Source organism: Streptopelia decaocto (assembly GCF_964273445.1).
Source record: "Streptopelia decaocto genome assembly, chromosome: 7".
NCBI classification, from domain to species: domain Eukaryota; kingdom Metazoa; phylum Chordata; class Aves; order Columbiformes; family Columbidae; genus Streptopelia; species Streptopelia decaocto.
The window spans coordinates 2218702-2462494 of NC_138661.1; the positions used below are offsets into that span (position 1 = coordinate 2218702).

The 243793-nt window shown below is 46.3% G+C and overlaps 8 protein-coding genes across 12 annotated transcripts; 4 read left to right on the plus strand and 4 right to left on the minus strand.

Annotated features, from left to right (window-relative positions):
- Positions 1-124262: 124262 nt before the first annotated feature.
- On the minus strand, positions 124263-125361 carry RPS29 (ribosomal protein S29). Its single transcript, XM_082058405.1, has 3 exons — positions 125200-125361; positions 124973-125072; positions 124263-124384 (listed from the first exon to the last, which is right to left on the minus strand). The coding sequence occupies exons 1-3, from the start codon at positions 125259-125261 to the stop codon at positions 124376-124378; spliced, it is 171 nt and encodes a 56-aa protein (XP_081914531.1). The 5' UTR covers positions 125262-125361; the 3' UTR covers positions 124263-124375.
- Positions 125362-127013: 1652 nt separating this feature from the next.
- On the plus strand, positions 127014-134837 carry LRR1 (leucine rich repeat protein 1). 2 transcript variants are annotated; one of them, XM_082059450.1, is made up of 4 exons: positions 127015-127445; positions 127527-127625; positions 130679-131406; positions 133882-134837. In XM_082059450.1, exons 1-4 carry the CDS (start codon positions 127266-127268, stop codon positions 134132-134134), a joined length of 1260 nt encoding a protein of 419 aa, XP_081915576.1. In that variant the 5' UTR covers positions 127015-127265; the 3' UTR covers positions 134135-134837. The 2 variants fall into 2 exon arrangements, with proteins under 2 accessions (XP_081915577.1, XP_081915576.1); XM_082059451.1 differs by lacking the exon at positions 127527-127625 and having other exon boundaries at positions 127014-127445.
- Positions 134838-137564: 2727 nt separating this feature from the next.
- Positions 137565-139447, plus strand: MGAT2 (alpha-1,6-mannosyl-glycoprotein 2-beta-N-acetylglucosaminyltransferase). Its single transcript, XM_082058116.1, has one exon. The coding sequence runs from the start codon at positions 137643-137645 to the stop codon at positions 138966-138968; it is 1326 nt and encodes a 441-aa protein (XP_081914242.1). The 5' UTR covers positions 137565-137642; the 3' UTR covers positions 138969-139447.
- Positions 139448-140081: 634 nt separating this feature from the next.
- Positions 140082-152101, minus strand: DNAAF2 (dynein axonemal assembly factor 2; the record flags this gene model as incomplete). Its single annotated transcript, XM_082059126.1, has 3 exons — positions 140082-141784; positions 143413-143559; positions 150146-152101. The coding sequence occupies 3 exons, from the start codon at positions 152099-152101 to the stop codon at positions 141308-141310; spliced, it is 2580 nt and encodes an 859-aa protein (XP_081915252.1). The 3' UTR covers positions 140082-141307.
- Positions 152102-153626: 1525 nt separating this feature from the next.
- On the minus strand, positions 153627-176040 carry POLE2 (DNA polymerase epsilon 2, accessory subunit). The gene is made up of 19 exons (XM_082057750.1): positions 175918-176040; positions 173402-173502; positions 171816-171891; positions 169530-169607; positions 168655-168748; positions 165410-165484; positions 164460-164543; positions 163842-163898; positions 163441-163489; positions 161955-162027; positions 161199-161371; positions 158183-158272; positions 157941-157995; positions 157436-157495; positions 157278-157355; positions 156805-156913; positions 154918-155094; positions 154729-154796; positions 153627-154125 (listed from the first exon to the last, which is right to left on the minus strand). Exons 1-19 carry the CDS (start codon positions 175983-175985, stop codon positions 154107-154109), a joined length of 1584 nt encoding a protein of 527 aa, XP_081913876.1. The 5' UTR covers positions 175986-176040; the 3' UTR covers positions 153627-154106.
- Positions 176041-176092: 52 nt separating this feature from the next.
- KLHDC1 (kelch domain containing 1) lies at positions 176093-207667 on the plus strand. 2 transcript variants are annotated; one of them, XM_082057752.1, is made up of 13 exons: positions 176093-176233; positions 183434-183504; positions 185614-185731; positions 186519-186637; positions 188495-188573; positions 189295-189378; positions 191304-191387; positions 197178-197236; positions 201388-201500; positions 202222-202294; positions 206107-206191; positions 206506-206558; positions 206679-207667. In XM_082057752.1, exons 2-13 carry the CDS (start codon positions 183488-183490, stop codon positions 206851-206853), a joined length of 1059 nt encoding a protein of 352 aa, XP_081913878.1. In that variant the 5' UTR covers positions 176093-176233; positions 183434-183487; the 3' UTR covers positions 206854-207667. The 2 variants fall into 2 exon arrangements, with proteins under 2 accessions (XP_081913878.1, XP_081913877.1); XM_082057751.1 differs by lacking the exon at positions 176093-176233 and adding an exon at positions 178940-179431.
- A 425-nt stretch (positions 207668-208092) lies between these two features.
- On the plus strand, positions 208093-220342 carry KLHDC2 (kelch domain containing 2). 2 transcript variants are annotated; one of them, XM_082058838.1, is made up of 14 exons: positions 208093-208201; positions 209654-209846; positions 210676-210755; positions 211303-211420; positions 212733-212848; positions 215445-215526; positions 215615-215698; positions 216366-216446; positions 216555-216613; positions 217664-217773; positions 218215-218287; positions 218996-219083; positions 219635-219687; positions 220051-220342. In XM_082058838.1, exons 2-14 carry the CDS (start codon positions 209691-209693, stop codon positions 220172-220174), a joined length of 1224 nt encoding a protein of 407 aa, XP_081914964.1. In that variant the 5' UTR covers positions 208093-208201; positions 209654-209690; the 3' UTR covers positions 220175-220342. The 2 variants fall into 2 exon arrangements, with proteins under 2 accessions (XP_081914964.1, XP_081914963.1); XM_082058837.1 differs by having other exon boundaries at positions 208161-208248.
- An 862-nt stretch (positions 220343-221204) lies between these two features.
- Positions 221205-243311, minus strand: NEMF (nuclear export mediator factor). 2 transcript variants are annotated; one of them, XM_082058835.1, is made up of 33 exons: positions 243175-243311; positions 242267-242335; positions 241009-241111; positions 239965-240090; positions 239740-239888; positions 239454-239521; positions 235745-235831; positions 234751-234827; positions 234303-234373; positions 234138-234213; positions 233118-233180; positions 232743-232820; positions 232187-232395; positions 230967-231152; positions 230433-230496; positions 230096-230184; positions 229539-229642; positions 228903-228965; positions 228577-228689; positions 227740-227797; positions 227332-227390; positions 226078-226198; positions 225666-225933; positions 225068-225110; positions 224937-224986; positions 224513-224660; positions 224172-224249; positions 223899-224093; positions 223022-223054; positions 222432-222538; positions 222318-222361; positions 222146-222225; positions 221205-221671 (listed from the first exon to the last, which is right to left on the minus strand). In XM_082058835.1, the coding sequence occupies exons 1-33, from the start codon at positions 243231-243233 to the stop codon at positions 221594-221596; spliced, it is 3216 nt and encodes a 1071-aa protein (XP_081914961.1). In that variant the 5' UTR covers positions 243234-243311; the 3' UTR covers positions 221205-221593. The 2 variants fall into 2 exon arrangements, with proteins under 2 accessions (XP_081914961.1, XP_081914960.1); XM_082058834.1 differs by having other exon boundaries at positions 225666-225936.
- Between the last annotated feature and the right edge of the window lie 482 nt (positions 243312-243793).

The following is a 243793-nucleotide window of genomic DNA, read 5'->3' on the forward strand; positions in this document are numbered from 1 at the left end:
AGGGTCCAGTCCTTGGACAAGACCAAAAGAAAAACTTTCCCTGCTCATTTTCAGTTAAGAGTGAGAAGCTCCACACCACGAACTGTCAAGCCCTACGCTAGATTTCTATATAATCCTTTTTAATTATAATTTTGTAACAGCCACCTCGCAAAACAGACCCATCATCCCATCCAAGCGCATAAACGTTCTGGTAATGAGATAAAACTAAGACGTTAATCTGTTTCTTCCTTTTCTCACTGCTGCCCATCCCATCCCGTCCCTACCAGGGCGGGAAGTCTGCAGGAACAGAAGCAGCAGAGCGTTTCGTGGCCGCCTGTCACTTTCTGCTAATCTTCCAATGCTGAAAATCGGTTTAAATCCATCCCTGTCTTTTTGCATTTGCATAACTGTCTAGAAGGAAAACTCTAAAAAGGCAGAGTCTGATTTAGTGTGAATGAACATGTCATAAAACATTTCCAGCTCTGCAGCGCTTGTGTAAATCTTTCATGATTTAAAAGTTGCCAAGTTACCAATACCACGAACTTTATAAAGTACAGGGCTTCACGCTTAGTGTACACACAAAAGATAACTTCAAGTTAGGCTTCCCTTGTCGGGAGCTAAGTTTTCTTCTGAAAGCAAAGATGATATACATAGAAATTATCTATCTTCAGTGCCAAAACACATTTGGGGAAGGTTAAGCCTCTGCTGACAGTTTTGATGAAGACTAAGGATGTTCAAAGCATTTTTCTGTTTGGAGGGGAACTAAAAATAATTATTTTCATGCATTTAGATAATCTTTTAAAAATAAAATGTGCGTACGCTTTCTTCTCCTGAGCAGCCCTGTGCTGCTCAAACCCATGGGGGCTGCCCAGCCTAGGATGGGGTCACAGCCATCACAAGAAGGACCCAAAGCTCTCCTGAATAATAGACATCAAAACCAAAATCCAGCTACAAACCAGCATACGACATCTGTGAATCCCAGCTTGGCTTCCCCTCCTTAGCAGGGTCAAGACCCTGCTGATGTGCTGCACAACATGCACATGCAACATGTTGCAGGTAAACCTGGAAGTATTTATGTCACCAGAAGATTCCCGTGCATGTACCTACAGATCCTAAAAAACAAGCAGCCCTCACCCTGCAGAAAACAAACAAAATGGGGACGCTTGTACCCATTAAATGCCTATGAATAGAGCAAAACTCAATTTTTCACCTCTAACAGACACAAACCTTCCAGCAAGAGGCACCCACCTGTGCTGAACCATCCAGAGGTGCTGCACACAGCGAACAAGGGGATCTGCTCCACACCACCCCCAAAGCAAACCCATCTCTGCCCCGAAAGCTTGTAAAAGCACTTGAGAAAGGAGCTCCCTTCCCAGCTGGAGACCAGGAGCTGCTTATTGCCTGAAACAAGAGCCTTAATCTTTCTCCTCATATACAGAATCGCTCAATATGCTTTATTTCCTATTGCTCTCTGCACTATGGAGTGCCTTTTTCACTTTTGCAAGTACAAGGCTTTTTCCTCGGTGTTCCTCACATCCAGATACTTGCTGCAGGATTTATTTATCAGAACTATTCTTTTTCTCTCAAATTGGCAGAGCACCTCTGGCAGAAAAGCTGAGAGATCTCAGAAACTGTTTTTTCAATGAGATTTTCCATAGTGAGAAATACCTCCTTCTCCTGAATAAGGGATGATCACAGTCCCTAATGTTTCTCTCGGCACTTGCAGCATGACTGATAATAGACATTTTTGCTTCGTATGCCAGCACAGTAATATCAGGAAAATCACTGTGGTCCCCTCTAAGAGAAAAACAAACTGCCAGCACTGTTTGTTTCCATTAGCTTCTGCATGTTGTCATCATAGGGCCATCAAATCCCATCTCCAGTTTCTAACCCAAGCGTTACAGCCTCAAAATCCCCGCTCTTTGCACGACACACATTAGGATGTGCAGAATCTCTGCTTTCTACCTCTAAAGAGAAAAACAAGGTTTTTCAGAAGGAAGCCATATCTTGGATTTAATCAACTGGATGCAGCTGGAAGTATAATGAGCAAAATCGAAGGCACAGGAGTTTCTTTTCAAGTGTGACACACAGGCTGAAAACCTCAAGCTAAGCACAGATTAGGAACAACTGCTTGAGGTTTAAGTTAATTTAATTAACTAATTAGGCAACCTGAGGGGGAAAATGCACCTGTAGAGCACAGAAATGGTGATCACCCCTTTTAGTGTTACAGAAAGAAAGGCAAACAGCATGCACTGGGGAAAAAAGTATTGTGTCTTGAAGCCAATATCTCCCTTGAATTTAGGACTTTTTACAATCAGAGCTACAAGTTTTTACCTCTCTGGCTGCCACTAGAAGGTTTTCAAGGTCTCATTTGAAGAATGAGTTGCAAGTCCTAGTGTTTGTCTTTTCCCTGTAGGTATTGAGGCTGAATCGGGGTCACGGGGAGGTTTAATTTCTATCATACTGTATTCCAGTACTGTGCCGAAGGGAGTCTCTAAATGATGATTCTCTGAGCCTGCTCTTAACAGCATCCCAGCACTTCATGGGAGTGATCTGAACCCTGTTGACCGCGCCATGGAACAGGAGGATGGACCAGAGGACTCCATGCCCATTTGAGCATTTCCCATTTGCGGGTTTAAATACTCAACTGAGAATAACCATGAAGTTTGTTTACTACATGAATGCACCCCTCGAATCAGTGCAGTTTAAATATAACCTATAACGCATTTTCTTCCACCTGTTGTCAGCCTAACAAAGTTCTGTGAAATTCTCTAGGGATTTCTCTTATGATAAGTTTATTGACTTCATGCCAGGAGCGCCAGTGAAAACAGAGAGCTGGGTCTGTTTCAGTTAGACAGACTTCACAGAAAACCTGCTAAAAATAAAACCCAGAATATGAAATTGAAGCATTTTTATCAAAAAGGAGTAGGCTTGTTGGAGGCATTTTTGAAGGAGGATCCTCTTTGCCGCCTGCACTTCTCCTGTTACCCAGGAGAGAGATTGCAGCATGGATGGGGCTGTGGTTCAGTCCTATAAGGTATGATAGAATCATTTTGGTTGGAAAAGACCTTTAAGACCATCAGGTCCAATCATCAACCCAACACTGCCAAGTCCACCACTACCCCATGTCCTGAGAACCTCATGTCCGTCTGTCCAGCCCTCCAGGGATGGTGACTCCAGCACTGCCCTGGGCAGCCTGTTCCAATGCCCCACAGCCCTTTGGGGAAGAAATTGTTCCCAGATCCAACCTCAACCTCCCCTGGCGCAACTTGAGGCCGTTTCCTCTGCTCCTGGCGCTTGTTCCTGGGGAGCAGAGCCCGACCCCCCCTGGCTCCAAGCCCCTTTCAGGCAGTTCAGAGATCAGAAGGTCTCCCCTCAGCTCCTGTTCTCCAGCTGAACCCCCAGGTCCCTCAGCCGCTCCCATCACACTTGTGCTCCAGCCCCTCACCAGCTCCGTTCCCTTCTCTCAACTCACTCCAGCACCTCAAGGTGCTTGTTTCTCTCCTTACAAGCTGAGCACTCCATGAAACGTGGTCAGCAGCAGTGGCTGCTGCATTTACTCTGATGGTACCTACTCTGCATAGGCTATAGATACCTGAACCCTAGAGATCAGGGTTCTTTCTTCTAAGTCTTCTAAGTTTTTTGCTAGTATTGCATTATTCACTTTAAAAAAGCCAAAAATTCTTATTGCAACATTATAGACAACTAATTCAGCATGCACAGACAGGACTTGATCTCCCCCAGCATCCCTATCAAGGGCTACATTAAAGACAGAATTCCCAGAGCAGCACAGCAAGTCTGTGTTTGCTCCCTTTTCCATGTCCTGCTGTTCAATAAAATTGGAGTTTAACAAACTAAGGATCTGCTAGGACCTTGCAAAGCCAGCCTCAGGCACACAACACCCATGTCTTCGATATATACGTATTTTTATGTGCAGGCAAAGTTCTGTTAGAGGTTTTTATGTGCTCGCCTGGTCCCATCACACAAACAAGGTCCAGGCTAAGCCCATCCTGGCTGTGGACAGCCAGGACACTACAGACAACACTGCTGCCCTGAGAAGGTGTCAGTTATCCTTCTCCAAGGCCAGCTTCTTATGATGGGTTGGAAAACATTAGGGTTTCACCACTGGGCTCAACAGTACAAGCTCAGCACTTCTCACCTCTCCTTTCCAACAAGAAATCAGTGCATCACATCTGACACAATGAAAAAGAAAGAAAATAAAGGATTCAATAGAACTAGGAAATGGCATATTCTAACACACAACTCTGGTTTTCTTTTGTAGCCCACGGGAGCCCAGTGTAAGATCAATAATTGTACGTACTGGCTGCAGATGACAGCAGAGCATCCCATGCGATTGTACACACACCACTTTCCCCTTTTTCAGAGGGTGCCAGTGGCAAACCTGAGAACCTGCTGGTCTTTTAAAGCTTCACAGGTGCTTTCCCAGCTCTCTCCCCACACCCTATTCCACCCCAACGTCTCTTCCTTTGGCCATTCCCTGGTTGCTGCCACCCTCTTTGCTCCCCAGACTCCTTGCAGGCCCCCCGATAACCACTGACCCTTCCCAGTTCCCAGACATCCCAAGGACCATCCTCACTTCCAGCTCTATCATCTGTCCTGCCACCACCACTTGATTTTGCTGCCCAAAAACTCTTAAGTGGACAAAACGGTGCTGAGATAAAACCTGGGGGTGACTCTCATTATATCACCCAATACTATCAGACTCCCAAGACAGGAACAACCTGAATTTAAGATATGCCCACACAATACAAGTTAATATGGTACTATTACGTGTTGCATTAACAATGATGTAGTTACAAATACAGTATTTATCAAAGGTTTGAATTAGATTTCCTGATTAATAACTAAAAAGAAAAAAAATTTCAAAAACAGCAGCCATTTTTCCAGCCAAAGGGCAATAACCAATGCCTGTACACTCCGAGTAATCCCATTTCTTGTTATATTACATTACCATGGCTGCATGCTGAGACATGTCACATTATATTAAAAACAACAAAACCTGCAATCTGTTTCCAGATCAGACATCAATAAAAACAACCATAACAATCAGCACTCAGCGTACCTGTGAGAAAATTGCTAATTTAATGCCTTGAAGAGCTCTTTCCATTACAGACACTGGTAGAAACAAATACAAACAGTATCTCTGAACATACACAGTTCTGAGAGCCTTTCACAGTACACAGGGATGAGACCAACTGAATGGGACTCAGCAGACATGGATGATGTGTCCCACCGTTCGCTATAAAAGGGACAAGGACAGGACAAGTGAGCTGGGTCTACATGATAAAGGCAAATAGGTAAGTAGCCCAGATTGGAAAACAATATTATAATATCTGTGCCTATATACAAGTGGCCTCTGTCCTTCTTCTCCATCTATCTCCTAACTACAAAGTATTTTCCTGATCGAATTCGCTGCTTCTTGGCCTTTCTGCTGCTTAGCTCTCTGCAAAAGTCTGTGATGGAGCCACCCAGATGCCAGGTCTACTCCAGCAAAGAGCTGTAACAGAACAAGGCCACACTCACATTGATGTAATATGGGATGATTGCCCTAAAGCAAAACAAAAGAAAAAAAGGAGAGAGAAAAAATAGAAGAAAAAACAAACAAAACAAACTTTAATCTCTCAGACTCAGAGCTACACTGGAGCAAAATGCTGCAGGAATTCTCCCACACACTGGGACCTGCCTCAAGGGGACTAAGTTACAAAGACAAAGGATGTCCAAATGATTTTCTATAGCGTGAGGCATGACCTACAACCTGCCTCAAATCAGTGCAGCTCTTTGGAGAGAACAGGAGCATGGAGCTGCTGCTGGTTGTGGCCATACCCAGCTGACCTTCCCATCCTAAAACTCAAGCTTCCTTCTTTCAAAGCAGTGCAACTCAAAATATTGGGCTTTTCAACACTGTTAGGATGCTCCAGGTGATTCCTTCACAAAGTCTTTGATACGTGGCAGTGATAAAGTTCGATATCTACTTGCAAAAGTGTTTGGCAAGGCAGGCTAACCATGCCCACATACTCTCATTCTCTTGCTTTACATCCTGATGGGAAAGCTGAAGCCTGGACCACAGATAAGAACTTATCCCCGATAAGATGCAGGATGGTTTATCCTCCAGGAATGTCTGTACCAATTCTTCAAGAAAAACAACTTTTCTCCTCCAAGCACATACTGTCCTCTAAATTTTGGGCCTAAAGGCTAATGAACTCAGCTTTTTCAATGGCTTGGACATGAGCTGCCCAGAGTAAATACCAAGGTAGACACTTGAGGTACCCAGAGTAAATACCAGATAGCCAAAAGCCAACTCCTCTGAACATGCAGCAGGTATCTGGTCAGGAACTGCTGCTCCAACACCACCCTTTGGCTCACTGAGTCCTGTGTTAGCAATTCAAGGCCACATTTGTGCTAATAGCCCTAACCCCAGACATAGGTTTAATTTGTTTAACATTAAATTTAGGGCTTCAGGGGCCTCTGTAATGAATTTCATTAAATAGAAAAAAAAAAATCTATAATGTAGTATTTTATGATTAATTAACTGTGCATAAAAATGGTAATTATAATTACGCTCATAATTCCACTCTTGTGTCATTATCATAATAATTGATCAAACTGTTTTGCCCTGCATTTTAAAAACCGCAGTGCAAAGGAGAAAAACCCTCTTAAGCCAACACCAAACAGTTTTTGCAGGCAGTCCCCAGAGACTCCCCCTCCATCCCAGGACTCCTAATGCAGAAGCCTTTTGAACAGCCATCACAACTTGAGCAAAAAAGCTGTTTGTTATGAGACGAAAGAAGAAAAAAAAAATCCATTTGTAGTTGGAAAAAGCCTCTTTCTGATCAGAACACAGTCAAGGAACAGACTGTAGCTTTGCTTTGAAAATGGCCAGCTGCCCTACTTTCCTGCTTTCTGTGCATGGCTTCTGATCACAGGCTGCATCAAAAGCAGCCATCGCCTGTTTTTGAAGATAATGGAGATTAGACTGGGGAGATCAAACAGATTAGATAGGCAGCTGAATAATTATGCCCCTACCTTTATGCTTGCATCGCATCACAGCCAGGGTTTGGAAAGTGCTTTGAAGAAGTGTCGAAGTATTCCTGACCCAGCCTGCCAGTGGCTCTAGCTCAGGAACAGAGGGATTAAACCACTGTCTATGGCAGCCAAAACCTAAATTTCAACTCTCTGCTCCAAGCCACATAAAAGGTAACACTCCTGAACATTCTGCTCCCTCTCTTTTGGTCCTGGCTTTCCTCAATATTATTTCTTGACAAGTTTTGATCATGTCCTGCTTTCCTTGAGTCCTTCCTTCCTTCTGCTGGCATCTCTGCTGCCTCTCTGGATGCTTTTCCTAGGAAATCCTTCATGTTTCCCAGCATCCTTCCCATGGCTGCTGTGGCGTGGGGTCAGTTGTCCCCTAATTTCCACCGGAGTTTTGGTAACAGAAACAAGGACACTGTGCTCACTGGTTTAAGGAATCCACAACAGGCAGCAGCCTGGGCAGTCGGGTGTTCACTTTGGATGACCACAAATATACCAAAAAACAGCCCACTTTTGTGTCCTGACAGCCACAGCTTGTTGGGAGCGTGGACCATTTTAACTGTGTGTTTTGCCGCCAGTTCAGCAAATCTCTCGCTACAGAGATGGGAAAGCAACTTTCGCAAAGCCCGTGAGCCACAGCAAATGCTGAGAGAATCATCCAAAACAGGTATCAGTGAAATGATAAGCTGCTCTGTGGTGGCAGGCAGTGTCCCAGAAGAAGACCCGTGCCTGTCAAAGGCTTTGGGAGCAAGCAGAGGAGGCAGGAGGAGCTGACCAGATGTGCTCTGCATGTGCCTCAAAATCACACAGCGTGGCCAGGCGTACAAGGAAGACATGACCCTCGTGAGCTACCTATTGACCAGGAAAACCAGGGCAAAAAACACAATGTGACACGCGGCAGGACTTCTTTTCTCTCACCACATCTTCCTTGCTTTGCTTTTCTACTCCTCTCCCTTCACGTATGTTTTTCCCTTTAACCAGGGCTTTGTACCTCCATTAATCTCAAGAACCAGCTGTGCCGGACTTGCATTTCCCCTCAATCTCCATGGATCCTTTCTCCCTTCCCCTTCTCTAAGTGTTCTTTTGGGATCACTCAAACATTTGGAGAATGCAGTGTAAAAGGGCTGCTTCCCATCACAAACACATCCAAACCACATACAAAATTCCCTCTCCCACTGACTTCCAGCAAGATGGGCCTGTTGTGATAGGACAAGGGATGATGGTTTTAAACTAAAGGAAGGGAGATTCAGGAAGAAACTCTTGCCCTTGAGGGTGGTGAGAGCCTGGCCCAGGTTGGGCAGAGAGGTGGTGGCTGAACCATCCCTGGAGACATCCCAGGCCAGGCTGGACGGGGTCTGAGCAACCTGAGCTGGTGAAGATGTCCCTGCTCATGGCAGGGGGGGCACTGGGGGAGCTGGGAAGGTCCCTTCAACCCAAACTGTTCTATGATTCTATAAGCTCTCAGATCACTGTACAATGCCCCGGCTCTTCCTAAAGCACTGATGCCCACCCCACACCCAAGAGCAACAAAATGGATGGGATGAACTTCTTTGTTCTCTCTGACACATGGCAGCCATTTGGGATGGGTTCAGCTGTCAGGATCCATGTACGGAGCTTCCTGACCTCCAGCATTAGTCACATTCATCAACCTCCCTCATCCTCAGCTAATGCCAAGGCTCACGGTACATTTGTATCACTACTCAGCATATCTGCCTGTTCGGGAAGGGAGCAAGTCCTGTTTCCAGCGCTAATGTGATGGATGAAGTCTCAACTCCAGGCTCCAGCTACGCTTGGATAGGACCAATTTATATTTTCTCTTTGGTTCAGCTTGGGCAGGGGAACATTAACTGCATCGGTGGAACAGAGAGGCTCAGGCACGCACCACTGCCCATGCTCAGCACCACATGGTGCAAACAGAGTTTTTGTGAAGTGCTGTTCAGAGGTGAGTGAGCTCATGGTCCTGGGTATTGAACTAAAAGAGGAGCCTGAATTTCAGCAAAGGGTCAGGATATCACAAGCCCTCACCAACTACAGATTTAACAGTTCTTCTCATATACACCTTCTCCTGTGCTTATGAATTTACTTGTGGCCCAATGCAGAGTCCACCTTTTCAAAAATAGCTCCTAGATGCTTATGTGGGCATCCCTGATAATTTAGGTCCTACTCTAGGATTGTGGCTCCTTCCATCCACGTACTCGAATTGACGTGAGTGCTGAGCACTCCAGCCTTCCACAACAAGGAGACCATCGGGAACAACTCATGAGCCTCCTTTCAATGTTTTCAATCATAATCTTTAAAGATCAAGGAATGGAACGTGTCTGGGGAATCGCAGGGCCCTGTATGCACTACTGAGGTGGCAGATGCACCGTGAGCCTTCCTGCAGTTCCCAGCAGTGTCAGCTCAGCACTAAGGGGGACATTTCACATGCATCTAATCTGATACAACCCCCACCCACCACCAACACCATCCCGGCTGCCTCTGAGGAACTGCAAGAGCCAATAGGTTGGCCAGCAAGATTTGCTGCCTCCAGCACACTCTGTTATTTCCAAGAATACCTTCAAATACACAGGAATGCCACTTAAAACCAATGCACCCATCTGCCCCCAGACTTCCTAATGCCTACAAAGCAGTAACCTGCCTTGTACCGGCAGTTTTCTCAGCAGAGAACCAAGTGGGGCAACTTGCTGTAAAGCAACAGCAAACTTGACAGTTCAGATCTCTGCTCACACTTTAAGTACAGCCCTTCTCGCACATAAATGGTTAAAGTTTGAAATCCAGGCTTCCGTTTTCCCAGACATGCCTTCTAGATATGTAGTTTCCCTGTTTTCCCCAGTGATTAAACCATCACCTCAGTCTGGAAGGGGGATCATCAGTGGCGTGGGGCAGGCTGCTCGTGTGAGATGATTCTCCCACATCCCTGGGGCCCATAGGCACCAAGACATCATCACAGCTCACAAATTATCGGATCAATTTTTAAAAGTCTCTACAGAAATTCAAACTAATTGGCAGCATGCAGGTGGAAATCAGCAGCAAGGATCCCTCCTGATCGACACCCAGGGCAGCAACACTGGGTTATTTTCATCTAAGGCTCAGGAACAACTTCAGTCAGAGTCAGCAGCTCTGCATTCAGGCTTTGACTGAGGCTTCCAATGGTTTTCAGTTAAAAGTTGGGTGATGCAGGTGCATAAGAGATCACGGAACACCTGACAGCAGCCTACTGGTCCAACACATTTGGCAGCTGTGCCCATAAAGCTTTCCAATGTTTGGATAAGAAACCAAGGCAGAGCTGCCCCCTGAATTGCCAGGACAGACACAGCTTCCCTTCCTCACAGGACAGACCCAACCACTTACCCACAGAGCTCTATCGCTATGTTGGATTCCCAGAACAATTCTTTTAAGATGTCCAAATCCTTGTTATCCCTATGAAATCAGACACCTGTGGTGGGCTGCATGAAACAAGATATTAATCACTCATCAGGAATAAGCAGAGTATCTGTCAAGTGGGTTGCAAAGGAGTACGGTGTGCTGGGACCATCAGTCATTAGTGGTTGCAGATGCTGTAGCTGGGCTCTGCAAGTTCATCTGGCCATCGCAGTCCTCCAGGAGCTGTCAGGATTCAAGAACTACACTGCAACTTGGTTCTAGCCACCAATTAAGAGTATTCAGCAATTTGTTAATATTTTATGCGGTGAGGCTCCCTGCTCCACATATTCACATCAAGTGCTGAAGTGTGACATATGGTTAGAAAAAACCTGTTAATACAGAAATATAGAAAGCCAGGACCATTTAAAAGGACTGAAGAACAACCCAGTACCATGCTGAAGACAGCAGTTTCACTCCAGTAAGTGTGCTCGGAAAGCTCTCTGCTTGCATAACAGCAACAAGTCCAAAATGCAGATCCTCATAATCCTTGTACAACCACTACAAAACCAAAAAGGAGCAAAGTCTTGCTGTTGGTGTGAGTTTTGAAGCTCTTGGTTCTTAAAGATTCGCTGTGGCCATGGCCAGGACTGAGCAATTCAGCACATTCCTGAGCAAGTGGGGAGGAAGCTGCAGCATCCTCTCCCTCTATTTCTTGACCTCATTGCTGCTCTTGTTTAGCCCAGAGCTCAGAGTTCTCTCAGGGATTGTGTCAAAATGGGTTCATTTTCTGGGGATACCAGGGGGTTTGCTTCTTCCTCATCACTGCACTCGTATCCTGTGCACCCGGTAATCCGGGGACTGGACTCGCTCTGGCTCTCTTGGATCTGCTGAACTCTTTCTGCTTCACCTAATTAACCTGGAAGCCTTACACCGAGGGTCTGGCCCATGATTTGGGGCAGGAAAAGGCCCTCCCTCTAGTTTGATGGGGTTTTTTTTTAATCAGTAATTGTCAAAAGAATTAACACTGGGTAAGTTTAAACAGGTCCACTAGTTTGTGTGTCAGTGCCTCATTTGAGGTGCTGAATTCCTTGGGATGACCAGGCTGACAAAGAGATGCATCTTTTGCACCCCAGGTCCCCACCCACAAAGGGCGAACGTGTCTTCTATCTGTGCAGGGTGCCAAGAGCGTCAGCAAGGACAACCCAGAGCATCTCTGGTACCTAAGTGTTAATTCAACTCAGACTCCTGCAATTAACTGGCTGATTTCTGTTAACGTCTCACAACTATAGCTCTGGAGGGTATTTAAACATCCAGGGCCTGAAACTCACCCTTCCTTCAATGCAAAGCTAATTTTAGACATAAGAAACCAGAGAGAGATGCCCAACACAGATGGAAGATGCCCCAAAAGCTCAGTGGGGTACCAGATGGGTGGGAGGGGACAGATGCTGAACGTTGAGACTGACGCACAGTGTCTTGGGTGGGCTTCAGGTGTTTGCAGGAGAGACACTACACACCACTATTCTGTGCTGCATATATATTCAACATTATCATCATGGACCCATCAAATCCCTCTGACACTTACCCAACATGACAACTGTGCTCAAACCCAGCAATTCCTACTGCCCATGAAGTCCCTGGCAAAGCCTTTGCCAACACGAATGGGAAAGCAGCCACAAGTCTGTCAGGGACATCACTAGTTACAACCCTGAAGTCTTGAAAAAAATAAGTTTTGTCCTTCAAAATCAGAAATCTGCTCACTTTCAAGTCAGTCTGTTCCCAATAAGCATCACAGTGCTCACACGCTGCAGAGGAAAGTGTGATGGAAGCCTCAGCACAAGGATGCTCTGCCCGGGAAGCCTCATGTCCAGCAAAGAGCTCACAGCACCAACTGCACATAGCGTGAAGCAGATGTTCTGTGAAAACTGGGCTTTGCATTGTTAGATATCTTCTAGTGCTCCTTATTAGAATAAAAATTGTCTTCTACCTTCAAAAAGTATATTGAAATACATCCATTTACTGAACAAAGCAGGGAGGAGGGCATCTTCTAAAACACCTCCCCTGCCCTGCTCACCCTTGCAGGCACATGGAAAGAGGAAGAAAATATGCATGTAGGTTGTCAAAGCATTTTGTTGACCAATCCAACCACAGAGAAGGGAGTGCAATGGAGTTTTACAATTGACCGTACAATTTGACTCCTGGCTGTAGACACCCTACTGCATGGGCAAGTACAGCCGTTTCCTACCAAGATACAGAGACATCCTGTAGACATCTCACCTCAGACTCACTCCATCCATCTTTAACTTTTAAAGGTCTTTTCCAAGCAAAATTATCGTATGATTCGATGAGACTGCCTCCCCGCTGAAGCTGCTGGTGGCAGATGAGACCTCAGCAAGCAGTAGGCACCCTTGGAAAAGGTGAAGGTCTGTCCTGTGCAGTGCCTTAGGAGATAAAGGGGGAGCAACCTCTGAAACAGGCCAGCATGCTTTGTAGTCTGCCCGTGGAGATGTGAAACAGGCCATATTTTAGATCCTTTAACTGAAGATACCATAAAAACCTCTTCTAAGTGATCACAGATAAATTACTGTTCTTAAACCATAAACTTTACTACATGTAAGTACACTATTTGACTCGTTCCACAGGCTACTTTCATGAGTGAAGTCAAGTCCAAAATTGAATTCTTGAAAGAGTAAAGATTTATATACTCTTTTTCTCTCCTCTGTTAGTCTTACCAACTGTCAAAGCAAGTGACAATTTTAGTGTGGTGCAGTATTTGAAACCTGGACAAGCAATAAAAACCACCAAAGCACTGATACAGCCCGAATTATTTACTTTGTGGAGTTTAGGTCTGAAAGTCATCCTGAACTACCGCTGCAGATTCTCTGGGACTTCGTATCCCCTAATGAGCTTGAAACAAAATTAAAAATAAAATAAAATAAACCTGTCGCTTTGGGGTACTCTAACAAGACCCATGCAGGAATGTCCTGCTTTAGGTCAAGTCCAACATGTCCATGCTCATCCCCACTGCTGCATTCATTCAGCTGTCAGCTTTTCAAGCCCCGGAGAAGCTGGCAAATCTCACAGCTGAATCTTGATCACATAAGAGGTTAATTGTCTCATTCGGGTTCACTTTTGGTTTGTAGGTTGAGAGCTTCTCTACTCGGGGCAAGTGTCTGATGCCAGATGCTGGAGATCCCAGGGGACGCGTGGGAGAAGATGCCTGGGTTTTTGTAATCACTGCGAGTCTGATGATTGTTTGAAATTGATTTATTTATATCATATAGTCAATGTATTTCCCAAAGTGGGCAGAAGCTTTATAGCTGGGTAACAGCATTGTCTCTGCTGGCAACTTGGATCAAACAAAAGATTTCTTTGAGAAATACTTGAACTTTCAGAAACCTCTGAAAGAGATTTTGGCAGCATCATTAAGCATCAGGATTATCCCCTCGACTTCTGCCTTGTGAACAGGGGAGCACTGGCCAAGACAGACCTGAGCAACTCAAATGCCTTTGTCCCAAACCAAAAGAAGTGTTATATTTTAGTTGAATACCTGATTCTGCACCTAATGAGATATTGTTTATTGAGATGACCCAATTCGCCTCCTTTTAACTATAAACCACCACCAATGTTTCTGTTGCTTTTGATTATAAAACAAACAGTCTCAACGGCTTCAAAACACCACTAACAGGAAAAAAAAAAAAATAAAGTATATCTAAAGTATAGAGTGATTTTGGAATAAAAACAAATGAGACAAATTAACTGAAATTAAAAGAAAGTTTCTAACTGTTAAAGCAGTGAGAACCTGGAATGGTCTTTCTGAGAAGAGTAGTAGAGTCTTAAACTACAGAGCCTGGCATTTTTCTGAAAAGGATTATGTGACACAGGCTCCTTGGCAGATATATTGGAGTCAGCGATCCAGAAGGGAGGGACATTCCCATGAATTGCCTCGGAATCCCTCCATGGGCAACCACCAGGTTCACAATAACCATGGGACCAATAGCTGCCCATCAGCCCTACACACCACATGTGAATAGATATACACTGCGTATTATATTTGCACTGTAAATCTAACCAGAAACAGGATCTGATATTACTCTCCAGTTTCCACTGCCTAAAGAGGGGTTATAACTACTTTTTTACATACCAGGGGGAGCCCTATATGTTTCACCCAACCTATAATCCTCTCCAGACAAGAAAGTCCCCTACCAGCATCCAAAGCTTCAGGGACATTTTTGCGCTTCCTGAGAGGCTTGCAAGGTGCAGGCGTGCAAGTGCCAAATTCAACTAGTCATTTTTATGAAATCCTGGGGCAGATATTATAACTTTGTATCTACAAGTAATTCAAGTGCAAGTAGACGACAAAATAGGAGCCCCCTTTTAAACTTCACTTATGTAGCGTCATCAGCTCTTCACTTTCATATGTCTTTAATACGACCTAAAAATGGTTACTTGAATACTCCCTAAAAATCACAAAGACTGTGCAGAAGGGCCCAGCGGGCATCTACTTGAAATTAATTATGCTTCTGCAATATTGTGATTTCTCACCAAGCCGTCAAAGGGAGCAAAAGCACAGACTACAAGACTCAAAGGCACAGGAAAACACCACCCACAACTTCATTCGCAGCAGTGTTCGGCCTGACCACATGCCATGCATGGTAATTCACCCCATGCCTCTTGGATGTCCTTGAAGGACACATAAAACAAGATCAAGCTGGTCAAGATCTTCCACCTGATCTGGAATTACAAACTGGTAGGAAAAGCCTATTCTGTTTCCTTGAGGACAACTGTTATTGTAGTATTTATGTAGAATGATCACCAGCTATTTCTCCAAAAAAGGAAATGTATTTTCAAGAATATGTTATTTGAAGTAGGCAACTAAAAACTCCCAGGTTCTTTTCCTTTCTGCAAATGCTCTTGATATTCTTCCACGTTAGGCTAAGGGAGCATACATCTGCCAAAGTGATGGACCTGGGAGCCAAAGACCCCTGGGTACACCCCGAGGGCTCTCACAAGTCTGATACACAACCTGGAGGAACAGCAGATCATGGACCTTCCCTCCAGAGCAGCAGCAGCAGAATGGGACTTTCTCCACTTTCCCTCCCAAGAAAAGAGCCAGCAGAGCCACATCGCCCTGCAGAGCCTGCCTTAGCTGGCAATATTACGGCTTTGATGTATTATTATCTGCTGTAGAGGCACAGCCCGGTGAACACGCCTGAAAACTGAGCTGTCTAGACAGTCGAGTCTAAGCGACAACGATTCCAAAGGGAAAGGCCATAAACACTCTCATCCTAGAAGAAACCGTTACTGCAGAAATAAAGCCATTCCATATAAATTGGGGCCCAATTTTAAACCGTCTTGCGCTCCAAACTGCAAAGCTCTTCAGACTGAGTAATATTCATCCCTACTTAGGAACCACTGTAACAAAGCGCTCGGAACAAAACCGCTTTGGCGGCTCTGCTGCAGAAAAGCTGTTCTCCACTATTCCCTGGTGGGACCTTCCTCGAGGCTTTGAACATTAAGCTGAGCTGCAGGAAACGCTCTCGGGACACAAACTCACCAGCAAAATGCTGCAAGAGGCTATTGCAGCTGCAACAGCGAGTTCGTTGTGCAAGAGGGATGCATTAAATCCCAGGGCTGCTGCAGATTGACACTGTGCAGCCAATGCCATTTGCACCAAACCCTGCCAGCTTCATTCATGCAAGTGGTGTCCTCAGCATTAGCAAGACCTGTTCCCCTGTATAGTAATAAAACCTTTTCCCCCAGAATCTGCAGTCAAAAAGCAGAAAAGGACTTATTCTAAACTCCTGAATATTTATTGCTCATAAATGATTGGAAAAATCTGATTGCATCCTACTTTTCAATGTGCAAATCTGGTACATTGGTAGACTCCATTTTACTGGTGCTGTTTGGATTTTAATGAGCCAAATCTCAGGCATTCACTTCTGAGAATGTATATGAAGTGATTATGTATATGGATTTTATATAGAGGCATTGAAGCCAGCCAGCCACAGTAAAAAAAATCACTGTTCGCACCGTTTGACCTTCGGCAGAGGCAAAACGGACACACCTGACCATTGGGAAGAGTCCCCTGTCCTTCAGCACAGGATCACAGAATGTCAGGGATCAGAAGGGCCCTGGAAAGCTCATCCAGTGCAATCCCCCCATGGAGCAGGAACACCCAGATGAGGTTCCACAGGAAGGTGTCCAGGCGGGTTGGAATGTCTGCACAGAAGGAGACTCCACAACCCCCCTGGGCAGCCTGGGCCAGGCTCTGACACCCTCACCGGGAACAAGTTTCTTCTCAAATTTAAGTGGAACCTCCTGTGTTCCAGTTTGTACCCATTACCCCTTGTCCTGTCACTGGTTGTCACCCAGAAGAGCCTGGCTCCATCCTCCTGACACTCCCCCTTTCCATATTGATCCCCAGGAATGAGTCCCCCCTCAGTCTCCTCTTGTCCAGCTCCAGAGCCCCAGCTCCCTCAGCCTTTCCTCACACGGGAGATGCTCCACTCCCTTCAGCATCTCGGTGGCTGCGCTGGACTCTCTCCAGCAGTTCCCTGTCCTGCTGGAACTGAGGGGCCACAACTGGACACAAGATTCCAGGTGTGGTCTCCCCAGGGCAGAGCAGAGGGGCAGGAGAACCTCTCTGACCTACTGGCCACCCCCTTCTAACCCACCCCAGGTCCCATTGGCTTCCTGGCCACAAGGGCCCAGTGCTGGCTCATGGTCACCCTGCTGTCCCCAGGACCCCCAGGTCCCTTTCCACTACGCTACTCTCCAATAGTTCATTCCCCAGCTTATACTGGAACTGCTTGGGTTAAGGACATAGATGGCCATAGCACTTCAGGACACAACCTCACAGCCTTCAGGTATGTTGGTCAGTAATCGTGTTCTTCTCCTGTACTGGAAATTGTCCTACAATTTGAACGATATACTATATATAATAATTTTTTTACATATTAAGTCTTTTAAATCCTGAAGCAAGCAAATCTGGAAGGAAATTTGCAATCGAGTCAGCAAGGTCAGGATTTTCCTTACCTGCATAACACAACAGATCATTCCCTTTTCCAGGGTGTCTTGCAGTAAGAGGACTAACCTACCTCAGAATGACCTGTAGGATAGCATTTCTTGGAAAGTTAACACTCATTGAGATCTTCCACTATCATGTTTCAAGAAATAGCCCTTCAGAGAGAACCTGCAGCTTCTCCATGCAGCTTGGCCCCCCTCAACTCAGAGTCTTTGCCCCATGACAGGTTTGCTGCACTGCATGGACAAAGAATTACAGAATAGTTTGGGTTGAAGGGACGTTCAAAGCTCCCCCAGTGCCCCCCCTGCCATGAGCAGGGACATCTGCACCAGCTCAGGTTGCTCAGACCCCGTCCAGCCTGGCCTGGGATGTCTCCAGGGATGGTTCAGCCACCACCTCTCTGTGTTAGTGGGAAAAGTTTCTGCTTTTCTGCTGTTCAGGGATGAGGGAACCAGGCAAGAGCCCCAGGCACCGCTCCAAGGCTCCCAGGCTAACAGAAAAACACTATGTGGGCTTATTTGGTGAACTGAAATTTAATTTTTCATCATTGGCTAAAAACAAAATCTCCAGAGGCCACGGAACTTAATAGGCAATATTTAGAAACTGAGGCTGAAAATTAAGGCTGTCTTGTGGAAATTATTTCTGCATGGCTTCAACATATTTCTTCATGAAATTTAATGTCACCTATAAGGGCATCCAGTGACTAGATTTTGTTATTATTTACAGTCCATTATCTAAAGTACAACACACATAATAGCTCCATACAGAATATGAGTATTTAACACTAGTCAATGAATAAAACTGTCAGCTCACCATACCTTACCAACATCGATATCTCTGCAGAATAATGGGACATCACGGGGTGCGAAAACATTGAGCTTCATTACCCGAAATGAGAATGCTTTGAACTCGGCAAGTGATAAAGTGTAAAGTATGATGGTATAAATAACCCTGCTTAATAGGACCACCATAAAACACACCACCCTAATTAGCACCACTGCCTGTCCTGCCTGAGCTGTGTCTCATGCTGGGTGTGAGCTCCTGGGTTGGGGCGAGGACAGTGGTGAGCGAGATGTTCTTCACATAGAGCATGTCTGCTTGTTTTTATCACGCTGTTGGCCATCTTCTTCTTTTGAACCTTTATCATACAATTACAGAATGGTTTGGGTGGGAAGGGACCTTCAAAGCTCATCCAGCACCACCCCTGCCATGAGCAGGGACATCTTCACCAGGTCAGGTTGCTCAGAGCCCCGTCCAGCCTGGCCTGGGATGTCTCCAGGGATGGTTCAGCCACCACCTCTCTGGCCAACCTGGGCCAGGCTCTCACCACCCTCAGGGCCAACAATTTCTTCCTCATGTCTTTATAACCCACCCTTGGTGGATACCATCTGGTTTCTCTGTCCCTTCCCCTGTTACATCCTGCAGCCTGGTCCTTTTCTAACCCACTATGGCTGGTGGAGAGTCCATCTCCCATACAGCTTATAAGCACATACAAGCTCCACCACCCAGCCCTTTTCACATCTTGCACTATGTGCAGTTACGTCTTCACCCATCTTCCCTGTAAAGATCTGATGTTCAAAAACCCCAAGCAACACAGAACATAGGAGAGAGAGAGCGATCCACAACAAACCTGATCCAGATCTCCAGCAGATTCAAGGGAAAATTTGCAGCCATAAGGTATAGAAAGCAAGGCTTTCCTTCCTTCCTTCTCAGATGTTGAAACAGCTCCATGCACAAACTCCTAGAATTGCCTTGTGCTTGCAAAACGATGGAAGCTCCTCACGAGAGAGAACACAGGACAGCCCCATGTCTCCATGTGGTTAAGTTGTGCAGGATGCACAGCCCCGTCTGCAAGAGGGAACTCACTTTAACTCCTTCAACATCTCAAACTCGCTAAAGCTCCCACCTACAGAGACACATTTTGACAGAATAGAAGTGACAGCAAAGAGAAATTCACAGCACTATCTCCACAGATGTTTCAATGATAAAACACAGTTTTCAAGTCACATCCATAAGAAAGCACCAACATATTTTTTCCTTCCATGTTTCCAGCAAATAACATGAATATTCGAGTTTAGGTAGAAACCAGCTTTTTTTCCCCCCACACTGAGCTGCAACTTCCCTTCAATACCTAAATGTACTTGCCATCCTGGCTTTGGTTTTTTCCCATCTTCTCATGACAATTTCCAAGGGTTCCCTTGAACAGTTCACATAGACTGTTCTCAATGGGCTCCATTAAACAAAGAATGGAAGAAATCCCTTATTAAACACCATCTTAAACCTTCCGCAGTTACAGATATATTAAAACGGGCAACTATATTGCCCTACAGTCTATACTAAGAGGGTTTCTGAGTACATTTATCCTCTCCTGTCCCATCTGAGAAACAGTGAGCTCTTCTTGAATCTAGGATTTTCCTTAGGAGTTCTCTCCCTCCATTTTATTGAAAAATCCAGGATTTCTCAGTGAGACCCTGCAACCAATCATTGTTCTATAGGATCACACTAGTCCTGGCAAACAGAGAAACAGAAAGAACATTTTTAGCTGTTGTGGTCTAATGTATAAATAATTCTGCCTAAGAGTATATAAATACAAACATCCTTAGAAAGAAAGGAGCAGCTGAATTGGTACCTTCTCTTTGAGCAGCTGATGTTTCAGCCCACAGACCCCCAAATACAAGACTCAAAGGCGAATCCCCTGTGCTTCCAAAATGAAGATGAAGACAAACTGGGGTACTTATGGGAAAGCTTATGAAAATTCCACGTGCGTTCCCTTCTTCCCCATATTCTCAGGCGGCACAAATCAACATCTTTCTTGAGAAAAGAGATCCAGCTGAAAAGCAAGACTGGTAGTGCCTTCCCTCTATTATTTTAAATCATGTGGTTTATTCATCAGGGAGAGAAGGGGTTTCAATCCACAGACGTGTAATTGTTTTGCTTGCCTGTACTCTTATTTTGCAATTTCTAGATCCATTCGAGCATTCTGACTCTATCTTACCAAGGATTTGCATTCGACGTGGGAAAAAAAGTTCTCACAGCACTGAATAGTTTAGATTAATCAGATCATGATTTCTCTATGCTTACTGATTCTTTGAAATTAAATTATTATTATTTGCTTACTTGCTATCTAGAAGTAGGAAAGCTGTTTCTGGAGAACAGAAAATTTGCCAAAGGATGCCCTTGGAAACTATTAGAAAATTGAACTTGAATGTAGTAAATTTTTACTGAAGTGTCTTAGTAAACACTTCCAGATCAAAAAAAAGAAAATGTAATAGGAGGAGGACTCAAATCTTTCCAACCTGAAGGCAGTGACAACAGTCACCATAAACCCCATTCCTACAGCCAACAATTCGGTAATTAAACTGCTTCCTCCACATTAAGGAAACAGAATCCAAATCCAGTTTCTGTTGGTGATGATTTGTTTTCTTCTCCTCCTTTTTCCCCTGTTCAAGGCACTTTCCTCCTCCCTTGGCCCCCAGGAGCTCAGGGTGGAGATGCTGCTGGTTTCCACCCTACCTGCAGAAAACAGCCTCTGCTTGAGGCGTTTTGTGCTGGATGGTCCTACAGACAGACAACCCACAACCGTATCTCCAGCCCAGCTCCCAGCTGAAATGGTTGTTCAGCTCAGGCTCAGAACAGGCTGAGCATCCACAAGCTCACCAGATATTTTAGAGCCCCACCCCGGGGTGCAGGAGCTCGGTACAGACAGCAGAAGCTCCTTGAAACATCTGCAACATCTGAGTGAACAGCTCCTGCTGCTAAAACACTGCAGGCAAGGATTTATCCTTTGGCCACTTGCTAACATTAGTATTCTTGATCCTTTATTAATAGTTTTTCAATCTGCCCAAAACAAAGAACTATTTTATCTGCTGTATGAAAGAATTATGTGAAATCAATGCTGCCTTTTTTTCTTCCTCCAGGTTATTTGAAGGAAAAAATATCTAAATTAGCTCAGTCCTAAAAGTGATCTTCATGTATTCCATCCTTTTTTGAGGTGATAAACTCTACCTGAGCACCAAGCTCTGATCCCTGTGCTCATTGGCGTGTATTACAACCCGTGGTGCTGCACACGTACACAAGACACTGCTCATAATCCCAGACCTGATTTCAGCAAACCAGCCCTACACAGATAACGATCAAGTGAATTCCATCCTATCACTCTTCACTGATAAATTTTGTGCTTCAAGTCCTGGTCTTGGAGAAGAAAAAAAAAATACTATATGCATAATATTTAAATTGCAGATAAAGGTATGTCCACACTCACCCTGATAATATTTAAATGGTAGATATTAGATACAAATGTCTGCATTAAGGAGCTCAAGATCCAAAGCCTAAGCACAGAAAACAAAGGGCAAACCCTCAGGGGAACAAATCAGGGCACAGAAGGTGAAAAAGAAAGATGTGAGTACCTGGTCCATGAAGATGCCCACTGAAGTGAGGATGCCACGGATAAAAAGTTGGAGTCTCAGGCAACTCTTAGCACCAGACCAGATATTTCTGTCCTGCTAATTTGACAGACTCAGAGCCCCTGGGAAACGTCTGGCTGAACTCTGTATCAGCATCTTCTTGCTCTAACTTGTTTATAAGGAAAAGGAACGCATGATTGGTGTGTATAATTAGTCGTGGTCACAGCAAGATAGTCCCATAGATACATCAAGATTGATTAAAAGCAGCCACTGTAACGCCTCCACCTTAGGCTGCGTGTAAGCAATTATCTTTTTTGTAAATATCACTGTTTTAAGCTGTATTTTTTTTTTCCTTAATGTTTTCATTTTGCTGTAGATTTGCCAAGCCATAAGTGATGAAAACATAATGGTAGCTGCTTATGAATCCCAAAGAATTGGACATGCATCATACAGTCTGGCATCACTTAGAGGACTAATTAAGGGAAAGGCTCTTTTAAATATACCACGTGCTTTTCTCTCCGTCACCTTGCTGAAAAATTATTCTGTTATTATCTCCTAACTCGCCCAATGTTCATGTTGAACTTTTCATGGCCACTGGGCCAGACACTCTGTCGATGGAAATCAGTGCAGGATCCAAGAAGCTCTGCCAGCATCCACCAGCAAAGATGTGGCCTTTTGCTTTTCCCCTGTCACTCAGAAGTTGTCACTCATTCACTGCGGCCAGAGAGGATTTTTTTCCTCTTTTAATAACTCCAGAGGACGGAAATTTAATGATTCACCAGAATAACCATCCCAGCTGGTAAAAGTTCACATCACATATTTATGCCTGGAAGGGTGACAGCAGAGAAATCTTAGTGTGGACGTTTCTTATCCTCATTACAGCAGCCACAGGCAGAGGTAAACAGCAGCATTTAAATTTTAAGGCTGTTACAAGAAATTATGGTGTCCATTAATGAGGTTAACTTCTATATCGCTACAACTGCCACCCCAATTTTATCTATAAACACGGAAAGAAAGCATTAAGGGCTACCAATCAGATATGTGGACAAACTCTCTTCAAAGCTACCGGTAAATCTGTTTTTTCTATTAGTATTTCTATTAATTTCTTGATTACAGACAGTTTATACAGGATGACTGGCTGACCTATATGTGTCCCAGTAAAACTGTCACATGCACTCCAGGATTTAAACCTCTCCCATTTTGACTATGGTATTTGATATACAATTGTTGTTTATGATTCATAGCAAATCTCTTCCTGGAAGAGAAAACAAAACAAAAGAAAAATGCCCTTTCAGATACAGCTGTGTTCACACCACCCCTATTCACGTTTGAGAATCTTGATTCCAATGCCATGAATGCAGCTCACCTTGATATTAGATCCCATAAATATTTTGTAACCCAGTTCCGACTGCAGCAAATCATCCTTATAGCCAAGAAGAGCTGATAAACAACCCCTGCGCAGGCTGGTTTTAAACGATTGCACGCAGAGATCCTCAGACTTTCTCATTAGTGATTCACAGGTCATTATATTCCCAAATTATGGTGGCCTCAAGTTTGCAGCAAAAGCTGAACCTCCCAAAGACGACGATTGTGTCATAAAAGTGATCAATGAAAATTAGTATTAGACCAGGAGAATTGCACCTCACAATGGTTCGAGTGTTTTAAATTCCGTTTGGTTAACAGGCAATATCACATTGCTATAAATGCATAATAGAAATGCATTTCCAATTGGAGCCTTATCACTGAGGCTTTAAATCTTGGTGACGTTTATTTGACATTGAGCCTGATAAGCAGTGGGATGATCGCTGGGGTGGCTTTGGTTTCCTCCTCTGCTTCGTTCTGAAGTCACTGCCAATGACACGAGGAAACTTCAGACTCACACGCTTTGCTGGTGCTTCTTCCCACACATCCCTGTTTCATTATTTAAGCCCAAAAGTTTCCCCAATTCACAGCTCAAACACAATTTCTGTTATTCATCATGATTATGGCATAGTCTGTACTACACCCTTTGCTTTAACCTATGCTTTATTTCAAGACTCTCACACACTTTAAAATATAAGGGGTTTTTTGTCTCTATTAATACGTACGTTTTGTGAATTGACTATAAATATTATCTTGAGCTATTTTTTTCCAATCAGTAAGGTATTTGTCCCTATTTGGAGCACGTCGCTCTGGAAACAGTAAAATAAACATATGCTCCTACAAGAAACATTTAGCTTTTCATGCTGTCTTTACCAGGAAACGTGGGATTTAACATTTAAAGATCAGAATCACCATTACATGAACAGCTAGTACAAAGTTAAACACATTTCTTACTCAAGTCCTGCTTTGAGGACTTTAAAGCACCGTATAAGTTTCACCATACAGCAAAGACACCTAAGTATAAAAGCAATTTCTTTCCTCAGCCCTAGATTCACTCACACTATACATTTCTCCCACCCTCTACCTTTTATCTGTTTGTATTTCCTAATGAGCTTGCTAAAATAGCAGTACCTGGTGCATCATTCCCAGCATAATGGATCCCTATTTTGACAGGACTCGTGCAATCTCAGTAATGGACGCTTTTCGTAATCATCCCCGTCACAATTAGATCAAACTGTGCTCCGGGAGGCTCTCACTTAGCAGGTGCCGTACGCCCCGGGAAAGCATTTCAGAAGCAATCACAGCAGCTCTCGTGGTACAGATCCATTTGTCAACTTGGATTCTCCAAATTAAAAGGCACCATTTTCAGGACAAGATGCGGAATCTTAACTCCCATGTTTTCCTTTCCTGTCAAGAGAATTCCTGCCATCAAAGCATTCAAGCAAATCGAGACACCGGTTGATTTCAGTGACACAGGTCATAGGCTTGCATGTGTTCCTGGGACCATTCCTGGCACAAATATCTGAGAAATATATGCATATACTGATGAAAAACTGGAACAGATGCTGAGCACCGGTTTTGCCATAGCTACTTAACTATTACTAAGCTGAAAAAAAAAAGATAAAATTATTTTCGTGTCTTCATTATTTACTTGTCAAAAATCCTCTTTTTGGGACTACATCACTATTAAAATTTAAATAAAAAGAAAAGGGAAAAGGGAAAAGGGAAAAGGGAAAAGGGAAAAGGGAAAAGGGAAAAGGGAAAAGGGAAAAGGGAAAAGGGAAAAGGGAAAAGGGAAAAGGGAAAAGGGAAAAGGGAAAAGGGAAAAGGGAAAAGGGAAAAGGGAAAAGGGAAAAGGGAAAAGGGAAAAGGGAAAAGGGAAAAGGGAAAAGGGAAAAGGGAAAAGGGAAAAGGGAAAAGGGAAAAGGGAAAAGGGAAAAGGGAAAAGGGAAAAGAAAAGCAAAGACTTTTTTTTTATTCTTCTGCTATTAGATCCATGGAGCATTCGCTAACAATAAACCCCAAGCTAATGCACCTGAAATAGTCCTAGTGACTGTAACCTCCACATGCCCAGAAAGGACACTGGCTAGCTTTGCTGATACGGGAATATCTTGATTGATTCAGTGTATATTCCAACTTCACACAATATCGACGTATTTTGTGCCATAAGGCCACTGGTGCAGTTCTCTGCTCTTCGGATTTGTTACGATGGGATCACTCTGCTGAGCTGGAGGCTACGGACACATGGTGCTGAGTACTGAAACTCCCTAAGGACAGCCCAAATAATGCAAACGTACAATGTCTGCTTTGAGAAAGAGCCAAATTCTGCCTTAATTTAAAACGGCACCAGTGCGTATTGAGGTACCAGAGGGAACGCAGGGAAAGGGATAATTGAGCCCTTGAGTCTTTTTACCTTTGAATGCTCCAAGGTCATTGTCTCCATCCCTTTTCTCTGCCTCATCCATCATCACCAGTTTATAGCGATTATCAGCAATTAGCCTGTCATGACGTTATATTGTAATATATGCTACCGCATGCTGAATGTTTTGAGCTCCGAGCCTCGATATCCTACTTATATCTTAAAAATTAAACTGGATTTAAAAAATAAATAAATAAATAAACAACACTCAAACCCCAAACAGTTGAGCTTATTCTGCACTGAGAGAATTAAATAATATCATTTTTATTTTTTCTGCAAAGAAAGAACATGCACGTAGACTGCTATCATACCTCAGCCCATGTTTGGTACCAGGTTACACTACACTAAATATATTGCCTGAGCCTTCAGTGCATTATATCCTCTATAATGTTGGTAGGGGCTTCTTTTTTATAGGGATCATCACAAAAATCAGCAATGCACATTGCATTTTGAGAAGCCACTGGCCTGCTGAAGTCACTTAACCTTCCTCAAGAAAAAAAGATGCTCCATCCTGTCACCCCCTGCTAAAGCTTAGTTGCTAAACTGCAGGATTCATTCAAGATCTACTCAAGTCCAGACAGAAGTTGCCACTTGGGCGTCTACATTTATAGCAACATTCCAGGCTTGCGTGTCTCTGGTTTAAAATTTCTAATTCTTACACTGTTAATATTTATAATTGTTTAATGAAGTTCACATGGGATCACTGAGGATGGAAGGGACATCTTGGGATCATCTGGTCCAACTCAAGCAGGGGCAGGTAAAGCAGGGGTCTGCATGCACTCGTCTTTTTTGGATCCGTGTGTGACTCGTGTCCCATTTCCACCCCACGTCTCAAGTTTTCCAGGGCCTGCTCAGAGCAGAGAGCTCAGCACAGAGTCACACACACATCCCCACCCAGGGAGACGCACAACATGAGAAATGAGAAGCACTGTCACTCTAAAACAAGGTTATTTACAGCACGCAACAGGAGGCAGGGGCATGAACTCTCCAGAAATGTTGAAATATAGATCTGACTCTGATCATTGTAGTGCCTCACCAACAGTGCACTCAATCAAAATCAAATAAGAAAGATTTCTCACCGCTGCTGCCACTGTTGCTTCTATTTTACAGCGGCATTACTACCTGGCCTTGAGCCTACAAGAAAAATCTCTCTGCTGTGAGCTCTCAGGTAGCAAAGAGTTAAGAAGATAATCTCCGAAAACTAAAAAGCTTTCCTGAAATGGAAAAGCAGTGGGGTTTGCAAGGATGGCTCCTGGCCTTGCAAAGTGAAAATTCTGATAGCAAACCAGCTGAATCCAGGGCAAACACTCTATATAATCCCTGAGGGCACCCCCATCCCTTGGCTGGGTGCACTGATGGGGGATGGACCCCAAAACCCCTCACTCTCCAGATGTGACACTTTGCTCGTCACACACTAAGGGACGCCCCTCACCAGCTGTGGGGCAGCTGCTGGTGACAGCTCTTGGGTGGTGGGTTATCCCAAGGAGCGACCCATGGCAAAGATAAGAGACGGAGCTGAAACCAAAGGAAGGTGAAAGCTTGGGCTGGGTAAGAGAAGCATCTTCCAAGGCCAGTCCTGCTGGAGCGCTGGCATGATGGGCTGTGTCAGAGCTGCCTCTTTGCACAAACCTGCGGGTCCCTGGCAGTAACTCCCGTGCCAGGCAACGTTCCCCATTGCTCTTGGGATTAACATTCCTCTGTCTAGTACATGCAGCAGGAAGACACAGAAACCCTCTCCTCCAACCCTCTGGGTCTCAGGGAAGAATTACTTTTAAAAAATAGTCTTTATGTTCTGGGACTGCTCCATTATGAACAGAAATTTGTCTTTCAGCAAACTGCGCTTTTCATCCAAGATGCTCTTCTAGGAAGGGTAAAACAGCATTGGGGTGAAGGTGCTGAGATTCGATGCGATGGCTGGTGTGTCCTGTGAAATGCAGAATATTTGCAGCAAAAGGAACTGAACTTCCCTGAAAGCTTTTCCAGCTGAAGGCAGAATCAGGCAAGATGCTCAGGAGCTCATGGCTGCCTTTGAACACGTTGTCCCAAGAGAGAGGACAAGGTAAAGTCAAGCAGGATGTCCCACTGCTGGACAGACAGACATGTCCTTTCAGAGTCAGGAATGGGTGATGGGAGGTTTCTTCCCCTCCAAGGGGTTGTGTTAGCCAAGGGACTGGGCACACAATCACAGGTCTGTGGCCAGTAGCCAGGAGTTTAACATCGTAGAGCCAGCTCAGAGCCAAGACTAAGGCTTGGCTTATACATGTTGTCATACACTTCTTGCCCAGCATGCTACAACCCATGGCAAAAGTGACTATATAAGCCATGCACCTTGGAAGTATAGTCATCCCCTATTACACTGGGTTTCACTCAAAGTCAGGGAAAAAAAATAATCCATTACATTCCTTTCTTCAGAGAAAGATCTTCTCTGCTCTTTTTTCTTGCCCACCATGGACTTTCCCATTCAGCAATAAAACCCTGCTAAATCCAAAGCATCATTCTGCAGTGGTAACAAAACCAAAACTGTCCCGTAATCAAGATTTGTCATGGAGGACCTTCATGATCCCCCTCCAAGCAAAATGAGTACCTGGTCATGGTCTGAGCCCCGGGATACTGGGAGTTAAATACCAGGGGATATATTCCCTGTCCTGCCTTCCCATCAGAATAACACAGGGAAAGCCATTTTAGCACACTGAATTAAATATTTTACAGTACTGAACACCTCCTACACCATCTGGTTGAAGGACCACTGAGCACGTAAACACAAGATTAACGGGGTTTCCTTTGTTGTTTTCCAGGTCACAAGAAAAACAACCTCTACTTATTATCCCACATCTTATACCCAGTTCAAGCAGCATTTAAGGCCTTGTGCTTCAGTTCAGCTGGTACAAGTACCTAAATCAGCTTGTGAACAGCAGAACTTGAGAGCAGCTTTATTCTCACATTTGTCCTCACTTCACCTACATCCACAGGAACCAAAGCAGCATCTCCTGCCTCCAGCCCCCACTAGGAAACCCAGGTTCTCTGCTTTATACAACACTCTTGTGCCAAACAGGGCTGGTTATGCTGTTAAGTAATACATCAACATTAGGGTGGCCTTTTGATCAGAGTTCACACAAATACATCATTAAAGCTCCAGTGATCAGCAGGCTGCATTTCTGATGATGTATTAACGTAATACATCATCAGGATGCAATTGCGGAATGATGAATTAATGGAATACGCCATCAGAGCTCCGTTGTCGCAGGGATGCATTACTTTCCAGCAGGTTCTGGCAAGACCAAAAGCATGACAAATAATGTTTTAAAAGATTTTCTTTAAAAACATATAAATTAGATGTGTGCCAGTGAGAGCAAATTGCACTTAGAGTCAATAATATGCCTGAAGATCCCACATGTCTTTTGTTCCATATTAAGCACCAGCATCTCTCAGCTCATTTCTAATATGAGGCTGAGGAGAGACTGCGATAATTTGGGCTGCTCCTGTTAATACCCAACCTGGCCTTGCTGCTGGAGCTGCTGAGCACAGATTTGGTTGCAAACCTCAAAAGGCAGCTTTGCTTTCCAACCATCCCCTCTTCATAGAACTCAGCTAATAACGACTCTCAAGGATGGCCTGCCATTTTTGCATGATTACTCATTTTTGTTTCACTAATTAAGCTCCCCCTCAGTGCCATGTGGCTGCAGCCCTGAGCTGTTTCCCTCTAACACACCAGCACCTTCCCACCAGCTTCCTACAGCTGTGCTGCCAGATGTTGGCTGGGTCCAAACTCAGAAATGTGGAACAACAGGTAGATGCCTGATGTTATAACATTTTTTGGCCCAGTTCAAAGCGTCAAGTATCAGAAAAACCTGTTCCTCCTAGGGTGATGCACAAATCTTCCAGACTTCTGAGCCCACACTAATCACCCAAGCTGTGATGAGCAATGGGATCCAGTTCTCCATCAGGATGTCCAGGGTCCCACTGCAGCAGAGGGAAAAGGTTCTTTCTTCACCCAGAGGTGCTGGACACTGAACAGGGTCCCCAGGGAGGTGTCACGGCCCCAACCTGGCAGTGTTCAAGAAGAGATTGGACAATGTCCTCAGACACAAGGTGTGACCTGTGGGGTGTCCTGTGCAGGCACAAAAGTTGGACTTGATGATCCTGGTGGGTCCCTTCCAGCTCAGGACATTCTGTGATTCTATGAGATGCTGGTGGCAAGACAGAATTTTTATTATCACGGTTATTACCCAAGTCGCAATCCCACCAACTTTCCTGTAGCCAAGGTGAAAATCTCCACAGCATCACCAACAAGATGTGAACACTCCCAGGAGGAAAACTCAACCCCACGGGCTGACATGGATGACCAAGAGAAGACCCCATAAGCCCATGATTCCCACAGGATGGGGAAAATCTGGGAACCTGCCTGGTCCAGGGATGCTTGCACATGCGTGGGAGCCCATTTGGGGTCCAGATACAGCTGATGCGTGTGATCAGCCATGGTTGTGTTATATCAGTATCCCAAATACTGCCCAGATTTAGAGAAAAATCAGGGAAAGGGTAAAAATGCAGGAAGTGGTCTGATAAAATAATTTTAAATGTTTTTGGACGTAAGTTTTAAAAGGACAGGTACCGTAACTTCATGCCAGAGAAAGCTGAGCATATCTCCCCTCGTACTGAAATTGTCACTGCCTGCATCCCTGAGAGGTATCGTAAACAGGAAAAAATAAATCCCTGCCGAAACTTTTGATGACCAATTCTCCATTTGATGCTGCCCACCAGAAATCAAAGGAGCTACAGATATTCCCTCCACCCTTCATTTCGGTTTGTTGCCAGGGTCCCACTGTGCTTATGGGTGCAACACAGGCTGTGGAGGCACCACAGCATTCCAGCTTCACATACAACCTCTCAAGCACTTCATTTAACTACTATTGAAGAGAAATTAGAGGGAAACAATTCTGATTTTCAAGACTCAGATTACTCACATTGCTTTTCCGTCTTAAGCCCATGCCAAGCTCAGCCTCATTAATTGCTTGTTTGGTCATTATTATTAGAGCTGATAATCATAATCACATATTAAATGAGTTGACAAAGAGTGTGTATTGTATTATAAACCTGCCAAGACTGAGCTTGTTTTCTGAATTTTCAGTCATCCTTGCATGGGAAATTGGAGTCAAATTTTAAGATTTGATTTTCATAATAGGTTAACATTTCTGTTGCTCAACAACTTAACACACAGGCATAGGAAAGGGAATGTTGCCTGTACCACAAAGCAGCATTCCTAATGAATCTCTTATTTTCACGTAGGACATGCTGGCACTTGTGAGCACAACATTCACGGCTCTGTAATTAAGTTCCTTCTCCAGCAGAACAAAGCAAAACACCCATTTCTACAGCTGACGGTGGCAATAATTAGGGATCATCACCACTAGACTGTGTGCGAAACACTGTCTGGTGCTCTATGGCAAAAAAAGGACATGATCCACTATACATTGCAATTAGGGGACTGGGAATTCTTTAGGAATTCAGGAGTCTTAAGGAACCAAGCAGAGACAATAATCCTCCCGTAGCAGAGCAGCCCATGGAGGGGGAGCCTAAGGAGCCAATTAAATGAGCAGAAGATCCTTCTTCTCCCAGTTCAAGTCAATATATCCTCATCTTTGTTAATGGAAAGTACTTAAGCTTGAAATCCAGGAACGCAGCAGTCAGCACCACTGTCCTCTTATCAAGTCAGACTAAAATTAGCAGCTTAATAGTGCACAGCCACTCGTGGAAGCAGGATACTATAATTTATTGCCCGCTCTGCTCTAAGTGTGCCTCCCCAATGATGGCATTGCAGCTCAGCCCTCCTCTGGCTAGCCAGCACCACTTCATTGCAGTATTGAAAGAGCTGAAATTGCTGATGGCATCATATAGTCAATGCCATCGACAGCGCACAGATGTACTTGGGGAGCGCTACGCCTAATTAACTTAGCAACACAAGAGCTACTTTTTGTTTCTCTTCAAAGCTCGCAGCCTAGACTCTGCTTTTCAAAGCCAGAGCTACCGTCAGGTCTCTTGGGGTTTTACCACACGCCTCCCAAGCCAATTTCTTTGCAAAATAGAAGGTGCAAACTGGGGATGTGCAAGAAACTTTTCCCCAGATGTTTTTGGGGGGGGAATTGATCCAAGGAGGAGACAGACCTATATCAGCTCTGGAACCAGCACGGCTGGGCCAGAGCAGAGCAAGAGCCATTGTCACATATGCAAAGCAAAGGCAGAGCTGTTCAGCCTGGGAACAGCACCTCCCGAAATCACATCAGCTGTTTTTAACAGCCAGCAGCATTTCTGCAGAGCACTGCAAAATGCACCAGCTGCACATCTGGGTGAGAAAACATCTGGCCCCCCCGACACGTCCAGCTGTGGTCCAGCCAGCCCTGCCATCAGCCTCCCCCCTCAGAAAGGGATCTGACCCTCTGATGCTTTTTTCCCAGCAGAAAATGCTTTTTCTACAAAGACAGAATCAGTCCAATATTAATTGCATGTTGGTCTACAAATGCAAAACCATAAATATCACCTTCAAGAGGATCGGTGTCTCATCTTCTGATTGCTCATTTTTAAGTGGCATATATAAAATAAACATTTCATAATAAGACATTTGAAAAATGGATCAGTGATAAAAGACATACCGTAAACCAGACATTTTGCTGTGATAAATTATTGCTCTTCCATTTCTGTAAAGTCTTCTAGCTTTTCTTTTCTATTGACAAATCAGCCAAATTTCAACACTTCCTCTGCTCTCCAAAAAACCTTTTGCAAAGCTGAGGCTCTGCTCTCTGCACGGCTTCAGTCTGGGACACTAAACTTCCATTATCTCCCCTTCAATTAATGAAAAATTATCAACCCTCATGGATCGATCACATAAAAGTGGTAGAAACTCTTATAGCCACAGCTGCGTCTCAAGTTTGGCATGAAACACCTACACCTCAGCTGATTCCAATACAACCCAGATATTTGTTTAATGATCAGTTCGATGGGTTAAATCAGGATCTGCAAAGGTGAGACGGGGTGGGAGAAAGCAAGTGGAAGAGAGCAGAACTATCTACAAACCCAAAGCAGCCACAAAAACACCAGAATTATCCCATCCTTCTGCCAAAACCTATTCAAAGCCATTATGCCGAGATGCAAGGAAGCTGAAATTGTTTTGCTGAGCCTGAGAGACACTCGGCTTATTAAATATGCCGCCTACAAGACAGAAATACAGCCCCCACACCTCGAAACGTTGCCAGATCCAGCACACAACTATTTCAAAGGAGGATCTGATCCAAGAATAAGGGTCCGCTGTAGAAAGGGATGAGTGCCCTTGTTTGGGAGGGTTGAAGAGCACTCGTGAAGAGAGCACGCTGTGAGCATAGGAGGGTGTCATGTATAATAGAGCAGCCTGCTGCTGGCGGTGATCTGCTGAATTACCAGACCTTTGATGTGGGGAGAAAACAGAAAAAGAAAATAATCAAAAAAATAAAAGCACTTCACATCTGGCATGAAACACTGAAGCCTTCGTAAAGAAAGCATCTATTTGATAAGCACAGCTGATAAAACACTGGGTTTTTTTTTTGCGGCAAGGTTGCTATCGTACACGGAATAAAAACCTCGCGCAAATAGGCATCGTGGAGTGGGTGGAGTGGAGGGAAAGTAGTTGCAGCTGATCTCCAAAGAGGATTTGAGTAAGCTGCTGACTCCAGCTAGGGAATATCTCCAAGGCCAAGCGATTTTATAATCTCACACTTAGAGCCTCAAATCTTATCCAGCCAAACAAGAAGTTAATCTCAAGTACAGGGAAAGCCACGTGATAAGGGTATTTCTGGAGCCATACCTGTCAGAAACGAATTAGTAGGAGAGATGCTGCTTCACATTTTAGACAAGAAAAGCCATTTCCACCCCCCTGCCAGGTACACTGACCCAGACCTGCATCTGCAACCAGCTTCTGCAGAAAATACCTTAAAAATGGGTTGAAAAAGTCCCGCAGTAGCATTTGCCCCATCACCTACGCCAGTTTAGGGTTATGTTGTCCGAGATGTGCTCTGCCCTTTGTTCTGTCCCAGGAGAGTTTTGTTTGTTGTTTTGCAAACAAATATTTTCTCTGCATACCTAATTGCAAGGAAAAAAAATAATGTGTGGTTTCCTATAAAATTTCCTCCACCTTCTGCTATCACTGTCTCTCTAGCACCCCTTCCCCTCATTATCCAGTAATATATCCAGTAATATATCCAGCAATAGCCCAGCCAAACAGTCCAGCAGCTGCAGCAAACACCTCCCTGCGAATCATCAATTCATCTCCATAATTCAGCATCACCCAGGACTGGCCACCATCCTACCTGGTCCCACCCGGGGGACACACATTTGCCACAGTCTGACAAACAAACAAACAAACAAATCTTCAAAAGTGAAACTTAGCAAGAAACAGAACTTCTGTTACTGAGGCCCCTCTTTCATTCTCGCTGTTCTGTACAATGCATTTCCCACCAAAATTGGGGGGCTGGTTTGGGGAATATTTTGCATGGAATTGCATTAGAGCAGAAGGCAAACCCTGCTATCTTTATTCTGGCAACAAGGAAATTTTGGGAGCTGCTAACGATGTTTAAACACCCTGCCTGGGGCTTCCCAGCTGTGAATAAGGACAGTAAAACCCATCCCAGACTCAACACAGGAATAATCTAGTGATTATTACCTAATTTTGTGGACGTACTTAACCTAAAGTTAACTTTGCTCATTATAATATCATTTTAGTTCAAAAACATGCCTCCTCATTGAAGGTTACCCACCCCCAGGAGAAGAGAGCATGCATAGTAAGAATAGTGTTAGATAACTTGCATGCAAATATTGTAAGCAACCAGCCCTACAGGACTGCCCTGAGGGAGACAGGCTTCTGTATAAATGACTGAGAATTTTGTATTGCTGGTATGCTAGTTCAATGCAGCATTCAGACCTGTACAACTCTGTAATAAAATCAATAGCTCATCTCTGTGTGCAGAATTTGGCTCATTTGCACGCACACTGGGTAAAGAACCCTGTTTTAGGGACAACAACCTGTTGACTGCAACTCTATGGATGTGGCCATCAAGCCAGTTCCTTATCAAAGAGTCCATCCATATCTCTCCGATTTAGCAACAAGGATGTTGTGTGGGGCCATGTCAAAGGCCTTAGAGGAGTCAAGATAAAATACATCACTTTTTCTTCCCTTATCCACAAACGCAGTCACTCAAGTGTAGAAGGCCACCAGATCTGCCCTTTGTAAAGCCATGTTGGCTGTCTCTAATCAGCTCCCTGTCATCTGTGTGCCTTGTTTGATGTCCTTTATCAAGTGCTTTGTGACTGTCAAGATGAAAAGCGATGAAGGAAGAGTAGGCAGAGATCATGACTACAAAACCAAAGAACACTTTCAGAGCTGGCCAAGGCATGGGCTCTGGTGGCCAAAGTAATGCTGAGAACAAACAGCTCTTCCCAGTAGAAGGGCAGCTCCTACCATACCAACTGGTAGGACCTCCTGCCAGTTTTGCATTTAGGCAATGCCCAAATTCTTGCAAGATACAATTAAAGAGATACAGAAAGTTCATATAGGAATTGAAAATCTAATTTTATCTCATCCTCAGGTAAACAGCAAAGTTGAAAGAAATTGCTGAGATTTGTTTGGCCGGGAAATCGGCTCTTATTCAAGTCTGTTATTGCAGCCCTCTGTTACAAAAGGACATAGAACAGAAATGCTAGAAAAATAGATCCTCTTGAATGCGCATATCAAATCCTTTTTCACAAGATATGGCATATTCAAGGTAGTATTACACTTGTTCGTGTTTAACCCGTACATTGATAGCTTGCACTTCTGCTTGAAGCAACACTTGAAAAGAAGCCTTCAGACAACTTGCAAAAACTTGAATATAAGCAGTTGCCAAAAGAAGCTATCACAACATATAGCCACGAGACATCACGATCCCCAGACTAACGGGTTCAAGAAAATCCAAGAAATAAAGTTATAGTCACAATCAGACCCTGGTCTGTGTTCAAAGCTCTGAAATTCAGGAAAAACATGGTTTGGTACCCACAACTAAAACCTGGTCACAGAAAGGGCCTTTTCTCCTTTCTACAATAACAGATCCACACCCATAGGCTTGGGTTCACACCAGCCCACGCAGCACAGAGGTACCACCATGGGATGGAGGGTTTAACCCCAGCATCAAACACCTCTGCTCAGAGACCACAGGTACCTCCAAGACCACCAAAGCAGACACCTGGAACATCTCTTTATGAGGAACCTCAAAAGTAAAAGTGGGTGTATCAGAATATTAGTGAGGACAGGGAATCATGGAATAGTTTGGGTGGGAAGGGACCCTCAGAGCTCATCCAGTGCCACCCCTGCCATGAGCAGGGACATCTTCACCAGCTCAGGGTGCTCAGAGCCCCGTCCAGCCTGGCCTGGGATGTCTCCAGGGATGGTTCATTCACCACCTCTCCAGGAACATTTAAAGCAAAATAGCACTAAGCAACTGTCTCAACTACAACAGAAATGCAAAGGGTTTGTAAGCCCATGTTTTCCTACCGTGTGCCTCTGCAGGGGAGATTCTTGCTTATAGGTTTGATTCCCAGCATCTCTGAAGCTCCCCAAGATGCAGCAAAGCCTAAGGAGACATCATTTGCTCCAGAAAGTTGCCTAATTTCCCCCTCCTACCACCCCCCAGGGACAGATAACCCACCCTGGCAAGGGAACACACCCACCCAGCTCACACCCAGCCCCAGGATGATGACAAACAGCTGGGAACACCCATCCCTGCAGGCAGAACAAACCCCAATCAGGGATGAAAACCCTGAAACCAACATATACTTTTCCAGTGGGCAGATTCAGAGACATTATGCACCTGTGGTTTAGGCACAAAAGCCCTTTAGTACCAGTTTTTCCTGGTAGCACAAAATGTATGTCCCTATGGGCACAGCCAGTGGGTGCTGGTTTATATCCTTTGCTCATGATCATCACATACATCAAGAAAATGGAGTAACAGCACTTTTATTTCTTTTTTTGGTCTTTTATCACAAGAATATAGATTTCCCCTGTGTGTCTTTTTCCCTGTGTATAAGAATATGAATTAATAATAATACTAAAGAAAAGCATACCATCTTTTAAAGCTAGAAGCCCACGCTTCCAGTCTGCTCGGGACATGAGTCTGCTCCTGACATGACACATAACTGGTTTATTCCACAAGCTTATTCACTGTCATTTTCTCTGCTTGCAGGCTGCTCTTTTCTCACTGAAGTGATAAACGTGATTTTTGCACTCTCATGATGCACTTTTCCTTGCTTTCACATGCTTAATTCCCTGTTACATCCAAAGAGAGTGTCAGGAGAAAGAAAATGGTGAAAAACTGTAGGTAGTCCAACCCAAAAAACATTACTCCTGGATTTATTGCTTCTCAAGCGAGAAAGCTGATGGTGATACTGAAAGCTCTCTGCACCTTACAGCCCTTTCACTCTCACCAGCTATGTCCTCATATGTTATTTTGCTGGGTTTATATCACACATTTCAGCATATAAGTGACTGTGTTGTTGTAAATGCATCAGACATCAAAATATCTAAATCGTCATCAGTGGCAAATCGTATCAATCACTCCCTGTTCTTGCCTTTCTTCTCTAACATTTAATAATACCTAATGAAATATAGATATTGCCGCAACAGCAACTGGCACTATCTGAGAAGCTGCTCCTTTAAATTTGTTAAACTAAAAACCTTTTGCAGATTATTGTCTCATTTTTATTATTTTGCCATGTATGGACTTGCAGTGGTGTGTTTAAGAATAAGCTTTGATATTTTAGAACAAATACAGAGAGTGTCAATAATGAACTCTTAGCACTTACCAACTGCTCGGTGCAGATCTGTCAGTACTTACCTGTATTGAGAACAGAGGATCATTCCGGCATCTTACATTTATATAATTAACATGTCCAATTTTATAGAAGTCCCCCCAATTTTCCTGACAACTGCAGGGAGATGCGCAACTAACTTCGGTATAAAAACCTGGAGGTGGGTTTAATTAAAGCAAAAAGGAAACTCGGTGAATTTTAAGTTAAGCTTATTTTTTTTTCCTAGCCTTAAAATGAACACTAACTACAACAATCCAGCATATTTCTCCTTAAAACTAGATTGACACTCAAGAAGTGCTAAAAAAAGAAGTGCAAATATCTAGGAAGACTGGATTAGGGAGAAATTCAAGTAGACCGAGTACAATTTGAAGTAATTCTCTGTGCTTTGGATGCTTTAGAAAACTCAAAAGCCCCCACTGTGTTCAGCAATATCCATTTCAGTCCTTGGAGAACTGACTTCCCCAGGTGATGAAAGAGTCGCTGGAGTTGCTGTTTTCTCCATCATTGCATGGTCATAATTGCAAAAAAAAAGAGTCAAAAAATCTGAAATTCTTTCAATTTCACACACTTTGCAAACAGACTGATGGAGGGGGAGGTCTTTTCTTTTTTAAGGAAAAAAGTACACAAACAACAAATCTGTTTGAGAAATACAAGAAGAATAATTTCTGATAGATATTTAAATGAAATCTTGTGAGCAATTCACAAAAGAAAATATTCTTTAAATAGCACCTTGATTGTGATTAAAAGAGTCTGACATTTTTCTAAATTTGCTCCTCGAGAGACTGAAGCTAAAATATTCTGACTGTTGGATGGGGAATATGCAGCCTTGGATGGGGGGTTTAACTGTAGACCTTACGTTTGTTCTTCCACGTTGCTGCTTTGCCACTAAAAACTGCTAAAGGATGAACTGAGAAGGACAAGGAGTGCAGGAGGACGTGGTCCTGGTCACATCACATTGCAGCCTTTCCTGGTGTCCTTCAAAGGGACTGCAGCACTGGGTGTACAAACCAGGGAAAATCTTGCTCCAAATGAGGTTCCCAAAGAGCAGCGGAGCCACAGGCGAGGGAGGATTCTTTCCTTGCAGAAACAGGCAAAGCCACCAGCTTGGAGCAGCAACACACACTTCTCCTTGCTTTCCAGTTTGCACCCACACCCAGTGGGTGCAGGACTGGACCACAGAATCATAGAACCATGGAATCTTTTTGGTTGAAACAGACCCTCAAGATCATCAAGTCCAACCCAACCCACCCCTGTCCCTGCCCCATGTCCCTGAGAACCTCATGTCCGTCTGTCCAACCCTCCAGAGATGGTGACTCCAGCACTGCCCTGGGCAGCCTGTTCCAATGCCCCACAGCCCTTTGGGGAAGAAATTGTTCCCCAGATCCAACCTCAACCTCCCCTGGCGCAACTTGAGGCCGTTTCCTCTGCTCCTGGCCCTTGTTCCTGGGGAGCAGAGCCCGACCCCCCCTGGCTCCAAGCTCCTTTCAGGCAGTTCAGAGATCAGAAGGTCTCCCCTCAGCTCCTGTTCTCCAACTGAACCCCCAGGTCCCTCAGCCGCTCCCATCACACTTGTTCTCTAGAACATGGATTCATGGGGACTGACCGTTCTACCCCAGCGTCCTCCTGTGCGTTACTTGTTTTCACGTACCCTTAAGTCACTTTTGATCTGACTCCTCCCTGCAAGGAAGGGTTTGGACTCACCTCTTCCCAGCCACTGCCTCTTCAGCTCCATCCTCAGCACCCTCAGGGCTACAGCACGACACCCTCACCCCAGAGCAGCCCTCCAGAAGCTGTTTGGACAACCATCTGCTATCGCTGGAGATAATGAGATTTCTTCCTGAAAGAGGAAAATGACTTGTCAGCTCAGACCTGACAACATCTGTTTAGCTCTGGAGTGAATATGTCACTTCAGTGGTATCAGCAAGAATGTCTTTTTGTGACAATGCAGACTAAGAACAATCATTTCAATTACTGAAGACTGCTGCCACCCAAAACCAGATGTCAATCTGCCCAAGTACAAATTGGCTTTTTTTTGACACAATAATTATGACTGGCTCAATAATGCATCAACACAGGCATGTTGAGCACAGGTCAGCGCTGCCCCGCTCAGGATCATCCAGCTTAGAAAACCTCAAGCGATTTATGTTGTCATCTCACACAGTTTTACGGTAAGGGATGGATTTACGCAGCAGCTTTGAAGGCTTGAACTGCCCGTGTTGGCAGAGAAGGCATCGTGGCAGGATGGTTTGGGTTGCGTTTACTCTGGGTCTGACACCCTGGATCTGGAGCTGCCTTGGGCAGAACGATGCTGGGACAACAACCCGCTGCTGAAGCACCTGAAATTTAAGGATGGGATTAATCTTATGCCACCTTAGACACATAAAGGTAGACTTTTAAACTAAACCAGCTGACTTCCTCCATGGTCAGCAGTGTGAGATAACATCTCAAAAAGCAACTGCATCTGTCTGAGATGCACAAGAAAATGTCAACATAGTTGGTCTTAAGTATAACTGAATTAACATAATTTTGTGTTAAAGATGCCATTTTGCATAAATGAGATCATGTGCTGCTGTCTCTCTCTCGTATGCTCCCTTTTAATCAGCAACACAAAGAAAGGGAGATTAAATCAGACCCTTGATTACTGTGGATGGGATACTGTAAACAAACAGGCACAATACAATGGCAAACCCTGCTGTGGTGCACTGCAAACAAGAGACAAGGAGCTCAGGATGCAGAATTTCATCCGAGGAGAAGTTACACATGAGAGCAAATACAGCTTTATTTGGACCCCTACACAACAAAGACATTTCAGTGTGGTCAGTTAGATATTAATAATATTGCAGTTTGGAAGCAAAAACCCAGCACAACAAGAAGCTGAGCACAAGGAAGACAAACCATCCTGTACCTTGCAGGAATGCTCCTTGGCTTGAAATGGGAAGCCTGGCCAAGAGCTCGGGGAAAATGAGCTGCTTATGCTCCGTGTGAATTTGATTTAATCCAGCTGTAAAGCAGTGTGCCCCATAAAACCAAAATGATTTAGGTTCCCAGTAACGTCTTCTATAAGCATCTACGGCTGTTGGTACAACACTAAGCTGGAAGGAACCACCTTTGCACGTGTCTTTTCACCACATCTTGTTGGAGATCCCAGAGCAGCAACGCAGACAAGACATCAAAGTGTCCTTCATCTAGATGATGAGATATAAGCCACCCTCATTAATTACATCATTACTGTGTCCTTACCAAACAGGTACCGGTTAAGAGTCCCAGTGATCTCACCTACCTTTGCCTTAACTTCCAGCAGAGCTAGGAAAAGAACCTTGCAAAATTATATTTGAGAATAATATCTCCTCCCACATTTATTGCACCCATGAAGGACTGACTTGTGTGTACACACTAAGTTGTTCATACTCATCTTTTTTTCAGACCTGAGCAGATAATTAGTCCCAAAAATTACCCAAAGAGATGATGAACAAACTGCAAACTATCCCATGCTAAGTGTAAGGGATGCTTTCACATCTAATAAATCTATCTGCACAGTGATGAATCAGATCCCAGGCAAACTATCAGCAGAGATAAAGTATTTGTGGAGACTGTAAATCTGCAGTAAATTAAATATAGCCATTTTTAAAATCCCCTCTGAGAGCTACTGCTGTTCCAACACAGGATGAAGTGGAAAACGCCTCTGAGCTACCCCAGGGCTAACCCTCGGAAACCACATCCCAGCTGCACCCAGACACAGCACATCCCATTTCCCCTGCTTTATCCTGGGATACAGTGAATGACCATTGGCTGGAGCAGCACCAAACTGGACCAAAGCCTTTGAGCCCCCACCCAAAGCATCCTCAAGAAGAGGTGGATGTGGGGGGTTTTTTTCTGCATGGGATGCATCATTTGAATCACAATCCGCCCCGAGACAAATTCTGTATTCAAAGATTTGCTCACGACTGGGGTTTTTTTTTTAAGATCTATTATTTGGATCAAGCCAGTCTGCACTTCTTTAATGTTCCTCCATCACGGTCTGCTGCTGTATCCATTAGTTACACCAAGACAAATGTAGAAATGGATGCACCAGCAGAAATCATTTTGTACAGTCAAATCTTTTTACATAAATAAGTTCCCCACACCCAGGTGAATTTGCTCTGGAGATATTAGCTGACTCCTTTTGCAGATGTTTCTGAGAGTGAGGAACTGCAGGCCTCTGCAATACCATTTGAGGAGCAGGTTCATTATTTTTTTAAAAAAGCTTTATGTGTGTGTCTATGTGTGTACGTCTGTGTGAAGGAACAATTTATCTGGATGACTAAAATTCCAATATGAGTTGACAAAGGATTGACTTCCTGTGTGTTTAAAACCATGACAACCCTGACATTTTATAAGTTTTTTGCTCCAGGCATAAGATAATTTACATTACAATTTTAATATTTTGAGAAATGAAGGCCTGAGAGGTTTTCCTGCTCAATTATTTTGTTCAAAGTATCTCAGAAAAAAACTTGATAGGCTGTGATCATATTTCTTCACGCAGATCAAGCTCCTGTTTTGTAAAGACAACGCAACCAACTTTGTTCTCGGCTCACGGTGCAATTCCCCACCCTCTTAATGACTGACGGGTCTGGAATGAATATTTGTACCTCGTTTGGCCTTGCAGACTCTACCTTGCTGTGAAATTCAACTGTTCTGATTAACTACATCTTCAATGTGCCTGGGGATGCGATTCCAGCAGAGCTCGCAGGAGCCGTGAGCTCTTGGAGGATCAACTTGCCCACAGGTCTGTACATCACCAGGTGCAACGAGCCCTTCGTCCTGAGAGGTGGCTCCAGCACAACCTAACTCAATGCACTAATAAACACACACAGCTCAAAAAGGACTATTTGATATAAGTCTTGCCATCGGCACTTTTTCTCCTTCCTGCTATAAAACTACACAGCCGGTGGCCGGTGCAAGCATGCGGGTGTAACGCATTTGGAGTAAACAAGTATTGCACAGAAAATAATAGCTCATGAGGACTCGTTTTATATGGATTTAGTCCCTTTGGGATCAGCCTTTCCTGTGCAACAGAATCACAGGTTTGGGTTGGAGGGACGTTCCCAGCTCCCCCAGTGCCCCCCCGCCATGACAGGGACATCTGCACCAGCTCAGGGTGCTCAGATCCCGTCCAGCCTGGCCTGGGATGTCTCCAGGGATGGTTCAGCCACCACCTCTCTGGCCAACCTGGGCCAGGCTCTCACCACCCTCAGGGACAACAATTTCTTCTGCATGTCCAGCTTGAATCAAGTTCAGTGGGGCCGAAACCTCATTAATAGCAGCAAAGCCACAGAGCAGAATGTGGGAACCATATTACACCCCACAGCTTCAGCATGTCCAGCTTCAGGTACTGCATCTTGCATTTAAATTTCTTCACTTTTTTTCCAGTTATAAACAAATTTCAGAAGTTAGCTCCATCTATTAGAAAACCTGCAAAGGGCTGCTCTCTCTCTGGGTTTGTGTTGTATGTTCCCGTTTGCAAAGGCAGATGTGAACGCGATGAAAGAGGCAGCACCAGGATTAAACACATATTTAGAAAACAACACTGGCTTTGTGAAGGAAAAATAGACCCAGCCTAACCTTTTGGAACACATTTGTTTTATCTGCTGTGATACTGGACACAGAAACCTGCTGAGTGTTAGGGCTTTTGGTTACTTATTATACTCAGAAAGCTCTGAAAATGGCATTGAACCAAACATCAGAAAAAAGCCCTGAAATAATGGATCAGGCACTTGCTGTGCAGTTTCATTTATGATGAAAGTCAAACAAGCAGTGGGCAGTTTTGTGACATGTATGGATCTCAAAGAACATCCCTGGCATAGATGAAAAGCAATGGGAGCAAAGACTGAACAAAACAATTCTCTAAATAGAAGGCTCCAGTTGGATCCTGGTAACAGCATGGGAAGATTTTCATGTTCTACATCATAAATACAAGAACTTTGGACATTCTGACTCCTGACGCCCTCCTGTCCACTTCTCCTGTCCCTGCTCATCAAGGGCTGCACCGCTGTGACCAGGACTCACTGTGGGGGAATCAGACCGGGTCTGCATGTGATACCATGCAAATCAACCAGCTAAAACAAGCACCACTGAAGTGAACCAACACCTTAAAAAGCAATTTGAAATGCCCAGCAGTATCCGCCTCAAGCAAATAAAAGCAGATGAAAGAAAATGAAATGTTTGAGAAACGCCATGAACCACACAGCCTAGTCAAGGCGCTCTGAAGACAACGGCTCAGTGAGAAAATTCATCATCATCGCTTGGCTCTTTGCTGGAGTGAAGACAGAAGAACAAATTCGACAGCAGCAGCAGCAAGTCGCTCACCACGGGCCAAACACCCTCCCTGCAGAGCACCCTGGTCCCCAACCCAGGGAGCTGCACCAGAGCATCGGTGCTACCCAACGTCATTGAGATGGGACCATGGGGTCTTAGAACACTGGGCACGATCCGGCTGTGAAGACACAGCGAAACTACCCTGTGGATATCGTGATTCTCAAAGTGTTCCAGAAATAAGATCCGAAGCTGGAATGCAGCCCAGGTAATTACTATGGTAGAGACCTTGGCATGGTGGCTCCTGCCCGACTGAGCCTGAGTACAAAATAAGCAAGAATAAAAGGTTGTGTGTGTGTGTGTGTGTGTTAAACAGTTATGACCAGAGTGAAACCCCTGTCATAGGGTGTTGAATATTAGCAGAAAACTACACCAAAAACAGGGTAAAAAAGGCTATAAAAGGGAAGCAGCAACAGGAAGGCTGGGCCTGTCCACAACATAGCTAAATGCTGGAAGTAGCATCTGTAGGCTTGAGGCTGCTAAACCCATTAAACCCAAGACTAGTAAACCAGCTTTCCCTAGCACCAAAGGAGAGGATTTATGCAGAATACCAAAATAGCTGGATTACTATGGTATGGTCCAGAGATTTTGCCAAGTGTGACTTTCAGCATCATTTGCAGCTGCAATTTTCTGGTACCAAGACTGTTGTGGATGTGACTTGGGCTGTATGCGACCTGTGCTTGGCATCCTTTGGTGTCCTGTGCAAATACACACCAGTTTCAGCAAGGCAATGGGCACCTGCACGTACAGTAAAGTATTTTCTTTTAGTGTCTTTCTCCTACCTCCTGCTGTAGTGGTCGGAACACCCTGCTGTTCATAGGGAGCAGAAGCAAAGCCCCATGGTGCCTCTATTTCAATGAGACAAAGTATGTAAATGGAATATGCATATTCAACAAATGAACAAATTGAGGCAATAGCGTCTCAGCAGGAAAGCTCCCAAAGTTCAGATGTTCTCCAGTCCTTGGGAATGTTCACTTGGCACAGATGGGGATGGTGACCCGGTCACGCTGTGCGAAGGATGAGACCCGTGGGCAAAGACTGGGCTTGGCCATGCGCTGTGAATAAGGAGTAAAAACCTCACTGAAAAAAACAAAGGAAGCAAAATAGCAGGAAGTAATAAAATTAATAAAACTGCAGTTCTGTGAATTTTCATACAGCGATTATTTCCATGATACACTGCATTTGATTCAACACCATATTTCACGTCTACAAGCCACCTGAGCAGGACCAAAGTACCAGGCTCCATGTGCAGTCCCTATAGGACCCACATCCCCCATTTGTGGGAAATCCCTGGCGCATCACAAGGCTTTGAAATTCAGCTCAACTACTCCATGGGAAACCCAGGTTTCTGTAATAAAGAAAGTCTGGCACCAGCAAATCACCCCAGATAAATGGAAAAGTCTCATTTTTGCAGAAATTGGAAAAAACATGTCTCACTGCAGTGCTGTGCAAAACATGCAAACTGGGTGTTTTGATGTTGGCCCTTCCGAGCCGTTAGTTTCCCAGGTGAGATCCTTGGGAAATGGTCAGGCTCTTGCAAAGCCCTTTGATTTTTTTCTTACCTGCAGGGAGGAATAAATACTTGCCTTCCAGAAGTGATAATCACATTCAAGAACAAATAAACGCTGCGTGTTACAACCAGTACGGATACTTTTGGCCAATCGAGACAGCAAAAAAAACCCTTTATTTTCCGTGGCATCACACCAGTTATGAAGGTGCCAGAAAATCAGAGAGCCATCAGGAGATTAGGGTCTCCTCACTTGACTTTTGGTGGGAATTCAGGGTTAAAAAACAACAAAGAGAATTGGGGAAAGAGCTGAGAAATTCTCTTTTGCGGTAACATATCAGGCTGCTGATGTCACCGAACATCTTGTTGTTAGCAGAGTTCCTCTGGGCTCTGTTCGAAGCCCTGCTTTATTTTCTATACAAACGAGCTAGACCTACACTTCCAGAGAGTTAATTTGCATTTTTATGGGGATGGAGCCATTTTGTATGCCAGTGGGCCTTCACCAAATAGCGCTCTGGTTACCTTTTAAAAGGCATTTAACATAATGAAGGGTAGATTGCTGAATATTAAGCCACTGAGTTTAGTGAAGGAAATGTCAGAGAACGCATTTCATCTAGATGCATTACAAATGGCAAATAGCGTACCATCCGGTTCCTTATCAAACAAAATACATGCTGCTTTCTTTTCAAATATATGGAATATGCAGTCAGGTTTCCAAATTTCAGCCTTTGCAGTGCACAGGTGTAGCAACATCCTCACTAAACAGGAGCTTGCCAGCTCCAGAGACCCTCTTTATAGATAAAATTCAGTGATGTTTAGAGAGGGACAAGAAGAAACAAGTAGAAGGGTGGGAACCGTGTTGTTCAAGCATCTCCAATCATCAGCCTTGTATGTACACACATATATTGCATACAGCAATGTGCTGCACTATCTCAGTACACTAATTGACTATAAAACTGGAGGCTAGCTCACAGCTTTCACATTCAAATTGCTATCGCTCTTCAAACTTTTGATCTTTTCAAATAAAAGGTAGTTACTAGAGCCTTTGAGAAAAAATAAACACCACCTACAAAATTCCTTCAAATTTCAGTTATATGAAGAGACAAAAACTGAAGGGTTAATAATCAATATTCTGAACAAAACGGGGCACTGCCTGAGCAGACTGACATATAATGACAGTTTCCCAGTGTTCAAATCCACATGAGTGGATTTGAACAGAAAGACTCTCAAGTATGTTCCCAAATCCTGTCATCATCCTCATTTAACTTCTCCACACTCTTTCCAACACAGAAATAGTCATCTTTAATTCTGGACACAGTAATCAAAAGCAGTGGCAAAATACCAAGTTACTCAAGTTATTCCCGCACATGATTCATTTATCCATACATCCTTTAACACTTCATTATTTACCTTTGGCTTTTCCAGCTCTTGTTTCAAGTAGATGGTGCAAACTGGGTGATGACATCTTCCTCAGGACTCTCAAATATTAATATATTTCCAGCTGGGGAATGACCTGTTAGAGAGCAGTGTAGGGGAAAGGGACCTGGGGGTCCTGGGGACAGCAGGGTGACCATGAGCCAGCACTGGGCCCTTGTGGCCAGGAAGCCAATGGGACCTGGGGTGGGTTAGAAGGGGGTGGTCAGTAGGTCAGAGAGGTTCTCCTGCCCCTCTGCTCTGCCCTGGGGAGACCACACCTGGAATCTTGTGTCCAGTTGTGGCCCCTCAGTTCCAGCAGGACAGGGAACTGCTGCAGAGAGTCCAGCGCAGCCACCAAGATGCTGCAGGGAGTGGAGCATCTCCCGTGTGAGGAAAGGCTGAGGGAGCTGGGGCTCTGGAGCTGGACAAGAGGAGACTGAGGGGCAACCTCATTTATGTTTATAAATATGTAAAGAGTGAGCGTCAGGAGGACGGAGCCAGGCTCTTCTCGGTGACAATCAATGACAGGACAAGGGGTAATGGGTGCAAACTGGAACACAGGAGGTTCCACTTAAATTTGAGAAGAAACTTCTTCCTGGTGAGGGTGGCGGAGCCTGGCCCAGGCTGCCCAGGGGGGTTGTGGAGTCTCCTTCTGTGCAGACATTCCAACCCGCCTGGACACCTTCCTGTGTAACCTCATCTGGGTGTTCCTGCTCCATGGGGGGATTGCACTGGATGAGCTTTCCAGGTCCCTTCCAATCCCTCACATTCTGTGATTCTGTGACTTCAGCAGAACCAGTTCAGAATTACTCCAGGGCAGAAGAGACAAAGACCACACACAGCAACACAACTTTCATTTCTGCTGTGTAGCTCATCAGGATTTTAAACCTGGTGAGCGAAAGGAGGGACAATTTCCTCCTTTTCATTGCATCTCACTCCTATTCTGTCACCCAAGACACACAGAGAGTCAACCCCACAACACAGACCCAGCATCAAACCATTGCTGAGCACAAGCCAAGTTGTACCAGCCCCCGAATTTCCCAGGTTCAGCAGCACAAATAAGACCGCTGCACTTCACACCTAGAAACAGTAACTCAGAACATAAGATTGTTTGAGATGCGAGTTCCCCATGAACAACAGAATGAGATGGATCGGCAGAGAGCAGGGAACTGCATCAGCCGGAGCTGGGAGGTGTTTGCAGCTCTGGCCGGGCACATCACGCAGTGGAGTGGCACAACCCACTGGCAGAAGCAGGTAACAGGTACAGCAAATTCTTATCCACAGGATTGCTATGGCACAGGGCAAACAGGGGGCTGGGGGGGACCCCAGGAGTGCCTGCCCGAGGTGCACCAGGCAGCAGGGTCCAGGTATTTGATACTAAATATTGGCTGCAGAAACACCTTCTGATAGTGCAGACCAGAGTGATATGGATGGGGGGAATTATCAGCATGGATCAGTTCATCCATTTCTCAGCAGGCCTAAAATGTCCCCAGAAAACAAACTGTAAGAACTAAATAAGTCTTCACTCTTTCAAATTAACATTGTAGATTATTCTATGCAGAGTTAAGCTGAGCATCACCTGCTTTGAGTAAGTGCTAAAGGAGCAGGAGTGTCTTATTTAGGAGAAGGTCAGTCCTTGCAGCAGGAGGGGATGAAGGCTGTAAAACCTGGGGGGTTAACAGGTACCGAGAGCCTTCTGCTGGTGCATAGGGCTTGACATCTTCATCTAGGCACAGAATAAAAAACAAAGTTTGAACTTTGCTAGGATGAGAGAAAACAGCCTCAAATTGCACCAGGGACGTTTAGATTGGATATTGGGAAAAATTTCTTCCCAGAAAGGGCTGTGGGGCATTGGAACAGGCTGCCCAGGGCAGTGCTGGAGTCACCATCCCTGGAGGGTTGAGAGGAGGGAGAGGAGCTTCTCAAGGACATGAGGTAGTGCCAGATTTAGGTTATGGTTGGACAAAATGATCCTGAGAGTCTCTTCCAACAAAATGATTCTATAAAAATTGCCAGGATGCATTTGCAGTTGTTTCCTTACTGTCCTTGCCTTAGGTGGTGTTTTTTATATAATTTAGGTGGTTGCAGAAGACAAGCTGGGATGAGACCAGGAGGACCAACAGCTCTGTTCCTGCATCTGCAGCAAAATCCAGACAGGCACCTGCCCCCTGGTCAGCCCTAAAGCTGACTTGGTCCCTTGTAAAATACAGAGCATCTCGCAGAAAACAGCCATGTCCAGAGAACACTGCGGGGCATTTCCTACAATTTGCATTGTGTTTTCTTCAAGGGTTAGGGTCCAGGTTTGGGATTCGGTGGAGCAGTTCTGGCTCACGCGCTCAGGACAGGGGAGGAAAAGGCACTTCTATTTCCAGTGCAGACCAAGGAGACGTGAGGGAAGGCAGCACACACCAAAGCTCGTTAAAGGAAAGTCTAATTGTCATCATGGGCTTTGCAACAGGCTCTGATGTATTGCAGGAGCTCAGGGGGACTGAAGGGTGGCATCCCTTGGGAAGGACATGGGCGCTCCCTGGTGAAGGCTGTCTTCACAATGCTGATCCCAGCTCTAACAGCAGCTTCCAGGGTGCAAAAGCTGCGGTCCTGTGCTCAGGGTAGCGCCCAGAAAACAGAAAGAGAAGGATTGATGAACAGCACTAATATTTCATAGTACCAATATTTGATAGCACCAAGCAGTGGGCAGGGGCCAAAGCAGGAGCAAAGGAGACCAAGCAGACATGGGAAGCAGAGGGATGAGATGGGATGGGATGGGATGGGATGGGATGGGATGGAATGGAATGGAATGGAATGGAATGGAATGGAATGGAATGGAATGGAATGGAATGGAATGGAATGGAATGGAATAATTTCAGTTGGAAAAGACCCTCAGGATCATTGAGTCCAACCATAACCTAACTCTAGCACTAACCCATGTCTCCACGTCTGTCCAACCCTCCAGGGCTGGTGACTCCAGCACTGCCCTGGGCAGCCTGTTCCAATGCCCCACAGCCCTTTCTGTGACTAATTTTTTCCTAATATCCAATCCAAACCTTCCCTGGAGCACTTTGCCATTCCCAGGGCTTTCCTTTACACGAACACCTAAGCTGAGCAAGATGAATAAAAAATACCATTCTCTTTTTAGCCAGCATTTAGGCAGGAGTTCACAGTGACTATCCCCGAAGGATTGCCTCAGCTATACGCCAAAAATATAAATGCTATTAAAATCTGAGCAGGTCTGAGGAGTCGGGAGGCAGATGCAGCCCTGTCTGTGACCAGAGATGGGGAAACCACCAAAGGGATTCAGAGAGAGAGAAACTCGGAGGTGGAGGAGATGCTTCATTGCAGGATTTTGGTGAGGTGGCACCTCATGCCACTTCCCCAGACATGAGGGACCCCGAGAGCTGTGGGAGGAGAGGGACCAGCCTGGACACAGACACGGGGTGGCCCGGTGGCTACAGCTTGCTGGGAAGATGCCGCCACCATGAACCTGCAGCTTTACAACAGCACTGCAGAGCATCATCTTGCCATGCATTTCGGCACAACAGTTCGTTAATTCTCCTTTCTAATGCAGATCAATGAGCGCTGCTTTTTCTGCTCTCGTGTGTTAATTTCTAGAAAACAGACAAAAGTCTATTCAACTTAAACTCCAGACTTGGTGGAGAACTTCTCCGTGACAACAGAGGAAGGAACAAGAACACAAGAAGCTTCTGGGGGCCCAAAGGTTGTTTGTTTATCTTTGAACTTTGTGCCAAAACAACAAAACACAATTATCCTAATTTTTTTGCATGCAATTTCCAGCATTGTAAATCCTTTATGTAAGAACACATCAAAACCCTTCTGCCTGCCAATCCCCTCTGTTGCTAAGGAACAGGCAAGGCGGAAACCCTGAGCTGGAAGACTTGAAAGTCCTCATTAAAAGGCATTGTGCAGCACTATCAGTGAAATGCTAATTCCATAAGGCTGATTGATACCCCCGTGTTATCAAGTTCCAGCGATGAGGAAGCCGCTCTGGCTCACCTTCAGTCACAGCAGCAAAAAAAGGTTTCTCACATAAGCAACTAGAAACATTTTAATCCAAAAAAAAAAGAAAACACAAAGTTTTCATGTTCCGCATACCTCATTTCTGCCCAGGGCGCACAAGACTTGAGAAATTATTTACATACATTTTAAATTCACTTAGCAACCCAGGCTGCACCACTTAATTAATATGTTTCCAGTCATATAATCACAGGACATCCTTTGTGAGCATCCTGCCGGGCTGATCGGCACTGACTCGGAAGGAAAGCTGCTGATCCGGATGGAAACTTTCTGCCAAGCCCCTCTCTCCTTCCCCCAAGGATCCCAGTCTCGACATTGGTGTAAAATTAATGCTGTTCAGCCATTATTAATTTTTACTTCAATCTCACACTTCTTTCATACAGAGCCCCTGAAACCGGGGTCTGCATGCACAGACATTATTGCCTTGTTCCAGGAAACAGTATTTTAGCCGCTTTGTAAAGCTTCAGCCTTCATTTTAAGCCTGGACCACAGACTTGAACTGCTATGTTTTTAAAGTAAAAATATACACGTATCGAGGAAACGCTATTTAAAATCAATCACTTTGCAGAGCAGACGAGGGAGATGCAGGGCCAGAATCCCTGTGTACTCCTAAGGAAAAGATAATATACCCCAAATGCTCACATAAGGGATTTTTTTTAGTCCAGTATAAAAATGAAGGAACCACAGCCAGTGGTTTCCAAGCCCAAATACTCCAGCAAGTCAGGATTTATCAGATTTCACATCCTTTTCCTCCTCCTTTTGGGACAGGGACTGTCACCCTACCCACCCCCAAGAGTGACAGCAGCAAATCATCAGCAGACTGTGCGCAATTGGTCATCCCCTTATTAATTTGTAAAGCTAAATTAGGAAGAGAACGCTTCCCAGTTTAATCAAAGCTACATCATGACGATTAATGCACTGAAAGGTTGGAAAGGATTGACCCAGAAATGAATTCCCAATAGAGCAGGCACGGCGTTGCACCAAAATTAAATGGAGGGATGTGTCTGGAGGAGGAAACAAGGACATTCAAAAGAATTCAGGGACATTTTTACGCTGATGATGTAAAGAATTTCACAGCAATATAGCCAAATGATCCATATTTCATGATCATGCCCTGAGCAGAGGAAATCATTGTTTGATCTAAGTTTTAAATGAAACCATTATGTGACCCAGCTATCAGTAAAAGTGGAACGTTATAGAGCTTTTTATCTAGGATTTTCTCAGACAGTTCAGTTCATCCAGCCAACCTCATAACTACCTTGTGTCCCCTCTTCAGGTGGCACAAGCCCTGTCCTTACAGATAGACATCAGCATCAGACACACCAGCTTTGTCAGGGACTTGCCCCTTAGTTATGGAGCAGCAAAACCAAAACCAGGTCACCTTTCTTCCCTGACAAGATGTACGATGAGTTTTGAGTTTGGTTTCCATCACAGTGATGCTGTCCATGTTCTCACCAAGCTTGTCACAGGAGCTCATGGCCATCTGCAGCACCTGCTTTTGTTCTATGAGCTTGAGTAGGGTTTTGGTTTCTGATGAGTCTTCTACTTGGGGTTCTGGTGGTAGGGAATTCAACCAGGAGCTGACCTTGGTCCTTAAATCAGCCCAGATGGCTTTATCTCATCTTCTTCTGGGAGGCATTTAAGGGGGGATTGAGTTGGGAAGGGGGATTGTCTACTGCAAACATCAGTCAAAACTGATGTGGTGCTGCCATAGCCCAGGGGATGCTGAGGACACACTTGGCAAGGAGAGGAGGACAAGTGGCCCAGTGGGCAAAGCTGCTGGAAAACACTTCTCCTGGCTCTCAACCTCACCTAGGGAGTCTTCTCCATCCCACTGCAAGCATTTCCCACCACTTTGTCTCCATCTGATGCAGCAAATCCACAGTTCCCACCAGAGTTTGGGTAATCAGAGTTGTGGGGCTGTCCAGATGATGCCCAAATCTGCCCACCCACAACTACCACCCAAAATCCCACATCACCCCCAGCATAAAGGAGAAGGGAGGGAGTCCTGGCACTACGCTGCCTGCCGCCACACTGCTTCAAACTGTTAAGGTTTATTAATATCGCTGTTTACCCTGGGTTTTTCCATCATTGGTTCATGCAAAATGATTAATATTTACCTTGGTGTAAAACCCAGAAAGCTGTTTACACAGCTCTTAATGCACAGCAATAGTTCAGCTGGGAGCTCTGATCTCAGGCACTGTGCATATGTATCTGGGCTGTTCTCCATACACCCGGTGACAGTGGTTTGAGAGGAACAATTAAAAAAAAAATATAGAAAAAAAACAGAGGCAAACATTTCCAACCAACAGCTCGCTGGAGTTGTCTGCTGGAGCTGCAAGTGCCACAGAGCAAATCGCTCATCAGCAACACTCACAAAAGGAGCGTTTATTTGAGGCAATTAAATGACAACAGCAGTTGTGTGGCTCAGGGCCTCAAAATACATTTAATTAAATGTTTTTACATACAAGGAAATATCAGCTCAGGCAAATACAAGCACAATTCAGAATCGTTTCCAGATTTTTGAAGTTTCTCTGTGACCCACTTTGTTGCAGCTCAGAGGTGGAACAGTTCTTGGGGTGGTTGGCTGTGGGCAGAAAACAAGAGACAACCGGGTGTTCCATTCATTTTTTTCTCCCTTATACAAATATGTAATTTTGAAATCACTGTTTGCAACAGAAGAGTTAGAAAACAGCAGGAATTTGCCAGCTTTGTGATATTTTTTGGTGGACTCCCAGGACACAGACTCAGCAATAAACCCATCCAGAGACTCTGCACGGGGCAGATGCCTCATGGACATTGTCCCAAAATACTGCCGGTGTGGGAAGTTCTTCCCTGAGGACACAAATGCTGCCAAATCCCTCAACAACCGCATCATTCAGAAAGTCAACACATGTCCCATTGTGATTTTAAGGCTCCAGGTAACCATGCATTTACCACTTTTATAGCGATCCACATGATTAATTACTCCCACTTTTTAACCGTTGCCGCCCAAAGCCAGGTTCACTTTATCTAACTTCAGCTTCCACCCGCTGGAATGTGCCACGTCACTCCTGTCTAAATGAAGGAATAACATCATTAGACATGAAGTTACATTAAAATGCCATTGAGCGTCTAATCTTGTTGAAGCCATAGTTCTTTACCCAGCTGATTCCCTTTGCAGCGGCACCGGGAAGCCCTTCACACAGCAAAGAAACTCGAATTCTTCTGGACGTTCAATGAGGTTCCTGTAGAAGCTGCACTGTGCCCGAGGTGAGTTAATGGGACACAACTCCGCATTAACCTTGCAGCGTAGTTTCAGTATCAGATTCTTGCATGACACAGCTCTATACGTTCTTATTTTTCCCCTCGACTTATTTCTCAGGATAAAACACCCAGGACTTGCTAATGCCCAAGCTGTGGTGTGGCCTTCGGTCTGGCCCTGTTGCTCTGATGACTGAGGATTCGCTCAGACATACAGGAAAGAAAATATATATACACACACATATGAAAAATATAATGCCCTCCTTTCCCAAACTGGGACAATTTAGTCTGAGAAAAATATAGTGATTGGTCCAAACTTCCACAGTAACAAAATAAAGTCATGTTCACCAACCTATGGTGGTCAGGGGACCGCTCTATAAAAGTTGAAACTGCGAGCCCCGCAGCAACCTGCCCTCGCTGCCTCAGCTGGGAAAAATTAATTAAACAAAGTATAAAATGTCAGTGTTATAAGAAGAGCAACATATCTATTAACCATTTCAAAATCCCAGGAAATAGATGTCTGCCTGTCCCCTAATTGCAGTGACCCTGAATCAAATCCAGAGATTAAAACTGGCTCATGCACGGGGACCCCAAAGGAACAGACCCTCTCCCTTACATCAAACTGAACAAGTTCGGCTCTCATCGTTATCAAGCACTGTTATATCCTAGGGAAAACCAAAAAAAATATATAATAATATATAATAACCACACCCAGACTCAAACATCAGATCTGAATTCCGTTTGCATTTCCATCCGTACATCAGCTCACCATGGAAAGAAATACAACAGTACCAAAACAAACTGATATGTTCCACCAAAAGTGGCTGGACAGGGATTAAATGTGCTGGACAGGGATTAAATGTGCTGGACATTTAAGGCCCTTACCTTGTACCTCTGTTCTTCAGAAATTTGCCAGAGAACTTTGCACAGATTAACATCACAGGAGGTTAATTCTTCACCTCATGTAAATATCTTGCTTTGAAACCAAATCGTATATAACACAGTCCTTGAAAATGGAAATGGTGATTTTAAAATCCAGGTGCAGTAAAACTGTGAGACGCATGGGGATGAAGTTGTTTTACAACACTGGATGAATAAAAGTTTGAGAAGGGGCTCGGCTGTTTCTCAAGCCTGCCTGGCACTCTTTGTAGAGCAGAAATTATAGCAATGACCACGAGAAGCTGCTCATGGTGCATTTGATACTGAGCTAAATAGCAAATTAATATTTTCCCCCTTTTCGAAAAATGTAGCCTGCCATAGTCAGTCCTGCTTCAACTATAAAGAAAGCTCAGGCATTCATTTTCTTACAATGCAATATATATTACAATATTTCAGTTTTCCTACCTGAATAGTTAAGTAGCTCAATAGTAAAACTCAAGGAATTTATGGTTTATTTTAAAAGCCCATGTAGAATAAGGCAAGAGTCCAGAGCCACAAAGCTTTATTTAGCTAGCTATAGCTTTATTTCCTAGCTATTAAGAAGTCATTCATTATATTCAGCATTATCCTAACATATAGATTTTTCACTAACCTATTTGCAAAGTCACTCCAGAGCCCAAATTTCAAGCTGAATTCAAGCAATGAGGAAAGGATGTTCTGGCAGCAGTCAGGCGATGTGCCCAAGAAAGACCTTAAGACCGTGTCCCATTTCCCTGCTTTTTCACCCAGCTATGAGCACTCAAGACTTAGCAAGCTGATTAGCAAATTCTCCATGCCAGAAAATTTGCAATTTGGGTTTTTACCCCCAAAAAATCCCAGCTGGGGGATGCTGCACTTGCAGGGGAAGCGCTGCCTGGGTGGGTTGGGGGTTATTGCTGCCTGGGTGTGGGTTATTCTTGGAAAAGCAATATAAAATGGCATTTAACCAGAGGTTCACAGTCTTCAAAGGTGCATTAGTGGCTTTGTAAAGTTTACAGCTCCCCCTTGGCACGGCAGGTTCTGCAGAGGTTGCAGCCGATGTGCAGAAAAGTGCAGTTACTTGGCCACCGCAAGTATTTTTCATCTTCAGTGCCATTTATCAGTGTCACCTTCTTGATCCTCATGGCATAAATATTCCCAGTTTGTTCATGGGAGGCTGACACAGTGCAGTGGTGAATGTGCTCTGCTTGAAGGAGAGGGTCTGTAAAAACAAACCCCCGGGTGCATCAGCTCTTGGGAGGACCAATATTTGTTTGTAAATCAGAAAGCAGAGTTATTGGAGAGCAAAGAAGTGGAAGAAATTGGGAGAGGGGGATCAGCCTCATGTCTCAACTTTTCATTTTCAGCAGGAATTTTTTTCTCAGCTTTTTGGTGAATAGAAACTTTCATCTACTTTTCATCCAAAATGCATTCATGTTTATTTCCAAACTGATACGTCAGAAACCCCCCCCAGCTCTCACCAAAAGGCTTTTCTCCAACTTTAACTGTCAAAAGTCGACATCTATCAGCAATCAAGCCATGGGCACTGCTATTTGAGTGGCTCCTATGGAAAATCCCAGCCTTTACTAATTTACAAGCACTCCTAATCTTTTCTAAATCATCTATCAGGTAAGACCACGTAGCCAAAAGATACATTATCCCAGAGAGGACAGAGGACAAATACTGGGGCTCGCCACTGAAAACTAACAGTAGAAAACCCACATCAGAATATGGCTATAGTGACATTAACAGGGCTATAAAGGGATGTCATATGGAGCCTTAATGACTACACCGTGAGTCAGACCACTGTCTTTAATCTGAGTTTAAGTATCTATAACTTAATATATCTCTTAGCAAACACGCCAAGTGAATGACCACCCAAACGCAGCCCCGAGCTTATGGGCATCTTACGGTTGGGTTCAGCAGGAGCAGAGAAGCAGCATCAATCATATTATGCAAGGTGAGTATTCATAACATTAAATCTAGTAATAAAGAACTCAATAATATTCTCACAGGCTGGCTTTTAAGTTGACCAGTTAATGGATTATTAGGTATTTTTATAGACAGGGGAAGATCTGCCAAAAGCATGTGGATTGTTAGAGCCATACAAGACGAATGCTTAGTGTCAGTTAAACCTTCAAATAAATTACACAAGCCTTTGGGTAATACGCAATTAGACATGTTAGCATAAAAAACATTACTTCATGTGATACTAGCTGTAAATTCTCAATACCTAAAAGCACCTGTCGTATGTTGAGCAATGATTTTTCTTTTTTGCAGACTCCCAAGTGCACATTTTCCACCTTAAAGCTCCTGTGCCGGGCCCCAAAGGCTGCAGACACGTACCAAGAGCAAAGCCCTACCAGCCCAGCTGAACTAATGCATTTGTCTCCTGAAATTTGGCATGAAAATGGATCATTGAAGTAAGAGGGAGAGACAGGAAAATTACAGGTTTTCAATGACACTTTTCACAATGGCTTTCTAATCCACCGTGCAGTCTTTTCAGCCTGAACACCATAAAGTCCATTTAGCTGGAATGGGAGCATTAAATCCTTAATTTTACAGGGAAGCTGCGATCGGATCAAAATATCATGTTTGAACAGAACTTTTAAATTATGTACTTGAACTGGTCGATTTGTTTAATAAAGGTTGCTCAGCGCCGAGAACACAAGTTTGGGGTTTTGACGATGGTGAATTACTGTCGGGGTGCAGAGTGGGCGGCTGCCGAGCATCCCACAAGCCACCGGCTGCAAGAAACTCATGGTTATTAAAATGGTTGAAGTGACCCATTAATTCCTTGGGCAAACTGGAGTGGCAAGCAAGCATGCCATGGCTGGCATTGGTCCCCACATCTCCCCTGCACAGTCAAGCGACACCCAGCAGCGTGGTACACCCCAAAACCACAGACCCCATAGCTACACACCATGGAAGAACCACCTTCCTCAGCTCCAGCAGGCTCCAAAGCAAACACGCAACAATTATTATCCCATTTCAACCTGACTTCATCCCATATTTTTGCAGCCCAGCATAGAGGTGTCCAGACCTACACGGTTCATGAGTGACACACCTGCACTTAGTTTTCATGTATCTCAGAGAGGAGTGAATTGTGTGGTCTCAATAAAGTAGAATTTCAGGGAAAATGTGGTTTTGCTTTTCTTCCTTTGCTCTCCCTTCTCCTTAATACACTTTGCGCCTCCTAGCAGGACCACACGACCAACACGTTCAATACTGTACCTGAAAGGGCAAATTACCAGCTATGCAAAAAGAGCAGCAGGCTACCAACCAGCGGGCAGAAAATTATTCATCAAACGTAGCTGGCAGCTACTTTCAAATAACAAATGAGCACACACAAATTATCAAACCTATGAGGCAGCTATTTCCAACCAACAGAAGAGCATGCACAAGTTTGCTAATCAGAGACAACCCTAGGATACCAATGCAGTAAGTCATTCAGATACATACAAATACATAAAAAGTTCGCTCACCATGTTATTAAATGTGTATATTATGGTAGCACATGCAGCCAGTAAACAAAGGTGGAGCCCACATGTACTACAATGCTCCTACATCACCAACAACACACTGTGGGTAATTTTAAGACTCTGCGCAATTTCAAGCTCCCCGCAAGGGTTCAGAGCTCCTGCTTTTGTGCATCTGAGCCAGACTCATTCAGCTCTGCATGATTTGCCAAGCTTAGCCACCAACACACAAATTCAGCACCTCATTTCTCAGAGGCAACACATGATGCATCATATTGGGTGTTCAGGAATGTGTGGAGCAAAGGAGGGTTGCAAAGCTCAGGTGCCCACACCTGGTTTTGGACAGCATTCACATTCATCCATCTCAGTCCAAAGCATAAGATCCTCATGCGTCAAAATCATCGCTTACTGCAAGAACTGTGAGGCAGAAAGAAATAAAAACCTTTTAGGAGAACTTCTTTGAAGAATGTACTGAAGGTTAATCCAGCCTTTTTTGAGAGAGAAGGGAAGTGGATTCCCTGGACCTGAACATTCAGCTTTGCTCCCAAGTGACCCAGGCAAAGCTTTATTAAACTAAGGGAGGGAGATTCAGGCTGGACATGCGGAAGAAATTGTTGCCCTGAGGGTGGTGAGAGCCTGGCCCAGGTTGGCCAGAGAGGTGGTGGCTGAACCATCCCTGGAGACATCCCAGGCCAGGCTGGACGGGGCTCTGAGCAACCTGAGCTGGTGAAGATGTCCCTGCTCATGGCAGGGGGGGCACTGGATGAGCTCTGAAGGTCCCTTCCCACCCAAACTATTCCATGATTCTATGATCTTCCTTACTTTCCGACCTTTCCACATTCTGGGCAAGATACGTCAGCAAGAAGCTTCCCGGTGCTTCCCCTCTGTGCCCAGAGCAATATATTTCCAGTAACAGGGGAAAGGCAGCTGCTCTCCCTTCTATGAAGTGGAGAAAGATAACGCTGCTTCTGCTGTGTTAGAGACCAGGACCTCTGTGTTATCCTCTAGCAGAGGAATGATTGTCTAAACCAACACAGGTAGCAGAAAACACAAGATGGAGAAAGTTTGTACTTGAGAGCTGTTCCACAGGAGTCTTATATTACTTCCATAAGCGTATGATGCCCAGAAGAGTTGTGTACGTGTGTCACACATTAAGGTAGAGATTTTGGGGCTACTGCAGTAAAAGGGCAGAGAAGCTGAAGTCCCTACAGCAGTCACAGGTTTACTTTTTCTCCTCTTTGTCCCCACATTGTTGCTGGCTCTTGCTGTTTGTGCTCCCAACACTCAGCTTGGTCCTCAGTTCACATCCAGCATCTCAACTGATGCTCCTGCCAGGGCTTGGTTGGGTGCATGGACCTGCCAGGCTCCTACTTCCAAGACACTCCTGAGATATCCCAGGGCCACTGTAGCTCCAACATACCAAATCAAGTTTGGGTTACGGCCAGAGAGCCATAGAATCATTAGTTGCAAGACACCCTCAAGATGATGAACACGGTCACTACCCCATGTCCCTGAGAACCTCATCTCCACGTCTGTTCAACCCCTCCAGGGATGGTGACTCCACCACTGCCCTGGGCAGCCTGTTCCAATGCCCAACAAACCTTTCCCCAATATCCAATCTAAACCTCCACTGGCAGAGTTTGAGGCCATTTCCTCTCGTCCATAGCCAAAGCTATTGGTGTAGGCAGCATTTCACCCCAGTCCATATAAAGACACAGGAGACCAAGAAAGCTCTTCTGCATCCATTTTGCCAACATCTCTGCCTACCTGTGCAAGCTCATGCAAGAACAACCACACTTAGCCCTGACACCTAACTCCTGTTTTTACCATGAGATGGTCCACCTTCTCCATGGGAAACTTCGCAATAAACACAGGTTTCTTCCAGAGCCAAAGACCTTTTGCCTCAGTCATTTAACAAACCGACAGCTAAATGCAGTCACACACGGGGGTGTAAGTGGTTTGCTGTTGTTCTCACTTATTTTCAGCAAACAAATAAAGTGCACTTCATTATAGTTGAAAATTAAAAAGAAGCTGGATTAGAAAAGCAACCAAGTGTTTGCTTGATTTTCTTTAAAGAACAGTCATCATGGCCAAGCAGTAATTTCTTAGCAGCTAATGATTTCTAGTTTTGGCTGCAAGTTTGCCTGTCTCCTTTCTGATGGAAACAGGATTTAACTTGCAGCAGTGTGAAGTCCGATTGCCACTTTTTAAATTGCTATTAAAAGTGGATTTATATTCCAGCACGGTGTCAAGCAGTTTGTTAAATTGTGCTGCATTTTGTATGAGAAAAAGATGGGAGTTTAGTGCTTCTTGTTCAAAAGTACAATAGGCAGAGTTCAGATACTTGGGCTGCATAGAGAGACTCAAGTCACATCTACAGAAGTGGTAAATCATTTGCAAATAAGGCAAAATAGCTGTAGGTTTCGGGGAAAACAGTTATGAATCAGTAACAGAAGCCAACAGGCTAATGGATTTGAGGAGTTTTTTGAGGATTTGATTATTTTATTATAATAAGGGGGAGAGTGAGTTGCAGAGAGAGAAGGGGAGAGTTGGGGAAGAACTGTGTCTGTGGAGGGAAGATAGTGCCTGTGAAGGACCCTGAAGAAGAGATCAAACTCTCAGACACCTTGTCCCCAGGTGGACACTTACAGAGCTGCTAATTTGTGAAGGTACAAGCAGAGATTTGGGTGGCAGAGAGCAACAGAGCTGCAAAGCGGAGAAGAGGCCGTGAATTCACCCGTGTAACGCAAAGAAGTCTGAGCTCAGGACAGACAGATCAGTTCCCAGCAAAAGCCATAGGAACTGGAGTTTTATGCAGTTTGCTCTTTCCACACAACCATACAATGATTCATTCGCTGTGCATTACCTAATACAGATAACTGCAAAGCCTTGATTCATTGATCTAGACTAAGAAATGAAAAAGCTGAGCCATGGGAGGAGATGCACAGTTATTTGTCCTCTGGAGAGCAATGACATGTGAGGACCCATTAGATATGGATGTAGAAAACAGAAGTGATGAGAAAAGGGTGAACAGAGAGCTCCGAGAAACACATTAATTGGAAGCCCTAGCAATATATAGGTTATTTTTAGTGCACGTAAATTATCAGTTTGAAGAAGTAGGCATAAATCAATATTGTGCTATTGATTTCAGAGATGTAGCAGCTCTGGACAGCCGATAGCTGACTGAGGAGAGCATGGACACCCTGCACCTTCCAGAGGTCATCTTTAGTTGACAAAATGGGAAAAGCAGAGAAGAAATGAAAGTGCTTTGCCCACTCCCCAAACTCCTTTGGGCATCCACCTGCTCCAGTGTGGAGTCCTCCCTGGGCTGCAGATGGAGATCTGGCCTCACCATGGGCTGCAAGGGAATCTGCTCCAGTGCATGGAACACCTCCTGCCCCTCCTTCTTCACCAACTTTGGTGTCTGCAGAGTTGTTTCTTACATATCCTCACCCCTCTCTCCAGTTGAAGTTGCAATTGCACAGGTTTTTTCTCCTCCTTCCTTAATATGTTCTCAGAGGTGCTGCCAACATTGCTGATGGGCTCAGCCTTGGCCAGTGACAGGTCCATCTTCGAGCCAACTGGCATTGGCTCTATCGGACACATGGGAAGTTTCTAGCAGCTTCTCACAGAAGCCACCTCTGTACTCCTCCCCACTTCCAAAACCTTGCCACAATACATAAAGCATCCTTCCTTTTTGTCAGAAGACAGGATTCAAATCAATACACCTCTGTTGGATGGTCTCCAACAGATTTCAAAGGGTTTCAAATGAACCTCACAACATACAACTGTAAAAGAACAAGCTAAATGCACTTGGAGTACCAGGTCACTTACCCAGACACTCATGGAAGCCAAGTACCAAAATAAGGTGTCACAGTGATGGAGTGCGTGCAAGACAGCTTCCATTTGCCATGAAGAATGTCCTTCAGAAAATCACTGATACTCCTATGATCACTAAAGTTAAGCATTTCTGTTCATCTTGGCCTTCTTTCTGTGTTAGGAAATAACTATGAAAAACAACCTGAGCAAGGTGGCTAATAATTATACCACCACAGTGTATTGATTCTTTACATCACAGGAGAAACTGTAGTGGGCTGCAGTAGCTCTCTGAATGAGGAACAGCTTAGGTCTTCAGACAGGAACTGGCTGGGATTTCCACGTCCTTCTCCATGCTCTCAGGACATTATGCAGCAGAAGCCAGTAAAACACTGCTGTGAGGTAATAACAGGGTCTTCTCCCCATCCCAGAACTGTCTCGTTCCACTCAATAAAGAGAAAAATGCAGAAATGATAAGGACAAAACAGCAGCTGTCAGATGTTCCTGAGGCACCGTAATTATGAAAATATTATTTCATGTTTTGCAATAGTATTTTCCACGAGAGAGACACTTGCTCAGAGCTTTAAAATCTCATCATATTACAAGAATTTGTGATCGTGATGCACTCCAGGAGACAGATGAATAAATAAGAGTCTCCATAACTTTACATCTTAAATATCTTTCTCACTCCTCTCTTATGCAGCTATGGAACATTGGAAGGGGAACATCATTACACACAGAAAAGCACCTACACAACACAGCCATTTGTACTCTGCCTCTTCCTTATCATTTCTCTTTTGTGACATCTAGAGATGTCTATTAGGCACAGAAAACAGTATTCTCCATTACCCAACAAATGAAAACACCCATGACTTTTAAATTACAACCAAATCACAGTGAAGAGTCAGAAAGAGCTTACTTAGGCTCACTGACAGCCTGCTTGTCCTTTTCCAAGCCTGCCACATTCCTGCACGGAGCATAAGAAAGCTGATAGCAAGGCAATGACACCTAATGTGCACGCTTCACTGTTGCATGCAATGGTTTGATGTTCCAAGGGAGAGACCTAAATACTCTGTGCATCAGCATCCTCAGTCGCTACCCAACCCAATGACCAGGCAACACGATCTGCGCACCAGATATTTCCAGGCTCTGGTAACTTCTACAGGAAAAACAGCCCCAAAGAGGCTGGTTCAGGTTGGGAAGATAAGTGCAGAGCTTAGTCCATAGGATGAGGGGCAGTGGGCACAGATTGAAACACAGGAGGGTCCATCTGAACATGAGGAGAAACTTGTTTGCTGGGAGGTGCCAGAGCCTGGCCCAGGCTGCCCAGAGCGGGTGTGGAGTCTCCTTCTCTGAGACATTCAAACCCCCTGGACCCACCTGTGTGATCTGCTCTGTGACCCTGCGTGAGCAGGGGGGTTGGACTGGGGGATCTACAGAGGTTCCTGCGACCCCAACCTCTCTGTGATGCTGTGATTCCAGGGCTACCCCCATGCTGGCTACAGCTCTTCCCAGCTACAGAAGCAGCTTCCCTTGGAGCCCAGAGAAGTTCTGACTTCCACTAAACCCACCCAAGATGACAGAAGATCCCAACTAGGAAATAAGAGGAAGACCGTCAGCTTTTCTGCAAGGCAGGCAAGGCCAAAAAGGGAGACTGATGGCAGAAGAAATGGAGATATTTAGACAAGGGGACATCTACACAATCAGGGACTGATAGTCCATGAGCAGATGGGATGCAAATAAAATAATTTCTAAAGACCATCCCCAGATGATGCCGAGGTTAATGTGCCTGGGGAAGGGCAGGGAGGTCAGCTTGGGTTCAGACCCACACTTCTAAGTGAACATAGGCAGTTCCATCTTGAGTGTCCCCACAGCCTACAAGAGCTGCACCCCAGCAGAGAAATGCCACACACAAGGTACAATTACGGGTGCTTCCCAGCCCAATGACTTCTCCTCCAACAGCAGATACAAAACTGATATTCCACAAGAAACCATCCAGCAATGCTTTAGCATATACACCATACCACAGACTTTGTCTTCTGTTGCCCGTGAGAGGCTCCCCTAATGATTATACTGCAAATCAAGCATGGATGGAGGAGGTGAAAAAGGCACAAGCTAAAAAGGACAACCATAGTCTGTGAATACCTCCCAGAAAGAAAAAAACTGGTCATCACACCCTACCTGTTTTTTGGTGGGGTAACCTCACCACAGGATCAGCATAGGTAGCCAAGAGCACACATCCCCTCCACATGGTCCTGGGGGAGAAAATGCACCCTGGGACCAGCTGCTGGTCTTGATTGTGGCTGCACCCATAGATAGAGCCCAGGTGGAAGTTCTTCTCATCAGCCATATCAGGCCTATTTGTAGCCAGTAGCAAAACGGCAAGTTAATGAGAGCAACACAATTAGGAATAATTAGCTGAGTGGGAAATCTGTTCCCAGCCAATTAATGGTAAGAGGCAAGGACTGAGCGATAACAAGTTGAGACCATGTTTAGCTGTTCTCAGCTCATCCTGCTTCCAGTAGTAAGGAGGCAAAGGAACAAATTGTTTTTTCATTAAAAATAATTGGATAACAAGTATCATACCAGCCATGGGAACCCGAGACGGGAATTGGGTGCACATTCCTCTGGACAGCACAAAAAAATGCCCTGAAATGGCTCTTTCCACAGTACAGGGAAGAGTTGTTTGGAGCAGGGGGCTGCCCACAGACAAAGGGCACAGATCCCACCACAGCCCATCAGGAATAAGATTTTGACCCTACTGACCTGTATTATAAAGCTATAAAAAGATGCCCATCCTGGTGGCAAAATACATCAATCACATCCCTAGCAACTGTGCAAACAAATGTTTGGTGAAAGATTCCTGAAACACAGACATTTCTGCAGGTGTTTTTCTGGGACTTACATCCAACAGCCTCATGAGTCTTCGGGTGTCTGATCACCACGAACAGACCTCTGGGATCATCAGCTGAAGCAAGAATTGATGCCTCAGAATTGCTTGACATCAGTCTCTTCATGGCATTCATCGTCACAACTGAAAAAGTAAACATCTTCATCAAAATATCTAAGTACCTCTCTGGATAATTCACACATGGAAAGAAAGACTAAATTCATCAAATAAATGGTCTACAGGGGACAGTTTCCCCCGAGCATGGGTAGAAAAAGCTGCTGGAGACAGAGAACGGAGTGTCAGCATCTCATGTTGAGATGTGGAACCAGAGCTGACAACGCTGTGATTTATGGAGAACCCAGGCATATTTGGGGAGAGAGCAGTTTACAGGAGCTGTGCCAGCAGAGGTGAAAACACGAGGCTTGGCTCTTGCTCATCATCCAATTGCAAGGGCTAATATTTTATAAGTGTAAGAGATACGCAGTGACCTTCCCCTTCAGACTCTAAAATTGTTTCTAGGCTGAGTCTTTTAAAAACAAAAAAGATATATTTTTGTCTGAGTACAATATGTCTAAGATCTTATCTACAACCTAGCAATTCAGTGGGAGAAGACTTGGGTGTAAAGATATAAGAGCACTGCTCGCCTTCTACGAGCCTACACTTACAAATACTCATTTAGGAGCTCAGGGTTCACTTTGACCTAGAATCTACAATCACAACAATGAGAGATGAAATACCGGACTGCTCCAGCACCACACAGCATGCTTCCCCTTTGGATGAGTGTGTTGAATAAAGATATGTCAAATCATCCCCCTTGCACAACATATTCCTGAAAATTATAGCCAGTTCCCAAATTCAGTCACTTGTCCTACAAGCTGCGACTGTGCAATCAATGCGACTCTTGTGAAGTCCGACTAGAAGGACCAGGCTTTTCTAGGCTAGTCCTGCGCACAAGACTCCCATGAAGATGTTAGTATTTCAATTTCATCGTATTTTTCGTGCCAATCTCTTGTATTAACCAGTTGTTTCCTTTGCCAGTGTGGTTTATTCCCAGCTGGGCACACAGTGCCTTGGCCTCTCTGAAGCAACACAAAGCACATCGAGATGTGATTTTAGTCCGTCAGCACTGGGGGAGGACCTCAGGTTGAGGCAGTCACACATCGCACATGAGGCTTCTTCCAGTTATGGAGCTCCAGAGATTCTTGGTTTGGAACATGTGGAATGTTTAGATGCCATGGACTTCACTGGAGTAAACTTATGATCCTGAGCACCTACTTGTTTGACTAACACAAAAATGCTGTTCTGGCTGACTAATGCATAGTGCTGCAGCAGATACAGGTGTCTCTGGGCCAACTGATGTCCTTGTAGGAAGGAAGGAAGGAAATGGGTGTTTAAGCAGCCTCTGTTTTCTCAAGGGTGAGAGTTAAAAATGCCATCTCTGGTTCTTTGTGCTTGGCTGATGTTGGAAAATTCATCAAATAATGGTATTAAAACCTCAGGTTATCCCCATTATTATCTTCCTGTGGTGGCAGATTCAGTCCCAACCTTCTGTCCTTCCCGTCCTGTTCTCCGCAGCTTCAATTCTTGGGCAAGGAAAGCTGCTTATGAAATATCACACTGGAAAAGGTGCAAATCTTGTTCTGGCTCTGCAGAGGGGTTTTCTGTTTGACTGAGCTGGGATTTATCAAGTGCTATGTCAGGGTGGATGGCAAGATATCAATGCCAGGGGGCTTTGTGGTAGAGGAGAAATTGTCTACAATGGGGGTGGTGAAATACTGGCTCTGGGTGGCCAGAGAGGTGGTGGCTGAACCATCCCTGGAGACATCCCAGGCCAGGCTGGACGGGGCTCTGAGCAACCTGAGCTGGTGAAGATGTCCCTGCTCATGGCAGGGGGGGGAACTGGGGGAGCTTTGAAGGTCCCCTCAACCCAAACTATTCTGTGATTCTAAGAGAGACGTAGGAGCTCAGACATCATCACACATCATGATAAGTAAAGGCAGGGTGGTTCAAAATTAATGAGGGAAAACCCAGATGTTCAGAGACCATGGAAAGTGTATCAAAACCAAATGATATCATGGTGCTCTTGGTCAGATGGTGAGGATGGACAACATCTCAAAATGTGGCGGGCTGAAAATGGATTTGGCCAGAGCACATTGTGTCGTCAGGGAGGTAGGGTGCTGTGTGACGCTGATGGTTGGTGACAGGCTCCCATGGTGCTCCAGCAAGATGGCAGAGGGTTGTCTTTGTCCTGTCCAGGAACCAACCTCCACTATGAGAGGAGGATGGAAGACCTGGTATGTAGATACTTACAAACCAACTGGGGAAGAGTATCACTGTTTCTGGTTCCTTAATCACTTAAGCGGTGACAAGAGTTAATGGTCCCTGAAGCTTTCCTAGCAAATGTTCCTTGACATGTCATTTTCTGCACATCTCAATGATAGATAGGGAGGGAGAAGTCACTTTATGACAAGCCTTCTCAATTATTTAATAAGGCAGATTCTAATAACTTGGGGAAGTCCCCTCGAGAAATGAAAGAATAAATACAGTTTCTCATTTGTACTGTGAATAGCTGGAGAGGAAAATGGATTGTCCCCTCTTCCGTTGCCTGTCAGGTTTGTTTCTGGGACAGTGATTTTCTGTATTTCTGTCTCCATATTTCTGGCTTTTTGAACTGCGACTGAGAACAGTAAATGAAAATGAGAGTTTATTTTTTCTATAAACATGGTCAAGAAAAGTTGCTGGTTTATCAAGAGCAGGCAGAGGGCTGCAAATAAGGCAAAATGTTGGCCCATGGGGGAGGTGGGCTTAGCAAATCTGGTGGACACTTCCTTGCTTTTGGTGTCTGTCTCTTCAGGCTATAACTTATTTTTGGCTGAGGGTCACCGCTGAGGGTCTGCAAGGCTCTGAGCTCAATGGGGCTTGCCAGGTGGAAACTCTTCTGTCCCTTGAATTACGCAGAACTGTACAACTGCATTAGCACTATAACATTCAACAGCCTTCTTGTGTAAAACCACCAAGTCAAAGGGTTATAAAAGGGACCTGGGATGTGACTGGCAACAGCAGTGCAGCCTGCTCTGTCTCACCCACCACGCTGCACCAAAAAATGGATACGGCAGAGGAAGCACTCGGGCACCGCTGTAGGTCAGGCAGGTCTTTATGCAGCTACATAACGAGAAATCTGTTCATTTGTGCGGGGAGCAGGGGTCAGCCTCGGGCCAGAGCAATTCTACTGCTACAAATGCGTGTTTGCTTATCCTTTATATCTCTTCTCATTCACTTTGGAGTGGAATCCAATTTATAGCAGTAGTAGATGCACAGTGGAGTCACTGCTTTTTGCATTGCAAACATACATACAATACACACGATAGTGAAAGTAGCCTGTGATATATGCTGGTCTCGGTCCAATATCTCTCTAACAACCCCCTATATCTCCTGAAACACCAACAGCCAACATGCCAACAGCAGAGAACATAAATCCGAGAGTAACAGAAAGTCACTTGCATTAAGTCAAGGACACCTTCAGCCTGTTCCTGATGCTCGTCCAAAAACCGGTTCCTGCCCAGCCTTCCCCTGCCTATTGAGAAAATCGGAACTGGAGACGGGAGTATTAAATGGTTAATCCAGGCTGTTTGTTGAAGATACGTCTTCACAAATGTTATACCATCTGGTGCTCTGTAAAAGCTGGAGGAGTGGGTGCTGTATTTTCATAACAATACGCCCTTCTACTCTCATTGATTAATAACGTGAAGCTATTTTGCCTTTGTTCTTTTGTATTTTTAAATATTTGTATGAAGGGTTTTCAATGTGAAATCCAGTAATTATCTTAAGAGCTGAGCCAATAGGTTCTTTGGGCAGAGAAATTACACATTAAATTGAACAGCAAAAAGCTCAATGAAAAGCATCTCTGCACCAGCCCCAAGATAACCGAAGTCCCTTATTTTTTTCCCCAGACACAATTATCCCCATCAGGCTTTTACCAGATGCCATTTGGCAGCAAGAAGGCTAGAGAAGCTACAGAAAACTGGGTGAGCAGTCAGCTCTTGTCCACCCTAAATCACAGGAAATTGGCTTACATTATCCCAAAGCCCACACTGAGGCCACGGCCACATCAAACCAAGGTGGACACGTTGACCTCAGCCAACACTTTCAACCTGCTGCAGGAGGGACAGAAGAGACGTGCTGGTCTGCATCCCTCCACCTTCTGCCCAAACACCCCCTTTCCCACTCCACTGTCTTCCCACAGCAGCCGGGGGAGCTGCTACAAAACCTGGGGCCATGAGACATGAAGGGACCTGAAAACACCAACCTTCAAGCTTCCTTCTTGGGCTGGTGGCTGAGGAGTTGCCTTCCCATGAAAGGGATGTTCTAGAAATGCCAGGGAAGGAAGAGCTGCAGAGCAAACAACACACGTATCCCCAAAGCAGGAGAAGGAATCATAGAATCATTTTAGTTGGAAAAGACCCTCAAGACCATCGAGTCTGACCGTTAACCCAACACTGTCACTAAACCATGTCCCTGAGAACCTCGTCTCTGCATCTTTTAATCCCCTCCAGGAATGGGGGTTCAACCACTTCCCTGGGTAGCCTGGGGTGCTCTGGTGGTCTCCAGCCAACAAGGGAGTGAAAACTCCTGAATTCAGCAATAATTTTAAAAAAAATAAACAAAAAAGCAGAGGGAAAACAAAAAGAAAAGTCATTCCTGATATTAACTGAACTGAGAGTCAATCTTTGTAATGCTGTGTGCTTGCAGGTGTGTTAACACCAGCCCCCCTTTAGTTATAGATAAATGTGAGTGAGAGATTCAAACCTAACCACAGACATTTTCGTGTCAAAGGCAAAAATCCCTCTTTAATTTAACATCAAGAAGACGCAGCTCATCAAGGCAAAGCCTTTTTAGTTCCAGCGGATGAACAGCTTATGAATGGGGAGCACAGCTAAAATTTGCAACTGGAAGATGATTTAAGTAGGGCAGTTTATAGAGGATACAATTAATAGGCAATTTCTCATGAAGTTCCCTATAAAATGTAATTTTTTTTTTCCTGAAGGAAGCTTTATTTCACCAAGTAGTTCCAGTTTTCTGCTGGAAAACCAGATGAAATGCTTTCACCCTTCCAAACTGTTTTCAGCAGCTGTAAAAGGTAGGAGTTTAATTTCAATGAAAGCAGAGTTTACCCCACAATTGCCCCGTGCAACAGAAGAACCTGGGATAGGAAACATCAAATACTGGGAAATTTGTGATGAAATTGGGAGCCACCTCCCATCAGCATAACTCAAAATGTGACAGAGCAGCACATCCAGCACTTAATTTGATCAATCCTTTGGTTTCCCATAAAATATCCCCCCACCTGCCCCTTCAGCAGCCGCCCACCATATCCAGCCTGGGCAGAATTTCCCCTTTTCTTCAGAGTTTTGTCTCCCTTTTCCACCCTTTGTGTCGTGACAAATTTTCCAAGTACAAATGAAGTGACCCTCATCGAGCAATAAAGAAACAAATCCTCCAACAGCTATTTCCTCTCTGACAGTTGGTTTGCAAATGCTTCACTGGCTTTACTGTTTAGCCATGAAACCTTCATCATAAGTGTCATTTGGCTTTAACTTTGCAATAAGGTAATTATAGCACCGTGCTTATTAAAAACAGACTCCATCGCAGCCGACGTTGACTGATGTGGGTTGGAGCTGGAACTTGACAGCCAAGTAGGATGAGCAAGTGCATCATGGTGGTAACGACATTATATTGCAAATGCTGTTTATTTTCTGTCAGCTCTAAACTACGCAGTAAATAACACATTATAAAGAAAAAAAAAAAAAAAAAGAGATCCAGAAATAACATTGAGTTAAAATGGAACCATCAATTATCCCCTTTTCTTCAGCTTTTGGAAAATTTCTCTCTCTTTTTAATTTTTTTTTCCTTTTTTTTTTTATCTTGAAGCATTTGTGCAGGGCTTTTTTTCTTTATTCATTAATTGCTTTCTTCCAACTCCTCTGTTCCGCTTCAGCGCCCATAAATCAATGTAAAAAAGATAAAATGCTACTATTATGAAATGAGTGTAAAACCGTATTTAAATAAATTTCCCTTCGCGCACATTTCTTTCCATCTCAGCTCCAAAAACTTCTGCTCCCACTAAACACAAGACCAGTTTTCCTACCCTAAAATGGTCCTTTGTTTCAAAACCCCATCAGAGCAGCATCCTAGAGGGCACAGTCCCTTAAATACTTTTCTTCTCTCAGCCACAAAAGAAGCTCCAGTACCAACTTTCTCCAGCATCCAATATTTGATGTATAGTGATGCCACAGCACAAACACAGAATCCTAGAGTGTCAGGGGCTGGAAGGGCCCTGGAAAGCTCATCCAGTGCAATCCCCCCATGGAGCAGGAACACCCAGATGAGGTTACACAGGAAGGTGTCCAGGCGGGTTGGAATGTCTCCAGGCATTGAATGGAGTCACTTGAATGAAGTCACCACTTCCACCTGCAGCCAGAGACAGCCCTAAATATTTCCTACCAAACAAAGTTATTATTTCCAATCAGTTCTTTCCTGGAAATATGTTTGTTGCTGGACATTTTTGCGTGATTTTAAGTTACGGGGTTGGTATTTTTCTCCCACTTTTTAACATTTCCTCTGTGGGAGATGCCAGGGCAGGAGCAGGGGGAACTGGGAAGGGAGCAATGATGAAGGTGAAAACACCTTTCTTCTCCTTAAACATACAAAAAAATACTAATTTATTTTAGCTTAAAACCCCAAATTAAGACAGTGGGGGGTAGAATTTAATATCTGTTTGTTCTCAGAGTTTCAGAAGAAAAAAAAAAAAAATATATATATATATATATATATTTAAGACTTCTTTGTAAGCTCTGAGCAGCCTGAGCTGGTGAAGATGTCCCTGCTCGTGGCAGGGGTGGCACTGGGGGAGCTGGGAAGGTCCCTTCAACCCAAACTGTCCTCTGATTCGATGGTTTCCCAGCTTTGAGAGATGCCAGTGTTTTCTGGAGGAAGAAAAAGGGCATTTTCACAGGCCTGGGCTCTCCAGGTTGGAGTCATTGGTTACACGGTACCTGATGCTGAAGACACAGTCTCCTGCTGAGCAGAGTCACACAAAACTTGCTTTTTGTTAGGAAAATCCCCACAGTTTTCAGCTTTCAACCCCAATATCAGAACTGGGAAAAGAGACCTGTGGATGTCAGGATGTAAATTGAATTAATGCTTTCACATAATTTGTGGAAAGGCATAAAGGACAGAAATTGCTTTTGCAGGGAGACCTGCAGATTGAGAGAAACTTTGAAGATCAACATCCACAACACAGATGAGGAAATCACATATTGTGGACTATTTTAATGCAAAATGGACCACTTTATACGCTCCCCTCAACTGCAATTAAAGGATTGAGACACTAATGAAAAGAAATCGGGAAAAAATACACTTATCATTTGAATTAGGTCTGCCTGGAAATTTTTCAAAGTGCTAGGACAAACAGTGAGCATTTGCAACCAAGTCTTAATGCTTTCAAAACCTCACTAATGTCAGTAATATTTTATTTAGGCAAAAGCACTTCAATGACATTGACATACCCTATTCCATTATTTCCAAAATTATTCAATTTCTCCTATGAACAATTTTTAAAAAATTAACTGCATTTCCTAAGGAAAAAAAAAAATATCAATTTGAAATAAAGCTGTTCAGTCCTTCTAAAGCAAATGGGTTTCTGGAATTTGTATCACAAAATGTCATTTTTACTCCCTTTCATTTCAGAATGCAAATATTTGAAGCAGCAAAATTTCTTGGAAATTAGTTTTCTGCTTGCTATCCAAGTGTAAATTAAATGCCAGCTGATCACGTTGCCATTAATACACCTGATCTCTGCCCCATGAAGTTCTCCTGGTCATAGTTCAATCAGGATTCCCTCCCTGGGTGCAGGAGAGGTCGGGAAGGGCAGGATTCCTGCCCTCGGACCTCAATAAAAATTGCAACTTTGATAATTGAAAGGAGAACACGTTCTTCCCCTGCTAAGTGTCCTCCCAGGAATTTAGCATTTTGGTATCAATGTGCCCTAAGAAGGTTTGCAGAGGCTTTGGCAGGGGTTGGCCCAGCCCTAGCAGCTTCTCCATCCACTTGTACCTGTCCAGGGCAAGTTTGTCCTCCTGAAGGGAGCAAAATTGATATTTAAAAATAGAAATATACCTGACTTGTTGTATAGGTGCCAAGGAGCGTCCTCTTCGTGCATCCATTCATGGTGAGAAGATGCCGACCCCAAGGTGTTCCTCTCCATGGAGGATGCAGCTCCCACCACTCGCTTCTCTAATGATCGAGATCAAAAGGTCGAGGATGCTAAATATTCATCACAAATTTGGTTTGTTTGCACAGAAAATAGAGCCCAATGTGTTTTCAACACTACCTGGCAGCTTTCTTCAGATTAAAATGATCGGGGGAGGCAAGACCTCTTTGCTATTAACAACACAGAGCAGAAAGGTCAAGAAGAAATCCAGCTGCAAATTACCCAAGTGACCATGAAATAGAACTTCTTCGAGTCCCCGTTCCTACGAACGGCTCTTCATCCCTCTCTGTTATCTAAGATGAATCCAGGAGGAGTTTAGGTCAAGCTCTCTGACCTTGTGGGGCAGAAGACAGTGAATAGTTAGGCTGGTGTTTGACAAGCAGTCAGCACTAATCAGAATAAATTACTTCTTCTCATCTGAAGCGTCTTTTCCACAGCTTCTAAGGGTCAGTTGCTATTTTAACTTGGCTTAATCTGCCATGAAGAGAATCTGGGATGAGATACGTGCCAGTTCATCTCAAAACTCGTGGGTTTCATGGGGCCGGCAGCGCTGCAACAGGCACAAGGCTCAGTCCCAAGAAGCGCAAAATAGTTATTTTTGAAAATCTTTTAGGAAAACTGTTGTTTATTGTGAAATTGTTGATGTTCAAGCATACTTCTCACAAAAGGGCTTTTGAAGCTACATTTTTCTTCATTTTAGAAACATTTCCAAGTGCTAACTGAGGGAGGAAATTAATTTCAAAATAATTTTTATCCCATAAAAGTAGATCAAGTTAAGACTTGGCAACTAAACACAGCTGCTACTAAACCGTCTCTGTATTGATTCCAACATTAAACACTTCAGCACAAAATATGAAAGATATTCCAGAAGATATGTTGTTTCAATGCATTTCAGAGACCAGCCAGGATGCCTGGGCTGAGTTTTCTGCATTCTTGATCATCTGTTCCTTTTTCATTTTCTTCTCTCTCTCTCATTTTTGTTTGATTGGTTTTGATTTGGTTTTAAATCCAAAACCTTTGGTAGATCTGGAAATCAGCAGCCCAGCACCCGAAGATGGGATCATCTTTTCCTTCTCTTTACATAAAGTTGCTTAGACATTCTGCTTATTTTTTCACATGGAGAAATGATAAAATACCAAGTGATGAAAGCAGCACGTGCGATTGGACCATCTACTTCTCGTCTTCAGAGACATCTCTGAATTCTTAACAAAGAGCTAACGCTCCATTCAACAAATTCAGCAATCATTTCCGTTGACAAAGAGTATCTTATACAAGTATATTTCTTTGAATTACTTAAAAAAATATTTGAGGTGCCTGCTGCTGCCTTTTTTTAAGTGAGAAAATCCTAATACTTTAAGAAAAAACCCCTCTTTTTCAAGAACTGAATGACATTGTGGACCATTTCTGCAGTTGCACTGGTAAAGGGGACACACTCTGGTCAGAAGTCGGAGATTCACATAGACAATAAGAGGGACACATACTCAAAGGCACACACATCTCCTCATCCTATCCATTTGGATATTGCCTATCAAGAGTCTCCAACCATCTGGGACACTCCTTTCCATGATCCTTTTCCACAGTTCTTCAAAGCTGTTGTGTTAATTTCACAGCTTGGGACAAAAATCTGTGTGGGTTCTTATGCAAACAGTTTGTATCTCCTACAGACCATTAGTTTCTGTGTATTTAACTTGAAAATGATCCCTATCATTTGGATCTCATTCAGTTCATTAAAATCTCATTTCACCTTCGAAATCTGCCAAAACTTCTTGCATTGGAGACCCAGGAGTCTCCTCCTGTATCCTTCCCATCATTGAACAGAAGTACTGCAAAACTCATTCTATTAAGCTTGTAAAGTAGTAATCCTGTATTTTTGCCCAACTTGCTTTTAAAAATACGGAGGTAATTGATAATACTTTCAGATATTTAAAGCAGGAGTTTGAAAACAACATTCATAGATCATCACTCTGTTCTGCCATGAAACTGTGTTAGCGCTGTCTGGGGAATATTCTTAGTCTATCATATTTTTGATCATGAGCTCTTCTATGTAACGATGGCTGCTTGCATTTATTCATCAAAAGAATAGATAAAGAGTTCAGAAAACATTTTTATTTTCTCCTTGTTGATGCTGGCCTTAAAAATGCATCTGAAATCCCTTTTTCTGCAGGCAATAATGCCACATATCTTCCACTGTCCCTATCACCTGTCTGCTCTGTAAGGTGATTAACTCTATGATCACTATAAAAATGTTTTATTTAGTGGATAATTGTAAGTACTGGTATCTCCCATTTCCAAATCTCTTGCTTTATTATCCCTGTTCAAGGAGGTCTTAATATTTAAGTGATTTACTGATCACTTAAAATGCCAGCCTCGCCATTAAGAGGTACATTTCACTATGCATTGCCTAATTTTATAGTACATTATTTCTTTATAAACAGACACATTACTCTGAAGCATTAATTAAACCTCTTTGCCCATTATTAACTCCATTTGGAAGACAACAACACAGCCAACTGCTTGTCCTGATGGATGGGTCTGCATCTCCACGTTTTGGCTCCCACCAAAGAGTTTCCCAAAGAGCGATGCTACCGGGAGTGGGGGACATTATGCCATGAAGAGCAGTGATTTGTGGAAAGAAAGCATCTAATGAATAATACATGGCATTTGCACTTCAGCAACTCAGTTCGCTAAACTATTTTGCATCAATAACCTGGTACTAAAAAGCTCTGTTTATTATTGCAAGCCTCCAAGGCTTTTTGAAATGGAATTACATCAGCCACATTTATAATACTTAACGTTTGGAGCAAACTGCAGCTTGTTACATCACTGGAAAGAGTCCTCTCCCAGAAACTTCTCTTGAACGCATGCCCAGAGTGACTTTGGGGCTTTTCACGTTTCCACCACAAAGAGACACAACATTTAGAACAAAGAGAACAATCCATCCACCACCCCCTTACTTCTTGCTGGTGCTCCTGGACTGGAAGCCCTTGAGATCCAGGCAGACCACCCCAAAAAGCCCTCAGGAAGCAGAGGCTGGTTTCTCATCAGGCTTTCTACACAGAGAGATTAATTCAACCTTCCCATCCCCTCCTTGCACCATCACTACCAACACTCTTGAAGGCTGCTTGTTCCTTGCAATATGGGTACCTGTCCCATAGTCTCTGCACCAGGGTCACCACCGTTTTCCAAAATTTCTGGGCTCCCAAGGCTGGAAGAAGCCCTGGTCTCCGTGCCTGATTGTTCCCAAGCGAATGCAATGCCGCGTTGCTCTGGAGCATCCCCCCACTTCTGATTTCCACTCTAAGACAGTCAGATTTACAAGCCAACCCGTAAAGGTATAAAACTCCAGCTCTCGTTACTGTATCTACCGAGTATTTTGGTCTTTACGTATTTTGTTCTCAGTTGTTGTCTCAGCCAGTTCCTCCTGCATTGCTTCAGAGGCCACCACAGCCACTCCAGCATCCAGGCATCATGTGCCCTGCTGTGTCTGAGCATCCCCACTAAGAACTCAACGCTTACCAACAGTAACCCTGCAGATGTACGTGCAGATGTTCCCTATATCTACAATAGGAAATAATGGTGGTTTCTCAGGTACCACTGTACGGAGCTGACTGGGAAATGATTTAATGGTGTCCATTATAACTGAAAAAGTTAAAAAGCTATTAAAGGCTGTAGGAGAAGTGCTGTCACAGTCGGAGGACTCTTGGCTGAGCTGAACCAAAGGCCACCTCATGGGGATTCGATTTATGGTGAGCACAGACAGCCCCAGGAACAGCAGTATGTGTGCCAGCCAATGGAGATCAGCACTTCACATCAGAGGCAAAGCAGATCTTGACATCCACTTGTTGGAAACTCCACAGCCACGGCGGGCACCCTCATCCCATGCCCAAAGAAAGCAGCCCAGATGGTTAGGGGAAGCTGTGCCACGTCTCAGTGACATCCAGAGCTGCACACAGACCTGGAAGCAATGCAAAATGCATTGAAACACAAATGCTGCCATTGCTCTCCAGCTATCTGCAGGCTCCAGAAGAAAGGAGCTGACAGAGAAGGATGTGCTGGCAGGGCTGGATGCAGAATGTGAAGGAGGAGGCTGAACTTTCTCCTCTCACAGCACACAGGCAGCAGGCACTGAAACATATGCAAGGAGCACAACAAAGCCATCCCTACCACCTTACTCCCCATGATTGTTTCCTTGGGTCCAGGTGGAAGATCCCTGGCTGTATTCAAAAAGGAACCCTCTTTGCACAGCAATCTCCCCAGATGAAGAGGGAGCTTATTTGGATTCAGCAGAAAAGCTACAAAAAAACAGCTGTGGAAAGTGATAGTTCAGGAGGGAGTTGGAGGCTTGGAATAGAGATAACACTGTGGGGACATTCATCTTCTGGTAATGGGAGGAAAACACGAGGGAGAGACTGAAGCTGCTGCAGAGGCAGACGGAGCTGCTCCGCTACTCCCCGTCCTTCCCGTACCCACCCCGATTCTGCAGGCCCACACCAAAAACTGATAATACAGAGGAAACGGCCTCAAGTGGCACCAGAGGAGGTTGAGGTTGGATCTGGGAACAATTTCTTCCCCAAAGGGCTGTGGGGCATTGGAACAGGCTGCCCAGGGCAGTGCTGGAGTCACCATCCCTGGAGGGTTGGACAGACGGACATGAGGTTCTCAGGACATGGGGCAGTGACAGGGGGGTTATGGTTGGACTCCATGATCTTGAGGGTCTTTTCCAACCAAAATGATTCTATGATAAAACTACCAGAATCCCAGATCTTCTTCCATGCCCCCCCGCCAAGTACATACAACGTACCACATCAAAACAACCTAAGTGGAACAAAACTACACTCCCCATTTTGGGGTTTTCTTTTTGAGCTCCACGCTTATGATGCAAAAAGCCTGCAAATCATAAATTGCAGTCCTGTTTCATCAGTTACATAATTACTCTGCTACCACTAATTAGCAGCTGACTGTAAACGTAACTTTTATCCCCAAAGACATCCCCTGTTCGGATCAGAGCTGAAAATGCAAGTCAGGCAGCGCTCTGGCGCTCGGTCCGGCGTGTTTAATAATCCTCAGCACTGGTCTTCCTGGATTCAGAAGCTGCTGGAGCGGCAAGCCAAGAAAAACCCAGAGCAATGTTCAATGTGAAATTAGGAGGAAAAGCAAATGCTTAGGGAGAATATGCTCAGCTTACCTGGGCCAAACAGTGACAAATTGCTCCCACCACTGTCAGACTCGGAGAGACCTTTTTAGCAGCAGAGGAATGCACTGAGGAAATGCCGTGTTATACTCAGCAGAAAGATCTGAGATGATTGATGCAATTAAATCTCTGAAGGTCTAAGGGTAAATGCAGCCACGGTAATGAGAGCAAAGAGGGTGATCTGACTCCAGATAATTAAAGGTCCATTTTGACGCCAGTAGGATCAGAGTCCAAAAGCGGAAAACTCGGATCCTACCTGCAGCCAGCAAAGGGAAGGATGGGGGAAGGCAGCAAGGTAACAGTGGGGACAGGGCAAATCATCCCCAAAACCAGCCTCACCTCCCAAAACATCTGCTTCCATGAGACCCCACACCAAATACAGGATGCGGACAAAGTGGGAGAAGGTCTGCAGGGACCTCACACCATGGAGACGGTGTTCAAGAAGCAACTGGACAACACTCTCAGACATATGGTGTGAATTTTGGGGTTGTCCTATGCAAGGACAGCGGTTGGACTCGATGATCCTTGTGGGTCCCTTCCAGCTCAGGATATTCTGTGATTCTGTGTTCGAGGGACAGTGACAGAGATCTCATAAAAGCCATTCAGCTTCATAGCTCCAGCTGACACCCGGAGAAGAGCATAACCCTCCACAGCACATTGAGAGTGATCGTGGAACAAAAGGTCGACATGGAGAAGCTATTTCATCCCAAGATACAGGTTAAAGTGTTCTCTTCAAGCCAAGGCAGTGACCTCAAGAGCAGGGTTTGCAGTAATGCCTGCAAGATGGACAGCTTAAAAAGGCATTTAGCAGAGGTCACGGACAGAACTAACTCTCTAATCAGAAATTTCCGTTATAGATGCATAACCACAAAGTTTCCTGCTGGAATATTTCCTATAAAGTTCAACATAACTGCAAAGGATTGGTATCATTTGCTACAAAAAAAAAATGATAATGATACATGAGCTTAGCATCAGTCTCAAGGGAAAAAAAAACAGCATAATTATAGTCCTGGTAGCTGGGTCATGGCATTAACATACTGAATTAAGTATTTCCATAGGTCCAATTACTTAAGCATGCACCTATCTTTAAAAAACATCGATATTAAACTTTTCAAGCAACTTGCTGAGCAGCAGCCACTGTAACTTGAGTTTCAAAATGAGCTCCAAAGCACAGAGACTTGTTTTTGTCTCCACGAGAAGCTAGGAGGCTTCTTCATCGTGGGGAAAAACAAACAAAGAAGTGAGATTCTATGAATACAGCAACGGTAATTTCATTTCAAGGAAAGAACTGGTTAATCATCGCTGCTAGATTTGGCACCAGTTTCCAGGTACCCTTGATGGCATCTCCTCCCTGGATGCAAAGTTCAACCCATTCTCAAGAACCCCAGTAACTCAAATGCCTGTTTCTTCTGCACAGTGCTTGTCCTGGACGTGCACTCCAAAGCTGGTTTCTAGGCTAAATTTCAGGAAGATTTAAAGTAATGGCAGTAAAAATTAAGACACTAATAAGGGAGGATTGCATCCACTGAAGAGGGCATTTTCATTGAACTAATGAAAACCAGAGGGAAAATCCTTTCTTTACCTGAGTCAAAGTTTTCAGCCAAATGCAAGTGGACTGTAAGGAAAGTCACTGAAGATTACTCATTAGTGACTACTCCAAGGAAAGCAAGTCATTTGAATCTCCCTCTTCTTCCCCAAATAATGCAGTCCCAGGCAAATGGGGTCTTCCCTCCCTTCCTGATGGAAACATGAGGTCAAGGAACCAAATGCGCAGTGTTTTAGATGGGGAGGTTGGAAACCCCTGGGGCGACACTCACCAGCCCCAGCCCAGACCTGTCCCTTGTTGGGCTCCTCTGCAGCAGGTTGAGCCTGGATCTGCAATTTATAACACTAATTCCTCCCAGAACACCCTCCAATCATAGAATCATTTTGTTTGGAAAAGACCTTTAAGATCATCAAGTCCAACCATTAACCCAGCACTGCCAAATCCACCACTAAACCATGTCCCTAAGAACCTCATCTCCGCATCCCTAAGCGCAGGGAGCGCATCCCACGTTAAAATTCCCCACCATTCCCAAGCATGGCTGCTGAAGCCACAGCTCCAAGAAGGGCAATCACTGCCATCAGACAGTGGTTTGAATGTTAAAGGTGCTTGAGAGAGCGACCGAGCACAGACTGAAAAGGGTGGACACCTCCAGGGAACTGATATTTCTTACACAAAGCATGCTGGCGATGATTAATGAAACAACCGTCTGCTACAGCCTCTTCTCAGAAGGTACGTGATGACAAGACAGAGCTTTCCGAGTCGGCTCTGAGGTCAAAAAGGAATCTTCCTAAAATGTTGGTAAAAAGTGCTTTTTTTTCTCTCCTTCAAGAATTCGACATCTGAAAACGTGCTCAGCAAAGAACTGCCCGCAGCAAGGCTCGCAGTCTATACTTAGGCTAATTATTTGCATCCTAACCGCTTTGCAAACCTACAGAGAGAACTGACTTAACCATTTCCCCATCTGAGGCTTTTGTTTTATTAATGAAAGCACTACCAGAAGAATGACATGTTTGTTTTAATGATTCCGTGCTCCTAATTTATACAGTGCAGCCACTTAGGCACCGCGTAGATCTGCAGATCAGCAAATGAACCTTGTTAGTGTGTCTCTGCAACTCATACAACACGGGCAAAAGCACTAACTAGCTTGATTTGCTGATCAGCAATTTTGTAAGTTATTTAAATGACTGTACAGCTCTAATTCATTAAAACAAATTTAATGATTTTCCCATCAGCATTTTCATACAATCCCTCACTCCCCTACAGAAACAACAGCTCGAAGGGAGCGGTAATTCAATAGTATTAAAACTCTGCCAATGGGGAGCTGTGGGATAAAGATTTTGAATTGCAGGAAAGAAGTAAAACCCCTGAGCCGTGGGTACCCAGCCAGAAGCACCGACAGGCTCAAACCTCTTTGCAAGCTCATTCTCCTCCATCAAACCTCTAAAATTCTGTATTTTTAGCATGCAGCTCCCTTCAAATAGACAACTTTAGGTGGTAATCTCAGCCCTCAACAGTCTACTACAGATATATGAAGTATTTGTCACTTATATTGTGTGAGCGATGTGTAAGGGGGACCCAGACCTCTGTAGGGCTCTGACAACTTCCCATCAAAAGGCAGAACATGCTGAAAAGGGTAAAAGCTCCATAAGAGAAATCTAAAGCTTCCCAAACAGGCAGGCAACAAGTCTGCAACAAGAGAAGCGGTGCCACTTACAGTAGAAGGGGCTTTTTCTTCCCCAGAAAGAAATAGAAGTAATGCAGACGCTAAATTTTTAGTGTTACCATTATTTAATGGTAAAAAAATGGGAAGATATTTTCCTTAAATTCTGATCGCATTTTCAGCTGTTGCAATTTGTGTTCCTCACTTCTCCAGATTTACTTTCCCCCCAGAAAAAGTCAAAAGCTTTTAACAAGGTAAAAAGGTTCATCACATCTTAAGTTTTCTACAGAAAACTGGTACGGATTCTGCAGCAAGAAGGTACAAGGCAGGGACACCCCACGTGTGTTTTGTTCAGCGTGAGCCCCAGCAAGCTGAGCTCAGGAAGGTTTCCATGTGCAAGAGCATCACTGGGCTTTAGGTCCAACCCAAACCTCCAGCACTCCTTTTGTACATGTTTTAAAAGAAGCCTTCAAGTGAGCAGAAGCAATCTAGCTCATTGCATGTCACTGCTGTGAAATGCATAAAGCCATTTGATTTAATAAATGATACAATTACAATTATACATATTACACATGACGGCCCGGTGTCGAGCAAACTACCGAACAGCGTGTTGCAGAAAAGCTGCTCTGTCAGCTTGTGCCGGGGTAGACGAGTCAACCAGGCACACCAAGGATTTCCAAGGGGAATCACAGAATACATTCAAGTGTCCATCTCTATTAATTCAGCCTGTGCTTTGATTTCTGCCTTCATGCAAGGAAATGGGATTCCTGCAAGGGAAGGCACAGAGCACATTGGCGGCCGCGAACCTCCCAGCAAACACACGTCCCTCATACACCACACGCTGCTAATGATAAGCATGAAAAGTCTCATGGCATCCCTCCTCTGTCACTTCACTCCGTCCTTTTTAGGCACTGACATGCAAGAGATAACTCTTGAACATGGATAAATTTTTAAAAACAAATTTTAAAAGTGACTGAAGACACGTTCTTCTTTTGCCCCAAATACCATATCAGATATGAGCAAGAGTTTTCAAATGTCTCCTACTTTGCAGAGGCATAAAGATAAAGTACAAATGCTCAGGAACTAATGCTCTATTTATTCTGCAGGCAGCTGGTGCAAGAAAAACACTTGCACTGTACATTTATACCGGCCTTTTGCTGCGTGTTTGCTGTTGTTGGGCAAGGGAATGTTGTCCCAGCAGCCAGAACACCTACAAACTTTTAGGATGCTCTTCTCAGCCCCAAAGCTCTCCCCCCACACCGATAAAATGTTGGTGAAGTGCTGCATGAGGCTTTGCAGACAAGTGCTCTCGGAATCCATTTCTTCTTGCAAGGATGGGGAACAGGCATGGTCACGAGTGCAGAGATCCTCTTAAATTCTCTTTGAAAAGTGTTTATCGGGTTTCCTAGTCAATTAAATCAACCAATCTGATTTTAGCTGAGAAACAGAGTGATGCGGACTGGCTGATTCAGGCGTTTGCCTCCTCGGGAGTCCTTGACGATAAGTTTTTCTTAGCAATTTTGCTTGTTTCAGCCTCACCCACAGCCCCTTTCCTCCATCAGATGGTGATGATCCAAGCCAGGTGTGTCCTAGGACCTGGGACCATGGTGTTTCTTCACATTCCCCCTTCAAGAGAAAAATACGTTTTCTGAATAGCACAGCTGTCTCCAAACAGCCCCTGACACCACAAGGAACACCAGGGCCCATTAACCAGGGGCTCCAGCACAGCAAGGGCTGAAATCAGAGAAGAAAAACACCAGACAAGAGTTTCTTGTTGCTTTTGGTAGTCAGTGGAAAATGATCAAAAATCTGAATGGACCCACTCAGCTTTAGCTGCTTTAATGATTTTTTTTGTTCTTTTCTTCCTCCGGTGGGATGGTTCCTCTTATTTGATTCAATAATTTCAATATTTCTGAGACAGAATTCTAATAAATAAGGAAACCCCAGAGTTTGCTTCTTCGTATAGTACAGGATAATTGCACCATAGCCTTCCCTGCGTTGCTGCTTGTGGAGACCTTTCCCCAAACCAAGGCAAATAAACTCTTCATGAGTTCATTTGCAAAGTGCAAACGAGACGGGGCAGCGACTTTTCACCTTTTCTGCCACAAAAAGGCCACACAGCACTTGTTTCAACCAGGTGAGCCAGCGCAAAGCATCAGGCTCCCTGCAAAACCCCTGCCCTCCTGTTCCTGCAACACCGGGATCCAAACCCAAAAACCCTCCAGAAATCCCTCCTTGGACACCATGATCTCACACACGCTTTCACAAGTCCTGGACAAAACCAACCGTGTCATCTTGTGAGTCACCATAAGCCTCCAATGGAACGTTTCTGAGCAGCCTTAGAAATAAATAGCAATAAAACGCCAGCAGCTTTTGTTGTCCCATTTGTTTCGGGTTTTATTTTGCCTCGTGCTCCATCTGTGTCGCATCCCTATTGCGCCGCTCCCAAGCGGCAGCACGTCAGCGTGTTGTATTGAAGGGAGGAAAGAAGAGAAAAAATGAGCAGCCTCCCTGGAATTCTTTCATTTGCCGTTTTATTATCATCGAGAGCACCTACTTCCAGATGGAAACGCAGATTGGCACGAACCGCGAGCCTTCGCCACTACCTTCTGTTCACTCCCGCTTTGCCAGGAAAGATTATGTCCCCGGACAAGCTGGAACTTCACGCCAATGGCAGATCGTCCCATTGAATTAGTCCTTCCCAGGTTCGTTTTAGCAATTTACATTAAGTTTTGCCATTTGTTTACACAGCCCATGGTCTGGGACCGTCAGATTTATATTTACTATCCCGCATTAGGATGTTGTGAGATTATTTTTTTAAATGGAGTTATAGGATATTAAGATTAATTTTAAATAAGTGCCTTGACAAAAATATCATCACGCTACTTTTCTGCAAGGGACTTCATGTGTCATCCCGTCACGGTAGCGCCGGAATAAGAGCACTTTGGAAAGCAAAGTTTTGTTGAACTCAACTAAAGCCACTCCGATTTCAGCCCGATATTCCCAATCGCAGTAATTACCAGCGCGCATTTCACCATCCTCCAGTGCACCGCACAAATTGAAAAATGCATTTCTGTCTCCCAGCTCAAAGTATCCTCACTAATAGACAACAGTTAAAATAATCCTCGTAGCACAGCAGCAAAACCACAGCCCGGGCAGCGCTTCAGCATCGCGGGCAAATGAGTGGAGAATCCAACTCAATCTTAAAGCGACTGGACTGAGAAACTCAAATCTAAAAAAAGGTAAAATAGACAGAGAATTACAGCCAGTTGCCATGGTGACAGCAAGATATGAAAGCAAGAACTGATGGAACCTTTACAGTTATTTAAATGCTTATTATAACATTATGCAAAATGGTTGAGTAAAGAAAGCAGAGAGGTTAACGTACTTGTAAGAAAAACAGTCATTGCGGGATGAGCAAGGTAACAATTTATAACTCAGAAATAAGGCCTTGTTTAAATTGAGCCATTTGAAATAATGATATAATTATGCCCTCTTAAATCAATGAGGGAAATTCGTTTTGAAGAGCAGAGAAAGGAGAGAACTCTCATTGGGCCACAGTGTTGGGTGCAAAATCATTTATCACCGAGAACTGCACAGGTTCTCCTCCAGCATCTCATCTTCATGACCCTCAGCCCCAGCCATCCCTGAGCTCCAGGGAAATGGCTCTGGGGTGATACCTGGCCCATACCAGAGTCTCACTGTGGTCCTTTGGCTTTGCAGCATCTCCCCACTTGGTTCCCCATCCTCTCCTTCCAGTAGCTGCTCTGCCATGAGCAGCAGGACAAGGTGAGATGAGATGAGCAGGGCCACACATAAAAGCAAAGCAAAGATTTACAGCCAGGGCTTCCTCTGAAACTCAGGTTTGGGACAGAAACTAGATATCATCACCCACGGATGAAAGGAAATCAAGGCACATCAGAGAGCAAGTTCAGCATCAGCAAAGACCAAGCAGGTCCCCCATCCCAAAATGTTCACCCACCCCCTGCTCAAGCTTCAGTACTTAAAAGGGGCTGATAAGAAAGATGAGGAGAGACTTTTTAGCAAGGCCCATTGCAATAGTACAAGGGGTGATGGTTTTAAACTAAAGGAGGGAGATTCAGGCTGGACATGAGGAAGAAATTGTTGCCCTGAGGGTGGTGAGAGCCTGGCCCAGGTTGGCCAGAGAGGTGGTGGCTGAACCATCCCTGGAGACATCCCAGGCCAGGCTGGACGGGGCTCTGAGCAACCTGAGCTGGTGAAGATGTCCCTGTCATGGCAGGGGGGGCACTGGGGGAGCTGGGAATGTCCCTTCAACCCAAACTATTCTATTATTCTACATGGTGCTCTGTTTCCACCTCTCTCATAGGACCAGAAGGATTTGTCATCCTTCTTCCTCTGGAAAAAAAATGAAAAGAAAATTGAGACTTACCTCTTCTTGCTCCGTAATTCACCCCAAGCCCAGACCAGGGCTGCCCAGTGTGGACTTTCCTCCAGAGAGGCTGACAGGAGTCGAGTGGAGTAAATCCCATTACAGTCACGCTCAGGCCTTTGGGCTCAGCTCCTTCCTATAGTCATTTGTCAAGTGCTTTTCATCTGAAACATGATTCTTGGATTCAATTACTTTATAAAGTCAATATTTCAGGTCACAGCTTATGCATCAACAAAGACATCTCCAGGGATTAGAGTTCAGTGTGGTGGAGCTCTAAGTAACGTTCCCTGCACTGCTCCAGCTAAAAAAAAGTCAATAAGAGAGGTTTGTTTCCCCTCACATTTCCCTCTCAGGGGCTGCAAAATTATTGTTCACTTTTGTAAATTTAAACCATCAAGAAGAATCAAATGTTCCTGGCTTCGTCATTTCTAGAGAGATAAAGCAGGATTGCTCCACCGCGTCCTCTCCACATTCTTGGCAATACTTTCCTCCTGCTGAGCTAATAAACAGGCACAAGTCAAGCAATTCGCTCAAGATGGGCTTTGCCCATGCAAAGGGCCAACACAAGGTCTGAAGCACCACTTAGTCCCTGTGCAAAGGTGTTTTTTCAGGTATCAGAGATGGAATTTCGGTGTTGGAGAGTCCTCCGGTCTGTCTCCATTTTCTAAAAGCCCAACAAGGTGGTGCTCAAGCCATATTGTTGGTACCAGAAGTGTGTTTCTAAACCCTGTGAGAATGAGTCCCAAACCTAATGGTCTAAACCCTCTGCAGTAGGATGCACATGCAACTCATAAAACAGAAGTCAGTGCCTTTTGGGGTAGATTCTGCAGGTAGCTGAGGTCCCCCATCTACCTGCTAGAGGGACCAAAGATAACTCAAGGTCACAGACTATGAAAATCTGAAGCGTTTGGGCATAGGGTAGAGAAAGGAGTCATGCTAAAGACCAAATCTTAGACAAGGAACCAGAGTACAGGCATTAGGCAGCCCAGGTAAAAGGTAAAAGTTTTTGTGACCTGAACTGCGGGAGATTTCCAACAGAACCCCAGAATGTCAGGGGTTGGAAGGGCCCTGGAAAGCTCATCCAGTGCAATCCCCCCATGGAGCAGGAACACCCAGATGAGGTTACACAGGAAGGTGTCCAGGCGGGTTGGAATGTCTGCACAGAAGGAGACTCCACAACCTCCCTGGGCAGCCTGGGCCAGTGTTCTGATACCCTCACTAAGGAAAAGTTTCTTCTCAAATTTAAGTGGAATGTCTTGTGTTCCAGTTTGAACCCACTGCCCCTTGTCCTATCACTGGTTGTCACTGAGAAGAGCCTGGCTCCATCCATCCTTTATGTATCTGTAAACATTAATGAGGTCACCCCTCAGTGTCCTCTTCCCCAGCTCCAGAGCCCCAGCTCCCTCAGCCTTTCCCTCAACCCCAACTATTTAGGCTGAAAGACAATGTCATCAAGGGGAAAATATCAGGATAAGCTGCGCACAAACACATTCAGGCTGGAAACAGAGACACAGTTTCTACCGATCAAAAGGAGAAAGTCTAGAAGAGCTTTGCAGAGACGGGTAGGAGAGGGGGAGAACGTCTGCCTGGTTTTTGTGTGGCTCTCAGTGCATTAAGGAAAGTCAGCAGCGGCAGCTGTGCTGCAATAGCAGAGAACTGCAGCCTCCCACCCTCTGCTCCAATATTTCAGGCTTTTTTACTAAGCTGTAGAAATATAATTCTTCAGGGTTTTAATTAAAGGCTTCAGGCAATCCAAGAGAAAAAAAGTTTCACATTTTATTTGAGATGCGGGCTTTCTCCCTTCTTATTATGAAACTTAGCTCAATACTAAATATTTCAAATTCTTTTCCCCCCTGAAATAATCCAAACAGTAAATTTTGAATCTTTGTTTAACAGGCTATCTATTGATCTTCGCCAAGGCCACAGCACTTCATAAACCTCTACTGAAGCCAGACAAGCATCAAAAACAAACAAACAAAATGATTAAAAGGTAATACAACTCCGATCACTTTCTAAGCAAAACTTCTGAGGACAGAAATGCATTTTCAGCAAACAGACCCTGCAGGAGCCAACCTGCTCAGCACTCACCAGGGCACGGCAGGACCACGGTGCCCAGGATGGTCCAGGAACAGTTATCCTGGTGCACAAAAACATCCATTGCAAACAATGACTATGGTGAGAGCCTGGCCCAGGTTGGCCAGAGAGGTGGTGGCTGAACCATCCCTGGAGACATCCCAGGCCAGGCTGGACGGGGCTCTGAGCAACCTGAGCTGGTGAAGATGTCCCTGCTCATGGCAGGGGGGACACTGGGGGAGCTGGGAATGTCCCTTCAACCCAAACTACTCTATGAACGGCCTCCATGAGCAAACAGAGCCTCAGGATTTCTTTCTTCTTTACTGAGACACAAGCAAACCTGATCCCAGGATGCTAAACCACAACTTGCCCCAAGCAGCCAGAAGGTCCTTTTGTCCCATACCTACTGGGCCAGTGTTGCTGGATTTTTGCTGCCACCAACAGCCCCTCTTCTCCTGCAGCTCAGTGAGGAGGAAGAAGAGGGATGAAGATGCCTTTATGCCTTTAGCAAAAGTAGCAGAAGCCACACCAAGAGAACTCACCAAGTTTATTCGATTTATGCTCATTAGAAAGGGAAAACAAGACTGGCCAGTTAGCTGAGCAGCTAATCAGGATAATATACCATGGGCATCTTAATGGGATTGCTTCAGCTGCGGTGAGGGCTAAATCACCTCTTGGGGCTGGGCAGAGCACGGCTTAGGGCAGGTAAGGCCATCCAGGACACCCACCCAAAATTACCCCAGCCTAAAACCAGCCCCAAAGCAAAGGATGGAAATCCTCAGCCTCTTTGTGTCAGTTTTTAGCAGCTTTTTATCACCAACACTCAGGGAAGGCTGCTCAATTAACAGAAGTCAGTAAAATCAGAAGATTTCACAGCAGCAGCACCACCAGATAGCAGAAACACCCTCCTTTGACATTCTTTACCCATTGATAAGGTTTGATAAAGCTGTAAGCTTCACAAGCATTTTCTGGCAAATGAGCCATAAAATAGGATAGTTTTAAGTATTATCCCTAAATGGTAAACCTTCCAATTATGCTTGAAGAAAAATTACTATATCCTGCTAATTATAGCATCCATGGCTAGGGTTTGTTTGAAAAGAAGCTCACTTCATTTAAAATAAATGCCAACTTTGAAAACAAGACAGGGGGGTGGAAAAAAAAAAGGCAAGAAAATGAGAAATTAATGATGTGGAGCATGCAGAGCAGCTGAGCGCCCATGTGCAATGGGTAGATGTGGTAGCCCCCATCTCCAGCAGACCCCTTCAACCAGGACCAGCCTGGTCCAGAGCCAGATGCCAATAGTGTGGTCCTACCTGCCTCCCAAATTACCTCTGGCATGCGCCCACATCACACCCCAGCTCCATCTGCGTCACAAATCCCTTCCCCACGCTCCATCTGCATCCCAAACCCCATTCTCCAGGCTCCATCTGCATCCCAAAATCCCTTCCCCAGGCTCCATCTGCATCCCAAACCCCATTCTCCAGGCTCCATCTGCATCCCAAACCCCTTCCCCAGGCTCCCTCCCAGTTGCATCTCCAAGCTGGGACCTGCAGCCTCTGTGGAGGTGGTTGCAGCAGCAGGACACCATGCACATGTCAGGATCTGTCCCCTTTTGGGTGACTCTTCTTCCCCTGCCCTTTGGCTCCTGACACAATGGGTTAGATGAGGGACCCAGGTAGAAAGCAGGAGGACCTGTGCATCTGCAGATAGCAAATGGGTCTTGGCAATGTTGCAGACCTGCTTAGGGGTTCCCCAGGACAAGGATGGGTAATCTCCTATGTGAGATGATAAAGGCAGCAGGATTAAATAATGGGGTTAGTTCTCATTAAAAGAAGAAAACATTAAATAATAAAACTGGTTTTTAGAAAGCGCCCAAGTGTAGTTTCAGTAGCTGCTCAGGAGGGAGATCCCGGCAGCACACTCAGTGCGCTACAGATACCCAGGACCCAGAAGACAGCCGAGTTCAAAATACCTGCATAAATACACTCATTCACCACAAATTGTATTTCTAAGGCCTTTTCCTTCTAGACAGATCAGAGGAAGGTTTGGCAGCTGCTATCAGCTCTATTTACAGCAAGCTGGAATTAACCTCGGGACCTCCTCTGCTCTCCAGAAGGCATCGCCTTGTCCAGGCCATAGATCAAAACAAGCCCCACACTGAAAAGCTGTCTGCAGCGGCTGAGCTACAGGGCCAGCCAGCCCACCACCAGACACCAGCATAAATAGATCAAACCCAAAAATACTATCGCCTTGATTAGTTAAATCTGCACGAACAGCCAGCCTTAGGCTGGGGACAAAGGGCTTTTGGGGCACTTTGGGTGTGCTGTGACCCATCACCACTGACACAAAAATTAAAGTTGTGATTGAGCCCGGAGGAACCAAGACAGTTTTGTTTTATTTCTCTCATTGAAACATCCCCTCTGTGTCCTGCACCCACTTCAGCTGGGGTTGCAGACAAGCAAAGAACGCAATTTCATTTACTAGACGGGCAAATCTGGACTCAGTGCTTTCTTTTCTAGAATGAGCAATACCAAGGACTTTGACGTTTCGTTGCTGCTTTCTTGAAAATTGTTTGGATCAGCTGGTGAGGCCCGAGGTGCCAAGTACTGGCTGCAGGTTTGACACGGGAAAAGTGAACAAAGCATGGTCAAAAAAGGCCGGTTTTCGTGAAATATGTGAAAACATCATTTTGGGCTCCACAGGCTGCTGCTTTGGTGTTAAAAATCGTTATGTTTTGTCAAGGAGGTCGCAGGAGAAATGGTAAATGGTTTTACGCCATGTTTCCTTTTATTCCTTCCAAGGACGTGGGGACCAGGGACAATGGGGAGAGAAAGGGAAACCAATGAAGAAAAAGGCAATAAACTCAGAAAATAAAAATAATTAAAAAAAAAAAAAACACAAGCAAGCCAGACTTTTTCCTCTTTTAGATTATTTTTAAACAACAAGCTTAAAAGGAAACTTTTAACCTTCTTCATTGCTCCACTTCAACCTGAAATGTAACTACAAAACTGACTCCTCTGCTTATAAGCACTAATATTGTAGTAATTATGAGGGAGATCAAAGCTGCCGGACTGACAGATCCAGCTCATGGGACTAAGGGGACCAAAGGCTCAGCACCCATAATGACAGTCAATGGTCCCCACCTTCTGCAAGGCCATTTCCAGCCATGCACATCGCCAGGAGCACCGATGTCCCCATCCACCCATCCCAAACCCATCGTCAGCGGTGGCTCTCACAGCAAATTTCTGGGCATTTTTATCTTGTCTGTGAAAACAACCAGAAAACCAATTTTCTTTCTGCAAGAATTCTGCAAAAGGTTCTGTTTAGACTGACAATCCTGTCCACAAACTCAGTTGCCCAAAACCAAAACAAGTGCAATGTGCAAATGGAGCCACCGAGAAATCATTCCAAAATGGAAAGGGATGAATATTCATGGCAATATTTTGGTTGCATCTAATCTATCTTTATAACATTTTACTCTGGCACGCCAAGGCTGGAGCTCTGAACAGCGACAGCAAGAAGAAACATAATTAGCATAAGGGATAGTAATTAAAGATGTAAATACAGGAGATGCTGTGTGGTAATTTTGTCAGGAAGGTGGGAGAGCACCGAAGCTCCCTGGGGAGCGGGTGATGTGCTCCTCTTGCCCATCAAACACTATTGCACCGTTACGTATCCTACACGTACAGACATAGCAAGTGTTATATTAATGAAATATAATGTGCCAGGACATTCCATCACTCAGGGAGGGAGGGAGGGAGGCTGAATTTTGTGTTCTCAAAGCATGTTTCCTTCAAATCGCCGTGGTCCTGGATGTGACAGTGACAGCTTCATACTGCACCCAGAGCAGCTCGAATGAAGCCCCGTGATAGTACATGAGATTCCCCAGCTCATCTTTCCCGCAGAAGTGGAGACCTGGCTCAAGCCAAATGCCACGTACATCCTTGTGGTTCGCTCATCCTGACATGGATGCATTTCCTCGCCACCAGCCCCAGCCTTTCAGTCATCGGTTTATGTGGCATCATGCGTTGAAAGTGTCCCATCTCTTCAGCGATGTTGAACAGGGATTACCTAAACAGCATGTACAAATCCCTCATTTAGGTGCTTAATTAGCTGGTAGGTATTTAAGTGCCAGGTTGATGTGCTTGCACGGTGAGCGGAGCGTGTAACTGTGGGTTTCAGCAGCCAGGTCTAGAAACGGGGCCCCGTACGGAACAAGCAGAGAACGAATGGCATGTGCGAATGGAGACTCTTTGAAAACAAAAGCACAAAAAACCCAACCCGCCCTAAAATTCAAGGTGGCTCAGCACACTGCGAAACCAGGCGGTGTGTAGGAATGGGTTGGTTTTATTGACTCTTGCAGCAAAATAGTGCAAAGGGTGAAACCAGGGGGAAATGTCTCTTGCAAATATTTAATTTGCAGGAGAAAATTGCAATATCCACTAATAGCCAGAGATCCCCCCACACCCAGGCTCAAACTCTGCCAGTGCCCCAAACACTTTGTGATCTTCCCAATGGGCAAAATATTGGCTGAACAGAACAGTTAAATTCTGATTAAAAGAACTCTACATATTGTGATATCCACACAAACCGCTGAGCCAAGTGACAGCGCTCCCGTATAAATGCATTGCCCTCATCATAAAGGCGCTCATACATTCGCCCAGGATTTTCAGAACCCTTTTACACCATCTTTATCACACAAAGACTGGCTATTTGGAAAGCACTGAAAGTGCAGGCCGCTGATTTTCAATATGCATTGCATTTTATGGCTCGGTTACCAGGTTAATATGCAGTGTCAGGGATTTCAATGGGACTATATTTATAAGCATCATTAATTCATATGAGTTCATAATAATCCCATAATATGGAATTAGCAGCATTCTGCTTTATTCAAGGTGCTATTAAGATATATATCATGCAAAGAGTGAGGCTATTCCACAAAGCAAAAAATACAAAGGCAAAACAACTTCAATAGCATGTTATTATTAGATACTGAACTGTTAGAGAGGAAGAAAAGCTTGTTGAACAGAGGTGGAAGATGTATTTTATGTGCTTTCCAGTATCACCACTGCTGCACAAGGAGGAATTATTATTGAAAAATACCTTGTAAAAGAGAAGGGCGCAGGAGGAACGTTGAGTTTCCATGGGGTATTGGGGAGACATGGCACCTTCAGCCCTTCTGCCATGGACACCAAGTGCGGGTGGTCCTCACCCATCGCCATCCCACCCAGCTGCATCCCCAAACAGCCACAGGAATGTTCAGCACCTGCCCAAAAAGTTCATCCAACTCTGAAAAATAAGCTCCAGCCCCACTGGGGATCACTTTAGTTATGCAACATTATTCAGCTGGGAGCAAAAAACCCTCCGGTATGAGTTATTTCTTAACTGGTGTTACGTACTTTAAGAGGGAAGCGTTCAGGAGGAATTAGGAAAAAAGCAGATAAATGAGCAGGGAATTTAGGACTGGGCTCCTGGGACTGGAAGTGAAAAAACCCCACGGCATTCACCATAAAACCTGCCTTTCAGGCTGGAGATGACAGAAAGCAGCTTTGCTTTTCCAGCTCTGGGAAAGGGATTTCTTTGGATCATTTCACGGTTGTGCAGTTTGGGAAATGCCCAGCACTGCTCCAGTTCTTACCAGTGATGCTGAGCCCCGCCAAGCAAGAAAACACCCACAAACATCACCATTCACAAATCACCGCTGTGTCCTGTTCACAACATCGCTGAATAAAAAAACACCTACAAAATCCCTACAAAAGCTCCGTGTGCATGAACCTGCATCCTTATGCCGGAGACCTCCCGAACGGGGTGGCCGCAGGAATTATTTTAGCAATGTACCAAAATAGGCTGTTCCCTGGGTCCGACTATTTCACTAAACCCAACATCAGCGCTGGGTCGGGGAACAAATTTACCTCCAGCTTTGCAATGAATTAGCTGCACGCAGATCAAAACCACGCTCTTGTTATTCAGATGGTGGGAAATGGATGGAAAAGCCATTTTGTTTGATGGACACAGGGACCGGTGAGCTCGGGCAGTTTCTCCAAATCCCTATGTCCCACCACTCACTGTCACAGCGATTTCGCTGCAATCCCCATGCTGAACCCATCTCAGGTACCTGGGCGATGCTTTCCTCCTAAAAACTTCCTCTCCACCTGCTTTTTGGGGGGTTTTTTGCCTTTTTTTTCACCTCCAAACATGTTGCTACAGCAACCCCAGCACTTTATCGGTGCTCAGGGGAATATTCATCTCCAGTTCAGCTGCTCCATGGAAACACATCTCGCCATCCCTGCTCGGGGGGTGGGAGAAGATGACCCCACCACTCCGTGTCTGCTGGAGCAGGGGGTCCCCCCAGCTGGGCAAGGACGGGGGGGTGGGAGGTGATGTGGAGGGACCCTCTCGGCTCGGAGGAGCACCCAAAAAAGCCCTTGCAATGATCAGCCCAACACTCAAAGACTGCAACGCAGCCATGAGCAAAACCACCGAGTGTGCAGGAGTGGGGGGCCCAGACTGGCACCTTGTGCCCAATATCGGATGGATCCTGTTAGAAATAATTCCGTGGTTTGCTGAAGTTTTAATATCTGGTCCGTAACCTGCTGAATGCAGCAGGACACGTACCATCTCGCATTTCCCAGAATCACACAGAATCACAGAATCGACTGGGTTGGAAAAGCCCTCAGAGATCATCAAGTCCAACCCTTGGTCCAACTCCAGCCCATTCACTAGATCATGGCACTAAGTGCCATGTCCAATCTCAGTTTCAAACCCTCCAGGGCCGGTGAGTCCAGCACCCCCCTGGGCAGCCATTCCAATGCCTGACCACTCTCTCTGCACAGAATTGCTTTCTCATCTCCAGCCTCAATTTCCCCTGGCAGAGTTGAAGCCCATGGCCCCTTGTCCTATTGCTAACTTCCCAGGACTTCATCCCGCAACGCGCGCTGCACGTCTGCCACGTACTTAGAGAAACCTCTTCAGGGACCAGCCCGTCCACGGGGACAGCGGAATGACACTTGCGCTGATGTTACGCAGCAAAACCACGTCATCGTTTTCCATGTGGTCTTTGAATAGGCAAGTGATCAAAAATAGCGTGGTCAGCAGGACAAGGGCAGTGATCCTTCCCCTGTGCTCTGCATTGGGGAGGCCACACCTGGAGTATTGTGTTCAGTTCTGGGCCCCTCAGCTCAGGAAAGAGATTGAAGTGCTGGAGCGGGTCCAGAGAAGAGCAACAAGGCTGGGGAAGGGACTTGAACACAAGCCCTATGGGGAGAGGCTGAGGGAGCTGGGCTTGTTTAGTCTGGAGAAGAGGAGGCTTAGAGCTGAGCTCAGCACTCTCTAGAACTACCTGAAGGGCAGTTCTAGCCAGGGGGGGATTGGGCTCTTCTCCCAGGCATCAGCAATAGGACAAGGGGCCATGGGCTTCAACTCTGCCAGGGGAAATTGAGGCTGGAGATGAGAAAGCAATTCTGTGCAGAGAGTGGTCAGGATTGGAATGGCTGCCCAGGGAGGTGCTGGACTCACCGGCCCTGGAGGTTTTTAAACTGAGATTGGACATGGCACTTAGTGCCATGATCTAGTAAACAGACTGGAGTTGGACCAAGGGTTGGACTGGATGATCTCTGAGGGCTTTTCCAACCCAGTCGATTCTGTGATTCTGTGATGGAAAGGAGATGTCAGTTCTGCATCCAGCCATGCCCGGCGGTGCACAAGAAGAGACTCGCACACACCAGCGCGGTCGTTGCAGCCCCATCACTCGCTATCACAACCATCTGCAGGACAGCCAGTGTGACACAGGCAAAATGGCACAAATTGCCATTTCCAAGAAAATTAATTCAGTCCCTTTGTGTGTATTCTGCAACACCCACGTCTCTCCCCTGCGCCACAGTCACGACGCTTTCCAGCAAAAGCAAACCCTGTGGCTCTAAAGGGCTCTCCAACGCTTCGGCTGGAAAAAAAACAATCCCAAAATAAACCAAATACGCCTCTAAACTGGGAAAGCTCCTTTTCCTTAAGGTGCCTTTGCCCTTTCTGGTTGCAGAGCAGGTGCGAGACCAGGTCCCCCACCACCAGCACGTCCCATCGGTGAGCTCTCTGCCTCCGACCCACCGCAGCCTTAGCTAACGCAGATAACGTTATATTAGATTATAACATCAGGCAGGTGACTACTTAACATAAATTATTAGCATGAAGTATATTTCGTCAGACTCTAAAGGCAGTTCGATAGCATCACGCAGTGCCAGCCCTCACTGCCAGCTCAGGGTCACCCGTAGGCTCTGTGGTTTCCATGTCGTTATTTAAATATTTAAATTCAAGCTACTCTTAATGTTTCCTTGGTTAGGGTCAAAGTTCGTTGATATTCCAAAGAAAATACTCAAGCCCTTAAAAATAAGCAGGAGTTAAGTGCTGTGCTGCCTGCAGATAATAAAACATGGTCGTGCAAAAGTAAAAGCAGAGTTCTTCCTCTTGATTTTGCTTGATTTTTATTTTGTTGTATTATCTAAGGTTTTCCTCTCCCAGTTTCCCAACTTTCTGCTTTTTCAAAGGGATTCTCTCCACACGAGCTCAATGAAGGCAGGAGGGCAGGATCGGGACCTCCTGCCAGCCCTACTAAAATGGGGTTTCCTCTTGTTCTCCAGCTGCTTTACTCATATCTCAACATATTTCTTTATGTTATTAATAAGCGGATTTTCAGCCTGTTGGAATTTAAGATGAAATTAATATATTGGCAGATACCCACTGCAGCCTCTCAGGTGTTCATACTGAAAATTGTTATTTTCAACAGTTCATGGCTCATTTCTTTATAATTAAAATAAGCGTTGCGGCAGACGGGGATAATTTCACAGAGTACAGACCTGGAGGATGTGAGGAACGAGGCTCTGCTGCCATCGGACATCTCCAGCCTTGGGGTGTCCCATGTCTGTCACTGAGGATGATCTTGAAAGGGGGTCCCCGACCCAGAGACCAGTTGCAGATGAAGCAGAGGTGGGTACATTCTTCTTCTCTTCCCCTGGTTGTCCATGTTCAGCTGCCATTAGACCGAGACGCTGGGTACCAAAGCGGGATGTTGGGTGAGATGCATGGTCTGAACTGGTACCATCAGTTTCACATCTTCATGCTATACCCTGGAAGTCAAGTAGATTTCTCTCCTAACCACTTAAACCTCACTATCCCATTGAACTCCAGACAAGGATTTCACCTAAAAGCTGCACTAGAACACTAGAAAAGTGAGATCTGGCAGAAAATGTTATAAAGGACAGGACTGAAAATGGCATGTGTGTGGACCATTTCCCAGTTACCCACTCCAGAGAGTGTTTACGGAAAGCGCATGGGTGGATGGAGCAGCACACTTTGGATTAGTGTTTGGATTTGGGGTGGCATCCTGCTGGTAGTGGGTAGGAGAACAAACTCGCTTGTTCCTGGGGAGCAGAGCCCGACCCCCCCAGCTCCAAGCTCCTTTCAGGCAGTTCAGAGATCAGAAGGTCTCCCCTCAGCTCCTGTTCTCCAGCTGAACCCCCCAGGTCCCTCAGCCGCTCCCATCACACTTGTGCTCCAGCCCCTCACCAGCTCCGTTCCCTTCTCTCCACTCGCTCCAGCACCTCAAGGGCTTTCCTGAAGCGAGGGGTTCAATAGTGACCCCAGGATTCGAGGTTTGGCCTCAGCAGCATGCAGCACAGAGGAGATGAAGCGCCAGGTGCTGCACAGGTGTTTCATTTTCACCGTGGTGCCAGTGGAGGGTTGATGCCACAGCCATCCCTATGGCCCACCCCTGGGACATCCAACTGCTGCGTCCAGCTCAGGTGTCACCAGGGGGAGGGTCCTGCTCTTGGCCACCAGCACATCCTTGACAGCAGAGCTGAATAATCTGCTTTCCTGGGAAGCTGGGCAGGGGGGTGCAGCCTTCACTCCACACTTGGACAACCACATGCAGCACGACGAGACACAGACAGGACACGGACCCTTCCCAAGGCCCATAATTCCTGAAGCCTCCAAGCAGCAGCAAAACATCCTTCTGCACCATAAATCACTGGGAAACATTAACAAACAGCTCCATCTACTGACATCCTTACCTCCGAAATCCAGACCCTCCCCATAGCAGCTAGGATGCAGCGTCCAGAGGTGCCCACGCTGCCCACTGCATCCTACCCGGGTCAAACAGGCACTGAATTTCATCCTGGGCACAGCCCAAATACAACCCATCACAGCCCCACGGGTCCCTTGCAGGGGAGCACATCTCCCAGACCAAGAACTATTAGAATTCCCTTTGAATTTCAATAAACTGACATCAATTAAATTTATTATCATCTCATTGAGCGAAAGGGAATATCTCTTTAATATTCTATTTCAGCCAAAGAGATGAATATACATGGGATTTAAAAAAAAAAAGCTAACAAGCCGAGGAGTTGAAAAGGGGCAGCTGAGAACGAACAGCCTCGTTACTCTTGTGTAGCATCAGGCATGAAAAGTATCATAGAATCACAGAATCACAGAATGTCCTGAGTTGGAAAGGACCCACAAGGATCATTTCTTTTACAATCCATTGATTTTCACATTTATTGCAGGTCCTTGGGTTACTCTAAAGGCACCTTCCCTGCCCCAGGAGGAAGGACACCCGGCTTTCCTCAGTTTCCCCTGTCCTCGAGGGACAAATCCTGCTCTCTCCTCTAGCACAGAGCAGGATTTCGCTGTGTGCGATACCCGGGAGCATCACTATGGTGAGTTCACACAGGGAAACAGCGACTCCACGTCCACGTTTCCACCACGTCCATCCTTTGTGGCTATTCATTTTGCATAGCTCAAGCCCACATCCCTCAGACCCCACATCCCTCAGACCCCACATCCACAGGCAGGCTCAATGCAGAGGGGAGGATTTGGTCACTAAATCCCACAGGCAGCATCCCCAGGACACGCCTCCATCTCCTAAAACCATGAGCATCCCCAGGCTCTCCGCTCTCCATCAGCCAAAATTAAAACCACGGCTTCTCTTTTCCACATCCCCATAAGGGCTGCACTCTGCACTGCAACGCCAGGGGAAAACTCTTGTTTACAGCCAGCGACGGGTTGAAAGCTTCAAAACACTTTGATATTTGGAATAAGAGGCTTGTGTTTGGGAAGCTCAAGTGTGGAGAAGTTACTCACGTGGAGGAGGAGGCGACTCCGAGATTTTTGGGTTGAGCATCGGGGCGGCTGCGGCTGCACCGTCCCTGGTGCTGAGCTGGTGATGGGAAACACAGGGGTGGGACATTAAAATTGAAGAGGAGGATGTCAACAGGACCACAGATCGCTCACAGAAATATAACCTGTAAAAATATATATTTAGGGTAAATAGAGAAGTGCTTGGAATAAAAGTCTCCAAGTGTCCATGCTTCCCCACGCACCCTTAAGAATATTTGGGTGGCAGCGGTTGGGCAGATTCACTTTTTTCTCTTACAAAATGGTGTGTTTAAAAATCCCAGCCCAATATGAAGAGCCGAATGCGTCGTTATAGCTAGTCTTGATTTATTTATTGAAGCATTTATGTCTTTCCTGAGCAGCTCAGGGGCCAAACTCCATCCTCTGATGGCTGTGGGTTGGGCAATGGAAATGGCATCTGCTCAGCTCCGCTGGCTCTCTCCAGAAAGGCTTTTGCCCAAAACCTTCAGCCAAACCAAGAAATGTCAGCAGAGAAGATGGCGAGTACCATCTGGAGGATTTCCAGATTGTCTTTCCCCGCGGTGCTGAGCAGAATAAGCTCCTCAACAGGTCCATTGACATCCACCACATCTCCTGCCTCCTCCAGGAAGCCCTTTCGCGTGTGTCTGCAGGATTAAACTAATTCAAAAACGCTTCAAAAAAGGCCCAAAACCCTTAGAAAAAAGACCTGACTGTGATTTGCCATCCCAGGAGATGCCAAACGCTCTCTTGCTGCAGGAGACACCCCATGGGCCCATGGTCCTTGTCACCAACGTCACCACTGCCAGCCCAAACATGTTTCCCATTTTGGCTGTTTATGGCAGGACAGAGAGAAATATGTCAGAGCTGTTAAAACCCTGGCAGAAGCGTTTTGAGCTTATTATCACCTTATAATCCCCGACAACGGAGCTGCAGGGACAGGGTTGTGTTAATGGGGGGGGAGATATTAAAAGCAGAGGTGAGCGGCTCGGTGTCCCCGATGAGCATCGTCACCCCCCGGAGAGCCAGGGTCCCCCTGGTCCTGTCACACGGCAGCTCATGCGATGGAGAGGATGCTCTTTCTCAAATTAAAAATCCCACAAAACTGAGATGCCAGGGCTGTACCAAAATTGATCAGGTTTCCTATTCAGGGCTGAATTGTTTAATCCAGGTTCCATCTGCGCACCAGCAATGTCTACCAGGAGCTGGGGACACCCAAGGACCACCGAGACACCCGCACCCCAGATGGATTTTCAATCTAGCAGAGATCACAGCAAACACAGAGCAAGAAAATGCTCTGAATCCCAGAATGTCAGGGGTTGGAAGGGACCTGGAAAGCTCATCCAGTGCAATCCCCCCATGGAGCAGGAACACCCAGATGAGGTTACACAGGAAGGTGTCCAGGCGGGTTGGAATGTCTGCACAGAAGGAGACTCCACAACCCTCTGGGCAGCCTGGGCCAGGCTCTGCCACCCTCACCAGGAAGAAGTTTCTTCTCAAATTTAAGTGGAACCTCCTGTGTTCCAGTTTGTACCCATTGCCCCTTGTCCTGTCCCTGGTTGTCACTGAGAAGAGCCTGGATCCATCCTCCTGACACTCCCCCTTTCCATATTGATCCCATGAATGAGTCCCCCCTCAGTGTCCTCTTGTCCAGCTCCAGAGCCCCAGCTCCCTCAGCCTTTCCTCACACGGGAGATGCTCCACTCCCTGCAGCATCTTGGTGGCTGCGCTGGACTCTCTCCAGCAGTTCCCTGTCCTGCTGGAGCTGAGGGGCCACAACTGGACACAAGATTCCAGGTGTGGTCTCCCCAGGGCAGAGCAGAGGGGCAGGAGAACCTCTCTGACCTACTGACCACCCCCTTCTAACCCACCCCAGGTACCATTGGCTTCCTGGCCACAAGGGCCCAGTGCTGGCTCGTGGTCACCCTGCTGTCCACCAGGACCCTCTGTATGCAACTTTAACTCCATTTCACCAACTTATTTTCATTAAGTTTAATACATTCCTGGGAGAAGTGGGGAGGGAGCTGCCAGTGCTGCTTTACCTTTACCTCTCCCCGTGGCTCAGTTGACATTTTTTAATCGTGTTTCCACTTTCAACAGATAAATCTACTTTTATCTCCTGCCTGGTTACCCAACAGCCTAAAAAAATGCAGAGACAGGAGGAGGGGATACACACCATGTAGGAAACTCAGTGATGGCAAAATGACTACAAGGAATCAGAAAATATCAGGAGGTGATTGCGCATCTTTGCCAAGCTTGACTTGTGCATTACAGGTCATTAAAAATGTTAATCAAAGTGAACTGAAGATCAGCATTAAGAAACCCTCGAGGGATTTGAACCCCTGTAACACCCAAACACAAGTTTAGGTTACAAAAAGCACTGGAAGTTCCCATCTCCCAGGGTTGCCACGGAAGAGCTGGGCTCTCACAGCACAACCAATGAGGTAAAATGCAGAAAAATAGGGAAAAGATGTGTAGTCAAGTGGGAATGGATCGTTTCAGTAAGAGCTGTCAGAGACCACCTGAAATTCCCTTTGCCATTTCTCTCTATAAATGTCATCCTCTGGCTGATACTTTGCTATAAAGGGATTATTTTTTTTTATATACTTCTGCATAGAATAGCTGTAAATTTGGCTGTATAAACAGTCACAGCCTCTGTCAGGGCTCCTGAGACGGCTCAGCTGCCTCCTCCTCCTCCTCCCTGTGAGCACCATGCCCTGATTTTCTCCACTGCTCACCCCATCCCATTCTCCATCCTCCTCTCCCGCTGAAGCACAACGAGTTTTGCTGAAGAAGTTTCACTTTGACCTACGCCTATATGAGGAATTATTGCGTTTCAGATTCGAAGGGGCTTTTCAGGGCACTAATCCTCCCATCGCTCCATCAGGATTCACCGCACAGGGCTGGGCTTTTTCGGCAGGGAGGGCTTAGGAAATGAGGGCGAGAGCAAAGCAAAAACCATCTCTCTAATGGGCACATTCCCACAGAGAAATGCTCCAGAAGCATTTTCTTTGCCTCAAGACATCAGCCGGAGTTTACCCCGTACTACGAGCCCCTGCAGCCTTTAACAACGGAAAGAGCCGCTTCCTATAATTAGATTTTCATAGGTGAAATGAATTTCGGCGGGCTGTGGCGAGCGATTAGGAGACTTAACAACAGCCTCTTTCCGTGCCCGTGAGGATGCTCGGGGACAGCTGCATCCCAGTTATTGTCACCACAGGCAGCAAAGGGACTTTTTACGCAGCGAGGAGAATGGACCCCTGGTAGGGTTAATGTACCTACAGCCTCTCACAGGCAGGAGCAGAGAGAAATGGCTGAGATAGGGAGTAAAATACACCACGGGGAAATATCTGTCGAGCTGGTCCGTACACACACATCACCCTCTGCCACTGCCCGGGCAGGCAATCTCAATTATTTACCCTCATTAACACCAGCTTGCTCAGCACCAACCTTATCCCTCGTCCACCTGGGATGCAGGATGCTTATTCCTTAGCCCTCATTGACACTCCTGCTCTTAGCAATACCCTTTATCAGAGCAGATTTGGTCTTTTCTGCACACTACATTTCCAACAGGACTGTGGGAGCTCCATGGAAACCCACACCACGACATGCCCGGGTTTTCTGCCCCAAAATGTGCAGGTCGGGGTAGTTCTCAACCTGTTCATGGGAAGATGCAGGTGTTGGAGCATCACTTTTATTCGCCCTCTATGGGCAGCTCTTGGGAAGAAATAGAGCGAAATTGCAATCACTCCCACTCTGACTCCTTCTGCAGCTGCAGACTTCGTGTTTTATGGACGTCGCAGCTTTAATATTCCTTCCAAAACAGGCTGTGGACATAAAAGGCCGGTTTGTCAATCCGTCGATTGCCCGGGGCTAAGCCAGTAATTCTGTTGCGTTGCTGCAGTTTGCATGGAACAAGCTGGTTTTCCAAGATCAAAAACATATTCTACATCAGTTTCAGGCACAGCCGTCCCCAATCCCTGGGGGCATGACAAGACAGTGACAAACTCAAGGATTTAGCATCCTTAAATACCCCCAATTTTCTTATTTCTTCTGAAGCTTGTCGTCCCCTTTGCCAGCATCGTGTCACCCAGTGTCAAACTACAACAGTGTTATTGGATGTGCTAAAACCCCTTTCTGCCAAAACCCACTCTCAGGGTCCGGTGCAGGACATGAGAACAGTTCTGAGATGTGGATTTTGATTTAGGGGGGATTGCATCACTCACTGCACCCCTGTGCCCCCAGCTCATCACTAGTAACGTATAAAAAAATGACCGTTTTGCTTTCAAATCCTATTCTTGCTCGTTCTGTCCCAAGGTCACGTCCAGCAGGATGCTCCTGACGTGCCACCTCCCTTTCCACCTCATGCTTCCCATGAGTTTCTATCCCGGAGTAACTCTTTCAAGAGGCTGTAAAAAGCAGTTTTACATAATTAGCTTAAATAGCTGCCCAGACTCCATCTTCCAGAGAATACAGCATTGTAGGGCTCCTGCTGGAAACATAACAAGAGCTCATGGGGAAGTTTGTGTCTGGGGGAGAAGGGGTTTTTCAAAGAAAGAGAGAAATAAAGAAAAATACCCCTTTCTTCCTGTAGCGGTAGCGGGTGTTGCTGAATTAGACCCCTTCAAACGCCAGCGTCAAAGCGCGGAAACCAGCGCCGAGTAACCCCGACAATCACCCACACCTGTCTGCTGGCCACTAACTTTTAAGAGAGAGCTATTTAAAAGCGAATTGTTGGATATTCCTTTGCTGGCAGCAGCTAGCTGGCGTTAGGATGAAATGGCTGCCCTCCAAGAAAATCGCAAAATAATGACAGAAAAGCAGCCGGCTTGAAATACAACAAAGCACGAGAAGACAAAGTCAAGATTAAAACAGCTCTCACAGAATCACAGAATCCCAGAATGTCAGGGGCTGGAAGGGCCCTGGAAAGCTCATCCAGTGCAATCCCCCCATGGAGCAGGAACACCCAGATGAGGTTACACAGGAAGGTGTCCAGGCGGGTTGGAATGTCTGCACAGAAGGAGACTCCACAACCCCCTGGGCAGCCTGGGCCAGGCTCTGCCACCCTCACCGGGAACAAGTTTCTTCTCAAACTTAAGTGGAAGCTCCTATGTTCCAGTTTGTACCCACTGCCCCTTGTCCTATCACTGGTTGTCACTGAGAAGAGCCTGGCTCCATCCTCCTGACACTCCCCCTTTCCATATTGATCCCCAGGAATGAGTCCCCCCTCAGTCTCCTCTTGTCCAGCTCCAGAGCCCCAGCTCCCTCAGCCTTTCCTCACACGGGAGATGCTCCACTCCCTCCAGCATCTCGGTGGCTGCGCTGGACTCTCTCCAGCAGTTCCCTGTCCTGCTGGAACTGAGGGGCCACAACTGGACACAAGATTCCAGGTGTGGTCTCCCCAGGGCAGAGCAGAGGGGCAGGAGAACCTCTCTGACCTACTGACCACCCCCTTCTAACCCACCCCAGGTACCATTGGCTTCCTGGCCACAAGGGCCCAGTGCTGGCTCATGGTCACTCTGTGGATGCAGGTGAAGCTCATTGATGCGATGTTTTGCTGGCCCCTGAGCAGCCGCTGAAGCTCTAATGGGAAACGTACAAATCTTGCAAGCCACGTCCTAGCAGGACATTGGTGAAAACTGGGCTTTTAGATACAGGAGATGCACAAAACGGAGCGTCCTGGGCTCTGCAGAGAGCAAAGGGCTCCGTTAATCAGCAGTGATGCACAAAATGCCGAGGAGACACCACCAAGATGCTTATCCTCAAAAGCTAATGAACAACCAGTTTTCCACTAATCCCAGGGCTGGTCCCTGCAGACATGGGACAGCACCAGGTCCCTGCCAGAGGTGTCCGTCCCCAAAAAGCCTGGAGGAGCAGAAGTTTCCCCATTTAACTCAACATTGGCTGAGCTCATTCCTTGCATAGCTTTGAGTTGAAAAACATTGAAAAACCACTATTTTCTCTGTTCTTTGTGGCCCTTGCTCTTCCATGAGGTTTCTCTGCCTAATAAAAGCTTTGCACAAACTACATCCTCTGCCGCGGAGGAGTGTTATTAATATTGAAAGGTCTCTCTCCTGTCCTCATAAAATGGGGAAATTTAATGCCTCTGATGAGCTCCGCTCTTCTATCAAATAGGGTAGGGATTGGACAGCAAGTTAGAGAATCCATTCAAAACTCAGCAATTGCATTTGTTTCTTTTTCTTCAGAATCCAAGCTAGAAAATGTGGCCCAAGCTACCAAAGAGAGAGCAAATGTCTGTCCTTGCAGTTGGCTCCGGGACCTGGGAGGACAGAGAGACCCCCAAAGTGCCATCCCCTGCACACACATTTCATGGGTGACCGTGTTAAATGAGGTTGAAACACCCAGGATCACCAGGAGCGTGTGTGGGTGTTTGCAATGAGCTCATCGTTTTGAGCTTACAAATTTTCACCTAAATCATCCTTTTTGGTTTTGCATGGAAATCGCTTGCCTTGCAGAACCAGCATAGACCCCAGGTGGCTTTAACCCACCAGCCAAAGCGCTGCTCCATCATTCATGCTTATACACCATTTTTGCTAGAAAATTTAATTATTCCTGTCCTAACCCAGCTGAAATACTGGCACAATCACTAGCAAAGCCCCTCCTGGTCTGTGATGGTTGGTAGCACGAGCACTAAACCAGCCAGAAACATCAAATACATCACCCACTTCTGACTTTTGAGGGTTTCGATCCAAAGCCAAGCCCAAAGCAAGGTGGGATCCATGCCAGCTCGCAGCCATGCTTGGAAGCAGCTCAAATATATCAGCTGTGAAGGAACGGTGCAACTTCCACTCTGCCAAAGAACTTGAACAAAAATAGAGGTAAACGAGTCCTCGGTGGGTGCTGAAAGCAGCTTTGGTTCCAGAAGCATCCAGCTCACAGACGGACCACCTTAAAAAAATAACGAAATAAAAAAAGAGCATCGCCACTGAGGTACAATGAAAAACGGCGCCGTTTTGTTTGGTGTATCATGAGCCGCATCTCCCCGCTGTAACCGAAGTACCGGCTGTAGCAGGTACAGCCGTATCTGTACAATCTTCAAACGTTGCCTCCAGGCGAGCCGTTAATCTTCTTTCCCTTTGTTGATAATATTTTCTTTTTCCTTTCTGTAGGTTATATCTGTTAAAATGCAATTTGCACTCCCCAAATCGGAGGACGGGCTTCGTGACGAGGAGATGCTGATGTCCTCACGCCAAGATGCTGATGTGCTTGTTCCACCTCCCAGCCCAGCGACAACAGCCGCCGGTTCCACGTATGGCATCGCTAAACACAATAAAGCTTCAAATAATTGTTTCTAAAAGCATAGCGGCTTGACGATGCAGTAACGTGATGTTTTAAAGCATTGTTGGGGAATGAATTGAGTGCAGGGTAGGGGATTTTAGCCTTTCGAAGAGTGTTATGCTATAAATGTTGAAAAGACAAAAAATAGAGATCCACAGGGGTGAAGGTGATCGAGAAGTTACTGAGCTCATCCACTTCCTGGCCATAACCAACTTCATCGGGTCATTCCCATGAGATCCGTGTCTGACTGGTCTTAAAACCTTTCCGTGATTAGGAGGTCACAGTCTCGCTGGCCATCTACCCCAGGATCTTCTTCCTTTCTTACAAATGTATAAATAAAACCAGCACTGATGAGCAAACCTAAAGATGTAATTCCTGGTTTTACACCCAGTACAGCGTATGGGGCTTCCACACCCGTTAGGGGACTCAACCCAAGCCCCCTTCCCCAGCTCTGCCCCATGGTCCTTCCCACCCCATATTTCTGCTGCTGGTCGCTCCTGCTGGATGGTGAAACCAGGATCGTCCCTCACTGGTGGCCACTCTGGTTTTCTCAGACCATTTATTTAGGTAGTTTAGTTCCACATCAGTTGTCCAGTCTGGTTTCCCTGCACATCCCAGGCTGATGCCAGCATGGTGGGACCATCTCCAACCTACATTGCTTCCATTGCACCTGGTGACCGCTTCTCATGTTGTCCCTTGGTTTGTGTCTCAGTTTTTCAAATTTCATCACCATTTGTTTTCATCATTCTTTTCTGCTGATTTTTAGTAATCAGGTTTATTGTCTACCTCATATACGCCTCTTTTTTGACTAAGACCAACAAAGATTTCTTTGATGAATTGCCCATACTCCTTAGCATCCTCCCCAAAAGGTCCCACCTGCTTTGTCTCCTGGAAAAACATCATTTTTAGTTTGGGCTCCTCTTTCTTTCATTCCACAGTGACTTTCAGCCAGCTGGCTTTTCATCTTCATTAAGCCAACTCGCCCTCAGCTCTCAGCTAGGCCAAGTCTAGAAGCTCCACTCTTCCAATCAGTGATTCTACCTTCTATTTTACTTATGAAAACAAAATATTCCCACTTGTAGTCCTTTGCAGTTCTTGTATTTCTCAGCTGCCATCCTGCCAGAGGGGGGTTTGCACCCACGGGGCATGAGATGATGAGTTAATTGTCTTTCCCCAACACACTAAGACAGGACAAGTCCTGGACCAGCACATGTCCATCAGCTATATGCATGTATAACATGAAAAGACGAGAACTGATGTTACTGCATGTTCAGAAAGAAGGAAATACCTTAATGACACACAATTTGTCATAGACGACCAGCCACACAAGTTCACGGCCGCCAATCTAGCACAGTGCTAGTTTCCTTGGCCAAAAGATGACAGCGTTGGGGCCACCTCAGCCTGGTTTAGGAGGCACCACAGTGGTACCTCAGAGGAGAGGTGCATCCCGGAGCCCGCCATTCACAACCAGGAACAGCTTTCAATGCCACCCTCATGGAAAAGCTCAATTTTAAAACCAACAGCCAGTCTTTAAACCCGAGGCACACCCTTTTTGATTATTGTCATGCTTTAAATGCTGCCAGGGAATCTTTGTGTCACACGTACCCAACTTCAACATTTGGTTTGGAAGATGGTTTCTGCTTCAGCTTGGATTATTTCGATCATGGAATGGTCTGGGTTTGAAGGAACCTTAAAGACCATCTAGTCCAACCCCCTGCCATGGGCAGGGACACCTTCCACCAGACCACATTGCTCAAAGCCCCATCCAACCTGGGCTTGAACACCTCCAGGGATGGGGCATCCACAGCTTCTCTGGGCAGCCTGTCCCAGTGCCACCTTCATGGTGAAGAATTTAATCCTTATATCTAATGTAAATCTCCCCTCTTTCAGTTTAAAGCCATCACCCCTTGTCCTGTCACCACACACCCTTGCAAAAAGTCCCTCTCCAGCTTTCCTGTAGGTCCCCTTTAGGTACTGGAATGAGCTACGCAGAAAAAGCAGCCAGTTCGAAGTCTAACAAAATAACCAGCTAGAGATACAACCAAGTGTACAACTTTAAGATGTATAAATTATCATCGCTTGCCCCAGTACAGTTAAAAAAAAAAAAAAAAATCAATCTTTATAGTTGGAAAATGACAGTAGCTTATTTAATTTATGACAAAAGCAAAGACAAGAGGAGAATAGCATTGAAGATTACACTCACCGAGTGCGATGCTCTCCTGTAATGTAATGAAATGAGTTAAGAGCAAAGTGAATTAGTGCTACAGGCTGACCTCATCCCACTAATCCCGCAGAGCTATAAGAAATGGAAGGTTGCATTTACCAGCTTGGTTTTCAAGGTCAGTGAGGACCAAAGTGGCCAGTCTCCTCTCCCTGTGATTTTGGCATTAAATGAGCAGCTGGCTGTGATCCTCATAATTTATTCTAACGAGGAGGATTACCCTGGTGCCTTTGGCAGGTGGGTAACTCCTTGGGAGCAAGGAGAGCGTGAGAATGAGGGGCTGCAGGTATCAAACCACGCTCAGCTACGTGGTCATTTCTTTTAATTTGGTGCGTTGCACCAAGCAGGTTGATGGGACTGCAGCGAGTGGTGGCTCAACCCCACTGTGTCCCTCTTGGACTGATCCCGAGGTGGTCACCATCCGTCCCGTTCTTGGCTCCTAAATGATCCCTATGTCCCTCTTGTGCCTTTGCTCTGAAAAGTTATGGATGCTTTAAAATGAGTTTTGTTTCCAAACTGTATTTCTCATGCCCTGACAAGAACTTATCCCTATAAAGTTCTGATGGTGGTAATGAGCCACTTGCTGAGCAGGATGTTTCTGCAGGCAAGATCATCCTCCGCAGGGAGGAACAGCTCAGGACCCTGGTACAACACACTGGACGATGAAGCATTTTGCAGATTTACTACCTCTGGCTGCAGCTCCAGGCTTGGGGCTGAATTTTGGGGTGTGCAGAAGGCTGCACGTCACCAATCCACCACCTCACCTGGGGACAAGCAGATGATGGTGACACCCAGAGAGCTGCTCCAAAGTACCACGAGATTTCCCCATAATCTGGAGAGAAACACAGATAGAGATGGAGCTGGAGCATCCCTGGTCTTCTGCATTATCCAACAGAAAAGAACCGTGCGTGAGGATGGGCACTGCAGCTCGTTTGGGGACACATAAATCTACTGCATCATCAGCTTTGATGGAGCTGGTGTCAGGGCAGCTTTCTTGCAGAGAAAGGCTGAAGTATGCAGCGTTATCTCCTTGGGAAGATGGGCACCTGGGCTGGAAGCTGAGCTGCAGCAAATAGAGCAAATGCAGCATTTCTCTCCGCGATGCACACAGAGGATCCATCCTTCTCTTATTTTCATGCCTGTCACTATTGATCTCATTGAGTTATGCCTGAGCTGTGATTGAACAGGAAGGGAAAATGGGGAGATAACTTTAAAGTCAGTGAGAACATTACTTTTTGAGAGGCAAAAATCACCAGACCCACCGAACAGAGCCATGTCTCCGTATGGAATAGTGTAAGATCCAAAATAGGAAAAAGCAGGATAAATCACTGACAGACACTGTCCCGTTTACAGCTGGGAGGCATCAGGCACAGACAACTCTACATGGTGCTGTATGGGGAATAAAACCAATGCAAACAACTGGGGAAGCCGCAAATGTGCCTGCAGAGCTGCCAGTCGCATCGAGCTGGTGTTTAAGCACCCAGGTCTGCACTTGGACACACGGTTCCTTTGCTTCATGTGCAAAGGCGAGATCTACCTCAAGGAGAACCTGTATCACCTTGTGCAAGTGATGCTGTCAGAAGTGGCAGAAACGGAGCATTTCCAGCTGTCCTTCCACATCTGTTCCTCCCACAGCCACCGCTGCCAACAGGCCACCTCAAAGAAAAGCCACCAAAGCCCTTGGATCCAGCTGGGGACAATGGATCTGAGGACATGTGGATGCAGGGCAAGGAGGTCCAGACATGCTTTTTCCTAACAGAAGAGGTTTTGAGCCTGGTTTTCACCCTCAAACACAATCACCTTGTGCAGACAAGCAGAAAACTGGGTTTGGAAAACTCCCAGGGATCACCAGCCGGGTTGGAAGCAGCCCCATCAACACCAGCCCCCACAGCCATTTTAAGGCATTTCCCATCAGAATGACAATTAGTGCACGGATAAGGCAAGGAAGCAGCCTGGGATGGTGGCGCCACTGCCCATGTGGCCTTTGACACGCTCAGCCCCAGCGGCACACGGCCAGGTTTTTGCCCCAAAACCACCACTTTTCCAGAGCCGACGGTCACTACTTGTCCAGGCAGCTCCGACCTTTGGCAGCGTGTGATTTCAGGCTGCAGCTCTAGAAATGTCACTGCTGCTTCTCGTTTACGTGTTTCTATTAATCACTTTCTCCCTTCGCACACAGCCTAATCAACGGGGACAAGCGTGCAGTCCCTCTAACCAATTCCTATTATTCCTCATTACGCCCTTTGTTCCAACCCTCTGCTTCCCCATCTGGCATTAAACCCCGAGCCCTCCCAATCCAAGCTGTCCTTTGCCTGTCTCTGTAGGGACAACGATGCTTTAGTTGTGTAATCAATTAGCCAGGAACCGGACCACTGGCTCGGATACCTTCTTAGAGCAGCCTTAATTTTGATTAATATCTCCTCATGACTTTAGAACCATATAGGCATGATTCCCTACCCAGCCATGCTTGTTAAAATCATAAATCAATCTATTCCATTCCCTCCAGATGCGCCGAGACCTTTCCAGTTGCAGCCATCCAGCTCCCACCGCCGCAGAGCGTTATTTACTGGGTTTGCTTCATCCCTCTGCGGAGGAAAAATCCACTCATCGAAGCCAAAAAGCCAGAAACGCGTGTTTACTTTGAAGTAATTAGAAGCTACCCCCTGCAGACAGAACATTTTGAACAGCTCAATCCGCGCCGAAGAGACTCGGAGCGAACGCTTTTGCTGCTCAGCCGGTCACCCCAGCCACTGTCACCAGAGATTTTTGGCCATCATCACATCCTTAGTATTTGCCTAGACAGGAAGTGGAGGAAAAAATACACACATGCCTGTGCTCACATACCTATAGATAAAATGAGATGCCTCGGCTTTAGCCAGCTTAGGTCCTCAAAAGCCACACGTCACAGCTCACAGTCCCATTTCTGGGCCCCGTAACAGCCCATTTTATGCCTTCTCGATGCTCAAAGCCCTTCTCATCCCGATTACAGTCCTCTGGGAGTTAAAAACACCAAAGAAATAATGTTTCCTTTTACATTTTCTATCTGTTATTCCATTTTCCACCACGCTAGCTCAGGGCAGAGGTTTTGGGGGGTCTGGTCTTCGCAGCGCAATCCAGGGCACTGTTACCTTTAAAGGGGGAAAGCAAATGGGGAACCCCAAGTGCAGCCCCACTATGAAAGTGTTCTGCAAGGATTTTGGACCCGCAGTCCCACAGAAGGAGAGCAGACACCCTTTAAGGCAGAAAAGGAGAGACACATCATCTTTTTGATACATATTTTGAAATACGGCACTCGCAGGGATAAGATAAAACGATGCCGCTCTGTAATAAAAGATTCAAGGGTTATTTGTGAGTCCTCCATTCCTTACCCCAGGAACTGAGTTTTCAGCCATCGCTTTGATCAGTTCTCAAGCCAGAAAAGGTAATTTTTGGTGTTGCAGCAGGACAGACACCCACAGCCCGAGCCAGCCCGTGGGGAGGGAGGAATCGCACCGGCCCTTCCACCCGCCCCTCGGTACTTTTGGGACAACCTCTCTGCACACACCAGGCTGCTCACCTGAAGCCACTTAAAGTATCTTTTCCCCTTGGTTGCAAAGATATGAGTATCAAAGGTATAAATATCAAATTTCAAAGACTCACCAGGGCTGGTGTGGGTGCAGCGGGGACCACAGGCAAGTTCTAGGGCAGGGATGGATGGGGGATTTAGGCTGAAGATTGGGGCTGACCCCAAAATATCCCAAGGCAGATGAGAGACCGAGCAAAGTGCTAATTTCAGTTTTTAAGCCCATATTCATCCAGCGATCTGGTTTATTGCCCGGCTGCGGTCACTGTGCTGGAGAACAGTGAAGGGCAGCGTGTCCCTGAGGGACCTGAAGGCAAATGGAGATGGGAGGTTTCCCTGCAGCACCTGGACCATGATGCTGGAGCAAGTGTCTGCAGGCGCAAAGAACCCAAAGCACCAGCAAAGAATCATGGAATCATTTTGGTTGGAAGAGACCCTCAAGATCATCGCATCCAACCATTACCCCACCCCTGTCCCTGCCCCATGTCCCTGAGAACCTCATGTCCATCTGTCTAGCCCTCCAGGGATGGTGACTCCAGCACTGCCCTGGGCAGCCTGTTCCAATGCCCCACAGCCCTTTCCATGAACAAATATTTCCTAATATCCAATCTAAACCTCCCCTGGTGCAATTCGATGCTGTTTCCTCTCATCCTATCACTTGTTACTTGAGGGAAGAGACCAAAAGTCATTGCATCTTCCAGATGTCCTCCAGAGAGGGAGAGTCTTTCCAGCACTGGCAAAAGGCACAGCCAGAGGAGAAGTCTGATGAGGTTCCTCTGGAGACGACTACGTCTGGACAGCTGAAATGAAAAACATTGCAAACCCATCTGGCAGCCACATTTCAATCTGGCTTTGGAGAAACACCAGGGGTTTAACCACCATATGAGAGCAAAGTCTGAGCCTGTCGCCAGGAACAAGCGGCCCAGCAGAAAGTGCCTTAAGGTTTGTGTGAGTGATGGTCCATTTTCACACCATCCCCACGAGGATCCCACATCCCGAGTCTGCTGAAAACAAATCCCGGTGTTTTTTGCAGCAGGGACACACGGGAGCAGCCGCCTGGCAGCGCAGATGGGACTTTGTGAGCCGCGTCAAACCCTGTGCTGATAAGACTCCTCTGCAGTCATTTGTTTTAAATGCCAGAACATGCCTCGGGAGCTCTGGCATTTGGGGAATGAAAGCAAACAGTGCCCAACTCCCCTCTCTTCATTAGCTCTTGTCATTGGCATCATGGCCATTGCATGGGCACCAGACCCTGTAAGCGCTGTGGGAAACAAGGTCCATTTGGGATCAGTTCATCGCCGATGGCTCCAGCACCTCACCCTGCTCCCCATCCCCTCCAGCAATGGAAAACCACACATCTCCCCTGGAAAATCCTGCCTGCAGCATGCTAATTTATATATTACAACACTGCCCATTCAGCTCTCGGATAATAATATATCAATGTGCTTTACTCTATTCAACCCTGCTGTTGAATATAGCTTTACACCCAGTAATCAAAACAGAGGAGAATTTAATGTGCCCCTCACCACTCCGTTTTGGCTGGTGTTTCAGCCATCACCATCTCACTGCAGAGGGATAATTGAGTTTTGGAAGCAAAGGCTGAATCTTAAACCACGTGTTTATACTAATCGTCCAACGTGGGCTTCAAACCCGACCACCAGCTCAAAGGGACGGGTATATTTCTGCATGTGGGCGATCCTAGAATGTTCCCAATACTAAATGTGCTCGTATCAGAGGAAACATTAACAATAACTTCACGTATCACCCTGCGTACGGTGAACATCAGCATAGTCATTCAAGCGCAATCTCAACAACACAGAAATGTCCCATATCCCTACAAAACTCATTGTGAGCTCTGAATGACTCAGTGAATATTTTTTGTTTGCCTGAGAATGTCCGGACCCACCGGACCCACTTTATCCCAGGAAAGTCTTAAGAAGGACGAGCCACCGGAGCCCAAATCCCTGAGCTACAGCCCTGGGACCAGCACCCGGGCATCAATTTTGTGTCACCAGCCACCGTGACATCTGCCATCAAACACAAGGAAACAGCAGGGGAAACATAACCGAGTTTTACTGTGAGAACATCGGTGCTGCAGACAAGACGCCATAAACTCGGGGCATAACTCCGGAGGATTTTCTGCTCTTCTAAGCCACAGACCATTTATTTGCCAGGGTTTGTATATAGTGCTTACCCAGGGTATACGCAGTGAAAGAGGTGATAAACTATATACTATATAAGTATATAGTTGTGTTCCTAGATCGTCAAGAAAATCAGGTAAACAAAAAGTGGTGGCGAGCAAAGCTGAGCCCCCGGGCAAGGACTGGCCGCTGGGCTTCAGCTGCTGTTCTGAGCAAAGGAGCTGCTCCTCCCATCATTGCAGGGGAGCGAACGGAGAAACAAAAAGTAATTAAGCCATCAGAGGGCACTGCAGGCACGTTAGGACTCCAGGCGCTTGGTTAGGAGGGGATTTCTACGGCATATGTGAAATCCTAGTTAAAATCCTCGCGTTTTCTGCACGAAATCCCCATTCCGCCGCGTTCCTGCGGGTGCGGGAGGAGCGGACGGGGAGGAGCGCGGCGGCCGAGCCGGGGCAGCGAAGCACCGCGCTCCGGCTCCGGGCAGCGCTCCAGCCGCGCTCTGCGCCAGATCCCATCCAAAAACCCCGTGTTTTGGCCCCGATCTCCGCGTGCACAGCCCACCCACGAGCCCGTCCGGGCGGAGGATTCGGGGGATGCTCCACACCAGCGGTTTTGGGAGTTGTTTTATTCGCCAACGCAAGCACACGCTGTCCTTGCAGCCTTTATTCTGATGAAATATTAACTTTAAGCCTCCATGTCACAGAGGCACCCCGAGGTTAGTTTAAGGGACAACAGGGTCCAAAACAACTGTTATTAAACCAGTGAGAAACAGGGTTTTAGCACTCCAAAAGTGACTTAAATACAGGTTCGGATATCAGTTGAGGAAAATTATTAAGGGGCAACAACTATACAACAGGCGGTCCACAAAGTGCATGCACATGGCTTTACCCAAAATAATGCTGGAGCCATCCCTGAATCCCGGATAAGTACACACTTGCCTAAACACGGTGTGGGTTTATTTTAAAGAGATACACGTACTCGTGGTGAATACGGAAAGTGTACACTCGCGATTGTGCGAGGGTAAGTTTATAATACACTCGCAATCCTGCGAGGGTTAATTTACTTACACGTGCAAATGTGCACGGAAAGTTACACGTGCTTATGTGGGAGCACGGAAGGAAAATACACCAGCGATGATGCAAGGATTAATTTTACACGTGCTCATATTGAGCACGGAAAGTTACACGTGCAAATGTGCACGGAAAGTATAAATATACTCGCCATCCTGCGAGCAGTTTTACTCACCCCGTGGCGGCGAGGCAGCGCAGGCTCCATCCCGGGGGTTGGGTCTCGGCGGCAGCATCTCGGTCGTGCTCCGAGAGACCCGCGACAATGGGCTGATCAGACCTGACTGTGGGCATTCTAGAAGCTTAACTGCACCCCCACACTGGCTGTGGGTGCCCCTGAGGCCTCCAAACATCCCCCACCCTCCAAACATCCCCCACACTGGTCACAGGTGCCCAGCGGCTCAGTGGCGCCCCAGCACTCCTAATGGCCCTAATGGCCCCGGCCAGGGGCTCTGGGGCCAAACAAAAGAAGCTGTTGGCTTCAAGTAGCAGAGAGAGAGGGAGATGTGCCTGCTCCTTCCATTCTGAAGGAGGGAGGGGGAGGGGGGGGTGCATTCTGCCACACACCATTTCCACCCAACAAGCCTATTTTTTTTTTCTTTCAAAATCGCAGCCCTGATCTGGTTGCAACTCCCCTGCAAAGGCAACCGACCCCAAGGGATCCCTGCAGAGGGATGTGGATGGACTGGAAAAATGGGCCGATTCCAATGAGATGAAGATCAACAAGGGCAAGTGCCGGGTCCTGCACTCTGGCCACAACACCCCCCTGCAGCGCTCCAGGCTGGGCACAGAGTGGCTGGAAAACCAGAGATTCACGCAGGTACACACCCGAGCACAGGGTGGGTGATGTTTTGCCTCTGGGCGATTTTCAGCCGCTGTGTGATCAGCGGCACAATGTGCCACAGTGGCTGTAGCTCCCACACCAGCCCCGGTGCCACCCATCCCATGGGAAAATGCACAGAACACATTCGCATTTCCCTTCGAGGTGTATAAAATCATCTGCTTCGCAAGATGCAGACGCAATAAATTCATTTCCCAAACTCTCACACTTCCAGGCTTGTCCTAATTACAAGAGTCTCCTGGACTCCAGTGTCAACAATGAGGCAGTAACCTGGAGTTTACTCAGCACGATGTTATTTAACACTGAGCATTTGATGCAATAAAATGCCATTGTAACCGATCAGACCTTGTAAGATGAAGATATTTAAGAATACTTGCGCTCTGAGCATCGCTGCCATTACAGGGTATAAATATACAGAGGCTATTTGAGCTGAGATTATAATAAATATTATACTTTGCTGAGCGAACTGATGTCTAGAACACAGTGGAAATCCTGCTAATGGGGAAGACATCAGTTTCATTTTTAAGTTTGTTTAAAGCAGTTTCAACACTAAACAAGTAAACATTTATAACCAAATAAATAGTTTTCAGTTTAGTCAAGGAGCATTCAGTGGATGTTGGCATAAATATTCAGTTATGGAAATTATTTGATTGAAATAGACTTTACACGCCATAAATAAACATTGTCTGCGGCGAGCGCGCACTCCTAACAAGCGGCACAGATTGGAGAGCCACTGGTGCCTAATGCCGGGCTTTGAAAATGGTTTATTTAGAAGCACTTGTGCTCAGCGCCCAGCCCGCCAAACCCCATCTGCATGGGCTTCCCTGGGTGCTCATCTTGTGTTATTAAATGCTCAGAGCAGAAACGCGGCTGGTCCCGCATCCCTGTGCCTGGGGGGCTCATTCGGGCACTGGGACGGGGCAGGTTTAGCGGATGGTTTTGCCAAGGGAGCAAACGAAACTGAAAACCAGGGGCCTGCGATGTGTGAGCATCACTGAGGAACCAGCCTGTTTGGGGTTGGCCACCTGCAGAAATCAAAGGGGAGAAATCTCACGTGTTTTACCAAAACCTGCCGTGCCGGCAGAGCGACACCTGGATGTGCATGCAGGAGCGATGCAGAACGCACCATCTGAGCACTCAGCGTCTCTTTGAGCCACATTGACACAAAAATACAAGTCACACTTTTCCAAAATACATTTATGAATAAATGCCCTCAAGTTGAGGAGTGTTTACGGTGCCGGTCTGGATGGGGATGGCTCTGCGTGGTGTTATAATGCAGCAGAGGAGCTCAGCATTAAGTTGGAGAGAGCCAGGGATGACATGACCAAGGATAAACAGCACTGTCCTGGTTTGGGTGTGTTTCTAAGCTTTCTCTGCAAAATGACAGCACAGCAGGAGCAGAGCATGAGAGTGGAGCCGAGGAAAAAAATGAAAGAAAAAAAAACAACACACGCACCAGAAGGAAAGGCAAGAACTGGAAATTTGCTCACACCTGCAATGCCACCACGGTCACCCCAGCAGGAGCCAGAGGCTGTGACCCAATCCTGCCGTCCAGCACCAGTGCAGTAGTGAGGATCCAAACCACAGAGATCCTCAGAATCCCAGAATGTCAGGGATTGAAGGGACCTGGAAAGCTCATCCAGTGCAATCCCCCCATGGAGCAGGAACACCCAGATGAGGTTACACAGGAAGGTGTCCAGGCGGGTTGGAATGTCTGCACAGAAGGAGACTCCACAACCTCCCTGGGCAGCCTGGGCCAGGCTCTGCCACCCTCACTCCCAGCAAGTTTCTTCTCATATTTAAGTGGAGCCTCCTGTGTTCCAGTTTGCACCCATTGCCCCTTGTCCTATCACTGGTTGTCACCCAGAAGAGCCTGGCTCCATCCTCCTGACACTCCCCCTTTCCATATTGATCCCCAGGAATGAGTCCCCCCTCAGTCTCCTCTTGTCCAGCTCCAGAGCCCCAGCTCCCTCAGCCTTTCCTCCCACGGGAGATGCTCCACTCCCTTCAGCATCTTGGTGGCTGCGCTGGACTCTCTCCAGCAGTTCCCTGTCCTGCTGGAACTGAGGGGCCACAACTGGACACAAGATTCCAGGTGTGGTCTCCCCAGGGCAGAGCAGAGGGGCAGGAGAACCTCCCTGACCTACTGACCACCCCCTTCTAACCCACCCCAGGTACCATTGGCTTCCTGGCCACAAGGGCCCAGTGCTGGCTCATGGTCACCCTGCTGTCCCCAGGACCCCCAGGTCCCTTTCCCCTACTCTGCTCTCCAACAGGTCATTCCCCAACTTATACTGGAACCTGGGGTTGTTCCTGCCCAGATACAAGACTCTACACTTGCCCTTGTTATATTTTATATAATAAAGCAAGCAAGCACAGTGCATCCACAATATAAACTCCCTGCATGCTATAGCTTACTAAGAAAAACACCCACATATTTCAGGCCACAGCAGCCCAGGCAGCACCGCGCTGCAGGACGGTTTCTTGCTCAACCCCTCAGAACGATGTCGAAACCATGGACAGACTGCGCCATCTGCAGTCGGACACAGGCTGCTGCGCTGGGTTTTAAGCACACACCGCTCAGCCCTGCACGCCGAAGCCACAAGTGTCCGGGACAGCAGAAACCTCCACCCTTTTGGAGCTGGAAATCTGTGCTCTGCTGCAAAACATCTCCTCAGAGCAGCCCCCGGGGTGGGTGGGTGGACAGTGGGGGTAAGACCCACCCCAGGGTGATTCCCAGACAAAGCCAGGCTGGTATTACAGCAGAACGTCACCAAGTGCCAGCACCGGTGACCTGCAGAGCTGAGTGGGGTGACCCCCTGTCACGTCACAGAGGAACAAGCCCACAGCATCTTCATGTGGGCAGTAACTGGACCCACAGCTGGAGCCATTATGACAGGACAAGGGGTGGTGGTTTTAAACTAAAGGAGGGAGATTCAGGCCAGACTTGAGGAAGAAATTGTTGCCCTGAGGGTGGTGAGAGCCTGGCCCAGGTTGGCCAGAGAGGTGGTGGCTGAACCATCCCTGGAGACATCCCAGGCCAGGCTGGACGGGCTCTGAGCAGCCTGAGCTGGTGAAGATGTCCCTGTCATGGCAGGGGGGCACTGGATGGGCTTTGAAGGTCCCTTCAACCCAAATTGTTCTATGCCCAGACACCCCTCTCCTGGCTGACCCCCATGCCACCTCACCCATTTCTAGCAGATGTGAGAGCCCGGGATGCTCAGAAAGCTGCCACCTCCCCCACTGGTGCTGCTCAAGGCAACCACAGCCAAACACCCTGTTTCTCCCCAAAACTCCCAGGTCCCTTTCCCTCATCTTGGGGCTGGAGTAACGAACAAGTTTAAGCTCAGCACACTCTGCTCCGAGCATCGCCTGCAGCTGGCACGTGTTGGAGCAGCCTCCACGCTGTCCCAGGTGGAACTTGATCCTTGCAGGAATTCAGGAACATCTATATTGGGAATATCCACATCCCTGGACAAGCTCCTGTCCCAGCAGATCTCACCGTGCAAAAAGCCTCTTCCCAGTTTCCCCACTGAGGAGCCACCACAGAAGCACCCCGAAAGTCAGTTTAGGCAGACAATAAGCTCCAAACAGACTTTATTCTAGGCAGAACTGCTTAGCAAAGAAACCAAGTAGAAACAGGATTTATCCCAAATTATTCAGCATTGCAGCAACATTTAATAAACTGCAGGTTCAATAGACCAGTTGGGGATATTATTTCCATACAACCACACAGGAATGATGATCCCCAGCCTGCACACACTCACAAGACCAGAGGCTTCTCCCACTCCAGGGTACCCAGCCGAAATCATTGTTTGTCCAGAGGACCAAGGGCTCACTCACAGATCTATCCAGGAGAAAATCACTCCCCAGGGAGCAGGGGAGGCTCCATCCCGGGATGTTTCTGAGCTCAGGGGAGGCTCCGATCACAGTCCCACTGCTCCCAGCAGATCAACTCAAGGGGCTTCGGTGGAGACCCTGTTTTACAGCTCAGTCAGGTCTGTTTGTGCTCATTGAGGATCTGCCTATTGACCAGGGTCCCATCCTTCCTGCCTCCCCAGCCAGGGGCAGAAACGTGAGGAGTCACCATGTCCTGGGATGGGGAACAGGGACAATGGGTCAAAAAATGTGCTGAAGAGCTACCAACTGAAAGCTCTGGACCTCATTGGGGGTACAACTGCTCCAGGAGCTGAACCCCACAGCAGAGGGTGAGGAGCCAAACCATAGAATCATACAATGTCCTGAGTTGGAGGGACCGACAAGGATCATGGAGTCCAACTGCTGTCCCTGCACAGGACACCCCACAGGTCACACCGTGTGTCTGAGGACGTTGCCCAGTCTCTTCTTGAACACTGTCAGGTTGGGGCCGTGACACCTCCCTGGGGAGCCTGTTCAGTGTCCAGCACCTCTGGGCGAAGAACCTTTTCCTCATGTCCAACTGAACCTCCCTGGCACATCTTCTGCTGTTCCCTGGGTTCTGTCACTGTCACCAAAGAGATCCTGATCTAGAGGATGAGGATCCACCTCGCTGGGCCCGACACTCACCCCCAGACACCACAAGGAGGAAAACAGCCTGAAGACCGTCCCCAGCAGCCTCCTGCTGCAATAAACCAGATGTCAGCGTGTCAGAGCCCAGCTCTGGAACCAGGAGGGTCTCCTCGAGGCACAGGCTCCCCCGGAGCCCTCCTGCCACAGCTGCCCTGAAGGAATTACATGTTTTTCCCATCTCAACACATCAGACAGCTTCATTTTTCCAGCCTGAGGATGAGTTTAAAAGCCAGCGTTTTACCCGAAGCTTTGCAAATTCCTCCTGGAGCTACTGACAATTGCAAATTTTATTTGGTGCATAATCCAGTGCAATTTAGTGATGGGTTTTGTTTGGTTATTTTTTTTTTCCAACAGTCCAAATCTCCTATAAACTTTATTTCAGCAATTAGAGTTTCATGTCTTTGAAAGTTAAAGCATCACAATCCTTTACTTGGCTCCAAACAGACAACATTATTTCCCTACAGGAAAACATGCATTAGTTGTTCGCTATTAATGCAAAGTCCTCAAAGAGTATTTTGATTTTACCTCTTCTTTAGGGGAATCAGCAGCTCTTTATAAATCATTTTGCTTCCAAATATGCTTGAGCTTCACATCTGTGCACGTTCAGGGTCTGTAACCGTCAACTTTAGGAAGAAACAAACGCAATTTTCATGGTGAGCTCAGGAAATTCAGGGTTTTGGCATCTAGTCTTCATTGTATATTGGGCAATAAATACCTAGTTAAGGCAGCAAAGCATCACAGTTTGTTCTCCACCACTTTCCCAATAGAAAGATGGGAGCAATAGAATAGGAAGACGGCAAGAACATCTAAAGCATTTACCAAATTACAAGGTGCCAATTCAGGTATTTTTAATGCGTACGAAGTCACTCAAAACCATCTTTTCACTTTATTTTCAAGTATGAAGCTGCTTTTCAATCGCTATTCCTAGCTATTTGGTACAGAGGGGTTTTTATTGTTATCATTATCCATCACATTGATAACACACAGTCCACCACCCTGCAACAGCATCCATGGGGCAGAGAAAGTGCCCCAAAGCTATTTTATCATCAGAAAGGAGCTTTTTTTCAGGAAAAAAAGGACAAATACTCACAAATCCCTACCCGACTGGGATGTCTCTTTGCACGTCCGAGTGTCCAAATAATTCTGATAGTGCTGCCATTTGCAAAGCCTTGTCAGTAAAGCTCAAGCAACAGCTTAATCAAGTACTCCCAGCTGATACAAGAAATTCAGTAATTGGTTAGAAAAGCAATTAGTGTTTCCCGATTTTTCGGAATCACACCAAAGTCAAACACACACACCCCACAGGACTCACCACCTTGTGTACACCAGTGGCAACTGGGAGAAAAAACACACCCAAAAACAACCACCAGAGGAACTAAATATTTTTATTATAATGTATTTAATGCAGCAACCCACTTGTACCCTGAAGTTTTTGGATCAGAACCAGGGATTTAACCATTTCTCGCTCAAATAGAGCTGCAAAGCTGACCCTTCCCCAGCCCAGCACCAAACCTGGACCTGCCAAACTCCCCAGGTGACCCCAAATCTGCAGCCGTGGGTGCTACACGGGGCTGCTTTTGGTCACGGGAGCAGCAAAAGGAGCCACTTGCTCTCATCCTGCCAGGCCACAGCACGTCACAGCTGGTCAGCCGTTCATGAACAACAGTCTGCATGGGATTTGAGAATTTGTGTGTTATCGGCATGTAGAAATTCTTGTAGAAATCTGCTCAGTTCAACATCATTGCCTCAAGGCAAAGGGAAGATGGAAATCGTCTGAGCAAGACAGCCCCACACAGTTAAACTTTAATTTTTGTATCAGGCTTCAGCTATTATTTGATCATATTTAGTGCTGTTCCTTCCCCATAGCTGTTATAGCTCTGGGCTGAGCCTCCTGGCAATGAAGCAGCAGCTCTCACGACAAAAATAACATTTTCACATTTGTTTTGTGTTACTTACCACTTATTTTTCCACACTTCATCAAATCAGGTAATTCCTAAAGCACTGTTGCCAGCTGACCGACCGCAGCAGCACGTTAAAGCTCAGCGAAGGACAGCAACTGTGATATCAGGGATCTGCTCCTGCAGCTCGGTGCTGAGCTCATGCCGCAGGATCCACAGCATCTCTGGTTATGTCACCGTGAGAAAAGGCTCCGTAACAGGCGAGTACAACTGCGCTTCAGCGAGCGACTCGCCAAGGATCACAGAATCACTTTGGCTGGAAAGACATTGAGTCCAACCATAACCCACCCCAGCACTGCCCCGTGTCCTGAGAACCTCATGTCCGTCTGTCCAACCCTCCAGGGATGGTGACTCCAGCACTGCCCTGGGCAGCCTGTTCCAATGCCCCACAGCCCTTTGGGGAAGAAATTGTTCCCCAGATCCAAGCTCAACATCCCCTGGCGCAACTTGAGGCCGTTTCTTTGTGTCCCTGTCTCCCCTCAGCTCCTGTTCTCCAGCTGAACCCCCCAGGTCCCTCAGCCGCTCCATCACACTTGTGCTGCAGCCCCGTTCCCTTCTCTGAGGGGACAATTCTCACCCCAGGAGAAAAGCTTTATCACCCCATCCCCTCCATACTACCCCATCTTATTTAGCAACCAGCGAGATGAAGAAAAAAGCCTATTAGGGATTGCCAAACTAGACACAGAGCACTCAGCTGTAAGGGATCAGCCCATCTGCCTCTTCAGACATGAACAAAACACTCACAAGGTCAGCAATCTCATCCAGGGCATTATAACTTCAGCAGAGATGCTCCAAAACCAGCCTGGCCAGCACCCCAACACTTTTAAACCCTGTAGAAGAAACTAGAAGACCCAGCTGCAGGTATTTGGCATACCTGGTGTTTCTCCTGCCCAACTCTCTTCAGTCCCAGCAAACCAGCACCTGCAAGCAGCTGGAAATCTCATAAAACACCAGATTAATTCATTTCTGCTCACAAAGGAGAAAGTTCACACTACCCAGCACATCACACACAGCTCCGGCCCCGCAAACACCTGCCCTGTCCAAAGGCTGCCATGGGCTCCAGATGCCCTCACCCTGTCAGATTTTGGAATTAATTGTAGTTTTCCCCACAGCTTCCCATCCCCTGAAGCACTGGACCTCCTAAGGAAGGCTGGAACACAAAGTCTGACACCCACATCTGTGCCGCAGACACATAACATCAGAATTTTTACATCAGCAAGAAGAGCAAATGTGCACACATCAGTTAGGCAGGGAGACTATTTATTAAGTAGGGCTGTGCCAAGAGGCCGCAGATGTGTCATGGAGGCTCAGGAAAGCCCCGGGAGCTTCTGGTGAACAGCCTCATCCTCCCAGTGCTCAGTCCAGCTGCAAGAGAGTGAGAAAGGAGAGAAGAGTCAACAGGAAGCAGCACCACCATCCCGCCCTGAGTCCCACTGCTGGTGCTTAGAACAGAACCACACAATAGTTTTGGCTGGAAAAGACATTTTGAGTCCAAACACAACCCACCACTGGCACTGCCCCATGTCCCTAAGAAACTCATTTACATGTTTGCTCAACCCCTCCAGGGCTGGTGACTCCAGCACTGCCCTGGGCAGCCTGTTCCAATGCCCCACAGCCCTTTGGGGAAGAAATTGTTCCCAAGATCCAACCTCAGCCTCCCCGGTGCAACTTGAGGCCGTTTCCTCTGCTCCTGGCGCTTGTTCCTGGGGAGCAGAGCCCGACCCCCCTGGCTCCAAGCTCCTTTCAGGCAGTTCAGAGATCAGAAGGTCTCCCCTCAGCTCCTGTTCTCCAGCTGAACCCCCCAGGTCCCTCAGCCGCTCCATCACACTTGTGCTCCAGCCCCTCACCAGCTCCGTTCCCTCCTCTCCACTCGCTCCAGCACCTCAAGGCCTTTCTCGTCCCGAGGGGCCCAAAACTGCCCCCACGATGGCGGCTCGGCCCCCCAGCGCTCACCTTGATGAAGCCGATGTCCTTGGCGTACTGGCGGAAGCACTGCCGGCACATGTTCAGCCCGTATTTGCGGATGAGGCCGTGGCGGTTGGAGCACACGCGGCTGTGAGGGGAGAAGAGCGAGGCTGGTCAGGGCGGGAAACGGCGGGGTGAGGGGGCGGGGAGAGACAGAGCGGGGCGGCCCATCGAGCTCGAGGGCCACCCGGGCGGCCCCGGGGCCGTGCACTGACCAGGAGCGGGAGCCCTGGCCGAACTTCCTGGGGTGGCTCCAGTAGAGCTGCTGGTGTCCCATGCTGCTCCTCACTCGTTCCGCTCACAGAGGAAAGATGGCGGCGGGCGCCTGCGCTAATCAACGCCGCGGCGCCTCCCGGCCTGCCCCGCGCCGCGCCTGCGCGCAGCGGCCGCGCTCCCCCGCCCTGCGCGGTGACGTCAGCGGGGAGGCGGCACTAGGGGCGGCGGGGCCGCGGGTTTGAGCGCCGGGCGCGGTGGCGCGTGCCTGTAGTCCCAGCTACTCGGGAGGCTGAGCCCGCCGGATCGCTTGAGCCCAGGAGTTCTGGGCTGCCGTGCGCTATGCCGAGCGGGCGTCCGCGCTAAGGCCGGCATCAATATGGTGAGTCCCGGGGAGCCGGGGGACACCAGGTTGACTAAGGAGGGGTGAACCGGCCCAGGTCGGAGACGGAGCAGGTCAAAGCTCCCGTGCCGGTCAGTAGCGGGATCGCGCCTGTGAATAGCCACTGCAGCGTAGCCTGGGCAACACAGAGAGACGCGGGCTCTTTTTGGCGCCCCCGGCAGCTCCCGCGCCCGCCTTTTGCCTCCTGAGACCCCCAAACACCCCAGCGCGCTACCGCCTCCTGCTGGCGGCCGCTGGAAACGCCTCGCAAACGGCAGCGCGGACCCTGCGCGCACCGCCCCCTGCTGGACCCAGGCGGCACCACCTCCTGACAGCCCCGCGCAAACGGCAGCGCGGACCCTGCGCGCACCGCCCCCTGCTGGACCCAGGCGGCACCGCGCCCTAACAACCCCTCGCTGAAGGCAACAGGGACCCTGCGCGCACCGCCCCCTGCTGGACCCAGGCGGCACCGCGCCCTAACAACCCCTCACTGAAGGCAACAGGGACCCTGCGCGCACCGCCCCCTGCTGGCGGCCGCTGGCACCTGTGCTGTGTGCGCATGCTCCGACTCGGGGGGGGGCAGGGGGGGGCGGGAAGTTTTAAAATTTAGAGTATATTATAAAGTCTAAGCCCTGGACTAAAAAAAATAAACGTGGAAACCCAATACTGTTGTTTGTTTTTCTCCTAATTCTGGTTAATGCGCTGACAACCCGTCAATGGTTTTGTTCCAATTTCTACTGCATCCACGCTTAAAAAGACTCTTCCCAGATACCGAAATGTCGCTGTGAAATGGAGATTCCCAACCTGCTCTACCTTTACCAACCCACTTTTATGTTATGAATGCTTTATTTTTTTTCTTCCTCTCTTTATTGAATTTCTCCCTGTTATTTTGGCACCAAGTTTTCCATAGGGCCCTACATTCTCGTCAGTTACAAAGTGTGAGCCATTGCCATCAGAGCAGGCAGACGGCAAAGGGTGTCTGCATCAAGCAAATAGCAACTGCACGGTCACAATGAACACACGTGGCTTTTTACCCAAAATTTGTTTCTCAACGCCCGTGACCTCCGTTTCTGATGTTGTTATTGTGTTCACACCCGCCGCCGCCTTCGAGCCGCGGGGCCGAGTGGGGGCCGAGTAGGGGCCGAGCGGAGCCGAGTGGGGGCCGAGCGGAGCCGAGTGGGGGCCGAGCGGAGCCGAGTGGGGGCCGAGCGGAGCCGAGCGGAGCCGAGTGGGGGCCGAGTGGAGGCCGAGTGTTGCCGAGTGGGGGCCGAGTGTTGCCGAGTGGGGGCCGAGTGTTGCCGAGTGGAGGCCGAGTGTTGCCGAGTGGGGGCCGAGCGGGGCCGAGTGGGGGCCGAGCGGAGCCGAGTGGGGGCCGAGCGGGGCCGAGTGTTGCCGAGCGGAGCCGAGCGCAGCCGCCTCCTCCAGGGGGCGGTGGCGCTGCGGGTCGGTCTCTCGGGCTGCCCGCGGCTGCCGGTGCTGCCGGTACCGCCGCCCTCCCTTCCCGCCCTGCGATCGCCTCCCCGTGGCGGCCCCGCAGCCGCTCTCCGTCAGCGGAGGCCGGCGGGCGGGATCCTGCCAGCCAGGCATCGCGTGGGGCGCCTGTGCGCGGGGAGCGCGGGAAGCCCCGGGGGCGGTGCCGGGAGGCCGCGGGGCGGTGCCGCCCGGGAGCGGGGCCGCGGTCCGGCGATGCGGCTGCAGTGCGAGGTGGAGGTGATCAGCCGGCTCCTGCCCACCTGCGGGCTGCGGGGCCGCGGCCGCGCCACCCGCGCGCTCCTGTCGCTCGGCCGCCCGCCCGGGCGGGCGCGGGGCGGCGGCGTTTACCTCATGGTGTGCACGGCGCGGGACCGCAGCGGCGCGCGGTACAAGGTGGGGGCTCCCCGCGGGGGGGTGGGGGAGCCGGGGCCCCTCGTCCCGCCGCGGGTGCTGAGCGGCCGCCGTGTCTCGCAGGTGCAGGAGAACATCGAGCGGTTCTTCACGCGGTTCGTGGAGGAGGGCAAGGCCACCGTGCGGCTGCGGGAGCCCGCCGTGGATGTCTGCCTCAGCAAGGTGGGCCGGGCGGCGGGAGGGGGGACACCGGTCCATCGCGTCCCCACGCTGGCCGCTCGGGGTCTGTCCGGCTAATCCGCGCTCTAAGGCTGGGCTTAAGCCTCGTTTGACCTGGTGGAGCAGCATGAAGGAGCTTGGCTCTGTGTGTCCTCAGCAAAACAGGGAAACCCACTTGTTTTTGTGAGCTTGGTTGAGCTCTGGGTCTCCCTTCAACTCCCAGAGAAGCTTAAAAATCCATTTTTTCCGTAGTTCTTAATCTTTTATTGAGAAAGCAATGACTTTTTTTTCATCTCTGATGCAATTTCTTGCTCTTCAGCTGTGAGTTATGGATACAAACTGGAACGCAGGAGGTTCCACTTAAATATGAGAAGAAACTTGTTCCTGGTGAGGGTGGCAGAGCCTGGACCAGGGAGGTTGTGGAGTCTCCTTCTGTGCAGACATTCCAACCCGCCTGGACACCTTCCTGTGTAACCAGGTCATTGCTTATGGTCTTTCTAATAAAAAACTAGAAGATATTGATGTCTCAGTGGACAGGCTGCTTAGCTGGTGGTAGGACTCGCCAGTGTATTTATTTAGAATTCGTATGATATTTGGAAGCTATAAAGTGTTTTTAATAATGCTAAACTCACCAAAAAACATCACACATCAGCGCTCAGTTTGTAGATCGCTTTTTTTTTCCGTGCCTGTTCAGTTAATCTTTTGTAGCCTTGTAGTAGAGGAATTGAGAAACAAGGGCAATTAATCTGTGCTCAGAACAGTGGCTTAATGAAAAGAAAACAAATGTGACCCAGCAAGAAAGAAAAAGCACTTATTGGGGGGGGGGGGGGAAGCAAATGTGCTCTGTATCTTGCTTCTTTGCTCTGTATCTTGTAAAAAGGAAAACTCACGTGTTGTCTTAGATCCAAAATATGCACATCCTTTACTCTGAGCATTTCTGCAAAAGTATGAGAAGTCAAATAGTTTGTCTTGGAACAAAGGCACAACAGTAGACCTGTTCTAAAAGGATCTACAAGTAGTATCAAATTAGAGAGGAAAGGTCTGTGTCTTGGTGCTACAAGATGTAATTTAGACCCTTGATAGGACCTGTGAGGAAACTGTGTGACAGACATTCAGTGTGGGTGGTAATTTAGTTAAAAACTACAGCTTGTTTTCTGTATGAGATGATAGTCTACAATGTTGTTAGACTGAATAGAAAGTCTCAACCAAATCTAATGAAACAGGAGTTAAAATAACAACCAGAGTTGATCCTCACTCCCTATTTTTAACATAAGGCTCCAGGAACAAATCCACTAAATTCTTCCAAAGCCAGGGATAATATATATTCCTCTTAAATGCTTCAAATCTGGAAACCCAATTTGAGCTTATTGATATTTTTTCCATAGTGCTTCTGCTCGTCTTTCATAATTTCATTACAGAACGGTTTCTTAACTCTCAAGGATAGACAAAAGCTTTGTAGAAGAGAAATTCCCAGGTATGAATGTAGCGATTGCGTGCAACTACCCACTCTGTGTACTCTGCCGGGCGCTGTGACTTGCTGCGTTCGGCCACATCAGAAATTAAGTTGAGAAACATCAGTCTGGAGCATTCAGCCCTGCAGCAAAAATAATAAAGTCACTGTGGGCTTTTCTTTTCCTGCAACAAGCCCGTGCCTGCTGCATTGCACACAAGGTCTGAAATCCGTGTGAACCCTGATTGCCTTGTCATCGCTCATTTAGTTCTGAAACACGGAATTTATAAGGCATTAATGCAGATTAACCTGTTTTCCCAACATTTTTTCTGTGGTTGAGAGTTCAGTCTTGGGGCAGAAAATTATGTCCTGAACAGTTCCAACTAATTCTTTGCTGTTTTTTTCTTAGATGTGTCCTAGTATTTTTCACAACACACTCAAGGTTTCTCAACAATAGGGTTTACAGATACTAAATTGCTTTTGCTAAGGGATTGTGGAGGAAGGATCCAGAATACAAAGTATTTTCATTTTGAAGTCACGTGAACAGCCCCTAAACTTACTTTTTTGGCTACAAGAATCAGGTATCTCATGCTTTGAGATCAAAGAAATATTGCCTGTAACTCAGTTCTAATGCAGAGTTATGTATTTTACTTGGTCCTCACAGAGCTGGAGGACTTTTTCTCCTTGCTTCCAAATTTAATTATCTATTTATTACCCTCAGGAACATGAGAAATCTGCCTGCAGTTATGGGGCATCACAAAGATGTGCATGGGATGCTTAAGGAGAACGATCATTTCAGGTTCCTGATGCAGTCAAATATGTTTGACCTTTATTGATATGCCATCAGCATCCAGAAGTCTCTGAGGTCATTGCTCTGTTTAGAAGAGAAACAGTTGGTCACCCTGGTATTCATAAAACTTAATTATATCAATACAACAAAGGTATCGTAGCTTTCCCGACCTTTATTTAAAATACAAGTCATCTGATAGTGGATTCATTTGACTCTTTGTCCTTATTGCCATTATATTGTATCCCACCTAACGCAAAATTAGTTGTTTGCAGGATTGCAAATAATTATCCTCCTGTTTGATGTTGGCACGACCGAAGAACTGTGTGTGAGCAGAAGCACTCACTTAACCTGCCTTGAAGCTTTCCACCTACCTTTGTGTTGAATTTAACCTCAGCTTCCATCCTTTTTCTTCCTTGCAACTTTCAGAAACAATTGCCTCAAGTTTCAGATCTCCGATTTCCCTGTGTGTGTTTTTATAAACTCTCCCTTTATCACATTGCAGGTGATCACAGTGCATCGGGCTTTTTTTTTTCCTGTGCTTCATTCTCAGCTGTGAATTCAGCGCTTTGTTCCTTTTCTGAGCAAAGCGATGCAGTTTGTTTGATCTGGATTGTTCAGAGGGCTCCTAACTTCTCATTCACATCGCACGCCGTTTGCTCTTCAATACTGTAAACAGCACATCAATAAGTTCTTTCCCGTTTCATTGCCCTGCTGAGTTGCATCTCCTGATACACCTACAAAATACTTCCAAAGGTGTCAGTACCAATGAGCACAAGAGTAATGTACTTTTAATTCCGCGTTTGTTTTTTCCTGTAGGCAAATGCCAGCAATTTAAAGACTTTCCTTTCAGCTGTGAGACTGGCTCACCAGGGGACCGACATTGGAGCCCTCCCGCTCTCAGCTCTGGTACCAGCAAAGACCTCGGAAGTTGAGAAACCCAAGACCAAAATGATCATAACTTCAAGAAGGGACTATCCTCTCACCAAAAACTTTCCGTACTCCCTCGAGCACCTCCAAGCCTCGTATTGCAAACTCGCTCGGATCGACACGCGGGTGCTTTGTTTGAAGAAACTCCGAAAACTCGACCTAAGTCATAATCATATTAAGCAGCTGCCGGCCACTATTGGTGACCTGACCTGTCTTCAGGAGCTGATTTTGCACGACAATCACCTGGAGTCGTTCAGTGGGGCTCTGTGCAGCTCCACCCTTCAGGAATCTCTTCAGTTCCTGGACCTCAGTCAAAACAAAATCAAAGCGCTTCCAATTCAGTTTTGCCAGCTGCGACAACTCGTTAATTTAAAGCTCGATGACAATGAGCTGATTAGGTTGCCATTCAAGATTGGCCAGTTAGATCATCTGCGCTTTCTCTCAGCAGCTCGAAACAAACTTCCTTTCCTGCCCAGTGATTTTAGGAAACTCTGTCTGGAGAACTTGGATCTCTTTGGGAATCCTTTTGAACAGCCCAACCCGCTTGTTCCCAGCGTACAACTGAAAATACCATTGACTTTGTTAGAATGTGCTGCGAGAGCCACCATCAATTACAGGTAAGAGCAGCCCGATGGGCACACACTGCACCTGCCCCACTTCAAACCTCTCCAGTCTAAACTTTCCTGACCTGTTTGGTTTTTTTCCTGTCAGTGGTAATTGCTCTTCACCTATTAAAAGTCGTGAGGTTAAAGTTGCTTTACATTCCATTTCTAAAATCATACTTTTGTTATACAGGGTAATGGAGGAAATTGGTGACTTGGAAGCATTTAGGCAAAGCTATAGATTAAAATGTTGTTTGTGCACAAAACAGGGGCACCAGAACAGAATATTTTTGCCCAGCCGTAGGAAAAGTTAATCAGTTCTCCTACCCCGAACCACTTTGTATTGAGGAGTTTCCAGTAGCTTTTGTGGCATGGATCATATTTTGTGTTGGGCTCTAGCTTGGAAATTGCTTTCAAACGTGGTTGCCCTTTGCCTTTTGCTCCCATGAAAGTGCATTAAACTGCGTGTAATACGCATTAGCTTGTCACTACCTCTTCACATGCGAGATTAGTGTGTTGGCAAAAGGTTTCCTGCTGCCACCCAGCTCCTAGTTAGACACAGATCTGTCTGCCGCTGCTTTAGGCAGGACCTTCCGCAGGCTCAGCAATGTCAGAAAATACCACGAGGTGGCTTCTCAGAGGGCGAATATCACGCTGGGGTTGGTGTTACCCACTCCAGGCTTCTCCCTACCTTGGGTTTTCCTTCAGCTCTCAATTTCCTTTGATGCTGGAGTGAGAGCATTCTGTCTTACGCAGAGAAGCCCAGTTCTGAGGTGATTTTAAATTGATCATTTAAAATTATCATCAGCTTTGCCAGGCTGCTGTTTGTTACCAGTTTTCTCCCCTTTCCCCATGCCTGGGATCCTTCTGGTACCAGTTGCTGCTACTTCTGCGTGGAAAGGGAGCAAGAAGATGGAAAAGAGTCAGAAAGGGGGTGAGAGACGGACTTGAAGTGTTCCTAGTTGACGTTTTATGCCCATTCCTGCCTCGGGGGTGGGGAGCGCCCCATAAATCCATGCTAATCGCTCAGAAGTTGGTGCTAAAGGTGTCTGCAGGTATGCGGGACACACCCTGGAAATGAGCTGAGCTCGATGTTTTGCTTCAAATCTGCTCCACTTCTGACCTTGCTGATTTATTGGAGTAATTAAACTCCATGTGCCTTCTTTCCCAACTTTATCTAAATTGCAGTGGTTCTGATATAAACATTAAGGCATGCTTATTTTTCTAGGGAATATAATCCCTCAACACTCTCAGATTTTGGTGCTTAGTTATACTACCACAGTACCTAAGGATACCTGGTGATTAACCCAGCCCCTGGCCCCATGTTGTGCGCTTTAAAAATTGGCATCAGACAGAAGAGGCTTTTTCTGCTCCAGGAGCCTCAGTGAGACAAGGGGCGATGGAAACAGCCCCTGTGCCCACCAGTCTGTGATTATTAGGAGGCAGCATTAGTCAGATTATCTTAAATTGAAAAGAAAAAGTTTAACAAGTGGGCAACAGACATCCTGTCTGACATCTGGAGGTGAGAATTAACAAAGAGTGAGAAAGGAGTGATGACGGGCTGTGAAAACCTCGAGAAAGGAAGAAAACAGGAGGGAAGACAAAGCAAATGTTTGGAAATCAATGTTCGTAGTGGCATTCTGGGCAGGTACCAGAGCTGTGATTGTGCTTGTCCTAATGGGGAAAAAAGGATGTCCTGAAATCGAGGTGGTGGAAAAAAAAACCCACCGGAATCTCGGCTGTGTGGATGATGGTGTGGAGAAGGAATTGGGAATATGTAGGTGTAGTCAGGATGTGAGTCAGTGAGACCTGTTCCGTGCGGCTGAGCGGCACCGGGCACCGCTGATACCCACACTGAGCGCTCAGCTCCACAAAGCGCCCCAGGGAAATGATTTATTTGGTGCCCCAAACACAACGCCGCTCCGCTGCGAATTTAAGAAGCAGCATTTCTTGTTCTTGTCACTGAATGTCATTATTGATATGATGGGAGAACCTTAATTTATTTCCTGCGAGGTAGTGTTACTGTAAAAGGCTCACTGCATCTCCTTCCTCTGGATACGGTGTTTTTACACCGCTACCACTTCTTCACATTAGAGAGCAAGCAGTAAATTGTAGACGCTGTCAGGCCAGAATGAAATACAGTGATCTTCTGGCTAATGTGAGGGATGAGCAGATACGTGCCCAGTTGTCTCATTATTCTTAATCTTCTTTTTAATTCTCTAATTCTCTGTCGCTGTCATACAGGCTGACACAATTTGTGTGAACTACCTGGTTCTTGCTGCAGTGTCTTCTGGAGTTCAGGTCCTTGGTACTTAGGGGCCAGTAAAATCACTGTGTGTTTTTAGTGACTGTCTTAGAAAGTGGCGTTTAATTCCTAACCAGTCCGATACTTCAAGTGGCAAAATTTCAGGTTTATCTTGCCTGTGATCTCAGAAAAGCGACACCGGTTAATTTTGTAGTGAATTCACACTCGCTCCTCTTGTTCAACAGAATCCCTTATGGATGTCATCTCCTTCCTTCTCACCTCTGCGAGGATCTGGAAGTGGCTAAAACGTGCCAGTGCGGCAGCGCCTGTCTGAGCAGCTTCATTCAGATCACGGTGACCATGAACCTGCACCACGTGGCGCACACCGTGGTCCTGGTGGATAACATGGGAGGTACGGAAGCGCCCGTCATCTGCTACTTCTGCTCCCTGGACTGCTACTCCCAGTTCCTCGACAGGTACCTGCAGAGTCACGGGTGACTGTTCACGGCCACAAAAGCTCTGCCCGGTCACAGAGGACCCTGAAACCGTTTTCCGTGTGTTACCCACTCGTGCTGCCAACAGCAAATGTGAGTCTTGCGGTGAGGGACACTGTGGCCTCGCTCTGTTCCTCCACCACCCAAATCTCTCTTTGGTTGGAATAAAAAGTGTTGCTTAGCTTGAATGAATCTTCCTTAGAATGTATTTTGCTTTCTTTTTTCTATTACCTTGACTTTGTTTAGAATATCATGACAGTTTTCTTTGTTTCGTGGCGTAAGCGGTTCAGACGGTGAGCATACATGGAACTGCTTTGCCCGCTCCTGCCCGAGGCTCTGAGCTCTGCCTGCGCCAAACCGCGCTGACTTTATCACCGGACTGGACTCTCCTGACTTGTTTACTGTAGAACAATGGGGTCAGCTGCTGGGAGAAGAAATTACAGCGTGTGCAATTCAAAACTGCTCGTGTAATTCCAGGTGGTGCTTTTGAAACAGTTATGCTGTCGCATTCTCACTTCAAGCAGGGACCAGCGCTGCTGGTTTTTTACCAGAGCAAATGTGTTTGGTTTTATCTCTTTGTTATACAAGAAATGTCTTTTTTTTTCTAAATATATGACCTCAACTTTGTTTCTTAACTCTCACCTTTTAAAGATTCCTGAATTGTTCACTGTGTGTCGAATTATTAAATTTTGAAACCTTTCTATGTACACGTGAATTGTGTTTTCTCTGGAAAATGAGTTTTTAATCCAGTGCATTCTAGGGATTAGCTCCCGGCCTTTTTCCTGGGGAAGATACCGCAATATTGAGCATATCCACACCCTCATTTCATGTCTTGTCAGCTGGTCCCTGGCCGGGGTGTGATAGAATCATTTTGGTTGGAGAAGTGGAACAAAAGTCTCTTGAGAAGTCTTGGGGCATCCCGTGCCCTGGAGCACACGGTGGCGCGGAGGGAACGTGCTACACTGGTACTTTTGAAGCAGTATTGCCTGCCCAAGGGCGAACTACACATTGTGCATCACTTCGGGTTATAGCAAAACACGCCGCTGTGCCAATTAGGTGTAGTTTCAATGGGAAAACGACTTTTGTAATTGCTGAGTGCAGAACTGATCCAGATTGAGGTTCGGGTGACAGCCAGATGTGACGCACAGTGGGAGGAGCAGCCTGAGGGGCTTTGGAAGAACAGACTTGGCTCACAGGTTTCGCACAACATTCCGGCACATTTTTTAAATTATCAGTCTGAAACTCTTTATTAATCTCAGATGTTCACAGCAGAAGTAAATCCTGACGCACGCCTGCTGAAGGGCCTTTTCCCGCGGCAGAGGAACCTTTATTCCAGAAATACTGAGCGTCATTAAAACTTCGTGAATGTCAAAATAACCTGACTGTTCTTTTCACACAGTGTTTGTAAAACAGTAACTTTTAAGCAACTACAGGAAGTTTGGGATGAATCATTCCTTAGATGTTGCTCTTCCAACGACAGAGAACTTGCGAAGGAGGAAACCAAGCGTGGCTGTTTGCCTGAACACGGGTCTGCAGAGCTGACCCAGGGACGTTTCAAATCGTTCCTGCTGCTGTACAGGGAGAGATCTCACCCTGATTGCAGCAGCCCGAAGGTGACTCACTTGGAAAAATACCTTTTAGGTGGAGTAGAAGATTAAGAGAACAACAGTCCCCACAAACAAGCTCTCTCTGTGCTGTCTCAAGGGGCGGAAGGGCTGTGGTTGTGGGTTCACCCCACGGGCAGCCCCAAGGCGCTCGGTGAGCGAGTCAGGGTTTGGTTTTTGGGGCTGTTTTCTGGTGCTGCCAGCGCAGGGGTGTGTGTGACCCAAGTGCTGCGTGGGGCTTTGGGGAGAGAAAACGGAACCAAAACGTCGTTCTCAAAAGAAACTTGTATCTCATTTCAGGACAGGCTTTTGAGCAGGGCCTGTTGTGATGGGACAAGGGGTGATGGTTTTAAACTAAAGGAGGGAGATTCAGGCTGGACATGAGGAAGGAATTGTTGTCCCTGAGGGTGGTGAGAGCCTGGCCCAGGTTGGCCAGAGAGGTGGTGGCTGAACCATCCCTGAGACATCCCAGGCCAGGCTGGACGGGGCTCTGAGCAACCTGAGCTGGTGAAGATGTCCCTGCTCATGGCAGGGGGGGCACTGGGGGAGCTGGGAAGGGCCCTTCAACCCAAACCATCCTGTGATTCTATGAACTGTCACTAAAAATGCGTCCAAACCAGCTCCCGCCCCTTCTGTTCATCTTGTGCCCGAGAAATCTTTAATCGCCCCGATTCTCCTGAGCTTTGTGTCACCCTCACCGTGCGCCATGGGGACACCGTCACCCCACCACAGGGACACCCACAGCCCTGCGGGACGTTAAGTCTGGCTCTGCACAGCATGAGCTGCATTTTGGGGCAAAAATTACTTACAATTACACAAATTAGTATTGATGTGGGTGGGTGACCCTTGGGAACCCCAGGCTGTGGCACAGTTGTCACCACAGTTGTGACCACAGTTGTGACCAGTGTCACAGCCGGTCCGTGCTGAGGGGCCGGGACACGACGGCTGCAATTACACGAGTAATTCCTGCCATTATCTGTGATTGTGGAATCGCTAGAGACTATTCTTCTAATTTTAGAATTATCGTTTCATTTTAGATTATTACTCTAATTTAGAATGATTACCTTACATTCTTGAGTTATTATTACCGCAATTCTATAATTATATTACCTTATTCTTGCTATCCTAGAATTATTTTCCTGTATACTTGCCATTCTAGAGTGATTTTTTCCTTAATGTGTTGTTCTTGCAATTCTATAGGTTTCTTGTCTTCTTGCCATTCTAGAATAAATTTCTTCTTATATATATTATTGCTCTTGCAAATCTAGTTTCTAGAATTAATTCACCTTATTCCTGCAGCCCCAGAATGGATTTCTTGTTCTTGCCACTCCAGAATGATTTAATGAGCTTTAAACTCTGGAGTTGCAAGCCCAGAATTATTCCCTCATCATGTTCTTGCAATCCTAGAGTTGTTATTCTTGCAAATCTAGGATGATTTTCTCACTCTTGCACTCCCAAAATTATTTTATGATCTTCACGCAGTGCCAGAACGATTTTATCACCTCATTCTTTCCAATCTAGAACGATTTCATGCGATTCTCCCAACCCCGGAATTATTTTCTTCTCTTATTCTCGCACTTCTGGGATGATTTGGGGCTTTACTCTCGCAAATCGGGGATTATTTGCTCTCATCGCGCGTCGCTCCCGCCGCACGCCGGCGGACCCGCTCCCGCTCCTCCTCAGCCGCCCCGCTAATGGCGGCAGCGCCTGCCGGGCCCCCCCCGGCGGAAGCGGCGCTGAGTGACGGCCACGGCGGCCAATCGAGCGGCGGGGGCGGTGCCAGCGGCGCCCAATGGCGCGCGGCGACGTGTGCGCGTGGGGCGGCGGCGGCGCGCGCGCTGCCGGTGGGCGCAGTCGCGGCGGCGGCGGCGGGAGCGGCGGGAGCGGCGGCCGCCGCCGCCGGGAAGGATGCGGCTGCGGATCTACAAGCGGAAGGTGTTGGTGCTGGCGCTGGCGCTGGCGGTTTGCGCGCTGGCCTTGTGGGGAAGCGGCGGCGGCGGGCGGAGGCGGCAGCAGCAGCAGCAGCGGGGCGGTCCCGGGAGCACCGGGGAGCCGCCGCGGGTCAGCGAAGCGCCGCCGCGCCGCCCCGCCGCGAACGCCTCGGCCGCATCGCCGGCGCTGCCGCTTCTCACGGAGAACGGGACGCTGAGTTACCGCTCGCTCGTGTACCGCCTCAACTTCGACCAGCCGGTGCGGAACGCCGGGCGCTTCCCGGGGCGCGCCGGCCCCGCCGCCGACGCGGTGCTGGTGGTGCAAGTGCACGACCGGGCCGAGCACCTGCGGCTGCTGCTGGAGTCGCTGCGGCGGGCGGCGGGAGTGGAGAACGTGCTGCTGGTGCTGAGCCACGACCTGTGGAGCGAGGAGCTGAACCGGCTGGCGGCCGCCGTGGATTTCTGCCCGGTGCTGCAGATCTTCTTCCCGTTCAGCATCCAGCTCTACCCCCGCGAGTTCCCGGGCCACGACCCCCGCGACTGCCCCCGCGACGTGGGCAAGGCGGCCGCGCTGCGCCTGGGCTGCATCAACGCCGAGTTCCCCGACTCGTTCGGGCACTACCGCGAAGCGCGCTTCTCGCAGACCAAGCACCACTGGTGGTGGAAGCTGCACTTCGTGTGGGAGCGCGTGCGGGCGCTGCGGGAGCACGCGGGGCCCGTCCTGTTCCTGGAGGAGGATCACTACCTGGCGCCCGACTTCTACCACGTCCTCAAGAAGCTCTGGGCCCTGCGCGAGCGCGACTGCCCCGACTGCCAGGTCGTGTCCTTGGGCACCTACAGCCCGGTCCGCGGCGGCTTCGCCGGCCGCGCCGACAAGGTGGAGATGAAGACGTGGAAGTCCACCGAGCACAACATGGGCATGGCCTTCGGCAGAGACACCTACCAGAAGCTCATCGAGTGCACGGACGCCTTCTGCACCTACGATGATTACAACTGGGACTGGACTCTGCAGCACTTGACTGTCTCTTGTCTTCCAAAGTTCTGGAAAGTGCTGGTTCCCGAAATCCCCAGGGTTTTTCACACGGGGGACTGCGGCATGCACCACAAGAAAACCTGCCGGCCGGCCACCCAGAGTGCCAAAATCGACTCTCTCTTGAACAGCAACCAACAGTACCTGTTTCCCGAAACCATGAGTGTCAGTAAGAGGTACTCCATGGCACCCCTGTCCCCTCACGTCAAAAACGGAGGGTGGGGAGATATTAGGGACCACGAACTCTGTAAAAGTTACCGCAGACTTCAGTGAGGATCACTCTGCAGCCTTTTTCTTTTTGAGTTGTTCCGTACCGCCTTTTACAGGCACACACGTGTATAAAGAGCATTTATGAGTTGGTTTCTGCTTTAATATGAATAAACATTCTCGTAAAAGGTGTCCCGAAGTAGTAATCTGTGGTGTTCGGCAACCACGTTCTGGAAACGGGTTCCTTGCCGCTGCCGGAGCGCTCGGAGCAGCGTCGCAGCCCCTGCACGAAGCGGGAGGAGGAGAAAACTGGGATCTAAGTGCATTTTTTCTGGTGGGGGGTGTTGCCCCCATCGGGGACCGAGCCCTCCCGGGCTCCGGCGCCTCCCGGCGCCACCTCATGCCGGAGAACGGTGTCCCGGTTTGGTTGCGATGCGTTGATATGAAGGAAAGAAAAAGAATCATTGTTTTTACTGCAATGTAGATATATATACGATTTTTTTTTTTTTAGTTCTGCCAAAATAAAATTCCGTTGTTTTGTAATACCAGAGAAGTTCTTGATTCTCATGTAAAGATGATGTCACCTTGTGTTGCTCCAGAGAAAGTCGGGACCTGGGGGGCGGGATGTGTATTTTGTCTTTAATCCAGAGGACTGAACACCTGCCATCACCCCTTAGCGTGCATTTAACTTCATTACGTTTTTAATGATACTAATTGGGGGCAGAATAGAGTTAAGAAATGCCTGCACGGCGCCTCTTTTGTTTGGATCCAAATAAAAAAGTTTCGCTTTCAAATTCCTCAGCTGTGTAAAGTGACCAGTAAAAAACCACCGTGTAACGGGAACGGGCTGAACTGGAGCTGAACCCGCAAACGGGAGAGAGCGGAGTCGTTAATTAGCATCAAATTAAGTCTAAGGGTACGACACATCAGTTGCACGTCACTTTGAAGCACAACTGGCAGCAGTAACGCATGAGAAGCTTTTCGTAGAACGAAGTATGTTAGAGAAAGAAAACGCTGCGCTCAGATGACAGATGTGCAATATTAAGAGGTGGCGTTTGTGCTGAGATTTGGAGGGGGGGGGGGAAAAAAGGCATTATTTTAATTAGAGAAAATGGGGTCGGTGCTCTGAGGACTCTGGCTGCAACGCTTAAGAACGGGGCGGGGGGTGCGTCGCAAGGGTTTCCGTTTGTCACCTGCTTTATGGGTTGTGAATATAGCAGTTAAATATTAATCCGAGAGAGAGCTGAGATTTGTGAAACACTCCAAGCCGTACGCAGGTTTATTTTGACCGCGATAAGATGCTGTTTATTCCCCAGGGTACCTGAACTGAACCAGCTTTGCCGCTTGCTCCGTTTGCCGAGTTTCACCAGGTCTGTGCCCACGAGGAGCCCCCGGCAGAGCCCAACGGGTTCAACTGCACCCAAAACCCCCCCCGTGCTCCTCCTGGGTCGGGCAGATGCTTTTGGCAGCTGAACTTCCAAAATTACGGCTTACGCCACGCACCCCGTGTTTAACGTGGCAACGTAATTCCAGAGCAGCTGTGAAACAAGCCACGTTTAACTTTGTTCTAAAGCTCATTCCTCTTCTTCAACTCAAAAGCAAACAAAAGTCATTTCAAAAGCAGAAAGGGAACCGAAAGCTGTTTATTATTAGGTATGTTCTTTTGGTTATCGCACTTTAGAGACGACCCAGCAACAGCATGTCCGAGCTCATGGGGGAAACTGGTTTTGACAAGTACATTTAATCTGGATCAAGTGAGTCCGTTTTACAAATTCTAAATACTTATAGCAGTCATGTAACAAGAGAGGATGTTTCCATGGTGCAATTGAATTTGTTCGGTTGACAGACTGGGGTATGTTTGGGTGCCGTGTTCTGAGGGGATGTACTAGGACGGAACACACGGTATAAATGCTGATTATTTCTGGGAGACTAATTAGAACTTCTCCATGTAATTAGAAATTTCATTTGATTGCTAAAAATCAGTGCGAGTCTAATCCTGCAGTTATCACAAAATGAAGGGTTTGAGAAATGATGAATACTGCTCATTTCTAGGTGGGCTAAACAGCAATTCCCCAGGGAGCCATTAGAAGACGGATAAATACAAAACCTCCCTGTCATGTAGCAAGAGACTAAGAAATTCATGTAAACAATAACGATGCGTTTTCTTCCAGGTGCTCAAATTCACCTTCAACTGCATCTTCCTTGTAAGTAAAACTATTTCAGCCTATACATAAATTAGAAAACTCTGAGCTATTAACTTCAAAAATTATTAACAACGTAAGGACTCTGTAAACAAAAATTTCGGTGGGAACCCGTGTTCTGCTCTTAGCCCTGAAGTCACAAACCAGTGTGTGGAAGTCGCAGTGAGAATCAAACAACAGAAGGAAAGCCTAAAAGAATTCAAACTAGTCTAATTCATAGAGCAGCGGGTTCTGGAAGGCGAGCGGGCAGCGCGTGGTGTGATCCCCGAGGACCCTCGTGCTCCCGTCCCGCGGGTTCAGCTCCCGCAGGACCCCCCTGTCCCCATCCCCGTCCCCAGCCCCGTCCCCTCCTGCCTGCTCTGATTCTGCGGCAGCACCTTCCAAATCCGCTTCCTTTCTCCCACGTTCTCCGGGAACCGCTGAACTGGTGTCAGGAGGTTCAGGCTGCAAACAATGCTGTGAACTACAACCCACTTTTCCTATTGTTTCAGCTGTTGTGGGAGATGTGGAAGTTCTGCTGGGTTCTGTAGCGCGTTCTCCTTTGTCTGCGTCAGCCGCCGGACGGTTTGTTTCTGCGTTTGCTTGCGGGTTGTCACCGTTTGTCTTTCCAGCGAGATCCCCTCCTGAGCTGCTGAGTTGTTCTTGTTTCGCACCCTGTCCAGAACACGCTGCTTCCTGCGGCTGTCGAGAAAAGAAACGCTTTGTTTTACAGCTGAAACGGGCTGGACACGCAGAACTGCCGGAAAGTCCGGCCGAGGTGCTTGTTCCTCCCACAGCCACCCCCAAAAGCTGAGTCAGTGCCGTGCTGAGGTTTTCCTGACCCCCTTTGGCTCCCGAGGTTTCCTGTGCCATAGGAAACGGCGCCGACCTCGGTCGCGATTAACAGCGGGAGTCGCCGCGCCCAGGCTGTTTGCTGGAACAAAATCGGCCCAGGGATCTGAACTCTCCTTGCAATGAATGTGTTTTAACCTCGCGGTTACGGAAATCACCGCCCTGTCGTGTGCGAAACTGGGGAGCAAGCTGTGCTCTTCACTCGGCCTAAGGGAGCTAATGCAGGACTTGCGGTTTGACTCGGGATGAACGGTGAGACCCGGTGCTGTCTAAAGAGCACTTTCCCAATTTACTGTTAGTTTTAGCAAGAACCAGCGGGTAACTCGTGCGTCCCTGGCAGTGGATGGTCAGGATCGGGGGGGCATCTCAGCTGGGTTCATGGATCCAAAGGCTGAGCTGCTCTCACACCCCCAACCCCTCTGACCCCAAAACCACCGCTCCCTCCAGCCAGAACCAACAGAAACACCGGTAAACCCTCCTCAGCACTGGGAGATCCTCCCACATGAATGTGCAAGTGAGCTAAGACATCTCAGCCTCCCTTTCTCAGGTACCAGAACATCCACGTTTGCTCTCCGACAACCAAATGTTACATTTTTACATACAATCCACACCAGCGACACGAGTTAAGCAATGCTGGTGTCTTCAGGGTGAACTCCAGCACAGTTGCACAAGTCGCTGTTTCGCCTCAACTTGCTTTCCAAGGAGCCCCCTACACATTTACTGTATGTACAGTCTCAGTTTAGGGCCACACAAGTAACCTCATTGTCCCGGTGTGTTATCTTCCTTTAAGAACAGTTTTAAATGAATTTCTAATGCGGTGTCTACCGAGAAATCCTCTTTACAAAACTAACGTTTTGCACTGTAACCTGTGCCAGCCCTCGGACACAGCCGGCCTGGGATCCCTTTCCAATTCCCACTCCCAGCACCCAAAATCCCCCAGATCCCTCTGGGTCAGTTCACTCTGGACCTGGAGAAGCGTTTGTGCAAAAGACGGTGCGATTTAACCATACACAAAGCCAAACTTTTGAGTATTTGAAGGTCAGAGACGTCTCAGTTCTTTATTCTGGTTTTGTTCTGATGACATCTGCCATGGTTTTGCAGCACGTGGTCACCAGCTCTGACCTGAAGGCACTTGGGGGCTGAATGAGGGATACTAGGTAGTTATTTACTCTGTTTTTCACTTTTAATACCATGCCATGCCGTATTCCTGCACGGAGGAAGCACCACCTTTAACATATCGCACTTCTCCATCTTCCCAACAACATACAGGAGGTTTCAGTCCCACGTTAAATGGCACAAACGTGAACTTACGTTTCTAAAAACTGACATTTAGACGTGCAAATACCCCCCCACTCCACCGCTTTCCCTGTTGTATCAAGACAAAACAGGAACAAAGGTGTTTTGGTCGGATTTGATACGATCTGGCTGGAGAACATCAATCAGCCGGCAGTTCATACGAGCGCCAGGGAGATCCTCACCTGCAGCCTCATCTGCATTCTGTCCTCAGCAACGTGGAGCACTTCAATTAACGGCTGACTTTCCAGCGCTGATTGGGAGCGAGAGGAAGGGCAGGAAACCCTGCCTAGGAATCCATCAACGTTTTCCTCACTGACAAACAGTCTTTCCTGGAGAAGAGAAAGAGCAGGTTATGTTCTTTTTGTGCTTTACTTCAGGGAGCACGAAACTCACCACAAAGCTAGGTCACTGATTCGCAACACAAGTTTCACACCACGCTCGCGCCTCGATTTTAGGCGATTTCAATTTGAAGCACAGACCTGCATTGCACATAGATAAATGGATTTTCTCTCTTTTGCTACGTGACTCATGTATAGACTTTGACTCCCCCCGAGGAATGATTTGCACCAACAGTTCAGTGTCTCCTTGCGCTGCCACCGCAGGATCTTTGAACCCTCAAAGATCAGGCTTTGTAAAGCAAAAGCTACAAAGCACACAAGACAATATCCACGTCACATCCACTGAGAGAAGCGTAAACCCCCGTTGGAAGCAGCAGAGAGGTGTCCGGGTTAAAGACCGGACGTGTTTTGAGGCTGTTAATAAGCAGTTTCACAAACGCCGCGAAACATGTTGCTACAGGTTGAAAGATTTAAATCAGTCACAGGTAATTAAAGGTCCTAAAAGATATCATCCTGGAGGGGCTGTTTCATAAGAATTACAGAGCTTGCCCTGCCCTCGTATTCTTCCTCAATCATCCACTGTGCGAAAGGACAGACGCTGGCACAATAAAAATGCTCCAACCTAGAGGACTATGATGTTCACAAATTACTTTTCTAGATTAACAATTAACTGTTTAATGGGACATAGCAGGGAAAAGTTGCAAACCTTCTACTTTAAGTCACACTCCTGAATTTCTCGGTCCGGTTCTACCCTCTTGCCATCCCAATAGAAGCAAAATTCAGTTCTCACTGACGTCTGGTGGATTGAGAAGCAAAAAGGCAACTCTGCATATTTTGGGCCCTGGGGATGTGGCCTCATGCACGGCCAGATGCCGCTGGGCGAGGGACGGAATGTAACCGTCGTCCTAAAGCTTTCTGTTAGGTCTAAACATTGCAAATCGCATCCTTAGATCACTTTGTCTGAAGTGACCGGAGGATATTTTACAGGAGGATACAAAGCAACCGCTCGCCATGATGTTCCCATCGTTTTGACTAATTATTACAAACCAATCAGACCAGGTTTCACGCCAACGCCGCATTCCCAGAGTCCTACACTTACATTTCAAGCAAGCATTTAAAATTTCAGCGCCGCGCTACCCAGTGGGCTGCCATAAATCACGGTACCGCACAAGCGGCGCTGTTCGTTATCAATATAATGATTATCGTGAGCCTGCCCAGCCAGCCGCTGTAACTCAGCCTTTGCATTCACCGCGAGTAGACACCGAGGCGTTTATGTTGCTGCAGATGTTATCAAAGCACAGACCTTGGCAAAAACACGATTCAGGAATTTATTTTAAAGCCTGTTTGCCCTGGCTTGGAAGAGCAGCAAAGGACAAGCATCTGCAGATGATTGCAGTGACCCTGGGAAATAATCCTTCCGTTCAAACAGACTATTTTCTGGTATTTATGATACTCTCTTAGCAACTTAGAAGTAAATTTGTTTTTCCCCACACATACTGTCATCTGCTGTTTGGTCTGCATTGGTTTTTCCCTGTGACTGAACTGAGAGCAAATGAACACAAACGGTAGCAGGAATGACTTTGGTTGGGGAACAACCTGTTGGAGAGCAGTGTAGGGGAAAGGGACCTGGGGGTCCTGGGGACAGCAGGGTGACCATGAGCCAGCACTGGGCCCTTGTGGCCAGGAAGCCAATGGGACCTGGGGTGGGTTAGAAGGGGGTGGTCAGTAGGTCAGAGAGGTTCTCCTGCCCCTCTGCTCTGCCCTGGGGAGACCACACCTGGAATCTTGTGTCCAGTTGTGGCCCCTCAGTTCCAGCAGGACAGGGAACTGCTGCAGAGAGTCCAGCGCAGCCACCAAGATGCTGGAGGGAGTGGAGCATCTCCCGTGTGAGGAAAGGCTGAGGGAGCTGGGGCTCTGGAGCTGGACAAGAGGACACTGAGGGGGGACTCATTCATGGGATCAATATGGAAAGGGGGAGTGTCAGGAGGATGGAGCCAGGCTCTTCTCGGTGACAACCAGTGACAGGACAAGGGGCAATGGGTTCAAACTGGAACACAAGAGGTTCCACTTAAATACAAGAAGAAACTTGTTCCTGGTGAGGGTGGCAGAGCCTGGCCCAGGCTGCCCAGGGGGTTGTGGAGTCTCCTTCTCTGCAGACATTCCAACCCGCCTGGACACCTTCCTGTGTAACCTCATCTGGGTGTTCCTGCTCCATGGGGGGATTGCACTGGATGAGCTTTCCAGGGCCCTTCAAACCCTGACATTCTGGGATTCTGTGGTTCCTGTCCCCACGATGCCCTTGACGCTCAAATATTAATAGTTTGTCCTCTATCACTTTACACATAGTTACCATCCAGAGTTATTTGTACTGTACCCGTACTGGGGGTGAAAGCTTTTATAAGGTTTTCATGACTGCAAAGATTAAACAGCTCAAGAGAAGCTTTCATGAGCTTAATAATGTTTCCTGACATAACTGGTTTTTTAAGTACGTTATTCCCATAACGCATCTACCAGTCAAAGGCTATTCAGAAATCAGTTTGTTGTATAGCAGAAGCAAACTAATTACATTTCTTAAAGTAGTTTGGGAAAGAGATTACTCCAAAAAAAAATATCAGACAATAAGTTTGTTGTGTTCTCCTTTTCTGTCCTCTTCTGACCTCCCAAAAAACTCGCCAAGAGTCCTGAGCACAGAATTAACAGGACCAAAAATAAACTGCTGTAGGATGAAGCACAACGGTCCTCATTTCTGGCACAGTGACCCCTAACTACGATATTAACTCTTTATAGTAGCTTGGAAGTTGAAAATTGTAACCCTGCCTTCTCAAGACAGACCGGACAGCACATACACGCCAAATATTCAATGAGATAATGAATGAGGGGATTAATTACAAAGCCCGCCAGCCCCTGTTGTAAAGACAACTAAAACTCCCTCTGTTAAGCGATCCTCACAAACTCAGGCTGAGCTCAAACCATGAACCAACCAGGAATGTTTAGTATAATGTAAATGTTAAAAAAAGCATCATCTCAATGCATAGTAAAGCAAACATTGCTCCCTGCTGTTCTCTGGAAGGGGTTATGTTTTTAAATCTCAATATTCTCCATGACAGAACATGGGGTTTTGTTATAATACAAAAGGGATGGGCAACCCAGCAACCCCGGAGAGCGAAAAACATCATCCAGTCCGCTGAGAAGGGCAGGAAGGGTGTGGAGCCGCATGAAAGGGAATTATTACTCCAGCCAACCTTTCCTCTAAATGACACGAAAACGAGCACGCGTGACCCCAAACAGCCGGCAGAATTCATTACCCCCCAAACGTTTTACATGCCGGTACAACCGAGGCTCCAAGTCTCAGCGGTTCCAATGCACCCACCAGGAACCCGGGGTTTATTTCTGTTAAGAAGGGAGCATTTAGCCCCAGGAGATCAAACACTAAAAGACGCCGCTTTACAAAGCCGTGATTTCAGCAATTCCCCAGCTCTGCCATACCCAGGACACTCTGGGACACGCTGTTCTTGGAAACCTTGCCTGGCAGGCTTACAAATTTTATTGATGATTATTTCACTCACAGCCGCTCTATTTTCATCATTGACTCCCCAGGCTGTGTTGTGTCCAAACGAAGGGGAATTCTCTGATGCGGGAGTTTCCCGGGCCTGAGCTCCCAGGATTTAAACAAATGGAATGAATAATGTCTCAGGCGTTAGTGGATGAACCAAGTAAGGGAGCAGCTCACAGCTGGTCCTTCGAGGCAGAAAAGTCAGCGTTGTGTGGCCTCTGGTGCAGCGAAACAGGTAATTTTAAAATCCTTGAAATATGTGACCCCGGCCCACAAAGTCCGAAGTTACGGGATCTTTATTTTTATAGATTTTCTGGTCAGCGTAACAAATCTGTGCACGCTATGGTTTAGCCAAGGAGCAAAACTACTCATAGGAAAGAGAAGCGATGGCTGCAGCCGCTGCTAAGTTAAGGCTGAGAGTCAGCAAAGAGCCGGCTATCGTATGGGAAAGCGGTAAAATCAAAGCAACATCGAGAGCTCCCAGACAAAGGAACCCTTGCGATGACACGGTTAAAGTCGCGCTGGAGAGACTCGCTGAAAATAAGCGCTTGCTGGGGTGGGAATTCAGGCTGCTCAGCATCTATGGAAACTGAGCTCTAAATAGATCATCTCTCGGCACAGGGATTCAAATGCATCTGACTCGACAAAAGGAAAACCAGCCCTTGAAATTGTGTTTCAAGGATGGTTTCCTAAGGACAAGCCGACTCATTCTTCTGCCAATACCGGTATCAGACCCATTTCCAAGCAGACAAGAGGCCGGTGCGGTAACGGGACCATCGCAGCTCCCCAAAGTGATTCCTAAAACACTCCAGATGGAACTTCTTGCAGCTCTCAGAGCTGGAACCGTAGCTCTGATGTACAGAATGAGACCCAAAGCGGGAAAACACCAGCAGGGAAGTGGAAGAAATCAAGAGAAGCCACCACAAGGAAATAGTTAATGGACACAAGGCAGCACACAACAGCAGCTCTAATTAAACATTAATTTTTCTCACTTCACCCCGAGTGAACGCAGCAAACAGAAAAATATGTGAATGAATGGCTGGGAGGCCTATGACTAATGCCCAGTCTGCTCCTCATCCTCCTACCCCACCCAAAAGATTTTGCAATATGGAATAAATTCAGCACATTCAAAGACTGTTTTTAACTCACAAAACGGTAATATTAACCAAACTCATTACTGGATGGCCTTTAACGACTTTCAATCAAAAGATGTTCCCTCAATCATGATAATGAAGGCACATACCAAACACTTTCAGTCATCACAGAGATCAAAGTGTGTGGAAACGTCCATCCATCACAGTATGAAAGATACTGCAGCAGAATTTCCTGTTCCCAAATGGAATTTTCAGCTATATCCCCACACAGAGTCACAGAAAGCTGTTGTTTCCTATTCCACATTCCATGATTCTATGGTTAAAATCTGCATTTAGGCCTGCAAACCATAAAATAAGCAGCAAATGCACACACCCGCCACAGCGCATGATGAAAGAGATTCCTATTCTGTTCAGACTACCAGAAAAAGCAGATAAATGCTTCTGTACCCATATAGAAAACAGGCAGCAGTTTGCACGATGTCACATTATTTGATGTCACATCTGTACCGGTATTTGATCACACCAATTAACAATAACACCAGATATTTTGTGGTCCTATTTGCAGAGACTTGCAGGCTCACGATCCAGAACAAGCGAAGGAAATACCCTGGAAACAGTTCAATGTAGGCGGTTCTCAATAGATTCATCATCTTTGGTACTTACCCAAAACTATCGCAGGAAAGGTAAGCAGCCTGCTCAATGGGAAAAAAAACGTGACGATTCGGCTGCACATCCACTAATTGCATAAATATCTTTCAGAATCATGCAGCGTTTGCTAATTGTGGGGACGGAGTAATTAAGATGCTCCAAGCCGCCGTCCCAGTGGAAATACTGTGAGCCTGCCAGTTCTTTGGACTTGCGCTCCCATGGTCACCCAATCTGCAAAGGGGTTTATTCTAAAATAAAGACTCAAAACCACAGGGCTGGAAGGTTACATGAGAATTGTGCAGCCTTAATCCCTGCTCATGTTTGGCTGTTTGAAACTCTAAGCTTAAATGTATTTCTCCACAAAATGTGTGTATTTCTTGACAGCAAGAGCGCCACAAGGTGAGTGTCCCTTTGCGGGGACACCGGTAGCAATCAGATGTGCCACCCAGGGAACATCACTGCCCAAAGGCCCATAAAATAATAAAACCTCTCAACTAGAATATTCAGACCAGCACAAAGATGAAGAACTAGCCCAGCAAAATGGCAACAGGCAGCAGTTCAGAGCTGCTGTTTGCTGGCTGAACTATCGGGTGTTCCTCCAGCTCTACGTGGGAATTCTGCCCTCAAATCCAGCCACAGCAACACGCCACGCACACGTCTGCACTACCTGACACTGCACACACGTGTGTACTCTGGTGTGTTATAAACATCTCCTTTCTTCATGTGAATGAGCGATTTACATGGTCCTAAAGGCTGCTAAGAGACCCTCTCGCTCTCTGCAACTACCTGAAAGGAGGTTGGAGCCAGGGGAGTGTTGGTCTTTTCTCCCAAGTAGCAAATGATGGGCCAAGAGGAAATGGCCTCAAGTTACACCAGGGAAGGTTTAGATTGGATATCAGGAACAATTTCTTCCCAGAAAGGATTGTCAGGATTGGAACAGGCTGCCCAGGGCAGTGCTGCAGTCACCATCCCTGGAGGGGTTTAAAAGGCATTTAGACGAGGTTCTTAGGGACACAGTCTAGTGCTAGAGTTGGGTTATGGTTGGACTCGATGACCCTGAGGGTCTCTTCCAACTGAAACGATTCTACAATGAAGGCGTCAGCTCTGTGATGCTCCTGTGAGACCAGCGCTAATCATGTCATTCACCTTCCCCTTGGGGAAGCGGTTTCCATCACTACCAACTCCTTCCAAACTCAGACCGATAACCTGACACCTCCCTGAGCCACCACTCGCGCAGGGATCCCAGCAGCACAAGCCGGGGAGCCGTTTCCAAGCCGTTTACCTGCAGAGCGGAGGCGTCGAGGCCGAAGCAGAACTTCTCCCAGGGCCCGGCGCTGCCAGGGGCCTTGGCCAGCGCAATGGCCGCGTTGTGGGCAGACATGCTCACGCAGGTCTCGGGGGACAGCAGCCTGTTGGCGGGAGGGAACTGTAGGAACAGGGTGAAGGTGCCGGTGTCAGTGGAGAAGCGCAGGCTGTAGTGGTTGGTGCCCACGTCCCCGCTGAGGCTGTGGGGCTGGATGCCGGGCACATGGAGGAGCACGGTGAGCGACGCCTCGTCCTGCCGGCACTGGAACGGCGGGCACACGGCGGCCCCGGGGCTGCTGGAGCCCCGGCCAACAGTCACCTCGCCGGGGCTGCCCCGGGTGGCCGGGCTCTCGGGAGGGGACGGAGGGGCGGCCCCGCTGGGCATGGCCGGCTCGGGGCTGGCGCTCGGAGCGGGGGAAGCGGCGCCGGAGCGGCGTGGGGACGGCTCGGCGGGAACCGGGGGAGGAGCCGCCGCGCAGCCCGGCTCAGCCGGCCCGGGCTCGGCCGGGCCCTCCGCACCGGGACCGACGGGTTCCTCCGCCCAGGGCTCGGCGGGATCCTCGGCACCGGGCTCGGTCGGACCCTCCGCCCCGGGCTCGGCGGGACCGTCCGCACGGGGCTCGGCGGGATCCTCCGCCCCGGGCTCGGCGGGACGGTCCGCACCGGTCTCGGCGGGATCCTCAGCGCCGGGCTCGGTCGGACCCTCCGCACCGGGCTCGGCGGGATCCTCAGCGCCGGGCTCGGCGGGATCCTCGGCACCGGGCTCGGTCGGACCCTCCGCCCCGGGCTCGGCGGGACCGCCCGCACCGGTCTCAGCGGGATCCTCAGCGCCGGGCTCGGCCGGACCCTCCGCCCCGGGCTCCTCCGGCCGCTCCCCGCCCGTTCCCGTGTGCTCCCGCGGGCCGGGCCGCTGCAGCACGGGCAGCGTGACCTGCAGCTGCCGCTGGGCCTTGTTGAAGGCGGCGCGCCCGCCGCTCTCGTCCACGTCGTAGGGGAGGCGGAGGCGCAGGCGGTAGGCGGGACGCTGCGAGTCGAGCCGCAGCTCCCGGCCGCGGATCTCCAGCTCGGCCTGCGCCGCGCAGCGCAGCAGCGGCAGCTCCACCGTCACCACCAGCTCCCGCGGCACCGGGCTGGGCGCCGAGTCGCGGGAGCAGCGATAGTCCTGCAGCTCCACGTACGAGCGGTGGCGGATGCTCCAGCGCGGCGTGGTGGGGCCGGCGGGCGGCAGCGGGGAGTCGCGGGCGGCGGGAGGCGGCGGGGAATCCCGGGCGGCGGGAGGCGGCGGGGGCGGGAAGGGCGGCAGCGGGGAGTCCCGGTCGGCGGGCGGGGCGGGGGCGCCGCCGGGCAGCGGGGTGCGGATGACGGGCGCCTGCGGGACGCCCTTGTAGGTGGCGCGGCGGAGCACGGCGGCGTTGGCGCGGTCCAGCTGCACGGAGCAGTGCCGCTCCACGGCCTCCAGCGCCGTGTCGCTGAGCAGGCGGCGGAACCGGTTGCTGCGGGCGGCCAGGCGGAGGGCGGCCGGGTGGAAAACCACGTCGTAGAGCAGGCGGCGGTGGCCGCCGCGGCCCAGCTCCTCGCGGCCCGGCGCCAGGCTGTAGGGCAGCGACCAGCGGTGGCCGCCGGGCTCCGGGCGCGCCCGCGGCTCCCCGATGTGCGGGTTGCTGCAGATGTTGAGGTAGCAGCGGCGGGAGCCGGCCTGGCTGGTGCGGAGCACGTAGCCCGGGGTGGGGTGGACGAAGCGAACCTCCACACCGCGCTCCCGCTCCAGCGCCGCCACCTCCTCCTCGTACAGCCGCCGCTGCTCCGGGTCGGTGAGCTCCGCCGCGTACTCGGCGAACAGCGCACGGAACTTTTCGTCGCGGAAGGCGCGTTGGAGCCGCTCGGCCTCCTCGGCGCTGAGCTCCAGCTCCTCCAGCCGCCCCGGGCCCGCCATGGCTCCGGCCCGGCCGCGCTCGTTGCTGTGGAGACGCCAAACAAGATGGCGGCTCCCGCGCCGCCGCGCTCGTTGCTATGGTGATAGTAAACAAGATGGCGGCGGCGGACCGCGGGTCACAGAACCCCAGAGTGTCAGGGGCTGGAAGGGACCTGGAAAGCTCATCCAGTGCAATCCCCCCATGGAGCAGGAACACCCAGATGAGGTTACACAGGAAGGTGTCCAGGCGGGTTGGAATGTCTGCACAGAAGGAGACTCCACAACCCCCCTGGGCAGCCTGGGCCAGCGTTCTGTTACCCTCACTGAGAAGACGTTTCTTCTCAAATTTAAGTGGAACCTCCTATGTTCCAGTTTGAACCCATTACCCCTTGTCCTATCACTGGTTGTCACCCAGAAGAGCCTGGCTCCATCCTCCTGACACTCCCCCTTTCCATATTGATCCCCAGGAATGAGTCCCCCTTCAGTCTCCTCTTGTCCAGCTCCAGAGCCCCAGCTCCCTCAGCCTTTCCTCACACGGGAGATGCTCCACTCCCTGCAGCATCTCGGTGGCTGCGCTGGACTCTCTGCAGCAGTTCCCTGTCCTGCTGGAACTGAGGGGCCACAACTGGACACAAGATTCCAGGTGTGGTCTCCCCAGGGCAGAGCAGAGGGGCAGGAGAACCTCTCTGACCTACTGACCACCCCCTTCTAACCCACCCCAGGTACCATTGGCTTCCTGGCCACAAGGGCCCAGTGCTGGCTCATGGTCACCCTGCTGGCCCCAGGACCCCCAGGTCCCTTTCCCCTACGCTGCTCTCCAACAGGTCATTCCCCAACTTATACTGGAACCCGGGGTTGTTCCTGCCCAGATTCAAGACTCTACACTTGCCCTTGTTCTATTTCATTACATTTCTCCCCGCCCAGCCCTCCAGCCTGTCCAGGTCTCTGATGGCAGCACAGCTTCCAGTGTCAGCCGCTCCTCCCAGCTCGGTTTCACCAGCAAACTTGCTGACAGTCACTCTATTCCCTCATCCAAGTCATTGATGAATATATTGCATAGTACTTGCCCTGGTCAGTTGCTATGGAGACACCAATATGGCAGTAAGTCTCCCAGTGGTGTCCTCAGGTCCCCAGTCCTCTCCCCTGGCGTTCCCGCCGTTCTGCCCTCACTGAGCGTTTCACGCTGTCTCTGAGCCCTCTCCTCTGTCTCCCAGGGGAGCGGTTCTCCACCATCTCCCCTCTGCAGGCTCCCGCTGTCCCCCCGGCAACATCTGGGAGCTGGCACGGCCCTCCCCTCGTGGCTGAGGGCAGGAGCACGTTCTCAAGTGTTGGCACACTCCTGCGGTTTGGGTTTAGATCCTTTTGTACCAGTGTCCACCCACAATGGCTCCTCCTGAGCCCGTACCCACTGTTGTCTTGACCCCCGAGCCACAGTCGTGTCCGTGCTGGCACCACAGGTAGGGCTGTCAAAAACAAAACACACAACCAAAATGAGAATCCCCCATCCTACACCAGATCTGGCACTTTGGGTACCACCGGTCTGCTCCCCTGCTCTCCGTGCCCACAAGTGACTAGAGCATATTTTTCCTTAATTTCATTGTGTAACACTATCCACAAAGTGACACCGCCCGCAGTAAGGAACCCCCAACAAATCTCCTCTAAACCTTTCCTGCCCAAAACAAAAACCCCAGCCCGCATTTCCAGTATTTCCCATAGATTACTGGCTATCAGCACCGTGAAAGACAAACTTCTCCCTGTCTTTAACCTCTTTTTTAAATGATATTTCCTGTTTGATATACACATCTGGTTCCTCCGGTTGTGTTCTTTTATTATGCTTTGCCAATTAATCTTCATTGTGACTCTACATTAGTTATCTAAACCAGCAACAGTACCTTTCCCGTAAAAGTCTGTATACAAAATACACCATTTTTGGCTTTGACATTTATTATAAACAGTAATACATCATAAAATGGATCCATGGTTGGCTTTACAAAGGCTCGCTCCAGTTTTGCAGTCTCGCAGAAATTCAGAGCCCCTGAAGCTTGCTGAAAATACCAAACAAAAACAACATTTGGCTTTTTAAAAGACAACACATCGTTCTATTTCTTGATTTATGAAAGACCTGATAATGTTTGAAGCTATTTAAAGAACTAAAGCATCTCATGGTATATTTTCTATACTCGAGTAAAGGTTACATGGGTCAATCTGTTGTCAGTTTTTTCCAGTCATTGGACAACCACAGGTGAGATGAATAAGCACCGATTTAAAATACATGAAATCAAAGCAGGAAAGCGGCTTTTGGGCTTGATAATGATCACAAAATGAATTATTACTAAGTGTAATTAATCTCTGTAACAAGCATCATCCCCAGAAACAAACCTGTTTCCCAACTGGGTCTCAATTATTGAAAATCATGTGGTATAGTCCATCTTTCCTTTTACTTTTTGATCATGCTCGTCATCATTGCTCTTGACTAATTTCTAGATTTATTATTGTAGTTCTAGACATTTGCATTTCTTACACGGCTTTAGTATGACGTGTAAGTTACGTTAAACTGCTAGAACCTTCGCTCAATTTTTCGTGTTCCTCCTGATATTTAGAAAGGCAGCAAATAAACTTCCTATTCAATGAAAAACTGAAATATTTACCTGTCTTCAACTGTCTTGTTGGACGGGTAAAATACCTTGAATGAAAATCCACTCCTTGGAAATGAACCCTGTAAAGAAAAACGTATATACCACGCTTGTGTAAGTAAAAATACCCTAGAAATAGTAAGAGACGCACTCGGATCTGACTGCACCCCCTTCTTATTTTGACCAAGCGTGAGGAAATCTTACAGGGTTTATGCACAGGCAGTCGGTGTTGGTGACGGTGAAGGGGTCGTATTTGTCTGCGATGACCAGCAGGTCTGGCACGGGGTAGACCCGCAGGGAATAGTCGTAGGCCCAGTACACGGGGCTGACGTACAGCGGCAGCGGCGTCAGGTGCGCTTGCGATAAGATCGTCTTTACGAACTGCAAGATAAACACGAATAGCGCGTTGGAACCATTTTCGCAAGGCAAACTCATTCCTGCCAACGCAAATGTTAATAAAGGAGCTTCGAACCTTCTGCGTATCTCCCTCTGATTATTAACAATTTCTAGACTAAAGCAGCAACTCCCCTACAAGTCAGCTGCTGGTTTGCTTGTTGTGTTGCGGGGTTTTTTTAATATACAAATTCCTTTCTAAAGCATATCAGGCAATATTTGAAGATGTCAAAACTATTTCATTAATCAGATTCTCCAGCAGAGAGAATCTGCTGAGCTCTTCTCCAACCCAGCAAGTACCAACACTAGCGTAACTTTTATTTTGTGGGTTTTTTCCCCTCAGGGCTTTCCTCGAAACACCAGATAACCACGAGATTCACACTTAAATACGGTCTTTTCCCTGAACGGGGGAAATCACTTGATTCCCAAATGATTTTGATGCCCTTGGCTGTTCTATGAGTTGCCCTCCTCCAGACACCAGACACCCCCTTTCAATTCCTTTTTCATCTGGTAAATTCCCCGCAGGGTATTTAAGTTTCTAAACTCTCTTCTTAAGCCGCACAAAAGTTTTTATTATCTCCGGTCCATCATGGAGCTGCCATTAGGCTCCGTTTTCCCCAAAGAGCCAAAATCACTACGGCGACTTAGTGAAAGGGTCTGGTGTTGAAAGAAAACGACGTACCGAGCATCAGCCCCGTTATTCCAACAATACTGTATGAAGCCTGAAGCCACTATTAATTCAATGTAATGTTAGTAAAGAAATTCCCCTCTCTCATTCATCGTTTTACACTGATGGCTGAAGTAAAAAACTAGTGACAGGTGGATAAAAAGCAAAGTATGCAAAAGCAACCCAATACTCTCAGGTGCAGGAAGCGTTGTAATGCACAATTCGACACGTTCTTCATGATTCCTTCCTTTCCAAGCCCTGTGTGAGCACAGGGGAGTGAGAGCTTGCTGTACACACATACATGTGTGCAAACCACCCCAAAGCCAACCTGCACCAGTGTCCGCAACGGCCTCTCTATGTTCACAAAGGAACCGAGCGCTGTCGTGACGGAGCAAAGGAATAAAGAGCTAAAAGAAGCTTCTGAGTCAAACACATTTTTAAAATCCCTATAAAATAAACAGACACAGACTCCATCCATCGCTGCAATGAGCCAGTACTGCCTGGATCACTCTGGTTCAATTACATCAGTAACTCCCATCAAGTCCTGCTGTGCATTCGTTAACCGGAATCATCACTCAGGGAGCTGTGACGATGTATCAAAAGCAGGATTAAAACTGGAAGTGAGAAGGCAGGAGCAGCAGATCTTTTGGAAAAGCGACACGCTGCTTTACCACAGATGTCACTGGTCAATAGATTAAATATTTTTTTTAAAAAGTAATTTATATTAAGCTTTGCCTTTAGGAATCAGTGTTTCTTGGTACAACGTTCGTCGCTGGCGTTATGAAGTTCTGCGTTAAAGGGCACCTGTGGTGGGACTGAGAATGACTCAGTGCCATCCATCAGCATCACAGCTTCAGTTATTTGACTCTCAAGATGTAAATGAAGGTAATAATCCTAAACATATAGATCCTTCTTACAAGCCCTCTTGGTTACTGTAGCAACGTGTCGTGAGAATGCAGAGCAGAGCATCCTAAAAACAGACGTGCTGATGAAGAACCAGATCCCAGCAAGAAGCGCCAAGCACGACTCACGTGGTTGGGAATGTCCATGTTGCTGCTGGGGAAGCGGACGCAGTTTCTGCACATTTTGTTCACCAAGTCTTCCCGAAAGATGATTATTTCTTGGGTGCAATATTGAATCCTAAGTGGGAAACGTTAATGAGGTTCAATTAATTGAGATGAAACTAAAAGAGAGGGAGCTGCATTAGAAAGATGAGCTCTAATATGGCAAAATGAAAAAGCACATTTCCGTTAAAATAATACTTTCCCATCGTCCCATAATTGTCTCCAGATTCAGAAAAAACATGATGCTTTTGAGCAGGATTCTTATACTCCCGATCAAACTTTTAGCAATACTTCCTTTCGTCACTAATTTATTTACATCTTGATGTATTTAAAACAAGTTACAATTAATGTGAGTGAGGAAATCTAATAATTTGAAAAATTCAAGACGAATTTTACCAAACTTTTACATTTTTGAAAATGTCTTGAAGTTGTACTGTTACCGGCAAGGATTTGTGGTGAAAACTGAAAATGGCACCAGCTGTCTGAATTCCTCAGTAATATTGTCAGCCAGGGGAGGCCTAAAATAAATAGCAATAGATGTATCAACAGAGCATCTTAACTCAAAGTTCCAAAACTTGAGAAAGTGAAGCAAACTGACCTGGGTAAAATAGAACCAGGACCAGGGTCTTCAGGGCCGGGAACAAACACAAATCGGCTGCTGTAAAAAGTTCAACGCGTCACTTTTATACAAAAGGATCCCAGGAGTATGGAAACATTGGCTGGGTAGCCCGTAGGTGCCAATAGCAGCATCAAGACTTCAACATGAGTTTATAGAGCAGCGATGCTTGGGTAGAACCCTCCTGATTTAACAGGAATTCCCAGGAAGAAAGGGCTCCCCCAAATAGCACTTTTGGGGCATCGTGTTTAATCCATGTGGAAAATGTTCCACGGAGAGGCGGTTTCACCTTTGCTCACTCAACAGCAGCTTCCATGATGTATTTTAGATAAAATCAAAAGCTTACGCTGCTCCCAAAACAAACTCACAGGCCTTGCTTGCTATCTGATCATAGCTGGCTCACAGTAACAAGGAAATATAGTAGCTGTTAGTTTGTTAAAGTAATTAAAGCGAAGGTTTCACAAAATGAACACGTTTCCCTGGGTACCTTTTGTGAATGCTGGGATGTTCACAGATAACATCTGCAAGAGCCTTCAGAGAACCTAGAGTCAGAATAAAAATGATGATACAACACCTGCTTAGACAATAAACACATTATATGAATCACCTCTATATTTCAATACATTAAAATGTGTCACAGAAAATAAGGGGTTTTTTTCTGCCCTCTTGATTTGTTTTGCCATCATTTTAATTTAGGGCACATGTCCAACGATACAAACACCTCCCTACCTTTCAGTGACTGAATTTGATTTTTGCCATACGGTGCAGATGAAAAATTTCCACAAAAGAAAAAGCAGGTTGGAGGTGCAGAGGAATAACCTGGGAAAATAAGAGTATCAGTGAGTATATATCGAGTGTAACATCCATTCACCCACTCCTGTCCATAAAACGAAGGGCAAAAACTGAAACAGCACTTCAAGCTCTGCTGCTATTAATACACCTGAACTATTTGCTTGATACAGGCTTTTTTTAGCTTAAAAAGGATGGTGGTGATGTACAAATGTCACTTATTTCCACACCCAGTTCCAACAACATTTTTTCTGTGTATCCAACTAAGTACTGTCCCAGTCACGTAATTACACAAAATACAATTAGAATAAATAATACCATTTAAAAATGCGCTCTTTCCTTAGAGAGAAAAATAGGGAGTAGGTAGTAATGGATTACTATTAAACTCTTTCATTTAATTCACACTTTCATTTTAATTCACTTTTTGGCAACAGTAACTGGAATTTCCTGGGCATTTTAAGGATCTGATGAGTCCTCACAATATCATGAATCACCCAGAAGCATGTGCTCTATAGCAAAGAGTGGAAAACCAAAACCGATTCCCATCCCTAAGAGGCAAATAAAAACATCTGCTCAGGCTTTTGAGGCCACTCTCCATTTTCCTACCGTGCAGCACCAGACTTGGATTCACTTCGCTATTTTTCAATCCACTTGGTAAACAGGACTGAATTGTTTATACCAGAGAAATGGCTCATCAATGTGGTTTTATTTTTCCTTGCTATTCCACTATTATTTTTAGTCTATAATTATGAAGCTCATCACTTGCCTATTAAAAAACAGTCTCAAAATAATCGGTCTTTGCCAGCTGAGTTCGGTTTATTAACCTCACTGACCAAAGTCCCTTTATTAATCAGCACACGCAATCTCAGGCTGAGCTCTGTTTGCTTCAAGGATCTCGCCAACTTGGATCGAGATAACGAACCAGTTTCGTAACTTCTGCACAAGGGTGCTAATTTGTGGCCAATTTTCTTTAAGTGAGTAGCAGTTTCCCACTCAACTTTTACATTTAATTCTTAAAGCAGCCACCGCTCTCGCACTTCCATTCTACCTGAGACAGACAGGACGAGCTGTTCCAAAACTGCTCTGGAATAGAAACCAACAATTCACATATATTGCAGATACTTGCTCTCCAAATGTTGTCAACATTATTCATGTAATAATGCATGGAAGAACAGTTCATATTTTAAGAATAACTGGCATTCTTTCACTGTTAGAACAAGAAAGCATTTGAGGGATGGCTGATCTCCAATGAAGTGAGAAGGTTTTATAGACTAAGCCTAGGAAGAGTTTTGACAAGCAAGGGAAACTCTTGTCACGGCGCACAGAATGGCTGCTGTCCAAAACAATATTAGTACTAAGTGATTTATGAAAAGGAAGCGTCAGCTTGCAAAAATATAATACAATCCAATTTTTTAAACTGCTAGAGGAAGATCCAAAAGAAATACAATAGCAACCATGAAATGCAAATAGCTGTTACTAAGATTAGAGTGAGAATTCACTCTGGGCTTGGGATCGGCGGGATGCTACCAAAAATGCAGCAGGTGGGTTTATTCTAGCTCTCTCAAAATGGAAACTCATCAAAAATGCACAATCCAGTCACAACAGGACTCTTGAAAGTTGTTGCTTTTTTCATTTAAAGGAATAGTTTTGAAACAAGGCACAAAACCCACTGTATTCCTGTCAGCTGTTCACCAGCCAGCGTCCCTGGACAGGGTGACCGCACCAGAATGTCAAGGATTGAAAGGGACCTCAAAGCTCATCCAGTGCAATCCCCCCATGGAGCAGGAACACCCAGGTGAGGTTACACAGGAAGGTGTCCAGGCGGGTTGGAATGTCTGCACAGAAGGAGACTCCACAACCCCCTGGGCAGCCTGGGCCAGGCTCTGCCACCCTCACCAGGAACAAGTTTCTTCTCGAATTTAAGTGGAATCTCCTGTGTTCCAGTTTGAACCCATTGCCCCTTGTCCTACCATCGGGTGTCACCCAGAAGAGCCTGGCTCCATCCTCCTGACACTCCCCCTTTCCATATTGATCCCCATGAATGAGTCCCCCCTCAGTCTCCTCTTGTCCAGCTCCAGAGCCCCAGCTCCCTCAGCCTTTCCTCACACGGGAGATGCTCCACTCCCTGCAGCATCTCCGTGGCTGCGCTGGACCCTCTCCAGCAGTTCCCTGTCCTGCTGGAACTGAGGGGCCACAACTGGACACAAGATTCCAGGTGTGGTCTCCCCAGGGCAGAGCAGAGGGGCAGGAGAACCTCTCTGACCTACTGACCACCCCCTTCTAACCCACCCCAGGTACCATTGGCTTCCTGGCCACAAGGGCCCAGTGCTGGCTCATGGTCACCCTGCTGTCCCCAGGACCCCCAGGTCCCTTTCCCCTACGCTGCTCTCTAATAGGTCATTCCCCAACTTATACTGGAACCTGGGGTTGTTCCTGCCCAGATTCAAGACTCTACATTTGCCCTTGTTATAGTTCATTAATTTTTTCCCCGCCAGCTCTCCAGCCTGTCCAGGTCTCTGATGGCAGCACAGCTTCCAGTGTCAGCCACTCCTCCCAGCTCGGTGTCATCAGCAAACTTGCTGACAGTCACTCTATTCCCTCGTCCAAATCATTGATGAATATATCGAATAACACCGGCCCCAGCACTGCCCCCTGAGGCACTGCACTGGATACAGGCCTCAGCTGGACTCTGCCCCATTGACCACGACTCTCTGGCTTCTTCCCTTCAGCCAGTTCACAGTCCACCACGAGGAATTCACAGAGCTAAACCAGCATAAAACCCATTCTCCAACAAAGGCCATGAGTTTTCTGCAGGAAATTATCCCACCACGGTGTCCTCGGAGTCCACGCAGCCATCACGCTGCCTTGTTCCACCCATCAGCGCTGCGAAGCACTAAGAAAAATGGGAAAAAACCCTCAAAGCCCAAGGCTCGGAGTCAAAGCGGGTCTGACCTACCTGAAAACATCGTGTGCAGCTTTTCCAGTACTTCTGCTTGGTCCAGCCAGATGTCAGAAAGAAACACAAACATGGCATCTTCATTTTCATCCTCCAGCTGCTTCAGTTTTGCAGAAGCCTTCACCGAAGCTGAAGAGGGCCCTCCAAAGAAGTTCACATTCCCATAGAAGGCTCTACATCAGTAAAATACTCACGTTAGTTCTGTTTCCTTCCTGAATCGTTAGTAGTTTTGATTATGACTCACTTAGAGCCATTTTAATTATTATTTTTATTATGATAAGTGGCTCAGATGGTATCAATAATCATCTGGAACTTCACGGAGAAACAAATAAACAGCAGTCACTCAGATATAAAGCAGGGGTGCTGCCTTTCCCTAATTTAACAGCTCGTCTCAGGGTAACATTTATCCCGGGTTCTTTCCCAAATCCATGCTTAGAGCAACAAGGAATTTCTTATTCCCATGTAGAAGTTATCTGGTTTTGCAATTGAGAAGGGTTTAGATCTCAATTGTTATCACCATGCAGAACTCAAGGGCCTTTGGAAGGGTTTTCCTGCTGATGCTACAAGCTTTAGTCCTGGTCCAAGGCGACCAGCAAGGCCCAGAATTGCTTCCTTAGAACTGTATTTATTTTGAAGCATTTGGAGAGGGGGAAGAACAGCATGCTTTAATGTCACAGAAATGATAAAATAATAACGTGCTTACTTAGAAATGCACAACAAAGCACAGACCGAGGCTGCGGAAAGCCAGTTTTATACCTCGTGGTGGCAGAAGGCTCAGTAGGCGGAAATCCAAAAGCGTTCACATGAAAAACTTCATCTTCGTACCAACCTGAGGGATTTTTAAACAACAGAATAACCTTTTGTTATTTCTAGCAACATCACATCCCAGACGTTAGTCAGGCGGTTGGCAGCCGGTCCATCCATCCCTCCTTGCGACAGCGCCGAACCAAACCAGAGATCTATGGCTGAAAAACAGGCTGAGCGACAAAACAACTGTTGTTTTTTTACCTTGGTCACTTCTTTGAATAGATGTGCTGCACAGCCACATAAAGAACCTTCTCAACCCAATAAGAATGTAGGTGAACAGGAACGATTTTTGCCACCCTGCCCTAGAAGTGTCCATCAAACTGCACCTTTTCTGGAGACGCTGCAGCTGAAATGAATCACTTTTAGTGATAAAACTGAGTCCCTTCCGTGCCCCGTGGACTCAGTTTCATAGATTTTTTTTCACTACACTGTATTCAGAATAACAGAAGAGCAGCGCAAAAAATCAACCCCCCAGCTTAAACCCTGGATCCTGTCAGCATAAAGTCCCTGTTCATCTCCTTTCTTGTACTTATTTCTTTGATTCCAACTTGAATGTGGACAAATGTCATAGTTTCACCTGCGCTGAAGCTCACATTAATGAATAGACGTGCTCCTTGGCATCATGAAGTTAAAAGCAGTTTAAATATTCTGCATAATAGAGGCTCTAAAATTTCATACGAAGGGGACGTGCCAGCATCGAACCTAAATTTTGTGTGGAACGTTATTAAAAGCTTTCCAGACAAAAGCCCCATTTTCTGTTGAGATCAGGCATCACCCTTCAAGCAGCTGGATATCAACATTGTTAATGGTTGGGGTTGATGGTCTTAAAGGTCTTTTCTGACCAAAGTGATTCGACAGCTCTGTGATACTTGTGATTCTTGATCTTGACTTCTGTTAGTTTATCTTACAAATTTTAGACCTAGAATACATTATAAGAAAATAGACTGGGATAGTGTATTTTGCACAGAGTAATAACCTACAAACTGAAACGCCCGTCATTTCGCTAAAACACGTCCATGTTGTGCTAAAACAAGCCCTTCCATCGTCTTAATGAGAAGACTCACCAAAGCCTCTGAAGGACCAAAGCTTTGCCAACAGAAAGCAGCATTTTCAGCCTGTGAAATCATCCTGTTGGGCTGCTCTAGTCTGTCTTCCTAATCTAGTCACGTCTCCTCGTGTGCGTTGGAGCCAGGCTGACTAAGGCCAGTCCTCAAAGCTGCTGCAGATACTCACGTCCCACCGACACCACTAAAAATCGCAAGTTTTGCTGTGCGCTGTTCTCTGCCTACAGACCCCAGGGCGTAACACAGGAGGTTTATGGCCAAAAATCTCAGTCGCAAACTCAGCTCACGCTCAAACCTCATCAACATGTAACTGCAGCAACAGCCATTAACAGAATAATTTATTACAAGGTAAGAAAAATAGTCTGCTTTACCTTCTGCCAGAACAAAGCACGATTCAGTGTATAAACCACTGTGGAACTGGTGCAGAAAGGTTAAGAAATATATATTTCTTAGATTAGGGCTCTTAAACTAGTTCTTTAGCCCATGTTTGCTTTGCAGCTGGTATGATACATTTGGACACTACTGAAAATTCAGAGACTGCCTTAAGAGCCAGGCAAACAGCCCCCAAACAGGGATACATCTGCTTCTCCAAGCAGGAACACGGACCTTGGCCTAAAGGTGAAAGGGCACTGAGCTGCAGCAACCCATTTGAAAAGAAGGAAAAAGAGCTGCAGTTCTCAATACATATTTTTCAATGGTCAGAATGGGCTTCTTATTCAATTTCAAATTCTCCAAGTCCATAGGAAATTGCTTCATCACGGAAAAAGGATATTGCTTTACTAAGGTCTAGCTGGACGACTCCTGTAGGGTCTTCTAGGAAAAACTTCCCCTAAAAAACAGGATTGATTAATAAAGCGAAATACACCCAAACACATAAATGCTTCAAGCAGAAGCATCTATCAGTCCGCACTTAGAAATCATTTAGCCGTTATTAACATTGTAAGGTTAGAACACACTGGCAGAACTGAAAACTCTGTAGTTCATAGTAGGTGTATCTCAGCGCCTTCTCTTGGAGCTGCTGCAGTTTGGATTTCGGGTGCAGCCTCCCCTGCAATCACAGCCCAAATCCACGGCAAGTCCAAATAGAAGCATCAGCATTTCGAGAAGGGAAATGCCTAAAAAACGTCAGCGGTTCTGATTGCTGACATAAAGTGCCACAAAATTCCATAGTGAGAAGACAATGGCATTTTCCCTCACACACCAGCATCAACTGCTCATGGAAAAGTCTCTTCTTAAGGAACGGATCTTGCACCTCTGACATTGATGTGGGTTCTGCCTCTGACTCACGTGGCAGGAGAAAGCAGTGAGATATTTAAACCCTCTCATTTTCTAATGTATTATAACACAGAATGAACAGTGGCCCAGATACCCACAATAAAAAGCAACTTACCTCCTTGAGCTGGGTTATCATCCCAAGCACAATCACTTCTCCCACTTTAGCTGTATTGCCCAATAGAGTTTCTATTGTTTTAAGCTGTAACCAAAGGCAAAAATTCAAATAAAAATTAAATCAAACTCAAATAAAAATCAAATCAATCTCTTCTCCAGCAACCAAGACAAAGCACCAACAGCACCTGTGTTTACATAAATACACAAACAAACTATAGAGAGAATTCAGGCTCATTATGAACATCAGGGACACATTTCTGAACAGCACAATTTAGGAAAAGATTTCCAATAATGGCCGCTAGCATCAAGAACTGCTTAGCAAGTAAATATTTCTTGTGATTATTTTGCTTACAAGTGGATTAAAACTGAAAAGAACAAGCGGCAATTTCTGCTCTTGCCTAAGAATGTCAATTGTAGTAATTGGAGCCTCAGCAGGACCAGCCTGCACCCACACAGCTGCTATTGGGTACCCAGCGACACACACGTATTTCGCTTTTTTCAACGATATATAATAACTACATAATATAGGGAGAGTATTTAACATGAGAAAGTTGAGATGGGAACAGAAGACACTAAAGTTATGAGCTTATTCAGTTGTGGGTTTGTGAATTTAGTGATTTCTTATGAAACAAATAATTTCTTAAGAAAGAAAGAAGCAGGGAAAATATCCCCATGCAGAGGGAGGCAAAGTGTAATAAGCTGAACAGCAGATGTTGAAGACACGTTTCTCTTGTGCTTCGCAGCAGCTTTTGAGTGACTTGGTCATCCTGCTGATCTGAGCCAAATAACGGCATTTTTGACACACAGCTAAAAAGGATCAAAAATAACTCATTTCCATTGACTACCCATATGGGATGTAAGGTTAAGATGGCACTGGAGAACTCCTGCTCCTTTAAAGAGTGAAACAAGCACAGTTCCCTTTGCAAGCAAAGTAAAAGCAGATGTTTTTACCTGGAATTTGCTCGTCTTGTCATTAGGGTGAGAAACGACTGCGGGAGGAGTGAACAGCTCATGTCTGTGAGTCCTCTGCAGAGACCAAAATGGAAGTAATTCAGTTTAAAAATAAATAAGCACTGTCAAAAAGCCAGTTCATGACAACCACTAAGAAAGCACTTTTTAAAGTTCGCTTAGTCTATAATATCCAGCAATGTTTAACTTGTTAAGCTTAATCGGTTCGTTTGACAAGAATTCGCTTCTCAGAAATAGATATTCAATAATACTGGACAACAAAACGAAGCCCAAAAAGTAAAGTATCTGTAATGCTTCTAAAATAAGTTATTTCTGACAACCTGGAAGGAAGCGGTGAGTGAGCAATAAAGGTGAACTGTGTTAAATGCTGACTATGAGGAAAAGGGAAGGCTCTTCTTCAGGGCAGGGCCTATTAAAAGTAAGCTTTTTTTTTTTTTTAATGACAGGAGTAAGCTACATGAACACATAAACCACAGAGAGCGTGAAGAAAATGCATTGGAGAAATTTGCACTTATTTTGCCTTCTTATGAGGAAAGACAGAGAGCTGGGCTGTGCAGCTGGGGAAGAGAAGCTGAGAGGGATCTGATCAATGGGATCAGTATCTCAGGGTGGGTGTCAGAGGATGGACCAGACTCTGTTCAGTGGTGCCCAGCGCCAGGGTGAGGGGCAACGGGCACAGACTGAAACACAGGAGGGTCCATCTGAACATGAGAAGAAACTTGTTTGCTGGGAGGTGCCAGAGCCTGGCCCAGGCTGCCCAGAGCGGGTGTGGAGTCTCCTTCTCTGAGACATTCAAACCGCCTGGACCCACCTGTGTGATCTGCTCTGTGACCCTGCGTGAGTGGGGGGTTGGACTGGGGGGTCTCCAGAGGTCCCTTCAACCCAACCACTGTGATTCTGTGACAACTCCAGCTGCTGTTCACAGAAACTGTTTTGTGTGAGCGCGCCAGTTCCAGCAGATTTCACTAATCCTGGTCACTGTACCAACTAAAGCTTCTTCCGTTAATGGTTAACTGCTCTTGCAGGGTAGATGTTCCCAAATTGCAGCACACGTGCTCCTAGGGGCAGCAAAGCCCCTGGCAGACAGAGAGTTGTTGCTGCTTATCTGTGTGTGTAACTACCGCACGGCCCAAAGGACGAGTGGATCACATTGGCACAGACAAAAAGCTTCGCTCACACCTCAGGGCTGCACAGAACCTGCAGCACCGCGTGGGATCTGTGCCATTGAGGTGCAGAAATTACCTTAAAACCTATGAGATTGTAAAGAAGATACGTATTTACAGCACTGGACACACGGGGGAATAATTCCACATAAGACGTGTGCGAATTTCCAGTAGCTGTGAGCTTGGTTAAATGCTGTAAAGTGTTATATATTCATGAATGTTCTAGGAACGCCTGTGCATATTCATAACCTGTCCCTGAGAAGGCGGTTCTTATTATAATGAGTTCTAGGAAATAATTTCCATAGTCTCCACGTCCAGCCCCTCCTGGTTGCCCCTGCACAGTGATTGTGAACCAGGGTCTTCTTTGCTATACACTTTTACATCTGGCCTGGTGTGCTGAATTGGCTGGGACTCAAACTGATGGGTTGGTTAGAATTGGCGTATCTCCCGTCCTGTGCCCAAGTTTCTGTTATCTGGTTCACCCAAGGATGCACCCAAGGTTTTTTATCTTTGCAAGGCCTGTGAAGTCGTCAGCGAACTCCTGTTTCTCAGACAATAAGTTACACAAAGCTAAGCAAGGCAATTGTGATGTTAAGGGTTAGCTCTCTAAGCCTTTAAGTGTTAATTAGCTAATTCCCTGTATCACCGTGGATCTGCCGCTGCAGGTAGTGCAGACACCTGAAAAACAACTACCAAGTTGTCTGGCTCCCCGTCCCACCGCTGCTCCCGCCGGGATGCACAACAGAGGCTGGGGGTGACATGGGGCTGGACCAAAATAATCAAGCAAGGGGAAGGATGGGAAGAAGAGGGTTGTGAGCCTGTTCCGAGGGACAATCGGACGGCGAGAGCCGAGGGGCTGAGTCCCTGTAGCTGTGAGCACAGCCCGGCCCGGAGCCACGACCCACAGCTGCTGGCAACACAGAGCACGTCCTGTTGGGGAACCCTGTTCTGAAGCTGCTTCCAACAGAAGACAAGGTGGTCAGTAGATCGAGAGAGGTCCTCCTTCCCCTCTACTCCACCCTGGTGAGACCCCATCTGGAATATTGTGTCCAGTTCTGGGCCCCTCAGTTCCAGAAGGACAGGGAGCTGCTGGAGAGGGTCCAGCGTAGGGCAACCAAGATGATTAAGGGAGTGGAGCATCTCCCTTATGAAGAAAGGCTGAGGGAGCTGGGGCTCTTTAGTTTGGAGAAGAGGAGACTGAGGGGTGACCTTATTAATGTTTATAAATATATAAAGGGTGAGTGTCACGAGGATGGAGCCAGGCTCTTCTTGGTGGCAAACAATGATAGGACAAGGGGTAATGGGATCAAGCTGGAACACAAGAGGTTCCACTTAAATTTGAGAAAAAACTTCTTCTCAGTAAGGGTGACAGAGCCTGGCCCAGGCTGCCCAGGGAGGTTGTGGAGTCTCCTTCTCTGCAGACATTCCAACCTGCCTGCACATGTTCCTGTGTGACCTCACCTGGGCGTTCCTGCTCCAGCAGGGGGATTGGACTGGATGATCTTTTGAGGTCCCTTCCAATCCCAAACATACTGTGATACTGTGATACTGTGATACTGTGATACTGTGATACTGTGATACTGTGATACAAGACACGTGTGTCACCAAGAGATGACAAGGGGTGGCTGGCTCTCACTGTTTTGAAAACTGGAAAATTATTAAATGAACTAAAGCAAAAGCGAATTTCAAAGCTTCAAGGAGAGCTTGAACAAGAGCTTCCGGGGCTTTGGGTTTGCATTATCTCAACAAGCATGACATACAATGACACACTAAGCAAACGTAGTGTGGAGCCAGACTATAGGACGGAAAAGAGCAAGACACACGTAAAAATACATAATCCCCTCTTACAACATGATGCTAAAATGCAGAAACACACAAACCCATCATGCTGTGTGGTGACAGAGAAGCTGCTAAACCTTAGTACAGGTCCCATTTTTATTCAGATTGTACTTCAACCGTACCTCACAAAAGCACCTCAACACACAGCACAGTTGCACACCCAAGAACATAAAAAACAGCATTTTGTTTGTGTATTTTATCGAACAAAGCAAAACTTCTTCTGACCTGTTGCAAGATGGAGTAGCGTTCACGGAACAGCTCCGCTTTATCTCTGGCAGTTCCAAACAAATTGGGCACAGGGAAGTTGGTCATGGACAGACTGCAAGAAGTTGAACACAATCAGGATTAAAAAAGGTACATTCCAGACACAAAAAACGACGTATTGATCTAAAAGTTGTAGGAGGCTGCAAAAGCTAAACCACTATTGCACAATTCATTTACTCAATGAAGAAGATTCCTCCTGTCTTTCTGCATTTTGAAGGCTACATCCATTTAGATTTACAGCCTTTAGATTTATCCTTCCACCCGAACGGGATTCTGCTGAAACCAGTTTTTACAAGAGCAGTTATGTGTTTTAAGTGGCCATGAACAGGAGGATTTTCTTCCTCTTGGTTAGCAGATCATCTTCATGGGGTTCAAGCTTTCTAAAAGCACGGGCTCCTCTTGGCTCAGCAGCCTGGGCTGCTTGCTGTGAAAGCTTTAGCTAGCAAAGCATTTACAACCAATTCCTTCAACTACTTCTTCCATCCTCCAACCTGGGGGGATCATCAGTTGCTCCTAATTTTTCTTTTTTAGCTTTGGCAGCTCTTAGAAACCCTCCAGAGCTTCGGGAAGTTGCTGATACAGGTCCCCATTTCTGCTGCATCCTACCAGACTAAGCATCACCCCATGGATCACTGATTTATGAGCCAGCATTTATCACAAAGTCTGACAGGCTCTTTAGAGACTAAGGAATACGATTGCCTCACTTTCTCACTCAAGCTCGAGTTGAGCAGATCCAAGAGGGAAAGACCAGAAAATAGTCTTTTAACTATATAGAAATAGAGGACTTTTTTTCTTACAACAAGAAGTGGTTGAAAGTTAAAACATGTAAGACTTACGGCAGAAACTTCTTTCTTTCTGAATTATAAACGTAACGTGGAATATCGAAGGCTCCGATAATGTTGAAAACATTTTCTCTGAAATAAGAATATATGTACGATGTTATCTGAAGCGGATGAAATAAACAGTAAAACATGTTGAATATAATTATGTTTGTTTTGTTCACTATCACCCTGAGTTATCACCATTTCTCCCACAACACTCTACCTATTGGATACTACCACATCTTCTATTAATACTTCAAAAAAGAACACTCTTCAGAAGATTGTTCAGACATGAGAGAGGGATACTTCTCCCCTTACCATCCTCTGCTGTCTTTTCTGACAACACAACAGCCTTTGCATGGTTAATGTGAATAGGTTTAATTTAATTTAATTTAATTTCCTGGTTTGGCTCTCTCATCTGATGCCTCTCACTCCCCTCTTAGTGCAAGTGGATCAAATCCATCACAGTAGACAAAATTACCCCATGAACCTTCACTAGGGCTCACAAGCACAGGACAACCATCATTGCTGATTAGACACCGATGTCTTGGGCTTCAGAGCATTTTAGACCAAACTTTCAAGCTTTCTGGAGCATAATTCAAGAAGACTCTGTGCTGAGAATCTGCGCACACAGATTTCACTTCTGGAGTGAAAAATACATGAAGTATATAAAGCAACACAAAGAAAAGTCACACTCAAGCCACCTGCATCATAACGGTTCCAACGAGGAGGAGAAAAGTATAAAACAACTTTCCTTTGTAGTGAGAAACCGTGGGATCACCATATCTAATTGACATGCCCAGCAAACCATTTATTTTCTCTCTTTGCATTACGATGTCAATACACAAGGTAAACACTAAAGGAAATGCATTCATCACAATCACAAGTAAAGTTCTCAGAAACTCAAGTAATTGCTCTTCATTTTGTTATCTGAGAGTGAAAATCAATCGCAGTTCCGCTACACAAAAAAGCAGAAACAAGCACCATGGAGAAAAACTTTTCCATGTGCTTTCAGAAAATAAGTATTTTATAAAACCTTAGATAATTTTGAACTAGAGAAAAGGAAATAAAGAAATTAACAGAATTAACAAGTTCTCCCTGCACTGGTTTATTTTACTGGTTAATATTCAACCTGTATCACATGTAACACATAACCATAGCATTTTAATTCCTGAATGTCAGCCTTATATTTAGGATCCCCTGGAGGCCTATCCATGAGAACAATTTTCCTAAGAAAGAACATTACCAGCCTTCAGAGACAGCAGCAGCAAGACAAAAGCACAGAATCCCAGAATCCCAGAATGTCAGGGGTTGGAAGGGCCCTGGAAAGCTCATCCAGTGCAATCCCCCCATGGAGCAGGAACACCCAGATGAGGTTCCACAGGAAGGTGTCCAGGCGGGTTGGAATGTCTGCACAGAAGGAGACTCCACAACCTCCCTGGGCAGCCTGGGCCAGGCTCTGCCACCCTCACCAGGAACAAGTTTCTCCTCAAATCTAAATGGAACCTCTTGTGTTCCAGTTTGAACCCATTGCCCCTTGTCCTACCATCGGTTGCCACCAAGAAGAGCCTGGCTCCATCCTCCTGACACTCCCCCTTTCCATATTGATCCCAGGAATGAGTCACCCCTCAATGTCCTCTTGTCCAGCTCCAGAGCCCCAGCTCCCTCAGCCTTTCCTCACACGGGAGATGCTCCACTCCCTGCAGCATCTTGGTGGCTGCGCTGGACTCTCTGCAGCAGTTCCCTGTCCTGCTGGAACTGAGGGGCCACAACTGGACACAAGATTCCAGGTGTGGTCTCCCCAGGGCAGAGCAGAGGGGCAGGAGAACCTCTCTGACCTACTGACCACCCCCTTCTAACCCACCCCAGGTACCATTGGCTTCCTGGCCACAAGGGCCCAGTGCTGGCTCATGGTCACCCTGCTGTCCCCAGGACCCCCAGGTCCCTTTCCCCTACGCTGCTCTCCAACAGGTCATTCCCCAACTTATACTGGAACCTGGGGTTGTTCCTGCCAAGATACAAGACTCTACATTTGCCCTTGTTATATTTCATTAATTTTTTCCCCGCCAAGTCTCCAGCCTGTCCAGGTCTCTGATGGCAGCACAGCTTCCAGTGTCAGCCACTCCTCCCAGCTCAGTGTCATCAGCAAACTTGCTGACAGTCACTCTATTCCCTCATCCAAATCATTGACGAATAATGTGTAGCGCTGCAGAAAATGCCTGACATTTATTTCCCAGGAAGAATTAAGGGAATGAACACCAACTCCCATAAACCTCAAATAAAGCAATAATGTCACCGCACATGGTTTCATCTGCCGCCTGGCTACACTCCTGGACCGCTGCTTCCACTGTGGATTGTTCAATCATGTCAGATGACACTGAAAAGAAAATTTCAAAGTATTAAAACTGCAGCCGATGGAAAGCGGGAAGGAAGAAAGCGAGGAGGTCTCAAATATTTTATGAGAAATGGTTCAGTCTTCTCAGAGGAATATATTACACAAATAAGCATATTTTCAGTGAGCTAATGACACACAATGTTTGCTTAATATTTTTACCAGGAGGATAAATCTCCAGCAAAAAAATAACCCACACACATACTGTGCCCACCATTAATTCCCTAAACATGGAGAACAAGACAATTTTAGTTTATGCAAAGCTGCCAAATATACTACAAATGTGTTAGATCTCAGTTTTCACATTTTGGAGGTTAATTTTGTTCCAGAACATTATCACACAGATTGCTGTCATAAATAAGTATTCAAACAGTTCAACATAATTTTGGAGACAGGCACATTGTTGTCTTCATGGATATAAACTGATCGTTTAACTTAAATAATATTTCTAAACGCTAATGTTTTGCTGAATGTAAAGGGAAGACCGATGAATGCAGATTCACAAAGGGCTTGGTCAGCGTTTCCAAGCCAAACTGCTGAGCTCCTGGAACAGAAACCAGCACGTTAAATCCTGCCCTCGAGTTCCCTGTTCAGGAAACGGGACTTAAAATGACAATTCCTTAAGTCAGAGCAAAAGGGGCACTAAGGGTGCGAGCAGGACCCACAGGAGAGACCAGAGGGTCTGAATCGCATCTCTACCCTAAACCTCAAACAACTCATGGATGTTAACAGGACAATATGGGATTTACAGCACAAAATTCCACCCTGGACAAAGACCAGTGTGGGCGAGTGCACCGACTGCATGTGCTACATTGGCCCTAGAGCTTCTGCACTGATTCAGATTTGTTCAAAAATGTGGATGCACTAATTTGAACCATCAGGCTTTACGGTACATCAGGACCTGCTTTTCCTGCCTGGCTGATAAGCTGTGACCTGTTATCCCGCAGCCAGAATAAGAACACAAAGCCAAAACTTCCATAGTCTGTGCTCTAGTAAAGTGACAAAGCGAGCACGTGCCCACCCTTGATTTAATTCAATATAAACAGGATAGGCTGGGAAGGTTTCCTGAACTCATCTAAGGCCTAGCGCTTATTTTAGATCACATTTATATATGGATTTGAACCCTTCTCTGGACCTGGACTACTAAATAACAAGTGAATTAATTTATCATTATTTATCTCATTTATTTTCATCTTTTAAAGGATTGTTTCAGATGCAAAGATGCTCATACAAACTCAGCTAGGTGCTTTGAAAAATTTCACCAGCATTGAAAAATTTCACTACCCTCAGAACAATCAGGAGGTACCAGGCTGCCAAATTTTTGTACAAACTTCAGTATTTAACAAAACAAAATGTCAACAAGTACGTTTATCTTGATCAACCCAGTAGACTAGAATGATAGCTTAGTGTATACGCTGCTAGTAACTCTGTCTAAATAACATTATAAGCACAAGATAAACTTAGCAAGCTTAGGAAAAATAAATTGATTACTTACAAGGCTGTTTTTCAACGGCATCGATGACATTTTCAATTGTGTCATCAAGTTCTGCTTCACTGATGGACTGAAAAGCTTCGGTAAGATACTTCAGAGCATCCCTAGTTCCAATGAAGAACATCAGCTCAAAAAGCAATTAATGTTCAATACAGTTTATACAAACTATGCCAATTCTGGCAGATGTGCCCATAATCACTAAACAGCTTGTGATTTAAAAAGTAGAAATTATTAGTCATGCACTAGTTTAAGTCAAAGAAAAAAAAAAATCAGGATTGAAAACACTGAGGATAAGAAGCAGATACAGAGAACATCATCTTCATACAATCATAGACAGACTCATGTCAGAAGGGACCCATGAAGTCTCCTGGTCCAGTTTTCTGCTCCAAGAGCTCTGGCTGGTCACATTTTTCACAGCACCGTTCAGTCAAATTCTCAACATCTGGTGCTTAACTACTCTCCTCGTGAACAATTGTTCTATAGGATTGTAGAAAAGTCCAGGTTGGAAGGGACCTCTGGAGACCATCTGATCCAACTTTCTGCTGAAAGCAAGGCCTTAGATCACACTGTCCAGAGCCTCATCGAGCCCAGTCTCAAGTATTTCCAGTAACGGAGATACCACCACTTCTCTAGTCAATCTACTCCAAACTTTAATTGTTCTTATGGATTTTATTTTAAGCTTGTGCGCATTGCCTCTTGCCACCTCACTGTGCACGCTTGAGAACAAAGTACCTCTGTCTTTGTTATAACCACCTTTTAGGAAGGCTGGGATTAGATCCTCCTGAGTCTTCCCTTCTTGAGGCTCAATAAACCCAAATCCTTCACGTTTTTTCCACATCAAGTTCTCCAACACCCTAATCATAGAATCATAGGACGGTTTGGGTTGGAAGGGACCTTCAAAACTCATCCAGTGCCCCCCCTGCCATGAGCAGGGACATCTTCACCAGCTCAGGTTGCTCAGAGCCCCGTCCAGCCTGGCCTGGGATGTCTCCAGGGATGGTTCAGCCACCACCTCTCTGGCCAACCTGGGCCAGGCTCTCACCACCCTCAGGGCAACAATTTCTTCCTCATGTCCAGCCTGAATCTCCCTCCTTTAGTTTAAACCCATCACCCCTTGTCCTATCACAACAGGCCCTGCTGAAAAGTCTGTCCCCATCTGTTTTATCGGCCTCTTTTAAGTATGGAGAGGCCGCAATAAGTTCTCCCCGGAGCTTCTTTTCTCCAGCTGAACACCCCAACTCTCTCAGCCTGTCCTCCCAGCAGAGCTGTTCCAGCCTCGGATCCTTTCTGTGGCTCCTCTGGCCCCTCTCCAGCAGGTCCATGTGTGTCCTGTGCTGAGGCTCCAGAGCTGGATTATCTCGGTGTTCCTCCTCTAGACCCTCTGCATTTTTTTAATGTCTCTTGAACCGAGGGGAGTAGAACTGGACAAGGGGCATTCCTTCTGTGCTCTGGCTCCTTCTCAGTAAGTCCTCATTAGACAGTTGGATCATCTTCACTCTCTTTTCTGCAGGCTGAGCACACCCAGCTCCTCTGCTTCCCTCACACACCACCAGCTCCAGCCACATCCACCTCTACAGCCCCCGCATCGCCCGCTCCAGTTCATCAGTATCTCTGAGACTGGAATTATTTAAATTCTAAATAACACAAGAATTAGAAATATGCTTCTTTCCTCATCCTTAGACTACAGTCTCGCAGTTAAAGATGACTATTTTCTTCTTAGTGTCATCTGTCAGCCAATCCAAACTGGCATTTTGGTTACCGAATGTCTCGGTTCATTTAACTGTGGGAGTCAAGAGCTCTGAACTTGCCTCCTCACTAATGAAATTGCCAGGATGTTGTCCAAAATAATCACATCCAAAATAATCACATCCCATCCATGCCAGGGACAAAATGGAACTAATATTAACGCATGATCTGGAAAGGAAAAATAAGAGCAACAGAGCCCCAGGCACTCTTATAAATCATGACACCTTCCACAGCAAGCAAAATCACTTCTCTTTGCCTTTGCAATTTCTAACCAACACACATTATTATCTACCTCTGGAAATACCACTTCTTCCCCTACTAAGAGATGCCGAACACAGAGCGGGAAAGTGCAACTTGGGAAAGAGGTCCCAGAGTTGTAAAAGGACAGTGGCAGATTGAAAAAAAGGCAAAACATCCAGCATCAGGAGGGGGCCAAAGGGAGATCGGGGCAGGTTTTGGTGCTGCCTAAACCCACGGCAGGTGCTGCAGGGGTGGAGATGGATGTCAGAGGCCCACAGCAGCAGGACAGACAAATCAACAGGGGTTTGGAGACTCCAAGCGCCTGAGCGTGCGGGAAAGAAATCACCGCATCCCCGAGGGGGCGACGCGGGGGTGCGGACCTGTCCCCGACCAACCCCCACACGGCGAGACCCCGAGAGCAGGAGATGGGCTGGGGATGTGAGCAGCCCCCCACCGCGGGCGGAGCGGGGACCCGCCCCGGGCAGCGTGTCCCGGCCCGGGCAGCGTGTCCCGCCGCCACCCCCGGTACTCACGCCCTGAGCTGGAGCCCGCGCAGCCGGAACGCGGAGCTCAGGCGGCGCCGCAGCCGCTCCGGCTCCATGACGGGCGGTTGGCGCCAAACGGCTCCGCACCGCCCCCGTCCGGCCCCGGGGAGGGCGGAGGCTCCGGGTCGGCCCCGCCGCGCCCCTCGGGGCTCCGTGAGGAGAACGGCGGGGCTGAGGTGCCCCTCGGCTCGGCCTCTGGAGGAAGCGACGGCTGCAGCATCACCCACCGGGAACGGCACCACTTTGTGACCTGCTGACACCACAGCCAAGGCGCAGTTTTTCCGTGAATTTCACAAGAAAAAAGGTAATGCTAAGGACACCAAATACTCTTGCTGCTGAGATATCCAGCAGAATTACCAGGGTATGATTTTGTCACCTTACACGCAATGTAGTTCCCGATACTTCTGCCCCCTTTCTACCCTTGTGAAGGTTCCACTGCATCTCTCATAGTCCAGAGTCTCTCCAGCTCCAGTTTTACCTGCCATAAAACATCCATCAAACATCATCAGCTGTGAACTGGTCTCGCTGGTACCCCTGTGACTGAGCCTTGTTGTCACCCAGTGACACCTTTAGTCTGTTGGATGCCACAGGACACTGCTCTCCCATTCTTTATTTCTTCTCACTCATTGATCTCTCTCCCAAGGTTCACCAGCCCTGGATCGGGCTGTTAGCAGCCTGCCGTAGTTTTGCAGTTGGTTGCTTGGTTGTATAATATCTTTTATAACTCTGCCCTGGCTTTAACCACCGCTTTGTAGGACTCTTTTCTAGCTGGACGGGTGCACTGGGACCCTGAGCCCTTATGCTCTTACACTGACAGTGACTGGCCTACCTGGGTGCCCAGTTTCCCAGGACAGCTCTTAGTTGCCTGAGTTTATTGCCTGGTAAACTCTTACTTTAGTGGATAGAAAACTCTTAGTTTAGTGCCTGGTAAACTCTTAGTTCTTCAGTTCATCTACTCCTGTCCCAGCACTGCCAGATGCAGATCCCTTCCAACAAGCTTATGATGGTCTCCATGGCTGTTTTTATACAAATCCAGGGAACCACTGTTGTACGTGATTTTTCCTTTGGCCCTGAGCATTTTGTTGTGACATATCACATCCCAATATAAAGCACAATAAATAAATATGCTGCACCTCATACGGTTCCAGTCTCGTGGGGCTGCTGCCTTCTCTCCAGATGAAAAATGCCGTGATGTTGCATTTGAGCACTCAGCTCCATCTCTCAAAATGCAGCTTTATTCCACAGAAGGCTCACAAAGCAACTCTGAAAGAACATTCCTGGATCAAAAGACTGCAAGGATATAAAGATGGATAAAAAATATCAGCCTGTTTTCTATAGTCCATTCGCAACTGCATAATTTATAATCACTCCTCCTCAACTGGGAGCGAGTTCATGGGTGAAGCTGCATCTACTCTCTTTAGATGAAAAGCTGCCATCTGACAGGTCTCAGCTATTTTGGCAGGAAATGTGATCTATTTTTCATTTCAGGCATGCAGCTAGGTGCAAATTATGAACCAAATCCTTACGTAAGTTTATTTGCTAAGATTATTGTTTATTCTCCTTTCAAGAAAATCTGAATTTGACATTGAGCGCATGTCTCCCACGAAGAAGGAAGGAACACCTGGAGAAGAAATGTACCTCTCATCTAAAAAGAAACTTAAGATCTGACCAAAATGGGAATCTAAAGCATACTCCTACAGCATCCTGCTGTATTTGAGGCTCTGTTAGGTTGCCTGGAGCCTCCCACCAGAGATATAAAAGTGTTCCAGCATGAGCTGTAGACTTTCTGTTCCACTGAACCATCTGTTTTGGGCTCTGGAAGCTGTGCCCAGCTCTTCGTCCCCATCGTCTGCCATGGCTTTGGTGGACATCTCAGCTACGGTCCCAGCACATGTGGCTTGAGAGCAGCCTAATGGTTTATGATTAGATGGCAAAAGGTGAATTGATGGCACTGTGTTGTAACACTGAGTGCAACAAGTATAATATCTCATTTTGATGTCTATCACTGCTCCGCTGGCAAAACCATGGGCTTTGCACTGTTCCTGAGCTTGAGACATCACACTGTAGTTCTGCCTGACCTATAGATCTATAAATAGAGTTTATCTGTTGCCCATGGTTTTCTTAACTCTTCCAAATGCTTATTCCTATGTTTTAACCATTAACCATCATTACATTTCTTTATTTTAATATTAGCAGTTATTGACAGGAATAGTTAACATCTTCACTTCTGGATCCCATAGACGAAATATTAATACATGTCCTGCTTTCACAAGAAAATCTTTACAATTCCTTTTTGGGGTCCTTCCACAAGATGTTAAAGGGCTCATTTCTCACAAGCTCTACTTTACCACTCTTTCTTAAGAGTTGTACTTGTTTGATTTTGAATCCCATTCACTCCAGCTGGATCCACAGTTCAGCTGGAACTCAACAGGTTGTTGCTCTAAGAGTGTAAGAGGCTATTGCTTTTCCCAGCCTCCTGTTTAAGGGCAGGCCAACACAGAGGAAAAACTATATAATGGTGTGGTTAACAGGGAGGGGAGATCCCTCAAATAATCAGAAGTGTGTAGTTTGGGACATGATGGGAGGTGAGTTACCTGCACCTCTGGGATCTACTTGAGTATTCCCTGTAGCTTCTTGCTTCGTCTGCTCCCAGGCTGGGGGCTTGGGGACAGCAGTTACAGGGTAATTTTCTCTGGGGTCAACAGTTTGAAGCCCTGTACAAGTGTTTTAATTAATACCAGCTATTTCATAGCCGCTGTTTCTGGCAGGAGCGTAACTTGTCTCACCCCCCAGAGAGTTCTGCTGTGGTTCTCACAGCACCTCCCATGTAGATCTCTCTACAGACCCAGCTTGTCCTTCCATTCTTGCACTGGGGTTGTCTTTAGGAATTTTATTCTCAGTGATTTTTTTCCCACCTTTCGCACTTTTCATCCACAGGCTTCTACGTGTTTATTAAGCCTTAAACCTCACACCGTAACGCTCACTGTGCCTCAGTGTCCCGACCCACGGCGGGACTCTGCCCGCCCTCCCACGGCCCCTTCCCGCAGCAGCGCAAGGACGAACGTAGCAAAGCGCTGCACCCACACGCCACCTCCGTGCGGCTGCAGCGTCGGGGGCACCGGGAGGCCCGGGGGCACCGCACCGCCCCCAAACCCCGCCCGGCGGCTCCGGCCGCGGAGCGACCCCCGGGCCCCGCGCGCGGCGGGGAAAGCGCGGCGGCAGCGCCCGCCATGGCCCCTGCGCTGAGGGGAGGGTGACGCCCCACACTTTGGACCCTCCTCGCTTCCCGTCCGCCTGAGGGGAGCGCCCGGCGGAGAGCCGCAGCCTCTCCCGGAGGAGGCGGTGGCGGGACGCGAGCACTGAGGCAGGCGAGCCGCTTCCTCCTCCTCCTCCTCCCAAGATGGCGGCAGACTCCGCGGAGCAGTTCTGCGTGGCCGAGGAGCGCAGCGGCCACTGCGCCGTGGTGGACGGGAACTTTCTCTACGTGTGGGGGGGATACGTGGTAAGGCGGGAGGAGGCGGCCGGAGGGCGCTGGGGGTGAGGACGAGCGGGGGAGAGAAGCCGAGGGGGGCGGGAGGGGGGACGCGAGAAGCGGAGCGGCGCGCTGGCGGGCGGGGAGAGCCGGGCTGAGGGGCCCCAGGGCGGGCGGGAAGCGGAGCGAGGGGCCTCCCCCGCCGCCATGTCTGCCCCAACCGCCCCCTCAGCTGGTGCAGCCCCTCGGCGGCCCGGAGCGGAGCGCGGGTCACCTCAGCGCGGGCGCTGATTGGCTGCCGGGCAGGGGCGGGCGTTTTAAATGGCGGAGCGGGGTCGGGGCGGCGCTGAGGTGACGGGCGGGAAGGGACGGGTGAGCGGCTGCTTGCTGTCCCCTCTAAGCATACATGCCCCTTAACCCATGGCCGCCCCCTTTTCTGTTCGCAGCTGCCTCCATCACACTGCACGTGTGGTGGAAGGGCCGGTGGAGCCGGTTTGTTTCCCCTTTCCAACAAACGCGTGGTTCCCCTGTGTTCTAGGAATGCTGCTCTTGTTTCCCTTCCTCTGTGGGGTGACGACTATAATTTGCAGTTTTTCCGGTGTGTAATTCGCGTGCTAGTTCCTGAGTCGCTGCATTTTTTGCTTATTAGTAGCTGTGTGTTGCGTGCAGTGTGTTTTCCTCCCTCAAAGTGGTTCTGTCACTTCAAAAGAGAGCACATCTGCTTTTTTTTTCCATTGAAAGATCAGTTCTAGTTCTGGCATAAGTGAATCCTTGTGACTCTTATCTCTTGTACTGAATTCATCCAGAGCTATGAATGATACTAAATTAATGATACTACAGTCAGTTCATTTTATCCACAGTGTCTGTGCATTTTGGCCTTAAAATGTGAAAGTCGCTGTGCTTGGTATTACTGCTGGTCTTGATCGGGTTGAAAACATATTTCTATCTGAAAGGAGGTGGGGTCGGTCTCTTTTCTTCCAGGTAACAAGTGACAGGACGAGAGGAAGCGGCCTCAAGTTGCACCAGGGGAGGCTGAGGTTGGATCTGGGGAACAATTTCTTCCCCAAAGGGCTGTGGGGCATTGGAACAGGCTGCCCAGGGCAGTGCTGGAGTCACCATCCCTGGAGGGCTGGACAGATGGACATGAGGTTCTCAGGGACATGGGGTAGAGGTGGAGTTGACAGTGTTGAGTTAATGGTTGGACTTATTGATCTTGAGGGTCTTTTCCAACCAATATGACTCTATGATATATCATATTCTGTCTTTTTCAATGACTAAGGTAAGCTTTGACATATGCGCAGCTTGTCCTTCTGTATTCAAGCCTATTTGGGAACTCCTGGCTTTCAGTTTGCAAACACATTTTATGTTATAAGTGTGTGCAATAGCAGTGGGAAGGACATTTCCAGAGCTCTCAGGTACTGGTGGCTGGTTGTCTCTTCACATTATAGTTTGTTTTCTGGAAACGGGAATGCTCTTTTTATAAGTAAAAACATTGGACTTAAAAGGCAGAATAGAGCTGGGCAGCTTGCGGTATTTGAGTTCTGCTCCTGAGCTTGATTCATTTGACCTGGAAAAGGTTGTGCTGCTGGTGACTGCAGAAATACTAAAAATACAGATACTGTGTGTTGAAATACAAGCCCTGGCTGCGGTAGGAAGCCAGGCAGCCGGTTTCACTGCCGGGGTTCTTCTGACATGCTCTTTCCAGCCTCCTGCATGGCCGGGCTTGCCCAGTACCAAACTGGAATGGAATTGGGGAGCCCTTGGGACCAGCAAACTGCTCCCACAGCTTTTCTTCCCCTTGGGGGCTCTTTGATAGGCAGTGTTCCTTGTGACTGCAAGTCATGTAAGGCTTTGAATATATATTTTGTAGTGTCAAGAAGTTAGTCAGCTGTAGAATAAGCATGTATTTAAATAATGCGAGCCACCTGTGACGTACAGGAAGATTTAGTGTCATTTTCTGGCCTTAAAGTCCATAATATAACTATGCAATACCTAAATCACTGATAACAGTCAGTAGTTCTTATGCTTTGGTCTTTAGAAATGAAGGCTGGACAGGCTAGCACAGTGTTTTCAAAGGTTTTCTAATAAGGGCTCCTGGGTTCATGACACATTCAAAAAGGACAATGTATATTCAGTTTAGCAGATCAACTTTGCAAACATTTTTAGTAGTTTTACATATTTATTTATGGAGAGTATTATCAAAATCATTGTTACTCTTTAAGCAGCTCTTTAGACAGGTAAATCATATTTTACACATTGGTGGACTACCGCCCTGCTAACTTATTTTTGGCGTCAGTGTATTTGCTCAGGGCTGGTTCTGTAGCAAACGCTCAGGCTCTGATCACTGTTGCATGTGGATTAAACTGAGTAAACTTCTGTGCTTTGCGAAAGCGGCCAGCAGAGCCCACCTTGCGAAAGGCATCTGGCAGGATAAACTGTCCCCACCACAGTGTGTATGTGCCTGGTTGGCACCGTTCAAAATGAGAAGGTAAAAATAAAGTATCATTTAAAGGCAAGTGATCAATATCAGTAACTGAACAGTTAATAATTAACTTTCGGTTTTGTTTTTAACTTTTTTTGCTCGTGTTGATTTCATTTTGATTTTTTTTTTAATTTACTGACTGCTTGTTACCTCAGTCTTTCATTTCTGTCTAATGCTAAGACAACAATTAATGATGTAATTGTTACTCAGCCTGAGTGCTGCAATTGCGTTCTTTCGGCCTTCCTTCTCCTGTTTGTTATTCTTCCTCATTGTCATTTCCCAATTTATTTTTCTTCCATATATGGCCTCTGTTTGGAAGTCTTCACTTATCTATTTTTCACAGAGGAATTAATTTTCCCCTTCAACTTATGGCATAGGTTAAGATCTTTTATATCTGACATCTTGTTCTTTCAAGTTTCTTCAGTTGCTGCAAGTAACTGTTCTTTTTGTGCTTTGCAGTTATACTTTTCTCTGTATTTTTCCATTATGCCAAGAATTGCCACCTCGTTAAAAGTATCTCCTAAAGCAAAACATAACAAGTTTCCATTCAGAAGCTCCAGATCTGGTCGGGTTTATGCTTTTACGCATCTTTCCTGGCAACTCATTACGTTGGTAAATCTCTGCCTTTAATGAGTAGACCTGAGGAATGCAGTGCTTTATTTTTAAAATTAGTACTTTTTTTCTGACTTCCTGTTTAGTTTTTGGGTTCTTTACCCTTCTACACAACCTGGCAAAATCTCAGTTTCTGGAAAAGATAAAAAGGGTTTATGGATTAAGGAGAAAACCCTTCAAGTGAAGGAGAACCGTTTTTCCTTAACGCTGCAGAAAGCCCCAAAGAAGAGCATTAATACTTTGCTGCTCATCTTTGTTCTGTATTTGGAGGTGTGAAGGCTCACAGTACAGCAAAATTTGCTCAAAGTGATCACATCAGTGACTGAATAAAATACTTCCTTTATTAACAGCATTTTAATAGAGGGGGGAGGCACCTTTGACAGTCTCTTTTAAGATTTTTGGGTTTTTTAAATCCATGATCATGTTATGATGCCATTGTGCTTCTTGTTAGTAGCAGTTCTGTGTGTTTCCTAATGACTTAATTGTTCGCCTGTGCTATTTTCTTAATTTTAGAAATTGGCTATTGTATTATATTCATTGCTTTTTGAATACTGGAACACTTCTATCCCTACTTCTGATACAACAAACATTTTTTTATCATCTTCACCCTTCAAATGAGTGACTAAAGATGCTATTAACAATCAGCGAAGCTCAATGACATCAGGAAATGCCTAACGGAGTATTTTTAATAGCTTCAAAAAATGAAAAACATATTTTTTTTAAACTTCTGGTATAAAATGTAAAATATTAGCATTATTGAGCTGCCTGTTTAAACATAATGATGAGAACAATAATGTTGGGATATGACTTATGCTCTGGTAGATCATCTCCTTAAGATTATTCCATGTTGCTAAGTAACATGGTTTGGTATTTAGTTTTAAACGTGTGGTGTATAATGCATAATTGATTTAACATTTGCAAATTTTTTTTGGTTTTAGTCAATTGAAGAAAATGAAGTTTATTTGCCTAATGATGAGCTCTGGATCTATGAAATGGATAGCGGGTTATGGTAAGTTGCATAATTCATATTTATTTTATGTATGAAGTTAATCCTTGCATAGACTACAATTAGCTGTGGTGAGAAGACTTTGGTTACATGAGTTACTTACTGGTCGTGTTCCCTGAGGTTTAAATAGCAGATGTTTCATGTAAAGACTGAAGAACAGACATATGTACTTACAAATTAACTCTAGGAAACACATTAATTCCTTAAGTATAATTGTTTTTTTTCAAGAGGCTGTTTGAAATGGTCGGCTTCAGGCTCTGTTGTTAAAACAAGTGTGTTTTGTTTGGACATTTGTTTTGGCTTCATTCTCCATACATCAACTTTTATGTTTAAATGAATATTTAAACACTGGATAGTTATAATTAGAAATTTTTTGTTATTACTTAACTGTGTTCTGAGTATACTTGCATAAATAACTCCTAACTAACCATATCTTGCACATCACTAGCAATTTAATATTTACATTTTGCATTCATTGCATTCACATATTGGATGTGGGGAGAGATAACAACACCGCTTTTTAAAGTTTTCCAGTGGTTCCTATTACAATAAATAAGGTCAGTTTGGTAAAGTCGTATCCATTTGGGCTTAGATGTGTTTTCTGCCAGCTGTCTTTCTAGTCTCCCACGTGTTTATATGTTTCTCACATACCCATATTCAAGAGGTTCATTACATCCCTGTAGTGAGAGCAACAATTGGAAATGGAGGAAGAAGGGGAGGGCTGGACCGGGAAAGGGTTTTACAGGAGGGATGAAATTCCACATCTGTGCGGTCAAGTCACTGACTTTGATAACAACGTTTTTGCATATGCTTAGTGTGAAGTCCTAGCAAGTTTTTTTTAAAAAAAAACCCTAAAAAATAAAAAAATTGAACCCTCACTCGGACTGTGGGTTGCTGTCCTTTTTCTGTTCTTGAAAGTACTGGCCAAAGCAACTCTCTTGTTTTTCATCCCGATGTCCCTATGTCGGTTATGCTGCTACAGCTGTTTATATGATCACACAGGAAATTGGATCAGGAAAAGTGATCTGGGTTAAATATAACTTTTGTTTCTTTGCAGGGTTATTTTTAACCTGGATCCGTTCTGATCTCATTTGGTTTACAGCCCAGGCAGTTGTCCCATCCAGAGCAGGGCCAGGGAAGGTGGGCTGGCCTGGGGCACCAGCCAGGACAAAGGTGTCTGGAACCAGCGCCCTGAGCAGCCTTTAGCAAGTGCTGTTTTCCACAGGGACCACACACGTACCATTGACATCTTGTGATTTAGCACATAAAGAGTTTTTCCTTTGAACAGCTGCCTCTAGTTCTTTTCGGTTGGGATACTCAAAGCTGTGAGAATCCTTTTCTTCAGCAATAGACAGTGAAGGTGGCTGACGTAGATGGAATAAATTGAATTGCCTGTGTGTGGTGATACTGGACCTAGCAGAGAGAACTAAAATTTGAGAGCCTAGGGAAGCTGAGTTTGATGTGGATTCTTGGCCTAACGCTCAGCCTCGTGGCTTCGGCAGAAATAATTTCATCAGGTAGTTGTGTAGTGCTTGAGATTTTGTGATATTAGAATTGGCATCACAGGGGGTTCCTTGTTTTTTAAGTGAGAACAGCAAGGAAAAGGCCAGGAACTGCTGCTGAACAACAGAGATCTCATGGCTAAAATTTGCATTATTGAAGATTTTTAAAAATCATGCTAAATACAGTGCAAGATACAGCTTTAGGAGTGGCATATTGGGTACTAAAATTAGTACTTCTGATATTTATTTCTACTTCTGCCTCAGTTTTCCATTTGTAAAATGATAGCAATACCACATTTTCATTTTAGGAGTTGTTGGCGTTAACAGCATTTCCAGGTTTTGAATAATTAATGTTTCAGCTCTACTAATGCCCTTTTAATATGGGCTTCACCTTCAGAGAGATTAAGATGGTTTATCAACATATGCACAAGATTCATTTGAAAGTTCTCTTACACCACAGGAGCCTGACTTCATATATCAGTGCTAGTTATGGCCAAAACTGTATTTTTAGCTTTAAGTCTAAAAATTATTTCTACATCTGGTTTGGTTTTGTTATTTTTAGCAGGTTTGAAAGCGCATTTTAAGACTTAATGTATGTGCTAAATTGCAGGACAATGCACCTAATGGAAGGAGAGTTACCGACCTCCATGTCGGGGAGCTGCGGGGCGAGCATCAACGGGAAGCTGTACATTTTTGGTGGATTTGATGATAAAGGATACAGCAATCGGGTATTGTATTATTTTCTTTCATCATATATTGTATTTGAATGAATAACAATGCTGATCTTACTGTTTTGTCTGGTGTACTTTGTGTTTGAATTGAAGAGAAGTTTATTTTTGTAGAAAAAGTTCATTTTTAAACTGACAAAACCTTTAGTTTTAGTTTTAATGTTCAACTCTGGATATTCTTTTCCTGGTAGTTGTCACTGAGTTGTAGCTTCAGAATGAGACCCATTACGAGCTTCAGAATGAGTCCAGTTGCATAAAACTCCATTTATTTCTGAAAACTGACAGTGCTTCCCCAATTGCGTATTATTTTTTAATATGTTGCCAGCCGTAATTGAAACTGATCCCAGAAATACCACTTTATTTTTGCTCTTTGACAGTGATTACCTTTCTTACATAAAATATAGATGTCAGTTTTCCTTCTAATTGAAGGCTGGAGTAGCAAAGTAGAGGAAATGAGCTGGTTTATCGTTTAGTTTAAATGAAGTCTGAGCTCAGTCCTGATTAGAAACTCACTGAAATGGGGCCCGTAACCACATCTCAGTTTAGGGTTCACAAGCCTGGTTGGTTTTTACGTGGTTTAGGCAAAGCTACTGACACCTCTGCCAATAGAACAGAACTTTTTGTGTTGTTGGTGTGTATCACCTTCTTCCCATACGTTGCTGCATATTGTAAACGCCACTGTCAATAGTGTGTTCTGAGGGTGGTGGGCTGTTCTTTTTGCTGGTGATTTGTGCTGGATTCTTCGACATCATTTATACTGAAAATGTTGTAATTTTTTTCTTTTAAGCTGTATTATGTTAATTTGCGAACAAAAAATGGAACCTATAGGTGGAAAAAAATTACAAATTTTAAAGGTCAACCTCCTACACCACGTGACAAGCTTTCCTGCTGGGTGTATAAGGACAGGTAACACATTAAAAATATTTAATATGTGTTAATTGCAGAGAGGAAGTACTAGAAAGTGAAGAGAACACAGGTTTGGGATTCAGGAAACTCTAATTCTTAGCTTGACTTGCTGTGGGATTTTGTGTAACTCTCCTAACAACTTTCTACCCGAGTTTTCTCACATGTGAGCTGAATTAATGGTGAGTATAAACGCACGTGAGGAAAGGGTTGGGAAATTTAGTGAAAGTTTCTGAAATGCTTTGAGACTTGAGATAAATATTATTATGCATCTATTACTTATGGTTTTAATTGTAACACATGGTAAAAATCAGCGTAAAAATTACAAGTTTTTGTTACATTATGTAAGCATTGCATTATTACATGCAATAAAATATATTTAGTATATTTTCAAGGGTTTTAATAGCCTACAAATGCTGACAATGACAAAGGCATTTTAGTGAGTATCTTTGTTTCCTAAGAACCAAGTCAGCCTGGATATTTGTGTTGTAAAAGTTCCTGAGTGTATTTAGAAAAAATACTTAGCTAAAAATGAATACTTCAGATTTTGTGTTTATTATGGAAAGTGTCTGGATATTGTGGCATATGTGGTCAAAGTGACACGTCAGTGATTTGTTATAGAAGTCGTTGTAAATAAGAATATGGTTAAAAGACGCAGAGATGAGGTTCTCAGGGGCATGGGTTAGAGGTGGACTTGGCAGCACTAGGTTAACGGTTGGACTCCATCATCTTGAGGGTCTTTTCCAACCAAGATGATTCTGAGATATACAGTGAACACTATAAAATGTAAACGATTTCTCCGTTTCTGGACTCTGCATCTAAAGAGGTTTTGCATATACTGCATAACGCCTCTCGGTACTATATCTTGCCTTTGTAATTCTAACCTAACTGCAAGACATATGAAATTACAGATATTTGAACAACTCTGTAGCTGTTAACACTATTCAGAACTAAATTATTCTGAGTATCATATAATCCACATACTGAGAAATGACCTATTTTAGGTGGCAGAGTGTAACTGTTTCATGTAACACAAGTATTTGGGGACAAGCTATGCACCTTGGCAGGAGTTTACTGTAACGTTTTACAAGCTGTGAGTTTGCAGATCAGGATGTGTTGGTGTGTTGCACAATGCTTTCCGTAACTCTGTTTCCCTAGGAATGTCAGTCTGGAGTGACCTTCACCATCCCATCATTTCCTAAATTGCCTTCTCCCGAGATCACTAACAACTATGCCAAATCTCCTCAAATGTTGAAGTTAAACAAAACTTTAGGAAGCCTTACTTATGGATGGCCATTTCATGGGTGGAATATTAGGCTGGGAGGTGTGTAACGATACTTGCAATGCCATATGTTCAGTAAAAAAAATCTCTTTATAAGCTTGAGAAAGACATTGTAGGTCCCAAGCAGTCCCTGGGCTGAACTTTGGGAGCATTTGTTGTGAAAAAAAATGTATACAGAAGGCTAAGAAATAGGAATTTCAATGGAAAAGGGTAGGAGTGGTAGCAGAAGTGGAGGCATTTCACTGTCTTGTGTGTTCCGTGTCATTCTGAGACTCGTGCGTGAAGATGTGACTGTGATAAGCTTGTAGACGGAGAAACAGAGAACAGGGACTTGGAGGGATCCTGAACCTCCCTCCTTCTGTGGATTCCTGGCAGGCTTCTTGAGGAGAGTAACAGTAATTACATTAATATTGGTAAGGTTTGCTACATAATCAGGTGCAATATGAAATATTTTAAGCTGTTTATATTGTTAGTAGTACTGTAGGTAAACTAAAATTTGAAATTAATTGTTACGGCTTATTCATTTGAATGTGATATCCAAAGCAGGTCACTGAACTTATTTTTTGTTGTTCTTGTAGGCTAATATATTTTGGTGGCTATGGCTGTAGGAAGCACAATGAACTGAGTGATTGTTTTGATGTCCATGATGCATTTTGGGTAAGAGATTTGTCACAATTCAGAGGGATTTGTCCTTCCTGATTGTCAAAACACGACCTTTTATACTATACTCAGTAGGCAAGAAAATCTGTTAGGATTTTCGTTTTCTTTTATTTGTAGAATTTAGCAGAAACGCAAATCAAAATCTTCTACTTGAATCTGAAATTTCAGGTACTGCATGTTGGGAGCGCTGGGTGTTCAGGGTGTTCCAAGTACCCAGCGCTAGTCTTTGAGCACAATGAAACAAAATGCTGTCAAAGCAGGAACAAAGGCAGTATTTTACATTTGAAGACATATTTTAAATATGAAACTCACAGAAAACTGTAGAATTTATTTCCTCGAAGTAACAGTAGACAATTTATAACGTCACAAGTCTAACTGACAAATACTGCCAGCGAATTGCTTCGATTTGTTATCCAGAGCAAATGCCATTGCTTTAAGATGCCTGCATTAGATAGTTTCTCATAATGATTTCTTACAGCTAATAGAGAGGAGACTAATTAGAGCATTTAGTGACAGAAATTAATTCCTGTCCATTCCTAAATGCTGTCGACCTTCAACTAGACCTGAGCTGCTGCCTCATTATTAAAAACATTAGCATATGTTTCTTTTAATAAATTTCTGTATTTTCTCTTTTGATAGATCACTTCTGGGGTTGTATCATTTAATAGCACAAAGATTTTCAAATAAAACAAGCTTAATTTTTGAACTTCTTTTCTAGGAAGGACAGATATTCTGGGGATGGCATAACGATGTTCATGTTTTTGATACAACCACACAAACTTGGTCTCAACCAGCAATCAGAGTGAGTGGTTTTTAGCCTTATCTTTTGACACAGTTGTGATTTTACTGCATTTTGAAGCGTTATTGTGCTCTAGAAATTGATATTGGAAAAAGTCATTTGAATACTCTTAGTATTGCTTATAATGTTAAACAGGAGGATGCTCAGTGCATCTGCAGTGTGGAAGATTCAGAACTGATATGAATTTGTTTCCCCACAGGGTGTTATTAGACGGGTGGTTTTTCTGTAATGTGGTTCTGATGCGAAAAATCCCATAAGCTTCAGAGAGGCACAAGAAATCTGGATGCTTTAGAAGATGATACAGTATTCTGTATCGAGGGGATAGTTTTGAGATAAAGCTTTGTGCTCAAGCTTTAAGACAACTGCTGGGAATACAAAATGAGTGTCTCTGTTCCTGGGTAAACACAGCACTGGGCTTCTCCAGAGAAGCATTTAGTGGGCACAGCAGAGTGGTGCTGAGTAGCAGGGCACAGGGGGTGTTTTGGTGGCTCCTCACGCAGCACATTGGCTCCTGCAGAACTGGATTATGGCGATTACGCTGATTTTGGGGTATCCTTGTAGGCCTTGCCTGGGCTTTGGCTCTGGAAGAGTTTCATGGCTGGAGCACAGCTGTTAACCCAGGCCAGCTGGGTTAACGCCTAACGAAGGTGGTACAAACACAGGACTGGTTTTAGTGTTGCCAAACTGAGGTTAACAAACTGAACTGTTTTGATATGAAGCCCATTTGCTTGACTGCATCTGTATATAATTAATGTGCAACATAGATAAACTATCAGAGATAAAAAAGATTAAACTGCCCCCGGACTTCTTGTTCCACCTCCGCCCCTTTTCCTAAAGCTGATGGGTCAGTGTGAAGGATCACATACTGGGCCGCAAGAACAAGAGTGATCTGTAGATCCAGACTCTGGGTTCACCCTTCAGCTGTCACACGTTTAAATAAGGCAGGGGAGGGGTAATAAACTCACTCTATTGCGAATTTAGGCCTTCAGTTATCCTTTCTGAAGTAAAATTACATGTTTAGTATGTGAGGGTTGTACACTCATTGTTTCGAGCTTTGTGTGTATAGAGTTCTATTCTCTGCAAGGGTTAATGTTAAAAAAATCCATTAAACAAATATCTCCCAGTCATGCTACATTGTTAGGGTAAACAGATCAGATATTCTTCAGCAAATACGTTATTTTAATCATCCTCTAAAACAGCATTTATACTTGCTTTTGCAGTAAATTAATGCACACACTTCTATTTATTGATATTAATATGATAGTTTAGTATAAGGCTTTATAAAATCCTGGTGATTTTACATAAGAACTTAGTAGGAGGAGTATATTGTAGTCTGACACCATTTTATGGTCTTTATAGGATATTCTAGAATTCCTATAAAATTAAATGGAAAAAACCTGAAATTACCATTGAAAAGTAAAAGCCAATTTTGCTGTCTTTATTTCTCATTTACACAGGGAAGACTTTTTGGCATGTGGCTATTGGAAGTAGCATTAAAATTTAATGTCTGATTTCCAGAGATTTTTAGTACCTGTTCCTCATGGTTCACACTTTGGAAAATAGAGCTGCACAAGAGATACCAACAATAACTTGCACGTTACTGTAATTCTATGCTTAGGAATTAAGTGAAATTCAATTAATTTATCTCTAAGTAAAGCAATGGTAAATCAGACCAAGAGGGAATATATTAAATATTAGCTACTGAGGGAACCCAGTCAAAGCTGTCCTTGGCAAGTATGTGTATTTTCAAATGTCTGCAGTATCTTGGACATGACTACAAATGATTTCCTTTTAGAATTGCAGTTTTGTCTGCATATTGATGCACGTTGGCCTGACCTTTGCGATCTCTGTGTTGCTGTCTTGCCGCTCTCCTTGGCTGCTGCTTTGGTGATTGTTCTGAACGATCTTATTTTGTTGTTTTATTTCAGGGTGGAGATCCACCTCAGCCTCGAGCAGCTCATACATGTGCTGTGCTGGGAAATAAAGGTTACATCTTTGGAGGACGAGTGCTGGTTAGTGTTGAATTAAAACATTTTATTGGCAGTAATATTATTTTCTTGGCAGCTGTGTTTTTTTGTAGCAGATTACTTTGTAGTAGAAAAAAATCCAACCTGTTTGTTAGGGGCATTGAATCCAGGATGCCTCTTTTCATCCCTCTCTGCCTTACAAAAACCAGAGTCTTTTTGTCTGTAGTAATAATGATAAAAGAAACATTGGCCCAAAAGGGGAAAAACCAGATGTCTGCATGGTAAATGCAAATGTTTATAGATCAACAGAGGTGGCTGATGTGTGCAGAACATCTCTAGGAGATGGTTCTTTGAGAGCGGAGCCAAAGCAAGCCTACTGATAGACCGGGTTTAAATAAATGATGAGATGTCGGCACTGTGTGTTTGCCACCGCGTAGCAGATTTATACATCAAACCCGCTGGCTTTTTTCCCCCCTTTGACTTGATGAAACGCTAGGAAGTAGTAAATATAACTGGGGTTTTAGCTCGTGCTCCCCCCCACCGCTGAGGAAAGAGGAGGTGTGTAAGAACACTCACATACACATCTCATACCCTGGTGTTTACCTTCTGGGAAAGTGAACTTCACAACAGCTGTTGGGTTACAGGATTTTATATTTACAGTTGCAACATGAAGGGCAGGAAATAATGGACTGCAGTTGGCTTAATAATTGAAACTGCTGTCATTTTTTGCCCGTAAGTGACTGAAATACGACGTGTGGATACAAAGGTATTAGCCTGTGTACGTTGAGGCTGGTACCGGCCGTGCAGCGCGTTACCTGACAGCGCAGCCCGTTCCCTCCCGTTCAGCCTCTCCTCTGCCCTCTCAATGCCAGTTTTGCAGTCTCAGCCGTCAGGATGCCCTCGGTACAGAATACCTGAAGCACACGGGCAGATTGCTGTTAGCAGCTTCATTCTGTGCATCCTATATAAGCTCTTTACCACCAGAGTACCGCTTGGATTTGCTCTCTTGATAGTTGATCCAAGACTATTTAATAGTACTGTGGAAGAAACTTAAATCTCTTGTCCCTTAGGTAACAAAGAACTGTCTGTATAGGATGCAGTTAGTGCATATTTAAAGCAAGGTGAGATTCTTGCTGTATAATCTTAACTCTTCCTACCTTTTTTTAACTTAAAAAAAGATCTTAGCCATCCCCCCCGGTCATGCCTAACAAACGTGAAGGCACAACCAGCAAGGAGATATTAAAACCTCTCAGCAACACACTGAATTTTTTTAGTACCAGTCAGAGGAGATTTTCTTATCAGTTCTTCTCTGCTGAATGATTAATGTAAGAATTTAAGCCCGAGGCAGCAATCCAATACAAAAACCATATTCCTGTCTTATGCCTGAAAACAAGGATGGTAGTAAGTAGTCTTAACTAATGCAGGCTCCCCTGTGGCTTGGATATTGTTTGCAAGGATAGTTTTGTTATCAGCTGGAAAGCGTACCAGCCCTTTTTAAACTGTTGCAAAAGCAGAGAGAAGATAATACTTTTAAAGGTCTCTGTATGATCTGGAGTTTATCAGGAATGTGAGAAACAGATTCTGTAAAGCAAGTTAAAAAAACCCAGGTTACTGTGTACTCCTCCAGATTTTTTTTAAATTTAAGGCTTTTTTTACCTACACCTAATTTAGAGTCTTTAATCATATTCCGCTGAAGAGATTTTATATCTCTATGACTATGAAAAGTAACAGTGAAGCAGCTTTTGAAAGCCCCCAGTGCTGTGTTCCTATAGTTTTGTTATATGAAAGAGAAGGAATTAACTGTTGGTTGGAGATGCCCTACGCTGAACATACGCCAACTTCATCTTGGAAAGCTGCCCTGCATTCTCAAGTACTTGCAAATAAAACCGTGTAAAACTGCGCTGTGTTCCCTTTCCACTGTTTTTCATGCTGTAAATCTGTGCTGCAGTGTTACAAAACTCTTACTCCTGCTCGCTCAGACAGAAACCAGACACACACAGAGGCAGGTCCGCAATGGCCACACAATGCCCAGCCAGTTTTTCAGGTTGAATCGCCTCCCACAGCTGCAGGAAAAGTTTTTACCTAAATAGCTCTTCAGAGCGATCAGAAAAGAAAGTCACCACGATCGATCCTGTTTATTCTGTGTGATGTGGCCTTTCGTACGGGCTCATACCCCGTAGAATTGTTGCTAAAGCCCCAGCTCTGCCTGAGGGAACCGCACACTGTAGCTGTGCCAGAGCTGTAGGTTTGGAAATAACTAAGGAAATAAAGGGATATTAGAAAAGATTGCAAAAGTATCGAATGTTACTTGAATCTTGGGTGTCAGGGTGAGCTGTGCCAGGCCGAGTCCTGTACCTCTGCTATGAACTCGCTCTTTCGTGTCTGCTGCATAAACGAACTCTTGCTGACCTGAGTGCTGCTCCTCATTTAGCAGCCCCGCAGACGTGCGAGGGAAAGAAATTCAGATGTCAAGAAGTAAACACGCAGTTCAGGACCTTCTGGCCGACCCTTTATTTCTGAACACTTCCTCGGCCTTCAGAGCTTTGCTCCCTCTGGCTTTTTTGTTTAGCGAGGGCTGTCTCTGCGTGGCGCAGAGAGAATCAAATGGCGTTGTGTCTGAGCTAGGGAGGGCTGTTGCGCTGTGCCTGTTGCAAATGAACTGTTTTAGAACTCAAGCCAGCCTTTGCAAGTGAAATTATTAGTAGCTGGAGCTCGCTTGTCATTTCTCCCCTGTGCTGTCGCATGATTAGATGTGCCCTGAGAGGACGTGCCCTCTGGCTTCTATTTAACTTTGACTATTCAGAAATACAGGGCTCTGATCTGAAAAGGTTTTTCTCTTCCTCAGGTAGCACCAGCTTCCTTAATAACCATTTGCTAAATTTCAGTGAAACTGCTTGGGAACAATGTCAGAGAAAAGTTAAATTTTGGAAAGATGTATTTCATTTTGTGGGAGAGCAGCAAGTGTAATTTTCACTTTAGTCATTAATATTGATTCGCTTTCTATCCTAGAAGTAAATAGAAACTTATAAAAGTTAGGGGAGCATTTAGTGGGGCTTGAGGAATTAACATAAGACATGAAACAGGAAAGGAAGGCTAAAGACATCAGGAAAAAAAACCCTAAATTTCCTGACAATGGGAGTAACTCCTCCCCAAAGGATGAAGTCTTGCTTTTCTCCGTAAATAAAGGAGCAAATACGGGGTTGCTCTGCTCCTCCTTCTCCTTCTAGTTCACCATAATACAAATCTTCCCAGGGAAAAGGCTCTACAAGGAACCAGAAAGGGCCAGGAATGTCATGAGGCTTCTGCTATTCATCTTTCTGGGAGGAAAGGGCACCTTTTTCCAAACTTGGAGCTAGAACTGGTAAAAGAAGATGATGGTGATGATGATCAAAATCAGTTGTACCAGGAATCATTTGCAAACAGGCTCAGAAGTGTTATGTGGATTCTGTTCCTCCAGGTAAGCCCCAAAACAACAGAAACGGGAGAAAGTGGGAAGGAAGGAGAGTTAGTCCAGAAGTTGATGCAAGTCTCATGTGTCATTTAAGTGGAAAGTTTTCCTGTGAGGAATGATGAAGTAATAAAACAAAGTCTTTCCAGCGGCTCTTAATGCATGTTTATATTTCCTGGTCTCCTTTCTGGCACTGAAAATCGGAAGATACACTGAGCCGCAGTCCTTCTCTTACAAAGATTTGAGCTGTAATTGCTGCTCGCCTGTAAATCTCAAATGGGAGAGCTGCATAGAGTTTACTGAAACAGCAGTGAGCTGTAAATATATCACCCTTACACCTTTCATCATGCTAGAAAGAAAGCTAATCCTGAGACAAAGTTAATGTTTACTGGGCTGCAAATAAATGAACATGCTGTAGATAAGTGGGATGTTGAAGGAGTAGCGCAAAGGGAAATGCAAACCCTCTTATGAGGCTTGATGCTTTTAAGCCAATTAAGAATCATTTTAGGACTGTCAGCTAAATGATTAAATATAGTAGGTAGTATTTAGAAATAGATGAGGAACTGCAAGAAAACTTTGCCTGTGGCAAGTGATGATATAATAATCTGTGTGCTTTATAGTTTTGCAAATAAGGGTCGGGTAGAAAGGCGTTTTCATTTATTAAAGCTGTGATAAAGGACTGAATCTTAGACATAAATGTCCAACTCATGCTGTGTTTTGAATTCAAAATGAGGTTGATGTAATTACGCATCTGTCAATCTGTTGAATCATGAGAATGTAAAGATTGTAATACATTGATTTCCCAGGGACCAAGAAACTGAGAACTACTCCATCTTCTACCTAATGCCTAGGAAAGGAAAGTCAGCGGGGAAGTCTTGAACAGCATCTTCTTGAAACCTTAATTTCCAGCATAACAGTGACTTTCTTCCCTTTCTTTAATAGAAGTCCTCTGTATGGAACTGTGTTATTCCAAGATGATTACATATTTTCAGGTCTAGAGGCCGGGATGTTGCTTTTTCCGCTCCCTACCCCCAAGTGTACAGGTACAGCAGAAGACAGTCAGTAATTCCATTCTGCTTTCTGCTTGTGTAATCTGTTCTTCATCCCGTTCCAAAGCCACCTGAAGGAGCAGGAAACTCAATAGACTTGTCATGCAAGACAGATCTGTTCCGCCAGCGGTCAGCTGGACCGCACGTTATTGTTATATTCACCCTCTTGCGGGGATAAAGTTTCTCAGACAATGCCCAAAAGCCTTCGCATTCTGCTTTTCTTTAGCCTGTTGGCCTCTCTGAAGGCGTTTCCAAAATGCTCGTTACCGTTCTCTCCCCAGGACAGAAAAGGGCTTGGTAAGAGGAGGCCACAGCTATCCTGAAAACCTGAAATACCCCCTGAGATTTTCCATAGCTCTGATGGACAGCTCTGGAAGTCTCAAACTCACTCACTGGCTCAGTTCTCAGGGGTAAAACTACTCTATTCTGACTTAAATGACAAGTCTAGTTTCTGCCTCAAAGGATCTGCAAGCTGGAGAAAGGCTTATTCTAATAGATCTCGGGACTACCTTAGGAGAAAAGAAATTGGAAGGTAAGGCAAGATATATTTCCCTACTTCTCAGAAATTGTTTTGTAGCACCCAGGGGAATCACAAATATCCATCAAGTGTGTCGCGAGGCATTGAAAATATTGCTGCAATCTAAAGCAAAGAAATTCTTTCTTATATTCTCTCCCCCCTTTATATTTCTAAGGCAATGGCTTTCTTCATCTCAGAACACAGGCAGATACGCAAATGTATTGATTTCCCATTGTTCTTGTTGACACATTTTATTATTTTTATGGCAAATGCTAAAGGGTCATAAAACCTTGTTGTTGCAAGTAATGACGTTGTGAAAGGGTTTGCCTTCCGGAAAGGAGAGGAAAACACAGGTGTGATGAACTTGTTGTGGGATGTCGTGTACTGAGTCCAGTACCTACGAGAATATTTCAAGGAATAAGTGACCAGGCAGGAGGATGCATAGTTCTGATCAGAATGCAAAGAAAAATAACGAGAGGAAACTCGACGTAGAGAATTATACCTTCTGCAATTACCTACCATGAATTCTATGCATGAAAAAGAAATACATTGGCAGGAACTGAATATCACATAGTTCTTCACTAGTAAAAGCTAAAATAGGTCCCATAGTGCAGTTGCATTACTGTAAATATTCCCGACAGGTAATTTTCTGAGGGTTGCATGGGGTTTTTGAGAAGAAATGCTGTTTTAAGGCACATGGGTAGAGTTTTCTTCAAAATAATTGTTACTTGGAATATTCTGTCCTGGAAGGGCCTTGCTGAAATATTTTGCTCATTGTTTGCTTAATATAACACAACTGGGCTTTTATTTCTTTGTTTTAGCAAACTAGGATGAACGATTTGCACTGCCTGAATTTAGACACTTGGACCTGGTCTGGAAGGTGGGTTTCTCTCCATAACACTGAAAAGTCCAATGTAGCATATTGAAACATATTGTAGTTCCAGTGCTAATTTTGTAGCTTTTCCGAGAGGAGAATGGGAGTTTGGGGACTATTTGAACAGCTGTTAGGTTGTGTTTCAATTTAATTTAATTCGATAGTGGTTACTAAGCTTTTTCTGTTCTGCACCCAAGCATTGATGATGCTATTTTAAACACAGCATGTAGTGATTTAACATCTTCACTTTCAAGTCCGGCTACATTTGTCCATATGGAGTTTTAGTTTTGGTGTCTCTCTGAATACTGTTTTTACTGTCTAGATCTGGCTCATTGTGGTACAGAATGAGGAAATATCTCCCCCTCTTCCAAGATAAGCATATTAAGTGTTTCTTTTTTTAATCAAGTAAAAAGCATGACCCATCTGATCCCGCACCAAGTGTGTTCTCTGAGCCCAGAGCGAGGAGAGGGAGCAGAGAATCCTCCATCCACCCTGATGGACAAGGAAGTCCCACAGCGTCCTCTCAAAAACACTTGGAAGATTTCTTTAATTAGCACTTAGGATTAACTACTCAATTTAATTCCCCTCTTTCTTTGCTGAGTGTTTCAAAATTAGCAATGCTTTACCTAAATGATAGCGTTGTCCCCCTGAGACTGTGAACTTTACCTCTGAGTGGATTCATTATTCAGATTATTGCTTTGTTGTTGTTGCATAAGCAGTTGCTTTATATTCCTTTAAAAAGACCTGTGACAGTTGAATGACACGTCAATGAGAGGAACTTCAAGCCCTGAAGGAGAAGTGTCAGTGTCAAAGTTTTGTCCACGTCCTCGTCAGCCAGTGACCCCTTTTGTTTGGCATATGTAAAGCTAATCTTGAAGTTTTTAAAGTATTTTCTGTTCTTGACCTGAATAGAAGAGGCTGATTTTTCCGTACGTGCACACAAACGCATCCTTAGGCTGAGGATGATAACAGTAAATGGAGCCATTCCAAAAAGCTAAAGATTGTTCCAATACGCAGTTGTTTCTATTAATATATTGCAATCCAAGAACAGCTCACCTGAGCTACTAAATCATACCTGTGATTTAGTATTGACTCTGATCATTATACATTTAGGAGCCTCCTATCCAGCTGATCCATAGCACCTCTGCAAGGAGTCTCTGAGAGACTGAAACAAGAGATTTAAGAGAGACTAAAAATGAGATTGAAGAGATGAGGAATAGAGAGTCTTTGCAGAGCGTCTGCTGCTGTGTGGCACCTTGCAGGAGTCAAATGTTCATCTTAATTCATATCTAGAGTGGTAATTAATTAAAGACTGGACTTGAGGAAGCTTCAAAAGCCTGAACACTGTTACTAAAGTGACTTATGGAAACCTGAGAAATATAATGGAGACTATCATAGATGGCAGAATTTAGATGAGCCATTGTCAGGAGGGAAAAAAAAAGGCTACTTTCCTAGGGCTAGATGATGTTTTCTCCAAACAATTTATTAATTATCTGCTCTGGTAAAACCATCTCATATTTCCAGGCCACCTACCAGCATGCACACACTTACAATACCTCTATAGTGTGATTTTTATCTTCTAATTATAAGAGGTGCAAAACCCAGTGTGTCTTTCAGGACAATATCGTTTTTATTCTAATTTACAGTCTGTCCTTGCACAGATTGTTTGGAAAATTATTTTTGTCTACACAGTTCCTCTCCTAAAATCAGTAGTAGTGGCTGTATTAGAAATGGGGCATTTGTAGGGATCATGTCAAATATAAAGAACGTGGTCCCCTGAGTCCTGTGATTCCACACACAAACATGGTAAAATAAGACAGAGTAGATAAACAGGCTGGTTTGGTTTTACCTGAAATTTATATAGCAAAGAAATGCTGCTGAGACCAATAAAGTTATGTCTTAAGAGTGTGAAGTAAAGAAAATAACTCTCTGTCCTTTGAGTACCAGCAATAGTTTTGAGCAGTTCTAATCAGACAACCCATTTCCAACTGCAAACTGCCTCTGAAAAGCGCTGGAGTCATTCCAGCATTTCACAGGTGGGGAAATTCCTTCTGACTTGTTTGCTGTCAGACTGAGTTATTTTCTCCTCTCGGTATTTCTTGTGAGGAACCTTTCCTTACGCTATAGCTTCAGATTCCTTTCTACTGAAATTTCTGATCTGATCATGAATTAAAAACCGAGCAGGATGTGACCTTTCTGATCTCGAGAACAGAATTATCTCGGCCACTCTGCAGCTGCAGAGAAGTTGCCCATGTGAGTGATCACCAAATGAGACTCGGGGATTTAATACAGATTGAAAAGTTGGGCTGAATGCTGCTGACCAAGACAAGTCACCTGCAGGTGTCTGAAGTTCCGTAAAGTCCAGATCTCCAAGCAAAGAGGACTTGGGGTGGACAGTCCTGCATCCAAATTAACTTATCAGGCATCCTCTCCTAAAAGAAAAACTCCAAATGCAGTGATGATTTTGTTTAAAGCCTCGTGGCTTCTCATTAACCAGTCACATCAAATTCTTTTTCTTATTTGACTCTATGCAATTCCTTAAGGAATTGCTTAATATTAACCTATTAATCCAGGAATATCTTCTAATATGAGATCACAATATTTATTTTGGTTGCCACTACCCAGGAGTTATCTTGCCTTCCCTGAGCTCCACTGACCTCTTATTAAAAAAGTCCGATGTTATGTTATTTCTGTTACTGTGATAACTTCTTGTATCAGGAGCGTGAAAGATTGAAACGTTATCACCCGTCAGTACCTGGTATATTTTTCTAACCATCAAAGCCCGTTATATCTCAGCACAGTCTGCCTCTTTTACCAATTTTGGAAGCATCTTATACAAGAGTTGTGCAGAGCCCGCACTCAAACATTGCGACTTGGCTTCAACTTGGGCGCCAAATTTCGCGGGGCGGTTTTGCAGTCGCTGTTTAATTAGCTGCGATGCTGCAGCCTTTGCTCCCAGCTGCAGAACTGCAGTCACCAGTAGTGAAATCCCTGTAACCGAACCGCCTGAATTCCTCACCCCAGAAGCGCTCAGTGAAGAGAAACAGGCACAGCTGCTGCCAGGGGAGACATGGAGCGGAAATCACAGATTGTGCTTTTCAAGGACCTGTTTCTCTTCACTGATTATAAAGGAAATGCAGGTGACTGTCTCTGCACATTGCAGATTGAGCCCATCTGTGTGTATTACACTCACTAGTGAAGCGGAGGGGAAGAAAAAGTAACTTTCTTTGAGATCCAGCCTACCTGGACTGGCCATTCCTTTCTGACCCACTCTGGACAGTCTCCAACTAAGATTCTGACCCTGCAAGAGAGTTTACAGGTGTTTTCACCTGCTTTTTGCATCATCTTTCCAAAAGGAGGGTGTACCGGGTGTGTGGTGTCCTGGATTCTATGTGGTTAAGGGCTTTACAAGAGAAGTTGCCTCTCTGCTGAGTTAGTATCAGGATAGTAGGTGGGCTGGTGCCCTCTGGAGGTCCCTTCTCTTGGGATCCTCCTGAGACACCCACTATAGATAATCCCTTATGTTCAGGTGCTTTGCTGTTCACATTCTCATCTCAAGCATATCTAACTGTGCAGCTAAAATGAAACCCATGGATAACATCTGGAAGAAAACTCTTCTTTTTGTAACACGAGCAGATTTTTGGAATAGGAAACCTGCAGCTGTTATGTACTTAGGAACTCAATTTTTTATTAAAGTGTATCTCAAAGTGTTAAAGGGCACAATGGTTGAAGAGATAATAACTTTTGGATAAAAGGTAAAGCCACAATCCCTGTGCCATTGAAGATCATTTTCCTGGGAGCAGAGAGACTGTAGCCCCTCAGGATTCATTCCATTTTATCTCAAATAACAGAGTCCGTTTACATACACGTTCTGTACAGTTTATTTGAATTTATAGTCCTTTCTTTGCTGTCCCCAGTGCCTTCAGCTGGTTCCATATTTACATAATTGATTGTTCAGAGAACAGTTACTGCCAGGAATGACTTTGTTTAGATTTGATCACCGCTCCAAAGTGAATTCAAGTTGTGTAAGTGCAGCGTTTTCACTGGGAAAATATCCAAGCTTGTTCTAGGACAAAGTAAATTAACTGTTACATTTTCTGGCAGGTTAATTTTCAGCATTCTTTGACAAATTGTTTTTGTTTATTTGTTTCACCAAGAATTAATATCAGCGGAGAGAAACCGAAAGATCGATCCTGGCACACGTTGACTCCCATAGGAGATGACAGACTTTTTCTCTTTGGTGGACTAAGTTCTGATAATGTCCCTCTAAGTAAGTAATTCAGAGATTGTAATTCTATGGTACACTGCAGTACTAACCTTGTGTAGCGTGCACATTTGTCTTTATCAAACTACTTAGACCTGAATCTCGTTACAAAATGTTCATGTTGCTTGAATATTTCTCTAGATATCTTATTATTTTTATTAAAATATAAGAGCACGTTGTGTAGTACAGTGCGAATGTATGATAATAAATCTTCAAACTATCATCTGCGAGAGTAAAGGCCAGAGTCTCATGCTTTTCAATATGAACAAGGGGTGCAGGAAGAAGATGCAAATAATAATGCCAACATAATGTGGATTTTTGGATTAATAACAAATCACAGCTACAAAATGTTAACTAGGAAGCAGGATAGTCTTATACCGAGTTACTTTTCTAGAAAAGGCAACTTATTTTCATGAAAAGATGTGAAATTAGTGGAAAATATTTAGAGTGTGACAGGTATAGTCTGCTGGGGGGGGGTGTGATTTTTCTCAATATATCCAAAAGAAAAAAATAAGTGTATTTTCATTCCAGATTTTAATGCAGTGAACTTTCTGTGACTGAATGGTGAAGTTACATTACGAAGGCTGACGAGATGCAAGTTAATGTAGCAATGACTTGACTGTTATCTTACTATAATGTGCTCTTAGAGCACAGAGCTTTTTGTCTAAATAAAAAAGGTGAGACTTTGTCCCAAGAACAAGTACTAATGTGTGTTCTTCTATTGCAGGTGATGGCTGGATTCACAGCGTTACAACAAATGGCTGGAAACAACTCACCCATTTGCCCAAGAGTAGGCCTAGGTACACAAAATAGCTCCTGCTTGCTGAAATTTAGGCATTTTAATAAATTAAGTAATTTTAAATTATCGATCAGTATTTTTAAACTACATTATAAGGGGCTTTTTTAGAAAATTAATGCAGTATTTAATAGTTTGCTTTACTAACTTGTATTCCTTCATACTTGATACAGCATTATTACTTTCTATATTTGTTATAGCTGATGCTTGCTTGCATTAAAAGACCTTTTTGTGATGAAGGATCTGGGTGTCCAACTAACCTGCTGTTCTACAGCCAAATTGATTTTATATAAGAAAATATATATCACATAACTTTTGAGGAATTAATAACCTATGAGAATAATAAAAGTTTATTAATGTCAAAACATTATTAGAAATACAGGGGAGACAACCATGAAAATGTTGATGGACCTTTCAGACTTCAAAAGTATAATAAAAGACCTTGTTTGGCTGGGTTTTTACCTGAGCAGAAGTAACTAATTGTGATCACAGTTTTGCAAATCTTAATTTCGTACTAAACAGCACATTAAGTGACTCTGGAGTTTTGTTATTTTGAGGACTTAACTGCCAACTAAAAAGGACCAAGTTCTAGGACATGTTGTTCATACTGGCAACAACTTGTCTCTTCCAGGCTCTGTTCCCCTTCCCTCTCTAGTTTAAGACTACAAAAAGATACAAGATTATTTCAAGTTTCATGTTCTGAAGCAGAAGGTGCCGTTGAAAACAGGCGCTTGCTGTATCAGAGCACAGACTTATTTCTGTTTTTAAACAGTGTTTGAAGCATTCTCTGTATTTATAACATAAATACTATTGATTTGCTGTAGATAGTAAGTTTTAGCGTAGTGTCCAATTCTGGTCTGGCACTTGCCTGCTTCCTGCCTTATGTTCTGGTTGCTATTACTGAAATATCTTCACCTCAATTAATTTTCTTCCTGTTTTATCCTATTCTAGGGTGGCTCTTTAAATATAACAGCACCATTAGACCAAATTTTCTGCTGTCTTAAATTTCAAACTCTTTCAAGTCCAAATAGGCCGTAGCTTCACAGAGTATTTTCCTTTTACAATCAGTGAACTGATACATGAAGCAACTGCCTTAAATGACAATTTGCATTCAAAGATCATGTTTGTCTTCATGTTCAGTTCCTTACACGGAAGGTCTCATAAAAGTTACCTGCTGAAGCGAGCTGCCTCGCCTTGTGTAATTATTTTTACTGGTGCATCATGTAAAAGGATCAGGAAGGGCTTTAACTCCAGCCTAGGGAGCTGCAGCTCAGCTTTACTCTGCAGTTAAGCTGGACTAAGGTTTGTGCCTGAGATGGTGGTAGAGCTGGATGTTTGGAACCTGTGCCAAAGAGGGTTCCTGAGGGTGACACTGAGAAATTTGCTGCACACGCAGCCCAGACCCTCCTATAAAGACAGATTTTTGCTGCCAAGACTCTCAGAGGTCCCTCAAGTCCAAACATGTCTTACGGTTCTTCTCCACCATCTGAAGATGCAGCCTGGTTGGCTTTCAATGACCTAAAACACCTCCCTCCCTTAAAAACAACAACAACAAAATAGATACATATATATATATATATATATATACACACATTTCAGGAAGACCTGGAAACGTGGGTAAACGGAGCCGTACCAAAAGCCTGTGTAAATATTGAATTAGTTTAAGTGTTAAGTACTTAGTTGTAGCATAATTGTGCTCACACGGGATTACTGCAGTATCTCCGCAGCTGAGAAAGCTTTAAGTCAGTTCTATCGCTAATATGACTTTACAGCAGGACTTAAAATGCTCTGGCAAGAATATAGATGTGTACTTATTTGTATTTTATAATATTATATGGTATATGACACATGCATTAGTGTATTTTCCTGACGCTCTGCAAAATCGATTCGTTCCTTAAATTCTGTAGAGAATAATTTCCTGCATGTTTAGTAATTTCTAAAAAAATGTCTTCCAGGTTATTCTGTGATTCTGTGTTGCTAGACGATATTTTTCTTCTTTCTGTCCACCAGTTGTGCTGCATGCCATATTAAAACAGAGAACAAATTGCCTGCTTAACCTCTCCATTCCTGCTGTTTTCATGCCCATGTCGTTGTTGTAGTTAGAAGAGCTGTGGTGACATCAATCCAGCATCTGTATGATTTGAATAACGTGCTTTGTTAGAATGTTTAGGTGCTAAGTTAGAGCAGCTGTGAGAGGACAATAAACTCTGGCAGCCTGTAGACAAAAAAAGCCTCAGGTTGCGAGCTAGGATGGCAACAAGTGAAGGCAGGAAAGGCTCCCCAGAGTTCCGCGCCCATCAACGCCAGGCCAGACTTTCCCTAAAGCAGATAAGGCACAGATCTATGCACAGGTACGAGGAGGAGAAAAGGTGGGATTACAGTTTAGCCTGAGGAGAGCGGTGAATAATTCCTGATGTGAATGGAGTAAGAAAGTGAGAATGGTGATTTATTTTTATTGTTTTTGCATGAAAGTTGTAGTGGCGCGGATTGTTTTGAAGTGGATGTAAAGGGCCAGAGCTCTGTGGTGATGATCATCTTGTGACGTTCGCTGATACACCAGCAGAAAAATCATGGCAAAATCTACCAGTAATAAAAAACCGAGCAAGGTGTAGCTGCTGAAGTAGCAGAATCTTTGTTAAAGCAAGATTTTACAAGCCAGGGTTTGGTTTTATACCACGTGCTTTCCTGTGCACAACATAGAATTGGTGGGTGTGATGTAAGTACTTGACACACAGAAAATGCTCCCCAGGAGCCCCAAGGGGAAACGTAACACTGAATGGGATCATTTGTTCCGAAGCTCCAGGGTAAGAGTCAGTACTGAAAACCCCACAGCCTTAAAGCTGTTAGAATTGTAGTTATGGATTAAAGAAATAGTGGAACATGTAAAATTATTTTTTTTAAAAAAAAAGCTATTGACTAAAGCTTTGCTTGTATAGTTATTTTGTTTTCTAAAACTTTTCCACTTGAAAATAAATAGAAAAAGTATATACAACTAGAGTACAGAAGAGTCAAATAATGACCAAAAAATGTTGTTCTGCATGAAATGTCATAATTCAGCTGAATTCTCATGAGATGGATAGTCACATTGCTCTCTCCTTTTACATTGTTAAAGCAATTAGTCATATCATATTTTAAGGTATTATTTTTCACCTCTGAAGACTTTTAAAAGAATATTTGTCTTGGTTTCCTAAGAAGTGAGGGTTACATTATTGTGCTCTGTGCTTGGTGTGGCTGCCCCTCCTGCCCGTGTACGTTGTGAATCGATTGACCCATTTCATTAATATTTGAGAAATAAATAGGCAGCTCAGAGATATTAAGTCCCAACATACTCTGTGCAAAGAAATGGCCAAAGAGAAAAGAGAGACTGTGGTGTAACCACTGCGCTCGGTGCTTGTTCTCCATCCTTCCATGTGAACAGAAGGTCGATGACAAACGGGCTTCGTTGTTCTGCAGCTCACAGAGCAACTTGTGAAATACCTTGTTTTAAATGGTAATAATTCTCCTTGGGTAAGTAGTGAGGCCAGGATTAGACTTTCAAGGTGCTGTGCACAAGCTGTGGAATCACAGGGTTAGAAAAGTCACCTTTGCATTTTACTTAAAAGGAGCTTGTATCCTTACAGCAAAAATATCTTTTGAAAAGAAACTGGAATATGAAGAGTGGAGGAGAGTCTGTGTGAGGTGAAGAGGTGAACATGCAAGCAAACTTGCTGCTTTTCTGAAACCCTTCAATATGTCGCTTTGAGGTTTGTTTTGCTGATAACACACAACTGCCTGTTGTGACTTGGTCACTAATTCCATTTATAATCTTATTTCTAGATTGTGGCACACGGCCTGCCTGGGAAAAGAAGGAGAAGTGATGGTGTTTGGGGGCAGCAAAGATGACTTGCATTTCATGGACACGGTCAGTAACTGAATAATGAAATCCTGGCATTATAATAATTAAAACCGAAATAAAATACAGTTGATACAGTTGGGTTCATTCATGTATGGTGTTGGGAGATGTGATCTTTGGAAATAATCGATGAGGGTTTTTTCTTGCCCTTGTTAGGCTCATAAAAAGGAATTTTTTCAGATTACTTATAAATAATTATTAACTATTCTCAGTTTTAAATTGTGCGTGTGGTAATAAATGCTGCGTTAATGTAGAAAGTAGCAGTATTTCTGAGAAAAGCTCTTTGTCATGTTAACAGTGGTTGTTTTTCTTCTGTTGATCAGGGTCACTGCAGTGATTTGTTAATATTTCAGACTCAACCTTACTCGCTCCTCAGGTGAGTCGAGGTTATTGGCACCACGAGTCCGGTGTAAATCATTACGACACTGTGCTCGTACACTCAGGTCTTCAGCTTATAGACCGTTTACTTAACTTTATTTTTTTCCTCCTTCTTCAGGTTGTGTCTTGACTGCATTGGCAAAAACGCCGCTCTGCTGGAGAACCAAATACCATGTTTGCCATCCAAACTTTTGGAGCAGGTGCTGAAAAAAATAACCTTCTGGGCTGCAGTGAACCACCGGCAAGAGAAGAAAGCTGAAACGGAAAGACAAAGCCAACTAAATTCCACATGAACAACGGCAGCAAAACTGTTGAACACTTGGCTTTATTTACAGCGTACAAGCAAAGTGTTTTGTTAGTGAACTTTACTAATGCTACAGAACAACTGTATGTTAAGCTGAGTTTCTAAGTGAAGTTTGAGAACAAAGAAATCCTTTTTATGGGAGTCTCTTTTGTTTTTGGCATTCTAGAAAACTGATAAAACTTCATTTGTATATATTGTTAACTTCTGCTGTTGTGGTCTTAATGGGACAGTCCGTACAACTTGTTCTTTTTTGAAGGTGACAGATGGTACAAAATGTTTTCAGTTGGAGAAAATGTGGCTTGAGTCTAAAATCTTCCTACAGCCTTATCGCATCAGCCTTTCTGAAAATACAAAATGAGTTCCACACCGTTATCTCTGGAAGGTTCACACTTGTCAGTCTTGAGAAAGGTAAATAATTTGCTAACACCACCAAATCTGATTATTTGATTCTACTGTCTAGTCAAGTGATGGAGCCAGAACTCTTACTCAAAGTAGGAAAATCAATATATTAACCCTGCAACTTAAGGAAAAAGCTGCCGTGAGCAGCTTTTGTATAGGAAAGCTGTATAGGAAAGCTGACAGTTCATAATACGGTTTTACTATGGTTCTGTAATCAACGAGTCCTTTTTGAAATAGGTTGTATATGGTATTTTGGATGTGTAAAGTTTATATTTAATTCTTGTTTAAAAAAAATGCTTATTTATTGTTTAAAAAGAGGCTATGTAGTACTTGGCTATTTTTCTGTTCCAAAGATTTAGTTAACAGGAGCACAGTCATTAAAATTTTATAGAGTTGAATCAAGACCCATTTTGACTAGTTTTTGATGTTCTTACAATCTGCTAAAGTTACTTAACCGGGGAAAGGGGGTTTGGAGCAAAGTTACCTCAAAAAGGGCGGGTTTGTGACTGGGTATTGTAGCAGAGCTGTAATTTTATATGTGTGATAACTTAAGCGCTTTGGTGGCTTTATTTAACCGAGGAGTGCCGGGCTTTGTCAGAGGGTTTTGTTTAACTGAGGAATTGTGATGTCTTAGTTAACGGCGTTTTTCTCTTCACAAATTATCCGAAACGTTGGTCCCCCCGTTTGCTGAGGGAGCGAGGAGGCTCCGCCGCCATTTTCCCTCCCGGACCGGCGGCCCCGTCCCGCGCACACGGCGCCGGGTCCCCGCGGGGATCACGCTCCGTGAGCTCCGGCAGCACCCGGGGCGGGGATCCCGGTTCCCCTGCCCGGTCCCCGGTCCCCGCCGCCTCCCGGCCCGGCGGGGCGGTACGCGCCTGCGCGACGCCGGCGGAAGCGCCGCCCGCCCGCGGATGTTGTCGCTGCGCGGCCCCGCTGAGGTGAGCAGGGAGCGGGGGCGGCCGTGCGGACCGGCCCGAAGCCCGCGGTAGGACCGGGGATGGGGCTCCGCAGCGCGGGGGCGGGGGCTGAAACCTGGAGGGAAAGCGGGAAGGGCCGGGCGGTTGTTAACGGGCCTGGGGAGGGCGCGTTGCGGCCCTGGGCTGGGGGTGTCGCGACAGGTGCGGTTTATGGTGGGGAAGCCGCGGTCGGGGTGTCGTGTGGGCAGCCGGGGCAGGGCTGTAGAGTCACAGGATCGTTTTGGGTGGAAAAAGCCCTCAGGATCATGGAGTCCAACCATAACGCACTGACCCCTGTCCCTGAGAACCTGATCTCCATGTATTTCCAACCCCTCCAGGGATGGTGACTCCACCACTGCCCTGGAGAACTGCGAATTGCAGAATCTTGTGTTTCACTACAGGACTGAAAAGTGGCTGAAAGGGGAATAGTGGGGAATAGTTGTCCAGTGTGTCTTAGCTTGTTTAAAAAAATTAAAAACGCTTCTCATTGCGGAAAGGTCAGTAAAAACCTGGTTAACTTTATCTCACTGCAATGTGAGTAAGGCTCTCTAGTTTAAAGCGTAGTTAAAGGGCAAAAATAGACTGCCGAGGGTGATGTGGTGTTTCTGTTGTTGGAGTGATGCAAATTAAACCAAAACCTGTCAGGTGAGGGGTAGGTGCCAGGATCTGGTGTGAGCGCAGGGTCTGACAGTCCCATTAAGGTCTTTTTCACTCCTGTTGCTTCGCCTGGCTGCACAAAACCACCGCTTGGAGTGTCCAGCTTCCCTGGCTTTTTGATCTGTGTCTTAAAATCTTTGTGTGGTGACAGTTTCATCCCACAACCGTAGGAAAGCTAAAGCAGAAGGGGACTTGGGAGCAGCTCTGAAGTGGAAGGTGGCTTTGATTTTTGCTGCATTCCGGGCTGACTTCAGCCTCTCCTCCTGGATCAGTTCCTCCCACCGTTGGGGCTTTGAATGACCAGTGACCCCAGTGCCAGCCCCGCGCTCCTTGCGTACCAGAGATCTACCCCAAACCACACGGCGCTCAGCAGCCCTGGGCTCTTGTCTTTCCAGGACACGCTGGGGTTTGGCTTTTCCACGCCAGCAGGATTTGGGGCAGGGGGCTCTGTTTTGTGGGTTGTTTTTAGCGTAGATAACATGTCCCGTGTTTAACAGTTATGAGAAGTTTTGTGGGTGACTTGGCTCAGGCAGCCCAAAGGGACTTATCTGAAAAGCTGCAGGAATTTTCACTTTTGTGAAAACCACACTGTAAGCAAAGCTTTCAAATTTATTCCTTGGCTTAAATTGGCAAGTGAAATAATTAGAAATTGCATGCAACTGGGGAACCCCCATCCGAAACTTTCCCAACTGACGGGATAACTTCTTCCGCTGAAACATCCTTGTGAAAGAAACAGAGTGTAGCTTCTCTTTCGTTTTTCCTGCGGTGGTTTCCAAGCTCCCCGCTGCGTGTTGCTCTGTGCGCCGTACCCGCCATGGCCGACGACAACGAGGAGCTGCAGGCGGATGAAGAGCTCCCGGCTCCGGCCGAGGACGCGTTCGAGCAGCTGGAGAACGACAGCCCTGCCGAGCGCAGCGGGCACGTGGCCGTCACCGACGGGCGCTGCATGTACGTCTGGGGAGGCTACAAGGTACGCTGTGCTTGCTAATTAGCCCTTCTGCCACCCATGGTGCTGGTAATTACGGCCCATTAGTTTGGGTGTGACTCTCAAATTATCCCTTCCCAGAAAACAAAAGCTCCAGTTATCAAATTAGACTGTGACATTTAGGAGTTTTGAAATATTGAAATAAATGGTGAGTGTTAAATGCAAACAGATAACTTGAGCGGGGTGCAGGCTGTTGTTGGCCTTTGTCAACTCATGTGTCTGTTGTCGGAGAAGGAAATACTGTCTGGTTTGAAATGCACGCCCTGTAAAGTGGTGCTTTTATTTATCACATCATCAGCACAACTATATATTACAAATTAATGACCACAGGTTGGTTATTTATCGCACTGGGTTATGTGTTTACTGCCAGCAGAACCAAGTCGTTTTACAATTTTGACAGGAACGAAGATGAATTGTCAGTGAATTCAGTAACTAAATGGGTAGCTCAAGACGAACCTTTCCTGTATTGTTCTGGTGGTGTCATGCAGGGGATGGGGGAACTAGAAAGGAAATTTGGACTCATTTCTGCACCCTAGATAACCTGCTTGGGCTGTAGGAAGGTTTAACTTCCCTGTACCGCAGTCTGTGTCTCTGCTGGGAGCTCGGCTGGTCCCCAGCAAAGTTAAACAGGCAAATCCCTGCTCTGCAAGGGCTGCAGGGCAGGTGAGCGGTGCTGGGTGCAGCAGGCGCTGCTCCTGCTGCTTTTTGTTCCGTTATTAGGTCTCTGAGGGGGTGCAAACATTTGCCGGAGTCCGTAATTCAGTATGTCAAGCGTCCTTCTGATGTTGCTTTTTCTTTCTGACCTGTTCCACAGAATGCCCAAGTCAGGGGATTTTATGACTTCTATCTGCCTAGAGATGAAATATGGATCTACAACATGGAAACTGGAAGATGGTACGGTAAATAATTAACTTAATGGTGGGGGTTTTGGGGGACAAAAATAAAATCTTAAATTGGAATAGGAAGTCTGAGGGTCTGTGAACAGAGAGAGAATTCCCGATCTCTTTGTTCTCACCTATCAAACTGTTGCATAACAGGAGAGCCTTGGCCATGGGCTGGAAGCTCATCTCTGTGGTTATGATGTTTAGAAACATAACAAACCCAGTAGCAAACTGGAAACCTTCAGTTTAGACAGGTGCATCCTCTTTGCCTGAGGATCTTTCTGGGATTTTGAACGTGAAGGGCATAACAAACTCCCGAACTGGGCGGGCGGGATTCCTCCCCCACAAAACACGCGTTCATTAAATTGCCTTTTCCCCACCCTGCTGTCAAACTGCGTTCGTCGTAAAGTGTTAAACCTGAAAGGGTGTGAAGAGCTGGTGACTGAATGGTCCACGGTGACCTATTCTAATTAAAAATACTGGTAGCGTTAGAAAATCCCACTCCGGATGAAATCGTTATTTGCTTTTCTCAGATGAAATGTTTTAAACTGTGCTTGTAGGAAGAAGAGTAAAACAGAGGGCGACATCCCGCCCTCCATGTCCGGGAGCTGCGCCGTGTGCGTGGACAGGGTGGTTTACCTGTTCGGGGGGCACCATGCCCGCGGCAACACCAACAAGGTGAGTCGCTGGAACGTAAAACCCTCCTCGCAAATGAGTTTATCCTCATTAGCTTTTGTTCCTGTTTTTTTATAAACTAGAGGTGGCTTTTTCAGTTAATTGCAATCCATCCAAAGCAAGAAATGTATCATCCTAACAAACCACAGCAACGTCTTCCTGTGAATGACTGGACATTGCAGGGCTTCAGTGTTAATAACAAGGTTTTGCCAATTGTGTGTCCGGTCGCTGCGTCCTCCACAGCTTCTGCAGCAGAATATTTTCATCTGCTGGCGCTATCTGTAGTTACTGGAAGCAGATAACCAGCTTTCTCATCACTGTGTTCTTTTTTTGCTCTCCTAAGAAGTTTTGCCTAACAATACATGGTGCTTACCTCATATTGGTTACATCCAGCTTGGATTTTTTTCCATGTAGGGGATTATCTGCCTGACCTTTTCCAGTTCAGTGTATTAATTTCTGTGTGACAGGTCAGCTAACGTGACCTTTGTAGAACTGAGCAGCCCTCAGCTCTGAATCATTGCACACAACGTGCTCTGGTAGTTTACAGCACTGGAGAAGCACCATGACGTGCTGTTTATTTTGGTTACGGTGATGCTTGTGCAATTCACCCTCTAAATTGTACCATAGGTGCTGTTGAGTTTGCTTCTTTTGATGGGGATTTCCACAGCTCTGAGATGATATCAGGAGCTGATTTGCCACTGCTCTGTAGTTATTTGAAATCGTATTCATCTCTGGTAATATTTTTCTGATGTTCTGAAGTATAGTTTAAATTAAACAGGGTTTTTTTTGCCTCGAAATATGAACTAGAAAGTAGCTTGATGCGATGCTTGCAAACAGTTTGAAACAAGCTGCATTTCTAAAGTGTGATTTGCTTCCTTCCTGCTGTGGTATTCGTACATTTCAGTTAGTTTATATATGTGTGTCTGCTATTTCTCTCCATGTAAAATGATGGAACACACAGAGAAGGGATGATACTGTAAGAAAAGCACCTTTTTTAACCATTTTTTTTAAATTGTAAGACAATTGCTACTTTCTACACACCTTCATTGTATCCCATGTCAGCTTTTGGATGGTAAAACTCCATGTTGATAGCCTTGTTACTTTTGTATAAAGTGTTTGGGGCTTGGGTCTGCAAACAGATCTTTGGATCCACATTTCGTTCCAGACGTTGTCAGTGCTCTGTGCAACTGGGGAAAAAGCTTTTAATGTGTTCCTATACCGGTACATGCTGATTAAAAGTTAAGATTTTAATATCAGTCAGACTTAAGCTTGAATCTAACTGTGTGGGTAAAATCAATCTCTTTATTTTCTACAGTTCTACATGTTAAATTCCAGATCCACGGACAAAGTGCTGCAGTGGGCCAGAGTGGAGTGTCAGGGGGTTCCCCCTTCGTCAAAGGACAAACTTGGCGTCTGGGTTTACAAAAACAAGTAAGGCCCAGCTGTCCTTGAGTGCGTGTTGGCTTTTAATCCCTCTCGGTCTCGTCGTTGTCGTGTCTCTCAGCCTTTTAAAAGCGTTCTGTCCTCTAACGGTCGATGAGCGAAAAACCCCGCTCTGATTTGGGTGCATGTGAGCTGCAACGTGTCTGCGTGAGTCACAGTCCAACACGTGGGCTCGTTACAGGCAAATCTTCCACCTGCACATTGTTATAGAGACATTGCATCATGGTTACTTGTATCAGCATCACCCTCTTGGCAATTCCATTGGGAATTACTCTCCGCAGAGGCCTTTCTAGGACTCCTCATATCACACGAAACGCAATCCTTTGGCCACAAATTGTGGGGCAGCTTGTGTTTCTTTGATCGCCATTTACTCTGAAAATTGCTTGTGGCTTTTTGAGCGGTGCACACGCTGGATCCAGCGTGGTTTGTGCTGGTTGCACAAAACAAGGAGTGCACGTTGGATTGCTGTTATCTGATGTAACGTGTTGGGATGGTGTCCCAGAGCTGCCAGGAGGCCTTTTGGCACCGCAAACCTTGGGAAAGATGAGGAACAGGGGGAGAAGGTGTTGAAGCCAAACGAGCTGACGTGCAAAACGTTGCTGTTGCCTTGCGCCCTCCTCCCCGTGCTGTGGGTGTCGTGCTGGTCCCTGGGCAGGGAGGTGGCTGGTGAGGGTGTTCCAGCCTCTGGCATGGGAGGGTAGACTGAGAAAAGCCCCTCGTGTAGCTGGGGAGTGTCCTGCTTCCCCAAGCTTCTTGTACCTGGCTGCTGCGGAGTTTGGGGATCAAAATGAGTTATTTCAAGGGAGAAAAGGGGCTTTTGGAGCATCTCCCCAGGGCTGGTTTCTCAGAGGGTTCCTGGCTTCTGCAGAACCACAGAGCGGTTGTGGCTGAAGGGACCTCTGGAGATCCCCCAGTCCACCCCCCCTGCTCACGCAGGGTCACAGAGCAGATCACACAGGTGGGTCCAGGGGGTTTGAATGTCTCAGAGCAGGAGACTCCACACCCGCTCTGGGCAGCCTGGGCCAGGCTCTGGCACCTCCCAGCAAACAAGTTTCTGCTCATGTTCAGATGGAGCCTCCTGTGTTTCAGTCTGTGCCCGTTGCCCCTCACCCTGGCGTTGGGCACCATTGAACAGAGTCTGATCCATCCTCTGACGCCCACCCTGAGATACTGATCAGCAGAAATAAGATCTATATGTCCTTGCGTTTGAGCCACATATAGTGATTTTGGTCTGTACCACCACAGATGTGCTGCTTTGTCCCTTCTGTGGAGGGAAAGCTCCGTGTTATAGAATTTGCCGCAGACACTTCCAAAAGATAAAGAAATTAATTGCCCATGGTTCTTGTTTTCAGGTTCTTGATGTGGAGAGAAAGCTCAGTGGTGTCATACTGAGTGTGGTCAGTTTAGATGTAAATCTGTACAAGACCAGAGTTGTGGGCGTTTAGTTAGGTGGTGTGGATTGTTTTCTGTTAGTTTATAAGTCTAAAAATTTCTGGCAAAACAACACCATTCAGTTCTGATAAGTGCTAAAACCCAAACATAAAGATAATTTTATTTAAAAAAAAAAAACAAACAGTAAAAATAGATGAGTGACTGCTCGTGGTAGCTGTTCTCCAGGCTTTGAAATGAAACGCAGCAAGTACAAAGGAAAACCTTTCCCCAGAAAAACGGAGAACTTCCCAGGGCGGTGTCCCCTCGCACACGTCTCCACCGTGTCCGTCCGGGCTGGGACGCTTTGCTTTCCCTTTGCTTCTCAGCTGGGTGTCTGGACATTTTGGGCTCGGGGAAATCTTTGGGCAGAGGGTTTGATGGGGGCGGAGGTGGGAAGCGGCAGGAATAGCCCCGGCGGCAGTGGCCGAGGCGCGGCAGCCCCGCTTGCCTCACACATTTGGAACCAGAGCAGAGCTGGAAGCCCGAGGCCTGGGAAACAGCGGCAGAGGGATTTAACGTGGGCGGTTGGGTCGATTGGGCAAGAAACGGGGCCCCACACCTGGGAAACGTGCAGCGTGGATGGAAGGAACGAAGGCAAAATAACTCCCCTGGTTTTCCTGTCTGCTGGTTGAGCGCGGCCTTTACAGAACTGATGAACGACTGGGGAAGGGACTTGAACACAAGCCCTGTGGGGAGAGGCTGAGGGAGCTGGGCTTGTTTAGTCTGGAGAAGAGGAGGCTTAGAGCTGAGCTCAGCACTCTCTAGAACTACCTGAAGGGCAGTTCTAGCCAGGGGGGGATTGGGCTCTTCTCCCAGGCATCAGCAATAGGACAAGGGGCCATGGGCTTCAACTCTGCCAGGGGAAACTGAGGCTGGAGATGAGAAAGCAATTCTGTGCAGAGAGAGTGGTCAGGATTGGAATGGCTGCCCAGGGAGGTGCTGGACTCACCGGCCCTGGAGGGTTTGAAACTGAGATTGGCCATGGCACTTAGTGCCATGATCTAGTCAATGGGCTGGAGTTGGACCAAGGGTTGGACTCGATGATCTCTGAGGGCTTTTCCAACCCACTCCATTCTGTGATTCTGTGAACTTTAATGTGTAGCGACAGATGTGAAATCATTTCTAATAGATCTTGATGCACGTTTTGTTTCAGGCTGATATTTTTCGGAGGCTATGGTTATTTTCCTGAAGGGAAGCAACTGGGAACTTTTGAATTTGATGAAACTTCTTTTTGGGTAAGTAAACTTGGAAGTAATTTCTATTGAAAGGTTAATAATTAATGAGTGCTTATTAAAACTTGTTGCTTGTTTAATATTTTTAAAGAATTCAGGTCTTCCTAGAGGGTGGAATGACCACGTGCATGTTCTGGACACTGAAACCTTTACTTGGAGCCAGCCCATAACTACGGTAATTATTCATCTTGTGTCAGTTAATCAGGTTACAGCTCTTAAGAAATACGTGCAGTGTGCCCTATCTCTTGTAGCACACTATGAAAATAAGCTTGACTTTGCTAGGCCTGGCTTCACTGCTTTAATTGGTGTCAAGTTAGAAGAGGGTGCTGATGAAATGGCCTTTAGCGTCCCTTCCAACCCAGACGGGGTTTGGTGCGTTTCACTTGTGTGCTGAACTGTGGTCAGAACAAAACTAAACCCTCAGGAACTGCAAATATGAACCACGCGAGTGTCTCTGACGTACTCAGGAACAGTGATATTGCCACAGACTTGAAGGAAATTAAATCTGAGAGAAGTAACTTCTTGTTTAGGCTACCAAAGAATCACTTTGTCTTAGAACATACAGATCCCAAAGATTTCAGAAGTAACTCTATAAAAATATTAATGATTTATTATGTCGTTGCCTCATTTACAGTCCAAGGTCTCGTGTCACAGAACCCTCTTCTAAAAGCAACATTGATACCTTGACACTCAGAGGGAGAAAATCCCATTTCTAGTGAGTTTTCTGGTCTTCCCCCACAAAAAGCAAGTTTCTGCCCACAGGTTTCTGCTGAAATGGCATTGATTTGTTTGGTGAATGTATCCAATGAACTTAGCGTCGTATCTTGCGTGTCTTTTCTCAGGGGAAAACCCCGTCGCCACGAGCAGCTCACGCCTGCGCCACCGTTGGGAACAGGGGCTTCGTGTTCGGCGGCAGATACAGGGTGAGCCCGGCACGCGTCACCGCGCGGCCCAAACCCAACCCAGAGCTTCAGCCGGGTGATATCATTCCAGTATAATTTTCAGCATTTCAAGTGTTTCCTTTCTTGCAGGAGTCCAGGATGAACGACCTGTACTATCTGAATCTGGATACGTGGGAGTGGAATGAAATGTAGGTATTAACACTTGAGTTCTTTTGTTTGTAACGCAATAGGAAATCGCCGCTTTGATTCCCTGCTCATCATTCTAGTGAAATTTGGTAACTCAAACTGAGCGGCCCGAGCAGTTCTGACTTGCTGTCTGGCTTTTTTAAGCACTGATACGAGTAAAATTCTTCTAGTGTGTCTCAAGATAAACTTGCCGTAGGGTCATGAGTGATGTGCAGTGCGAAGCTGCAGCCAAAAAATAACCACAGAATCACAGAATGGACTGGGTTGGAAAAGCCCTCAGAGATCATCGAGTCCAACCCTTGGTCCAACTCCAGTCTGTTTACTAGATCATGGCACTAAGTGCCATGTCCAATCTCAGTTTCAAAACCTCCAGGGCCGGTGAGTCCAGCACCTCCCTGGGCAGCCATTCCAATCCTGACCACTCTCTCTGCACAGAATTGCTTTCTCATCTCCAGCCTCAATTTCCCCTGGCAGAGTTGAAGCCCATGGCCCCTTGTCCTATTGCTGATGCCTGGGAGAAGAGCCCAATCCCCCCCTGGCTAGAACTGCCCTTCAGGTAGTTCTAGAGAGTGCTGAGCTCAGCTCTGAGCCTCCTCTTCTCCAGACTAAACAAGCCCAGCTCCCTCAGCCTCTCCCCATAGGGCTTGTGTTCAAGTCCCTTCCCCAGTCTTGTTGCTCTTCTCTGGACCCGCTCCAGCACTTCAATCTCTTTCCTGAGCTGAGGGGCCCAGAACTGAACACAATACTCCAGGTGTGGCCTCCCCAATGCAGAGCACAGGGGAAGGGTCACTGCCCTTGTCCTGCTGACCACGCTGGTTTGGATACAGGACAGGATCCCATTGGCCTTCTTGGCCACCTGGGCACACTGTTGGCTCATGTTGAGCTTCCTGTCCATTAGTCCCCCAGGTCCCTTTCTGCCCGACTGCTCTCCAGCCACTGTGTGCCCAGCCTGGAGCGCTGCAGGGGGGTGTTGTGGCCAAAACCAGAGCGGGAGAGAGCAGCGGGATTTTCTCGTAGCCCGCGTGTAATTCCCGGTGCTTTCTCGCCTGCAGAATCACGCAGGGCCTGTGTCCCGTGGGCCGCTCCTGGCATTCCCTAACGCCCATCTCCTCCGACCACCTCTTTCTCTTCGGAGGATTCACCACGGACAAGCAGCCGCTGAGTGAGTCATTCCAAAGGGATTTGGTGTTGTCTTTGTGTTCTTGTTGTGCGCAGAAGCTTCAATTACTGCCCGGTCGCCTTAAATTCTTTCTGAATTCTTGTGATCCAGCTCCGTACGGTCAGCTGCTCATTTCACAGAGCAGGAGTCACTGCGTGTGTGGAGACACGTTTATAGAAACTCATCTGCTCTGAAAATACATCTAACGTGTATTGCAATTAGTAAGAGCGTTGTAATTCTCCATTTTCCCCTTCTGACTTGGCTCCCATAAACCACAATTTAAATACCTGTTTCCAAACAGGCAGCCCAGCGTTTCATAAGGTTTTTCCTAAAACACATGATTTATTTAAGAACAGAAATTAACTGTTTTACACTGAATTCCGTGTTTATTGCAGCAAACGTGGCAGAAGTGCTGTTTGTACTTGGGGTTTTGCTTGTTTTCAGGTGATGCCTGGATTTACTGTATCAGCAAGAACGAGTGGATACAGTTTGAACACAACTACTCTGAAAAACCAAGGTATGGGCAACACTTTCTTGGAAACTTATAAAGAGTGAGGAAGCTTTTCACAGCGGCCGTCGGGGAGAGGACACACGTTCCTCTGTACGGCGCTTGTTTTTCTTAGCGACACAATACAAATTCTGGCTTCTGCCCCAGAATTGTGGGTGTAGAGCGTGCGCACAACATACAATTTGAGCACCTGGTTGTGTGTCAGCTCCATGTTTGAAGCAGCAGGAAACTGGGGGATTTTGGTTTGATTGGGGTGCGCTGGGCCCAGCGTGTTCCTGCTCACGCCCGGGGTGCTTTTGTCTTCCTGTCGAGTTAATTAGCGCTGACGAGCTGCAATTTAAAAGCATCACAGTTGCCGCGATGCACGTGTGTGGCGTTGAGAACACTCGTGTCATGTGAGTCCCGGCTTGTTTGGGGAAGAGTTCGGGTTGGGGTTACATGAGTAACCTTGAGCATGAGGAGAGCAGCACAAAATCTGCGTTTGACACAGTGGGACATGAAATTGCGGTTTGTGGTGACAACAGCAGCGCCAGGACGCCCCACACAGCCCGGGGTTTGCTGACCAGTTTCCTTTCTCTGAGTGTAAACTGTTGGATTAATCCCGTCTCCGAGTGGAAGCACAAACTTGCGCGTTAACCTTAAATACAAACCCCAACCATGCGTTACTGGCCCGGGTGGGTTTTCTTGGTTTAACCCGGCGCTGCCTTCTGTTGGTAGGTTGTGGCACACGGCTTGTGCCAGCGAGGAGGGAGAGGTGATCGTCTTCGGGGGCTGCGCCAACAACTTACTCGCCCATTCGAAAGCTGTGAGTGTGTTTTGATTTTCCCTTCCCACCGGAGGCGTCTCACCGCTCCGGCCCCGTGCGGACTCAGCGCTGCATAAACAGAGCTCTAAGGGGAAATGTTTTGCTGCTTTACTGCAAAACAAGGTCTCATGTCCCAGCTCCTTCAGCTCAGCGCTGGGCTGCTCCTGGGGGTGTTTTTGGGGATCCCCCCCAACGTGCTGCTCCAGAGGGGCCTGGGGAGAAGGGGCTGAGCGGAGCGGGGCTCTGCGGCCGGGACGGGGCGTCCCCAGGGCTGCGAAGACACAGGCAGACTGGGAACAAGCCCCCGGGGCTCCCCGGGCACAAGGGGCGCTTTTCATTCATCTCTAGTGCCCGTAACTTCCCACACTGTACAATTTGGAGAGTGATTCTGCGTTCAGGCTTTGTGATTTATGTCCAGTCTGCTCCCCCCAGTCCGTCTCTCCCAAACTGGGCCACTGGGTCCTTTCCAGGGTCTGTTTGCGTGAGTTTTGCCTCCCAGAACGATGTGAACCCACATAACCAAACCGCTTCTCTCTGTCCCCCCTCCCCAGGCTCACAGTAACGAAATCCTCGTGTTTTCTCTACAACCACGATCTCTCGTAAGGTAAGAACTCCAGACTTCAGCATTAAACCATCGCGTCCCCCACCTGATCAAGCAGTGCAGGGTTTTACCACCAGACCTGTTTCTTATGTTCTTAAAATACCTGAAAATATTTCTTATACCACCAGACCTGTTTATGATGTTCTTAAAAGAAGTGAAAAATATTTCTTATGCCACCAGACCTGTGTTCTTAAAAGAAGTGAAAATATTGCTTGCCCTAAAGAACACTGAAATAACAGCAGTTGGTTATGCGAGGTAGCGCAAGATTCCTTCCAGAAGCAGGAATTTGGCGCTGCTGATGATAACGAACCCTCGCTAAGCAGCCGTAGGAAGGGGTTGACCCGTCTGGCGTCTCCTGTCCCGCAGGCTGTGCCTCGAGGCCGTCATTTGCTTCAAGGAGATGCTGGCGAGTTCCTGGAACTGCCTCCCCAAGCACCTGCTGCACAGCGTCACCCAGCGTTTCGGGAGCAACAACACCTCGGGCTCCTGAGCAGCTGGAATAGTTGTACCCAGCGTGGCAACCATTCAACTTGTATAGGTTACATAGCTGTATTGTCGTAGGTAGGTGCTTCTTGCCTTTCAGTTGCATGTGAATGGCCTAGAGAGAACCTATTTTTGTGTAAAGATGTTTGCAATAAATGTATTTAATGCAAGTGGAGATGTATGCTGTGCTTAAGCTAAAAACTAGTTCTGGGTTTGGCCACGTTAAAGTAGGCGTAAGGGCCAACACCGTGAGAGAAGAGAGTGTGTGTGTGTGTGTGTGTGTGTGTGTGTGTGTGTGTGTGTGTGTGTGTGTGTGTGTGTGTGTGTGTGTGTGTGTGTGTGTGTGTGCGTGTGGAGATACTGGTGGAGGCCCCAGTACAGGGCTTGAGGACTTACTGGTTGTGCAGGAAGCACCCAGACTATAGGAGAGGAGCGCAGCTTTAGTCTGGGCTCAAGATCGCAGTCCTGGCTTAGTCTACAGCGTTAATAAACGGCTTAACATTGTGCCACAAATGCTTTAAGGTCAGAGAAATGGGGTTTGGGAGTTGTACCTTGTCGGAGTTGATGGGTGTTGTAACGCTGCAGCTGTGAGGGCACCGCCGCGCTCTGCTTGTTCGTAGCTTTGTTGTTTTGGAACTCTCGGTGTTGTGGAACTTCAATTGTGAACCTTGGGCAGCAGATTTTCTGCCCTGAGAGGGGGAATGAAAGTGCTTGAGCCGTTAGGGGCTGCGTCTGTCACCTGTGGAGCTCGTGTATGGCCAGAGCTACCAAGGACCCCGAAAAGCGGCCTCAGCTCATCCACAGCCCCAGCAGGTGACCCTGGGGACAAGGACGGGCTGTGCTGCTGGGGGAAAGGGGTGAAATCATGTTTAAGCTGTCCTCAAAATAAAATCTTTGACTTGTAAAACCAAAGAATCTCTGCATTGTAGTTCCTGCACCGGTTTCTTTTGTAAGGCTGAGTTTGGGGAGGTGCAGCCTGGCCAAGCCGGGCTCGGCGTGGGGATGTGCTGGGTTTATTCTGACTCAAGCTCCAGCCGTGAGGGTCACAAGCGCAGCACTCGGGCTGTGCTGGGGAAAATAAAACTTTGCCTTTACTCAAATACAGCACTTTGCACTGAAACTCTCCCACCAGCCCCTCCAGGCCCCTTCTGAAGAAAGGTAAAGGTATTGGGACGAGACGACGCGAGTTTTGCACCGAATGGACAGCGCGACGTGCCGGCGCTGGCCAAGAGCCAGCAGTTTACTCGCGTGGTTTTATGCCATTTGCGTGGAGTTACGAGTCCGTCTAAACCGCGACGCAGGAACTGGGCCTGGTCTGCCGGCCGCCACAGCGCAGGTCCGTCCATCCATCCGTCCGTCCATCCCAGCTGCAGGTGCTGGATTCTGACTGCGCGCCATCCCGGGGCTGAGAAACGCAAACACCCCCTCACTTCTTTTTCCTGTTCAGGAGATGAGGCGCAGACACTTTGACTTTACCAGGAATATTTCTTGACAAATCGGTGTCCTGCCAAACATGAAAAATGAGAAATTAAACACAGTAGAAAAGCATTTACGAACAGTTTCTCTCTGCCGGCTTTCCCCAGCCAACACAAGGCTGATGTCAGCTTTCTGTTTTATTGATGAACCACTTCATGTTGTTTTGTGCAGCTTCCGTCAGCTCCACTCGATGGGAGCAATTCCAGCTGCTGCCGGCGGGAGCGGGAACCTCCCCTCCCAAAACTAGAGGACTTTTTGGAAGCCGATGCTTTTGCCGGCTGTATTTTAGATCAAGAACAACACCATACAGAAACCTGAGGGTCAGCGATACCACCGAGGCTCAACTTGGAAAGATTTCTCCAGTCTCAGCAGTACTGACAGATACAATACTGCTAAAAACTATAGGACACTTGGTTTGGGGAGTATTTACCCTAAAACAGTACGAGGGGACATTTTGCTGCTGTTATGTTTGTACAACAGAAAGGAGTAGAAGAAAAGTCACCTTCACGCTGCGGAACAGGTCTTTTTCTCTTGCAGTAGCTTCTTTGGATTGCATAAAATTATGCAAGGCGATCTTTGCAGCTGGAAAAACACGGGAAAGATTTAAACGGGACATGGAAAGGTGCTGGTTCAACAGGTAGGGGCCTGAACAGCATTTGTGCTTTATCACATACCTTTGCCCTTCTTTTGGGTGCCTGGAGTGAGCTTGACTTTATACCTTTCGAAAGCAGAGGTGGTGTGAGGCGGGGCCGGCGCCGCCGAGCCCTCCCCGCAGCGCCCGCACTTACTTGTAGCTGCTCATGGCGGTGTAGGGAGCGCAGACCGGGACGGCGAAGAGCAGAACGTCCTCGGGGTGCGGCTGCCCCGTCAGGGCGCCCAGCAGCGCCTCGCTGGCCTGAGCGGGGACAAACCAGCGTGTCCCGCACCCCCCCGCCCGCTGCTCCGCAGCATCCCCACCTGCGCTTACATCTGCACAGTCCCCAAAGGCTTCTCCCCTTATCATCCTTCCGTAAAGGATTTAAATAAATGGACTTATCTCCAGCCTTGGGGAACACACACAGCCTGTGATCAGGGGTAACTACGAAGTAATTTTAGACGTAAATACATTTCTAAACTAAAGAGCGATTTGCATCTTCCAGCCCAGAGCCACCGGCACCGGGGGTGCAAACGCCTCCGGACGCAAAGACAAGGGACAAACCTCCATTTTGCCAGCCCTTGGTTTCTACAGGGGTTGTACATGGTAAAACAAGGTGGGAATTAAAAGAAATGATGTTTTTTAAGAAGAAAGTTGGGCTCAAGTAGCAAGAAGGGGACTGTGAACAGCACAGCCTGTGTCACACGGAATAAAACCTTTTCCTTACCAAACATGAGCGTTTACCTCAACTCCCAGCTGATCCTGGTCCTGCTCCTCCTGCACAAACAAAGGAGACAGCAGAGCTGAAATGAGCACACGACTGCTTTAAAAAAGTCCTTTTATCAGCAGCACACGGAAAGGCACATTCTCACTGCAAAGCGAATTTTACCTGTTTTAAAGCAACAGTGAGAAGAGCACTTTGACATGGGTGGGGGGAACAATATTTCTCTCAACACTCCAATCTGCTCAGCACATGCCAAGCTGGGCGGAGAGAGACCAGCTGTGATTCAGAAACTGATTCACAACAAAGCTGGAGAGCACCCGGGTACAGTTCAGCTGCAGAGGGGGGGAGGTTTTGACTTAACCCTCGGTTCTCCCCCAACCCCTCGGTCGGCGGCGCTGGGCGGGCAGCGTGCATGCACAGAATCACAGGATCACAGAATGGAGTGGGTTGGAAAAGCCCTCAGAGATCATCCAGTCCAACCCTTGGTCCAACTCCAGCCCATTGACTAGATCATGGCACTAAGTGCCATGTCCAGTCTCAGTTTCAAAACCTCCAGGGCCAGTGAGTCCAGCACCTCCCTGGGCAGCCATTCCAATCCTGACCACTCTCTCTGTAAGGAATTTCTTTCTAATATCCAGCCTAAATTTCCCCTGGCAGAGTTTAAGCCCATGGCCCCTTGTCCTACTGCTGACTGCACAACAATTGCTGCAGGGGTTTTGCTGCTTCTCGACACCGATGCGCTTCCAGAGTGGCAGATCAGGCGCAGCGTTTGCCACAGCGCCCAAAACCAACGAAAGCCGCTCAGGCTCCCGGCAGAAGGGAGTTGGGCAGCGCCAGGACGGCCAGGGCGCACAGTGAGAAGGGACAGACGTGTGGACAGGACATTGTGCTGCTCACCCTCTCGTCCTGCGGCTCCTCCGGCGCCGGCTCCTGCGGCTGGTGCAGCAGCGCTCCGGCCGGCAGCGCCTCCCTGCCCCCCGCAGCACCGCCACGCGCGGCCTTGGCTTTCTGCTGCTGCTTCTTCGCCGGCTCTTCTTTCATCTTCCCCTTTTTGCCCTTTTTCCCTTTCTCGTCCTTGGTTGACCCTGCGGACTGTGGGTACACACGGAGCTCAGAGCCAGCGACACAGGCGACCGTGTCGCGGGGACAGAGCTCCCTCCGCTCGCTCACCCCCAGCAGCTTCATGATGAGCTCCCGGTCCTCCTCGTCCTGGTCCTTGTACTTCTCCTTCATCTTCTTCATTTTACTCTGCAGAAGAAACACATCAACAGCTTTATCAACCAGGACTTTGTGTCCACAAACACCAAGATGCCGAACGCACACACGCATTCATTCCTCCCAGGCCTCCCGAACCTCTTCCAGAGCAGTTCACCAGTAACCAAGAGACTCCGGTTTCACCACCAAGAGTCTAAAACGATCAGGTAGCCACAGAATTCTGAGAGAAAGCTGCTATTTCTGTCCGCGCTTCCCACGGCAGCGGCTCAACCCGCAGTAACCTGGGCCCTGCCCACCTTCTGGCCCCGCTTGACGGGCGCAGGGGCCGGCGCACCCTTGGTGGCGTTGGGAGCAGCGGGAGCCTGCGTCTCCGTCTCCTTCTGCTTCTCTTCAAGCGGCTCCACGTTCTCAGAGTCATTTTGCTGCTTCTTTTTCTTCATTTCTCTAAGGAAAACCATCACTTGACACCCTGTTGTGACAAGAGAGGCTCCCCTGCCAGCATTACCACCCCGCACCCCCGCTGCGGGGAAACCTGCGGCACGTCCGCTGGAAATGAACCCTCCTCAGTAAAACCGCGAGTCCACAAGTGCACAAGAAACTGTTCGTTCACAACCAGAGGATGGGAACAGCTGCCACCCCACAGTGGAGACGCAGGACGGACCATGGACACGGGCTGGGAGGTGTAAGCCAAGCCCAGGTCCAGACACGAGCGGTTCTCACCTGCGCTCCTTGGCAGACAGGTGCCTCCGGCCCTGGGATTTGCCGTCGCTCTGAGAAGTGAAACGCAGTTAGAGCACATCACAGGGCAGCGGCGCGCTGCCCTGCGCCAAACAGCTCAGCTGGGACCTTACCAAGTTGGGCTCTTCCTCTTTGGGGATGATTTTCTGCAGGGATCTGTGGGGAGATCAAAATGAAGCTCATGAAAGCTCAACCACAGCCGTACCACCACAGCCCGGACACTGGCTCACTCGGTCACGCCGTTTTCAGCTTTCTAGTTCTTGAAATCCCCAGTTTTGGTGAATTCAAAAGGGCGGCAGCACCAGGATTGGGTTTACAAAACAAATACGATCTCTGCCAGTTTTTGTGATGTGCACACACAGACCAGCAACAACGACAGCCTGGGAACAGCATGCGCCAGAGGAACCCCGACGTTCGGCTCCCCGTGCTGCGCTGTCCTGCAGAGCGGCCGCGTCCACCCACTCCACCCCATCTGTCCAGGGATGGGGGGACACGAGCTCATCTCACAGCCGCACGCCCAGCAGTAACTCAGCACCCGCCAAAACAACTCATGGCTCAAGTTTCTCAGGTCTGAACAGCCCTGACAAGAAAATGGGGGCAGCCTGAGCACCGAAAGAAGCAACAGTGACTCATCCCAGCCCTCGTCTTGGCAGCACGGAGATCCCCAGAAGCACCCGCGCCGCTGATAAACGCAGCTGCTGCTTCGCTTACCTTTGAGACTGAAGATGCGACAGGTCGATTGTTGTATCTGGGTATTTTATCTCTTCCTCCTTCACTTCGTTTTTTGACTCCGGATGTTCCGCTTCATCTTCAGATTCTCCGTCATCCTCTTCGGAGTCACCCTCCAGCACAGGTTCGTCTGCTCTGCCCTGGTCGGGGGCAGCAACGCCCTCGTCACGGTTACTCTCAGACATGGCTTCCACTCGTTCTGGTGCTTCCTGACACTCGTTTTTCTCCTCCTCGCTGCTGCTGTCTCCTCCTTCTGGGACACACGGGTGAGGAAAACACGGTTCACATCAGAAACACCAAACCAACCCAGAACACGGTGCAGGGGACTAAATGTTAAACCCTGAATGGTCCCGTGTGCCAGCAGGACACGCAGCCCCCGTCACAGCCACCGTACCTAACAGCTCCACCTCCTCCGACACCAGCTCACTGGCGCTGCTGGAAACCGTTTCCAGATCCTCGTCCTGCACTTTGATCTTCCTTTCTTCTCGGTGTCTCCACACACAGCTCTCATCCACCTAAAAATGGAGATGCCTTTACGTCAGGCCAGTACCACAGAATCCCAGAATGTCAGGGGTTGGAAGGGACCTGGAAAGCTCATCCAGTGCAATCCCCCCATGGAGCAGGAACACCCAGATGAGGTTACACAGGAAGGTGTCCAGGCGGGTTGGAATGTCTGCACAGAAGGAGACTCCACAACCCCCCTGGGCAGCCTGGGCCAGGCTCTGCCACCCTCACCCCCAACAAGTTGCTTCTCATATTTAAATAGAGCCTCCTGTGTTCCAGTTTACACCCATTGCCCCTTGTCCTATCACTGGTTGTCACCCAGAAGAGCCTGGCTCCATCCTCCTGACACTCCCCCTTTCCATATTGATCCCCAGGAATGAGTCCCCCCTCAGTGTCCTCTTGTCCAGCTCCAGAGCCCCAGCTCCCTCAGCCTTTCCTCACACGGGAGATGCTCCACTCCCTGCAGCATCTTGGTGGCTGCGCTGGACTCTCTCCAGCAGTTCCCTGTCCTGCTGGAACTGAGGGGCCACAACTGGACACAAGATTCCAGGTGTGGTCTCCCCAGGGCAGAGCAGAGGGGCAGGAGAACCTCTCTGACCTACTGACCACCCCCTTCTAACCCAGCCCAGGTCCCATTGGCTTCCTGGCCACAAGGGCCCAGTGCTGGCTCATGGTCACCCTGCTGTCCCCAGGACCCCCAGGTCCCTTTCCCCTACCAGCTCCAGGGATGTTCGCCACCCATTCAGAGAACACCCGACTCAGGTTTATTCTTTCCCTTTGAACACTTTCTGCCATTCAAAAGGCAAGAAAACTAAACCAGCACATTTAAACCCCAGTCTGACCACCCAGAACATACAGGCATTGAGGAGACTCACAACCCACATGCTTCAAACAGCTGGTACAAAAATTTACCAGCAGCAGGAACGTGCACAGCGTCTGTCTGATTTAAATGAAGACAGTGCAAACTGGGGGAAAACGGGAATGAAAGCAGAGGAATTCTCAGCCAGTAGCATTTTATTGGATTTGTCCCAGTGGGAAAAGAAGTAATTTGGAATATACTGATAAGCAAGAAGCAGAAAATAAGCCTCCAACAGCTCAAACCAAATTAGAAAAGCCAGCAGGAGCCACGCAGAGAAAGCAGTACCTTAAACAAGAAGCTGAAGCCCATCATCAGATACGAAGGTGGAAGAAAATTCTTCTTCCCTGAAAAACAAAGGCAGATTCTCATGAGGAGGTTTAACAGCTACGTTACATGATGTATTTTCAAAATTCATTTTTACTAGAGGCTTCAGGCTAAGAAAAAATTACACTGGGGCTTGTGGTGTCTCTTGGATGACAAGAGAAGAGGAGAAACTCAAAAGCGGTTTAGCTAAGGATCTCCTGGCCAGGGCCTCAGCTCGAGCGCTGCTGCAGCCGCCCCGTGTTCCCTCTGAGCCGCCCTGAACAGGTTTTGAGGAGCAGAGCGGGACTCGTCGGCTGCCGCCACAGCACAGCGCAGCATCTTCACACTAAATGCCTCCCAACAAACTCACACCGCTCCTTCGCGTCTCACCTCGGATCATGAAGCTTCCCGTAGTGAGGTATTCTCCTGTAGGGGCCGTTTTAGAAACCTAAAAATATCACGGTATACAATAAAGAGTATCAGTCACAGGCCAGCACTGTGTGATAACGGCATGAACAGAAGCAACGCTCAGCAAGCTGCACGTTTAACTCATGGGAGCGGTTTGCAGGACTCTGTTCCTGAAGGTTTTTCTGTCCTTTGTAGGGCATTTTCCTAAGAGATGTTTCAATTCAATCACTCACGCCTGGCACCACATTTTACAAGCCCGGGGTGAGTAACTGGGTTATTAAGGAAATCAGAACACTAAAGGTACCGAGACCTTCCGTTTAATGTAATCTCCCCACCCTCACACCTGAGCTGGAAGCACAGCAAGACTGTAGCAAGACTGATACACAAGCTAGAAGCAACACTGAAAAAAATTAAAACTCCCTTTTCAATAAAAGTCCTTGTCTCTGTTAGTAAGAACCCAAGCTTGTAACATTTCCCCTGCCATGCACATGGCGTATCAGAGGTTACCCGAAGCACAGCAGAGCGGGAGAACCTGCAACCAACGGTATCAGATAACAAGTTTCGCCTGCATCACAGAATCATTTTGGTTGGACAAGACCCTCAAGATGATCGAGTCCAACCATAAGCCACCCCTGGCACTGCCCCATGTCCCTGAGAACCTCATGTCCGTCTGTCCAACCCTCCAGGGATGGTGACTCCAGCACTGCCCTGGGAGAAAAGTCTCCCCTCAGCCTCCATCCGTCCCCACACGCATTTTGCGGTCACACAGCAATTCCTTCAGATGTTCTGTCCCCAAAGCTCACGCAGGAGCGTCCTCACCTGGTTGTGGGAGACCCACCAAGCACTGGTGACAACGCGGGCGTCCCAGGCCGCGCTGTAACACAAGGCCATCGTGCCGGCCTCCGTCAGCGTCCGTGGAGGGATCGGTTCACCTACAAACAACACCCAACACCTCAGGGAATGCGGATCACGCACAACATGAAATTCTGCAACTTCCACACGCGCTGTAATCCAGGGTGTGAGCTTTCCCTAAAGGAAAGGTCTGCAGGAGCTGGCGCCACTGCGAGGGGAAGGCGGCTGGCAGGGCTCACAGTGTCCCCAAGGCTTCTACGAGTCCCCACGTCAGCCCCACGCAAGGTACCTACCTGATGGGTTCTTGATCACGCAGCTCGTGGCTCCGTGGAGATCGGCGTGCACGTATATGTCCCCTGGAAAAGAAGCCACTCAAATCAGTCACATACGTGGTAACTACAGAGATCACTCGAGCTAAGCAGAAGATTTGGAAACGGCTATTTTGGCTGCGAGGAGCAGGATGGGAAGAGGATACAGGAACCTTTCAGTCCATCCCAGTTGTCCCAGCAGAGCCCCCAGCACCCTACAGACAACATACACACATTCTCCAGGACTCACCATCATCAAAGATCCCTTTTACCTAAGACCCAGCTTAATGATAAAGCTGAGAGACCTTCCCATATCATTCTTTTACATTTACAAAACTGGAAGGGAAGGAGAAGAAGAAGGGAAGGAGAAGAAGAAGGGAAGGAGAAGAAGAAGGGAAGGAGAAGAAGAAGGGAAGGAGAAGAAGAAGGGAAGGAGAAGAAGAAGGGAAGGAGAAGAAGAAGGGAAGGAGAAGAAGAAGGGAAGGAGAAGAAGAAGGGAAGGAGAAGAAGAAGGGAAGGAGAAGAAGAAGGGAAGGAGAAGAAGAAGGGAAGGAGAAGAAGAAGGGAAGGAGAAGAAGAAGGGAAGGAGACGGGATATAATTCACTTAATGAGACTCTCACCTGGTTTAAGATAGCGCTTTACGATCAGTTCATTCTGCTGTTGATCTCTTCCAGCAATAACAAGGTAATTCTCAGAACTAATGAACCACAGGAACTTCTCAAACCTGCCAAATTACATCACAGTGTGAAAAACGCCTGGAACTACCAGAACATTACAGAGGTATATTTATACCAAGCATCTTGGCATCAAGTCCTTACAAAAGACACTGCAAATAGTTTCACATCCATCCATACGCCTGAGGCTTAAAAACAAAACATGGTACAAATATAATATCACTGCCAATGATATTTTGAGACGAAACAAGTACAATCACTACAAAGTCCAGCGGCCTCCTATTTAATTTTGTTTTAACAATGCAGTTAGTGGACTATAAAAACCTTTGGGCTTGAGGGTTTTTGTGCGATTTTTTTTTAATCTGCTGTTAATATTTCAGAGAGCTGCCAGAAAACTTTAATAACAGTGAAGTTCCCTCTTTTTACTAAGCCCACATTTCCAGTCACTCAAAATTCACACACATTCGCAGTATATTAAATAATGACAATTAAACTGTACTTGCCAATAGACTTTCCTCGCTTTCTGAATGGTGGTCACTGTCTGAACTTCCCGCAACGTCTGCTTCGTCTTCTTCTCAGCCGATTTAAACGCCTGTTTAGACACAAAACATGATCAGAATCCACCAGCAGAGAAACCACAAAACTGCTAAATGAACAGTAGGGAAGTTGGTAGGAAACTTCTCTGAGCTTCTTCCTTAAAAGCTCAAGAATGAAACAACCCTGGTTGGTTGGTTGTATCTTTTACATCTCACTAGGACTACCTAGACAAAGACAGGGTTTTCCACTTATCAGTGACAAGGACTCTGCTTTTAAATACCTTCGAAACCCAAGAAAAAGTACCTTTTCTGCAGCTTCTACTGTCTTCTGCGTTTTCTTAGCTGCATGTCTCTTGTGATCGTAGTACCTGCAAAACACAAGTGGTTTGTATCTCAAATCCCAGATCCACTCATTTTTAGAACATACTTATCACAGTCCTCTACATTTGCTGTTAAGCAGTCAGTTTTGAGATTTTAATTTTTAGCCCAGATTTTCAGCTTAGTCTTCACCCAAGAAAAGGAGCCGGATGAAGTAAGTCCCCTCCTCAGACAGAACACGGTGTTTGGGTTAAAGTGTGGCAGAAACAGCCACTTTGTCCCAGGTGTCACTGTGCAGAATTGTACTCAGAATTAAAGGAATGGGATGGCTGGAGAGCAGCCGCTGTGCACCAGCGAGACACTGGCTCTGGATCAAGGAAATGCAGGTCCTAGGGCTCAGGGCGAGCTGCCCATTTCAATTGCTAACTTTGATTTTTAAAAGAGCCCTTTCGATGCTGTTACCACCAATAACTGCGAGTATACAGAAACTTGTACTACACACGTTTACTGTAAAACTTACTTTTTGGCATTGGCATAGGCAGACAAACCGAGATCAACATCAACTAAAGACGGTTTGTTTTTCTGAGGTTTCTTCAACTGCTTGTTTTTATTCTTCTTCTTTTTCCCCTTTGGTTCTTCCGTTTCTTCCTTCTCTACATCAGCCTCCTCCTCCTCCTCTTCCTCTTCAGATAACACATATGGGTTCCTAAAAACACACGACATCATATGATTAAGATAAGAGAACTGGTTATTTTTCACCGTTAGCTCCATGCACTCTTACTTCTCTTCTCTCACAAAGGCTGCAAGATGCCTTAAATTTGATCTGGTTTATGTCTTGGAGTCACCCAAAGTTTTGGGGAAAAAGAAAGCAAAAGATAAAGAAAAGATAAAGAGCACAAACATTCCAATCCAAGGAAGTGACATTTTCCAAGGCAATTTCTTCTATCAAAGGACACACATCCGTGCTATCAACTGAGAGAAAAATCAGGACTTCAAATAAAGAACAATCCAAAGATCTACTTTCCTAAAGTAAAAGAAACACAAGACATTCTATGTGTGAACACCACATGAGAAAAGAACAGTCACGGTGAACACGACAGCAAAGTGCTGGTTTAAAACTGGTTTCAAAGAGGTACTCTGAGCACACACATGCTGGACGTGTGTTTGTTTCTCACCAGGACATTAAATCCTCCTCAAAATAGCTGTACTGAGTCTGTGTAGCAAAAGGTGGAGCAGCGTAAAATAATGTTCTTCACAAAGGGAAAGAGATCTCCAAGTGCTCTGTACTGATGCAGCACTGGGTGCACTGACTGAGCGGTTTGATCAGCAAACTGATAGTTGCTCAGTATAAAACAGACGGAGAGAGCGACTGATGACACGGCTGCCAACACAGAACTCGCTCCTGGGAACGAGCTTATTCTATACATTAACACTTCTGAAAATCAGGTAACTAAAAATTCATAAATTAGCTTTGCCACATTACCAAAAGTTCATAGCTATAGAAAATAAATTCTCCCTTTTTTCTAACATCCCGATACAGCATCGGATCAGGTTTTTAAAGACACTCCACAGGCTGCCTCACTGCCGGCTCGCTCATCAGGCCTTCTACAAAAACCAGCATCAAAACTTGAGGCTCTCAACAGCTTGTCCTGAACCACCAGCCTTTCACGGGCAGCATCGAACGGAGCAGGATCTCACATGAATTTTAGATCAAAGAACAGTGATCTGCAGCATCCTTACCTCAGCAGCATCGTGATATGATTCGTCTGAAGCTTTAATTCTTTGATTGCACTCGCAACGGGGTCTCCCTGGGCTTGAGCTTCTTTAACAATCGCCCCGATCTCAGTCCAGTCTATCTGGTTGGCTAACGCGCTCCGGACCACCTGGATGGCTCGGTCAACGATCTCCAGGTTCATTTCTATAAGTTCTCCTTTTATCTTATCAGCTTCCTTAAAGAAAGAAAAAAGTTTATGCCTATTGAAGCTAAAAAGACGGTCAGCAACAGTTTACAAAAAAAAAATAGTAATTAATATTGGGATGAAACCCAAGAATGACACGGAAGTGATCACAAAGGGCAATGGCATGAGCAAATTTTGGCCGAGGTACAAAGCATTTGGAAGGAAGTAGAAGCCACCAGGCAGGCCTGGGCTCCCCAAGGGGCTACAGGGCGCTCACAGCTTCACTCTGGGGTCTAACGCTGGCTGTAGCCAGCAGGATGAACAGGTACAACTCTTCAAGAAACATTAAGTATCTTCTTAGTTAAAAAAAACATAATAAAAAATCATCTCAGCCTTACCTGAGCTTGCTGAAGAGCTTCTAGTCTGTGCTCGTGATCCCTACGGACATTTTCAAGTTTCTTCAATGCTTGTTTTTCCTTTCAAAAATAAGAAAGGTGGAAAAATATATAAGCGAACGACATCTTATCACCTCACCACCGCCAGACATTCAACAGAACACTCCAACACAGAAAAATACAGCAGCATAAGACGCAATCTCCAAAATATTGTTAATGCTACTTGCATTCCGAGCAGAACCAACTGCTACATCACACATCTTGAAATCCACCCCCTGACCAAATCAGAAGTGACACCCCCCTCACCCCAGGCTACAAGAACCAAAGGTGGAGCTCAGGGAGGCCCCTGGGCTGCTCCCCTCTGGGCTGAGCGCGTACCTGCTGCAACGCCTTCAGATCTATTTTCTGTCCCTCTAGCTTGGAGTAGAACTCGTCTGCTGCCTGCAAGAGAAAATCAATTTTAAGGATGTTCAAACTGCACTAACTCATAGCAGAAATAAGCAGAGGTTCTGCTTAAGAGAGGTGGCTGCAAAGCCCTAGAAGAGACCGATGCTAAAACGGGGCTCAGTAACTTCCTCCGTTTTACCTTCGCGTGCGATGAGTTCAGCAAGATACTCAAGGATACATCTCACCACAAACCAGGGCTACGCACAACTAAATAAGCGGCCAAAATACAGCTAAGAAATGATGGAAAGGAAGCTGCTGTTTGACACAATGTGCTTTTCAGATTAAATGCTCGCAATTGCAGACCTGCCAGCCCTGAATTCCTGCTGCTTCAGCAAGTCAACAAACCACAACAAAATCTAGGATGTCTATGAACTGCTCTGGTGCTCCAGCTGCTTAAAGGTAAAGAAGGTTTTGGGCTGTTTAGATCATCAGTGCTGTGACGGAGATGACAGAAATTCAGCCGAGCAGCAGGGTAGGAAAGTGAAATGGGAACTCTGGAGATCAAGGTCGGGAACAACACGCAGTTAATTATTTCAGATGTTAATGAGTCAAGGACCAGGAAGGACAACACTCCAGGAAATATTAAATCAGGTGCCTGAAGCTTTCAAAGTTGTAACTGGAAATGTATAAATGTGACAACTGTTTGACTCCAGTGATAACTCAGCATCTGAACTCCCCACTAATGAAATGTTTGACCAGGAAAGGTAAGAGCCGCCTTCCCCGCAGTTCAGGACACGCTCAGCACCATATTTCAGCTGGAGCTGCGTTAACCAAGACAACACTGCTCAGTGGTACCAAAAGGCCCTGTTTTAATTGGCCTTTTCCACATAAAACATTTATCCATACAATTAATCTATGTTTTCATTACCAACTTCCGCACTACATTTTCATTACTCTTTTTAGCAGCAGTCAATTAAAGCTCTAAGTACAGTATCAGCAAAAGCACTGTACCTTATTGAATGAGTCAAATTCCAAGTACGGACATTTTGAATGTTGAGAAAACAAGAAAGGATGAAATTCCTCATATCTGTAAAATACACATTTGATATTATCACCTGAAAACTAATTTATGTTACGCAGTCTAGTAAGAAAGAAATAAAGACTTCAAGTATTTACGTGTAGATATCTTCTGCTGGTTTATCTGGTTCCAGGCTTGGCTTTTTCTCCCTTTTCTGGATAATATAACCCTAAAAAAAGATATATAAATACGTTATCAGCATTTGTCTTTGAAAACGACGCCCCTTATCTTGGCAAGGCAGGAAGTTTTAGGTGCTGACCTACTCATCAGCGTGAGATAGTACTTAATTACAGCACAGAGACCTTGTGGCAGAAGTGATGTGATTGACTGAGTGCATAGGACCTACATAATCTGCTTGTAAATGATTCAATCGCTGCACATCCAGTGCAAGGAAGGAATTTTTACTCCTCGTCGCTACGTGGCACCCAGAATAAAACCTGTAGCTGATAAAACCAGGAGCAAACACGTGCTGAACAACACCCGCCGGCCAGTTTAAACCTGCAATTCCTGCACGACTGGTAACCAAGGTGCCCCACTGAGACCCACCTGCCCGCTGAAGTCGTCGGTCAGTGTCATGTATTCTTCTGCTTTCTCTAAAGCAGTGAGCACTTTTTCAACATTTTCTAAAGAGAGAAGGGGGAGGAGAAGAATATTTTAAAACACCCAGAACAGAAAGATATTTTTATATAAACACAACACAACAGCACAGCAACAAAAGGCCAAGGCAACTGCTCTTCCGATGAAGCGCCAACCTAACCACGTGAAGTAGATTCTAGAATGTCTCAAAAACAAAATCACAGCTATTCTTTACCCCTGGTGCTTCACTACAGCAATTATTGTTGATTTTAAAAAGGAGCTCTAGTGCACAATTTACGCTTGGGGAATTTCTTAACAAAATATCTATATAGGTACTTCTAAGACATACCTATTTAAGTTTCATGAAAACGAGACCACAAAATTGCACTTTGCAAAAAAATCAGACTGCAAAGCATAAACTAGTAGCTGTGAGAAGTTATTTGCTTGTTACAAAGGTGATTTATTACAGCACCATAATGCAGTAGGAAGTAAATATCCTCTTGATTTATAGCAAATATAAAGCACACAAGAAAAATAAGACTATAGAAAAATCTATTCTAACTTTGCTACCCAAATCCATAATTTCCCAATAAATGTAAAGCTGCTACTCAGTGACATCCCCACCATGTTTGCTATACATAAAGGAAGAGTTTGATCCTCACTCTTCTATACAGAATTCTTGTAGAACATTCCCTTACATGGCCAGAGTTCAGCTGATGTTTAAGGGTGTATCTCATTATAAAACCATTTAGACTATAAGAGGAGCCTGAGGTTTTAATTGCGATACAAGCAAAATTCCAAAGTTTTAATGTGAACAAGGTTGGTGCCCAACCTAAAAATTTTACAGTATGTAAGTCAGTACTATAGGTTTAAGGATTACTCATCTCTTTGGAAAAAAATACTACACAGACATAAAAATTACAATATATACAGTACAGCCTTTAAAATATTATCTCCTACATACCTTTACTTTCCATATGCTGATCTATTTTGACATAACCAGAGAATCCGACTTCTATAAGGCAATGCTCAATGAGAGTGGCTCCATAAGCTGTTAAAAAATAATAATAAAGAATCATCTGTAGAAAACATCCACAAAGAAACTTGAATTCACATTGAAGTCAACAAGCCATGGCCGTGACTCTGCATTGAATCCTCAGGAAGGCTGGGAAGGGGAGGGAGTTGTGGTCTCGGGTCAGGAGGAGCAGATGCTCAGGACACCCGTGGGGATTGTCCCCAGGGCAGCTGGGTCTCAGCTCACATCTGGTCCCTTCTTCCAAAACCTGAGGATGCTGAGGTTCATCTGGAGCTGGGAAAGGTCTAGGACAGAATGGGGATATACAGGAAGGGTTTCACATTGGCTAAAATGGAATGAAAACTTTAAATTTAAAAGGGGGTAGGAAAGATTCTGAACTGAAGAGTATATGAAACCAAACTGCCTGGCTTGGGATGGGGTAAAGCCACACAAATTCTGCAGCTTCAGATAAAGCACCAGGAAAAAGCTGGTAAAGTCACACGTGAAACAAGTGGCAACAGAACCAGATGCAGCCCCGTCTGAACAGGGTGCCAAGAAGCAGCAGATGAAAACATATAAGCTCCTACAAAGATCCTTAAAGACTAAGAAACAAGATGGGGCCATGGAAAACCGGGTTTAACTAAGAACACGTAAAGCAGAAACACAAAGAAAGCTGGACAAAGAACAGCTAAATCAGGTTTCGATCATGCCAGCCCAGCGGGACAGACGTCATGTCCTGCTGCAAGGCTGACACTCAAGTTTACCTGGATCCACGCTAGCACAACGGCCCAAGAAATCTATGGGCACCCTCCGTTCAAAAGAGAAGATTACATAAATCAAGGAAGCTTCTTAGAAGGGAAGCAATTAAGACAATCAATAAAAGGCAATGTCTGCAAACAACCTGCAGGCTATTTAAAGATGCTGGTTTGGGGGTGCAGAACAAACACGTGTTACTTATTAAACAGCATTTCAGAAAAATCCAAGAAAGGCTGGCATGACTAAACAGTGGGTAAAGAGAAGCTGTTAAAAGCAAAAAGTTATCTGAGTTTGTGCCCGTTGAGACCAAACCCTGGCAGGTGAACGTAAAACACAGCAACACTGGCCAAAATTAATCTTGAGAAAATCAGAAAAAAAATCAAGATTAGTAATAAAGCATTTTCCTGATACATCATAAGCAGGAGGCCTGTTCAGATCAGTAGGTTCAAGAAGTGATCAAAGTGCACAAGGAACACTCAGATATGACCATCGCAGGAAAATTAAATTAATGTCTTGAGTTTCACTCATAGTGCAGGGGCACAGGGACGCTCTGGCTGGAATATTCCTCTGTGGGCAATATGTCAGAAAATCTGCCTCAAATCCAGTTGTCAGAAGAGGTGATGGATTCAACAGACATAACACGCAGCGGTAAATCCTCAGGATCACGCAGTATTCAGCCAGGTGTCTACAAGAACTCAAGGATGGAGATGCCAAACTGCAATCTGTAGCTTGCAATATCTCTCTTGCCTTAGCAGCAACAGGCACAAGGAGGTTAATGCACTGGTCATACCAAAAAGGAACTAAAAACCTATAAATTCTTTTTAGCCTAAAGACTAAAACGAGCAGAGAGGGTTGCACTAGACACAAAAGATGCAGCAAGTTTGTATTTTGAATCCTAACTCTACAAGACAGTTAAAAAGCACGGTGACAAGAGAGGTCACGTAGATACGGTCTGCTTGGATTTGCAGAAAGCATTTAGCAAAGATCTGAGAGAAAACAAGCGGCCACTGGATAACAGAATGACCCCTGTCTGGGTTAGAAAGTGGCTGAAAAACAGGTAAAATGGGTAACGGAGGAGATATAAACCGTCAGTTTGGAGCGAGGGGAGGAAAGCTGAGCTCTCCAGGGACCTGCACTGACCAACATACACCTACCAGACCCAGGAACAAAGGGCAAAGCCGCCAGGTGAAACACAATTCGTCTAGGGAACAAAGACAACAGCCAGCTGTGAAAAACTGGAGAAAAACGAGCGATAGTGAGTGATTAGATCAAGAACTGACACATAAACTCCCTGTAAAACAACACTAAATGACCTACATGAGGAAAGACTATCCTGCTTGCATGTATTTCCAACTGATCATTTCTGTTTCGGAGCAAGACGTAAAAACAGATGGTCCTGTGGAAACATCAGCTCGATTGTCAGCGAACACAAAAGAGTCGAGCTGTGTGTTGGGAATTAGTAGGAAAGGAATAGAGAACAGACAAGGGAAATCACACCGCAGTATAAATCCATGGGGCGAACGTTCTGTACACTTTTACTTACCCTGTTTCAAAACAGGGAGAGCTACAAAAGGCTCAGAGAAAGGCAACAAGTGTCATCACAGGCTTGGAAGGGATTCTGTACGAGAAAAGGCTGTGTGCGCTGTGCAGTAGGCTGCTCAGCCTAAAAATCACCAAAACTTATAAAATAAGCGGTGTGGAGTTAATAAATAGGCAGCAACTGCTCACCTCTGCAAATCCAATACTAGGGCACCAAGTAAAACTGAGGAGATGAGTTTCAGAACAAGCAAAGGTGACTTTTCATGTGACACGAAGCAAGCAGAACACCTCACCACAAAAACCACGGATGCCACAAGTTCCTACAGGTTCAAAAGGAGATTTGATAAGTGTGTAGAAGGAAAATCCAACCCAAGCTATAAAGTTGCCTGCTGATCAGCCATGGGAAACCTCTACAATGTAAAACTGCTGTTACTGAGGCTTTTCTGGGAAAATATCAGTGTGCTCGTTAGGGCCGCAGGTTAATGGGAGGGCTGCTGACCAGGCGCTGGCCCGAGGTTAAGCAACCACTTGGGGTTTGAGGAGCCACAGAACTGGACATGATGGTTGCCAGCATGAGAGGTGACAAAAATTAGAGAAGCGTCAGGAGGGATGGTCGCGTTTCACAGATGGTTAAGGAGAAGTGGGGTGGGAAACAGCCAAATTCACACAGGAGCTGAAGGGAAGAACTCTGGACCTTTCAGAGTGGAGCTTTGCCAGACCACTGCACCAGGGCAGTCAGATCAGATAATGGTACATCAGAAATATCAAATTTGGGTATGGATATAGCAAAACTGGGACCAGTAGAGGGAAAGTAATTAGCAGTGCGGTTTATTTAGGAGGAGACTGGGGTGGAAAAAGAGAGGGACATGGGTGCAGAAAAAAAGAGAATCAAGAAATGGGGAAAGTAATACTTAGGTCTGCAAATCACGTGCTTTGAGCTGTTCAGAGGTTCCTGCCAGGCAATCCTGTGTTCGATCAACACCGTCAAATCAGGAGGATAAATCAAAATCGTTCTGACTACGTCACACAAGTCAAATTTCCTTCTGTGGCCAGAAAAACTGAGGCACAGGGTGTTTTGCTACCAGAGCACACCCAGATGGACACGTCGAGCATCCTGGTATTACTACTCTCAGGTCCTCATCACTGCAGGATCACATTCTTCATGCAGTTGGCTCAGAATCAAAAAATTCTACTCTGCTTTCAAAGGCTCAGGGGTTTTGTTGTTCTTCAAACATACATAAAAGCAGATTGTCATGAACAACATCAGAACAAAGACTGCTTGAAGCTGTTCAAATTTTCAGCACCATCTAAACATAATGCGTATTGACCTCATTTCATTTTCTCCCAAAACACAATTACTTACGAAGATGTGGGTTAAGAACCCTCTTCAGTTGTTCCCCTTTGGGTGCATTTGATATTATTTCAGTTAACCTACAAAAGATAATGGAGACTTGTCATTCCAAAGAAGAATGGGGTTTAAGACCACATGGTATTGCTTGCAAGCTAAAAAACATTTTCAGTTTTAAAAAAAGCAGCACAAAATGGCCTGTAATATGTGAAAAGCCTACCCGAAGACAAGCTGCCTTTCACGGTTCCAAGCAATTTGGATTTATTCCAATATATATATCACACCATCTAAAAGCAATTACCTTTCCAAGGTTGGCAGAGGTGCAGCTGCTTTTGCATTGTCGACGGGGTATCGTTCCCGAACCGCAAATCTCACATCGTCCGCTTCGTCCGTGCGAAACCTCAGAATGTTTAAAATGATGTATTCGTGGTCTGTGAGGACAATGTTTCCCTGCAGATAGCACAGGGGAACATCAGCAAGGGCCACACTCAGGTGTTTGCTTACGGAGGACACGCTTTGCGCTCACCCTGTCGTACAGCTCAACGATGAGGTGATAAGCAGCTTCATCGCTTCCAAACTGGAAATCCACAATCCGGTCTATGCCCAGCTGCTTCACACTGACAAGTCTTCTGGTCTTTAAATGCTTACGGCACTGTCAGTAATGGAGAAAACGTCTGTGAGATGATGCAAACAGAGCTGTTTGTGACATTTTATACTGAATTACATTCTTAGATATAGATCCCTCCTGTTACACTGATCACTTCCTATGTAATACAAACACCATGAGGGTAAACATGCAGATCTTGGTAATATAGAGGTGTGGCAGCTCTTAGCAAAATAATACCTTAAAATTAATAGGTAATATAATTGCTAAAAGTTCTTACAGTTAAGCCATTTTTGCCATTAAAAACTGGTATTTATTTAGCTCAACAAGTAAGCAGCTAGTTAAAATTCAAAAAGTTTCTTTTATAAAGAGAAGCAGGATTATCCTGCATCCATATATGACGTGGAAAGCCATCCTGGAGAATCTTTGCTGAGTCATTTCACTGAGGTGAAATCCAGAGGTGCTGGGCTAAACAGACCCGTGTGAGTCACCACTGGGGTTGGATCCCTGCAGATCTACCCGCAGGAACACAACTGAGCAGCTTGGAGCGAGATCTGAACCCTCAAAGGCCAGAAGATTGAACAGCAGAACCCTATTAACATAAGGAGCTGCATCCAGAGCCTAAAAATCTGGACAATACAACTGCAATAACAAGGATTTTGCTGAAGTAAAATTCCAAAAGATCTGGGTGACGCAGAAAATGTCCAGCATATTAATATCAGTCTTCATAAATTCACATTTTCATCGTTTTGGGCACTGAACTTCAGTGATGTGACTCCTGGACCACACTTGCTCTTCCCTTGTCTTTAGTCACCCGCTTGATCAGGATCCACCAGGCAAATCCTTCCACTATTTTCTTCTGTCTCAAATCCTTCCACTGTTTTCTTCTCTCTCCAGAGACAGAACATGAACGTTGTTTTCTGATATCCAGCCGCCTCATTCAAAAGAAATCGCAGGTTAGATTACCTTCATTGCAAAGCTAGATGGCATCATGTTTTTCGGCCACTCGAACTCCGTCGTGTGGATGCGGATACCGGATTCGAGCAGCAGCGTGGCCTTGCAGTCCGGTCTGTTAACAAAGAAAAGACTCAGCACTGGGCACATGAGCGGCTGCCCCTCACACACACCGGTTTGCACTGGGACGAGACCAAAGCACCATAAACCAGCAGCACGCTATCTACAAAAAATATCGTTGCCCAAACTGGTCAGGTCAGCGATGTGACATGAGCCCCGCCTCCCATGTGGCCTGGGCACCAGTGCCACTTACTAAATGTTGCTCTTCATTCCTCCAACTCTTCCCTCCCCACAAAATGAAACAACGACGATTGTGAGTTTTTACACTAACACCTTTGGCCTTTTGTATATTTTCTGCAGGATTTCACACTACATATGCTCTCTCTTGAGAACATCTTGGGTAAAAATTATTGCATTTCACAGTACCACAGTATGTTTGAGATTGGAAGGGACCTCAAAAGATCATCCAGTCCAATCCCCCTGCTGGAGCAGGAACACCCAGGTGAGGTCGCACAGGAACATGTCCAGGCGGGTTTTGAATGTCTCCAGGGAAGGAGACTCCACAACCTCCCTGGGCAGCCTGTTCCAGTGTCTGTCACCCTTACTGAGAAGAAGTTTCTTCTCAAATTTAAGTGGAACCTCTTGTGTTCCAGCTTGATCCCATTATCCCTTGTCCTATCATTGTTTGTCACCAAAAAGAGCCTGGCTCCATCCTTGTGGCACTCAGCCTTTATATATTTATAAACATTAATAAGGTCACCCCTCAGTCTCCTCTTCTCCAAACTAAAGAGACCCAGCTCCCTCAGCCTTTCTTCATAAGGGAGATGCTCCACTCCCTTAATCATCTTCGTTGCGCTACACTGGACCCTCTCCAGCAGTTCCCTGTCCTTCTGGAACTGAGGGGCCCAGAACTGGACACAATATTCCAGATGTGGTCTCACCAGGGCGGAGTAGAGGGGAAGGAGGACCTCTCTCGATCTACTGACCACCCCCCTTGTAATACACCCGAGGATGCCATTGGCCTACCTGGCCACAAGGGCCCAGTGCTGGCTCATGGTCATCCTGCTGTCCACCAGGACAAGAACAATAGAATTTCATTGAAAAACAGTCAGGAAGGCCAAACATCTATCAATATAAATTACATACATACAACAAAATCTAGTTCTCATATGTACGGCAACAGCATGAAGAAATTTAAAGAGGTTCTTACTTTTGAAGGCGGATAAGGTATGTCTTGTTATCCACATCATAAACATTGTTGACTCTCATTCCCAGTAAGCTGTCAAAAAGAAAATACATGGAGAACACGATACACAAACCATACAAGTGGCTGAAAAAAACCTCAGTGTAAATCAAAATATACAGAAGCGCACGCTATGATAAACTGCCAGGCAGTAACCGAGGAGGCAGCGAAGGAAGGTTAATGGAATGAGCTGGAAGCTGAACAACCAAAAGATGGAGAAATTGCTGTTCATGGATAAGGTGCAATAAGTTGAAGCAAGAACACAGCGGAGGACGGAGGGTTCTGGCTCCTGCAAACACCCCTTTTTGGGGCAAGGATATAAAACTTATTGGAACATTTTGCTCCTCCGGGCTGACCTCTGCACTGCTCAGGGAGCCCTTTGCCAGCACCAGTATTCCCAGTACAAGCACCAAAACGGTCTGGAGGGTCAGTCTCGTTATTTTCTTCAGCGTGGGGCTGAATATGCAGATCGCCCTGGGCAGCAGGAGGGTACGAGAGCTCCGCAGGGCACAGATGTGAGGCTGGCGGAGTGTGAGAGCAGCTTCCCCGGGCACACTGCGGGGAAACAGCGCTCACTGCTGCCCGGAGAGAGCCTGGGGGGACACCGGGCCTGCCGTGGCGGGGGAGCCGTGGGGGACACCGGGCCTGCCGTGGCGGGGGAGCCGTGGGGGACACCGGGCCTGCCGTGGCGGGGGAGCCGTGGGGGACACCGGGCCTGCCGTGGCGGGGGAGCCGTGGGGACTCGGTGCCCTGTGGCGGAAGATGCGCCGGGGCCGCCCAGGCAGCACCACAGGCCCTGCAGCGGCGGGGACAGCGCCGGGCCCGCTGAGGGGAATGAGGCGCTACCGACAGGGCCCCGCTGAGGGGAGCGGTACCTGTGCCGCAGCTCGGCCAGCACCGCTCGGATGTCGACGGTGCTGAAGCGGGACTTCATGGCGCCCCCGCGGCCGCCTCCCGGTGGGACTCACGGCGCTACCGGCCACCGCGCCTGCGCCGCCGCCCGCTACGGGTCGCGCCCCGCGCCAATTCTCTCCGCTCCGCCGCGCCCCGCGCATGCGCAGAGACGCGGAGCCGGGGGGCGCGGGGTGGTGGGTGGCGGCACAGCCGCGGGCCGGCAGGAGGCGGTAGCGTGAGGGGAGGTTGTGGGGGCAAAAGATTGGCGCGGGTGTCAAAATAAGCCCCGAACGGCGCAAAAGTGAGCCCGCGTCTCTTTGTCTTGCCCAGGTCCGCAGGCGTTTCTCAGCGTCAGGACTCGGATTATCAATACTCATTTACTACTCATGGTGCCCCCGGCCCCACCCCTCCGGGGTTCAACACCGTACACAGCTCCGGCAGCCTCAGCGCCGCTCTGCGGGACTCGAACCCTGGGCTCAAGCGATCCGACAGGCTCTGCCTCCCTACACAGCTGGGATAACAGGCGTGCGCCACCGCGCCCGGCGGGGGAGAAGCGGCGCTGCGCCCTCTAGAGCTGTGACACCGCCGGACCGCCCCGGC

Coding starts and splice junctions, on each gene's coding strand:
- RPS29 (XM_082058405.1), bottom strand. CDS start 125,261: ATGGGACACCAGCAGCTCTACTGGAGCCACCCCAGGAAGTTCGGCCAG. Junction 125,073..125,199: donor GGCCAGGGCTCCCGCTCCTG/GTCAGTGCACGG, acceptor CTCCCCTCACAG/CCGCGTGTGCTCCAACCGCC.
- LRR1 (XM_082059450.1), top strand. CDS start 127,266: ATGCGGCTGCAGTGCGAGGTGGAGGTGATCAGCCGGCTCCTGCCCACC. Junction 127,446..127,526: donor GCAGCGGCGCGCGGTACAAG/GTGGGGGCTCCC, acceptor CGTGTCTCGCAG/GTGCAGGAGAACATCGAGCG. Junction 131,407..133,881: donor AGAGCCACCATCAATTACAG/GTAAGAGCAGCC, acceptor CTTGTTCAACAG/AATCCCTTATGGATGTCATC.
- MGAT2 (XM_082058116.1), top strand. CDS start 137,643: ATGCGGCTGCGGATCTACAAGCGGAAGGTGTTGGTGCTGGCGCTGGCG.
- POLE2 (XM_082057750.1), bottom strand. CDS start 175,985: ATGGAGCCGGAGCGGCTGCGGCGCCGCCTGAGCTCCGCGTTCCGGCTG. Junction 169,608..171,815: donor CAGGCGGCAGATGAAACCAT/GTGCGGTGACAT, acceptor TTCTTATTTCAG/AGAAAATGTTTTCAACATTA. Junction 161,372..161,954: donor GAGCCTTCTGCCACCACGAG/GTATAAAACTGG, acceptor TTACTGATGTAG/AGCCTTCTATGGGAATGTGA.
- KLHDC1 (XM_082057751.1), top strand. CDS start 179,330: ATGGCGGCAGACTCCGCGGAGCAGTTCTGCGTGGCCGAGGAGCGCAGC. Junction 179,432..183,433: donor ACGTGTGGGGGGGATACGTG/GTAAGGCGGGAG, acceptor TTTTGGTTTTAG/TCAATTGAAGAAAATGAAGT. Junction 197,237..201,387: donor ACTTGGACCTGGTCTGGAAG/GTGGGTTTCTCT, acceptor TGTTTCACCAAG/AATTAATATCAGCGGAGAGA.
- KLHDC2 (XM_082058837.1), top strand. CDS start 208,175: ATGTTGTCGCTGCGCGGCCCCGCTGAGGTGAGCAGGGAGCGGGGGCGG. Junction 208,249..209,653: donor GGACCGGCCCGAAGCCCGCG/GTAGGACCGGGG, acceptor GTGGTTTCCAAG/CTCCCCGCTGCGTGTTGCTC. Junction 219,688..220,050: donor CAACCACGATCTCTCGTAAG/GTAAGAACTCCA, acceptor CCTGTCCCGCAG/GCTGTGCCTCGAGGCCGTCA.
- NEMF (XM_082058834.1), bottom strand. CDS start 243,233: ATGAAGTCCCGCTTCAGCACCGTCGACATCCGAGCGGTGCTGGCCGAG. Junction 226,199..227,331: donor GCTTCAGCTTCTTGTTTAAG/GTACTGCTTTCT, acceptor CTCCATTTTTAG/GTGGATGAGAGCTGTGTGTG. Junction 223,055..223,898: donor AGGAGCCGCAGGACGAGAGG/GTGAGCAGCACA, acceptor TTGTTTGTGCAG/GAGGAGCAGGACCAGGATCA.